Genomic DNA, 288,358 nt, shown 5'->3' with positions numbered 1-288,358 from the left:
TGCCCAAAGCAATATACAGATTCGATGCAATCCCTATCAAATTACCAACAGCTTTCTTCAATGAACTGGATCAAATAGTTCAAAAATTCATATGGAAACACCAAAGACCCTGAATAGCCAAAGCAATCCTGAGAAGGAAGAATAAAGTTGGGGGGATCTCACTCCCCAACTTCAAGCTCTACTACAAAGCCATAGTAATCAAGACAACTTGGTACTGGCACAAGAACAGAGCCACAGACCAGTGGAACAGAATAGAGACTCCAGACATTAACCCAAACATATATGGTCAACTAATATTCGATAAAGGGGCCATGGACATACAATGGAGAAATGACAGTCTCTTCAACAGATTGTGCTGGCAGAACTGGACAGCTACATGTGAGAGAATGAAACTGGATCACTGTCTAACCCCATACACAAAAGTAAATTCAAAATGAATCAAAGACCTGAATGTAAGTCATGAAACCATAAAACTCTTAGAAAAAAACATAGGCAAAAATCTCTTGGATGTGAACATTAGCAACTTCTTCATGAATATATCTCCCCGGGTAGGGAAAACAAAAGCAAAAATGAGCAAGTGGGACTATATCAAGCTGAAAAGCTTTTGTACAGCAAAGGACACCATCATTAGAACAAAAAGGTACCCTACAGTATGGGAGAATATTTTCATAAATGACAGATCCGATAAAGGCTTGACATCCAAAATACATAAAGAGCTCACGCTCCTGAGCAAACAAAAAGCAAATAATCCTTTTAAAAAATGGGCAGAGGAGCTGAACAGACAGTTCTCCAAAGAAGAAATTCAGATGGCCAACAGACACATGAAAAAATGCTCCACATCGCTAGTTATCAGAGAAATGCAAATTAAAACCACAATGAGATATCACCTCACACCAGTAAGGATGGCCACCATCCAAAAGACAAACAAAAACAAATGTTGGCGAGGTTGCGGAGAAAGGGGAACCCTCCTACACTGTGGGTGGGAATGTAAATTAGTTGAACCATTGTGGAAAGCAGTATGGAGATTCATCAAAATGCTCAAAATAACTTACCATTTGACCCAGGAATTCCACTTCTAGGAATTTACCCTAAGGATGCAGCACTCCAGTTTGAAAAAGACAGATGCACCCCTATGTTTATCGCAGCACTATTTACAATAGCCAAGAAATGGAAGCAACCTAAGTGCCCATCAATAGATGAATGGATAAAGAAGATGTGGTACATATGCACAATGGAATATTCAGTCATAAGAAGAAAACAAATCCTACCATTTGCAACAACATGGATGGAACTAGAGGGTATTATGCTAAGTGAAATAATCCAAGTGGAGAAAGACAAATACCAAATGATTTCACTTATCTGTGGAGTATAAGAACAAAAGAAAAACTGAAGGAACAAAACAGCAGCAGAATCACAGAACCCAAGAATGGACTAACAGTTACCAAAGGGAAAGAGACTGGGGGGAATGGGAGGGTAGGGAGGGATAAGAATGGGAAAGAAGAAAGGAGGTATTATGATTAGCATGTATAATGTAGGGGGTGGGGGAAAGGGGAGGGCTGTGCAACACAGAGAAGACAAGTAGTGATTCTACAACATCTTACTATGCTGATGGACAGTGACTGTAATGGGGTTTGTGGGGGGGGGGACTTGGTGTAGGGAAGAGCCTAGTAAACATAATGTTCTTCAAAAAAATAAAAATAAATAAATTAATTATTTTTAAAAAAATTATAATTAGATACCATTTGTTGACTCCAGGAAAGGAAACTGGTCCAGGAAATCAGGGGCAGAGAAGAAAACTTTGACTGTATTGAATCATGGGAGTGTATTAATCTCTCTGAAATTAAGTATATTAATAAAAAATAAATTGATCATTAATTTCTAAGAAATGTGTGCAGATGGAGTACTCTACAACCATTTTTTATAAAATATTTTTCAAGGGCATAGGAGATAATCTTCACACGGGAGTTTAAAAAGCAGAGTTTAAGACTAAATACATGATATGATCCTATTTTTCTATGAAAATTTTTATTTGTATGTATTAGAAATGCTGGAAGTGAATTCACCAACATCTTAATGTATTTTATTATCAAATAGTTGAGTTTTGATTGCTTTTCTTTCTTTGTGTCTTTTAGAATCTTCCAGATTTTCTGTTATGTACATGTTTTTATTTCACATTGAAAATGTTTTTTAGAACATACACATAGACATTTCCATTCAAGATGGCAGACTGAACATGTGCATTCATATCCTGTTTTCTTCCAAAATTCAATTGAAATGAAAGAGAAGGCATAAAAATGTGAATAATAACAGTACAGTGCTAGAAAGAAAGAGATTACCAGGGAGTACTGACTAGAGATTGGTGAGCAGATGGATCCCATTTCCAGAAACCAGAGCAAAAGACACCTTAAACCACAGCACACCTGAAGAAGATGCTACAGAAATTTGTTTCCATTCTTTCCAGCTGAAACCCTGAGTACCACTGGTTCTGTAAACAAACATGAAAAGTAGAAAGAGGACAGGGGCATCTGGATGGAATAAGATTCTTGATATAAAAAATAAAACAATGAAAGAACTGAAATGAAATATAAGGAAATAAATTTGTAATTTGTGGGTAGGCAAGGAACCCCCCAAAAGCCATCAATTATTCATCTGACTGCATAACAAAAGTAATCTATACAACAAAAATACATATAAGCAAAGTAAAATGGCAAGCAACAGATTAGGAGTATAATTCTCATCTAAAGAATTCACTGCTAATAATGAGCCATAATTTATAGCGTTTCTACAAACCGATTTGAAGTAGGTAGTAGGAAAATGGGTAAAAAATGCAATAGGCAATTCATAGGCAAATATATACAAATGGCTGAAGAATCTGAAATGATGCTCAATTTCACTGGTATTCAGGAAAATGTAAGTTGAAAAGGAGAATCCTTTTTTAAATCCACCATATTGAGATATTGAAAAGATAAAAATTCAGGAATGGTGAAGGTGTGGGAACACAGGCATTCTCATGCATTGTGTGTGTAAGTTGGAGTTGTGTGTGTGTTGTGTGTACATTGGAACTACAAATTGGTGTGTCCTTCATAGAAGGCAATTGGACAGTAGCCACCATGCCTTCTGACTTTGCTCTTTCACATCTAGGAATCAATCACAGCAATATTGACCCTTCTGCAGGAAGAATTCTCAATCAAGTCTGTTCACAACAGCAAAAAATTACAAATTCCTTAAATGCACATCTATTCCATTAATCATGGTGTAGCTGTAATAGAATTCTCTGAAACTGACAAAAAAAATGAATAGAACTATATTTACTGTCAGAGAATCATCTCCAAGGTATGTTAAGTAGAAAAAAAAGGTCCTGAATTGCTTCTTTGAAGTTAAATTGATGATTACATTACCTGTGAGTGTTTGTATGGTGTGTGTTGAGGGGGAGAGGTTGGGTATAATGCAGATGGAAATGCAGAGAAATGGACCTGACAGACACACATATTTCTGTTCACGGGGGTTCACAGTGGTTACCACTAGAGGGGAACAGAATTGAGTGAGGGGCATGAAGGAAGTTTCCCATGTTTTGAGATATGTTTCTGTATTAAACATTTTATAAATGCCGTGCATTACTTTGTAATATTAAAAACCAAAATGGTGATTAAAATGTACATTCTGTTTAAAAATGTCTCATTTTAAGAACAATATTGGGGATCACTTTGTGAAATGGAAGGAATCTAATCATCAGATGACACATTCAAAATACATTAATTTTATCACAGTGTATTATTTTTGTACTGTCTTGGTTTTGGTAGATTATAAAATCCTCAGAGAAGAACACAATTAACTTATAGGTAAATTTGCTTGTTCCATGAGAAAAGGCACACAGTGTAAGTTGGAAGAAAAGTAAAAAACAATACATTTAACTTATATGAAAGAGTAAGAAGAATACATATGAATAAATAACCCAAGAGTTGAAGGAGGCAGGGGACATTTGTGCTGTAACCCTCTTGGGAAAGTAAATATACAGTAAAGAAACTAAAATGTTTCAAAGCCTAAGCTTCAGGGAAGACAGCAAGAGTACTAGGCCCAAGACTGGGATTCTCTGTGCACAGCATTTCTCACGAGGGCTGGCCACACATTCCTCATTCCGCCTGTCATAGAAAAAGACAAAAGGAGGTGCTGTTATAAGTTTGTTTTTCTTCTCTATTTATTCCAAGATCATTATCACCTCTAACAAACTTAATTTTTTTTCAGAGCCATCACAGTGAGTTGCATGGTAATGAATTTATGTAGACTGACCTGGTTTGTTTTGCCAAGCTTGCTTAAATCATGTCGGAAGACACTTCAAACACAGCTGGTGTCTCATGGCACAGAGCAGGTTTCTCTTCATTTTGTCTTTCTCTTCTTGGATTTCCTTCCTCTTTTGAGTCTATCTTTGATCAGTGGAAACACCACTAATGAAGGGCATTAACTGCCTGTATTAGCTATAGAAAAAGTTGTTGGCAGGTATGTGATCAGAATGAGGAGCAAGCTAGTCAATCTGCACCTCCACTCCCAAAGCTTTACTAGGTGTAATTTACATCCTATAAAAAATATCCACCCATTTTAAGTGTAAAGTTTGGTTTAAATTTAATAATTGACTAAATGTATATAGTTTTGCAGTTGGGCATTTCATCACCTCAATAGGTCCTATTGGGAGCATTTAAAAGAACTATTTGGCTTAGATTTATCGGGAGTAGAGATAACATAGATGGTATAAATTCTGGCCCCAAACACGCTGTCCCTCTCCAGGGCACCCTCCCTCCTCACCAGTTGAACTGTCTGCAGTGTGACCTTTCTGGGATTCTGGGATCATGTGGCTATGTCCCAGTCCATCCTGCTGGCTCTTACAGACCTCATGTTTTTGTCTATATTCCCCAGCATATGAGCACTTAGGAAAGCCAGATACACTCTCACCTCCTGACAAATCCCTGCACAAGACAGGCTTAACTCTGAGCATTTTTATTTTCTTATTATTTAACTCCTTTTCCAAACAGTTCTTTTAATTACTTGAAAAGATTAAAAAAATTTTATTTAGGATTTTTAGCTCCACACTGGAAGACTTTCTCTGGACATCTAGCTACCATATAATCAGATACGGAAGTCATTATATTCATCCTTAAAAACTTTTCTTTTTTTGTTTCAAGGTAATATTTAGAATATTCCAAGAGTGTTCAAGCTGGATGTACATGAAGATTTTGAAGGAGGTACGCCCAGTGGGATAACTTTAAGGGAATTAATTCTAGGTCTTCAAATCCCATATGTACTCTTTCCAAAACCATCATCATCAACCTTGTTCTATTGTACAAAAAGTTAAAGTACTTCTCATCCTTTCTGAATTTTACTCATGTTTTGCTCTGAAATGCAAATACCTTCAGGTAACAACTGGATAGTTAAAAAATGCCTGGTTTCTAAGGAAGAGATCCGTGAGGGCAAAGGAGGCTGGCCATGGCACTCAATGCCAAAGGCGGCAGTGCGTTTCCCATCCAGGTGGTGGATGCACAGCAATGCTTCCTGCCTTCTCTACCTATCTTACAGCTAGAGTTGAGAAGTGAGATTTTGCACAGGAATGTGTATCAACACTCATCTTCAAGTCAAAGTCAGATTTTTTCTAATAGTAGGGAAACGTAATTTTGCTTTGGCTCATTAGTTTGACATTGAGGATGCGCTCTATCCTTTACATGGTAGATATAAGTATATAGCTTCAAGGTTATTATGAAAAATATATTTAAAGTCCATGAAATATACCTCCATGTACATGAAATTGCATCTTATCAGTTATTTACATTGTATCTTAAATTTTTTACATTTATGATTTTTTAAATGTAGAAGAAAATTATAGATGCCAGATTAAAAACATCTAAGGAGATAATGTAATTATAAAAGTTGTTTTAGGGGTTATTCAAACAAGGTAGAAGAACATTGACATATACCAATTTTTCTTCCTTTAATGTTTCTGTATTGCCCTATTTATTGCTTTTATAATTACCATTTTAGTATTTTTATCATTTTGGTGATGTTAGTAGTAGATTTTGCAACTAATTTGTAAAAATTTAAAAACCTGTTTCACTTAGCTAGAAAGTGAAAAAAATAACCAGAAGGATGAAATAATATTTAGAATATTCTAAGAGTGTTCAAATCATCAAATATAGTAGAGTTACGGTTGGAAATTGGTTTTGAGTTGAAAGAGCCCTTAGTATTTAGGTTGACCTCATTTAATGACACATAAAGTACTCATTTAACATTATCTGTAATGGCCCCAAACTGGGCCAGGTATCTAGATACCTGTTGCATTTTCACATAACAGAATATTATATAGTACTGAAAAGGAGTGAAATACTGCTACACGCAATTTGTGATGAACCTCACAAACATAATGTCAAGCCAAAAGAATGATACACACAATTAGGTTGATACCACTTCTATGAAGTTCAAAAACTGCAATACTTATCTCTGTTAAAAGTCAGAGCAGTGATTACCTAGGCAAGGTAATGACAGAGAGAGGATCAAAGGAGGCTTCTGAGGTGCCCCCATCTTCTTCATGTGATCTGCACAGAGGTTACCCAGGTGTGTTACCTATGAAAAATCTGTCAAGCTGTACACACTTGGTGTTCTTCCTTCCATGTGGGTTCTATTTCAATAGAAAGTTTACTTTAAAAGAAGACACTGTGTTTCTTTCACTAAATTAAAACTATGGCAGCTATTTTGTGTTAAATATTATTTTTTTACCTGTCTTTTATTGTTGCTGATAATGGTAATGACATTCAGGTGAACATTTTGTAACTTAGAGTATCTTTTGGTCTTAGCTTGCAGAATATGCAACTTCATTAGTCTGAGTATTTTTTGCCAGGCTCCACCTGTAAAGGATTGTGAAGGATTCTTTCTGCAGCCCTTTTGGTGGACACAGTCCCTGCCAAGAAGATGTATGTGCAAAACCCATAATTATGCATCTGATAATTTGTAAACTCCCTGTGAATGACTGTCAAAAAGAACATAAGCGTCTACTGCTAAACTTTTGAGGAATCAGTTAAGTTCAAAAGCAAGAGGTTGCCTGCCTTGGTATAGGAGGCTCCCACTGCACATGGGGGCCTGGTTTGGGAGCTGGGAGGGGTGGTGTGGTGGGTGGAAGACTCCGGGTGTGGTGGGCAGATACAAACCAGGGTGTGTGCCCTGGGTGTGGGTGCTGGGAAAGGCACCTTGTGCTGGGGCCAGGAGCCCCCTGCACCTCCACCTGAACGTGCTGTTCTCTTCAACTCACTGGTGCCTCTGGAAGCCAGCAACTTGTCCCACAGGGAAAGTTCACAGGGTCCCCTCCAATTATAGGCCTTTGCAGTTTGATAAGAAAATCCTTCTGGGGACCTGGCATTTCAAATCCCACCTGGGTCCTGCCAGAATGAGAGATGCTGAAAGAAATCCAGCTCAAGCAAAAGCTTGTTATGGATGATCTGACTCACAGTGCCACAATCTTGTCTTTACAGTTTGGAAAATGACAGCAGTACAACCTTCTGGAGAAGCACCTCTTTAGATCTGCCACTTCTTAGGATTGCCTCTTAAGGGGAGCATTGTCTTTCCCCCAGTGGGACCAACACCCATCCCACTTTCTTATCTGTAAGGTGAGGACCAGCAGCCTGGGTACCTGACTTCTCTTCCACCCTCCTGGTGCCTTCCTGTATCGTTGCTCCACTCCCAGCCACAGGCCACTCCTGGGTGAGCTTGGAGCCCAGCCCAGCCTCTGCTGAAATGGAGCTGTTCCCGAGGAGAGGATTTCCAGGGATGAATGCAGAAGAAGAGGAAGCAAGAACAGTGTGGTCAGAATCACATAAGACCTTGGCTCAGCAGAAACCGAGTGGGAAGGGCTGACAGGCAATACCATTACCTGCTAACAGCACTTGTCTGTCATCACTTGTCTGTTGCTCCGCTGGATCTGTCAAGGGTGGTTTGGGTATGTCAGCAGATACTGTGGCTAGTGCCTGTGAGTAAAATTCAAATGTAGAGAAGTCAAAAGGTGATTAATTACAATTTTGACTTGGGTTTATAGGATGTTAGAGCCAGGAAGGACTTTGAAAATAAGTTAAATCCAGAAGTTTTCTAACTGTGGTTCTGCAAAAGTAACGTAGGCACCGTGGGACCCTCACCACCCATCAACTAGGTCGGTTCTGCTTTGAATGTCTTCCATGCTGGGGATAGCCGGTGGTTATGAGTTTGGGCTCAGGAATCAGCTGGGGCTGGACAGAGGTGGAGTAGCCTGACTCTGAGATCTAGTTCTGTCCCTTACTGTCTGAGCCTGAGCATGCTGCTGCTGGACCCCTTCAAGGTTTAGTTTTCTTATCTGTCACATGAGCTCACATAACATACCTATTCTGGTTGTGGGGGAATGAAATGAAAAATATTAATAATTAACACTTGCCAAGTATTTGCAATGTACCAGGTACTTTTCTAAGTTCTTTACCTGTATAAATCAATGAATTGTATTACAGATGAGAAGCCTGAAGCACAGACAGGCTGACTTGCCCAGGGTTATAGTGAGCAATTGGTGGCACCAGGACTGGATTCCAAACAAGGCCACCATCTTGACCAGTGTTCTCCTGCCTCTCATCATAGGTAATAAAATATCCAGGCTTACAATGTATTGAGCATTCACTATGGGCTAGGCACTGTGATAAGAGCTGTCCTTGGATTATTGTGACACAATTCCACCCCTGAACCATGTCCTTCCATATCTTCAGTTTCAGTTGTGGCATGTTATTACGTGTTTTACAGATAAGAAAACAGGGAGTTGGCGACATTGGGTGTTAAATATGAACCTGTCATTACATGGCCTCTCTTGCAGGGGATCCAGCAGAGCATACGACACCTAGTAGCAGGGCCACAGGTACTGTGGGGCTGCACAGACAGGGGCCTGTACTCAGGAGGGCCTTGTAATGCTCTGCTTTTGTTGTCTTAAAATTTGTCATCATTTACCTTTGAACACTTGTGTTTTGTGGTTCAGCTCCATAGGACTGTCAAATCAGAAATTGTAGAGATTGAGAGACCTCTGAAAAACAAGGGTCTACTGAGCCTTTACAGATGCCAGACAGAGGACTGAGTTCTGGGACAGGAAGTTTCTGCTTCATGAGCAGCAAGGTCAGTTAACAGAAACAACTTATCTGCCAGACTCAAGAAACAGGGCACATTTATGAGGGGCCTTAAGGAAAGGAAATTCTTTAAACTCACACTGGTTAAAGGTAAGGAAGGTGGGAAAGGAACATGAAGTAGGACAGGTACTTAGTCGATAGAGGAGGCTCATGGATTGGTTTTGGTGGTAGTCGGACGCTGGTCATGTGCAAGGGGGGACCTTCTAGGTGATTGTTGAAATGACTTCATCTGGGAACATGGAGTTCCAGTTAGCTATGGCCTATAGCTATTGACTGATTATCTTCTCTTGTCTCTTTCTCTATCTCTCTTTCTCATTCTCCAGCCCTTATGTCACTTAATTTAGGACATTTTAGCACTTTTGCCTTGTCAGGACACTAGAGCATGTGCGTGAGCATATGTTAAGTTGGGTGGCAGTGTGCACATGGGGTTGTGGCCTAACTGCCACCCACCTACACAGCAGGCAATGCACACATAGCAGTTGGATGTGCTTGTGCATGTGCATGCCTTGGGGTGTCTCAGGACCCCCAAGGAGGTGGCTTGGGCCTGCACTCATGCCCAGATTGGTGGTAGCATTAGCAGAACAGAGTTGGCAGTGGTGTGGCCACAGGAGATGGAGGAGTTCCTTAGGGGTACCCAGGGTGGAAGGCTGCTTGCCCTTTATTCCCATGGTCTGTCCCTGTGGCATCTGCACAAATATTCCTTCTCCTATCTGGACACAACAATAGGAATTACCAGTGTGCAGGCAGTAAGCTTTGTCAGTAAACCCTCACAAAATAGAAGTGTTCATGGATATTGTAATAAAACTTATTGAAGACTAATTAGAATTTTTCAAAGATTAAAAATATCTGGCTAGGAAAACTGCTACTTATATTTCAAAGCAAATATTTACAGGTTTAGAAGAAATTAAATTTAAGGATCATCGCATTGGATGTAAAATTTTCATTTTAAACTTCATTTTAAGTGTCACATGAACCAATTACTAGAGAGGAAGATAATTTTAAAATTAATTTTTCCCTTGTAATTGAAGATCAGGCATTTTGAGTTATGCACAGATCATGAAGTGTATTTTGGTTCCTTGTACAACATTCTCAGGTTATAGGAGATGTCAGAGGAAATATTAAAATGCCATTGTACACATTTGCACTGATATGAAATATAGACTTACATGCATCTGATTTGTATGAGGAGTTACATATGTTTAGAAAAATTGTTCCATGAGATTCATCAGCTCTAGATACACTAAAACTTATGTTTCAGAATAATTTATCAGAAATTTGTCCTATGTTGTTACAGTCTATAACATACTCTTAATAGCTCCAGTAACAATTACATCAGCAGAAATTTCCTCCTCAAAGTTAAAAAAATTATTAAAACTATTGGCAATCATTATTTGCCAAGAGTGGCAGATGTCATCTTCAATTATATTGATTGAAAATGAAATTGCTAAAAGTATAGATTTTTTATGTTTTAATAAATGAGTTTGCAAGAATGTCAGAAAAATACTATGACTACTCAGGTTATCATGTTAATCAAGTATTATTTATTGTGTTACATAAATTGTGAAACCAAAAATTTTATTTTTTCTGTAATTTGTAAGTTTGGTGTTATCCATGTGTCAGAATTATCACAGTAGTTGACCCTTGAACAACACAGGGATTAGGGGCGCCAACCCCTATGCAGATGAAAATCTGCTTATACTTTTGACTCACCAAACACTTAATTACTAATAGCTTGCACTGTATTCTTACGATAGGATAAGCTAGAGAAAAGACCATGCTTTTCAAATTGTTGCAAATCTTCTAAATATTTTCTGATATGTTTATTTTTCAAAACTGCATATAAATGGATCCACATGGTTCAAACCGTGTTGTTCAAGGGCAACTGAATTATGTTTCATAAGCAATAAAATATTTTTAGAAGAAGACTTTATATTTTAGTGCCTTTTATGGCACTTTTCCCCTGCTTGTTAAACAGAGGCCCTGCATCTTTATTTTGCACTGGGTCCAGCACCTTCTGACCTAGCCCAGCACATATATTTTTCCCAACACTTGGGGCTCTTTCTCCAGAGTATCCTGAAGCGCTGGGACTATGGCATCCTGGGAACCTATCTCCCGCTCTTGAATCTGGGTGCTTGCTGGAGACATCTTTTCTTCATTTTAAGATGGAATTGTGTATTTTCCTTACCATTTTCTTTGATGGTACTGTTTATTTCTTTACCATTTCTTTTTATTTCCTCTTATCTGTGTGACCCAGGTAGGGGGTGCTTACCTGGACTGTTTCTATCCTGAATGTGCTTGAAGGCCAAACTTAGCACTGTATATTAACAGCATTACCCAAGACAGATCCATCTCCATGGGGGACTAAGGGAAACATGCTGAGAGTAGATGAAAAAGATTGTCCTTATCCCATAACACACAGGAGAACCACAATAAAATCCCCCATTTCAGTGGCTTTTCCTCACCTTGTAATTCCCTCTTCTCTGTAGCTACTTACTTCAAATTTTCTTTCTCCACACAGACTTTAAAGAACCTTCTAATGTCCTAAACAATTCAGGTCTGGCCCCAAGCTTGTATACCCCCAAAAAAACTAAAGCCAGTAGTCAGCGTAGCTGTGAGAACCTGCTGTTCTCAGTCTTGCCTCTTGGTTCCAGGAGGGCTCATTCCTCATTCCAAGACGTTTCTAAAATTCCTTCCAGCAGAAGCATGTTTCATCCTAACATATACGTCTAAGAAAACATATTCTCCATTTTCTTTTTGGTTTCTCCACTTACCTTTCATTGTTCTTCCAAATTCAACAAAGTTACCCTCATAGTCTCCTATTTTCCTTTTTTCATACTGAGTTCTACTTATGAGTCAGAGTACATTCAATAATTTCACGAATATTTATGCTTTGCACTTAGATCCTCAATACAGATTTATAGTACAAATGAGCCCCAAATAGAGATTTTTCAGGATTGGAAGGGATCCAGATAATTTCATCATTAACCTTTGATTTTCAGAAATGGAAAACTCCATTTCTCAAGAGTCAAACTCAAGAGTCATTTTTATCTCAGGTGGCAGTTATTATTAGAAAGGTCTTTCTTCTGGCGACCAAAATCCTTTCCAATATCAAGGCAAAGAAAAGGCTTACTTTAAAAAAATGAACTTATGCAAAAGAAAGTGCTCTCATTTTCCACAGGCCTTAGAGATTCCTTCTTTCTCTTTCAGAGTCTTCATGAACTTCGCCTGTCTTGTCAGCCTTTAAAATTTTTTCCAAGCATTTGATTTAGATGCCTAATTCATTATTAAATACTGTTTTCATATATTTTAATTTTAACGTTTTTGACTATCTTCTATTGCATGAGTTGAAAAAACTTTGGTAGGATGAGGGTAACCACTAATTACAATATTATTGTGTTGTGAAAATGAATCTTTACTTCCAAGCACTGACATGCCCAAATGAATCTTTACTTCTCCAAAACAACATGCCATGATGTGTTTCAAGTGCCTGAGTGGGTAAGGTGAGACTTATATGTAATGTGCTGTGGTGACTGGGATGCTTTTAGAAATTAATAGATGTGACCAAGTTCCAGACATAATCAATGCATTTCATTGCTCACTGCTTTTATTGGACAGATTTCATGGCTGTATGTGAAGATTTGGAGGAGTGTTCCCTGGACAGCTATTAGATATCTAGAAGTTCAAAGATACTGAAATAGGAAGAAAAAGTACAGTGCCCACTAGAGAGGCCTCTTAGGTTTAACTCAACATTCAGACTGAGAAGATGGCTGTGGGCAGGAGTACACTCAGGGTGTGAGGAGCTCTGGAGCCACTGGGCAGTGTCAGGCATACCTGTAGCCTGCACAGGAGTAGGCTGTGCAACTCTTCCCACAGCACTCAGGTTAGACATCTAGAAAACTCCTACTCTACTCAGCTGCTAGTTCCAGGGCAAGGAGACTCACACAGGGCCTGTGTGCTATCTGCCTTGGCTTAAAAGCCTCCTGCGCCACAGAGCCCACAACTTTGTGGGCAGAGACACCGAGAACTCAGTTACCAGAGTCCCCTCACTCAGGGAAGCCTGCCGTATGGTGTCCCTTTCCATCATGTATTGATAATTCACCTATAACTCCTCTCAGTCAGATGTAAGTTATCAATCAGTAATCTTTTTTATCATAAGCAATATAGTTTAGAAACACACTTGACATTTGACTCAAACCGGGTTACCAGGGATAGACAACTAGGAAGTTAACCTAAGAGAAAATTCTTCAGAAAAGCAGAAGGTTCTGTTGACTCTACCCAATATTTGTCAACGCAAACACAAGATAACAGAGGAGCAAACTATGCAGTATCTAAATATTGTAAACCTAATAGATAAGATGCCAGACTTCCAACAATATTAACCAGGAAATAGGCAAAATCAAACCAAATGAGAGCCCCTGTGTGGCTAATAGCTGTCATGAAGATCTTATTTAGTGACTGTCTTATCCATCATAGCATTTCTAGTGCTATCCATGGTAGATATTCAGGAAATGTGGGTTGAACGATTGAATAAATGCATGAATTAAAGACTCTCCTTAGGTGAGATGATTGAAAATAAGACAAGTCCTACTTAGAAGCTTAGAAGTAGCAGGATACATTCTTGACTGAGTGAAGCAAGAACAGGTGTGATACCACGTAAGAGGGTGGGGACTAGTTTACTTAGAGACAAATGGCCCCTCAAAAGTCACTGCTGGGTGTCAACCCAGTTACGTAGAACTATGTTCAAGTGTCTGAGGCACTAAGGAAAATTTAAATAGTTTTTTGAATACTTGATTTAAGAAGGGTCAGAGATGGGTCATAGGTTTACAAAGTTTTTACTAATAAAACTGTTAAGAGGTAACTTAAAAATACTGTATTTTGGAATGTTTTATTCCTTTATTTGTTCAACAATTTTTCTCTAGTTCATCTTATTAAACTATGCTTGTTTTATATTTTAAAATATTTATTACTTAAATTTTTTAATTTTTAAAAATTTACTTTTTCAGTTTTAGATTTTAAATTACTTCTTTATTTTTATTTTTAAAAATCCCTTGACTAATTTATTTATAAATGTTATTTATACCTTTTTATCCTGTTCTCCTATTTTGCCAATCCCCCTACCTTCCTTCCCTATGATAACCACCAGTCTATTCTCGGTGTTTATAAGTTTGTTTCTGTTTTGTTTGTTCTTTTGTTTTGTTTTTAGATTCCACATATAAGTGAAATTACATGGTACCTGTCTTTCTCTGCATAAATGTAGAAGTATGTCTCAATAATGGAATAGGTCTTAATGTATTGAGTGCTTTTTCATTAACACATACACACTTCAGTTTACTTGAAATAGTGTTTTTTGGTTTTACCATTACTTACTTGCTCTTGAACCTGATCGAGACAAAGCTAGATTGATGTTTAGTAAATACAGCTCAAGAACCACTTCAAACCAGAAGGTGACGTTGTTAAGAATGTGGGCCAAATGGCTGGCATGTGTGGTGCGCATTCAAATTTGTATGTACTTTTTTAAAAGGTGGAGTTTATATAGTATATTTGAATACATCAATGTGAAGGACATTTTATTGACTTAATTATGAAAATAAGTTTCCTTCTCAAACCAGGTGATATGCAGAACTCTAAAGTATACTTTTTTCTCTTATGGAGTGAAGAAGTTAGGAACAGCACATTCAGATGTGAACAAATGTGATTAGTTTTGAGTTAATTGTATCAAATATACAGATTCAGTTCCACTAAGGACCTTGATATGATCATTCAACTCCAGTAGGAATTAACAGGCAACATAAATAGCCTTCAGTTTGTAAGGTAAATGTTTTTCTTAATTACAAAACTCATATGCCTCTTTAAATTTGATGTTGAAAAATCACAGTCATTATTTATAATTACTCCTTTCTACAAGTATCATATATAATCTATTTAAAAATTAAATTAGGGTCAATTTGCATTATTATGTTTTTATAAATACATTATATTCACTGAGTACATTGGAATGGCTGTGATATCCTCCTTTACCAAACTAAATGATAGAAGGGGAAAAAGGTTGGTGAAGTAGGAAAGTAAGGCAGAAACCTCCCTGCCCCTCCCCTCACACCAAAAAAAAGCAACTACAGCAAATACAACTAAACTTCAAAACAACCTGAATACTGCAGGACAGACCATCTACACCTGGTGAAGAGAAGACCACATTAGAAGGGAAAAGTGGCAGGGCTGTGATCAGTTGAGACTTGAGCCCTTTCCTCATTGTAGCTCACAGGTGGGAGGAAAAGGAACAGAGCAGGGAGGGTATAGGTGCTCAGGAACTCTGCACACCTGCCCCTGGAGATCTGCTCTGGGAACAAAAGTCCCCATTGCACTGGGTTTTGGTGATTAACTGGACTGGACACTAGGGAGAGTTGGAGCACTCTGGGAGGCTGAGACTTCAGCTGCATGTGGAAGGATAGGCATGCTCTGCTGGTCTCACTGAGACCCAAAACCGAGGCAATTGTTTGAAAGATTTACCAGCAGCAGGAGGAGTGTTAGAGGGGTGGGGGTTGGACAGAGCTTTCTCTTTAGGAGAATGGGCAGGTGGATGACACTTCCTCAGCCCTCTCTTGGCCCAACAGGTTGGGCACTCATGAGAGCCCCAAATGCTCCATCCCCATCATTGGTGGCTCAGCCCTGAGGAGCTTCCCTGTGTGCCCAACCCCTTGGCCCAGCAGTGTCATACTTTGGTGCCTGTGAGGCAGAGGGAGGTTTTCCAAGCTTGCTTGGCCCTGTATCAGCCCAATTAGAGAGTCACCTGCAGGTGCTTATCTCAACCCAATTAGAGAGTGCTCCTTCTTGTTTGTGGGAGGCCCAGCCCAGTGTCATGCACCCTGCAGCCACTGTGGGTCCATTAGATCAAATGGACTTAACAGATGTCTACAGAACACTTCACCCAAAAACAGCAGGACACACATCTTTCCAAAGTGTACATGGAATGTTCTCCATAATATATCACATACTAGGCCATGAAAAGGGTCTCAATAAACTCAAAAAGATTGAAATTGTATCAAGCACCTTCTCAGATTACAATAGTATGAAATTAGGAATAGATTACACAAAGAAAACAAGAAGACCTACAAACACGTGGAGGATAAACAACATGCTTCTAAATAATCAGTGGATTAATGAACAAATTAAAACAGAAATTAAGCAATACATGGAAACAAATGAAAACAAAAACACAACAGCCCAAAATCTGTGGGAGGCAGCAAAGGTAGTCTTAAGAGAAAGTACATAGCAATATAGGCCTTCCTAAAGAAACAAGAACAATCCCAAATAAACACAATTAAAGAAATCCTAAAATCACAATTAAAGAAACTAGAAAATGAAGAACAAATGAAGCCCAAAGTCAGTGGAAGGAAGGGCATAATACAGATCAGAGCAGAAATAAATAAAATTGAGAAGAATAAAACAATAGAAAGAATCAATGAAACCAAGAGCTTATTCTTCCAGAAAATAAACAAAATAGATAAACCCCTAGCCAGACTTATCAAGAAAAAAAGAGAGAGTGTGCACATAAACAAAATCAGAAACAAAGAAGGAATAATCACAACGGATACTACAGAAATACAAAGAATTTTTAGGGAATACTATGAAAAATTATATGTCAATGAATTGGAAAACCTGGAAGAAATGGACAACTTCCTAGAAAAATACAACCTTCCAAGACTGACCCAGGACGAAACAAAAAATCTAAACAGACCAATTACCAATTAGCAATGAAATTGAATTGGTAATCAAAAAACTCCCAATAAACAAAACCTATGTCCAGATGGCTTCACTTCTGAATTTTACCAAACATTTAAAGAAGAGCTAATACCCACCCTTCTTAAAATATTCCAAAAAGTAGAAGAGGAGGGAGTACTTCCAAACTCATTCTATGAGGCCAGCATCACTCTAACACCAAAAGCAGGCAAAGACACCACAAAAAAAGAAAATTACAGACCAATATCCCTGATGAACAAAGATGCAAAATTCATCAAAAAATATTAGCAAAGCAAATCCAAAAATGTATAAAAAAGATCATCAATCATGACCAAGTAGGATTTATTCCAGGGATGCAACAATAACAATGGTACAATATTCATAGATCAATCACTATCATACACCACATTAACAAAAAGAAGGATAAAAACCTCATGATCATCTAATAGACGCTGAAAAAGCATTTGACAAAATTCAACACCCATTCATGATTAAAACTCTCAACACAATGGTATAGTGGGTATGTACCTCAACAGAATAAAGGCCATGTATGACAAACCAATAGCCAACATCATACTTAATAGTAAAAAGCCAAAAGCTTTTCCTCTAAGATTGGGAACAAGACAAGGATGTCCACTCTCCCCACTTTTATTCAGCAGAGTATACTGGAGATCCTAGCCATGGCAATCAGACAACACAAATAGATAAAAGGCATCCAAATTGGTAAGGAAGAAGTTAAACTCTCACTACTTGCAGATGAACATGGTATTGTACATAGAAAACCCTAAAGAACCCACCAAAAAACTATGAGAACTAATAATTAAGTTCAGCAAAGTGGCAGGATACAAAATTAATGCATGGAAATCTGTTGCTTTCCTATAGATACTAACAACAAATTAGCAGAAAGAGAAGTCAGGAAAACAACTCCATTTACAATCACATCAAAAATAATAAAATACCTAGGAATAAACCTAACCAAGGAGGTGAAAGGCCTGTTCTCTGAAAACTACAAGACACTCATGAGATAAATTGAAGAAGACACTAACAAATGTAATGGTTTCATGCTCCTGGATAGGCAGAATTAATATTGTGAATATGGCCATCTTGCCCAAAGCAGTTTACAGATTCAGTGCAATCCCTACCAAAATACCAACAGCATTTTTCAATAGTTCTAAAATTCTTATGAAACCATGAAAGACTCTGAATAGCCAAAGCAATCCGGAGAAAGAAGCACAAAGCTGGGGGGATTATACTTGCCAATTTCTAGCTTTACTACAAAGTCATGGTTTATGAAAACAATTTGATACTGGCACAAGAACTGATGCATAGATCAATGGAACAGAATAGAGAGCCCAGATATAAACCCAAGCATATATGATCAATTAATATATGATAAGGGAGCCATGAATATACAATGGAGAAATGACAGCCTCTTCAACAACTGGTGTTGGGAAAACTGGACAACTACATGTAAAAGAATTAAACTGGATTATTGTTAACTCCATACACAAAAGTAAACTTGAAATGGATCAAAAGCTTGAATGTAAGTCATGAAACCATAAAACTCTTAAAAGAAAATATAGGCAAAAACCTCTTGCATATAAGCATGAGCAATTTGTTCCTGGACACACCTCCTTGGGCAAGGGAAACCAAATAAAAAATAAACAAGTGGGACCACATCAAACTAAAAACTTCTGTACAGCAAAGAACATCATCAGCAGAACAAAAAGGTACCCCACAGTATGGGAGAATATATTTGTAAATGACTTATCTGATAAGGGGTTAACATCCAAAATATATGAAGAACCCACACTCCTTAACACCCAAAAATCAAATAACGTGATAAAAAAAATGGGTGGAGGACATGAACAGACACTTCTCCAAAGAAGAAATGCAAATGGCCAACAAGCACATGAAAAGATGCTCCATATCAGTAATCATCAGAGAAATGCAAATTAAGACCACAGTGAGATATCACTTAACACCACTTAGAATGGCCATAATCCAAACAAGAAAAAGCAAATGCTGGTGAGGATGTGGAGGAATAGGAACATTCCTACACTATTAGTTGGACTGCAAATTGGTGCATCTGCTGTGGAAAGCCATATGGAGGTTCTTCACAGAACTAGAACTAGAAATACCATTTGACCCAGTAATTCCACTCCTGAGATTTACCTGAAGAAAACAAAATCCCTGTTTTGAAAGATACATGCACCCTTATGTTTATATCCACACTGTTTGCAATAGCCAAGATATAGAAGCAACCTAAGCATCCATCAATAGATGAATGGATAAAGAAGATGTTGTACATATACACAATGGAATATTATTCAGCCATAAAAAAAGAAAATTTGCCATTTGCAACATGGATGGATCTAGAGGGTATTATGCTCAGTGAAATAAACCAGGCAGAGATAGACAAATACCATGATTTCATTTATTTGTGGAATCTAAAAACAAAGCAAAACAGAAGGAACAAATGAGCAGTAGACTCATAGACAATAAGAAGTGGCTAGTGGTTACCAAGAGGGAGGGGTTGGGGTGGGTGTGGGTGAGGATGGGGAGGGGGATGAAAGGGCACAATAATTCACAATCGCAGTATAAATTGATCACAGGGACTGTTGAACCACTGTGATATACATTTTCAACTAACATAAGATTGTATATTAATGATAATTCAGTAAAAATTAAAAAAGGATAAGATACATATATATACAATGGAATATTACTCAGTCATTAAAAACAATGCAATCTTGCCATTTATAATAACATAGATGAACCTAGAGGGTATTATGCTAAGTGAATTAAGTCAGTCAGAGAAAGATGGATACAATATGATTTCACTTATATGTGGAATCTGAAAAATAAAACAAGTAAATAAAACTGAAAGAGATTAATAAACAGAGAAAAGAAAGTGGTGGTTGCCATAGGGGAGGAGGTGGAGGGATGGATGAAATAGGTGAAGGGGAAAAATATTAGTGAGAATGTTTGATATCTTGATCAGGACAATGGTTGCATGAGTGTATATACATCATGCTATCCTCTAAGATTTGTGCATTTTATTGTATGTACCTTAAAAAAGAAAAAAAAGAAAAAAAAAGATATGGCCATTAAGACCCACTTCTAGGATACAGATACTTCTTCAATGATGATTGAACAAAATGAATAGAAGATGTAACGAGAACAGTGTTCAAAACGTATATGTGTCGATTGACTGTGTAAGTAAGGCTTATGTAAGTAAGGCTTCAAGTCAATGGAAGGTTATTAGTAATTAAGTTTTAGGGGAGTCAAAAGTGGATATTTGACTATGTGGGGGTCAGCACCCCTAAGCCTATGTTTGTTCAAGGGTCAACTGTATTTACTTTTGAGCTGGGGCCAAAGTTGCTACCAGTTTTTCATATTTCCAGTTGAGAAGAGTTTTCCTTCTCAGCGGAAAATAACTAGATATTTCAAGGATCTGTTTGTGTTTGCAGCCCTATGTATCAGTGGAGGGACTTTTTTAGGACATTCTAGAAGATGACTTCATTGTAGAAACCAACATTTACTTTTCCTTTATAGATACTTAGCATTAAAGGGAAGAAAAAGAATACAAATATGTGTTGAGTGAGCGATTAGTCATCATATATTTATTAATGGAACTTTTGCAAAGAACTTTTTAACTAGGGAACTCTGTGGATTATATATGGATCCAGATTTATGTATTACTCATAACAAGGTAAATCTGTGAACTAATGAGGTTTGTTTGATAAATAGTTGTATCTATTTCCCATGATTTTATGATATGTGGGATGTAATGCAAACAAACATCAGATTTGCTTGTTTTATTTTGTTGCATTTGATATAAAACTTGGCTTTTCTCATGTAAAGCCTAATTAGTGAACTTCCTAAATTTTTTCACACTGGTATGGATCAGATAAGTTATCATTTTCACAAAATATTGCAGGTTAGGAAAAATGCAAAAAAGTGTTCAATTAAATTGAATTACAACAAATGATGAGTTTATTGTAAAAAAAAGGATTGGTGTTTTTGAACTTCAGACAGTTTTGCTAATTATTTGTACTTGGTTACTTGCACTCTTTTTAAATTTTTTTATTATCATCTTTTTTGTTGACAACCTTTTAATATCACCAGTGTTACTCTGTAGTGTCAACTTAAATGTCTGGAAGACTTTAGAGTAATATAATCTAATAATATAAATAGAATAATAATGTTATTCTAAGTGCACTTGGAATCTTCTGAACATTTTTGAGCAAGGGAGTGCGGCAATTTGGTCAAAGTGTTTAAAAGGTCATTTTGTTCCCATATGAAGACAGGTTCGAAGTCACTTCTATTGAGGATGGAAAACTGCTGGCAAGAAGTAAGGATGGCTTGGATCAGGGATTGGCAGCAGAGAAGGAGATGAAAGAGTGCACTTGAGCCTATTTTGTAGGGAGAACCAATGGTATTGGCATTAAGGGGCAGGGAAGAAGTCAGGAATGGCTTCTAGATTTGTGGCGTGATTAGAAATGGACTTCATTATAAATGAACAATGGAGCACCATTGCTCCATTTGGCAATGTTGTACTTTTTCTCCAAAGAAGTTGGGAAGTTGGGGTTGGTGAGAGAAGGAAATAAATTAGTGATTTTCACAGATGTTTATGGAATACTTGTTTTATGTCAAGTACTGTGCTGGCTGTTCAATGACTATGGGCTCCAGTGGGGGTTCCCATGGTGTCTTGCCAATGGGTTTCAGGCCCGGACAAGTTCACTATGGATTCAATGAGACCAAAAATGACAATGGAATGTTCTTGGAGTGAAAGCGTTTATACCCAACTTTATTCCCATGGTGCCAAGTCAATCACTAGAATCCCATCCACTCAGAGTGAGGTCTGCATACAGCAAGCCAGTCTCTGCCTCTGGGCCTCTTTACCCCTGCAGCCATCTCAGTCTCTGTCCTTGGCGCTGCCACCACTCCAGCCTCTGCTCTTCTGCAGCCATGGCACTGTGTGTCACCCAGAGCACTGGGCGGAGTTCTTTATATAGAGTCAATGGCACTGTATTGCTCATACGTGTGTAGTGACCTAGCCCACCAGGGCCAGTTGAGAATCCTGGCTATAGGAATCTTCACTTTCTCCACACATGGGCTTTCCAGTGACCAGGAAAGAAGGTCCAAGAAATAGTTTTGAGGATCTCAGAGAATGCATGTAAAAGCATTGAGTGGAGAAAAGGAGGAGCCTGGGATACCCAAAGCACACCCATTCCAAGGCCTGAACCTCAGAGCCTCAGGGGACTAAGGCCCTGCCTCTCCAGCTCTTCTCCGTGGCTCCTGAGGCCCTGGTTCCAGCCACCTGTGCCTCCTGCATGCCCATTACTGACTGCACCTGTTCATTCCATTATAGTTTCTAGTATAAGCCCTCCAGGTAGAAACTCCCCTGGTAACTAAATCTCCTTTGGCCTCCTATCTGTTTTCTAGAGTTGTGATGTCCAAGATAGTAGCCACTAGGCTATTTAAACAAACACTTAAGTGAATTAAATCAGGTAAAATGAAGAGTTTAGTTCCTCAGTCCCACCAACTACATTTGAATTGCTCAGAAGCCATGGCTGACTACTGGCTACCATACTGGTAAGCACAGAAAAAGAATGCTTTCATCACCAGGGAGAGTTCTACTGGGCAGTGCCAGTCTCTTAACTCCAAGGGGATACCCCTGAGTTACAAATTTACTAATTTTCCTTCTGTAAAGAATCTTTCATTTCTCTCTCACCTCTTTCTTCTGTAAGCCTGGGCCATCACTTAATAGTTGTAGCACCTTGGGTAAGTCACTAAAGACCTTTGAGCCTCAGTTTCCTTATTTGCAAAATAAGGAAAATGGCTACCATGTATAGGGAAAGTATTTAGAGCAGTGTCTCAGAGTGGTATACAGTGAGGCCTGTCAGTTCCCCTACTTGGGCAACTGATCAAGGAGGTCCACATCTCCACCGTTCCCCTCATGCATTCTCACTCACACTTAGGCTGATAAACATCTGCCTTAATCACTCCAGCAGGTACCAGCCAACTAGGAAGAGCCCCTGTGCCCCAGAGCCCCCTGTCTCCTCTGGCCAGTCTTTCCATCTTGCTTTCTTAACATCCCACTGTTGGTTCAGCCTCCTCGGGAGCTTCCTGGGTGTAATCTGAAACTGGCCCATGTCCATGAAGGATGAGGAGAGACGGAAGATAGAGGCAGAGCACTCCAGATTGGTCCTGGCAGTTCTAATACACAAGGAAACTTGGGTAGGAGGCTCGCCTTGGGCAGCTGCAAGATGAAAAGGTCTCTCCGCATCTGCCTGCCAGAATCTTAGAGACCTTAGCTGGGTTCAGTCACATATCCAGTACAGATGCCTCAACACATTTCTTTCTCAAGGCTGTATTCTTGGAGCAGCTTCTGGGAGTGGGAAGTCCCACTTCCCTAGTGGGACACACATTCCAAGGACGGAGGGGGCCGTGCCTCCAATTGTCTGGTCTGGCTCACAGGGCAATTGATAGTCACCTCTTCCTGATGACCTCCTCCAATGCCCGTAGGACTAAAATGGTTCCACACCTGGCAGATTTCGTGATTGTCAGCCTCCCAAGTTCACTTCCAGCTTCTGTTATAAGTACAGTTTCTTCAGCAAAATCCTTTTTTCTCTTGGGAATTTCTTGTAAACTAAAGATCCTAAAGGTGATATAGAAATTTTTCCAAGAATGTGGAGGTGTCCAAAATTGTTTCCATGTTGTTTCTCTGAAGAAAGGTATGTCCTATTAAGGAAGAAGGTAACTGCTAAATTCATTACTTTATCGCAACAATGGCATGACACATAAAGCATTTTAGTAGAAGGGAATTTACCTTTGAAACGCTAATTCACCAAAATATTTATTTTGGCAACAACTGCTAAAATAATTGAATTCTTAAATTCTTAAATAAATAATGAGTATGAAAATATTTTATATTAACTAGAAACTTTCTGATTTACAGGATATTTTCTTATGCATAATTTGACCTACAAGTAGGTCATAGATTACTAGGACAACTTTACAGTTCAAGAAAAGTTCTTTGCATCTTGACTTGCCCAACATTATGGGACTAGTAAACCAAGAGTTTAGATTTTCAGTCGTCATCTTTATATGAACTCACCTGGTGGTCTCTTATCTAATAGAAATTTTCTTTTCATTAGGCAGTTGTTCAATAATGTAGAAATAATATTGTAATACAAATATAGCCTTTATATGTTTCATCCGATCCTTAAAATAGCCTCTAAGGGAGTCAAGTCAGGTGCAGTCATTACTGTTTAATAGTGAGGACCTAAGACAAAAAAGATTGAGTAACTTTATCCAAGCACATACAGCTAGCTAATCAAACAGCTAGCTAATCAAATAGGTGATACCAGGATCAAGGACAGAGTTCTCCTGAATGTAGCCCATGACTTTACCATTAAAAGAGGCTTTTTTGTGAAGCCTACTGTGTTCTTCTGCCAGACCCATCTTTTAAAATAAATAATAGCGCATCTTTTGTTTTTGGTGATATTTTCTTGATTTTTGATAATCATATCCTTGTTACAGCTGAACATTCTTACACACAATCATTTCATGTAAAAATCAGATGGGGGCATCTACTAAAAATATTAAAGAAGACCACAGCTGCTTAAGGCAATAGCAACCACTACCATCGCCATAATAATAACAATAGCAACACATTTGGCATCTTCCTACATAGCAGACAAGTTCCACATGCTCTGCATGCATCAATTCATTTAAGTCTTGCAGGTGGTGTCCTGTTTACAGTTGAGAAAACAGCATTACTAAGAGGCTAAGCAAATGAGCCCATGGTCATACAGTTAATAATAATAGTGAGCATGAAATTAAACCTACACAGTGACTTCACAGTTTAACTCTCAGATGCTAAAAGATAAAGGTCCCCTCCACCATCCAGCAAAAAAAAAAAAAAATGAAAAGTTGAGCTGGTAAAAAGTACTGTCTTTGCATTACATCTACTTCATTTTAAGTGAGTCAACAGTTAATTCTGAGATGTACATAGGACTCAAATGAGGACACCATAGGACCCAGGCTATCCTCTAGCTGTCAGTTCTGACCTGCCAGAAATTCCCTCTGAGACAGATAGAAAAAGAGCATTATTGCCAGAAGAGTACCATTATATACATTTAGGTGAATTTTGAAAGGGAAGAAAAATATCCCTAGGAAAAAAGCATTTGAGCCTTTGTTGTGTTCAATGAGTATTTATCAAGCATGAGTTAAAATATTAAGTTTTGAGCTTTAAAGATGCTAAGTTACAATGTGTGGCCTTGAGGAGCTTGGAGTCTGGTTCTGTAGCCTGACAAGTAAACACAGAGAAGCAGAGAGAAAAGTGCTGATGATAAAATCTGGACAAGTGGCTTGGTCCTGAGGTTGGGGGACAGAGAATGTTCTCAGTGGGGGGGGGGGAGTAAAGAAAATGGGCAGAGAGGATTGCATTTAAGTTTTATCTAGAAGGCTGCCTTTGAGACAGAGCAAGGAGAAAGGGCATTACAGGTCTTTCCCACTAGATTATTTGAATTTATTAAGAATGTTAACTATCTCTCTAAAGTTGTTATCCTTGGAAAATTTTAGGGACTTCTACTTACTTTATTGTTCCCTAAGAGTTAATGCAGATTTTAAGTTTACAGTTAGAGAAGAATCAAGTTACAGAAAATTTGCTCTCTTCTCCAAGCTTATGTAGGCTTTTCTAGCTCAAGCACATCTGGTGTATGTATTGTGAATATACATGAAAACCAGTTTTATCATCTATTAAAAACAAATGCACATCCACACCAACATTTGTTATTTCTTTTTTTTCTTTTTTGATGATGACCATTCTAACAAGTGGGAGATGATATCTCATTGTGGTTTTGATTTGCATTTCTCTAATGACTAGTGATGCTGAGCATCTTTGCATGTGCATGGTAGCCTTTTGTATATATTCTTTGGAGAAATGTCTATTCAAGTCCTTTGCCCATTTTGAATGGATTATTACATTTTTTGCTTTGAGTCATATGACATTTTATATGTTTTGGATATTAACCACTAATTAGATATATGGCTTGCAAATTGTTTCCTGTTCTTTAGGTTGTCTTTTCACTTTGTTGGTGGTTTCTGTTGCTGTGTAGAAGCTTTTCAATTTGATGTAGTCCCTCTTATTTATTTTTGATTTTGTTGCTTGTGCTTTAAATGTCATATTCAAAAAATCCTTACCAAGACCCATGCCAAGGAGCTTTCTTTCCTACATTTTCTTCTAGAAATTTCATGGTTTCAGGATTTACATTTAAGTCTTTAATCCATTTCGAATTAATTTTTTTGAGCTGTATAGGGTATAGGTCCAGTTTCATTCTTTTGCATAGCATGGATGTGGAGAAAAGAGAACCCTTGTGAACTATGGATGAGATGTATATTATAGATTGACACAAACACTATGGAAAACAGTATGGAGGATGGATAAAATAATTAAAAATATAAACTATCATATGATCCAGCAATTCCACTTTTGGGAATGTTCCAAAGGAAATAAAAACACTAACTTGAAAAGCTATCTGTACCCTCATGTTCATAGAAAAATTATTTACAGTAGCCAAGACATGAAAATAACCTAAGTGTCCATCAATAGATGAATGGATAAGGAAGTGGTACATATATACAATGGAATATTATTCAGCCATAGAAAGAATGAAATCTTGCCATTTACATCAACATGGATGGATGTTGAGGAGATTAGGCTTAGTGAAATAAGTCAGACAGAGAAAGACAAATTCTGTATGATCTCACTTACATGGGGAATTTTTTAAAAAAGAAAACAACCAAAAAAAGCAACTCAAGGAAAAAGAACTCAGACTTGTGGAGGGTGGGGGAAGGGAGAATTGGAAGAGAGAATTAGAGAGGGGTGGTCAAAAGGTACAAATTTCCAGTTACAAGATAAATAAGCACTAGGGATGTGATGTACAACATGATGAGGATAGCTGACACTAGAAAGCTGCTAAGAGAGTGAATCCTGCGAGTTCACGTCACAAAGAGAAACATTTTTTTTCTTTCTTTTCTTTTTATTGTGTCTATGAGAAGATGGATGTTAGCTGAATCTACTGTGTTGATCATTTCACAATATAAGCAAATCAAACCATCCTGCTGTATGCCTTAAACTTACAGGGGGATGTGTGTCCACTATTTCTCAAGAAAACTGGAAACCCTCAAAAAAAAAAGTCAGGCATGATGGAGAAGGCATTCTGGGTCACAGGGTTTTTACTGTGGAGAACAAGGGAAAGCTGCAGCTTTCCTCACACCTTTTCTGTAGGAGAAAGTTTATTTTCAAAGTTGATGATTTATCTTGAAAGAAACTCAAGTAGCTTTCTATAAAACATATTATAGCAACATATTGTTAAGCTTTGGAACCTTTCTGAGGACAAGAGTTTCGACATTTCTTCACTCATTCACAGTTTAAGTGCTCCCTGATCTAAAAGACTGCACTCTCAGGCCACTAAAAGCATTCCATTTTGGAACAAAGGATAAAAGTATTTGTAAACTCTGGATGTAGGAAGTGCTGGCTAGAAGAGATGATTAACCAGGCAGTTAAGCACTGAAGCTAAAAATCATTGACCATTATGATGACCAAACATTTCTCAAGTACTAAACTGCATTATTTGCTGTCCATGTCTTGCTTTATTTGATTCTCAAAATAGTCCTGTGAAGGTGTGAGCCTCAGGCAGGTATAGAACTTGCCAAGGGGTGCAAGGTTGGTAAGCAGGAGTGGGATTTGAGCCCAGACTGTGAATTCATAGCTCTTGCTCATTTGACCACTACATATGTAACTTCCCTAAATAACTTCTTGTAAACTGGGCTTTAAATCAAAGGACCTTCCGTTGTTTCCAGGCATCTACCGAGTGCTCCAGGTTAAAGGATTGGTTGTGAGAATGGGATAAGTATTCATACCACTCTCTGACTCTTAGGGATGTTAAAAATATGGAAATAACAAATATAACAAAGCATTTTGCAAATTGTAAAATGCTGTACAATAATGATTTTTGTCGTTTGCTCAAGAGACTCTTTGATAATGACACTGAGTCTGCAGCCAGTCATAAAGATACCCATTACAGAGGCATAGAAAGCTTGTCTCTACCTTTTAGTGTGCCATGGAGCATTTGGGGGAGGAGTTCTCACAGGAATTCACTCTTCACATTAGCTGTTGGCAAATGTGGGAACCTGTTGCAAGGCCAAGTACTCCCATGTGCTCACGTCAGCACCACGACCGCCTTCTGTTCAGCTTCTTCCCCACTTTCTCCCTGGTCCTTTCACCACCTCTTTCCCAAGCCGTATCAAAAGTCAGCAAAAAGAACAAGGCAGAAAAGAGGAATAAAGAGACATTGGGGATGATGAATTACCTCATGCCCCTATCTGAGAATAGCACTACTAAATTGTGCCCAGAGAAAATGGCTCTCAGCAGGCATCTAATATTCCCTCCTGAGTGGCCAGAAGACTTACATCTTACCTACAGAGATGTTGCACTCTGGTGCCACAGAGTCCTGATAAGAAATGAAGCAAACAGATCCTTTGTCAGCAGCAAGAAGCTATGTCTTGAATGATTTTGGTTTTATGTCTTCTCCCACACCTTTTGCTGTCAGATAAAGGGTGCCAGATAAAGGAGTGTCAACCAGGGGAATTGACCTCTGTTCTGCTCACGTTTTCAGCACTGCAATGTGTGACCTACATCTTATACTTTCCATCCCCACAGTGGTCTGGAGTAAAGGTGTGTTGGTATGGTGATCATACCTAAATAAAATTAACACGCACTCTGTGATACCATCTAACATTAGTATATATCCAATTTCTCCACCTGTCTCCAAAATCCGATTATATTGTCTGGCACAATCAATGTGGAGCAATTTCCTAATTTTCTGTCTTGTAATCCTTAGTAGAGTTGTCTTGACTTCAGTTGAATTAGTCTATTTTCCCTTCTGATATGATTTTGTGAAGGTAGTTCTTTGCTTTCCACATATACATATACACATATATGTATATGTATGTATGTAAATATATATATTTACACACACAGATTTTACATATACATGTACACAGATGCATATATGTGTGCACCTATATTCACTATATATGCACATAGATATACACACACTTATACATGTGCACGTAAGACATATATGAATGTATTTATATCCGTTATATATGTACACACACATATATTTATATATTTTTGTCAGGCTTTCTGGGAGTTCTTTGTGATTGTCTGGGATTGAAGAGATGTGAAGGATCAGAACCAAGTAATGTAAAGCTATTGATTAGTCAGTGCTGCTCTGCAGTGTCCAGGAGTGGTTCTGATCAGCGAGGTACTAGGCATCCTTACTCAGTTGTTTGCCTGTTTATTCAGTATTGACTGAGTTCATGCTATGAGCAGGAATTTCAAACCATCGTTTTGCTTTCTGTTGTAACTGGTGTCATCAAAGCGACGTACGTCCACCCCTCAGGTTCAGGTTTGTGTGAGGTGAGGCAGCACCTCTGCTCTGGCCATGGAAAGAGCAGCCTTTGGGGACACTGCTGCCCAGCTCCAGAAGAGACCTGAGTAAAGGGGGTCTCCTTTGTGCCTTTGGGTGCTGCTGATCAGAAGAGGGAGAGCACAGACGAGTGGGTTGCCTGCTCCCTTCCTTCTGCTTTTCAGACCTTTGTCCATGGTCCATGGCAGCCTGTTCTCAAAACCCCATTCCCTGAAAGAAACTTCTCTTTTGACACTGACATCTTAGCCATCTACTAACCACAGCACACCTACATTCCCTGCAGTCTCAATGAGCCATAAGACCCAGATGCAGAACTAGCACTTAATATCCCTCCCTAGAATTGAATTATCTTAGTTCTCAAACCTCCATTTTTATTGATGGCAGATAATCTTGCCAATATAAAGTGACTCCCTGCTTCTTTTAGGTGAAAACCTAGTCTGTTTTGGATATAGTCATTCAAAATACTGTACCCTGCCCCACACCAAAATGTGGGCAGCATTGGGGCACTGCCAGGAGCCATGGGACCCCACCATAGCTGAATATCTCCATGGCTTTTGCCATCAATGTAACTTCCCTTACTCTTGTGAGCTTCTGTCCTCTGGTGTGTCTTGCTACACTCTACCTAGCTCTGCTCCCCAGGGGCCATATCACACTTGTCAATCTGCCTCCTGTTGTCCAATATCCTGCTGAGCACATAATTGAATTTCTCCCATTGACTCCCAAATATCTTTTTCAGCCGTTTATCCAAATTGAGATCCAATCCAGAATGCATGCAGTGTATCAGTTACTTTCTGCTTGAGTCCTTTTTAATTTAGCACAGTATCTGTATTGGTGAAGAATAACTAATGCTAGATATTATATTTGACAAAGCCTGACATTTCAATTGCTTAATTTCAACAAAGTTTGGGTAGGCCTCTTCCACCTTGCATTTGGCTATCTGGATACAGATGGTGGCTTCTAAGAGAGGAATGGATGAGGATCACTGGCTCTTAACTGCCTTGGTCCAGAACTGACACACATTCACAGTCCTTTGGCCAGAACTGGCTGGGTCCCACACTAAGGGCAAGGAAATTTTAAGGTGGGGAGCATCTGGAATTGTAGTGACACATTCTTACCATAAGCTCATCCCTTTTTAAGCCTCTGACACTAGTGTGTTGAAGAGGCTCACATGCTACCCTGTGGGTTATCATTTCTGAATTTTTTTGGTTGTTTTGTGAATGGCACAAATTAGGTTGTTTTTCTAACTCATGTATTTCCTATAAACTATAAGTTATATATGAAAGCTTAAGGATACATGTTCAACATAAGTAAGCCATGACTTACTTATTTTGTAACTGGAAGCTTGTACCTCTTAATCTTCTTAACCTATTCCACCCACCCCTCACCCCTTCATACCTCTGGCAACCACCAGTTTATTCCCTGTATTTATGAGTCTGTTTGTGTCTTGTTCATTGGTTTCATTTTTTAGCTTCTACATATAAGTGACATCAGAAGGTATTTGTCTCTTTCTGCTGACTTATTTCGCTTAGCAAAATACCCTGTAGGTCCATCCACATTGCTGCAAATGTCAATCATTTTTATTCATTGGTTTATCCTTGGATACCTAGGTTGCTTCCATATCTTGGCTATTTTAAATAATGCTTCAATGAACATGGGTGATATATCTTCTTGAATTAGTGTTTTCATTTTTTTCCACTAAATATCCAGAATAAATTTCTAAATATCCAGAAGTAGAATTCTTGGATCATATGGTCTTTCCATTTTTAATATTTTGAGGAAAATCCACACTGATTTCCATAGTGGCTGCACCAATTTATATTCCCATCATCAGTGCCCAAGCATTCCCTTTTTTTGTATCCTTGCCAACATTTGTTATTTCTTGTCTTTTTGATACTAGCCATTCTAACAGGTGTGAAGTGATATCTCACCATGGTTTTGATTTGCATTTGTCTGATGATTAGTGATGTTGAGAATTTTTTCATGTGTCTGGTGACCATCTGTACGTCTTCTATGGAAACATGTCTATTTAGGTCCTTTGCCCATTTTTTAATGAGATTTGTTTTTTTTTGTGTGTTGAGTTATATGATTTCCTTAGATATTTTGGATAATAGCCCTTTATCAAATGGATATATCATTTGCAAATATATTCTCCCATAGGGTAGGTTGCCTTTTTACTTTGCTGATGGTTTCCTTTGCTGTGCAGAACTTTTTCTTTTGATTAAGCCCCACTTGTTTATTTTTGCATTTGTTGCTCTTGTCTGATGAGATAGATCCAAAAAATATATATTGGTAAGTCTAATGTCCAAGAGTTTTTACCTATGTTTTCTTTTAGGAGTTTTATGATTTCAGATCTTTCATTTAGGTATTTTATCTATTTTGAGTTTGCTTTTGTATATGGTGTAAGTAAATGGTCCAGTTTCATTCTTTTGCATGGAGTTGTCCAGTTTTCCAAAACTATTATTGAGGAGATTTTCTTTTCCACATTGTATATTGTTGCCTCGTTTGTCATGTATTAATTGACCATATACATATGGGTTTACTTCTGGGCTCTCTATTCTGTTCCATTGATCTATGTGTCTATTTTTGTTCCAATACCATACTGTTTTGATTACTACAGCTTTGTAGTATAATTTGAAATCTGGGAACATGATGTCTTCACCTTTGTTCTTCTTTCTCAAGATTGCTTGGGCTATTTAGGTCTTTGTGATTCCATACAAATTTTAAGATCATTTGTTCTACTTCTTTGAAAAATGTCAATGGTATTTTGATAGGGATTGCATTGACTTTGTAGCTTGCTTTGGGTATCATGGACATTTTAATAATATTAATCCTTCCAATCTCAGAGTGTGGTATATCTTTCCATTTATTTGTGTCTTCTCCCATTTCTTTCATCAATGTCTTACAGTTTTCAGGGTAAAAGTCTTTCACTTATTTGGTTAAATTTATTCCTGGGTACTTTATTCTTTCTGATGTATTTGTAAAAACTATAGTTCTTTAATTTCTCTTTCTGCTAGAAATGCAACAGTTTCTGTATATTAATTTTGTATCCTGCATCTTTATTGAATTCACTATTTGTTATAATTTTTTGGTTGAAATCTTTATGGTTTTCTTTATATAGGATCATATCACCTGCAAATAGTGCTGATTTTACTTTTTCCTTACCAATTTGGGTGCCTTTTATTTCTTTTTCTTGTCTGATTCCTCTGGTTAGGACTTCTAGTACTATGTTAAATAGAAGTGGTGAGAGTGGGAATCTTTGTCTTGTTCCTTATTTTAGAGGAAAAGCATTCAGCTTTTCACCATTGAATATGATGTTATCTGTCATATATGACCGTTATTATGTTGAGGTATATTCCCTCTGTATCCACTTTGTTGAGACATTTTTTATCACAAGTGAATGTTGAATTTTGTCAAATAGTTCTCTTACATCTATTGAGATGATCTTATGATCTTTATCCTTCATTTTGTTAATGTTGTTTATCACATTGATTGATTTGTGGATTTTGCACCATCTGTCCATCCTTGAAATAAATACCCCCTGGTCACAGTGAATGATCTTTTTAATGTATTGTTGAATTCAGTTTGCTAATATTTTGTTGAGGATTTTTGCACTTATGTCCATTAGAGATATTGGTCTGTAATTTTCTTCTTTTATAGTGTCTTTGTCTGGTTTTGGTATCAGGGTAATACTGGCCTCACAGATTAATATGGAAGCATTCCTTCTTCAATTTTTTGGAATAGTTTGCAAAAGATTAACCCTTCTTTAGATTTCACCTGTGAAACTATCTGATCCTAGACCTTTGTTTGTTGCGAGTGTTTTTATTACTGATTCAATTTCATTACTAGCAATTGGTCTGTTCAGATTTTTTATTTCTTCCTGATTCAGTCTTGGATGGTTGTATTTTTATAGAAATTTATCCATTTCTTTGATGTCCAATTTGTTGGCATACAATTTTTTGTAGGAGTCTCTTATAATCCTTTGTGTTTCTGTGGTGTTGATTGTAACTTCCTTTATTTCTGATTTTACTTATGTGAGTCCTCTTTATTTTTCTTGATAAGTCTGGCTAAAATATTATTAATTTTGCTTATCTTTTCAAAGAAAAGATCACTTCATTGTTTTTTTTCTATTTTTTCTCTTCATTCCGTTTACTTCTGCTCTACTCTTTGTTATTTCCTTCCTTCTAACTTTGATGTTTGTTTGTTCTTCTCTTTCTAGCTCCTTTAGGTGAAAGATTAGGTTGTTTATTTGAGATTTTTCTTGTTTCTTGAGATTAGTCTGTTATCATTATTAACATCTCTCTTAGAACTATTTTTGTTATATCCCAAAGTTTTTAGAACATTGTGGTACCATTTTTATTTGTCTCAAGGTATTTTCTTATTTCTTCTTTGATTTCTTCATTGGCCCATTTGTTGTTTAGTAGCATGTTGGTCAGCCTCCACATGAATGTGTTTTTTCTACTTTTTTCTTGTCATTGGTTTGTAATTTCATACCATTATGATAGGAAAAGATGCTTGGTATAACTTCAGTCTTTTTAAATTTATTGAGACTTCTTTTGTTGCCTAACATGTGATCTATCCTGGAATGTGCTGTTGTGTGCTCTTGAAAAGAATATGTATTCTGCTTGGTTTAGATGGAAAGTTCTGTATTATTAAGTTATATATATATACGTATGTATGTTAAGTCCATTTGGTCTAATGTATTATTTAAGGTCATTTTTCCCTTATTGACTGACTTTCTGTCCAATCTATCTATTGATGTAAGTGAAGTGTGAAAGTCCCCTACTATTATTGTATTACTGTCAATTTCTCCTTTTATGTCTGTTAATATTTTGTTGATTCAACCATTTACTCATGGGCCATACTGTTTTGAATATTGAGAGTTTTAATTTTGTTTTACTATCTGATAGGGCCAGTCCTCAATATTTTCTCCTTTTTCCCATGTTTTCCTATTCAGAAATCATATTTCTTTTTTGATGTTCAGTTCTAATTTTATGCCTTTCAGCAATATTTGTAAGGTTTCTGGCACAGAAACATCAAATTCCAGCCTTTTTTAAACCACTAATATAAAAAAATTACGCCATGCGATGGTAAAGTCAAACTCTACAGCTTAAGTCACAAAAGACAGCTAAGGCTTATTGTCTTTCACTCATGCAAAGACCAGTGCAGGCCAGGAGACTTTCTGAGGGAGACTCGGCAGTCCAGGCTATTTCCATGCTGTGGCACCATCACCAGTAAGGTGACCTCAGAGTTGACCTTGCATTATAAATAGTCGTATGGCTTTGCCTGTCTGTGGGAGGGCCAAGATGCCAAATTTTCCTGTGTGTCATGGAAAGTGGGAAACAATAGATAGAGGGGAGCACTGTATTCTCTTAGTTATATCTTCTAACTTAGTTGTTTGTATGTATGTTATGGTATTAATTCCTCTAGATTAGTTTTATACCCTATTATCTTAGTGAATTTTCTGACTGTAGCTCTCCAGTTGATATTCTTGCATTTATATCATCTGTAAATAGGCAGAGTTTTATCATTTCCTCTTTAATCCTTTTACTTGTGATTTCTCTTGTCCAATGCATTGGTGGATACCCCATAAGTGTTAAATAGTACTGGCAATAGTGGGCATTCCTTCCTTGTTCATGCCATCTGTAATTTCCCACTAGACTGATGATTTACCAATAGTTCTTACCTGTTAGTGCATGACTCTGAACTAAGTCAAGATTATTAAGGCCATTCTCCATCCCACACCTATGACAGATATTGCTATCCAGTATTTACTGAATTGTGACATGGCCTAGATCCTTGTCAACCCTTCCAAGCTTTTAATCACACTTGATCACTGGGGTGAAGTCTATATGACATCCCATATGTGAACCAAAAGTGTGCTTTAAAAATGAACTTACTGAGTCATATTTTTAACCCAGAGGACACACTGAAGTGTAATTTTGACAATAATACACCTATTAGATTCATTTAAAAATATTAATTAATAATATTGGTCAGGTAACATATCCTTTTAATGAACATAATCTTCCAGAACTTTGGGTATACTTGTATGACTGAATATATGTAAGACTGTTATAAGAGGCTCAAGCCAGATTCCCTCCCTCGCACCCCCTTCTGCCTTTACCCCACACCACATTCTAGGATGGGTGGATCCTCTGTCTAATCACAGCTCAGTTTCCATCTCCTCCATACAGCACACAGGACACCTCTTTTCTGAATTATTGTCTGACCTCACGATATTTCCCTTGTATTGATAATTAACCCTAAATAAAAAAAAATTCATTGTCCTCCCAACTAATTTGTAAACTACTCATTTAACAAATATTTTTCAAATACCTGTTCTGTTGAGACTTATATGCTAGGCTTCTGGGATACAGCTATGACAAAGCACAAAAGATTATTTTTTCTTAGAAGTTTAGTGGAAGACAAATAAAAAAACAACTAACTGAGCAGAACTATTCAATTTAGATTATATGTGATGGAGGAAAAAATGCAGTGTGAACAGAGAATCCAATAGATCTTACCTAGTAAGATTTATGTATTTTGTTACACCATTGCATTTTTCACATGATAGGTATACAATGTATTTGGTTAATGAGCCAACAGTTTTAATATCATCTCTAAAATACATAAAACAGAGTAGTTCTTATTGTCAAATGGAGGAAACATGACAATGGATTTAGAGATAAACCCTCTGAGAGTTTCTTACTATATATAAAAGTTTAGTATATATAAACATGTGGTTTCCTTTTACCTTCTGGAATTAACTGAAATATATTCCATGATTCTGAAATGATCTTGGATATGATGGGACAATGGCAGATATTGTTTTTTTTCACTTTTTCAGGAGGTGCCTTCTTTTTTTTTTGAGAGGGCATCTCTCATATTTATTGATCAAATGGTTGTTAACAACAATAAAATTCTGTATAGGGGACTCAATGCACAATCATTAATCAATCCCAAGCCTAACTCTCAGCAGTCTCCAATCTTCTGAAGCATAACGAATAAGTTCTTACATGGTGAACAAGTTCTTACATAGTGAATAAGTTCTTACATGGTGAACAGTGCAAGGGCAGTCATATCACAGAAACTTTCGGTTTTGATCATGCATCATGAACTGTAAACAATCAAGTCAGATATGATTATTCATTTGATTTTTATACTTGATTTATATGTGAATTCCACATTTTTCCCTTTTTTTTTTTAAAGAAAATGCTGAAGTGGTAGGTAGATGCAAGATAAAGATAGAAAGCATAATTTTGTGCTGTAAGAGGGCAAGTGTACATGATCATGTCTGTGCCTATAGACTAAGTACTGATTTCTCTCAAAATGAGGGGTGGTGAGGTTCTAAGCCTCACCTCTGTTGATCCCCAATTTCTCACCTGATGGCCCCCCTGCGACTGTGCCTGTCTTAGGTTGTTCCTCCCTTGAGGAATCTTACCCGTCTCTGGCTAACCAGCCATCTTCTGGGGCCAATGGCAGATATTTTGAAGTTATTTGGCAACATCTTTTGCCACAAGTTTGATAAATCAGATGAAAGTTCAATAGTCAGATATAGGCAAACACAGAGAAACAGTGTTTGCTAATAGTGGCATAGAGAACTTGCTAGAACAAGAGTATTTTGGGCCACTGTAAAATTTTTGTAATTGCACAAGTTGTTTTTTAAATTCTTACAACATAATAGGTACAAGGTCAATTGTAACAAATGCATTTTCCTAAACTAATTTGACTAAATTAACAGCGGTAGCAGAGAATTAAATAAAACTCATTTTCAAGAAGTATTTTTACTTGACCATAGAAATGTACCCACTTTAATAAATTTACCAAGGAGTTTCTCCCTGGTCAGAATACTAGGCTTTATATTTACATAGGTCCTATTTTATGCAGAGTACAAAGTGTTTGTGAAAATAAAATAAAGACATTGATTGTAAGAAGTGAACGTTGATTACTACCACCTTCCCTAATTGATCAGTAAGGTATTTGGAGCTTTGGAAAGTCATGCATGTATTTCACAGGTGACCCAAAGTGGACTCCATTCTCCCACTCACGGCCTAGTTACTTTTTGTACCACAACACATCTGAAAAGTACACAATTAAATATATATAAAATTCAAAAATACATACAGGTAAAAATAACTCTAATAGAACAAAATCCATGTAAGAGAAACAGAGGTTCCAGAATGTAACATTCTACAGAAATACAGATCTGCCAAATTCCAACAGCTTAGGGGCATGGGAGAGTTATCGATCACTACAATTAACCACTAAAATTACTGCATGTGTATTTTTTTTCTTTTGGTATCATTAATCTACAATTACATGAAGGACATTATGTTTACTAGGCTCCCCCCTTCACCAAGTCCCCCCCAGATCCCCGTTCACAGTCACTGTCCATCAACATAGTAAGATGCTGTAAAATCACTACTTGTCACCAAGTTCACAGTCACTGTCCTTCAACATAGTGAGATGCTGTAGAATCACTACTTGTCTTCTCTGTGTTGCACAGCCCTTCCCATGCCCCCCAACACTATACATGCTAATTGTAATGCCCTCTTTCTTTTCTTCCCGCCCTTATCCCTCCATTCCCACCCGTCCTCCCCAGTCCCTTTCCCTTTGGTAACTATTAGTCCATTCTTGGGTTCTGTGCTTCTGCTGCTGCTTTGTTCCTTCAGTTTTCTTTTGTTCTTATACTCCACATATGAGTGAGATCATTTGGTACTTGTCTTTCTCCTCCTAGCTTATTTCACTGAGCATAATACCCTCTAGCTCCATCCATGTTGTTGCGAATGGTAGGATTTGTTTTTTTCTTAGGGCTGTGTAATATTCCACTGTGTATATGTACCACATCTTTTTTATCCAATCATCTACTGATGGACATTTAGGTTGCTTCCATATCTTGGCTATTGTAAATAGTGCAGTGATAAACATAGGGGTGCACCTGTCTTTTTCAAACTGGAGTGCTGCATTCTTAGGGTAAATTCCTAGAAGTGGAATTCCTGGGTCAAATAGTATTTCTATTTTGAGCATTTTGAGGAACCTCCATACTGCTTTCCATAATGGTTGAACTAATTTACATTCCCCCCAGAAGTGTAGGAGGGTTCCCCTTTCTCCACAACCTTGCCAACATTTGTTGTTGTTTGTCTTTTGGATGTTAGCCATCCTTAGTGGTGTGACATGTTATCTCCTTGTGGTTTTAATTTGCATTTCTCTGATGAGAAGCGATGTGGAGCATCTTTTCATGTGTCTGTTGGTCATCTGAATTTCTTCTTTAGAGAACTGTCTTTTCAGCTCCTTTGCCCATTTTTTAATTGGATTATTTGCTTTTTGTTTGTTGAGGTGTGTGAGCTCTTTATATATTTTGGATGTCAACCCTTTATCGAATCTGTCATTTATGAATATATTCTCCCATATTGTAGGATACCTTTTTGTTCTATTGATGGTGTCCTTTGCTGTACAGAAGCTTTTCAGCTTGATATAGTCCCACTTGTTCATTTTTGCTTTTGTTTTCCTTGCCCTGGGAGATATATTCAGGAAGAAGTCACTAATGTTTATGACCAAGAGATTTATGCCTATGTTATTTCTGGAGTTTTATGGTTTCATGACTTACATTCAGGTCTTTGATCCATTTACTTTTGTGTATGGGGTTAGACAGTAATCCAGTTTCATTCTCTTACATGTAGCTGTCCAGTTTTGCCAGCACCATCTGTTGAAGAGACTGTCATTTGCCCATTGTATGTCCATGGCCCCTTTATCGAATATTAGTTGACCATATATGTTTGGGTTAATGTTTGTAGTCTCTATTCTGTTCCATTGGTCTGTGGCTCTGTTCTTGTGCCAGTACCAAATCGTCTTGATTACTGTGACTTTGTAGTAGAGCTTGAAGTTGGGGAGTGAGATCCCCCCAACTTTATTCTTCCTTCTCAGGATTGCTTTAGCTATTCGGGGTCTTTGGTGTTTCCATATGAATTTTTGAACTATTTGTTCCAGTTCATTGAAGAAAGCTGTTGGTAATTTGATAGGGATTGCATCGAATCTGTATATTGCTTTGGGCAGGATGGCCATTTTGACGATATTAATTCTTCCTAGCCAAGAGCATGGGATGAGTTTCCATTTGTTAGTGACTTCTTTAATTTCTCTTAAGAGTGTCTTATAGTTTTCAGGATATAGGTCTTTCACTTCTTTGGTTAGGTTTATTCCTAGGTATTTTATTCTTTTTGAAGCTATTGTGAATGGAATTGTCTTCCTGACTTCTCTTTCTGTTAGTTTATTGTTAGTGTATATGAAAATCACAGATTTCTGTGTGTTAATTTTGTATCCTGCAACTTTGCTGAATTCCAATATTAGCTCTAGTAGTTTCCGAGTGGAGTCTTTAGGGTTTTTTATGTACAATATCATGTCATCTGCAAATAGTGACAGTTTAACTTCTTCTTTACCAATCTGGATTCCTTGTATTTCTTTGTTTTGTCTAATTGCTGTGGCTTGGACCTCCAGTACTATGTTGTATAACAGTGGGGAGAGTGGGCATCCCTGTCTTGTTCCCGATCACAGAGGAAAAGCTTTCAGCTTTTCACTGTTCAGTATGATGTTGGCTGTGGGTTTATCATATATGGCCTTTATTATGTTGAGGTACTTGCCCTCTATACCCATTTTGCTGAGAGTTTTTATCATAAATGGATGTTGAATTTTATTGTATGCTTTTTCAGCATCTATGGAGATGATCATGTGGTTTTTGTCTTTCTTTTTGTTGTTGTGGTGGATGATGTTGATGGATTTTCGAATGTTGTACCATCCTTGCATCCCTTGGATGAATCTCACTTGGTCATGGTGTATGATCCTTTTGATGTATTTTTGAATTCGGTTTGCTAATATTTTGTTGAGTATTTTTGCATCTACATTCATCAGGGATATTGGTCTGTAATTTTCTTTTTTGGTGTGGTCTTTGCCTGGTTTTGGTATTAGGGTGATGTTGGCTTCATAGAATGAGTTTGGGAGTATTCCCTTCTCTTCTATTTTTTGGAAAACTTTAAGGAGAATGGGTATTATGTCTTCTCTGTATGTCTGATAAGATTACGAGGTAAATCCATCTGGCCCAGGGGTTTTGTTCTTTGGTAGTTTTTTGATTACCGCTTCAATTTCATTGCTGGTAATTGGTCTGTTTAGATTTTCTGTTTCTTTCTGCGTCAGTCTTGGAAGGTTGTATTTTTCTAGGAAGTTGTCCATTTCTCCTAGGTTTCCCAGCTTGTTAGCATATAGGTTTTCATAGTACTCTCTAATAATTCTTTGTATTTCTGTTGGGTCCATTGTGATTTTTCCTTTCTCGTTTCTGATTCTGTTGATGTGTGTTGACTCTCTATTCCTCATAATAAGTCTGGCTAGAGGCTTATCTATTTTGTTTATTTTCACGAAGAACCAGCTCTTGGTTTCATTGATTTTTGCTATTGTTTTATTCTTCTCAATTTTATTTATTTCTTCTCTGATCTTTATTATGTCCCTCCTTCTGCTGACCCTAGGCCTCATTTGTTCTTCTTTTTCCAATTTTGATAATTGTGACATTAGACCATTCATTTGGGATTGTTCTTCCTTCTTTAAATATGCCTGGATTGCTATATACTTTCCTCTTAAGACTGCTTTTGCTGTATCCCACAGTAGTTGGGGCTTTGTGTTGTTGTTGTCATTTGTTTCCATATATTGCTGGATCTCCATTTTGATTTGGTCATTAATCCATTGATTATTTAGGAGCGTGTTGTTAAGCCTCCATGTGTTTGGAGCCTTTTTGCTTTCTTTGTACAGTTTATTTCTAGTTTTATGCCTTTGTGGTCTGAAAAGTTGGTTGGTAGGATTTCAATCTTTTTGAATTTACTGAGGCTCTTTTTGTGGCCTAGTGTGTGGTCTATTCTAGGAATGCTCCATGTGCACTTGAGAAGAATGTGTATTGTTGGATTCCCCTGAGGAAGGCGCCACCCCAAATCACTCACCAAAGACGTTTCTTGATGCAACAAGCAAGAGGAATTTATTCAGAAGCCAACTAGCTGGGGTCCAAGTCAGCCCGATGCAGCGGGTCTCAACGAGGACCCAGAGCACACAAAGCCAGAAGGTTTTATAGCATTTTCAAAAGGGGTAAAATTTTCCATAATCACAATACAGGGTTTTTTTCTATAGGCTCATAAATCTTTTGCTGGCGCCACATCCTGGGGTCTGGTTAGATGAGATCACCTTCGGAATGTCTAGGGTGGTTCTAGCAAGATAAGCTAGGCATGTATGATTAACTGATTTACGGTTGGCTAACTAAAGGTCACTACAATTGACACAGGCTGACTAACTTGTTTTTCAAGATTCTAATGATTTTCCTTCTTCTAGGTTAGGGGGTGGTATTTAAGCCTTAAAATGGCTGTACTTATGCTAACTTTTGATTTTTCAGATCCTACAGTATCCTGTTGCTTTTGGGTGTAGAGTTCTATAGATGTCTATTAGGTCCATCTGTTCTAGTGTGTTGTTCAGTGCCTCTGTGTCCTTACTTGTTTTCTGTCTGGTGGATCTGTCCTTTGGAGTGAGTGGTGTGTTGAAGTCTCCTAAAATGAATGCATTGCAGTCTATTTCCTCCTTTAGTTCTGTTAGTATTTGTTTCACATATGTTGGTGTTCCTGTATTGGGTCCATATATATTTATAATGGTTATATCCTCTTGTTGGACTGAGCCGTTTATCATTATGTAATGTCCTTCTTTATCTTTTGTTACTTTCTTTTTTTTGACGTCTATTTTGTCTGATACTAGTATTGTAACACCTGCTTTTTTCTCTCTGTTGCTTGCATGAAATATGTTTTTTCATCCCTTGACTTTAAGTCTGTGCATGTCTTTGGGTTTGAGGTGAGTCTCTTGTAAGCAGCATATGGATGGATCTTGCTTTTTTATCCATTCTATTACTCTGTGTCTTTTGATTGGTGCATTCAGTCCATTTACATTTAGGGTGATTATTGAAAGGTATGTATTTATTGCCATTGCAGGCTTTAAGTTTGTGGTTACCAAAGGTTCGGGGTTAGCTTCTTTACTATCTTACTGTCTAACTTAACTCGCTTATTGAGCTATTATAAACACAGTCTGATGGTTTTTTATTTCTCTCCCTTCTTTTTCCTCCTCCTTCCTTCTTCATATGTTGGGTGTTTTGTTCTGTGCTCTTTTTAGGAGTGCTCCCATCTAGAGCAGTCCGTGTAAGATGTCCTGTAGAGGTGGTTTGTGGGAGGCAAATTCCCTCAACTTTTGCTTGTCTGGGAATTGTTTAATCCCTCTTTCATATTTAAATGATAATCATGCTGGATACAATAGTCTTGGTTCTAGGCCCTTCTGTTTCATTGCATTAAGTATATCATGCCATTCTCTTCTGGCCTGTAGGATTTCTGTTGAGAAGTCTGATGAGAGCCTGATGGGTTTTCCTTTGTAGGCAACCTTTTTTTTCTCTCTGGCTGCCTTTAATACTTTGTCCTTGTCTTTGATCTTGCCATTTTAATTATTATGTGTCTTGGTGTTGCCCTCCTTGGATCCCTTGTCATGGGAGTTCTGTGTACCTCTGTGGTCTGAGAGGCCATTTCCTCCCTTAGTTTGGGGGAAGTTTTCAGCAATTATTTCTTTAAAGAGACTTTCTATCCCTTTTTCTCTCTTCTTCTTCTGGTACCCCTATAATGCAGATATTGTTCCATTTCGATTGGTCACTCAGCTCTCTTAGAATTCTTTCATTCCTGGAGATCCTTTTATCTCTCTCTGCATCAGCTTCTCTGCATTCCTGTTCTCTGTTTTCTAGTCCAGTAATGGTCTCTTGCATCTCGTCCATTCTGTTTTGAAGTCCTTCCAGAGCTTGTTTAATTTCTGTATTCTCCTTCTTTAGTTCTTGCATATTTCTCTGCAAGTCCACCAGTATGGTTATGACTTTTGTTTTAAATTCTTTTTCAGGAAGACTGGTTAAATCTATCTCCCCAAGTTCCTTCTCAGGGGAAGATGTAGCAGATGCCAAAGCTGTCTGGGTTAGTCTTCTCTGGATCAAATTTTTTTGCCTTTTCTTGTTGATATGTGCAGTGGAGTGCTATTGACGCATCTATCAGCTTTCCACTTGGCTCCTGGCCTTTCTTTACTGGGACCACTGCGACCCCTAGTGGCTTGTGTTGGGCAATTGCGTGTAGTCTGGGTCTCTGTATCTTGCCTGGCTGGTATGGAGGAAGCTCCCTTGCTGAGGGTGTGGCCAGTCTCAGGCTGCTAATCTGCTATGGCAGGGCCCTGGAGGGGTAATGGACGGGGGGCTGTTTGGCTCTTTACCTCCATGAGGGGTGTCAGAGCTGTTGCCCAGGGGGTTAGTGCGCCCGGAGTGCCCTGGAATTTCCAGCTGTTGGACTGTGACCTGGGATGTTTCCGTCCAGCTGTGGCATCCCTGTCCCTTTAAGACTTTCAAAAAGCATTCGCTTTTCTTTGTCACAGGGGCATCAGCTTCAGGACCCGCTCAGGGGTCTTGCTGCCCTGTTTCACTAGTTTCCAGCACCCCATGCATGCACTCTGTCTGTGCTTTGGTGCAGATGGCTAGGGCTGGGTGTTTAGCAGTCCTGGGCTCTCTCTCCCTCTCCACTCTGACTCCTCTCCTCCCGCCGGGAGCTGGGGTGATGGGCACTTGGGTCCTGCCAGGCTGGGGCTTGTATCTTATCCCTTTCACCAGGTGCTGGGCTCTCGCAGGTGTGGATGTGGTCTGGCTGTTGTCCTGTGTCTTCTTGTCTCTCTTTTAGGATTAGTTGTATTTGTTGTATTTTCAAAAATATGTATGTTTTTGGGAGGAGATTCCCACTGTCCTACTCACGCCACAATCTTGGCTCTGCCTCCTGTGTGTGTATTTTTATTCAGAAAATATGATTGCTTTCCTGGAGTGGGATATTCTTCTCTGTGAGCAGGGTAGAATGTTGTTATAATATATTTTGATACACTCCAAAACTGAAGGATAGACCAAGATTGGGTTTTTTTTTTTTTTTGAGAGGGCATCTCTCATATTTATTGATCAAATGGTTGTTAACAACAATAAAATTCAGTATAGGGGGGTCAATGCTCAATGTACAATCATTAATCCATCTCAAGTCTAATTCTCATCAGTCTCCAATCTTCTGAAGCATAACGAACAAGTTCTTACATGGTGAACGAATTCTTACATAGTGAATAAATTCTTACATGGTGAACAGTACAAGGGCATTCATCACAGAAACTTTCGGTTTTGATCACGCATTATGACCTATAAACAATCAGGTCAAATATGAATATTCGTTTGATTTTTGTACTTGATTTAAATCTTGATCCTACATTTCTCTCTTTATTATTATTATTATTTTTATTTTTAATAAAATGCTGAAGTGGTAGGTAGATGCAAGATAAAGGTAGAAAACATAGTTTCGTGCTGTAAGAGGGCAAATGAAGATGATCAGATGATCAGGTGTGTGCCTATGGACTAAGTATTAATCCAGGCTAGACAAGGACAGCAAAACATCCATGGATGCAGAAGATTTCTCTCAAAGCAGGGGGGGTGAGGTTCTGAGCCTCACCTCTGTTGATCCCCAAATTCTCACCTGATGGCCCCCCTGTGACTGTGCCTGTCTTAGGTTGTTCCTCCCTTGAGGAATCTTACCCGTCTCTGGCTAACCAATCATCTTCTGGGGCCATACAGGGAAATGTAAAATTGGTAAGTGAGAGAGAAGCCATATTGTTTGAAAAGGTTAGCTTTTTACTTCTTTGAAGATTTATGCCCTGTGGCTTCTATGCCCAGCACTTGTCTCAAGGTATCTTTACCACCTGGAGGAATTATGATACTCAGTGAATTTGATATGAGGCATGAATTCTATTTAAGGGTTGTAATTAGGAAGGAAGAAGAAAAGCTATAGATGTAGCATATGGAAGGAAACATGGGAGGATTGATTATTTCTTTGACATATCTTCTTGTAGAGTACCTTAAGTATGTATAGGTTTTAAACTACTAACTAATTTGCACACACATATTAACATAATAGGAATACGGTGACATAAACAAAGCAAATCTATAATTACCATCCATCTCCAGTGAAGCCAAGAAAACCATTTAGGCACCCTAGGTATTCGTGAAAATTTGTCTATGATATGATGGATATTGTCCAACTGTACTTGAACAGTCTGAGAGAAATCAAACAAATTAAAGCAGCCCATTTCTGGGATCTGTTCACATCCCATATGTTCTTTTAACCGTAGATAGTCTATAGTCATAAGATTTTGGAGTGCTACAACTTGCACCCCTCCCAACTCCTGGTTGAGTTCCAACAGTACAGATCCGGTCAAATTCGTTGTCTCACTGTATGCACATGCCAGCCTAGACATCTCCCTCCTCATTCCTATGGCAAGTCCAGGAGACGGTGGGCTGGATGCAGCCACACCCGCAGCATCGTCCGGATCCCTGTGGAGGCTTTTTGATGATCATCCCCCAGCACAAGTCCTCCAGAGAGGGCTGATGCCGGAAGCTCCTCCTCATATCGTATCTTAGTTCATTTGCTGGGTATCCAAGCTAGGCCTTGATCTTCTGCATAGAAACATAGACCCTTTGCCCACACTTTGACATGCCCTCTATACCACTGTGCAGAACTCATTGGAGGTCAGCACACAGTAACTGCTTTTTTTTTTTTATTAAGAGAAAGGAATATGATCAGAAAAGAGTACCTCCATAGCTGATCATCTGACACCCTTTAAGTGATCAACATTAAGGATATTTAAAGCATGCGTTGATCTTTGATTTACCAATAGTTTTATCCTATCAAGGAGCAATCCCCCTTTTCTTTCTTTCTTTCTTTTTTTTTTTTTAATTTTTAATCTACACTTACATGAAGAATACTATGTTTACTATGCTCTCCCCTATATCAGGTCCCCCCTAACAACCACATTACAGTTACTGTCCATCAGCTTAGCAAAATGTAGAGTCACTACTTGTCCTCTCTGTGTTGTGCAGCCCACCCTCCCCTTTCTCCCTCCCCCCCATGCATGCTAATCTTAATACCCCCCTTCATCTTCCCCCCCATACCTCCCTGCCCACCCATCCTCCCCAGTTCCTTTCCCTTTGGTACCTGTTAGTCCATTTTTGGGTTCTGTAATTCAGCTGCTGTTTTGTTCCTTCAGTTTTTCCTTTGTTCCTATACTCCTCAGATGAGTGAAATCATTTGCTTTTTCTCTTTCTCCGCTTGGCTTATTTCACTGAGCATAATACTCTCCAGCTCCATCCATGTTGCTGCAAATGGTTGGATTTTTCCACTTCTTATGGCTGAGTAGTATTCCATTGTGTATATGTACCACATGTTCTTTATCCATTCATCTACCGATAGACATTTAGGTTGCTTCCAATTCTTGGCTATTGTAAATAGTGCTGCGATAAACATAGGGGTGCATCTGTCTTTCTCAAACTTGATTGCTGCGTTCTTAGGGTAAATTCCTAGGAGTGGAATTCCTGGGTCAAATGGTAGGTCTGTTTTGAGCATTTTGATGAACCTCCATACTGCTTTCCACAATGGTTGAACTAATTTACATTCCCACCAGCAGTGTAGGAGGGTTCCCCTTTCTCCACAGCCTCGCCAACATTTGTTGTTGTTTATCTTTTGGATGGCAGCTATCCTTACTGGTGTGAGGTGATACCTCATTGTAGTTTTAATTTGCATTTCTCTGATAATTAGCGATGTGGAGCATCTTTTCATGTGTCTGTTGGCCATCTGTATTTCTTTTTTAGATAACTGTCTGTTCAGTTCCTCTGCCCATTTTTTAATTGGGTTGTTTGTTTTTTGTTTGTTGAGGCGTGTGAGCTCTTTATATATTCTGGACATCAAGCCTTTATCGGATCTGTCATTTTCAAATATATTCTCCCATACTGTAGGGTTCCTTTTTGTTCTATTGATGGTGTCTTTCGCTGTACAGAAGCTTTTCAGCTTAATGTAGTCCCACTTGCTCATTTTTGCTGTTGTTTTCCTTGCCCGGGGAGATATGTTCAAGAAGAGGTCACTCATGTTTATGTCTAAGAGGTTTTTGCCTATGTTTTTTTCCCAAGAGTTTAATGGCTTCATGACTTACATTCAGGTCTTTGATCCATTTTGAGTTTACCTTTGTATATGGGGTTAGACAATGGTCCAGTTTCATTCTCCTACATGTAGCTGTCCAGTTTTGCCAGCACCATCTGTTGAAGAGACTGTCATTTTGCCATTGTATGTCCATGGCTCCTTTATCAAATATTAATTGACCATATATGTTTGGGTTAATTTCTGTAGTCTCTAATCTGTTCCACTGGTCTCTGGCTCTGTTCTTGTGCCAGTACCAAATTGTCTTGATTACTATGGCTTTGTAGTAGAGCTTGAAGTTGGGGAGTAAGATCCCCCCTACTTTATTCTTCTTTTTCAGGATTGCTTTGGCTATTCGGGGTCTTTGGTGTTTCCATATGAATTTTTGAATTATTTGTTCCAATTCATTGAAGAATGTTGCTGGTAATTTGAGAGGGATTGTATCAAATCTATATATTGCTTTGGGCAGGATGGCCATTTTGACTATATTAATTCTTCCTAGCGATGAGCATGGGATGAGTTTCCATTTATTAGTGTCCCCTTTAATTTCTCTTAAGAGTGACTTGTAGTTTTAAGAGTGTAAGTCTTTCACTTCTTTGGTTAGATTTATTCCTAGCTTTTTTATTCTTTTTGATGCAATGGTGAATGGAATTGTTTTCCTGATTTCTCTTTCTATTGATTCATTGTTAGTGTATAGGAAAGCTACAGATTTCTGTTTGTTAATTTTGTATCCTGCAACTTTGCTGTATTTCGATATCAGTTCTAGTAGTTTTGGAGTGGAGTCTTTAGGGTTTTTTATGTACAGTATCATATCATCTGCAAATAGTGACAGTTTAACTTCTTCTTTACCAATCTGGATCCCTTGTATTTCTTTGTTTTGTCTGATTGCTGTGGCTAGGACCTCCAGTACTATGTTAAATAACAGTGGGGAGAGTGGACATCCCTGTCTTGTTCCCGATCTCAGAGGAAATGCTTTCAGCTTCTTGCTGTTCAGTATAATGCTGGCTGTGGGTTTATGATATATGGCCTTTATTATGTTGAGGTATTTGCCCTCTATTCCCATTTTGCTGAGAGTTTTTATCATGAATGGATGTTGAATTTTGTCAAATGCTTTTTCAGCATCTATGGAGATGATCATGTGGTTTTTGTCTTTCTTTTTGTTGATGTGGTGGATGATGTTGATGGATTTTCGAATGTTGTACCATCCTTGCATCCCTGGGATGAACCCAACTTGGTCATGGTGTATAATCCTTTTGATATACTTTTGAATTCTGTTTGCTAATATTTTATTGAGTATTTTTGCATCTACATTCATCAGGGATATTGGTCTGTAATTTTCTTTTTTGGGGGTGTCTTTGCCTGGTTTTGGTATTATGGTGATGTTGGCTTCATAGAATGAGTTTGGGAGTATTCCCTCTTCTTCTATTTTTTGGAACACTTTAAGGAGAATGGGTATTATGTGTTCTCTGTGTGTCTAATAAAATTCCGAGGTAAATCCGCCTGGCCCCGGGGTTTTGTTTTTGGGTAATTTTTTGATTACTGTTTCAATTTCTTTGCTCGTAATTGGTTTGTTTAACTTTTGTGTTCCTTCCTTGGTCAGTCTTGGGAGGTTGTATTTTTCTAGGAAGTTGTCCATTTCTTCTAGGTTTTCCATCTTGTTGGCATATAGGTTTTCATAGTAGTCTTTAATAATTCTTTGTATTTCTGTGGAGTCTGTCGTGATTTTTCCATTCTCATTTCTGATTATGTTGATTCGTGTTGATTTTCTTTTTCTCTTAATAAGTTGGGCTAGAGACTTATCTATTTTGTTTATTTTCTCGAAGAACCAGCTCTTGGCTTCATTGATTTCTGCTATTGTTTTATTCTTCTCAATTTTGTTTATTTCTTCTCTGATCTTTATTATGTCCCTCCTTCTGCTGACTTTAGGCCTCATTTGTTCTTCATTTTCCAGTTTTGATAATTGTGATATTAGACTATTCATTTGGGATTGTTCTTCCTTCTTCAAGTGTGCCTGGATTGCTATATACTTTCCTCTTAAGACTGCTTTTGGTGCGTCCCACAGAAGTTGGGGCTTAATGTTGTAGTTGTCATTTGTTTCTATATATTCCTTGATCTCCATTTTGATTTGTTCATTGACCCATTGATTATTTAGAAGCATGTTGTTAAGCCTCCATGTGTTCGTGAGCATTTTTGTTTTCTTTGTAGAATTTATTTCTACTTTTATACCTTTGTGGTCTGAGAAATTGGTTGGTAGAATTTCAATATTTTGGAGTTTACTGAGGCTCTTTTTGTGAGCTAGTATGTGGTCTATTCTGGAGAATGTTCCATGTGCACTTGAGAAGAATGTATATCCTGTTGCTTTTGGATGTAGAGTTCTATAGATGTCTATTAGGCCCATCTGTTCTAGTGTGTTGTTCAGTGCCTGTGTGTCCTTACTTATTTTCTGCCCAGTGGATCTATCCTTCGGGGTGAGTGGTGTGTTGAAGTCTCCTAAAATGAATGCATTGCAGTCTATTTCCCTCTTTAGTTCTGTTAGTATTTGCTTCACATATGCTGGTGCTCCTGTATTGGGTGCATATATATTTAGAATGGTTATATCCTCTTGTTGGACTGAGCCCTTTATCATTATGTAGTATCCTTCTTTATCTCTTGTTACTTTCTTTGTTTTGAAGTCTATTTTGTCTGATATTAGTACTGCAACCCCTGCTTTCTTCTCGCTGTTGTTTGCCTGAAATATGTTTTTCCATCCCTTGACTTTTAGTCTATGCTTATCTGTGGGTTTAAGGTGAGTTTCTTGTAACCAGCATATAGATGGGTCTTGCTTTTTTATCCATTCTATTGCTCTGTGTCTTTTGATTGGTGCATTGTCTATTTACATTTAGGGTGACTATTGAGAGATATGTACTTATTGCCATTGCAGGCTTTAGATTCGTGGTCACCAAAGGTTCAAGGTTAGCTTCTTTAGTATCTTACTGCCTAACTTAGCTCGCTTATTGAGCTGTTATATACACTGTCTGGAGATTCTTTTCTTCTCTCCCTTCTTATTCCTCCTCCTCCATTCTTCATATGTTGTGTGTTTTGTTCTGTGCTCTTTTTAGGGGTGTTCCCATCTAGAGCACTCCCTGTAGGATGCCCTGTAGAGGTGGTTTGTGGGTAGCAAATTCCCTCAGTTTTTGCTTGTCTGGGAATTGTTTAATCCCACCATCATATTTAAATGATAGTCATGCTGGATACAGTATCCTTGGTTCAAGGCCCTTCTGTTTCATTGCATTAAGTATGTCATTCCATTCTCTTCTGGCCTGTAGGGTTTCTGTCGAGAAGTCTGATGTTATCCTGATGGGTTTTCCTTTATAGGTGACCTTTTTCTCTCTAGCTGCCTTTAAGACTCTTTCCTTGTCCTTGATCCTTGCCATTTTAATTACTATGTGTCTTGGTGTTGTCCTCCTTGGATCCTTTCTGTTGGGGGTTCTGTGTAATCCCATGGTCTGTTTGATTATTTCCTCCCCCAGTTTGGGGAAGTTTTCAGCAATTATTTCTTCAAAGAGACTTTCTATCCCTTTTCCTCTTTCTTCTTCTTCTGGTATCCCTATAATATGAATATTATTCCTTTTGGCTTGTACATAGTTCTCTTAGTGCTGTTTCATTCCTGGAGATCCTTTTATCTCTCTCTATGTCAGCTTCTATACGTTCCTGTTCTCTGGCTTCTATTCCTTCAATGGCTTCTTGCATCTTATCCATTCTGCTTATAAATCCTTCCAGGGATTGTTTCACTTCTGTGATCTCCTTCCTGACATCTGTGATCTCCCTCTGGACTTCATCCCACTGCTCTTGCATTTTTCTCTGCATCTCATCCCATTGCTCTTGCATTTTTCTCTGCATCTCTGTCAGCATGTTCATCATTTTTATTTTGAATTCTTTTTCAGGAGGACTGGTTAGGTCTGTCTCCTTCTCAGGTGTTGTCTCTGTGATCTTTGTCTGCCTGTAGTTTTGTCTTTTCATGGTGATAGAGATAGTTTGCGGATCTGGTACAAGTGACCGCTGGAAGAGTTTCCCTTCTTGTTGGTTTGTGGCCTTCCTCTCCTGGGAGAATAGCGACCTCTAGTGGCTTGTGCTGGGCAGCTGTGTGCAGACAGGGCTTCTGCTTCCTGCCCAGTTGCTATGGGGTTTATCTCCGCTGTTGCTGTGGGCATGGCCTGGCTGGGGCTGCTCCTCCAAAATGGTGGAGCCCCGTTGGAGGGGGAGTGGCTGGGAGGCTATCTCCGTAAGGGGCCTCTGTGCTCCCTGCTGCCCAGGGGGTTAGTGTGCCCAGAGATCCCCAGATTCCCTGCCTCTGGTCTAAGTGACCTGTCCTGCCCCTTTAAGACTTCCAAAAAGCACTCTCCAAACCAAAACAACAACAGCAACAATGAGAGAGGGAACAGAAGAAAAAAAAAAAAAAGGAAAAAACACGCGATTTTTTTTTGTCCTCAGGCGCTGGTCCCAGGCACCTGCTCACTGGTCCTGCTGCCCTGCCTCCCTAGCACCAGGGTCCCTGTCCCTTCAAGGCTTCCAAATAGCACTTGCCCACTGGTCCTGCAGGGAAAAACGCATGATATTCTTTGTCCTCAGGCGCCCGTCCCAGGCACCCACTCACCAGTCTCACCGCCCTGCCTCCCTAACACCGGGGTTCCTGTCCCTTTAAGGCTTCCAAAAAGCACTCGCCAAAAAGAGAAAAAAAAAAAGGGGGAAAAACACGCGATTTCCTCCGTCCTCAGGCGCCGTTCTCAGGCACCCGCCCACCGGTCCCGCAGGGAAAAACGCAGGATATTCTTTGTCCTCAGGCGCCGGTCCCAGCCACCCGCTCACCAGTCCCGCCACCCTGCCTCCCTAGCAACGGGGTCCCTGTCCCTTTAAGGCTTCCAAAAAGCACTCACCAAAAAAAAAAACCGCTCTGGTTTCTTTCCACCCGCCAGGAGCCAGGGGGAGGGGCGCTCGGGTCCCACTGGGCTGGGGCTTGTATCTTACCCCCTTCGCAAGGCGCTGGGTTCTTGCAGGTGTGGATGTGGTCTGGATGTTGTCCTGTGTCCTGTGGTCTCTATTTTAGGAAGATTTTTCTTTGTTATATTTTCATAGCTCTATGTGTTTTTGGGAGGTGATTTCCACTGCTCTACTCTTTCTAATCACATGTATTTTGAAGTGGTCATCATTCTGGTGACTGAGGAATTTCTGACTCCCTTTGACAACACAAGGTTCTCAGTAGTTACGTTTTTATTTATTCCTAAATAGTGTGGCTACTGCAAATGGCAAACCTTACAGAATAATCTGTCCTGACTGCAGTTGCCAGACCTATCATGGCTTCTACTTACCTGTGGCCTTTTCTTCTCTTCTGATCAAAGGGATTTCCTTTTTTGTCAATTTATAACCTCATACTTAATTTTTAAATCATGTTTTGTATCATTGCATGCTGTATGGTTAGGGCCCTGGCCAGAAACACTCAAATTAGGATAATTCAAGTGGAATGAAATTAAAAGACTGTTTGCAGAGGCACGAGTGGGTCTTGGGAAAACCTCACAAGGGAGTTAGGTATCCAGTGGCTGGAAACAGCAGGTGCCTTTGCTACCCTGGATCTAAAGAAACAAAACATAACTGAGGTCAGAAAGGCAGGATTCAGGGCCTAGTTAGCCTGGGGCAACACTGAAGGGAGGAATCTGGAGGCATAAATAATCTGCCACTTACTCTCTGGTCCCCTGGTTCTCCTGCTCAGTGAAATCCTACAGGAAGCCAGAGCAATGCATTCCATTGATATAATCCATTTGGATATCTCCTGGGGGCACAAAGTGAAGACTGACCATGAGGTGGGGGGGAAAATAGAAAATCTCTGGCACAGAGGCTATTTATCAAGCAGTCACTCACAAGCCTGTCCCCAAATGTGGCCACTTTATGAGAGGCAAGCTGTGGCCGTCAGTTCAGGCAAAAATTGACGGTTTCAACCATGACATCTGAGCTCCAGCATGCTTTGCTTTGCCTCAATTCCCAACTTCCGGCCCTCCCTCAAGACCCTTCCCCCAATATCTGCTGAGCAAACTTTATTTGTGACCTAGTAATGCCACTTTCAAGTAGGCACAACCCAGAGAATGCCTAATAAGTATTTGTTAAAGAAGTGAACAGGCATAACTGCCTTGGTCCTGTCTTGACTGATCCTCTGCCAGACCTGTCACTCTAGTTTGGTCAGCACTCCTGGTTCCCATAACCCAGGTTCTTCCTTTGTTGGGGTTGCTGCCTTCCCTGGGTTATATGTGTTCATTCTGTTCCTATCTTGGCTGGTTGGCAAGAAGAGATAACTTTCGGGCAAGATGCACCTGAGAAGACAAAAGTCCTAGAAACATTGACTTTTCTACTTTTTTCCCATTCTTTTAAGAATTTTAACCTCCTCCCCCAGATTCCCACTTTTAGAAACATATTTTTAGTGTAGCTGTTATGTTAATGAGTCTTTATGTGGCATGTACTCTGGCTCATATTTAACTCTTCACTATACATTTTGAGAACATCTTAATACTTATTACTTCCTTGTTCTGGACAGGAACTCCTTTCTGATCTTTTAAAGTGAGACACATATCTCATTACTTCTTATGAAATGAGAGGATGGGATAGGGTTGTGATGTATAAGCCTAACATCTTTTAATACTGAGTTTCCAGTTTTAATGAACTAGATGAAAGGGCTGGTGTTGACTTAGCAGATTGGTTCATGGACTGAGCAATTCCTGGGACCTGAGATGACACCTGAAGATGAGTACCAGGGAAGGCTTGCAGCTACACAGGTCTTGGAGAGTATGCTTGAGAACTGTGGCTGGATTTCACTTCTGAGATGTGTTGTGTGACATGTCCCTGAGGCATACAAGAGAAGGAGAGGTGTAGTTGGTTTCCACAGCTCTCCCTACGTGTTATCTGTGTTGTCTTTTGCTAGAGTAATCACATGCCCTAGAGGTGGATTGCTTATGTTAAAATGCTGGTATTTCAATATCTAGCTATGTAATCATAGGCAAGTTCTTTTAGTGCTCTAAATGGGGTAATAATATTGCCTAACATATGTTTGCTGTGAGAGAAAATGAAGTAATATAGGTAAAGTGCTTAACAGTATTCGGTAACGTTCTAAAAAGAAAATGAACAGAGCATCAGTAAACTGTGGGGCAACTTCAAGGAGACAAATAGCTTAATTTGCAATTGCCCTAAACTGGAAACAATACAAGATTCAATAGGTGAATGGAGAGGCAAATTGTGGTCTAAACATAAAAAGGAATAAAAAGGAATGAATTATTGACACATGTGACACCATAGATGAATCTCAAAACAATTATGCTGAGTTGAAGGAGGTAGACAGAAATACAGTACATTAAGTATATTCTATATTATTCCAATTACATAAAATTCTAGAAAAAAGAAACATGTCTACTGACAGAAACAGATAATGGATGGGGATAGGCAGGGTTGAAAAGGAAAGGATGGATTACAAAGTGGCACTGGATAAGGACATGATTAAGTTTATTATTTTGATTGTAATGATAATTTCACAGTTGTATGCATATGTCAAAATTCATCAAAATATCTACTTAAATATCTACAGTTTTTCTGTATGTCAACCATACACCAATTAAAATTTTTTGTTAGCCCTATAAAAAGAATTGACTAGTTTGTTTTCATCTCTTGATACTTTTGGAAAAAGTTTTTTTTTAACAGTTTAAAAAAAATTTCTGAAAACAGACTTTAGCACTGTTTACCCACCGAATTTCTTACCACTTTTCTTGTTATTTTTATCTGGAATTTTTATTTCACTTAAAAATTATAAAATTTACTTTTGAAATAGTCAATGCTGATTTCTAGTAACATTTTAGGAGTAAGAAAGAGGTAAATTCTAGAAGAGTCTCAATGTTAATTAGCCTTAAGTTTTTTGTTCATCTGTTTTTGGACTTATTTGTTTCCTTTTACCTTTTCTTCTCCATTCGCTTTTCTTTTTGCTGAAGTACATCCTTTAATATATCTTCCAGAAAGAGCTATGAATATTCTTAATATTTACTATTCAAAAATGTCTCAATTTTAACTATTAAATACTCGTTTAACTAAATACAGGGTTTTGGCTTGAATCTCTCCACCCCTCTCCTGTCTACCCTTTAGTTTTTAAAAGATATTTTCAATGTCTTCTAGCATATATTTTGCCTGATATAATATATCTGGTATAATTAAACAAACCTACAGTCTGTCTAATTGCTATTCCTTTGCAGGTAATTTGTCTCTCATCTCAGATAGTTCTTAAAGGTTTCTCTCTACTGATTTTGTTTTAAGTGTCACTGTGTTGTAGATAGGTATGGATTTACCTTTCTGTAACCTCTTCATATTTTATATGTTTAAAATATTTCTTCAATCCCATAACATTTTTAGTCATTGTGTTTTTAAATAACAGCTTTATTGAAATATGATTGATAGACCATAAAATATATTTTTTTATTCAGTTGTCTTAAGTATATTGCCAATTTGTGCAACTATCACTGCTATCTATTTCCAGAACACTTTTTTTTTTTTTTTTTTTGAGAGGGCATCTCTCATATTTATTGATCAAATGGTTGTTAACAACAATAAAATTCAGTATAGGGGGGTCAATGCTCAATGTACAATCATTAATCCATCTCAAGCCTAATTCTCGTCAGTCTCCAATCTTCTGAAGCATAACGAACAAGTTCTTACATGGTGAACGAATTCTTACAGAGTGAATAAATTCTTACATGGTGAACAGTACAAGGGCATTCATCACAGAAACTTTCGGTTTTGATCATGCAATATGACCTATAAACCATCAGGTCAAATATGAATATTCATTTGATTTTTGTACTTGATTTATATGTTGATCCCACATTTCTCCTATTATTATTATTATTTTTATTTTTAATAAAATGCTGAAGTGGTAGGTAGATGCAAGATAAAGGTAGAAAACATAGTTTAGTGCTGTAAGAAGGCAAATGTAGATGATCAGATGATCAGGTGTGTGCCTATGGACTAAGTATTAATCCAGGCTAGACAAGGGCAGCAAGACATCCACGGATGCAGAAGATTTCTCTCAAAGCAGGGGGGGTGAGGTTCTGAGCCTCACCTCTGTTGATCCCCAAATTCTCACCTGATGGCCCCCCTGCGACTGTGCCTGTCTTAGGTTGTTCCATTCCAGAACACTTTTTATCACTCCAAAAAGAAATCTCAGAACCATTAGTCATCACACCTCAGTTACTCTTTCCCCCAGCCACTGACAAACACTAATTTGCTTTTTGTTTCTATAGATTATATCTATTCTGGATATTTAATACAAATGGAATCATACAATATGTAACCTTTTATGCCTTGCTCCTTTTACATGGCCTAAGGCTTGCAAGGTTTATCCATGTTGCAACATGTATTTGTCCTTCATTACTTTTTATGGTTGAATAATACTGTGTTGTATGGCTATACCATATTTTATTTGTCCATTCATCAGCTGATAGGATATTTGGATTGTTTCCACTTTTTGGCTACTATGAATAACGGTGCTATGGATACTTGTGTACAAGTTTTTTTTGCAGACACATTTTCAACTTTCTTGTACATATACCTAGAAGTGGAATCGCTGGGTCATATGGTCATTACACGTTTAAATTTTTGAGGAATTACTGAACTGTTTCCAGCAATGTACAAGGGTTCCAACTTTTGCACACACTAGAGAACACTTGTTATTGGCAATCTTTTTTTAAAAAAACAAAAAGATGGTGATATATTTATTAGGTGTAAAGAAATAAAAAGTAAACCAGGGACACATACCAATTACAGACAAAGACTTAAGTAACAGAAAGAGAGGAATTTATGTTGACAAAAGGGATAAGCCAGCATAAATTTTTATAAGTCAACACTAAAAAGCAAAAACTTACAAATAAAAAGGAAAACAGATCAAAAATACTTTTTCAGATCAATAATAACAAAAATAAAATCACTACATATAAAAACTTATCAGTGATGTAGTGTTAATGCAGTAGAGGATTGTTTCAGTCATTTACTCAGTGGAACCACAAACTACCCCAAGAAAAGGATTTAAAATCAGTTATCTCTCTTCCTCTTTTTTAAAATTATTTTTTATTTTTTAACTTTTTATTTTTATTTTGGTATCATTGATCTACAATTACATAAGGAACATTATGTTTACTAGAATCCCCCCATTACCAAGTGCCCCCCACAAACCCCATTACAGTCATTGTCCTTCAGCATATTAAGATGCTGTAGAATCACACTAGTCTTCTCTGTGTTGCACAGCCCTCCCTGTGCCCCCCACATTATACATGCTAATCATAATGCCCCCTTTCTCTTCCCCCCCCCTTATCCCTCCCTTCCCACCCCTCCTCCCCAGTCCCTTTCCCTTTGGCAACTGTTAGTCCATTCTTGGGTTCTGTGAGTTTGCTGCTGTTTTGTTCCTTCAGTTTTTTCTTTGTTCTTATACTGCACATATGAGTGAAATCATTTGGTACTTGTCTTGCTCCATCTGACTTATTTCACTGAGCATAATACCCTCTATCTCCATCCATGTTGTGGCAAGTGGTAGGATTTGTTTTCTTCTAATGTCTGAATAATATCCCATTGTGTATATGTACCACATCTTCTTTATCCATTCATCTACTGATGGACACTCAGGTTACTTCCATTTTTTGGCTATTGTAAATAGTGCTGTGATAAACATAGGGGTGCATCTGTCTTTTTCAAACTGGAGTGCTGCATTCTTAGGGTAGATTCCTAGAAGTGGAATTCCTGGGTCAAATGGTAAGTCTATTTTGAGCATTTTGAGGAACCTCCATACTGCTTTCCACAACGGTTGAACTAATTTACATTCCCACCCACAGTGTAGGAGGGTTCCCCTTTCTCCACAACCTCACCAACGTTTGTTGTTGTTTGTCTTTTGGATGGTGGCAATCCTTACTGGTGTGGGGTGATATCTCATTGTGGTTTTAATTTGCATTTCTCTGATGACTAGTGATGTGGAGCATCTTTTCATGTGTCTGCTGGCCATCTGAATTTCTACTTTGGAGAACTGTCTGTTCAGCTCCTCTGCCCATTTTTTAAATGGATTATTTGCTTTTTGTTTGTTGAGGTGCATGAGCTCTTTATGTATTTTGGATATCAATCTTTTCTCGGATCTGTCATTTAAAAATATATTCTCCCATACTGTAGGATAACTTTTTGTTCTATTGATGGTGTCCTTTGCTGTACAGAAGTTTTTCAGCTTGACAGAATCCCATTTGTTCATTTTTGCTTTTGTTTCCCTTGCCCGGGGAGATATGTTCATGAAGAGGTAACTCATGTTTATGTCCAAGAGATTTTTTCCTAAGTGTTTTTCTAAGAGTTTTATGGTTTCATGACTTACATTCAGGTCTTTGATCCATTTCGAATTTACTTTTGTGTATGGGGTTAGACAGTGATCCAGTTTCATTCTCTTACATGTAGCTGTCCAGTTTTGCCAGCACCATCTGTTGAAGAGACTGTCATTTCCCCATTGTATGTCCATGACTCCTTTATCATATGTTAATTGACCATATATGTTTGGGTTAATGTTTGGAGTCTCTATTCTGTTCCACTGGGCTGTGGCTCTGTTCTTGTGCCAGTACCAAATTGGTACTGGCACAAGTCTTGATTACTGTGGCTTTATAGTAGAGCTTGAAGTTGGGGTGCGAGATTGCCTCCCAACTTTATTCTTCCTTCTCAGAACTGCTTTGGCTATTCGGTGTATTTAGTGTTTCCATATGAATTTTTGAACTATTTGTTCCAGTTCATTGAAGAATGCTGATGGTATTTTGACAGGCATTGCACTGAATCTGTAGATTTCTTTAGGCAGGATAGCCATTTTGACAATATTAATTCTTCCTAGCCAAGAACATGAGATGAGTTTCCAGTTGTTAGTGTCCTCCTGAATTTCTCTTAAGAGTGTCTTGTAGTTTTCAGGGTATAGGTCTTTCACTTCCTTGGCTAGGTTTATTCCTAGCTTTTTCATTCTTTTTGATGCAATTGTGAATGGAATTGTTTTCCTGATTTCTCTTTCTGCTAGTTCATCATTAGTGTAGAGGAAAGCAACAGATTTCTGTGTATTAATTCTGTATCCTGCAACTTTACTGAATTCAGATATTAGTTCTAGTAGTTTTGGGGTGGAGTCTTTAGGGTTTTTTATGTACAATATCATGTCATCTGCAAAAAGTGACAGTTTGGCTTCTTCTTTACCAGTTTGGATGCCTCTTATTTCTTTGTTTTGTCTGAGTGACATGGCTAGGGCCTCCAGTACTATGTTGAATAACAGTGGGGAGAGTGGGCATCCCTGTCTTGTTCTCAATCTTAGAGGAAAAGCTTTCAGCTTCTTGCTGTTCAGTATGATGTTGGCTGTAGGTTTGTCAAATATGGCCTTTATTATTTTAAGGTACTTGCCCTCTATACCCATTTTGTTGAGAGTTTTTATCATGAATGGATGTTGAATTTTGTCGAATGCTTTTTCAGCGTTTATGGAGATGATCATGTGGTTTTTGTCCTTCTTTTTGTTGATGTGGTGGATGATGTTGATGGATTTTCGAATGTTGTACCATCCTTGCATCCCTGAGATGAATCCCACTTGGTCATGGTGTACGATCCTTTTGATGTATTTTTGAATTCAGTTTGCTAATATTTTGTTGAGTATTTTTGCATCTATGCTCATCAGGGATATTGGTCTGTAGTTTTCTTTTTTGGTGGGGTCTTTGCCTGGTTTTGGTATTAGAGTGATGCTGGCTTCATAGAATGAGGTTGGAAGTATTCCCTCCTCTTCTATTTTTTGGAAAACTTTAAGGAGAATGGGAATTATGTCTCTTCTGCATGTCTGTTAAAGTTCCGAGGTAAATCCATCTGGCCTGGGGGTTTTGCTCTTGGGTAGTTTTATGATTATTGATTCAATTTCATTGCTGGTATTTGGTCTGTTTAGATTTTCTGTTTCTTTGTTGGCCAGTCTTGGAAGGTAGTATTTTCCTAGGATGTTGTCCATTTCTTCTAGTTTTTTCAGCTTGTTAGCATATAATTTTTCATAGTATTCTCTAATAATTCTTTGTGTTTCTTTGAGGTCCATCATGATTTTTCCTTTCTCACTTCTGATTCTGTTGATGTGCGTAGATTTTCTTTTTCTCTTGGTAAGTCTTGATAGTAGTTTATCTTTCTGTTTATTTTCTCAAAGAACCAACTTTTGATTTCATTGATTTTTTCTATTGTTTTATGCTTCTCAGTTGTATTTATTTCTTCTCTGATCTTTATTATGTCCCTCTTTCTGCTAATATTTATACCTCACTTGTTCTTCTTTTTCCAATTTTGATAATTGTGTCTTTAGACTATTCATTTAGGATTGTTCTTCCTTCTTTAAATATGCCTGGATTGCTATATACTTTCCTCTTAAGACTGTTTTCTCTGCGTCCCACAGAAGTTGGGGCTTTGTGCTGTTGTTGTCATTTGTCTCCATATATTGCTTGATCTCTATTTTAATTTGATCAATAATCCACTGATTATTTAGGAGCCTGTTGTTAAGTCTCCATGTGTTTGTGAGCCTTTTTGTTTTCTTTGTACAATTTATTTCTAGTTTTATACCTTTGTGGTCTGAGAAGTTGGTTGGTAAAATTTCAATCTTTTTGAATTTACTGAGGCTTTTTTTGTGGCCTAGTATGTGGTCTATTCTGGAGAATGTACCATATACACTTGAAAAGAATGTGTATCCTGCTGCTTTTGGATGTAGAGTTCTACAGATCTCTATTAGGTCCATCTGTTCTCATGTGTTGTTCAGTGCCTCTGTGTCCTTACTTATTTTCTGTCTGGTGGATCTGTCCTTTGGAGTGAGTGGTGTGTTGAAGTCTCCTAAAATGAATGCATTGCATTCTATTTCCTCCTTTAATTCTGTTAATATTTGTTTCACATATGTTGATGCTCCTTTATAGGGTGCATATATATTTATAATGGATGTATCCTCTTGTTGGACTGAGCCCTTTACCATTATGTAATGTCCTTCTTTATCTCTTGCTACTTTCTTTTTTTTGACGTCTATTTTGTCTGATACTAGTACTGCAACACCTGCTTTTTTCTCCCTATTGTTTCCATGAAATATCTTTTTCCATCCCTTGACTTTAAGTCTGTATATATCTTTCAGTTTGAGGTGAGTCTCTTGTAAGCAGCATATAGATAGGTCTTGCTTTTGTTATCCATTCTATTACTCTGTGTCTTTTGATTGGTGCATTCAGTCCATTTACATTTAGGGTGATAATTGAAAGATATTTACTTATTTCCATCTCAGGCTTTAGATTTGTGGCTACCAAAGGTTCAAGGGTAGCTTCTTTACTATCTAACTGTCTTACTTAACTCACTTATCAAGTTATTATAAACACAATCTGATGATTCTTTATTTCTCTCCCTTCTTATTCCTACTCCTCCTTTCTTTATATGTTAGGTGTTTCATTCTGTACTCTTTTGTGTTTCCTTTGACTGCTTTTGTGAGTAGTTGATTTTATTTTTTGCCTTTAGTTAGTATTTGGTTGGTCTGTTTTCTTTGCTGTGATTTTATTTTCTCTGTTGACTTCTATTTAGCCTTAGGAGTGCTTCCATCTAGAGCAGTCCCTTTAAAATATCCTGTAGAGGTGGTTTGTGGGATGCAAATTCCCTCAACTTTTGCTTGTCTTGGAATTGTTTAATCCCTCCTTCAAATTTAAATGACAATCGTGCTGGATACGGTATTCTTGGTTCAAGGCCCTTCCATTTCACTGCATTAAATATATCATGCCATTCTCTTCTGGCCTGTAGGGTTTCTGTTGAGAAGTCTGATGATAGCCCGATGGGTTTTCCTTTGTAGGCGACCTTTTTTCTCTCTCTGGCTGCCTTTAATACTCTGTCCTTGTCCGTGATCTTTGCCATTTTAATTATTATATGTCTTGGTGTTGTCCTCCTTGGGTCCCTTGTGTTGGGCGATCTGTGGGCTTCACTGATCTGTGAGACTATTTCCTCCCCTAGTTTGTGGAAGTTTTCAGCAATTATTTCTTCGAAGGCACTTTCTATCCCTTTTTCTCTCTCTTCTTCCTCTGGTACCCCTATAATGTGAATATTGTTCTGTTTGGCTTGGTCACACAGTACTCTTAATATTCTTTCATTCCTGGAGATCCTTTTATCTCTCTCTGCCTCAGATTGTCTGTGTTCCTGTTCTCTGATTTATATTCCATTAGTGGCCTCTTGCACCTCATCCAGTCTGCTCTAAGTCCTTCCAGAGATTGTTTTATTTCTGTATTCTCCCTCCTAACTTGATCCTTTAGCTCTTGCATATTTCTCTGCAGGTCTATCAGTATGGTTATGACCTTTATTTTGAATTCTTTTTCAGGAAGATTGGTTAAATCTATCTCCCCAGGCTCCCTCTTGGGGGTTGTCTGGGTAATTCTGTACTGAATCAAATTCTTCTGCCTTTTCATGGAGATAGAGGTAGTCATAGGCAGTCGGCGCCTGTGTCAGGTGGGAGAACAGCACCCCTTCCTGCACCTTACCCTTCTCCACTGCCTGTGCTGGTTACCTGCACATGGAGAGCAGCTTCCAGTTTTATTTCCTGAGCCACTGCAGGCGAGGCAACTGTCACAGGGCAGCCCAGAGCCCTGCAGGGAGTGGCAGGTGTGCCGGATATTCTCTCCTGTGAGAACAATGATCCTTTGCACCCTGTTCCAGCTTCCTCTGTCTGTGCTGGTCTGCTGTGTGCCAGTGGGGCCTCTGAGTCTGGCCTGGGTGGCTGCGGAGGAGGCTCTGGGTGGCCTTTGTGGGTGCAGTCTACTGCTCTGTTGTGGCAGGGTCATGTGGGAGGGAGAATGGATGGGAGGCTGTTTATTGCCATGAAGGACTTCAGAGCTGTGCTGCCGCCCAGGGGGTTAGGTCATCTGAAAGTCCCCGGGATTCCCATCCTGCTGGGCTGAGTGTGCCTGGATGGTTCTGTCCAGCGGTGAAGCCCCCATCCCTTTAAGACTTTCAAAAAGCACTCGCTTTTCTTTTGTCCTGGGGGAGCCTGCTGCGGGGACCCGCTCACAGGTTTTACTGTTCCATTTCCCTAATATCCAGCAGACCATGCACTGTGCTTCTGTGTTCCCAGTGCAGATGACTAGGGCTGGGTATTTAGCAGTCCTGGGCTCCCTCTCCCTCCCCGCTCTGACTCCTCTCCTCCTGCCAGGGAGCTGAGGTGGGGGGAGTTCTTGGGTCCTGCCGGGCCATGGCTTGTATCTTACCCCCTTCATGAGGTGCTGAGTTCTCACATATGTAGATGTAGCCTGACTGTTGTATTGTATCTTCTGTCCTCTCTTTTAGGAATAGTTGTATTTGTTGTATTTTCAAAAATATATATGGTTTTGGGAGGAGATTTCTGCTGCCCTACTCACACTGCCATCTTGGCTTCTCAGCCTCTCCCTCTTTTTATTATCCCAACCAGCAACCTCCCATAACTGCCCCCTACCGCATTTCCCATCCCTGACTTCTAGTTCCAAAGGCATGGATCCCTCTCTTATCTCTGTTTATATTTTCCATTTCCAGCACCTTATGGCTAGATTCTTGTTTTTCCCTTTAAAAGTAGGATTTGCAATTTCTGAATTCTCCACCTGTTAGCTAAATATAACTAAGAAATTATATTCTTGTCCCTGTACTTCACTCTCCTTAGAACTAGGTCACTGATATAGTTGCCAAAGTTTTATAGTGTTGAACACCTGCCCCCTTAAAACTCCACCAATTGTTGATACTGTCCCCACTCAGATATGATAGTACCTGCTTATATTAAGTATACTGTAAATATTTTTGTCTTTGAATAGATATTAATCCGTGTTGGACATTTGTCAATGTCACTTCCTCCCCACCAGACCAAGGACCAATACTTCACGAGTATATCTTCTTTCAAACTCACATCACTACCTTTCCATCTGTGAGAAGTCTTACTTTGCCCCTATGTACAAATGCCTGATTTTTATTGGAATGGTGAATCTCTCCTGACTCAAACCCGGGACTTGCTTAGACTAGGACTCAAATCAATTCACGACATCCCTGATCAGGCAATGGTCCCACTGCATGCTCCATTTTATGAAGCAGTCCTAAAATAAAGTTTGCTCAGTCCTAAAAAAAAGAAATGATCAAACATCTGCCAAGAAGCCCGTGCAGTAAAGTGTTACCTCAGGCCTGGTTACTCAAGCCTTGCACATTCCAAAGAAAGGCCTACCTCAGGAGAACTCATCCTTGGTCAGCTTCTAGGAGATCTTAGAATATCCTGCCTGGTAGGAGTGTTTTCTATTCCTGAGGCCTTGGTCCAGGCTGTACTAATTTGACCTCTCGGGGGTTGGTAACTGGGTAGCTAAGGTTAATCATATGAGTGTTGCACTGCCTACAAGGCTGACTTGTATTATCGTGAAGCTAAAACCTGGACACAAAGACTCATTAAGCTCCCCTGGTTGGGAACACTTCGTACATGTTGTCACCCATCTTTGCAAGGAAAATTCAGTGTGTTGATGTGATTGTACTGATAGGGACACCTCCAAGCTTACAATTGATTTCTTCTGGACTTCATCTATTCTCCTTTTTTTACCTTTGCTGATTTTAATATATATCCTGTCTCTGTAATAAATGATAACTGTGGGTATAACAGCTTTTCTGAGTCCTGTAAGTCCTTCTAACAAATCATCAAGTCTGAGAATGGTCTTGAGGAGTCCTGGTTTAGAGCCACTTTGAATGAATACCAAAATAAGTAAGAGAAGTCAATTATTTTAGTTTCTTTATGCCTGAAGATTTTTCGTTCTTCTACATGGATCTATCCCTTTACCTTGATTTTCACTTCTACATCAAATCTTGAGGATGAAATGACAATACTGAACTCGGGATCTTGGACAAGTCCATTAACCTCACAAAGCTTCAGTTTCTTTATCCAAGATTCAGGAATGGATAGAATCAGCTGCAGAGATGATAAAAGCAATCTGCAGGTCTGTAATCCACCTCTGTCTCTGCCTCCACCTGGCAATCTTTTTTTTATTTATAGCCATTCTAGTGTATGTGAAGGGCTATTATTGTTTTCTCTGTCATTCTTTATATGTCATCTTTTGGAACTTATAATAGATATTTATTGAAGCCATTTAGTCTATTCTTGTCAATTAACTTCTTTTTCAATGAAAAAAATTTTGTTTTGTTGTGGGTAAATTCCTCATTATTAATGTTCTGTTAGCTAAAAATTAATGCAATTTTGAACTGTGTTTAGTTTAGAATTTATCCTGTTTAATTTGTTCTTTATTGCTGATACAGTGAACAAAACATTTATTTTTAGGACATTTTAATTTCATAGTTTCTTGCTCTCATTTTATAGATGACCTTCCTGCCTTTATCTCTTTGAAAATATTGACATACTTGTTTTAAATTTTCTTTTCAGAGGGCCTTAATGTTTGGCATTTCATCATGAGTGAAGTCATTGCTGCATTTGTTGGCTTTTAAAAGTTTTTTACTTATATATTTAAAAACTTTATAGTACTACTCATTTCAAATGGAAGACTTTGCTTTTATTTATTTCTTTCCTCATTCTCGCTTGTTTATCAGTTTCGGTTCAGCTGCAGACTTACATTGGGGATTTGGGGCCACTTCCCCATAACGAAGTCAATCACATTGCAAATCTAGTGGCTAAGCTGGTAGGTGGCTTTGCTCAGATCCTGGTTCTTCAACTGCATCTACTTCTATTACCCCAAGAAATGGGAGTGCTGGTCAGCATTCTTGACTCTTTTTCAAAATTTGTCAATAAATGGGCAAGATCTGGCCCTATCTGAGGTCCTTGGCAATGGATCTGGCTCTCATACCTTGGTACGTTGTACCATTTATCATGAAGAAGTAAAATAGGGGGCTGCTTCCACCATTAAGAATCTAGACAGAGAGTAGTGTGGTTGTGGACACTTGGAAGTCGTCAATAATAGCATAAAGCAGCAACTAGCTTTTTAGTGCAATTGATTTATAATGCTTGCTTGATCTGAAGTGAAATGCTTTGTTTTAGTGGCTTTTAAATTCTGATAAAATTATATAAGGTATTTTTTCTTTGCTAGAATATCTCCAGGAGCCCACCATTTCAGCTCCTGCTTAGTGTGGTGTGTTTCTATTTTGATTCTAGGCTGCATATAAGTTCATATTTTTCTGAGCATAGTTATGTCTTTTAAATTAAAAAATTATATGTCTTTGCTATGAGTTAAGATAGGTGCATGGACTCATAATGATATTTTTTGGAATGCCTGTGGCAAGCAAAACAGTTTCTGCTTTCCTACTTGATACAGCAATCAGCCACATAAATTCACAAATGTTTATAAAATGAAACAAGTGCTATGAAGGGGAAAAAAACAAATAATTTAACAAAACAAAGAGTGCTCTAGAGGAGCTATAATGAAAGAACCCAGTTAGCCTGGGGAATCTAGATAGAGAGGAGTATGGAATGTGGACACTTGGAAGTCATCAATAACAGCATAAATCAGCAACTAGCTTTTTAGTGCAATTGATTTATAATGCTTGCTTGATCTGCAGTGAAATGTTTTGTTTTAGTGGCTTTTAAATTCTGATAAAGTTATATAAAGTTTTTTTTCTTTGCTAGAATATCTCCTAAGACCCTGTGTATCAGGGAGTCAGTCACATAAAATTTGTTTTGTTTTTCTTTTTCACTTGAAGACTTTTAGGTATAGAAGACGATCAATTAGACAAATCTTAGAGTGTGGCAAGGAGGATTATAGGCTTCAATTTAGAGATCCTTAATCATATCCAAACATTTGTGCCTGGCGTTCTTTTTATGGCTCAGCATTCTTCTGTTCAAAGGCTGTGTGCATTCTGTTTGCCACAGCAGACATCACTAGACTAGGCTACAGTTTTGGAAAGCAGGTTGGGTCAGCAATCAGATGCATGGATAGGGGTTGACAGTTTGTTTTGTGCGATTATTTGTGCAAAGAGGAATTCCCATGTGATCTAACTCAAATGCTTCCACATTTTTTAATGCTTTATAGTACAAAGGGTTACTTAACATTAAAGCTATCATCAAGAGACATTTAAACTTGTTTCCTACTTGGAGTAAGTTCCCATGTAGAACACAATTAAGTGAGTGGGTTCCTTCTACTGCCACATGAGAGGGTGCAAGTAGGCAAATTGCTCTGTGTTAGCCTCGGGAGACCGATGTGCATTACTAAAGATGATCTTGTCCTTTCTCTTCTCTTCAAGCAAAACATTGTTCCGTCCAGTGTTTGACTGCTGTGTTTTTCCCTTGGTGACTCTGATACCAAGATGCAATGTGCAAGAAGTGTTTAGGGTCTTCCCCTGAGATTGCATGATACTCTGCTGGATAAATGCTACTACTATTACACATGTACACACACATGCATGCATGCTTCTTTTTTTTTAAATTTTTTTATTAAGTATGATTGATAGACACTCTTATGAAGATTTCACATGAAAAAATAATGTGGTTACTACATTCACCCATATTATCAAGTCCCCACCCATACCCCAATGCAGTCACTGTCCATCAGTGCAGCAAGTTGCCAGAGATCCATTATGTCCCTTCTCTGTGATACACTGTTCTCCCCGTGATCCCCCGCATCATGTGTACTAAACATAAAACCCCTCAGTCCCCTTCGTCCTCCCTCCCCACCCGCCCTTCCACATCCCTCCCCTTTGGTAACCACTAGTTCATTCGTGGAGTCTCTGAGTCTGCTGCCATTTTGTTCCTTCAGTTTTGCTTCATTGCTTTACTCCACAAATGAGGGAAATCATTTGACATTTGTCTTTCTCTGCCTGGCTTATTTCATGGAGCATAATGTCCTCCAGCTCCATCCATGTTGTTGCAAATGGTAAGATTTGTTTCTTTCTTATGGCTGAATAGTATTCCATTGTATATATGTACCACATTTTCTTTATCCATTCATCTACTGATGGACACTTAGGTTGCTTCCATATCTTGGCTATTGTAAAAAGTGCTGCAATAAACATAGGGATGCATCTGTCTTTTTGAATCTGAGAAGTTGTATTCTTTGGGTATATTCCAAGGAGTGGGATTCCAGGGTCAAATGGTATTTCTATTTTTAGTTTTTTGAGGAACCTCCATATTGCTTTCCGCAATGGTTGAACTAGCTTACATTCCCACCAGCAGTGTAGGAGGGTTCTCCTTTCTCTGCATCCTTGCCAGCATTTGTTGTTCTTAGTCTTTTGGATGCTGGCCATCCTTACTGGTGTGAGGTGATATCTCATTGTGGTTTTAATTTCCATTTCCCTGATGATTAGTGATGTGGAGCATCTTCTCATGTGCCTGTTGGCCATCTGAATTTCTTCTTTGGAGAACTGTCTCTTCATATCCTCTGTCCATTTGTTAATCAGGTTATTTGCTTTTTGGATGTTGAGGCATGTAAGTTCCTTATATATTTTGGATGTTAACCACTTGTCAGATATGTCATTTATTTATTCTCCCATATTGTAAGATGCCTTTTTGTTTTGTTAATGATGTCCTTTGCCGAACAAAAACTTTTTAGTTTGATGTAGTCCCATGAGTTCATTTTTGCTTTTGTTTCCCTTGCTCGAGGAGATGCATTCAGGAAGAAGTTGCTCATGCTTATATTCAGAAGATGTTTGCCTATGTTGTCTTCTAAGAGTTTTATGGTTTCATGACTTACATTCAAGTCTTTAATCCATTTTGAGTTTACTTTTGTGCATGGGGTTAAACAGTAATCCAGTTTCATTCTCTTGCATGTAGCTGTCCAGTTTTGCCAACACCAGCTTCTTCTAGAGTATAGAATATACAGTACAAATATATTTCTAAAGATGTTTACAGCAGCATTGTTTGTAATGTGAAAAATGTAATTGCTAGTGGAGTTGTTAAAAAAAAGGCAATGCAGATATGTTACAGTCCCATGCAGTAGTTAAAGAGCATCAGGCAGATTTACAAGTGGATGTAGAAATACTGCCAAGATATATTAAGTGGGAATAAGATGGTGGCAGAATAATACATACAAAATTATTTGATTCATGTTAACAATACAAATAAAACTGTGTGTATGTCCATGCATGCATGTGCTACCCATTAGTGAAAAAAAAAATACATTAAGGGCAAACACCAAACTTTTAGTTGTGGTTATTACTTCTGTGGAAGATATGGGAGGTGAAAGAGTAATTCACTTTTAACACTGTAGAGTTCAACATTTGCTTGAGATTTCTTAATGAAGAACAAATATAGCACTTAGAACTACCTGAAATTCTTTCTTTCCTTGTTGTTTATTTGCCTCACTTTACACATTAAAATATAAGTTTTGAGAAAGCCGAGAACTAGGTGGCCTTTCCCCTCCTGTACTAATAGGCCTAGAATAGTGCTGTGGATTATAGTATTTGCTCTGTCAAAATTGAGTCAATGAGTGACTTGAGCAACAAAAAGGAAAAATATGACTTGCTGGGTTCATTCTCTGCTGCCAACTCTAAGTTCACCTAAGCTCCTGCCCTACCAGCCGCTTGTTACCAGGAGCTTAGTATCCTCTCACTGCAGTGCTGAGCTCAAATGGCATGACTTCCTCATGTCCTTCCCTCTTTTCTGAACCTTTTTTCTATCTGTAGCAGATGGAACCTTCTCCTGGACTGGTAAATGGAAGGAGGAATTATGAAAGTTTGACTCTTTCAGTTGAACTGGCAACTCCCTCTCCCTTCCTGTTTATTTTCAAGATCAATACCAAAATGAAAGCAGGCCAGCTTGCAGCAGGCAGTAGGCATGCCAGAGGCTGTCAGGTTCTCTAGGGTTCTCCAGGGGAGAGAGCAAAGAGGGCTCATTCTGCACAGGGTGAGATGAGAGGGGAGGGCCAAGGGGACAAGGGAAGATGGTCTTTCTCTGCAGTTCCTTGGAACAGCTCAACCATCAAAACTTATGAATCCCTTTAGAACTGGTCTGTCCTCCTCACTTTGCTGAGGATGGTCCTAGCTCCTGCCATTACACTGATTCTAGGGATCCTGCAGGATTGCCACCAGGCTGAGAGGCTCCCTGACGGCATAGGACTGCTCTGCCAGTCACTCCACCTGAATGTTCTGCACATAAAAACAATGTGGCAGCAACGACAAAAAGCATATACTGTATTTTGCTAGCAATGTCATGGAGGCAGTCTATGGGCAGAGTTATAGACAGGTTTATGCAGATGATAACAAGAAGATAAAAAAATGACCCCTGAGGGTATTTTATAATGTTTTTTATGAGTTTAAAAAACTCGTGCATTTATTTCAAGACCATTTACCACAGAGCAGAAAAAATTTCAGATGTGTAACTTAAAAGATACACTTGAAAAGCAAAAGAGTAAGTAAGTGTGGATAAAATGAGAGTTCCTGTGGCCAGGATTCTCACCTGGCCCTGGTTTACTAGCTCACTGTACACCTGTGGGCAATACATGGCTGTTGACCCTATATAAAGAGCTCTGCCCAGTGCTCTGGACACGACACGGTGGCAGGGCTGCAAGGCTGCAGGAGAGCAGAGGCTGCAGTGGTGGCAGCGCTGAGGACAGAGGCCCAGAGGACAGCTGTGCGGGATGACTGTGCAGGCAGAGAGGCCCAAGGTGGCTGTGTGGACAGAGTGGCCCAGAGGCAAAGACCAGCTTGCTACATGCAGACTTGCTCTGAGTCGACGTGGATTTTAGTGACTGACCTGCTACCTGGAAATAAAGTTGGGTATAACCCTTTCACTCCAAGAATGTTTTGCTGTCAATTTCTTTGGTCACACTGAATCCATAGCGAACTTGCCCGGGGCTGAAACCCATTGGCAAGACAGTAAGGATACCCAAATGGTCCATAAACATACAAAATGATGCTTGATCTCATTAGTAATTAGGGAAATGGAAATGAAAGCAGAATGGTTAATTAAAACAGACTGACAATATGGTCTATTGATGGGGCATCACTGTGGTTAGGAGCCCAAATTAGTACGAACTCCTTAAAGGCTGTTTGGCATTGTAAACTACAGTACAACATATGCACAGCCTATGATCTGGCAAATCTACTCCTAGTTATATACCCAAGAGAAATGTGTCACAAGTGATAAGAGACATGGTCAAGAATGCTTATAGCAGCAGAATTTGCAATAGCCCCAGACTGGAAACAACCTGAACTTCTATCAGTAATAGAATGGAACTTGTAGTACTTACATACAGTGGGATACCATATGGGAATAAGAATAATAAACTGCAGATATATGCAATAGCATGGATGGATCTCATAAATATAATGGTGAACCAGATAGAAAAAAATGTATGGTTTCTTTTTACAGAAAATTTAATAGGCAGATTAATCTGTGGTTATAGAAGTCAGAAGAATAGTTCTTTGGGGAGAATGGGAGAGCATGTGATTGGGTACAGGTGAGGTTCTATTACTTGACCTGCATGATGGTTCATTAGTATGTTTGCTTTGTAGCAATGCAGTGAGATGTATATGTGCAATTCTGTGTAGATATGTTATGCTTGTTTAAAAAAAAAAGCTAAGAAAAAAAGTATAAGCACAGGACCTGGATGAGCATGGGTAAGCTGGCTAGGTCAAACTCCCTCTGCCAATGAGAGTTTTGCACTTCCTATCCTGTGGAGTCACACATTCCCAGTCTGTAATGTAATTGTGTGTTTTGTTTTATTGTTTTTCATTGCCTAAGCAATGAGTGAGCATTGTAAGTTCTAATTTTGAGAGTAGGAATTGATAAAGGATATTTATTCACTGCATTTTTATTATGAAACATAGGAGTTTTATGTAACTTCTTTTTTCACATCTAGACTAAAACCCAAAGTCCTTTCCACAGCTGACATAAGGCCTCATAGTCCGGTTATTCCTCCAGTTATCCACTTATTCCCATTTGGGGCACTGCTCCCAGTTTCCTCAGTCTGCAGTGCTTTTCCACCAGGTACTCATAAAGCTGGCTCTATTATTTGTTGAATGAATGAATTGATTCATGTGGGTGCTGTGGATAAAATGAAGGTTCCTGTGGCCAGGATTCTCACCTGGCCCTAGTTGGTTAGCTCACTACACATGTGTGGGCAGTAAGTTGCTATTGACTCTATATAAAGAGCTCCACCCAGTGCTCTGGGTGACATGGTGGCATGGCTACAAGGCTGCAGAGCAGAGGCTGGAGGGGTGGCAGAGCTGAGGACAGAGGTCCAGAGGACGACTGTGCAGATGGCTGTGTGGGCAGAGAGGCCCAGAGGCAGAGACTGGCTTGCTGCATGTAGACTCGCTCTGAGTGAACAGGATTTTAGTGATTGACATGCCACTATGGAAATAAAGTTGGGTATAACCCTTTTACCCCAAGAACGTTCTATTGTCGTTTCTTTGGTCACACTGAATCCATAGTGAATTTGCCTGGGGCTGAAACCCATTGATAAGACAGGTGCTTATGTACATTTCATGAAAAGCCCATTAATATCCAAAGTAGTTGAAATTCCACAGCACGCAAAGCTGTATACCCTACCTTTATAGGCTCCTGAGAAGAAATATTAGTAGCTTAAAGCTCACATTCTTTATGCCTTTCATGTTTGGATAGCTTTTTCATTTCATAAGTGTCATATGATTGTACTAGAAAATTAAGAAAGAGAAGACAAATATTATGGGGATTTGCAAAGTTTCTGGCTTGTGAGACTCAGTCGTCAGAAAAGGAAGCCCCTCTTTGGGTCTGCTCAGGCTCTGAGCAGGACTGAAGCTCACAGAAATGGTATCCCATACCTGTGGGGCCCTGGGTGAGATAGTAATTGGTCCCTGAAAGGCCAGTGTTGATATAGTACTTAGTTCCTGAGAGGCATGGGTGAGTTAGTAGTTGGTCCCTGAGAGGTTCATGGTGATATAGTACTTAGTCGCTGTCTTGCCAATGGGTTTCAGCCCCGGGCAAGTTTGCTATGGATTCAATGTGACCAAAGAAATTGACAGCAAAACGTTCTTGGGGTGAAAGGGTTATACCCAACTTTATTTCCAGGTGGCAGCTCAGTCACTAAAATCCCGTTCACTCAGAGCGAGTCTGCATGCAGCAAGACAGTCTCTGCCTCTGGGCCCCTCTGTCTGCACAGCCATCCCACACAGCTGTCCTCCAGGCCTCTGTCCTTGGCACTGCCACCACTCCAGCCTCTGCTCTGCTCTCCTGCAGCTTTGCAGCCCTGCCACCGTGTCGTGCCCAGAGCACTGGGCGGAGCTCTTTTTATAGAGTCAACAGCCATGTATTGCCTCCAGGTGTGTAGTGAGCCAGTCAACCAGGGCCAGGTGAGAATCCTGGCCACAGGAACTCTCATTTTATTCACAGTCGCTGAAAGTCCCTGAGTAAGATAGTACTTTGATGAGTTAATACCTGGTCCCTGGGAAACCGGGGGTGAGAAAGCAGTTGTTCCCTTAGAGGCCCAGGGTGAGAATGTAACCTTGTCCCTTAGGGGCCCTGAGTTAGATGGTACCTGGCCCCTTAGGGACTCTGTGTAAGATGGTACCTGGTCCCTTAGGGGCCCCGGGTGAGTTGGTACCTGGTCCATGAGAGGTCCTGGGTGAGATGGGAGCTTGTCTCTGAGAGGAGTTCCCCTGGGTCAGCTATCTGCTAGTCCAATAGAGGCCCATGGTGGGATAGTACCTAGTTTCTGATAGGCAAGGTAGGGTGGGTAAAATCCTAACATCCGCTTGTAAGAACTGGGATCTTTAGCAATAGGTGTAGCTAACCTTGTGAGTGTTGTGTGCTCTCCCAGGGTCAGTCACCCAGGTGTGCTTACTACAACCAGCTAATGAGGCACAGGTGAGGAAAGTGTGATAACAGCAGCTTCAGATTACACAGCTAGCTAGGATCCACCCAGGCGGCCTGGCTGGAGTTCACACAGTGTTCATAGAGTTACTAACTCCCAGAAGGAACCCAGACCAGGACTCAGGCTTGGAGATGGAGCTGGAAAGGCCCCAGGGAGAGAATTGAGGCAAAGAAGTACAAGTGCCAGGACATGGTTTGGAATGGAGCAGTTGCGCCCTCTGCAGGTGGTGTGGGTAATGGGCACACAGCAGTGCGTTTGTTCTCAGAGACCCTCTCCAAGGGAGCAGCAGGTTTGAATTCATCTTACTGTCTTGCCAATGGGTTTCAGCCCCAGGCAAGTTCACTATGGATCCAGTGTGACCAAAGAAATAACAGTAGAACGTTCTAGGGGTGAAAGGGTTATACCCAACTTTATTCCCACGGTGGCAGGTTAATCACTAGAATCTCGTCCACTCAGAGCGAGTCTACATGCAGCAAGCTGGTTTCTGCCTTTGGGCGTCTCTGCCCACACAGCCATCCTCTGGGCACAGCCGTCCCAGTCTCAGTCCTTGGTGCCGCCACCACTCCAGCCTCTCTGCTCTGCTCTCCTGCAACCTTGCAGCTGTGCCACTGCGTCACCCAGAGTACTGGGCAGAGCTCTTTATATAGAGTCAATAGCAACATATTGACCACACATGTGTAGTGAGCTAGCCAACCAGGGCCAGGTGAGAATCCTAGCCACAGGAACTTCCATTTTATCCATATTACCCTAGACTCTAGTCCATCTAACTTTAAGTCCTGGTCCTAGGCTAGTTCTAACCCTAGTCTGTGCCATGTTTACAGAATCCAGAACACCTGTGCTGAGCAGGCACCAAGTACCACAGTCAGAGCTCAGTTGTCTGTGTTTAAAATAACATCCCAGGTGACTCTTAGGCAAATAAATGCCCCACAGCATTTAAATAGGAGATTCTTGACAATCAACACCTTTGAGAGTTAAAGGTGCAAAATTCTAAGATGGGATTTCAGACTGAAGCTGGACAACGGGAAATATTTGAGGACACAGGACGAACTATAGAGCTTCCCTTCAGTCACAATCTGTGGATAACTGCAGGTACTTACTGTTAAGCTCTGCAGGGTTGGGATCCCACTTCATTTGATGTTCTGAGAGGGGGTAGGCAGCGGGTAGAGGCACCTAAATTGGAGCGTCCTGTTATCTGGCTCCCTCTTTTCCCCCTTTCCTTTTCCCTGTCCCTCTCATCTGTTCCTCCCCTCCCTACACATTTGTGGTGCAGCCTTTAGGTCTTGATTCCCCACAAGAGTGACACTGTCCCACCCTGGGCATTGCTGAATCCTTAACAGAGGTGACAGGTGGTGAAATAGAGAGACCATTGTCTGTTAACCAGTCTGAGTGTGTTAGCAGGATCCACACAATTACCCTACCATAGAAAAGAATGGGTTCCTACATAAAGGGCTGTGCTTGAATTAATTTACTCATTTGATTGTTATTTTCTCAAACATTGTATGAGATATGTATGTACATATATTGTATTAAGATGATAATTACATTATTATCTTATCAGGGAGGGACAAGGGCATTTTACTCTCACCATCTCTAGGGTGTAGTCTGGATTCCTGTCCCCAGGGGTTGGGAATCCTGTGCTCTAGGGTAGAGAATTAAATGGTTTTTACTCTCAAAAGATTAGGCCCATGTCTCTCAAATCTGACCTCTGCATGGGTTTTCTTTGGTCCACACTGTTTTAAATGGAATCAATGGCCATATTTAAATGCATGGGTTATCATGAGAATCTAGGTTTCAGGTTTCTTTGGAAAAGTCTGGCAATATGGGGCTGGCATCTTTCAAGAAAATAATTGGCTAAGGTTGAACAGAGACCTAATATCTCTGATGTGTTACAGCCCCATCACTCCTTATTGGTCCTGGCTACTGTTTATCACCTTCTTCCTGATCTGCTTTAAACTTATATTGCTTGCATCTCCAATATGCTTTCTTCCATCTTCTCACCTGGAAGAAAAAGTTTGCCAAGGATCAGGACGATAGGTGGTGGTGTGGCTCTGTGAGTCTTGGGGACCTCTGACCCTCTGCACTGATCAAGAGGGGACAGGTCTTCTGAAAGTGCATGGGCGTGTGCACATCCCGGAAACCCTGGCAGGGCTGGGCTCAGAGGGACAGACTGCTCAAGTCTGTGGAGCTGCCCCATCTGAATGGGGCACATGGGCTTGCACAGGATGGATGGCAGAGACGCTTCCTCTGTTTTCCTGAGTTGCTAAACTCTTGATTATTTTAGGGAAGACCACAAAGGAGAGGATAGGTGAAGGTCCTGGAAAATGACACAGGGGATTGGAGTTTAGCTGCAGGTAGCTTCAATTAGAAAAAGGAAGAGATGCTATGTTGTACATGAGTGTTGTCCCATACGGTTAGGTAATACAAAGTAGTCAGTTGCTCCTTGTGTGATGGATAGGAATTTGCCTTATAAAACACTCATAATACTTTTCCCAATGATCTGGTCACCAAATTCCTTCCTTCATTCCTTTATCTATTCATGTATCTGTTCATCAGATACTGGAGAACCCACTCTGGTCACGGTGTGGAGGTGTATGAGAGTGAACAAGGGAGCAGTCCCAAGCTCTTCTAATTCTCAGTGGTGATGTAGGTGAGGGATAGGGAACTGGAGAGGGAAGGACATTACTTTGGAGCAAGTAGTTTGGGGCCTTAGTTCTATTACTATCCTTCAGATGCTGGGCACCTTTGGGCCAGCTGCTTAACCTTTCTGGGCTTCACTGCCATTTCTAAAAGAAGGCTAATCTTTAATTTCTTATTAACTTCCAAAAACTTCACTGAAGAAGAGACGTACACATCTGTACAGAAATGCAGATTTCCTTGTTGTGAAGCTATAGCTAGTTTCTTTATTAGGCTTTGACTTTTCTTCATGTATTTGATTTCCAGAAATGAAAGTAGAAATACATTTCATTTTGCTCCGATGTATTTACTCACTACAATTTCATAGATAAGGAATACATGAAAACGTTTTTGCAGCTTCAGCTGTTGGAAGAGGAGGCCAGTGCCATTCTGTTAAAAGCAGTTTCCTGTTTCTGAGTTTTTGATTTACTGTGGAAACCCAAAGGCGATGAAAGCCTCAAAGAAGACGAGACTTGCAAGAATGCTCTGCAGTTGGGGTAATGGGTTTATTATATCTATATATAAGTAAGCATTTATTGGTAGTTTGTCAAAAATAAAGGACAAGGTAACAAAAACGACTTTAGCGTGAAAACAAGATAGCTGCAATAGACCAACACAGGGCTTAAAAGATTCTCAAAAGAACACAGCACCTGAAAGGACAGTTTTCAGGTTGTATAGTTAGTTATCCAGACAATAAAGTCAACTATCCAATGCAGGCAGCACGCATGATGAATGGAGCAGCAGCCACGAGGCAGTCTGTCACCGGGGTGCAGAGGGGGGCTTGCCGGGGCCGGGGGTCACTGAAGGGAGAGGGCATTAAAATCGCATAAATCCCCCATATCTTTTCTCCATTTCGGGAACTTCTTTGGAGTAACTTTCACCTTCCTCGTCGGAGGGCAGGGAATCAGCAAAGCGCTTCAGGAAGCCGCCGTACCGTTTCTGGTAGTCCATCCACCACTCTGGGCGGCCCACCCTTCTCATGAAGCCCCCGTAGCGCTTCTGCAGCTCTTTGGCTTCATCCTCCAGTTGGGGGCTTCTCTTGAAGCCTCTCATGAAACCCCCATACCTCTTGCTCACCTCTAGGTCGTCGCCGCCCTCTGGGTGGTGGCCGCTCTCGCGGTGCTCCCCTGCCCCCAGCAGCTCCTTCAGCAGGTCTGAGGAATTGGCCATGCTGTCGTCTTCCTCTGCGTCCTTCTTCATAAATCCCCCGTATCTCTTGGCGAGGATCTCCCCTCCATTTGCCTCTTCTGGCTCTAGAGGGTAAAGCTCATCCATTTTCTTCATGAAGCCTCCATACCTTTTCATGAAGCCCCCATACTTCTTGGCTAGCAAATGGCCCTCCTCCTGCTTGCTGCCTTCTCGGAGGGCGTTGGTGCCCTCTTGAGGAAGCCCTACTTTGGACAGCTGCAGGAGCTCCTTGCAGGCTTCCCAGGTCTTGAGAGAGGGGAATTTTCCTTCACATTCCAGTGTGCAAGCCTGGGAAAAGAATTCCATTTAATGATAAGAATAATAAAAAAAGGCTTTTCTGATTTCACTAAGTAAACACATTTTTGTGGACCACAACATGCTAGCTTTGGTGAGGACACTCCCATTTAATAAAGTAATCTCCACTTTCGTATTACAAGTTTTTTGTCATTCAGAACAGGCAAACCAGAGGAAAACTGAAAGGGGCAATTGTGGAGAATTAATTGAATCAAATTAGAATTTTTCTCTGAATTTTCACAGTCTGTGTATATATACACTCTACCATTTCAATACAGTGGAAGGTTTTTTTCCACCTGATTTTAACCTAGATTGGCTGCCTGCATGATCTAATTTCACTGGATAATTTTCCCCTGTTGATTTAATTTTGTTTGAACTTTTTCTAACCAAAAGGGAGAAATTCTTTACTGAATCAGAGACATTTCTCCAAATTCCTTTTATTTTCTTGTCTTAGAGATAATATCAATATTAATAATATAAGATTTGTTTACTTTCTTGTGTTAATATTTTACCTGGAATGATATTCAAAATTCTTGCAAACATTTTCAGTCTTTAAAGAAAAACAACAATTTCAAAATAAGTTTGAAAAGAAACACATTATAAAAACCCAATTTAAATCCTTTGAGTTATTTGAATTATGACATATTGATTTACTGAAAGTGGAGAGATTTTTCTGTTTTCACCCTTTTGATTGATTAAACAGATTTAATAATTTTGAACCAAATGTTTATAATGATGAGGTCTGATATGAAATTATACATGTTTGAATGTTCAAATTATTAATGTTTCTTTTCTTAAAATTTAGTAGTGTACAGAAAGTATTTTCCAATGGCAATCACATAGAAATTTTCCATATACAATTCCTACCTTTTTATTATACAATAATTCTAATCATTGTAAGATTTAAGCTATATGTTCTAAAAATCTTGTTAAGTTTCTCTTCTATTCAATGGATCACTTGAGTATGAAAAAAAGATGACTAATATTACCTGTGTTTAGAAAATCCCTATGACATTTCTAAGCATTTCAGCATTTTTTCTAGTCCTCTGAGGTCTACTTACTTAACCCAGGTTACTGACCCTTGATTTAGAAAAACCCCCCCTTGAAATTAAAAAATATATTGGTATATTCATTGGTATAAAATACACACAAATTATTTTCACAATGGAATGAAGTATCTTATTAGTGCAACAAAATTCTCTAGGGGTACATATTTAAGTAGCTCCTAATGATTATTTGAGCTTTGTGTCTAAGAAAATTAAATATATGTATACATAAAAATCTAAAATGATCTAATTAAAGTGATCCTGTTTTATTCCTGATATCTAGTCAAGAAATCAAAATATCATTAAAAACTTAAGATGTTCAGGTGTCAATAACATTCCCATTATAATATGAAATTTGAATGATCTTTTTGTCAAAAATTAAAGTTGCATTTTTTGTATACTATTATCAAAAGGCTTTTTAATGTTGGGATTCCTTAAAAGAAAAAAGACAAATAATCAGAATAATACATTCACACAAAAGAAATTATGCTAATTTATATGCTCCTTCATATATCTATGCATTTTTTTAGTATTTATCACACTCTTTCCTATGGTCAAGATCATATTAGATGATAATTCAATTTGGACATTAGTTATGGTATACCTGCTTATCTTTGTATCTGCCAGAGAACCAAGCACAAATGTCTTTCACAGGATAGACCCTCAATAAATACATGTTAATGTTGATTTTACCACCTAGTTTTGGTAGGCAACCTCATTTTTCATGTCTTTTCCCTCTTAGCTTAAATTCCAGAACTGTTGTATTCTAACAACATAGTAATTAACAAGGCCTTTGCTACAGAAAAAATAGCAACCCTGAATGTAATCCCCAATACAAAATAAATCAGTTAAACCAAAAGCAAGTCCAAAAAAAATTGTTAACCCCTAATTAAGATGCAACATTTTTCTCATTTTAATTTATATTTTAATATAAAGCTCTAATATGTGTCTTCCCTTTAAGACAATGTTAGCACATGCACATATGAAATGAACTGGATCAGGTAATTCAAATGAAACAAACCAATATTTAACCTGAAATATATGCCTTGGATTTTGTGGAATCCTTTCCTTAATTTTCACTTCTATTTCATGCATCTAACTAACAAAAATTCTTCAAAGGTTCAAGTGAGGATTAACTCCTTGCATTAACACATTATTCTCTACTGAGCTTTTAAAATTATCACCAAATTTCAACACATTGAGAAGACAGGGTCAAAGAATCACTTGGGGAACTAGTTGAAATGAAGCTTCCTGGGTCCAAACTCAGAGATTGATTCAGTAGAGCACTGGGGGTGATTCAGAAGCACATGGACTATGATTAGAACGAGAGTTCTTTTGTCCTCATCATTTTTTCCGCTAAGCCCCTGGCGTGTAGGTTATCTTTGCATTGTTGCCACCTCTTTGGACCCCGGTCACCTCTCCTGTGCCTTTTCCTTAGCTAGATTAAACTGATGGCTTAGTAGGTATCATAAAAGTACATTCAAGACAAGATAGAACTTGAATGCCAGCATCCCTTGCCTGTGATACAGTTGCTCACCTCTGTCTCCTGTCCACCACTGTGTGTCCCCTTGGCTTCTCTTGGCCCTTCCCCATCCCTTTGCTCTTTTCTATGGACAGGTGAGGGGAAGGGTCTGAGGGACCTGAGGTTAAAAGGGCTAGAGAAATGACATCTGAAGAATGGTGATGAAATATCACTAGTACAAAATAACAGCATTATTTGCGGGAAGATGGGAGGAGGGTTGTGTGTGGAAGGAGCCTTGTTGGTGTATATTAGGAGCTGGGTGACAGCACCTTTCTTAGGACAGCTGAGGCGACAACCCAGTGCTCCCCAGGATGCTAAAGAGCACATCTCGGGGCTCTCTCATCCTCAGGGTTAAAACAAACTTGATTTGTGTGGAGACATCGCCGCCCTTACCAGTGTCTGGATAGTCGGAGGTCCCTGAGGCTGAGAGCTAGGGCGGGACCTTGTCAGCGTTCGGGGGAACAATCAGGACACCTGCGTCACCAGGGGCGCGTGCCGCGGCGGCGCGGCCCGAATGTGACCAGGGCACGCGGGGTGCGGCGGTGGGCCCTGTCTGCGGGCGGTGGCCGCCACCAGCTCTCCTGCCGCGCGTCACACTCACCAGGGGGTTGATGTCGGTTGGGCGCGCCAGGCGGTAGCTGCACGTCGCGCAGTCCTGGCTGCATTCCGCCTGCACGGTCGCCAGGAGCCCGGGGACGAGCGCCAGCACCCAAGTGCAGAGTCTCAGCAACCGCGCCATGGGCTGCGGGGAGAGAGGGGCTCAAACTCCTAGCCCGTCCCGGGGGAAAGCGGGTCCGTCGGAGGGACCCCTGGCTAGGACAAGCCCCGCTGGGGGGTTGCCGACCAAGAGCCCTTCCTGGGCTCCCGGCCAGCGGCCGACGCTGTTCCCAGAGGCCCAGGGGAAAACTCAGATCGCCTCGCGCTTCCCAGGTTGGCACTGTCGCCTCGAGCCCGGAGCTGCACGGGGTCCTGGCTCCCTTTCTGGATGGCTGCTCCCAGGGCAGGATTCTGGAGGGACCACCCAATAACGCATGAGAGAGAGCGGGAGTCTGGGGAGCTGCAACATTGTCCTGGCTCCCAAACGGGGACAGGAAGAAAGTTGGGGAACCCCATGCAATGAAACGCAGAATAAAGTAGAGCAGTCAGACGGCCCCAAACGCACGCAGCAAAGACGAGCTTTGGGTAATTTCACTCACGCTGACGCTGTTCGGCTGGCGCGGACTGGTGTGAGAAAGCGGGTCTCAGGAGCGACACTAGAAGGAAGAGGAGGAGAAGGCAGGTGTGAGCAGGACGGGCGTCGGGGAGAAGCGGCCGCGGGCCGCGGGCGGGTGCCGGCCTCACCGTCGCGGTTCTCAGCGTCGCCGGGGGGCCGGGGACTGGACCGCAGGGCTACGAGCGCCTGCCTGGCCTTGCCTCGCTGTACCGGGGCTGGCAGCTACTGGAGCCACTTTATAATTAGCCCCAAACCCAAGGAGGCGAGTGCGCCCCAATCGCCGGCGGGCTGCAGCTGACGCAGGCCCTACGCCAGCCCCGCGCCGCCGCCTCCGCGGGAGGGTCGGTCCCGGCCGCCGCCCGCGCGGCTCCTCGTCCCCTGGGGGGCGGTGGGGGGGACGCTTGGTGGCTCACTGCACGGCCGGGTGACAAACCAAGGCACTTGGGATATTTGGGGAGAGTGGGATGAGATCAAGTTCCCCTGCGCAAGGTCGCGGAAATCGCACTCCCTGGGGTGCGGGCTCCAGGGAGGAGCCAAGGTGGAGGCGCTAGGAGGGGCAGGTGGATGTTCTTAGACCTCCGGAATGCGGGGGAGACCCTGCTCCTTCTTTGCCTCCTCGCGGGTGCCCCGCGGTCGCGGTGGGCACCAAGCGCAGCTGTCCCGAATGTCATTTACCCACTCGTTTGCCCCGGCACGGGACTCCGGTTTCTTTGCCTCTTCGCCATTAGGCTCACAGTAGGCACTTAATTAATGGTTAAAGGAACGAATATTTGAAACTTTCCGGGAATCTTAACATCTCTGGACTGAGTTTTCCCCTTTCGCGTTAGGGAGACCCTTTGCCAGGCGTGGAAGCAGGTAAAACCGAAGCTTCTGGAACGACGTTTCCCTGGGGACCGCACACCGTTCAGCCGCCATGGGAGGGGACTTTTCTTCAGCCAGCAACCAGGCAGGCTTTCAAGTCGGGGACCCACGGCCTCAGGCGCTCTGCCCAGGGTGTCCTGAGGGTGTTTGACAGCACCTGTCAGCGCACCAGGACTGTAGAGGGAAGGAGCCATAAGGGACTCGGGACCTAGAAAGTCTGAAACTTGGGGCGCGCGCGGCCTCTTGGCAGGGAAGGGGCCGGGAGCCAACGGAAGAGGCTAGGATTGAGATCCAGTTCTACGGAAAGATTGCCAAGAGGAAGTTATTTACTTTGTCTATGGCCTTAGTTTTCCCATTTGGAAAATAACGGACAGAGGTAATTCATAGGGCTCCCGAGAAACGAAAATGAAATAATGGTCGAAAGATTTAGCTTTATACCTGGCACAGATAAAGCCCTAAAAAACCTGTTTCTAATCATTTGTCATCCATCTTCTACCTCTGGTTTGTCTAGCACTATCATACATCTACTATTTATTGATACATCCATCTATGTCTGTCCTCTCTCTTCTGGCCCTAGAGGGAAAGCACAAACAGTCTCAGAACCCATAAATAGAGAAAGCATCTCTGGGTTTCCTGACCATAGGCCCCATCCGCAGAGGACAGGCCATCACTTCAACCTTCGCGGGGACCCAACAGCCGCAGGGCTCCCGCAAGCTCGGGCCCCGCTGCATCTTGCATTTGGTCGCTAGAGGGCAGCGCTCTCCTGCGTAGGTTTGGCGGGTGCAGGACTGGTCTCCCTCCATCGGTTCCCTCCGCCCGCCCGCCCGCGTGGCCGCGTAGCTGCACTGGCGCACGCCTGCCTTCCCGGGGCCGCGGAAGCGGAGCGCTGGGGTGCGGCGGCAGGACGCCCGGCAGAGCCCTAAGAAACCAGCATCGACGCCTTGCCACAAAAACTCAACGTCTCTCCCTTTTGACAATTTAGGCTCTTAACTTGGGGGCTGCTTACCCTCTTCCCAGCGGAAAGGAAAGGTGAGCTTACATGTGTAAATGCGATTTCCCCTTGTGGCCCGGGCTTTGTTGAAAGGCAGCCAGCTGCACTGCAGCCCTCTGCAAAGAAATGCATGAACAAATCCTGCCCGCAACGAAGAAAATTTGCTGTTTCTGAGCACTGGCATAACCGGGATCACTGGAGAACTTTAAACACGTCATCAGAGGCAAAAGCCTGGGCCGTGTGTGTGTGTGTGTGTAGTGACTGCTAGACATAGTCCTCCCTTAGGGTACACAGTGGTGGACACAGAAAGTCTCCTTTAATTGTTGGTCAGGTAGAAGCTTAAGGCGGAAATGGGCCTTGGGGATAATTTATTCCAACTTTCACTCGATGATGGGAAAAAACAAGGCTCAAAGCATCCAAGTGACATCTAGATGACTGGCCCAGACAGTGGCAGAACCAGGTTTCCCCACACTCTCTAGAGACGCCTCCTCTCGCACCTACCTCAGGCCTGGTTTGTTTCTGTTGGAACAATTAATGTCTGCTCTGAGTTTCTCGGTGAATCTGCATCTTTCTATGGCTTTTGAAATGTCAGGGGAGAGAGAAGGGAAAGAGCAGGTTGTCCCCTAGGGGTAGTGCACAGGTAGTGGGTGCTCCAGGGCCCACCTGGATACTCCCACATAGTAGGTGCTGACTAGATATGTGTTGATTGACAGCGGGAAGGAATGAAGGGGCAGGGGGTTGGTCTTGTTTACATACCCTAGTGTCCACCTCTTCCCATCACCCTGCCCTGTCTGCCCTGGAGGCTGAAGGACACACCTTTTTAAATTCATTTCTTTCTATTTGAAAGGTGGCAGTAGTTTGCAAGGAATTGATCTTTTCATGATCCTGTAAATATTTATCAAGAACAAATAGGTTTTGCTATTACCTTCTGGAAAAAAGCTGCTCTAGAAACCAGACTCATAAAAGGGAGGTGAATCTTTCCTAATAACATTTTGTCCAGAAAATTCTGATTCCAATCTTGGGATGAAGACCTCGTTGCCTTCTCATCAGAGAATCCCAAACACTAGAAAGAAGGGATTAATTCTGAGACAAAGAAATGTGACTTTTAAAGTCCTGATGATAAATGACACTTTATTCAGTTCTTAGGTGTTCTGGAAGCCTGTAGGAGGGATTTTAAAAGTCCTTTCAGTTTCCCCTTCCATAGTTTCCAAGATGCCTGTGTTGAATGATGTCTTTCAGGTGCCGATTCCTCTCCTCCCCTATCTTTCCTTCCACCCAAATATACACGCTTTACTATGGAACCTGTTTTCTCTCTGTCCCTCTCTCCCTAAAATAGCAGTAGTGGGAACACAGCAGTTCAGCACTCTGGGGACTGTGTAGTGTTTCAGCATAAAAGCACCATGTTCTAACATTTCAGGTGTTTGGAGTTATGCCAGAAGCAGGGCAAAATTGCCTGTTTTCAGCTGTAAGCAAAAAGATACTATTGCAAGATAGAATTCTGTGAGCTGGGCTGGTTAGTGTGAAATATCACTGTTCAGGGACTCTTCCCCCTGGCTCACAACACTAGCGCTGAGAGACTGTAAGTGGAATTGGTCGAAAGAGATGTTTTTATGATGTGATAAATCCCCTTTTCAAGGAGCAAAAGTGCTAGTGCATTCCCACTCTCAAAAATCCAGGAAACAAAATAAACCCCTTACAAGAAAAAAATAGCATGGTACAAAGTTGCCAAAAAGTGACTTTAAATGATAGAAAATGTGTCAGAGGAAGACAGACTGGGAGGGCACAACAACACAAACAACACTAAACATATCAAACATAGTGTTTCTATACTGACAACTTGGAATTGAAATCAGGTTCTTAAATTTGACCTTCCACTCTCAGACAGGAAAAAACAAATTTTAGTATTACGTATAGATAATTAAACCATGAACAAAAAAAGTTTATGACTCATTAGATTAAAAGAAGATGTAGCTGTGGATCCAACCAATATATGGATTCTGGAGCAGCTTGACTTTTAAAAATGACTTTTGGAGTTGCCTTAAAGAAATTGAATAGCCACACCAGAGAACCAGTTATGTTAAAAACTTTGTTGCCTCTTTAGACCTCAACCTTATTTAATAACTTGAATTTGATTGTTTTTTATTGTTTCCAAAAATCAAATTCTAGATCCCACCTGCAGGACCTGCAGACAAGGTGAATATAGTAATTGAGAGACCAAATGAAAACATCCACCAAGAAACTCTTTCCACAATTGAGGAAATGCTAGCAGAGAAGTTCTAAACAGGTTTTGAGCAACAGTAAATCACTGAAATTAATGCAAGGGTTCCAGTATACCAGCTGCTTGAGGGAAGTCCTCTGCATTAGATCCACAGCGCAGAGCTGTACACATAATGGATACTAAGTAGTTTTTAAAAAGACTTCAGGATGACACAATAATTAATTAATTAATGGACATTCACTGGGGCAAATTCTCCTGGCTTCTTGCTGTAGGACCTCCAAAAGTGTGGGCATCTTCCCCTTCTGCTGTCTGGGATTTCGCCTGTGACATCCTCCTATGCACCTAGGAAGCCTGCCTCATTGGCTGTTCCTTTCTCTCTTGTATTGTTAGTCTTGGCTTCTCTGTTGTTCTTAGTCCTCACGTACCCATATAAGCATTGAAACTTGTGTGGTTTTCTCTTATGTTTAGAAAGAGCACTTTCTTAAATCTGTACCAGTTCTTCTCCCTGACCAACTCCTATCCTAACTTAACCTTCACCACTGAGATTGTTGAGGAACAGTCCAACTTCTTTGTTGGTCCTTTTTCATCTCCTACGAAATCTTTATTCCACTGCCATCTTGCTTTTGTTTTTACAGCTCCAGTGAAACCCTACTTGTTAAAGTCAGCAATGACCTTTTAGATGAAAATCCAAGAAACTGTTTTTAGTTAATATTATTTGTTATACCTGCAGTTTGGGACATCGTCATCCATGCCTCTTTCTAGGAATTCTCCCTGCTAACTTTTCCTCTGACCTTTTTGGTTGTTCCTTCTTACTCTATCTCCTGGGCTTTTCTTTCTCCCTCTGACCCTTAAATGGTGTGATGTTCCCTATGCTTTCTTCCTGTGCCACATCTCATCTCAAGTTACACGTTCTGGCTGGGAGGATGTCTCCCCTCCAGGACTTGACTTCTCATGTATTCCCCAGTCTCTAGATTCAGTTCAGGCTCCTCCTCTGTTTACATGGGCATATCTCCATGTGCATGTGCTGCAAGCACTCCAAACTTATCATCTGTTCAACTATTTAATCATCTCTTCTTCAGATCTGCCCTTGCTCCTGTATTCATTCTCAGTGAATGGCAGACATCTGGAAATAATTCATTTTTAATTTTAAATTTAGTCATTCTAATGGGTGTGTAATGACATCTTGTAATTTTAATTTGTATTTCACTGATGACTGATGATGTTGAGGTTCTTTTCATGTGTTTTTTGTCATTCATATCTTTTGTGATGTGTCAATTCAAATTATTTTGCTTGCTTTTTTTGGGTGGTTTATTTTTTTTATGACTGAGTTGTCAGAGCTCTTTATATATTCTGGCTACAAGTCCTTTATTATAAATATGTATTGTGAATATTTTCTTACAGTGTCTGGCTAGCCTTTTGATTTTCTTAGCCATGTCTTTTGAAGAGCCAAATACTTGTGTCTTCTCTAAGAAATCTTTTCTTACCCCAAGGTTATGAGGACATGCTCCTATTTTCTTCTAGAATCTTATAGTTTGGGTTATTATATTTAGGTCTTGATAAATATCAAGTTAACATTTGTGTCTGTGATAAGGGTCAAAGTTGTTTTATTTTTTTCCAAAGTGAATATCCAGTGTATCAGCACTATTTATGGAAAAGACTATTATTTTTCCCATTGAATTATCTTGGCAACTTGGTCAAAAATCAAGTGACCATATATATGTGGATCTATCTCTAAATTCTCTGTTCTATTTTTGTTCCCATGATCTATGTCTATATGCTAACCTTCCACACACTATCTTGATTACCTTAGCTTTATGTTAAATCTGTAAATCCTCCAAGTTTGTTATTCTTTTTGTAATTGTTTTAGCCATTATAGGTTGCCTACATTTCCATATACATTTTAGAATTGGTTCATCATTTCTACAAAAAGTCCTGCTGGGATTTTTATTGGACTGAATTAAATGTGTAGATCAGTTTTGGGAGAATTGACATCTTAACAACTGTGTCTCCCAATCCATGAGGCACATATCTCCGTTTATTCAGGTCTTTTTCTTTTCTCAGCAATATTTTGTAATTTTCTCAGCAATGTGTGTATACATATTGCACACATTTTGTAAAATTTATTCCTAAGCATTTCATACATTTTGATCTTTCAAATGGTATTATTGTAAAGTTTATTTTTCAACTGTTTGTTACTAAATCCATTGTGTTTTTAATAAAGAGAAGCAAACTCTTAGAGGTACTAATGTTATTATACCTTAGATTATAATCAGTATTTCTTCTCACCTAGATTGTAGGTGACTTCCTAAAGTCTTCTTTTCATTCTCCATGTGTAGGCACAGCTACGTGGATACAATTGGGACTTGTAAGTGTTTTGAATGAAAGTGTCACTTTCAAGATCAAGTTCATTTTGGTTTACATTTCAAAAGACCATTAAATAACACTCAGAATTTAAACCTCTGGAGATTCTTATAGCTGAGCTATATTTGAAAAGCAAGAGTCAGATGATTTGGCAATTACTTGACTGACTTGAAAAACGTGGACATGTTTCTATACTTGATTGGCGTCCAAATTATCCATTATTCATCTTAATAAGCTAAGTGTCAAATCACATCCTCATTTGTGTTACCTCAGGAGAGAAGCCTAAAAAAGGAGAATAAGGAGAGGTAATGACTGATTCTAAAGCAACAGTACTGCACGCAGATGTAGAGTGTAGGGAGCAGATGCAACTCAGAACCATTATAGCAATCATAGAGTAATGGAATCTCAGGGTTGCAAGAAGTGTTAGAGGCAGAGAATTGGAGAATTAGAGATATAGCTGCATTAGATAAAAGAGGTTCCTTTCCAATACCAAGTTCCCATGGTTGTTGAACTAGATTATAGATTTATCTTAACTTAAAACATCCACCATCTAGAGAGAGAAAGAATTTCTTACCTTGCTGAGTAGCATTACCGTCTATTTTGGAGAACTGAAACTGACAGCTCCAGGCTACATCCATGTGCCTCCCACCAATGTTCTATTTGGTCAGTACAGTTTTTATTTTTCTTAAGTTTGAAAAAAATTCACATCTTAAAAATTGACTAGCCAAAATTTAATTATTTCGATTTTAAATGCAGACTCTTTTGTAGGGAAATCAAGATTTCTGAGTTATTTTGGAAATGGGAAGATACAGAAAGTCTTGGCCTTGGTTCTGCAATGGTAGCAACTGGCTGGAATGAGGAGTGGCTGCCCTCTTTACATGCCGTCTCTGGTGACTGATGCTTTCCTCTGTCCTGACCCCCACCCTCTTTGCAAATACATTGTACCTGCTTGACCCCTAGTGGTATATGACATTGCAAACTCTGCTGTTTGGGAATTCAGAGCAGAAATTTCTTGTTATCTGTGATGCCTCCATCTTCCTGAGCTTCTCTCTCTCATCCATCACCATGCTCTAGTGAATCTGTCACCTCTCTTTCTCCATCTTCACTGCCTTTATTCAGGCCTTCACTGCTTCTTGGTTGGACTGCTGCCACCCACTCACTATGTTCCATATTCGGGAGTAGAGAGAAGCAAATGGAAGGTAAAAGAGGTAGGGAGGAAATAACAATATTTCTGGAGCACTAGGGGGCAGGGGTACATTTTCCTGAAGACCATTCTTCTATCCCTGGGACTTGGACCTAGTCCTGGGAAGTGGTTCATTAATGGAAGGAAAAGATAATGAAGGTTCTAAGTGAGGCTTGTATTTTTATCTTCTTTCTGTATTTTATTTTCTTTGATTCTCTTTTACTAGTTTGTTCCTATCAGTCTGCATGCTGGTTACCTTAGGAAAGTTATACTTTAGATAGGTTAATGTTTCAAATCTTTTAAATACATGTATTTGAGAGATGGGGGGTCAGAACTTTCAGTCTGAGACCTCTACCACCTGTTTGAGGGACTGCCTGGTGAAAAACATCAACATTCAGAAAGTCTTCATTTGCAACACTGGTGAAAATTATCTGTAGAATTTCTGAGCTAACATGGTCTACGAATGAAGCAAAGAGACCTTAAATGTGTTTACTGTTTCAAATATTTTAAAAGGGAGGCAGTGTGTCTGATTTTGGAGAAGAGAAACCTTGGCTATTAGCAGCACACAGTGATGCTACATGATTGTAAATCTCACCTAGAGAATCAAGGCCTCCATCAGGTAAGCTTCATGTGTTTCCCAAATCAAACACAAATTTAGAAACCAAGAACATAAAGGAGCCTTGCCTGTGTGTGTGTATGTGTGTGAGTGTGTGTGTGTGGTGGGAGTGTAGGGTAGGACTATTTTTTCACATGTATTGAGTGAATATAGGAAAAGTAATAAATAATTCAGCTATGCCCAATCTTCTTCCCCTTTTCCTGTGAGTATATATAGCTGACATACCTGAACTAGATATTCTCATGCATGCTGTAGTTTATAGCACCGGCTCTTGGACAGAGGTATAGTGACCTCAGCTGGGACACCTGTTAAATAAATGTTAAATAAATGTGCAGATTCCATAGCCCATCCAGACTCTGATGCTAGAGATCTGGGAGCGAGCAAAGTAACACGGTCTCTGTTAATTCTTCTACACTTTGGCCTTCAGACCATACTTAGAGAAATGGTGTCTACAAGAAAAAAAACATACCAATGTGTGTGTACTGCACTAATTGTCTAACCTCCAGACCTTAGAGCATGTGGCTGCAAAGATTTCCTTGAAAGTCACACACATACACCCTACACACCAAACATACACCACACATACATGTACATACACACATCAAAACACATCACCCGCACGTGTACACACACTCCACACATATACACATAGTCACTGCATACACAAACCATATTCACACCACACACACCTTAAACACAAATATGCACACACACACGCACTACCTACCACACACATCACACACACATATGCAAACATACACATATGTGCATTTTACTTCTTCATTTAAAATACAAAGAAAAATCCTACTTATTATCAAGCAGCAGTAGGTTAGAGAACAAAGGTCTTTTTCCAAGCCTCTTGACAAGAAAGTGCAAATCACAGAAATGAGCTCATCTCTGTATCCTGCGCAGAATCTACTCATTGTTCCAGGACAGACTCTATTGCTATAATGAAAAGAGAAGGCAAATTCCAAATCTCCCTTTAAAATGTTAATGTATGTCACTTAGATGCACAATTACTGTTTTGGATTGGGGAAATTAAAGATACTAAGTAGTGGAGTAAAAGAAAACAGGATCAAATCACCTGACCAGGAGATAGGAGTATTGGTGGTTAAGAATGTGGCTTGAGGGATGTGGTTTGGAATCACATGGATTCTAGCCTTGGCTTTGCTATTTGTTGCCTGGACTGAGTTCACTCTCCAAGTGCCATCTGTGAAGGCACATAATTGTAGTACCTCATTCCTAGGATTGCTGTAAGGATTAAGATGGAAAATGCTGGTGGGAGGAGGGGAGACAAAGTTGAGTGTAGACAAACGTTAGTTTTTACTAATAAGTATTCTGACACCAGGACTGGCTGAAGCTTCCCTGACTTTCTCAGCACTCCCTGCACCTGTCACTTTTCCTTTCTAACTACTTCTCAGTGACAGAAGGAGAGAGGAAAGAGCTGAGAGAACAAGGTACAGTGAGAATATGGCAGAGAGAAGAGGTGAGGAAGGACAACTGTCATGTGTGGGGCATCAGGGTCATTTGGTGTTACCACATCCTTCCCCTGCTTCCTGCCATAGCACCTGCTAAGAGATCCTGGCAATCATGCTTTTACTGGGGGCCAGGCAGCCAATTTTATTCTTTATAATCTTCAAAAGTACAAACTGATCAGTTTTACAACTTCTGCTTTTCATCAAAATAGATCTCAATAGTGAACATTTAATTTTCAGATGGCTCAGATATTAGCAGCAGCTTTGAATGAAAGTTGTTTTCTTTCCCAGAACTCAGGAACCATAAAAACTAGCCAGGAGAAGGACTCAGACCCAGTTCTTTATAGTTGATGTTGCAAAATCATGATCAACATTTGGACCTCAGTCCAGAGATGTGTTTTGTTTGGCTCATATGGTATGTTTTAAAATTTTGAAATGGTGTCCAGCTCTTAAGAAGAAGAAATCTTACATAAAAACATGAATTTCTGGTTTATTTTGGAAAACAGATCTGGCTTTTGTCCTGGCTCCCATTCATGTTTGACCTGCAGGTAGGGGCTGATCTGCAGCTGTCCTGGGAGAGATGTGGATACTGCAGGTTGCCAGGCCTTACAAGGCCTGATGAACACTAATCTTCCTGTAATTTGAAGTCCATTTCTGGCAATACAATCTTTTTATTTTAATTGAGGTATAACTGACATATAACAGGTGTTCTGAGGTGTACAACATAATGGTTCAATATTTGTATACACTAAGAAGTGATCATCTCAATAAGTTGTCTAGTTAACAACCTTTCATAGTTTGTAACTGTCCTTTCCCAATTCATGTCTTATACATCCATGTGTCTATTGTCATTAATTAGTTGACCATATAAGTAAGGGTTTATTTATGGAATCTCTATTCTGTTCCAATAACATATGTGTCTGTTTTTATGCCAATACCCTACTGTTTTGATTACTATAGTTTGAAACCAGGGTGCATGATGCCTCCAACTTTGTTGTTCTTTCTCTATTTTGGGTCCTTGTGGTCCCACACAGATTTTAGGATTTCTTGTTCTATTTCTGTGAAAAATGCCATAGAATTTTGATAGGGATGGCATTGAATCTGTATATTGCTTTGGGTAATATGGACATTTCAACAACTTTATTTATTCTAATCCATGAGCATAGAATAGCTTTCCATTTAATGATTCTTCCATTTCTTTCATTAATGTCTTATAATTTCAGGGCACAGGTCTTTTACCTCTTTGGTTAGATTTACTCCTAGGTATTTTATTTTTTAAGATGCATTTGTAAATGGGATTACTTTCTTAATTTCTCTTTCTGATAGTTTGTTATTAGTGTGTAAAAATGCAACAGATTTTTGTATTCTATAAGCTATACTAAATGCCTGATCTCAGAGTCTAGAAAGAATCTAATTTCCTTGGCCTCAGTTTACTCATTTATAAAGTGAGCTAGGATGGTTCCAGTTCTAGAAATCATCTACCTACCCATAAATACTGCATTTGACACAGGCATAGATGTCAATGTCATGCTTTATTTTTAAGTCATCTTATCTTTCTTCCTCCCTGCCCACAACTGCAGGAGCAGGGCCACTGACAGACATTCTCCTCTTGACCAAACCCTAGCTAGGCTCCTCTGAGAACTCTTCTCTAGAAGTCCTCAACCTTCATTGAACACAAACTAACATCATTTCTAACAGCTCAAAGCCTCATTCCAAGGATGACTCTTAGACCCCCGTAAAGTGCCTGTCAGAAAAGTCAGTGCAGCTCAAACCATCTACTGTTTGTTTCAGCCAACACCTGCAGATATGGCCCCTGTCTCTGGTCTCTGTGCAAGGCAGAGGCCAAACTTTGTTAAGTGCCAATTGGCAAACCCCGATGGGTTTCACATGAACCAATCTCTTCTCCCCTTTTTGCTTTTTGTGATTTTCCTCTCCTGACTGTACCTTCCAACTTCCTTATTCTTCTTTCAAGACCCAGGCACCTCTGTATAAGTAGAAGTTGAGGTTAGTTCATGCTAAATCTCTTTCCCTATTGTAATAGACTATTACTGACTAAAATCTGTCCTTACTACTTTAACTAGTATCTGGCTTTGTTTATCTTTGATGCTATTTACTCCCTGCAGGGATTCAGAGTCAGTGAGTATATGAGGAGCCCCTAACTGAACACCAACTGAACCTCCATTTCAAGTTTACTTCATAATAATTTGGTTGTAGTATTTGGTATTAAATTCTACTTTTGCACCTGGGAGAGAGTGGGCTCTCAGTAAGCATTTGTTGAATTAATAGATGAATTTGTAGCAAAGCTTGGCATTGCTGTAATACATCAGGTCATGAGAGACTGCTCTCCCAAAGATTAGATTTTCTTCCATACACCAAAAGTAGCAATTACCTTATGCCGCATCCTTAAGCATGTATAATGAGCAAACACAGATAAGATCGCTCCCACTAAAATGAACTGCCAAAATGAGTGAGAAAATGTAGTTTATGATTGGGGTCTCTCTCTTAAGTGATGCTTAGAGTAAACTCTATTTTAATAGTTTGTATTTGGTGCAAATCCATAATTCAAAATATGTAAGCAGGAATGGAAAGACAGCTATGGTAGGAAAGTGATTTGAACTTTAAAGTATTGTAGCTTGTTTCCCTATGAAATGATTGGTGATTCAGAAGGTATGAAAATCAGATAGAGAACAAAAACCCCAGGCCAGATGGATTTACCTCGGAATTTTATCAGACATACAGAGAAGACATAATACCCATTCTCTTTAAAGTTTTCCAAAAAAAATAGAAGAGGAGGAAATACTCCCAAACTCATTCTATGAAGACAACATCATCCTAATACCAAAACCAGGCAAAGACCCCACCAAAAAAAGAAAATTACAGACCAATATCCCTGATGAACGTAGATGCAAAAATACTCAACAAAATATTAGCAAACAGAATTCAAAAATATATTAAAAGGATCATACACCATGACCAAGTGGGATTCATTCCAGGGATGCAAGGATGGTACAACATAAGAAAATCCATCAACATCATCCACCACATCAACAAAAAGAAAGACAAAAACCACATGATCATCTCCATAGATGCTGAAAAAGCATTTGACAAAATTCAACATCCATTCATGATAAAAACTCTCAGCAAAATGGGTATAGAGGGCAAGTACCTCAACATAATAAAGGCCATATATGATAAATCCACAGCCAACATCATACTGAACAGCGAGAAGCTGAAAGCTTTTCCTCTGAGATCGGGAACCAGACAGGGATGCCCACTCTCCCCACTGTTATTTAACATAGTACTGGAGGTCCTAGCCACGGCAATTAGACAAAACAAAGAAATACAAGGAATCGAGATTGGTAAAGAAGAAGTCAAACTGTCACTGTTTGCAGATGACATGATATTGTACATAAAAAACCCTAAAGGCTCCACTTCAAAACTACTAGAACTGATGTCGGAATACAGCAAAGTTGCAGGATACAAAATTAACACACATAAATCTGTGGCTTTCCTATACACTAACAATGAACCAATAGAAAGAGAAATCAGGAAAACAACTCCATTCACAATTGAATCAAAAAGAATAAAAAAGCTAGGAATAAATCTAACCAAAGAAGTGAAAGACCTATACCCTGAAAACTATAAGACACTCTTAAGAGAAATTAAAGAGGACACTAATAAATGGAAACTCATCCCATGCTCTTGGCTAGGAAGAATTAATATCATCAAAATGGCCATCTTGCCCAAAGCAATATACAGATTTGAAGCAATCCCTATAAAATTACCAACAACATTCTTCAACAAACTGGAATAAATAGTTCAAAAATTCATATGGAAACACCAAAGACCCCGAACAGCCAAAGCAATCCTGAGAAAGAAGAATAAAGTGTGTGGGGGGGTTCTCACTCCCCAACTACAAGCTCTATTACAAAGCCATAGTAATCAAGACAATTTGGTACTGGTACACGAACAGAGCCACAGACCAGTGGAACAGATTAGAGACTCCAGACATTAACCCAAACATATATTGTCAATTAATATATGATAAAGGAGCCATGGACATACAATGGGGAAATGACAGTCTCTTCAACAGATGGTGCTGGCAAAACTGGACAGCTACATGTAAGAGAATGAAACTGGATCACTGTCTAATCCCATACACAAAAGTAAATTTGAAATGGATCAAATGTAAGTCATGAAACCATAAAACTCCTAGAAATAACATAGGCATAAATCTCTTGGTCATAAACATTAGTGACTTCTTCATGAATATATCTCTCAGGGTAAGGAAAACAAAAGCAAAAATGAACAAGTGGGACTATATCAAGCTGAAAAGCTTCTGTACAGCAAAGGACAACGTCAATAGAACAAAAAGGTATCCTACAGTATGGGAGAATATATTCGTTAATGACAGATCTGATAAAGGGTTGACATCCAAAATATATAAAGAGCTCACACACTTCAACAAACAAAAAGCAAATAATCCAATTAAAAAATGGGCAGAGGAGCTGAACAGACACTTCTCTAAAAAAGAAATTCAGATGGCCAACAGATACATGAAAAGATGCTCCACATCGCTTGTCATCAGAGAAATGCAAATTAAAACCACAATGAGTTATCACCTCACACCAGTAAGGATCACCACCATGCAAAAGACAAACAACAACACATGTTGGTGAGGTTGTGGAGAAAGGGGAACCCTCCTACACTGCTGGTGGGAATGTAAATTAGTTCAACCATTATGGAAAGCAGTATGGAGGTTCCTCAAAAAGCTCAAAATAGACATACCATTTGACCCAGGAATTCCACTTCTAGGAATTTACCCTAAGAATGAAGCAGCCCAGTTTGAAAAAGACAGATGCACCCCTATGTTTATTGCAGCACTATTTACAATAGCCAAGAAATGGAAGCAGTCTAAGTGTCCATCAGTAGATGAATGGTTAAAGAAGATGTGATACATATACACAATGGAATATTATTCAGCCATAAGAAGAAAATAAATCCTACAATTTGCAACAACATGGATAGAGCTAGAGGGTATTATGCTCAGTGAAATAAGCCAAGCGGAGAAAGACAAATACCAAATGTTTTCACTCATATGTGGAGTATAAGAACAAAGAAAAACTGAAGGAACAAAACAGCAGCAGAATCACAGGACCCAAGAATGGGCTAACAGTTACCAAAGGGAAAGGGACTGGGGAGGATGGGTGGGAAGGGAGGGATAAGGCCGGTAAGAAGAAAGGGGGTATTATGGGGAGGGCTGTGCAACACAGAGAAGACAAGTAGTGATTCTACAGCTTCTTACTGCGCTGATAGACAGTGACTGTAATGGGGTTTGTGGGGGAACTTGGTGAATAGTGGTGGATTTGAATGTCTCTTTCATTCACTCCTGTCCAGTGTCTCATGTAAGCAATACCTATAGAAAAACACAGAGAATAAAAGGTAAACACATATATATACCTACTCCCTAGATGCAATGTCTATAACAAACCCTGCCATGTTTTCTATTTTTAAGGTAATGAATTGTTAAGAAGTAAGCCATTCTTTTTTACTCCGCTTCCATATTATTGCACTCTCCCTGACTTCAGAATGAGCCACTTTTGAAGTGTGTTGGTCTTCTCATCCATTTTTGTAGTTTTATTTCATCTTTTTGGGTTCATCAAATATAAAGGGTTAGACATTTCTAAAATCATATTTAAGGGTATCATACTTCATGTATACATCTGACCTTAATCATTGTCTTTTTAAAATTTATCCATGTTAAGACATGTATTTCTAGCTTAATTTCTCCTTTTATTTTAAGATTTCTTTAATGATTTTCCATAAAGTTCTACAAATTTCTTTATTTGGATCTTGGACTTCTTTTCTTATATTTATTTCTATCATTAACTGTTTTTGCTCTTGTGAATAAAACCCTTCCTAAATAATAGTATTTTTAGTTAGTTGATTTAAGCTTATAGGAAAGCTATTGGTTTTTATATATTAATTTTTAGTTGGAGTCAGTAGTCATATTTTGTATGTAAATCCTATTATAATTTCCATATATTGTATGAAACAAAGAAAATCTATTTTTTCTTTCCACTACTTAAAGTTTATTTTCCTATCTTACGCCCTTCACACTGCCAGGTCATCTAGGACAATGTTACATAGAAGTCATGATAGTGATCTTCCTAGTCAGTCTGATTTCTAAGGAGAGTGTTTGACCTCTATAGTTTAATATTCTATTTGTTATATGTTTTGATAGATACTCTTTTTGAGCTTAAAGAAGTTCCCTTCTATTTCCTCATTATTTTTCTTGTTATTAATAGGGGTTAAATATGTCCAAATGCTTTTTGGAATTTCTAGTTTGATCATATTATTTTTATTCTGTAATATATTAAAGTGGTAAATTATACTTTTAGATTATTCTAATGCAAAAGAGATTTTTTTATTTCATAAACATACACACATGTACACACTGCTTAGATTCAGTTTAATATTTTTCATGATTTGCATATCTACATTCATAAATAACATTGGTCCACATTTCTTTCCCATTTTTAATAAAATAAATTGATAGATTTCTTTGAAGCAATTTTCATGAGGTAGTGGCTATTTCTTCTTTTGTAGATTTGGTAAAATTTACATGTAAAACCTGCTGGGCTTGGAATTTGGGGTAGTAAACCTGGCTACAATGTTATTTTCTGTAATTATTTTCAAGAATAACATGGAGATAGTATCTGAAAGAAATTTATTTTCATATATCAAGGGGACAGCCATTAGTCTATTATCAATGGCAAAGAAAAAAAAACAGGGTTTGTAAGAGAAAGTGGAGAAGAGGAGAGAAAAGACTTTAGATAGTCTGGGAACAGTGAGTATTATTTTTACATAAAAATGTAACTACCTTGAATAACTGGCAGCTAATAAAACAAAACATGACCAGCACCTTGAGAGTTAAGTTGCTGAATCTGCTTGACAGGTTATCTCCGAGCAATGTTTGCACAGTATTCTCTTGGCACTTCTTAGTTAAGCAAGGTCTGGACCATTTTAATCATCATAATTTTCTCAACTTCTTTCTTTTTAGTGAAAATAACCTGCCAAAGGAGCAAATTTGACTTTAAGAGTTTTTAGTTTCTCTGATGCAGAATCATCGGTTAGAAATTGACTCCATATTAGACATTAGGAGAGGGCAAAAGTATATGAAAAATCACAGATACTATGAAAAATATTTCAGAGGTACTTTGTATTCATTTTAAAGTCAGTTTAGGCCTAACCAAGAGGAAATTGTATACTTGAAACCAATATAATATTATATATCAAGTATACTTCAATCAAAATAAAAGACTCATGAATTGGTCTGAATTTCAGTTAACAAAGTGGCCTTTTTTTCTTCTGATTGATTGTTTTACTCTCTTGAAGTGTTTACCTATTTACAACAATACTTAATTATTACACAGCCTCTATAATGACTGGCCAATAGTTAAGGAAAACTTTATTATTTTGGGCTCTTTAGCCAAGAATTTTATGATAGTCTCTTTGGCTTTTAAAATTTCAGTCATTTCATTTACTGTTTAAGTCACAATCAAATTACAAATCACACACTCTACTTCAGTAGTTCAACTACAGTAGAAATCTTTTTACAAGCCAGTGAAATCCAGTGTATGGATCCCTCCCTATAAGTTATCATGTCTAATTCTTAATAAAATGTTATTAACCAAGGGGTTTCTTTGGAATATTTGGAAATGCCAGATAAATATGTCCAAAATATATTTCTAAATTTTGTTAGTCTGATTTTGGAGGAAAAAACCGTAACTGGAATTAAAACATTATTAGTGATTTCTGCTAGCTTTATGAGAAAATAATTATACTGTAGTTTGCATCAGTTTTCCCATACTCCTTTCTTTTTTGGTGTCCCTTGCGTTCCTGTAAAGCTCTGGAAATATTAATGACAACAGCTAATTGTTAGGGGGCCTGGAATATAGTTAATGTATATAGATGTAAGAGAGTTAATAACAGTGAAGATGATTTTGAGGCCAAGAACACAATGAAAAAGAGTCAACCCACTAAGCAGACATAGTGCTTCTAGTTGTATATGCACCCAACAACTGAGTTGTAAAATGTAAAGTAAAACTGAAGGATTTGAAAGGAGAATTAAGACAAATCCATAGTAAGAGTCGGAAACTTCACCCCCCAATCTGTCAATAACTGATAGAACAACAAGGTACAAAATCATCAAGGACATGAAGAATGCAACAATACCGTCAGCCAACTGGATCTAAAGACACTTACGGAGCACATCATCTAACATCTGTAGAATATCCATTTTTTTCAAGTTGCCATAGAACATATACCAATGTAGACCAAATCCAAAGTCATAAAACAAACACCAGTTCATTTAAAATAATATAAATCATTCTGAGTATGTTCACTGATTATAATAAGGTCAAAATAGAAATCAGTAGCAAGATAACAGGACAATCTCCAAACACTTGAATACTAAACGATATACTTTTGAATTATCCATGGGTCAAAATGGAAGTTTTAATGGAAACATTTTTGAAGTACACTTAACTGCATGAAAACAAAAATACATGTATCAAAATTTGTGGGACACAATTAAAGCAATGTTGAAAATAAACCTTACAGCGTTAAACACATACAGTAGAATAGAGAAAAGTCTCAAATCAATGATGTCAGCTCTCACATCATGAACCTAGGGGAAAAAAAGAGCAAAATAAACTAAAAGCAAGTGGAGGGAAGGTATTAATTAAGAGTAGAAACCAATGAAATTTAAAACAGAAAAACAATAGAGAGATCAATGAGACAAAGACTTGGTTATATAAAAAGTTCAGTTAAAGAATCAAATCTTTAATAAGACTGACAAAGAAAAAATAGAGAAGACACTGATTATCAATATCAGGAATGAACAGGAAATATCACTACTGATGCTGAAATAGTAAAAGGAAAATAAGGGAATATTATGAAAATTTCTACCCACATAAATTAAACAACATTGATGAAATGGACAAATTCCTTGAAAAGTACAGTTTACTATAACTCATTTGATGTGAAATAAATAATTTGAATAAACCTGTAACTATTAAGGAAACTGCATTAACAATTTTAAAACTCCCAACAAAAAAATTCCTGTTAAAATCTACAGAAATAATCTTGTAGATATAGATAGGTTATTTCAAAATTTATATGGAAAGACAAGAGTTAGAATAGCTGAAACAATTTTGAAAAAGAAGAATAAAGTGGGATGAATCAGTCTTAATGCAAGTCTTATTCCATAGCTACAGTAATCAAGACTGTAGTATTGACAGAGGGATAATACGAAGTTAGAAAATAATATACACTCATCATAAAATGTGAAGTTCATGTAAGAATACTTTATATGTAGGTATTCTCTTTGATGAATTTTTACAAATATGTACACTTACGTAATTGTTACAACAGTAAAAATGTAGGAAATTCTTATCACTCTGGTGAATTTTGTCATGTCCTTTGGCATTCAATCCTCTTCCACAACTCCCTCCCCTGGAAATCACTAATCTGATTTCTGTCCCTACAGTTTAACCTTTTTAAGAATGTCTATATAATTGAATCAACCTACCTTTTATATTTGGTTTCTTTCACATGCTTTTGAGAGTCATCCATGTTGTGGCATATGTCTGTAGCTAATTTCTTTTGATTGTTGAATGTATTCCATAGTATGTTGAATGTTTCCATAGTATGTCATCAGTGATGGATATTTCAGTTATTTCTGTTTCTTGGCAAATATAAATAAAGCTGTCACAGACATTTACATACAGATGCTTTTACTTCTCAGGTAAAAACCTGGGAGGAGGGTTTCTGGGATGTTATGGTAAGACCTCAGATGTGAAATTGCTTATGGATTTGTAAGAAACTGCTAACCTACTTTCCAAAGTAGTTACACCATTTTGTCTTCCTATCAGCAATGTATGATAGTTCTTAGGTGCGCTGCATCCTAGCTGGCACTGTGTATTGTTAGTTAAACAAATTAATACATTCTTTGGAAAATTGCTTGTTCAAATATTTTGCCCATGGTTTTCATTCTTATTATTGAGTTGAAAGAATTCTTTAATACCTGTATTTTTTGACTAAATATATATTTGGCAAATATTTTCAGTCTTTGATTTACCTTTTATTTTTATATAATCTTTTGAAGAGCATGACTTTTAATTGTAACAAAGTATAATTTATCATTTTTTCTTCTGTTATGCACTTTGTTTCCTAAGAAATCTTTGCCTAATCCAAACTTATTTTAAAACAGTATATTAGTTACATTAAAAAATTATGTGTTTAATGTGTTTTTTTTCAACCTCCAGATAGACACATTTTCAAGTTTAAATAAATCTCTAAATTTAAAGCAGTCTGATAAAAAAAGAGCAACATAGACACTGTTTTGTCTGTTTCCAGGTTTGGGAATATTCAATAATGTGTTTTCTTTCCAGATTAGCACTTGAAACTACTGCTTTATATTTAAAGATACTTCACATGGATACGTATTAGCCAAGTCTCATCATTACTCTTTTGTATTTCTTCTCATTGTACCTCTGTGCCAGATCTTGGATCAGGGTCATCTTCCAATTTGCCAGTTCTCTCTTTATCTGTTTATGATCTGTTTTATTCCACTCATTCGATTTTTTTGTTAGTGGTTATGCATATTTTTTTTATTTGGAAAACTTTTTTCAAGTTCCCTATTCATTTTTCAAACTGTCCCCCTTGTTCTTTTTAAAGATTGTGGTCATTTAATTTTACCTTTAACCGCTTGACACATTATTGCTTGGGGATGTCTTAGGTTTTTCAGTGAATTTTCTGTCCATTGAGGGTCCATTGTGAAATGACCCTCTTTGTTGCGATCTGTTTCCTCATGTGTCTGTAGCTTTTTATTGTGAGTTGACCTTTTACAGAGGTGTTTATTTATTTATTTGTTCATTCATTCATGTTTGTTCTAAGGGAGTACTCTAGGCTGGGAAAATGACATTACACAGCATTTTTGTGCTAGCTTGCTGATGGGTCCTGGTGGTATCAGTAGTCCTGGAAAAGAGTTGATATTAATTTACTGGCTTTTTTTTTTATGTCTGTGAATGAAAGGAACTCATTGAGGGCTTCTTCTTTCACCTAGTATAGGCTTGAGACAATATTTCTTTTCCCTCTGCGGGTGTCAGATTTCCCATACCTGACCTTAAACTACTCCCCCACCCCCCACCCAGCAAACCCTTGCCAGAAGCATCAGGATCCCCTTATTGTTCAGACTGATTTCATTCTTAATATCTGACAAGTGGAGAGTTCCCTGTATTTTAAACTTGATTATATGTTTGAGAATAATTTTTAAATACTTATTTTATCTGGTATTTATGTGTTTTTTATTAAGAATAAGGTCTCTTTAAGAGTGGTCCACCGCACTGCTAGAAACCCAGTCTTCTTAAAGATGCTGTTTTTGATTAAAAGGACCCTTAGAGTTTGGTCTCTGTATTTGTTTGTTTGCTTATTTATTGCCTCAAATGTTTTAAATCAAGTGCTGAATTGTTTTCCAGAAGAGTGAAAGATGAGTCCTCCTATTTGAAGCTTGCAATTTTCATGAAATCCAAAGAAAGTCATTAAAAAATTTCCCTTCTAGCCACTTGCATCCCCTACCACCTTAATCTCTGCACTTCACATTAAAATTATTTTCCCAGTTAAACAGCTTAGGCACTTTAGGTTTACTCATTACCACTTTTTTCTTGTAGAAGCATTCACCTGAAATATCACAATCTCTAAATTAGTACAAACCTTTCCCTTATTGTTGCATTTTTTTCTTCTTTCCTCTTCAAATAATTAGTGTGAAAACACCATAATAATCTGTGTGTGTGTGTGTGTGTTCAAGTGTGCATTTGGAGATTTGTGGAGAACAGAACATTTTTATTTGAGTTCTTCTTGTATACCTGGTTCCATTTCAGGTCTGGAAGTATGTTACATGTTTTGACCCATAAGGATCTTACTACCTGGTTGAAGAGGATGGACTTTTCAGAGAAAGAATTTTATTCTAACGTGAGACAACATGTAATCAAGCACTAACACAGTGAATAGCAAGTACACAGATAGGGGACTAATGTTGCAGGGGGTAAGCACTTGAGGAAAGCTTTCCAGAAGCCTTAGTTAGGCCCTGAAGACACTGAAGGATTTGGGATGACCAAGAAAGGGAGCAGCTGTTTTAACAGGGAAAGAGACTCCGCAAAATACAACGTGTGGACAGGATATGGAGGCTCAGGAAAGGGGCTGAAAACAGTCCTTACTTCAGCCACAGAAAGTAAACAGTACCCAACGAAACCACTTTTTAAAACAAAATAACTCAGTAATTCCCTTGAGAAGTACATAAGGAGTACTTTTACAGATGGATGAATTGGCAGCTGTATTTTGTTTGGTAGAACGGAAGCCAAAGGGCAAACATTCTATTTGCTGATATTAACTCAGAAACATCTCTAATCACAACATTTTCATTTTTTCTTGCCCATTCTGACATGTTGAAGTGGATTTTTCCCTTACAAAGGACTTTAGAATGTACACTTATAAATCCTTTCCCTTCTGGTGTAAAATCCAGTACTTGTTTGGGAAACAAAATGTGAGACCCCTTCAGGTTGCTGAGGGGAAGAAGGGACAGCATGACAGTCCTTAGGAGACACTCTGGCTTCCTAGCACCTCCCCTCCTCGGAGCTTCTCTCCTAAGAGTGATTACTCTTTTACCTGTCCTTAGAAATTAATTTTCTCTCAAATAAACTCAGTTATATTTGCATTTCTTAAGCAGTTTTAATCTTGATGGGAGAAGGTATGCATGTATTATTTTCAGGCATATTGATCAAGAGACCAATGTGGTTCCCCACAAAGGGTTATTCTCAGGATTTTCATGACTCTTCCTGTTAACACCATTCATTTCTCTGTATTTCATGCCAAAGCCAATGGGAGTCCCACTTTCTGCCCTAGATTCTGTATGGGTCTCATCATTCAAGGCCAAGAACAAATTGCTGGCAAGCTTCTATACACATGTTTATAATCACTGACATTTGCATTGCTACAACTAAAAAACGCTTTCTTCCTATACATGTACATTGAGGATGGTTAGAAAAATCTGTTTCAAGTTAAGCTTCCTCCCTTTGATATGTGTTTCCAATTGCTTAACAAATGCTGCTTTAATTTTGTTTGTAGGAAGCTGAACTGACACCAAGCAAAAGCAGCCCATTGTTTGGACTGTGTTCTCCCCTTGGCTATCCTAGAGGTTGGTATCACCAGCACTCAGACACACAGAAGGAAGCCACCTGTTGGATGCTGTGACTGTTTTTTTCTGTGTGCTTGCAAGTAGACTTAATTAGCAGATAGAATGCACTTTTGCATGGGAATTGAAGAAATCTTTATCATTAATACAAAGAACCAGCAGGACCCATAGCAGCTGCATAGCAATTGTATGGCAAGCTGAATGGCTTTTCCTGCTTAGGGATGGTCAGCTTTACGCAAATCCTCACAGGTAGGCTGAGCTTTCCTGTCTCTCTTATAGTGTGTCCTACCTGCTCACTCTTTTATTAACTTTCCCACTCATGTCTCTGGGCTCTTATCCTGCTTCGTCCTTGCGTGCTCCTCCCTCTGGTTTTCCTGTCAGCACAGCACACTGCCACTGCCTTTCAGATACTGCCCCCCCGCCTCCTCACTGCGCATCTCACCAGCTGCGGTGACTTGGTTCTGTGCACAAGAAACCTCTTGCAAACCCCTTTCTTATCAGGCTGAGACACCAACCCACCAGAATATTATGGGTTGGTTTTCTAGTGGGTTTTTTTCTGCTTTCTTTCATTCTCCTTTGAATTCTACTCCTATGGTTTCTCTGGTGGGACATTCTTTACTGCCCTCTATAAAGAGTGGAGAGATTAGCACAGAAATTATTTTATTTGGCCTTCTATGTTTTTATATTTTACTTTAAAGGCCTCCCTGCCTTTCTTCAGTGAATTCTCTAGCATGGAGACATCTTAGCTCTTCCAGCATTGCCATCTAGGCCTCCTTGCCATCAAATTCAAAAGGGATAGAAAGTAAAGAAAAGTGACCAAGTTAATTCCTGTGAGTTGTAGAGACTGAGAAAATTGAGACCTCACATGAAACAGTTGGCTTTGCTCCTTCGTTGGGAAAATAAGTTTTCAGGAGAGTTTCTCTGAAGTCATTTGGGTTTTAATGAGGTCAAGAATAATCAGGACATGGAAACTGATATCATTGTCCTGAATAAAGAGTAGAAAGCATTTTTTGCTCTTATCATTAGCAAGTGTACATATTGGTTGTTCTTTGTCATAATGCTAAGAACCTACCTACTTTGTACTCAAAATCCTTTCCTTAATTACATTTCGCCTGAAATGCTTTGTAGCCATTTTTCTCTATACTCTTTATTAGAAACTAAATAAATCTGTTTCAATCTCTTAACATAATTTATAGTAAAACACATTTATTTCCTATTAGTCTGTTCTTTGACTCATACATAGTATGGGAAAGATGACCTACATGGTGGTCATAATTTCCATGCTCATGTGGAAAGCAGTGTGGAAGAACACTGAACCTTTATTGGAAAGGAATCACAATTTTTCTTTCTCCAATTTGAGAACCCAACTCTCAACTCTAAGGTAAGACAGAAATGGTAAGGGATCTCTTCCTACCCTAGGCATCCCAGCCATCTCTCTGTCATCCTTTTAGTCCACAGGATGAGATAGGATAGAAATAAGATGTTGATTCCCAGTTTTATTCATTCACTCATCTGACTGAATGAATGCAGGGTCCTGTGCTAAAGCCAAATTCAGACTCAAGCATTCAGTCACCAGCATGTCTGGATGGCATGTTCACTGGAAGGATGGTTTGGTGTGTTCCATATGCTTCATAGACTAATAAATTGATATTCACTAAATATTTTGTATCATTGAGGCCACAAGGAGATTCCTTTCATGTTAGTTACTATAGCCCTCCTGCTGCTTACAGCACCTCTGTCACTGTATCAACAAAGCCCAAGGCTCAGACCTACAGGTTAGACTATAATCAGCCTGTTGGGCCTGGAGCTACCATATCTTTCCAGTGGCCTGAAGCAGGAGGACAGGCAGGAAGTGGAGGTCAGAGAGTCAGCATTAACAGCTCAGAAGAGTGAGTGACAGTTGTAGTGAGCTCAGATCCTGGCTAGCACAGGCTGCTCAAGCCAACCCTAAGGTCTCCCTCCTGCCTGCTCTTCTTTATCTTGACTGAATTTCTTGGGCAGGACTCCTTTGTTCCTGTCTTAGGTGTCCTGTTTAGGATCCTTTTGGTCCTCTGACTCAGGCCCTGGAACTTATTCATTAGTCCTCTCTAGTTTCTGCATGAGTTCAGAAATTACATGTCTTGGTACCCTTTTTAAAATGAATTTTGTTCATTTGGAATAAAAAGCTAAGAAATCTAACTCATAAATGTGATTCTGGTATTATCTGGGTAATGTGAGGAAATCATGTTACCATGGACCTTTCTATTATTAGAATTAATATTTAAAAAATACTTTTCTGTTGTTAAATGGTTAATGAATGTGCCAGATGGGGCATCTTCTCTCCTGAACAGTGAGGACATATGCAACAGCATGAGAACTTGCATTCAGGGCAGGCTGACCCCTGAGAACCATGCCATATACCATCTACTATAATCTTAGGACACTCTGAAGCCAGTATTCCTATAAGTCAGTTTTTAATTAAATCTTTATTGTATGGATGAGAATACTGAGATGCAGAGAAGGAAAATGACTTGCTCCAGGTCATACAAATGTTTAGTGGGATATCAGGGACAGCAATCCAGCATCCAGGCTACCAGCTCAATATTCTTTCCACTGTGCATCTTGCCTGTGATTCTGAATCATTTTGGAGTAGTACAGCCTACTCAATGGGAATGATTGTATAATATATCCCATTACTCAGGTGCATGATCTATGTTTATTATATTATTTTTTAAATTAAAGTATCATTGATATACAAACTTATTTGGTTTCATATATAGCACAGTAGTTCAATAGTTACCCATATTATTAAATCCTCAGGAGCCCTCTAGTATGGTCACTAACTATCAATGTAGTAAGACGTTACAGAATCATTAACTGTATTCTTTGTGCTGTACTACCATCCCCATGACCAACTTATATTGTGACTGTGAATTATTGTACCCCTTTATCCCCTTCACCCTCCCCTCCCACCTATCCCAACCTCTCCTTCTTGATAGCCATTAGTCCCTCCTCGGTGTCTATGAGTCTACTGCTATTTTGTTTCTTCTGTTTTGCTTTGTTTTATACTCCACAATAAGTGAAATCATTTGGTATTTGTCTTTCTCTGGTTTATTTCACTGAGCATAATACCCTCTAGGTCCATCCATGTTGTAGCAAATGGGAAGATTTCCTTTCTTTTTATGGCTGAATAATATTCCATTGTGTATATGTACCACATCTTCTTTATCCATTCATCTAGTGATGAACACTTAGGTTGCTTCCATATCTTGGCTATTGCAAATGATAAACATAGGGGTACATATGTTTTTTTGAATTAGAGATCTTGTTTTCTTCAGATAAATTCCTAGGAGTGGAATTACTGGGTCAAATGGTATTTCTATTTTTAGTTTTTTGAGGAAGTTCCATATTGCTTTCCGCAATGGTTGCACCAATTTACATTCCCACCAACAGTGTAGGAGAGTTCCCATTTCTCCACATTCTTGCCAGCATTTATTATTCCTTGTCTTGTGGACAGTGTGTGTCCTAACTGGTGCTAGGTGATATCTCATTGGGGTTTCAATTTACATTTCCCTGATGATTAGTGATGTGAAGCATTTTTTTCATGTGCCTGTTGGCCATCTGTATTTCTTCTTTGGACAAGTGTCTGTTCAGGTCCTCTACCCATTTTTTAATTGGATTATTTGTTTTTTCAGTGTTGAGGCATATGAGTTCTTTATATATTTTGGATGTTAACCCCTTATCAGATGAGTTGTTTATGCATATATTCTCCCATAGTGCAGGTTGATTTTTTTGTTCTGCTGATGGTGTCTTTTGCTGTACAGAAGTTTTTTAGTTTGATGTGGTCCCACTTACCCATTTTTATTTTGTTTCCATTGCCTGAGGAGATGTTTCCAGGAAAAAGTTGCTCATGTTTATATTCAAAAGGTTTTTGCCTATGTTTTCTTCTAAGAGTTTTATGGTTTCATGACTTACATTCAGGCTTTTGATCCATTTCAAGTTTACTTTTGTTAATGGAGTTATCCTACTTCTAGTGATGTTAAAACTGACTGGTGAGCTAAGGGATTATAAATCTGACCCATCAGATTTGGAATTTAGAATTCTCTATCAGTTTCTCATCTAAGGATTTTAACTAGCATAGCCCAATTTAGTTATTTCATTAAGGATTATAAAGTTGTGATTTTTTATTGTATTTTTTTTTGCACTTCTTAACTGGAACTCTTAAGTAAAGGACTTATCCTCATCAACACTTTGTCTACTCTAAAATACAGTGCACACAAGAAAGGCAAGATACATGCCTTTATTGTCAATTTTCATAATAACATAATGTTTTTGGTGTTCAAATTGTCAAGAAATAGCAGAAGCTCTTTCAAGGTAGTGTTATGTTTGACACAATCACCTTAGCTTCTTTGCTTCTTGTCGTAAGATGTCTCAGACTTGTGTTGTACATATCCTGCCCTAAACCAGAAATTGGCCATTTCTCCAAGGAATTCTGATTCATTTCAGTGATAAATATTACCCAGAAAGCATTATTTGGTTACTGGAGTCATTATTGCCTCTAGACTTTTCAACAGACATGAATGATGATGATATTAGTAATTTATATTATAGATTATATGGTTTTTGACTTTTGTATTTGTATCTCTCTTTTTTTATACATGAGATTCTTGGTATCTGTTGCTTGCATAGCTCATTCATTATCCCATAAGGCACTTAACACGGTGGAGACTGGGAAACTGGGAACTCCTGGGGACTCCTTGGGAACTGTGACTCATGCATCTCCAATTCTGTTGTTTAGTACTGCACTGCACACACAATAGGCACTCAATTCTTTGTTGAACTGAACTGAAGCCCAAGTAATTTTTGAAAGCCATTGTTTGCTGAGGCCAAGGGAAATCAAGGGCATGGGGTTCAGGAATCCCAGCTAGTTTTTCATCTGGCCTCCTCATTCACTACTGAAAAGGCTGAAGCCACCTCACTGAAGCAATGCAAGGAGGACTAATGGAAAGGAAAAAATAATCCAAACATCAACCACATCCACATAGTAAATGATTATTTAGAGCTACTTAAATATGAATGGTTAGAGAGAGTGGAATTCAAAAATCCTATCAATTCTCTTAAGAGCTGCCTCTTCTAATGGGGAAGAGGAAAGAGGGAAGAGGAGGAGAGGCAAGCTGCTCGTCTAGGAGCAGGGAGGCATCCTTGCTGTCCCTGAGGGGAAGGTGGGGGGTTGGTAGAGGGAGAGAAGTAGGTGCTCAGCTTTTGACAGGTGAATTACCTGCAGGCTGTTTTTGCCTTGAGACAGCCTTGTTCTTCACTTCTCTTAGCACAGACAGACTGCTGAGTTTGAATGAGAGCAGGGTGGGAGAAGTGTTTGTTCTCTACCTACCAGGGGCAGGCAAGCTGCCAGGCAGGTACACATTTGAATGATACATGTTCCTCATATCCTAGCAGTTCCAAGAGTCCAAGTCTATTTATTTCTAGTAATTGCTCCTCTGTTGTTGACTGAAAAATGTAACATTTAAGGAAAAACTCTGTAGACTAGCCACATATTTCTTGGCTTCTGTTCTTTAGAAAGCAAAATTGTATTTTGTGAAACATTATGGGTTGTGTCCACCTTTCCTTGGAGTTACAATTAATTCAGCTTAATATAGCTCAACAAGTATTTTTTTAATTTTTATCTGTAAGATGTTTATAGTGGAGTAAGTATTGCAACAAGCAGCAGTAGGAATTTTAACCTGCAAATAAACAAGTATATTTAGGAATATATTTTATGTGCCCCTAGAATCATTTTACTACCTGTTTCTTAGAAATAACCCAATAAAATGTACCTTGATATACCTTCTAGCTTGTGGACAAGTATAGGTGTTGCTGTTTCAGTCTTGAATAATTTTCTGAGGAGGTGCAACGTGTCCTGGCAAGCGGTAGTCTGTGAAACATGTATTTGGATTTTAGCTTTCTCTTTGAAATAATAGCCTGACCATGTTCCCAGTGAACATGTCTTCAGTTGAGGCCAGTTTTCTTTTGTACACTCTATCTTTCGAAAACAAGGTAAAGCACTAACTCTTATTTTTTAAAATAAGAAACCACCTCTACAGAGACAGTCTGCAAAACATCTACACAGAGGTATAGGTGGGGCATCTTGCAGGCTGCAAGTAGACTTATTGTGGCGACTGTTTCAAAACATATACAAATATCGAATCATTATGTTGTACACTGGCAACTAACACAATGTTATAGGACAATCATTTCTCAATGCAAAAAAAATCAAACTGGAGATAAAGCTAGAAATATGTCCTAAATCAGTTGGAATTTTCTGTCTTCTAAAGCTATTTCTCACATTCCTGAATGTGATGGATTTTCCATACAGTTGGTGCCTTCTTCATCTTTGTATGAGTAACCAAGCCCAAATCCAGGCACATCTTCATAGAACTGTTAAATTGCATACTTTGCGCTCTATTCAGACCCAAATAGTGTCAACTTTTGTATAGTAACACACTAAAACACACTCCGGTTAAGCCTAAAATAAGTAGATAAGAACAGGGAATAAAAATTATAGATACTGCTGAAGAATTGTTGTATGAACTGAAAGAAAAGGTCCATTTCACTTTTGTGAAAACTCTTCACCCCTCAGAGGCAAGGCGATTCCTAAACCGGGTCTGATTGTTGCTAATGAGGGCAGTGTGCTTCCCAGCATGCTGTTCTAGGCGGTGGAGGCTGAAGGAAGTTTAAATTTACCTTCCATCAGTGGAAGTAATAAGGAATTGAGGAATTATATGGAGGATGGTGCCATGTAGCTTTGTGAACTATTTTGCTGCATTTTCCCCTGAGTGTGACAACATTTTTAATGTCATCGTGTTTTGCTTCTTGCTGCACAAAAGCCCTGGAAATGAATTTTTGATGGTTCAGATGAGCCCTATGAGGAAATGAGGAGAAGTTGTCAAAGTGTGATATGAATAGTTCTTACAATACATCTTTAAAAAAATAAGATGTGTTTTGGAAGAAAGGTTAACCGGGCCTTTCTCGCCGTAGGGCTGTGTCTGGGTTTTTACTCCCCAGTGGGAAAGTGGCACTGCTTTCTTTCCTCTCTCCTGCAGCTCTGTGGCAACCATCCAGCCATGACTGCAACACGCCCCTGATTTCCAATCACAGATTTCTCTGTTCCTTGCCCCTGTGGGGTTAAGGCATATGATGATATTTGGAAGAAAATAAACATCCCCTGCAATAGGCCGAGATGGCAAACTCTGGAGAGTGGGTTCCATCAAAAGCAAACTTGGGTTATGATCAGTGGAGAAAATGAAGCCTTTATTCTTGGCTGCTGAGAGCAAAGCTATCCAGCAAAGCTGTCCTTTCACAAATTGTCTGGGTGAGTCTAAGTACACCGCACACCCTGAGGGGATAACACAGTTAGACTCCATGCTTGAAAACAGAAGAAATTCTAAAGTTACAAACATACATCTATCTGGGAACCATCAGAGTATTTTATATTTTAGGGATTTTATTTCCAAGTTCTTTTTTTGCTTCACATAAGAGCTCTGCCTCTCTTTCCTTGTTCTTGGCCAAAGGACTGGGCCCCGGACAGGAGTTCTGGAAAAGCCTGTGAGACCCTGGGAGCCTCCTGTTGTGGTGGCGGCAGCTGGCAGGCGCCGGCTATGCTATGCCTGTCGGTTTGATCTCCCAGCTCTGGCTAATGGGCACCATGTTGCCTGGTAGTGCCTTTCCTGGAACTCTTAATGACTGTGAATATTTTGAAAGGTCCCACACCTGATCTTCCATTACCAGACCTGGCTATTTTGCCTTTAAATGTCCAGAAGAGCCAATTATCCTGAAAATCTCCAATTAGGTGTGCCAGATGAAATCAAAGAAGTGCACATCTCAGGACCTTCTCTTGCTTTCCCAGAGTGTCCAGTTGAGGTAAGGTGCTTATGGTGAGATTTCCTGTTGCCTTTTTGTACTTTGTCCCACTTCAGATTACTTTACACTATCTCTCGCCCTTGGCAACAGAGGGGAGCAGTGCCATGTTGCATTCAGCCTTCTGAGAGGTGGTGAGCAACATTCCCCAGTGTCCTGACCTGACCTGTATGATGAAATACCCACAGCGCAATGACACCTTGCTGTGGGATTCTCTAGTGCTACTCAAATGTAGATGAGATCCTAATGTCAAAGTGATTTCTGCTCCAAACGGAGAGATGTTTTGTCCTTGGTAGAGACCTCAGGCCCGAGGTGGACTGCGCAGTTGGGTGCCCTCCTAAACAGCCTGGAAACCTTGGGTTTAGGGACAGAATAAACAAGAAATGCACAGTAATAATCACAGTTGTGAAGGGGTGGAGGGAAAAAAACAACCACTGAAGAATTTTAATAAGAGATTTTTCTAGTTTTCAAGCCATGTAAAGCAGCCCCTGAGTAGGACTTGAAACCATTTCAGCCCCCTGAACGGCCAGTTTCTGAATTCATCTGCATTAGGAATTCATCTGGGATGTAAATTATTTTAAAACATTTTTATACCTGTTTTTGATCTTTGTACCTATCTATTTCTCCTTGTAGCTATTGTCTCTATGGATAGAATACTGAAGGAGCAAGGGGGTAGGGACATATTGTCAAATATTGGTATTTTTCTCATATCTGCCAGGATAGTGATATTTTAATTAACATTTATCTTCTATGATCAAGGTTGAGTATCTTCTATGCTTAAGGATTATTCTCATTTTTTTTCTAAGAATTTTTTACTATTATCTCTTGCCCATTTTTCTATCAGGTTGTTGACCTTTTCCTTCTCTACCTTAAAGAAGCTCTTTATATATTAGGGTTATTAGTTCTCTGTGTGACATATGTTGCAAATCTGTCTCCCTAGTTTGTCATTTGTCCGGTACTTTGCTACTGCAAATGTGTTTTTAATTTTATGTAGCTAAATTCACCAGCATTTCCCCTAGTTGCTCCTGTATTTTGAATCACAATTGGGAAACCTTTATTTTCAGATAATGAAGAAATCCACTTCTTTTCTTCTCGTGTGGTTTCATTTCCTACATTTAAACCTCTAACTTATCTGGAATTTCCCTGGTGTCTAAGGTAACGAATAGATCCTAGTTTATCAGTTTCCATACTGCGATTCAGTTACCCTGATGCCAGTTTATTAAGAAATTCATCACTTTCCTACTTTGAAATTCTGCTGTACCCATATATTAAATTTCCACATGCAGCTGTGTCTTTTTCTGGACTTCCTATTTTGTTCCGTTAGTTTGTCCATGTGTTCATGAACTGATATCATGCCACTTTTAATTATATAGACTTTGTCATTGATACAGTAATTTGTCATGACACTTCATATGGGGTAGGAATGGTTTTCTCCACCCACTGCACCCACTGTGCTCCTTTTCCTGTGTTTTTGCAGTTATTCTTGCTTGATTTTTTTTCAAATGAACTTTATATCCATCTTGTCTAGCTCCAGGAAAAATATGTCTCTTGATATTTTACTGAGATGGCATTAAGTTTATAAATCAGTCCAGGGAGGACTGACATCTTTGTAGCACTGAGCTTTCCTACCAAGGCGTACTATCTGCCTTTCCATTTTTCAGTAAAATTTGTAGTTTTTAGGAGTGTTTCATGATTTTTCTCACATAGGTTTTATATTTTTCTAAACTTGTTTTTGTGCCTTTTTTTCTAAATGTAAATAGTCTTTTCCATGATATAATTTAATTATTTTTTTAATATGTGAGATCTATTTTTAAAAATATCAAGTTAAAACCATTGTGGCTAAATTATCTTCTTATTAGTAGTGGTTTTGCACTGATTTATTTTTGGAGAGATGTTACAGATGTAAAATTCTATCACATGCATATATTTTTTACTTTTTAATTCTTATGCCACAATTTGCTTTCTCCTGTTTTATTACTTTGGCCCAAATCACCAACACAGTGCTCAACAGTGGCTCCATTGCTGTTTAGAAAGCTATTCACACAGAATAAAGTTGATTGTTTGGAGGACCTTTCCTCTCTGTCTCATTTTATCCTCCTTCAGTAGAGATGCTGGTGACTAGTGGAGTGTCCAATGTTGAGCTGGAGGGAGACAGAGGGATGCTAGGAAGCTGGTTAATTTACAATTAGGAGTTCAGACCTTGGACTCTCTATGGTTCACATGAAATGTATCATTTAATTACCAACATTTAAATGCTTCATTTATTTGGGAGCTATGGAGATAATGCTTATATAGACATAAAACCTGAGAATTTTCTTTTTTTGTCAGCATAAGAAAAAGGATGAGTAAAGTACTTAAAATGGATAAGAAGGCCTTATTCTCATACCTTCTTCCTGAGCTATAAAGCCATTTCCCTAAAGTTTTCCAAACATTTATTTAGGGCTTATAAGGTGCCAGGTCGTAATACAAAGTGTTTTATTTTTTTGGACCCACATAACACACCAAAATGAGGTCTGGAGATGTTATGTACCTTGCCCAAAGTTATCTAACTCTTAAGAGGTAGAGGTGGGATTGAAACTGAGGATTTTTGGACTCTACTGCCTCTTGGGGGTGCCCAAGGACCCCAAACCATGGCCCTAAGTTTAGAAACAAACATTCAGTCACAATGAGTTATCTTTGAGCAAGACTTCTAGGGTGTGTAGGTTTTATGTCTGCTTCTAAAATAATTACCGATTATCTCCATGTTGATCATTGGCCTTCATATTATTAAATATTCAATCAAGTTTAAGAAGCCATTTATTTGGCCATGTGGTTTTGTCACACCTGCTGACCACAGAAAAATGACTCAGTCTATTACCCTGACAAATAGCGTTTCAGTCCTTGGGGAAGATATTCAAATCAGAATATCATCCTCATTTCGCTCCCATGCTACATCCCTGGCTTCACTGCAATCCATTTCTTAAAACTTCTGACAGAACAGCAACAACGGGCATGTCTTAAGGCTTCTCTCTCAGCTTCCACCTGAATTATTTAGAGTAAATCTTAGGAAATTAAAAAAAAAAGTCTGAAGAATGAGCTGTTGCCTTTTTTAGAGAATGAACTTCACATGCTTGTCATACCTTCTTCCATGTTAAAAGCAAAGTTATTTTTTAATACTCTTTATGCTTTTATGAAAATGTTATGTGATTTAAAAAGTATTATGCATAAAGACAATAAGAAAGTTCGAATGAAATCTTTTTTTTTCATTAGCAGGTATTCAATGATGTGTCAAATCTTGATATAATCTAATTTGTCTTCTTTCAACTTTCCTTTAGGGTTTCCTGATTCTAATTTTTCAAAAGTTGACAGATGTCATGTTATTGTCACTAATTTCTCCCACTCAGCTCTCAAAGGTTCATCGTTCTGAAGAAATTATCATCTACTACCTCCCCCATCCAACCCCAACTCGTTCAGTTAAAGAAAGGAGCAGATTATGGATCTTTTATCTGTGCCTCCGTACATGCTGGCATTTGATTCTGGAGTATCCTTAGTTGTGTTTTAGAAGGCTCCAACTCGCTCTCTCTGCAGTCTGTAGCCTCTTTGTGGTTAAGCAGAAGGGGGTAAAAGGGTGATACTGCTGTTCGCCAACAGAAGGAAGGCTTTGAACTGACACATAGCTGCTGAGAGACACCTGTTCTAATGCATGTAGTTAAGCAACAGCTTCAAACTAGCAGAGCCAACCAGCACCTCAGTTCAGTGTTAGGCCATCACACATACTTATCTAAAGCTCCTGCAACCTCTGCTTTGAAGCTCAGGAAATAACTTTCTCCGTGGACTACTCAGTCAATGATGTTTGAATGGTTAGTTTAATGCAACCAGTTGGTGGACTCTCTCATTTACTGTCTGATTTGGGTCCCACCGTTGTGGTTGACAGCTGCTGATAGCTCCGACCACTTCTGATAATTGTGGCCTGAGAACATGAGGAACTAGGAGGAGTAATGTTGGCATTTTGGAAAAGCATTTGTTTCCCCATGGTCTAAGCCTGGTGTAATGGCTTGGGTGCTTGTGGCTGCCAGGTAGAAGGCTCAGCTTTATCGGTAGCAATGCAGTGAGGTATTCTGGGCATAATGTTCATACAGTTAGATAGAGCTTTAAGTTAAAGAATGCAAACATTTCTCACTTTTTCTTTAGAAAATACAGAGTCATTGTCATATGAACACATTGCTAGGATCTTGGAATCGGTGCAACAAATGTGGATTTTTGCAGCAACTCACCCCATGCTCTGCTCTCACCTTTGCCCTCATATGATCTCTTTCCTTTTCCATAACTTCTTCTCAGTTACACACACTTACTTTGGTGTGGCTTTCTCTACATTCCACCCTTTTTATTGTTGGTAATCAGATGAATGATCTGTTAGGACAGGCTCAGTTTAGGATGTCTGACACAGTCATTAATATTTCCACTTGCTGTGGCAGAATCTGTGGTGTGGAAAGAACAATCTTAATGGTTTGTTTCTTTTGGAGATGACTGTTTAGGGTCTATTTATATGACATATACCTTGACCAAATGGTATATATAAATATGGTCTCAGTCTAAACTTCTAGTGTGTGATAAGGTCATCAGTAAAGTTTGTTTCCTATTAGACATAGTACAGGCTAGGTAAGAGGTGGCTGAGGGCCTCCAGCCCCCAAGACGTGGGGAAATACGGGGATGCTTTGAGTCAGGCTTTGGTGTCAGACCTGGGTTTGTATTTGTTCTCTGCCTCATAAATTTATTAACTGGGTGGTCTTGAGTTAGTTAGCTAATGACTCTGAGCCTTGGTGTCTTCATCCATAATGCTGGTGTAATGATACCACCTACCACATAGCCAGGGGTGCTACAGAGACAGATGAGATACCAGGCCCAATACACTAAGCATGCTATTGAGCTGCAGCCGGTACTGTGCTTGTCAGTATTTGTTTGCCTCTCTGGTATCCTGCTGGCATTTTGGCATCATTTCTGAAGAGTAAAATTGTGGTTATGGGAAAGCACTGAGGCTTTTGTAGGAAAATGTTCTACAGAGATTCCTCACTGGTTGGTTCTGTGACCATGGATGGGTCACTTCTCTGTGTCTTACTCTTTTCAGTTACCAGTGGGTGGGGACACCTGGCTCAAAGCCCTTACAGGTGAGGGTGTCTGGCTAGCGGGACTCCATCAGCAGAGGCCCCTTGAACACCATTGCTCACAGTTTTCTGTTTTTCACTGTGTCTATACTAGTGGTTATTAACTTGACATCACCACAAGTAGGAGATTTATTTTAAATGCACTGTGCACATGGTGCTCTCCCTTCCCCGCCCTCCCCACCATACCTCCAGTGCTGGGTCAGGGGGCACAGCTGCAGCTCCAGCACCACCCCATCTAGATGCAGGGCTTGGGGGAGCTCAGGTCACCTCTCTAGACAACTGTCCTCATTTCCACAGGTGAGGAGTTGAGAGTAGGTCTTGTGGAGCAGTCCACTGACTGCTCTGCCACTCATGCCCACCCTGGTCTGAGCGATCTCTCGCTACCTGCCGTGCTGCAAGTCCTCACTGATTTGTCCAGTTTTACTGCCTCACTGACCCCTTCCTCCACATCTATCCTCACGACACAGGACAGTCTTTCCAAGGGGCCCTTCAGTGTCTTCTTGCTGTCCTTGGGATAAAGACGAGCCCCATCCTTATGAGTCCAAGCCTGTCCTGGGCTGATGTACCTGGCTTGGCACCTCACCTTGCTTTCTCACACCCCTCTAGCTACACTAGCTTCTTTCAGTCACACTCCTGTCACTGCCTCTTTCCCTGGTCAACTCCTATTCACACTCTGCCTCCAGCTCAAATGCTACCTCCTCAAGAAAGCTTTCCCCTGACCTTTGCAGATCCCTTCATAGATCATATCAGCTTAGCAATTTTACATAAGCTCATTGGTCATTGGATTCCTCCCTGTCTCCTCCTTGAATATAGCTCCTTAAGGGCAGAAACCATGTTTATTGTGTTCACTGCACATTCTTATGTATCTGGCGCATGGAGGTGCCAAATAAATGCTTTTTGAATGAATACAAAGTGACTAAAATATACATGAACTATAAGATAATTTAAAAAACTCCTCATATTGTGATTCTATACTTTTTTATTCATCAGTTCAGGACTTTCCAGGATGATTCTTACATGGGATGTCCCAATGAGGTCTCATTATTTCTAGACATCTGATTTCTAAGAATCTAATTCTAGAAATTTAGTAAATTAAGTGGACACAGGAATTATGGAATTCTTCCAAGAGTTTGAAATATAAGCCATTTAAGTAAGAGGATCCGAATTCCAGAAGAGCCCATGAGACAGAGTGAACCAGGCTTCTTCATGGACCTTCCTCTGTTCAAACCTGCCCAGGTTCCTTGCTGGGATGAAGCTGACATGGTAGATGCCCAGAGAGTGTGGCTGTTGGTGAGCCTGTGGCTGCATATGTCTGTGACCTCCAGGCGTCACTGTCCACCTGGCCCTGCTGGTCTTCTCTCAGTCCTTCTACTCTTCTAGGCTCTGATTCATCTCTGAAAAGTCACCCAGGTCCCATTGTGCTTATTAAGTCTGTAAATCCCGGGGGGAGGGAGGGCAGCCCCTCTCCTGGTCTCCTGTGGCCTTTGGTTTTCAGCCCTCTCCCTCCTCAAGTCCTTGGCTCCCAGGACCCCTGCTTTTCAGTTCTCCAGTGACTCAGGGCGACCTCAGGATGGGCTTCATTTTGATGTTTTCAGTTTAAGCAGATCATTGTAAGGCTCCACTTTCATTGACAGTGAGAGAAAACTACTCTGGCCCAGTGATATACATCATCTGAGGGGTAACTGCTTTAAAAAACAAAGATTCTTAGTGAAAAACCCTGTTTTCTGTAAGAGAACAAATTAAAGAAAAGGAGAGTCACAACTTGAGGAAGAATTCCTCTTGAGGCAAAATCTGACAAACTTAAGGCAGTAAGGCAGTTTCTCAACCTTCAGTGTGGTGGTGGATCACCCAGGAAGCAGGTGCAAGGTAGACTTCCGGATTAAGACCCAGGGCTGCTGATTCAGTAGGCCTGGGGTGGGGCCCAGAAACTTACCTTTTAAAGGCCCTCTAATGATTCAGATACAGACACACATGGACAGAGCTTTAAACTCTTCTGGAAGCAGCAGTATGCACAGCTGAGGCACTCTACTAGTGAGTCGTCCTCAGGGCTGAGCAGCCATGCTGGAGGGAGCTGATGGGTGAAGTCTGGCAAAATTGGTCTTGATTAGACAAGGCTGCACACGTCTGCTGGATGAAATGTCCATGCAACAAAAATTTCATATGGCAGGTTTGGTTATTATTTAAAGACTATTTTGACTATAGACATGGCTTATTACTCAGAAACTTCTGATGACATTATTAGGAACCTAATTTTCCTTTTTCTGAAAGAAGAATGATATAGAAGAATCCAATGTTGTACCTATTTTAATTTTTTAGAGGGAACTCCAGACAGTTTTGCTGGTATTTCTCTGTAAGCATTTTCCATCTTTGCTTTGTGTTTTGGAGGTGAAAGCAGTTCCTGCTCCTTACCCAAGAGCAAATGTATTTTTGTCCTAATATCCAGAGACATTTCAGCCTCACCTCTGCTTGTCACATAAGTCTGCCTCTATCACACTCCTGGTAGGAGCAGCACCTGATTGACACTTATCAGCACAGGACTGACACATATCAGTCTGCACTTGTCACCAGCTGGCTTCCGTGGTCATTAAGGTGTGGCACGTGGGACAGTAAGCTCGTTAGAGAAGCAATGAGTGATGAGTTATGAGATACTTAAGCCTAGGTAGACTGTGATTTTGATTATTGGCTTAACTGGAGGCTTTTCAGCTGTTTTTCTATCTATAAAATTATACATGCCTATTGTAGATTATTAGAAAATATTAAAAACATGAAATAAGAATTACTTGGAAATCAACCACTCAGAAATAACTTTAGCAACATTTTGCATTTTGTGTATATTCTTCCAATATAAAATGTATATATAGATATAAAAGATATGTAATTATAAAATATCTACTGGACTATTTATACAGAATATTATGTATCATACACACTTGTATTATATGTAATAATTTATATGTATAAATATGTATTTATATATCATATATTTAATATTGGTAAGAATATACACAAAACATTGCTAAAGTTATTATATGTAATGTATATGTTCACATACACAGAAACAGATCCATAAATAATTTTTCAAATTTGGAATAATAAAATTTGTATTTCCCTTTTTTCATCTAACATTATGTTGTGATATTTCCCAGGACATTCTTCAAATACATGATTTTTAACAGCTGTATGATCTATAATGCAATGACCAAAATGAATTTTATGACTATTGATAGTTTCTAAATATTCATTTAAAAAATGTTTCAATGAACAATCTTGAACTTCCATTTTTGCCTACATTTTGCATCATATTAACTTGTGGCTCCTTTAATAAGTCAGAATCAGGGAAGACTGTGTTCTAAGTTAGCTTCTCACTGAAACTGACTCAAGAAACATTTCCAAAATGAACTCATTGAATTACTTTCCAAATCCTTTGCTCTGAGGACAGAACCTGAGAAAGCCCCTTCCTACTCTGTATGCCCCCACCGCACACACCCTGTAAGGCTGTCTTCTCTCTCCACTTAATGCTTACAGATTTGTGAAAGCCCTTCTTAACTCTGACATTCGGGGCATGGACAGCACCATAGAGACTACCTTTGAGGCTCTTTCAATAAGATATTCTGTGTGGCATTCATGTATCTCAGAGAATGTAACTTGTTTTAAAGAGTATTTGATTCTATATGCAAAGTTGCTATGCTAGGGCTCAGGCAGAGAAACATACCACACTGTTAAGAAAACAATTCATAGAACCTCAACAGGGAGGACATCATGTTTTGGAAGAGTTAAAGATTGCTAAAATTAATTAGTGAGATATCAGTGTCCCTGAAGAGATGAAATAATTAACTAAAATTTAATCTGTTTTTAGATATAGTAGTCTAGAGTTTTACAATTTCCAGCATCATCAGCCTTAGTTAAACCATGGCATGAATGCATAGTGTAATTTACACACCAGAGTTTCAGTAATTAGCCCAATAAAATATACTTTGAAACACTGAGAAAACATAAATATAGTTTAATTTTAATGTGGGGAATGAAAATTTGGAGTAACATCTTTGAAGAAATAGAAGATGCAATACTGATATGATTCAATGCACACGCCTTTCTCCATCCAACGCAGATGGGCCAGTTGTTCAAGCGTCTCCTGGCAGCTTAGCTTGGGTAGATTTGTGGATGTGTAGCCTAAAGCCCTGACAGTTGTTTTTCTCTTTTTTGTAATGCAAGGGCCTAAGCTTTGATTGTCAAGGCATACATTTCAAAGATGATGGAGTAAACACATTGCCAGGTAAGGAGCTGGATAAAGAGAGAGCCCACCTCCCGCTACTGAGGCCTCTTTGTTTTAGAGACCATGGTTGATTTTAATAACTGACCATTTGGGACAATCATCTTTACTCTTATTTTGCTTTAAATTCCTGCTTATGTTTTAAATTCACCAATAAAGAGTGAGCCTGTGACAAAAACCTCTTAGAAATAAACATGAGTGACCTCTTCTTGAACATATCTCCCGGGCAAGGAAAATAACAGCAAAAATGAACAAATGGGACTATATTAAGCTGAAAAGCTTCTGTACAGCAAAAGACACCATCAATAAAACAAAAAGGTACCCTACAGTATGGGAGAATATATTTGTAAATGACAGATCTGATAAAGGCTTGACATCCAAAATATATAAAGAGCTCACACACCTCAACAAACAAAAAACAAATAATCCAATTAAAAAATGGGCAGAGTTGCTGAACAGACAGTTCTCCAAAAAAGAAATACAGATGGCCAACAGACACATGAGAAGATGCTCCATATCGCTAATTATCAGAGAAATGCAAATTAAAACCACAATGAGGTATCACCTCACACCAGTAAGGATGGCTGCCATCCAAAAGACAGACAGCAACAAATGTTGGCGAGGTTGTGGAGAAAGGGGAACCCTCCTACACTGCGGTTGGGAATGTAAATTAATTCAACCATTGTGGAAAGTAGTATGGAGGTTCCTCAAAAAACTCAAAATAGAAATACCATTTGACCCAGGAATTCCACTCCTAGGAATTTACCCTAAGAATGCAGTAGCCCAATTTGAAAAAGACTTATGCGCCCGTATGTTTATCACAGCACTATTTACAATAGCCAAGAAATGGAAGCAACCTAAGTGTCCATCAGTAGATGAATGGATAAAGAAGACATGGCACATATACACAATGGAATATTATTCAGCCATAAGAAGAAAACAAATCCTACCATTTGAAACAACATGGATGGACTAGAGGATATTATGCTCAGTAAAATAAGCCAGGTGGAAAAAGACAAGTATCAAATGATTTCACTCATCTGTGGAGTATAAGAACAAAGAAAAAAACTGAAGGAACAAAACAGCAGCAGACTCACAGAACCCAAGAATGGACTAACAGGTACCAAAGGGAAAGGGACTGGGGAGGATGGGTGGGTAGGGAGGGATAATGGGAGGACAAAGAAGGGGGGTATTAAGATTAGCATGCATGGGGGGGTGGGAGAAAGGGGAGGGCTGTACAACACAGAGAAGACAAGTAGTGTTTCTACAACATTTTGCTATGCTGATGGACAGTGACTGTAAAGTGGTTTATAGGGGGGACCTGGTATAGGGGAGAGCCTAGTAAACATAATGTTCTTCATGTAATTGGAGATTAATGATAAAAAAAAGAAAGAAAAGGGGGATTACTCCCTAATAGGATAAAACTAACTGCAAATCACAGATTAATGCATGCTTTAAATATCCCTAATTTTGATCATTTAAAGGGTGTCAGATGATCAGCTATGGAAGGACATTTTTCTGATAATATTCCTTTCTCTTAAAAAAAAAAGAAAAAAAGGCAGTTCCTGTGTGGTGATCTCCAATAGGTTCTTCACAATGGTATAAATGGCATATCAAAGTGTGTGCAGGGGGTTTGTTTGTGTTTATACAGAGGATCGAAGCCTAATCTGACTACCCAGAAAAAGAATTAAGATAAGATATGAAGAAGAACTTCTAACATCAACATTCTCTGGAAGAGTCATTCCAGAAGATGATCATCAAAAAACTTCAACAAAGATCCTAGTGCTGTTGCAGTTGTAGCTGCATTCATTCCACCAGTTCCTGGACTTACCACTGGAATGAAGAAGGAGATATCTAAGATGGCCTGTGCATACAGTAAAACAACAAATTTGACTGGATCTATACTGTCAGAACTCAACCAAGAATCAGGAGAAGTGCAAGTTGCAGCGCTCCAAAATCTTGTGACTATAGACTATCTACTGTTAAAAGAACATATGGAATGTGAACAGTTCCCAGGAATGTGTTGTTTTAATTTGTCTGATTTTTCTCAAAATATTCAAATTCAGTTAGATAATATCCATCATATCATTGATAAGTTTTCACAAATGCCTAGGGTGCCTAACTGGTTTTCTTGGTTTCACTGGAGATGGCTGGTAATTGTAGGTCTGCTTTGGTTATGTAGCTGTATTCCTATTATGTTAATGTGTGTGTGCAATTTAATTAGTAATTTAAAACCTATACATGCTTATGTTACACTACAAGAAGATATGTCAAAGAAAATAATCAATCTTCGCATGTTTTCTTCTGTCTGCTACTTCTATAGCTTCTCTTCTTCCTTCATAATTACAACTCCTAAGTAGAATTCGTGCCTCATATTGAAATTACCGAGTATCATAATTCTTCCAAGTGGTAAAGATACCTCAAGACAAATGCTGGGCATAGAAGCCACAGGGCATAAATCTGCAAAAAAGTAAAAAGCTAACCTTTTCAAACAACATTGCTTCTCTCTCACTTGCCAACTTTACATTTCCCTGTATGGCCCCGGAAGATGACTGGTTAGCCAGAGATGGGTAAGATTCCTCAAGGGAGGAACAACCCAAGACAGGCACAGTCGCAGGGGGGCCATCAGGTGAGAAATTGGGGCTCAACAGAGGTGAGGCTTAGAACCTCACTCCCCCTGTTTTGAGAGAAATCTTCTGCATCCATGGATGTTTTGTTGCCCTTGTCTAGCTTGGATTAATACTTAGTCTATAGGCACACACCTGATCATCTACATTTGCCCTCTTACAGCACTAAATTATGTTTTCTACCTTTATCTTGCATCTACCTACCACTTCAGCATTTTATTAAAAATAATAATAATAATAATAATAATGGAGAAATGTGGGATTCACATATAAATCAAGTATAAAAATCAAATGAATAATCATAATTGACCTGATTGTTTATAGTTCATGATGCTTGATCAAAACCGAAAGTTTCTGTGATGACTGCCCTTGCACTGTTCACCATGTAAGAATTTATTCACTATGTAAGAACTTGTTCATCATGTAAAAACTTGTTCATTATGCTTCAGAAGATTGGAGACTGTTGAGAATTAGGCATGGGGTTAATTAATGATTGTGCATTGAGTTCCCTATACAGAATTTTATTGTTGTTAACAACCATATGATCAATAAATATGGGAGATGCCCTCTCAAAAAAAAAATTTCCAAGGATCAAAACGTAGTGTGTACTTAAATGTACACATTATATATGTTATCCAAAGACAGTCATCAAAATTACTGGACAATCATTTAATTTGAATTTTTTTAGCTTTTCTTCTCTATCAGCAAAGAGTTGAGAGTTATCTAGATTATTATTATTTTTTTTTTGTAAACCTATTTCCAACTCATCTGCCATCAATCCTTTTTTTTTCCTTTGGAATTTTTGTGCCCCTTTATCTCCCCCACCCTCCCCAACCACTCACCCCAACCCCTCCTCCATGTCAACCACCAGTCACTTCTCAGTATCTTTAAGTCTACTGCTGTTTTGTTCATTCTGTTTTGCTTTGTTTTTATATTCCAAAGAAAATGAAATCATTTGGAAAAAAAAAAAAGAGTGAGCCTGTGAACCCCTAATGAGATAGAGCAGGGAGATGGGACACGGGACATGGATCATGCCATTATAAAATTTACTTAGCCTGCAAACAAAGACCTAGCTTATTCTTTAAGTTAACCTTCATGCCATTCTCCCTTCTCCCAATCACCTTAATCAGTTAAATAACATCATAAGTAGTATGGGAGATAGACCTCTGGAATGTAAATGAACCTATGAACCTACATGGATAAGGAATGCCAAGATATGCATCAGCATAGCCACCTGAATAACCCTATTCCTTTCTTCTTCTTTTTTTACTGAAGTATTGTTGATATACAATCTTATGTTGGTTTCATATACAGCACAGTGGTTCAACAGTTACTCATATTACTAAATCCTCTCCTCCTCTAGTGTGTCTACTATCAATGTATAAAGATGTTAGAGAATCATTGACTGTATTCTCCACGCTGTACTACCATCCCCATGTCCAACTATATTGTAATCGTGAATTATTGTGCCCTTTTATCCCTGTCACCCTCCCCTCCCACCCACCCCAACCCGTCCCCCATGGTAACCACTAGTCCCTTCTCGGTATCCATGAGTCTACTGCTCTTTTGTTCCTTCTGTTTTGCTATGTTTTTATATTCCACAAATAAGTGAAGTCATATGGTTTTTGTCTTTCTCTGCCTGGCTTATTTCACTGAGCATAGTACCCTCTAGATCCATCCATGTTGTTGTAAATGGGAGGATTTCTTTTTATGGTTGAATAATATTCCATTATATATATGTACCACATCTTCTTTATCCATTCATTTATTTACTGATGGACACTTGGTGAATAACCCTATTCTTAATACAAAACTTCAAAGGAAATATTAACCACCTGTATACATCATGCCTCATACTGAACTCTACCCAAAGGCCCTATGAAACCCCAAACCCTAGCCCATTAATGCATGCCCCCTTCTCTCAGACTTCCCACACTCCTGTCTGTGTGTGTACTGTCCCTTTGCATAAAACTTGCCTGGTGCCTCTTCTCTGAGGTTGCCTGCACAATCCCCCTGTCCCCCCTCCCCGCCGGATGCCAACTTTGAGTACATACTTTGCTTTAAATAAAACTTTCTTGCTGCTTAAGCCTATTGTGCTTTGTTTTTTAATTCTTTCTTGTGACAAAGAACCTACTGACATCCGCCACTGGTGGAGTCTTTGTCACTTCACTATTTCATTCTGCTTTCTAGTATTAAACTCAAGCCTTTTGTCTCTCCCTGTTTTATTTCAGACAAGTAGGGAAGTGGCTGTGATAATGTCTGAGTCAGGAGAGCTGCACTTTCCCATGCCCTGGGTGATCCAGATGGGACTGTGGTCAAACAATCATGTTCTTTAGCAGCCTGCCTAAACATCTCCTTTCCTTTGCTTGGGGAGGTCCCCACAACATTAAACTCATTTCATCCAGTGCTCCAGTGCTTTCTGCATCCTGGGGTAGTAGGGAAATAGTTCCCACACTGTGCAGATCCAGGCAGACATTGGATACCAGGTGACCCTGGCTTTAGGAGTTGGCAGGGGATTTGCCCTATACTGAGCGGGAGTTGAATGAACTTCCCCTTTCTCCCTCTGTTCTTCCTTGCTCTCCACCACCTGCATGGCTGCATACATACAGAGCCATTCTTCCTGGCACTATGCAACTCTGACACTTGCTACTACTTTCATCTTAACAAATTCCTATCTTGCCTGCACTCATTCAACCTATTCTCTAATTCTTTGCTGATCAAAGTCAAGGGCCCTTCCTCCCCCATCAAGTTGAGGTTCTGCCTAGTGCACAGGGAGGGACCTTCTCAGACTAGACTGGACTGCCCCCCAACACTAGGACCCCACCCTTGACTCAATAAAAGCAGGACACCTTCTCCCACTGCCCCCCACTGAGCATATACTCTCTCTCTCCATAGCCACCTTGAAGTGGGCGCCCAGTGTGTGTAATATTTCCAGGTCTTGTAAGTAATAAACCTTTACTTTTTTAAGGTTTCCTGATGGTTGTTGCTGAAGGGCATTTCACAATCATAATAAGAACCACAAGGGCCAGTCCAACCACAATATTGGATATTGATAGGCTGAGACTGGCACAAAACAATGGCAAAGTCAGTAGGATTGCATGATTGCCTTAGCAGTTAACCAAGGGGAATGCTTTTTACCTGCCACTTTCTTACTAACCACCTAACCTAGGTGGGTGACACCACCTGGGAAAGGAGCAGCCTTGCTTGGGGGCTGACTTGCTGCTGTGTGCTTTTCCAGATTGCCTCTGTTTGTGTTGCCTATGGTATCCAACCCGAAGTGTCACAGCTTCTGTGATCAGCCAAGGATCTCCCTAAGCAGTGTGATCAAGGCCATCTGGTCTAACAAGATGATTAGACTACTAACTATATGGGTCTTAACTGACCATCAGTGTGGTACGCAAGGGTCCTCCACATCTCAAGGCCATGGAGAGCAAGAACTAAGGAGGGTGGAGTGGGTAACAAGGCTTTTGTCCCTGCCCAAGGAGAGGCTCTGCTCCAAATGCACAAGGGAAATAGTTCCATAGATGAGGAAGGTGGGGACCTCTGCCCACAGTCACTGAGTTGGTGGGTTATGCCCAGACTGTATGACAACCCGTAAGAGTGAATTCTCCTTGCAACTGGGAACCAATGGCACTACCAGAGGGAAAATACAGCAGAGGCCTATGGAGTCTGTGCCACCACTTCACTCACTACTATCTTTCTTCATCTCCTGACATGATGGAATATTGTGGGTATGATCCCTAGTGTGATGTTACTAAAAGAAATTAAAAGGCAAATATAAATGTCCTGAACATCTTGTATCAATGCATCCAAAGAACCCTGGGGAGATACACCAGCTCCTTGGTAAAGACAAAACCACATAAACACTTCCTGGCTATTTTTCAATGCCATTCGTAGTAACACGACTCCATTTCCAAGGACCTCAGGGCTTTCCCAAAGGCCCTGTGCATATCACGCTAGTGGAGGTAGACTACTACCCTGGACAGGTCTCTTAGGATACCCTGGAAAAGAAAGCAGTCACCAACAAAGAGGGCCTGCAGTGATGTCATCCAGAATTGTAACACATAAAATTAAGTAACAGGAGAAAATCCAGAAATAGAAATGAGATTTTAAAAATTACCTTAACTGAAATTCAGACTTTTTCTAAATCTCTTATGCAACAGGAAAGAAAGAGGGAATTAACTATCTATCGTGGGAGTTTGTTTATTTGTTTGGAATAGACTGAATGGCTGCCAGAAGGTGTCAACTGGTCGGTATCTTTCAAGACCCTAAAATCCTTAACCTTTCTTAAATGTCCACCCATGCTATATGTTTGCTTTCTCTGAGGTACCACAGACCCTGAGCTTGGCTTTCCCCTGAACAGGGCAGAACCCAGAAACACACCTCATGAGGCACTTCTGCCACTGTGGGAAAAGCTGACAGGACTGTTCAGGCCCCTCGTGAAGAGGAAGAGGAAAGGAGCAAAGTAAAGACGTGGAGGCCCACAGACATTTGTACCAGGTGTTGGGGAGAAAACATTTTCCTCTACCCTTAGCTGGTCTAAATATTAAGTTGACAGGAGTCAGAGTAATAGGAGGAAAAAAAATTAAGTTTGATCATGTGTATGGAGGCCCAATAATGAAATTGAGACCAAAAGAAAATAACCAAGGCAGGCTGTTTTTACACTTTTTAGGCAAAGAGACAATAAATCTGTGGGGAATTGACAAGACAGAGAAAACTTATGTTCACAAGCTTTTGTTGGTAAGGAATTGTAAACAGCATTTGGGCTAGGGTAATAAATTAGTGAAAGTAATGAGGTTTATTTATGCAGCCTCCTTGGTTCCAAATTTTCTTTCTGTTGATAAGGATGTCTCTTAGATGCTAGTACAGGAAGGGCACCTTTCACATGGAAGATTTCTTTCCTGCTTTCTGGAGACAAAGTTGGTCAGAGTGTTCTTTTTGTATTGGTAATTTCTAAAGTAACTTTTAATATAGAGTAATGAATGTGCCAACGTGGCATATTTTGGGGTGGTGGCCTGCCCTTGGCCTCTATGTGGGGCCCTGCCTCTCCTCACTTGGATATTTATTGCCTCGCTCTGTGCCCAATCTTTCATAACAGTGACCACTGCTAAGGCTCACAGGGAATGGAAAACATTAAGATGAAAATCCATCTCTTGCTACACAAAATCGGCATTGTCCAATATGTTTATCATTTCCATGGCCATAGTGACCCAGATGGACCCCCTTCATTTCCAGCCAGGAGGCCCCATTTGACCCTGAACCCAAAGAATTATTCTTTACAGGATGCTCCTCCTAATTACAGGATGATACTATAGCATTTTAGTTTTCCAAAACCATCTAACAAACCTTAAAACCTAGGAGAAAACTTACATTTTCATACCCTGTCCCTTGGAGATGTAAATCTTACCCTATCTTTGAAATGTAAACAACCCAGGGGTAGGAGCAAGTAAATTTAACTTGTTCCTCTGCCACAGGCAACTTGGATACAACTGTTATTTGTACACTAGTGAGTTTTGATTATTATATCCATCTCATGGCTAAAACTTTTTAAAATGGAAGCTATAAGGCTTCTGTTTGCATCTGTCTGTATGTTTATGTGTATCTCTATTTATGTGTTACTTTCTACCTCTGGGAGGTATCAATAAAATTAATTTGTAAAAAAGCTTATTAAAAATAATAGAAACTAGCCCAAATACTTTTCAGGTTCCCATGACATGGGAGATATTTGCTATTAAAGCTAGTTTAATTTTGTTGGTTTAATTGAAACAGGCATGTCTTTAGGGTTATCAGCATTAAATGTAAAACTTTTATTCCACCCAGGTTTACTAAGAAAATAGGTTCATGGTATCTGTTACAAAATTTGCCAGCCAGAGAAATAATTTAGGATGATGATTGATGTTGTCTTATATCTAATGAAGTGTTTATAGGTAATTAACCATAATTGTTAAGAACAAGTAAATTCAATAAATGTAAGTAGGGTAAAAGTTTTTAGGTGAATTTTTAAAATAGTTCCTCCAAATATTTTTGGTAATTTGAAACTTTATAAAGTTTTGCTGTATTAAAATGATGGAAGTTTATTGAATATCTAAATAATTTCCAGATAAGATGAAACAGTGAAACACCGATTGCTAATAAATTCTAAGTTTACCTACTTTCAACATCTTACAGAGAAACTAAAGATATTTGGGTCTGTTAGTAGACATGTCTTGTACCACATAAAAAGAAATTGTACTATGAGAAAGCATATGCTTCTGTGGTATGAAATACATTATGAAATGTGCTCATAGGTTTGCCCATCTAAAGAATGCTAGTGTCACAGACAGTTCACAATTGCTTACTTCTTAGTTTTCATTAGAAATTAAGGTTTCTATGGGTTTAAAGTTCTAATATATGTAATTATAACCACTAAGAATAATAAGGGAAACAAAGACATTTCCTTTCTTTATATAAGGAAATAAAGATACATGTTTTTGGGAAGCAAAGGCATGAATAATAGAGATGTATTTTTGTTGAGGAAAATGGAAATGATTTTGCCCTAAAGTAAAGCCGGTTATTTCAGAAAGAAAAATAAAACAAGGGGCAAACTAAAATGGACATAGGAAGTTGTATATTTGTGAAAAGGAATTTTATCAAGCTGGATGAGATTGAGTGAATTTGTTATAAGGGTTTTAAAAATAAGCTTTAATATCAGTAGTGTCTTTATGTAAAACTGGAATTTAATTTTCTTTCAAGTGCTAAAAGGACTTTTGACAAATACAGATTTCTGATAACTTAAGATCATAAAACTGAACTGGGTAAGAATTTCCAGAACTAATAAAAACAGAAAACTAGAGTCAAACAAAACAAGTATTAATTATACAGCACTGTATGAATTAAGGATTAGAATTCTTTATGATTTTTTTGTTTAAAACATTGCTGTTTCTTTAATCTGTTTCCAAATATAAGGAAATCTTTCCTCGTAAGCTGATTATGACTTATAGCACTTTGGTAAATCACCCCTTTGTAAGCATAATTGAAACATTTATCTTTTACCTGATCCTTCCAGAATTCAGAAACACTTAGTGAGTATTCTTATTTTCATGGTAATACAGTTATTTGTATAAGTTCTATAGGAATATGTTCTTCTTGTAACAGGACACAGTTGGAAATATTTGTTATATTATTAGTAAGGCTTTGGCTGGGATGTCATATTTGAGAAAGACATGCATAGACTCAGATACGACAGAGTTGTAAATAACCGAGGTTGATTTTATGAGCCAGTAGTGCTCCTTGGAAAAACTGGCCTGGCACCTTGCTTACAGGGTTCTTTGCAGCCTTACTAGGGGAGAGTAAGGAAGGTAAGGTCACTTTTTGGCTCAGGAACCTCAGGGTATTTTTGGGACTTCCAAAGAGAAGAATTTACCCAAATATATAGATATTGCAAGGAAGTCTGATGATAAGCCCTTTCTTTGGCCTTCTAGCCTTGAGCGGCATTTTAAAGTCCAAATGGAGGTCCCTTATGAAAAGGTCTAGCAAAGCAGATCAAAAGATTCTACATGGTCAGTTGCTATTCTTGCTGCACTTGTGTAAATAATCAAGCCAAGTTTATTGAAGCTAGACTTAATTTGCAAACAAATTAGTCTTCATATGGTTATCTTCAATAGAAATGGGGGTGATTGTAGAAAGAAAAATTACATTTCAGTAGAAACTATAATACATACTTGTGTAAATTAGATTCTGGTGTTGTTAATTGAGGTACTGTTTTCTACCTGTATCCTGGACTGAATGCTGAATTCTTCTAGGTTCCTTCAATAATTATAGGCCTCTAAACTAACATGTCCAATTTTCTTCCACTTCTGACTTGGAATTGTAGAGAACTAAAACTGTCCTTTTCCCAAATCCATGCAAGTTAAAAAGGGAAAATCTGATATAAACTGTAGAGAAATCACCACCACAACTCATGTGTAGAACACCTTCATGCCTGTTGCTGTGTGCGCCACTCAGAAAGATCACTAGAGACATGCCCGCTGCACACTGGGGTGCTCTGTCACAGTCCCACTGCCTGTCCTCACTCTGTCTGAAGTGCTTCAAGACTAACTTCCAGAAATCTCAACTAGCTGCTTTCAGAACTCAGAAACTGGGATTACAGTGTGCTCCAGTCATTAACCACTACTTTTCTTTTGTTTCAATAGAAATGCCCCTTATGACTTGCTGCAAATTACCTGCACCATATAGGCCTAACTTTGGGAGCATCACTGCCTCCTGAAATGAGACACTCCTTGAACTGTTCTGACCTGCTCCCTGGAGTAAGACTGGTTTGTTGAGGTAAACAATCTATCAATTCAGCACAGGTTCACCAGATGGCCCAAGGTATTAAAATATTTCACAGCAATACCCAAATCATTGAACAGATTCCTAGGGGACCCCTAGATTACTGACCTAGTTTCACTGTGGGACCCTTCAAGTGTGGGACACTGGCTCTGACTAGATGTGAGATGATTGCCTCTATGAGTATTATAGGGTTTGCTACTGTAATCCTATTTAGATGTGTACTTCTGGGTCACACCGCACCCTAGCCCTGACTTTTAGCATCTCAGCTCTCCAGCAGTTAATGTCTCCACCATTGGCTTTGATGCCTTGGCTTCACAAGGTGGACAGCAGTGTGAGCCCTTTGAGTCACAAAGCAGATGCCTCAGACTTGTTTGGGGATCTTTGTCACTGGGTTGCGGTCAGCTTTTGCTCCAGTCTGGCCAAATCACACACTCATGGCACCCCTTCCCCCAAGCTCACACCAGCTCTGGGCTCTCTTCTGCTCACTTCTCCTGCTGTTGTCTCTGCCTCCTCCACAACCCACAGCTTCTGTCCCTCTGCTGTGTCCCTGGCATGCACCCCCCTTGGTGGTTTTCTGACTGCCCTGGTGTGGAAGCCTCTACCCACTGCTGGGCTACATCACGGTCGTGTTTTGTGAGGGTTATTACCAGGTGTTCTGCCTGCGTGGGGCTGATCCCCGGCTTGCGCCACTTTCTGTGTCAGTTTGAGCAATGTGCTCTTTAAGCCTCTGTTTTTTCAGCTACAAAATGGGGCTACTAAAGCCAACATCATAAGGTTTGAGGAATAAGTGAGGTAGCATATCTGGCACACAGTGGGGCTGGGTGTTCATTATGTTGCTATATAGATATCACTATAATTTGGAAGTCAGCTGAAAACTCTTTGAAAATCAGAGAATTGGCTTTAAGCCTCCTATTTTATGTCCCTAGGACTTAGCACAGGGCAGAACATCCATCCATCTCAATCCTTACCTGTTATTTGACCCTTTTCCCTTGAGTTGGTTGGTTTGCCATGAGCCTTCTGGGAGATGTCTAGCTTTCCTGATGGTGTCCTGTGTGGTGTCTGGCCATGTAACTTGAAGGCTGCAGCCTGTTTCCCATTTTATACATGACCAGTGGTGTGTTCATATATGTTTATCAATCAGCTCTTTAAAAAAGGCTCTAATTTGAAGCATTTGTGGATTTCTGTCTCTGAATAATTTCACCAGGGCCAGTTACAAGCTACCATCATGACACAAACTTGGTGGCAAAAGCCCTGGAAGTTGTGTCATTGATTCTGCAGAGCTGCTTGACACACTGCCATTTGACCTGTCCAAATCCAGGAACTAGAGGTCTTAGGTGGTGCATAACTCAGATATCAGAATTCATGGAGGGAGGGCTAGTGTCCTCTGTGCTATTTTCCTGAGGTCTTGAGTGAAATCCAAATTCACACTCAAAATCCACCCTGCAAATTCCATGGCAGCACTTTGAGCCATGTTGTTGGGTCTCCCCCAGATCCTGGCTTTCACAAGGAGAAATGTCAAAATTCACCTGCTCTACAGGTTATCCAGTTGTTGTATGGAATATACAATGGGTCTAAGTAGTGACTGTAAAGGATTCGTTGGAATTATGGTCTATTCCTGCAGAAGAATTTTCTTTTTAAGCCTTCATTCAGCTGTTAAGTGAGCGAGGACAGAGCCAGGAGTGGCTGTGTCCCTTGCAGTATCCCTAAAGGGCTGTCAGGAGGGGCTGCATAGGTTGTGCACAGCTACACTGTGAATGATGTTGCCTGAAGTTGTGAGAAGCTGCTGCCCTTTCTATTTTTACTTACACAGATTCCCTATTCAGGGGAGAAGATGACAACGAAACAGCTAGAAAATGAGAAATGCCAGAACTGTCTGACAGAGGGGTTCCCCCCACTTAGGTCTGTAGAAGAGGGATCAGCCCCTGTTCAACCCTATGGCAGATAAATGACCTGTATCCAATCTAGCAAAGATTTATGGAGTGGTTACCGCACAGAAAGACCCTACTAAGTGCAGTTATCGGATGATGATGCCCCAGTTTGCCCATCACAAATCCGAGGCAGCCAGTCCCCTATAGAGTAACATTCTGCTCACCTTCTGTTGGCTAAGTCATATGCCTCGGTTCACTCTGCTGGGTGCAATAGGGGTAAAGAAAAGACACAGACACAGGCTACTTTCTAAGAGCTTCTATTATGTTGGGAGACCACGTGGGCACATGTGACCTTCTGGGAATAAAGGAGTAAACACAATACTTGCCAGTGACATACTGACTGTTTAAAGCCCACATGTAGAAGTCATCTATCTCAATGAATGCTGTCTACTTTCAACTAATTACTTTTAGAAACAGTAATTATTCCAGTGCTGCTGGTATTGTCTTAACTGTGTTTGCATTTCCTCTTTAGGAATTGCCTGCAGAATCCATGAATGTGTTTTTGAATACAGTTAGCACAATTTTTTTGAGGGTGGGCTTATGGCTAATTCCTGTTCTTACCCATCCAGCCCCCTGTCCCCTTGCCTTTCTTTATTATAGAGGCTGGGAAACTGAACTGTTCAATCTTCTGGCTTTGTGTGCAGCTCGTGTGGCCAGGCAATACCATCCTTGCTAATAATATGTAGGTGGGAGGGACATCTTTTGGGAAGGGTGCTGTTCTCTATGGAGTCCAAAGCCTTGGGTGGAGAAAGTTTTTGGCTTTTATTTTCTCCCATGCCTGTGTGTGGGATACAGGGAGGAGTGTCACCCAGTTCACAAACAGGAGGACACCCCGAGGACAGAAGCCATGGCCTTAGGATGTCCGGGCAGGATAGCTAGAGGAGGTGGGATCCTGACATCACGGAATGGCCATCCCAACCCTGAACTTTGCACCTCTGGACATCCTGTTACATGAGCAAAATATGTCTTTGACTTACTGAGCTTCTGTTCTGGTTATCAGTGACTTATAGAGGAATGGATTCATAACAGAGTACTGATGGCAGTTCCTTAAGAGGAGTTGTAACTGTGTCTTGAACTATAGCAGAGTTACTGAAGATGTATTGCTTTTCATCTGTACAAGGTTAGGATGGTTAGGGCTTTGATAAATGAAGGCAAGGGAGAGAGCTGACATTTACTGAGGGTCTCCTCTATGCCAGACCCACTTCAAATGTTATTTCCTTTAATAAGGTCAATGAAATGAGAGTTGTATCATTCCCACAGCCACTAAATGGGAGGGCTGGAGTTCAAACCAAGGTCTCAGTGACTCCCACGCCTGGGCTGGGTGTGCTTTGGGGGACCAAGGGGTATTTCAGGTGGGGACAATACTGACAAGAACAAATGTAAGTAGAGGAAAGAATGAGATGCTGGGCCTGGCTGAAGTTTAGAATTCATTTTGAGAAGTACAGGAAGATAAATGTGGGAAGAAAAAAAACAGAGGCAGGTTATGGAGGGCTATGAATCTTAATCTAGGGACTGGAGCCACTGATTAGTAGGAAGCAATTGTACTTTGAAGGGAAATAATTTGGTATGCTCTTGGAAGATTTATCTAGCACCAGGTTTCACTATAAATAAAAAAGGAAATAGATTTAATCAAGACCAAATTAGATCATGTTTTAGGAAATACTTTTGCCAACATTCTATTTCTTAGATTATAACCTTCGAATACTAGGGACAATACTGTGCCTGCTTGATATTTGATTTCCCTGCTAGGAATTGGAAGCAGGTAGGAGCACCAGGGCAAGTGTTCACGGAATAAATGGAAGAGGAGTTTGCATGGTGCCTTGATGCACTTTTAGCAACTTTGTATTCTCAGTACTGCTATTTTGCAAGATGTAGAAACAGAAAAGCATATTATACCATAGGATAGGAGTAGAGAATTAGAAAAATGTTTGATAACTTGAAATTACATGTGACATGAAATAGCAGAAAATTTAGTTCAATTGTGTTGGAGGCTAGTTTGGAAATGCTAAGCCAACTACATTATACCTAGTATTTAGACACACAGCCTCTTTCTGTCATAGTGATAACCTCTTAATAAAGCATCAAAAGTTAGCTGCTCGATATGGCTTTGATGAAATAGATAGTCTTGATCCAAACTTTTTAAAACAGAGACATTTCTTTTAGGAATACACCAGAGTGCCTTTCTGAGGTTTTTGTCAGCAGCACAGCATTTATAATGATTTAACTACTGAAGGAGGCTTACTGAGACCAGTCACCAAACTTGGAGTTAAAATCGATGACGTGTGAATATAATAACATTTTTAAACCCAGAGACCAATGTCTATGACTATGTGTCCAATCATTTTACCTTTCCTGACTATAATAACTGGTATCCATTTTTTTTCTGCAAATATGTTGTCTCTTAAGTCTAGACTGTGGCCCCTGGGAATGTATATAAGATGTCATATAACATATGATATATATTATATTTAACACATTATTATATGTAATACTATTAATAATACATGTAGTATCAATAGATATGTTACCTATAATAGTATATAAGTACAGTGTTATTAGTGACTGAGACATAACCTAGATAGATTTATATTAGTTTATTTGCTTTTAAGCTAAATTAATAAAATTTTTTACTTAAATTTTTAATACTTTATTTAAAACCTAGAGCTATCAGAGCTATCTATAGATTGCTGGAATCTAAGCTACATTAGAGCTCTGTTCAGTTCTAGAAGAAGTTTTGACTTTTTATTGTCTAGAACAAACCGATCTGCTTTGTTCATTGCTTTCCAGGGGATGTTTTAAATTTCCTTCAGATGCCATATTGCTCCCCCAGCAGGCACCTGTCTTAGCTCTGGCTGCCGTAACAAACACCATAGACTGGGTGGCTTATGCAGTAGTCATTTATTTCTCAGAGTTCCGGAAGTTGGGAAGTCCAAGGTCCAGGGGGCCCCAGGTTGGGCTCTTGGTGAGGTCTCGCAGATGGCTGTCATCTGGCTGTGTGCTCAAATGACCTCTTTTCTGTGCGCAAGTGGATATAGAGCCTGCTCTGGTCTCCTTCTCTTCTTAAAAGGATGCTAATCCCATTATTACTGAAACCCTCATGACCTCATCTTAACCTGATTACCTCCCAAAGGTCCCTGATGTTGGAGGTGAGGGCTTCTGCACATGAATTTGGGGAGACACATTCAGTTCACAGCAGGCCCTATTACCATTCATTCAGCTTAAAACCCTCCCCCCTTTTTACTTTCTCTGCTGATGTAATAAAGCAATGGGAAATTTCCTGAAATGGCTTGTATTTTCACAATCTTACTATTTTGTTTATTGATCTATGGAAAGACTTCTTTCAAGCAGTTGTAGCACAAAGCCAGCAAACATGTCAGAGGATTTTAAAGACAATTTTTCTGAGCTGTGATTTATGGAGATTCCTCATAATACAGGGACCCACATTTTGCTTATATTATTTTTTACTAAAGTATTTTGAAATCTTGCCCACACAAATGGATCAGTAGGTAGATAATGGGCACTATTACCAACAAATAATCCAATTGTTTAGAATATAAAATGGGGAATTTGAACCAGGTTTTGGCAGTAGCTGGTAACACACCTGGCAACATGAAAAGATGCCTGGCAGTTAAAAAACAAGAAAACAACGAGAATTCCTGAAATAGTAAATTCATGGTGGAAATCTCAAGTTACTTAAAAATATTTCCAAAGGACATAGTCATCCTTAGAGTAATAGAATTGAAATGAGTACATTGTTAATTTATGTGGGGTTAAAAATACTTGGTATTTTTAATGACAATTTTAGCTTTTAACTTGAGCTCAGAAGTTCTGCAAATACCTGAAGGAACTTCAGTGTGGCTCACCTCTCCTACACACCTTGTCAAACTGCAGGGACTGCTATTGTTACCAGGTTTAACATTCATGTTTTTTTCCATGTGGAGACAGAGTTTTGAAGTGCTGTTTTTTCTTTACTCCCTTGTTTGGATAATTCTTCCTCTTTCTGGAAGGGGAAGGAAGGCAATTTTCATATTCAATTTGTGGTCCAATTTTGTCTCCTTTCTTTCAGAAATTTTTCACCCTAAGTGCAGAACACCTAAAATAGAATGAAAAGAAATGGTCTGCTAGTGGGTACTAGTGTTAGGACCAGTCCTGAAGGAACAAGTTCCAAGTCCAAAGGTCTGACCTCTAGGAGGCTTTGATGGGTGCCTTGTTTATCATGCATTGATGTCTAAACGTGCCTCAGGAGCGAATGGTAACCCACTTGCCAAGAGCTGGAAGTAGTATTTACTCCATAGAAAACCTGGTGTTGGTTGTGAAGTTCATGAGACTTTGGAATGTGAAAGGCTAGGAATGTCACTGTCCAGGAGGAATTCATGCAGCTGCTACTGGATCGGATAAACCGAGGGCTCCAGGTGGAAGAGGATTCTTCGAGAACTCTTCAGTTTCTAATGGAATGGTGAGAATATGCTACAGATGTGGCCTTACAGTTGCACTTCTCTTCTGGAGGACATGTGCTGCTTTTCTCCATCCTGGACACTGACCGCTTTCTGTGAGGCCTTTGCTGGGTGGATTTTTGGCTCCTGAAGAAACTTTTCTGCTGAGTGGGTTCCATCTCCAGAGAGGGGACATGGTCTGGGCAGGAATATGGACATGCAGGATCTGAAACTAAGCACAGAGCATATACCTCCTAGAAAAAAGGCATGAAGACTTTCTTTTTTGGGGGGTGACTACAACCTTTAGTTGAGTCCAGACATCTATTGAGAGCTTGCTCACTATGTACCATGCCTTGCTCCAGGTCTTGATCATACTCCTGTCCAGGACTATTTCATAATTTATTGAAGGAGCTGACAATATACAAGGGAACTGTGGCATGACAAAATACTTACAGATGGTGATTAGAGCAATAGAGATTTGGGGAGAGAGAAGAGTCTTGTTTGAGACTCATTTTAGGTAAATGGCACAGGAGTCAGGAAGGCCTCTCTGAGGAGGTCAATTCCTTTGCAGCACATGAGAAGGACCCGGCCATGGACAGAACCACAGAACAAGCATTGGAGACAGAGGGAACAGCAGCTACAAAGATGTTGAGGTCTTTTTCACTCTGGACATGAACTGATTTGATTCATTATTGGGGATGACATATCTTTTAGCCACTTACCTTTCTTTCAGAGGCTTGCTCCAGTGAGAAATAACTGGTCCCATCTGCTCTTGACTTTGGCATTAGGCATGGATAAGGAGATTGTGGAGATCCTAGACTGGATAGGGAGTGCTAAGTTTTCTGTTTTGTTTTGGTGTTAATGTTTGTTGTTTTCTCTCTTGCACCTGAATCAAAATATGGTTTTATTGTTAAAATCTTGTTAATAATAAAAACACATATGTGTATGTTTTTTCTTATTTTCCCTCTGTTCTGCCCAGGACCATGAAAATAAGCTTATTTTAAAAGTACGTGTGACATACAAATACCTATGTAACTGGAAATCACACACTTTTTTAAGGGCTGTAGTTCTCCCCTCCAGAAAGCCTCTCAGCTGAATCCATTTTATAATAGAGAAGCCATTTCCCTCACTTTGTTGTTTTTTGATAAGTTCTGAATACTTTTCATAATCAGGTGACATTTCGTTCTTTAGGATAAGGTCAGCAAACACAGTGCTTTGTGTTTCAAAGTATGACAGTATTATTACTCAGACAGAGTTCATTGTTTTCTGAAATAACATAATTCTTTTTCTTTTCCCTAAACTGTTGTAATTAATTGAAATATGGAGTCACTTTGACAATAAGACAGTTAAAAATATTAAAATTATAGAAAATATTACCTAATATGTTAAAGGGAAATTCATATTTGTACTTAAATTAGAGTGATGAGTCCATGCTAAACTTATTTAGTATCTTATTATAATCTATAATAAATGGATATTTATAATTTTGGAAATATGGTGGAATCCACTTTTCAAAACACTGACATCTTTGCATGTCATACTAAATGGCAAAGAGGTAGCATGAAATATGTGTGGTGGGCCTGGTAATTCATCTTCAAAACTCTGTTAGGAGTGGCTTATCTTTCCTGGGTCCAAAGGATCTAAACTGTACTTGTAGTGCATGAACAAACTCAAATATACAGAAAGACGTGATCCTCGGAGTGAGTTTGTCAGAAGTTGTTTGAGCTCATAGTGACAGATATTGCTGCACCTGAATAAAAGCATATGGATACATGAGACAGTGGAAACAAAAAGCTGATGAATTTCCCCCTCTTTATTCTGCTTTCTGGGAGATGTGAATTTCCTTCACAATTCTGGACCAGGAATTGTAGTTCTGCTTCAGGGCCTAGGCTTGTGTAGAAGATGTGAAGCAGAAGGCAGGAAGGTTCGGGGCTGGAAGGAAGGCAGCATGGCTCCAGGTGGTGTCCTCAGAATGGTGATACATCCTGCAGGCAGACACTGGGTGACTGCAAATTTCTGTGACAGTCTCCAATTCCTCAAGTCTCATCCATTTGGTAACTCATCACAATAATCAACAATTATTCTGAAACCCCTCCTGCTGAGGTGCCAAGCCCTCAGGCCCTTTCAGAGCTCACCTTCCTGTGCATTTCTGGAAGCCATCCCCTTTGCCTGATGCTTTATGTGGCTTACTCTGGGCCACAGCCTCAGTTCTTTTCAAATTCTATTAGGACATCTACCAAATCTCTATCATTTCCATTTTCTGTCAGGTCCCAGACCCAGGTTTTCTGGTACCTCCAAATTGCTTCACCTGGGAGATGTGCCAACACCAAAGTTAACTAGCCCAAAATTTAGGGTTTTGTCCCCCCTTGAGCTTAATGCTTACCTGCCTTCTCTGTTCTCAATCATGGTGGATGCCTGCCAGCCTCCCATTTTGTGTAGTTAGCTTTGATTACAACTTCTGAGTAATCACTGGGCCACCAGACCCTACTGATGCCATGGCATAAATATCCTATACCTGTGAAACCATCAGCTGCCACGTTGTACCTGCTGCCCTCAGTCCCTCTTCACTGTGGCTGTTCTCTGCTACTCTCCACACACAGAGCTACAATGTTCTCCATCCTAAAAGATAGATGGTTCCTTTACCTGCTGTTTAAAGCCTTTGACAGAGCCCCAGTCCCATCCTAGGTGTGTATAGGTTAAGTCCAAACCCAGCATGCCATAGAGTCCTTTACATTTGACCCACTTACCTTTCTTCTGAATTTGATTCAACAGATATTTATTGTGCATCAAGTGAGTGCCAGGCACAGGGAAGATAAAGATGGATGAGACCCTTGCAGTCTGGAAGGGTTAACAGACAGATAAGCCGGTGATTCATAAATAATGAGGGAAGTCTTGTACTGAGGGTAGGCACCCACCCACCAGCAACTTATGCTCCAGGGACATTGTACTTTTCACTGTTCCCAAAGCAGGCTGAACCCTTCTGTTTATGTTCATTTTTCCCTCTTGGAATTTCTTGTCACCCTTTTCTGTGTGGCAAATTCCTGTTCAGCCTTTAGGACCCCAGTATACTACAGCCACCTCTGTGAAGCTTCTCCTTCTTTTTCCAGAGAGTCATTTGCCTCCTTGTTGCAAGCTCCTGGTGCAGGGAGACGATGGCACCTGTATTTTGCTCACCTGGAAGGTTGGGTCATCTCTCTCTTTCTCTTTGTTCTGTGCCTTCCTTGTGTGCCTGGTACTCTGTAGATGCCCACTTTCTGTTCAGGGAATACATGAGTACTTTATTTGATACCATGCCTCCCTTAGAACAGGGCATCCTGCCTGGCAGGGTGAACATACGGACTCCCTAGAGCATCTTGGCCATCAGTGCACTGAGGGATTGGGTTGACTGGGTGAGCCCTTAGCAAGCCAGACTTAAGGACACCATTTTCTCCCTCCTCCCCTTCCTTCCCTGATTCCTTATGTCATTCTAGGAGAGAAAAGGGGAGCTAAAGACTAGCACTTGAGGGCCTAGGGAGGTGGCTGAGGGCTGCCCAATGGAAGGTGTTGAAAGGAGGGAAGCATGAAATCAGGGACTGAGTGGGGGCAGCCCCTCCTCCAGGCGCAACAGGCTCAACCATGGGCAGTCACTCGTGTTCTACACTTCCCTGGTAATGAGTAGCTTTCCTCATGATTGCACCTTTAAAACATGACCTGCAATGGCTATATAGGCTTCTGTGCATGGATGTCTTATAATTTACTTACCTGAGCCCCTGTTATTTGGGATTCAGATTGTTGTTTATTTTGTACTTTTATAAAAGTACTTCCAAGAGTTGTGAAGGCTGGGGTAGGTGGGGACCTGTGAGTGACTCTCACTACCTCCCATAAGGCTGGCTCCCCCTTACAATAAAGACCTGCAACTGTGCCCTTTGTCTTTTGCAAGAAAGGCGGCACCTTCTCGACCTTTCTGTGCCAGTCAGTCTGTTCTCTGTTGTCCTGCACACTGGTCTGGACATTCTATATCCTAACGGTAGTTTTTGGCTCTGTAGCACAGGTCAGTATTCCAAAAGTCACTTGTGGGGCTTTCTATTGCAGTGTGAAGTATTCAGGATGCACGTCTGGTTGAATGTGGACCCTCGTGGCACTGTTTGGATTGCCTTTCTCACTGATCTTTAGTCTGTATCCCTCATTGACACCCTGGCCTAGAATCTGAATCCAAGCAGGGATTTGTAGAGTCAGGTCACTGCAGCTTTTTTTCCACTCCAGCCAGGTGTGCTGTAATCCCGCCCTGATCCTATACCCAGAATTAGCCTGGTCCTGCCCATCCTCCGCAGACAGATGCTGGGGAGAAGAAATCTTCCTCTACCCATCAGGTCTCTAGCTAGTCTAAGCATTAAATTAGGGAAAGTGATATGAGACAATCAAATTTAATTATATACATATGGAGGCATCCAAGCAATTGAGGCTTAAATGCTGTCAGGAGCTAAGGAGAAGGGGGCAGAGGTCTGGAACTTCGAAGGGAAGGGAGACAGTTCACAACAGGAAGATGAATGAGTAAACATTTGGTAAACAAACCTTTGCTGAACCCCAGAGAATCAATGGGACATGGAAGGAATCTTAACAAAAAGACTTTGCTAAATTCCTCCCTGCCTCCCACTTGTAGTTAATATGATACTGGAGCTATTGATGGAGACAGCTTGCTTCCTAGAACAGGTCCTCTATCTAAATTCTTTTAGGCAATTAGTGGGGAGGCAAAAAGAAAATATTTTGAATGTTCTGTTTCTTAAAAAAAAAATCAGCCTAAACGAATCCACATGCTAAAGAGATGCATTTTGGGGTGGCCAACATTGCTCTCCTTCACAGCCCTCATGTCACATGCCAGCCACAAGATCTAACATTTGCAGGGCCACCAGAACTTCTGACTGATGACCTCCACAGCTTTGAAAATTCACTAGAATATCTCAGAGAACTCAGCAAAGCACAGGTTTATTATAAAGACAGGGTGAAGGAGGGAAGGCAGAGCTTCCATGCCCTCTCCTCGCAGAATCAGGCTATCTCCATGTGGTCACCAGCCAGGAAGCTCCCCTGAGCCTAGGTGTTCAGAATTTTATTGGAGTTTGATTACACAGGCAAGATTGATTAAATCATTAGGCACTGAACTCAGTGTCCAGCTCCCCTTCCTGAAGGTCAGGGGGCTCCAACTCTCTACCATGTGCATGGTCTTTTGGAGACCAGCCCCCAACCTGAAGCTATCTTGGGCTACCAGGACGCCCCTCATTACCACAACAAAGACACTTGCATCACTCAGGAGATTCCAAGTTGCTTTGAAGCTATGGGTCAGGATCCAGGGGAAAAAGGCCAGGTATCTTCCCTATTACACCACAGTCCTGAATTAAGTTACATAGTGTTTCTCCTGGATAGACAGACATAAGCTGGGGATGCAGATAAACAGCCTCCAGTTCACAGTAGCCCCATATGGTTATTAGTGTCAATATTGTTATAGAGGAAGTAAGAGGAAATTGTTTTTAGCTATCAGTACTTTGCTCCTGTTTGGAAATGACACAGGGCAATCATTTTAGAATGATTTAGGTAGACTGTCTCAGGGTTCAATAATGTCTGGGTTGTGCAGGTTTCCATTATCTGGCAGAGGATGGAATTCTAAAATGTTACAAGAGGGTTAGTGTTGCTGAGGTCCACACAGACAGGTGGTGATAGGTATTCAGCTCATTAGGAAAGGAGCTGGGTAAAGTTTACAGGTCCTTGGCTCTCAGTCTGTGGTTCTGTCAGCCAAAAATACTGCCTGGACCACAAATGGCAGGTCAAAGCTCATGCTCTTTGGAGGGGAGTCGGGGGCTCTGGGTGTGCAAGGTGGTAGCTGCTGGCATGGGCAGTGTGGGGTCAGGCTGGGCAGGGCAGGTCACCACCGAGTCAGACTCCCAGGCTTCAGTCCAGGCTTCATTGCTCCAGGGCCACAAGGCCTTGGGTAATTTTTCTATTTAAAAGCTGTGTGGAATTCCTATGGAACCACAAAAGACCCCAGATAGCCAAAGCAATCCTGAGAAGGAAGAATAAAGGTGAGGGGATATGCTCCCCAACTTTAAGCTCTACTACAAGGCCATAGTAATCAAGACAATTTGGTACTGGCACAAGAACAGACCCACAGACCAAGGAAACAGACTAGGGAGCCCTGATATAAACTCAGACATATATGGTCAATTAATATATGATAAAGGAGCCATGGGCATGCAATGGGGAAATGACAGCCTCTTCAACAGCTGGTGTTGGCAAAACAGGACAGCTACATGCAAGAGAATGAAACTGGATTATTGTTTAACCCCATAAACAAAAGTAAATTTGAAATGGATCAAAGACCTGAATGTAAGTCATGAAACCATAAAACTCTTAGAAGAAAACATAGGTAAAAATCTCCTGAATATAAGCATGAGCAACTTCTTCCTGAACGCATCTCCTTGAGCAAGGGAAACAAAAGCAAAAATGAACTCATGGGACTACATCAAACTAAAAAGTTTCTGTAAGGCAAAGAACACCATCAACAGAACAAAAAGGCATCCTACCGTTTGGGAGAATATATTTGTAAATGACATATCTGACAAGGAGTTAACATCCAAAATATATAAAGAACTTACATGCCTCAACACCCAAAAAGAGAATAACCTGATTAACAAATGGGCAGAGGATATGAAGAGACAGTTGTCCAAAGAAGAAATTCAGATGGCCAGCAGGCACATGAAAAGATGCTCCACATCACTTATCATCAGGGAAATGCAAATTAAAACCACAAGGAGATATCACCTCACACCAGTAAGGGTGGCCAGCATCGAAAAGACTAAGAACAACAAATGCTGGCAAGGATGTGGAGAAAGGAGAACCCTCCTACACTGCTGGTGGGAATGTAAGCTAGTTCAACATTGTGGAAAGCAATGTTGAAGTTCCTCAAAAAACTAAAAATAGAAATACCATTTGACCTGGGAATCCCACATCTTAGAATTTACCCAAAGAATGCAACTTCTCGGATTCAAAAAGACATATTCACCCCTATGTTTATTGCAGCACTTTGTACAATAGCCAAGATATAGAAGCAACCTAAGTGTCCGTCAGTAGATGAATGGATAAATAAGATGTGGTACATATACCAATGGAACAGACTAGAGAGCCCTGATATAAACCCAGGCATATATGGTCAATTAATATATGATAAAGGAGCCATGGACATACAATGGGGAAATGACAGCCTCTTCAACAGCTGATGTTGGCAAAACTGGACAGCTACATGTTCAACTGAATACTATTCAGCCATAATAAAGAAACAAATCCTACCATTTACAACAACATGGATGGAGCAGGAGAACATTATGCCCGGTGGAATAAGCCAGGTGGAGAAAGACAAATGCCAAATGATTTCCCTCATTTGTGGAGTATATCAATGAAGCAAAGCTGAAGGAACAAAATAGCACAGACTCTGAGACTCCAAGAATGAACTAGTGGTTACCAAAGGGGAGGGGTGTGGGAGGGCAGGTGGGGAGGGAGAAGGGGATTGAGGGGTATTATGTTGAGTACACAGGGTGTAGGGGATCATGGGGAAAACAGAGTAGCACAGAGAAGGCAAATAGTGAATCTGTGGCATCTTACTACACTGATGGACAATGACGGCATTGCGGTATGGGTGGGGACTTGAGAATATGTGTGAATGTAGTAACCACATTGTTTTTTCATGTGAAACCTTCATAAGAGTGTATATCAAAAATAGCTTTATAAAAAAATTTTTAAAAGCTGTGCAGGTCTTCTTAACCGTTCTGTGTTTCAATTGTCTTATCTGAGGAGAATGATAATTTTTCTAAAAGGAGAATAATAATATTTCTGTTGGGAAGGAAAATTTTTCTTCTGCCCTTCAAGGTTTTTCTGGCTAGTCTAAGAATTAAATTGACATGAGTCAATTTACAGGAGATTTGCAGGAGAAAAATCAAATGTAGTTCATACATATGGAGAGGTCTTATTAATGTAGGACCTAAGATGTGACCAAGGCAGGCAGCTTTTATACTTTTTAGACCAACACCCCCAGCCAAAAAAAACAAACAAACCAAAAAACCTAGTCTGTGAGGAATGGAGAGGACAAAGAAAACTTATTCTCTGGAACTTCATTTATAAGGAATTCTGAACAGAATTTGGGTTGGGGTAGCAAGTTAATAAAAATGATAAGGTTACTTTATACAGGTTTCTTTGACCCTGAATTTCATGTCTCTGATGATAAGGATGTCTGTCCACCTCCTGCTGCAGGGAGGGTATCTTTCTCATGGAAATGTATTTCCTGCTTTCAGAGTGTTCTCTCCTGGCTCTTTCTTAGGTGACTTTCATTTGAAATAATCAATATGTCACTGTGGCATGTCTTGGAGAGGCCTGCTCTGGGTCCCTATACTTCATAATATCATTATAAGGATTCAAATAGGTGTTGCCGGGAAGCTGCGTCCAGGGAGGTCTCTCCCTGTGCACTAGGTGAAGCACTAGGAGAAGCCTCAGTCTGGACAGGGGAGGGTTCTTGACTCTGGATGAGAAAGAATTATTAAACAGGTTGGATGAGTGTAAGTAAGGAAGGAATTCATTAAAGCGAGAGTAGCAGGGAATAGCAGCTGCTTTGTAGGCAGCAGAAAGCAAGGAAGAGCAGAGGAAAGAAAAGGAAATTCATTGAACTCATGCATGGCATAGGGCAAAGCCCTTGCCAACTCCTAAAGTCAGGGTTACCTGGTGTCCAGTGTCTGCTTGAAGCTGCATGGCATGAGAATTAAGTCCCTAACATCCCAGGATTTGAGGGAGCTGCAGAGCACTGGATAGAGTGAGATTATGTTCTGAGAACTTTCTAAAGGCAAAGAAAAGGAGATTTATAAGCAGGCTACCAAAGAGCATGATTGTATAGCTACAGTCCTGTCCAGGTCACCCAGACAATGGGAACTCACAAGCCCAAATCAGGGCTCTCAGTAGCTCCTCCCTACTTTTCTGGAGTAGAACAGAGACAAAGTGAAGACTTGTGCTTAAGTCTGGAAAATAGAATGAAAGAGCAAAGTGAAAAAGACACCCCTGGAAGAGCACAGTGACAAAATGCAATAAGTTGAGCAGTGAGAAGGCTTTATTTAAAAAGTACACACTTGAAGGAAAGGGAGTCTGGGCAACCTCAGAGAGGAGGCACACCTAAGGGCTTAGGATTCTGTCTTTTAAGGCTCTCAGGAATGGGGCAAAGAGTGGCGGGGTGGTGGGGGTGGGGTGGGTGTAGGCTTGACATGTGGTCTCATGATGTCTCTCTCCAGTGAGAGACATTATGTCACCATCTACAATCAGTCTTCTAGATGATTCTGTAAGATAATTCTGTAACTTAAGGAATTTATTGATCCTGTTCTTCTCCAAGATAGTGATTTCCCTCAAGCACCGGAAATATATCAGTTAGGACTTCTTGCCCTGCTTTAAGACAGAGTGAATTATTGTCTGATTGCCATAAAATATGTTAGGAATCTTACTCCTAACTCCTTGGTTTTTAAAATGGAATCTTAGCCTTAAGATGGAGTCCCTCTTGTTCTTTCTGTACTTTTTACATCTGGCATTTTTCATCATAGGCAGGAAAAATTAACCATGATGCTTGTCCGAATTCCCTGCCCTACATCAAAAGTAATCCATGGAAAGTGCTTAGAAAAGTGGCTGGCTCCTTTAAGAGCAGTCAGTGAATGTGAGCTTTTATGACGCTGATAGTGAGGAGCCTTTTAAAATCCCATATGACTAAGTTTTCTCCTGTTAGAAAATATATATCCATAATCAACATAGAAAAGCTGACATTTCAAAAACCTATGACTAGGAAAAGAGACGTTACTTAAATCCCACCTTCCAAAATAAGCAAATTTAATGACTGGGCATAATTTTCTGATCTTGGTTCTATGCATTATTTTACTTTACGTGGCTGACAATTTAATTTTATGATTTTTCATCCATCAATGTAACTTTACATTTTCCATCTTATTATAACTTTGATGAGCCTTATTGTCATGGCCACATGATGTTCTACTGGGTAGATTAAAGTGTATTTTATCTGAAATCTTGTAAATAATAACTATCATTACTTGAGCACCATTCAAGTATTAGGTTCTAAGTATTTTATATAGCTTTTTTCAAAAATCGTTCAACATTCTTGAATATTTTTGCTACGATCCCCACTTTAGAGGAGAGCCTAACATTTCATGCCTGCCAAGGTTGAGTCAGAGTGGGGCTGTGATTCTGAGCAGGGGATCTGATTCTATCATTTTTCCACTAAAACTTGTTCTAGTTTTCACTAATTTGAATAAAAGTGAAGTATATTTTTATATTAAGAATTTTATAAATTATGTATTTTTTCTTTTCTAAGGGCAGTTTTGGCTGGTCTTCTTGAAACAACATAATTATTATAATCAGAAGAATGGGGGAGGCAACTCAAGGTCTGAAAAGGGGAGATGTGGACAAAACTGGGGTTCAATGCCTTCTTAGGTTCACTGTGAGAATAGGGCCCCAGACTACTGGGTGTGTCCAAAAATGTTATTTTCTTTCCCTTCTGTTAGCTATTAGCTCTTGTTGCTGCTGTTATTATTGTTATTGTTATTTTTAGCCCTTTTCCTTAAGATATTTTCAGATCTTAACATTGATATTCCAGCAAAATTTCTACTAGAAAGTATTATTTCCCATTGTGAATTGGTTTGTCACCCAAACTGGGATGCTGTTGGGCTCTGTAAACAAGCTATTTTTTTAGGACCTGACACATTTCCAGACAAATCAAGCTAGGAAACCAAACACTGGGGTCCAGAGAGATGATGGTTGCCAAGTCAGCTACCCACAGCATGGCCAAAGGCTTCCTACTCTAGTAAAGTCCAGGAGGCAATGAAGTGTGGATTTCCCTTATGGGAACGTACAAAGTTGGTGACTATCACATATGCACAGATAATTCTGCCTAGGGGCTAAGGTCAGGCCACCCAAATGTGCCACTTTGGCATGTTGATTATTTGGAATTAAAAGATACAGCCAGCGCAAAAGGAACACTCTAATCCCTACTCTGCTCCTGAAAGTGGAAAATAAATCTCCCATGTGAAAGGTGCCCTCCCTGTACCATCAGGTAAAGAGACATCCTTATCATCAGAAAGAATTCAGAGCCAAGGAGGCTGTATAAAAAACCTTGTTGCTTTTGCTAATTTGCTACCCCAGCCCAAATGCTGTTTATTATCCCTTACTAACTGGAGTTTTCTTTACTCTGTCAATTCCCCACAAATTTAGTCTCTTTGTCTAAAAAGTGTAAAAACTGCCCGCCTTGGTCATTTTCTTTTGCCCTCAATTTCATTATTGAGCCTCTGTGTGCACACAATTAAACTTTCATTTTTTTCCTCCTGATAACCTGACTCATGTCAACTTAATTCTAGACCAGCTGGAAGACCCTTGAAATGCAGAGGAAAATGTTCCCTCTCCAATGGCTGGCATAATCTGCAGGATAAGCTTTTGCTGGATATTTGCTCTGAAAATTCTGTGTCTTTGCAATGCTGGGACATCTGACATACTGCCAGCAGAAGGTAAGATTTCTTATCGTATCAGCCTCCTGGAATCTCTATCTGAGCAACCCAGTGTAGTGAGGGAGGTGAGTTATTTTTCTCTGTCTGTTAATCTAGACATGCAGGGAAAAGTACCTGTGGACTAGTCCTCTGGGTTTTGAGATTCTTGGTAAGCTTGGTAGTGGACTCTTGGTTTTACCCGTCCATTTCCTCCCACATATTGTCCTTGTTTTCACTTTGTCTTTGCCTTTTGTGTTATTTGTCATAAAAAGTAATCACCATGGGACAAAACACCCCCATGGGCCCTGTAAGCCTGCCGTTTGGGCTTGCCACACGGAATGAAGAGGTAGCAGTTCTCCTCAGACTGGTGTCTCTTCAGACACTTTTCTTGGGTTAACGTGTGTATGAGGTAAAGGCTGTTGTTAAGGGATGTCTTGAAAGACAAAGACACAAAATTGGTGGGCAGTGATTGACTACTTACAAGCATTACAGTGCTTGCCACTTAACCCAGAGACTCCTGAGGTGGGGTAAGTCAGTCACTGAGCAGCTTATATTGACACTAGGTCAACCATCAATCTTAAGAAGGTTTCTATGCCAGGAGGTGCACTGTCAGATACCGCACAATTCCCAGCCCCATGGCACGTCTCTCCTAGAGACTGGTTTGGCTCCAAGAGACCTAAGGCTTAGCTAAAGCTGTTAATGTGCCTGAGAATAAAAGGTGAGGTTTTTTCTTCCATATTGTTGAGTGTCTTGAGAGCTTGGCTTTACAACCAGTGAAAGTATTCTCTGCTGTCCACCAACTAGAGGATGCATGTGCCTGTGTGTGTCTGGCAGACAGCCAAATAGGCTGAGGATCTGAACTTAGGGCATCTAAGAAAAAAATTGGGTGAACTTGTGGCTTGCTAAGTCACCCTATTCTGTTCAAAACAGGGTGAGGTGATCTGATTCCTGTGTTTTTGAGCAGTTGTTTAAAAAACAGGTCCCTCATAGTTTTTGTCCAACTGTGCCAGCTTTCAGGGGAGTTTGTCATAAGAGGTCCCAGCCCATAAAAGCCTCAACCTTCATTGCTGTTCTTGCTGAAAAGTCCCATTCCAGTAGCATCTGCCTGGTGTCACCAATTAATGCATCTATGGCTAGAGTTGTCCCACATTTTCGTGAGATATTGGAAACTTTTCAGCACACCATCCTTACTGCCTGTGCAGCAAAGGCCTTTACATTCTCAGACTAGTTTTGGGAGTAAACTTATGCATCATGGAGTCTGCATGATCTATATCCTCTCCAGTGGTGCCTCTGTGTTCATGGTCTAAGCCCGGAAAGTTGCCTCTGGGTATTTCCATAAGAAGGCTTATTGGTTTGCGTCACTATTGAGATTAAGATCCTACTCATCAATAGTCAAATGATGGACCCTTCAAATTGGCTATATTTGAAAGAAAAAAATTCTTTATAGAGAGCTCTCAATTGTTTTATTAGTGTAATGGCTAGCCTTAGGGATTCCCCTGACAAGATGAAAGAAAATAAATTAAAGACATATGTTAATGTCCACATCCAACATAAATTCCCTTTCTCAGAATCTGGGTCCATCTGACTATTTTAACTTCCCTTTCCCTAGAAGATATTGAGAGAGCACTTTAGCCTGATGATCTCCAGGCCCAGGGAATATAGGTTATTTTTACAAATATTGACTGTCAGGAAGAAAATTTAGCAGAAGCACCCAAGACTGGTAGTAAAGCTCCCTTTCCTTACAAGTCCTCCTGTTTTCCAGGGCCTTCTAATTAAGCTCTGACAGTTTCAGGCATTCCTAATTCCTATGCAATGTCCTTTGCAGATGTTATCTTAGACTTTCTGCTGCAAAGAATTAATGACCCCTGGACAGAAGCAGATCTTTTAAATTATAAAGCCCTTTTACTTGCACTTTCAGAAGACCCTACTAAACTTAGAGAGTAATTAAAAAGAGTAGTGGCCATTTACAAACCCCTTCCCTTCCTTCATCAAGAAAAAGATAACCAAAATATCTCCTACACTGTCCTACAAATGATCAGTGGAAGGCTGATACTCAGGAGCTAGTAGGAGCCAAGGTCGATTTGTGTACTTGGGAAAAAGGTTTTTATTAGAATGCTTTATACACACTTTAAAAAGGCATAAATCTTTGATTCCCATTTTAGTTAAAAATCTTCCTGATATAAAAAAGCAAGTTTAGTAAAAAAAGCTGAACAGTCTCTTGATATTCTTGCTGTACTTCAGTTCTATGGGGACATAAAAACAACTGTCTTTGTCTTGAAAATCTCTACAAAACCAGAAATGCAATGCTAGGAACAAGTCAAAACCACCACCTACCTTTACCAGTCCCCAAACCTCACCCTTTCCTCTCAGCATGTTTGTATATATTATACAACGATTAGGATATTGGAGTGAAATTGTCCTGTACACAAGAAAAAATGATTTTTAAATAGGAATTACCCTGAAACTCTTAAATCTTATTATGTCTGAAATGTAACCATGGCCCACCATCACCTGACACTGAAGAATTAAAAAGCGGGAAGAGATTAAAAAAAAATAAACTACTGAAAGGGCTTTCATGCCCAGATGCTGATGCCGCCTCCTTAAGATTAATTCCACAGATAAAGACAAATCCTAAATATCTTCTTCACAGATACTAATAACTATAAGGTCTCTGTGTCTGTTTGTAAGTGTATATATGTCTATTGTGAATATATGGCATTTTCTACATCTGGATGGTAGTACTGAAATTAATTTGTATTACTAAGATTAATTTGTTAAGAACAAGTAAATTGGATAGATGTAAATAAGGAAGAGCCTTATAGCTAAATTTTTGGAATGGCTTCTTCAAAAAGGGAGGAATTCACCCAAATCCATAGGTGTTGTAGGCAATCTAATGGCAAGTATTTGGCTTGGCTTCTGGCCTTGAGAGGTTTTTAAAAGTCCAGTATGAAATTCATTATGAAAAGTTCCAACACAACAGATTTAAAAGAGCCTACCTGATCAATCCCAATTCTTGTTGCTCTTAGGTAAATAATCAGGCCAAATTTTACAAACAAATTAGTCTTAATTGGCTATCTTTGCTAAAAATGAAGGTGATTTTACAGGAAAAAAATTATGATTTAGTTACACACCTTTGTGGTTATTTGATTTTAGTTCTGTTAATTGTTCTTGAGGTTTTGTTTCCTACCTGCGCACTAGGCTAGATGCTGAATTCTTCTACTTTCCTCCAGTGTCTGGCTACAGCTCTCCAAACTAACATTTCCAATTTCTTCCTATCCTTTGGACTTAGAGTCATTGAGAACTAAAACTGCCCTTTTTCCTGATGCCCTGTAAACTGAATATTAATGACGATGTCAACTTCACAATAGCTCACATATAGACAATCTTTGTATCTGTTGCTGTGTGGGCCTCTCAGAGAGATCACCAAAGACACTTGGACTTCAAACCAGGAGTATCTGTCAGGTTGCCACTGCCTGCTCTCACTCTGTCTAGGATGCTTTGAACCAAACATCCAGAAATCTCCCTGACTGGTTACTGTCGGAACTCAGAAATTGGTTTATAATTTGTGTCAATCATTAACTATTGCTTTTCTTTTATTTCCATAGTAATAGCTCTTATTTAATATCTGATTACTTAACCATAGGCCTAACTTTGGGAACATAACTACATCACCACCTCTTGAAGTGAGTTTAATTGAACTGACGTGTTGCCAGGGCTAAGAGCCTGATTCAGTGAGATGGAAAAACCTACCCCAGCTCAGCTTTTAATGTGTGAAACTTCCAGGAAAGTTTCAGAGGAGGGAACTATAGGAACCAAGAACAGCATGCCACTTTGGCATATTGATTATTCTGATTTAAAAGTTATTTAAGAAACAATCAGTGCAAGAAGGACACCATAACCAGCAAGCCCCCCTGCCCTGCCCCCATCCCCTGAAGCAGGAAATAAAATCTCCCATGTGAAAGGTCCCCTCCCTGATTCAACAGGTAGACTTCCTTATTGCCAGAGAGGGAATTTAGACCCCAGAGGCTATGCAAACAACCTTTTTCTTTTTACTAATTTGCTACCCCAGTCCAAATGCTGTTTAGATTTTCTTACTAACTGAAGTTTCAGAATGTAAATTTTCTTTGTCCTGTCAATTCCACACAGATTTGCTGTTTCTTTGTCTTAAAATTATAAAAACTGCCTGACTTGGTCATTTTCTTTCAATCTCAATTTCATTATTGGGTTTCTGTGAGCTTGTAATTCAACTTTGTTTTTGCTTCCTGTTAATCTGACTCATGTCAATTTGATTCTTGACCAGATAGAAGACCCCAGAAGGGTAGAGGAAACTTTTCCTCCCCAACAGTGTCAAGTACCAGAGGCCGCTGTTCCTTGCCTGAGGAATAAGAGAAAGGCAGTCATAGACCATTTTCAAGACCTTCTCATCAGAGAAAACTATTGTTACTTTTATGTCAATGTTTTGCTGTATTTTCTGAGACATATACTTTTGGCTGTCCATCTATCATTGGACAAGGAAAAGTAAGTGAACTACGAATTTACTGTTAAGTTACGAATTCAAACAATCCCTGTCACAGGAGAGGTTGATCTGAATAAAGGAGTTGCAGGTAGAAAAGAAAAATTGCAGCTTAAAAATTCAACATTGAACTCTCTGTGCATAATTAAAAATTATACCACCTAGAACTCAATCACAAAAACAAATTGTACCTGAATCTTTTGTGTCCAATTATGTGACTTAATATAACAGATTAAAAAAAATCACTGCTCACTTTAATTCATGTGTCAAGTGTCAAGCATTAACCCCCAACTGGTATTTTTTAAGGGTCCGTCTTTATTGTTGTAGGGAAATAATTAAGACTATTTTAATTAGCTTCCCCATGACTGACAGACTGAGTAATGTTAGCACCTGCTAATGTATGAGGTACAGAATAGTATATGGTCTTTTAAAAGGCTGCCAATTTAAAATAATTTGATAATTAGTGGTAAATGTTAAGTACCTAGGAAGAAAATTTCTGGAACCATTTTGGGCAAAACTAAGTACAACTCAGAACTAAAACTCAGAAATTGTTAAACTTTTGTTCATAGCTGTATTTGAAGGCTGTTCAAGGCTCAAAGAGGCTAATTCATAATGATGCTGGTGGACATATAAATACCTATGTAATGTTTAAAGCAATAGTACCTAGTTCCATAAACTGGAATCTTGGAGGACTAAGCACAGCCTATATCTTCATGGTAGCCACTCAGATAAAAACATACTAATGGAACCAGAAACTCTAAGAATTGGCAAGACCTTGGAGAACCTCTTTCCTGACTTCCTTCCAAAGCAGGTATCATTTGTGTGGCATTACTGTTATTTTCTTTGGTGGTAACATACTAAATTTTGAACTAAGCTGAGTATATTGCCATTTTGTATTACAATAATTGTTACATTTTTTAATTTAATTTTTCTCAGAGATGATATGCTGAAGTCTAGACTTGGTTTATAGTCAAAATTTCCAGTCAAATCAATTGGGGGATGAATACACTGGTTGTACCAAGTGTCATCATTTGATGTGTATATTGTCTGAGGAAAGAGTTGTTTGCTTATTGGTTGATAATGAGATATTACTGAATAGAGTTACTTGGAAATAAGAGATTTGAATTCTGGTTGTAGCTCTGTTACTCATCTGTTGAAGGATTTTGTGTATCAGCTAGCATTGCTTAAGCCTCAGTTTTTCATCCTTAAGAACGATGCTTGCTTCAGTGAATGAGCTTAGATTTGGATTGCATTTTATTGTTTTTAAAAAAACTGTGTAGGTTCAGAACAAATTTATGTGTTTATTATACAAATTGGTAATATCAGTCTTATAATTCTTCCAGGTATAACTCTTGAAGTTTTTAGTGCTTTGTTGCAGGGTAAAATATTTACAAGAGTTCTGCCAGGCACAAAGCCATAAATGTGGACTGGGCTGCCTTAGAAGGAAACAAACGCCCCATTGTGGGAGGCTGAGGGACTGAGCATCCAGATGCCGCAGAGGACGGGCAAAGGTCAGGCTGGTGGGTGTGAAGGTAGTGACGTGTAAGACCGTGAGCAGTCTTGGGATTCTATGGTAGTATCTTTGTGCATTGCAAAATGTACAAACTAGAATGTAATTGTTACAAGAAATGAAAATTAAAAATAAATCTTCTGTTAAAAGAGTTTACCCACAGAACTTCTAAGAAAATAATTTACCCTTATGTAATCCTTGAGAAAAACATTTTAACTGTTGAGTTCAGGAAATGTAACTGCATCTTTTGCCATGTATTACTAATTAGAGATCATTTAACAATAAATACAATCATTTCAATGCTTCCTTTTATGCACTTCATATCCTGTCTCACATGCTCTTCATTCTTATTTGTTCGGCAACTTTTAAACACTTGGGTCATTTAGACAAAACTTGGTGATTATATCAGTTTTCTAAAAGCCCAAGTCAGAACTCCATATGATAATCTTTGAAGATATGACTTTAGTCAAGCCATTCTCACTGGACTATTTCACAAGGGGTAAATCACAAAAACATTTGCTCACTACTATAATTTAAATAAAGACATTGCTTCCTGAAAATCTAGGAAATCAAATGAAAATTTTGGAAGAGATTATCTTTTTTCCAAAAAGTGATATGACAAAGGCTATGCATTTTACAGGTCACAAATGGGCTCAGTCCCTATACAGAGACACTTTATAGAAAGTTATGCCCGAAGAGGTGGATGATAGTCTATGGTGGAATATGTGGAACAATTAGTCACGGCCTTGTCATAGGGGAACCACTTATTTGGCTTGGATAACAGTTAGAGGTGAAGAAAAAAATCAAAGGCAGATACTCTACCTCTTTTGAAATATTTGGTGCAAAGTCAGCATGTATCAAATGCCCACTCTGTGGCAGGCACTTTACATGTGTTATCTTATTTGGTTCTTACCATAACAGTTATTATTCTCACACTGGAAGGACATTTTGTGAAAGAAAAAATTGACATTTTGTACTATTTCAGGAAGAGACTGTTGGGTGAAAATTACTGGGGGCTCTGCCCCCACGGCTCCCAAGGGCTAGCCTGGGGGAGTGGCTGGCCAAATCACTGCTCTCTCCCTGTGATCGCCCACGCACAGCTCCGTACCTCAGCAGTGACAGTGACCCTGGGACAGAGGGAGACTGGTCAGTTAAGAACATCCAGTGGCATCTGTCCTTTGCTCAATGCTCCAGTTTAACCCACCATCAGTAAAAAGTTGGAAAAGTAGACTTTTCCCAACAAGAAACTTCCTTGTGACATAAATCATTTCAGTCACTACAGGCTGAATTCTGACATTGGGTAGAAAGTGGGACTAGACAGCTTTCTCTTCCCTACCTATATCTCAATATCTCTTGCCTATATTAGCTGAAAAGAGATTAGCTTTAATTACTTTAGAAGTACCCCACTGGCCTCTGGGAAAAAGCGCAGCTACCTTCTAAGATGGCACTAGCTTGTTTCAAGCCTAGTCATTTGCTAAGCCAAAGTGGCTCAGGTATAGATGAAAATCACAACCAGGAAATGTTTTTATGCAGCCTCACTGAAACAAAATAGAAAGGAAAGATCTTGTGTTATACAAGTCACACTTGAAAAAGTGCATTAAGTAGATTATATATTTGCTTTTAGGACTTTTTGAAAAAGTTTTAGTTTTCAGTAAAAGTCATACTTAATATTTTATTTTTTATAGTGATTTAGATGAAATAATCAACTATTTATCCAGCATATTCACTTTTGTGAGCCTGACCATCTAAATTATCTAAACATGGATCCAGAAGTGAATTTTGTGCGTAAGGGCAGGAATAGAGGGACAGTGGGCTGCTGGCCTGTTTGGAGACCATCCAGGTGTTGTCTCAGGAATTGTCTCAGGAGAGTTTTCATGAGAAACAGGAAAGAACAGTGGAATTTAACTCTGCAGTGGCAAGATGATGAGTCAAATCCACAGGGCCTGAGGTGCAGGGCTGTAAATTTGGATTCAAGAAGAGGAGATCAAGCAGAAAGCTGATCGAAAGGGAAGGTATTCCTGAGTCTGCCCCAATGTAATTAATTGCTTACAGGTATTTGGTACCCAGATGGCCTGATAGATTTGCCTTTTGAGGTCTATGGGATGTGATAATAGGGTGCCTTGGCCAGAATTTAAAGGTGAGAGATAGCAGGGTAGGCAGCAAAGTGATGGGTTTGACTCCTGTATGTAGATGCGTAAATAAGGCACCCACACAGCTACAGGAGAGGACTGTTGGAAATTGAATACCAGGAAAGTGCTTTTGGAGAGGGGTGGAGGATGAGAGAGAGTTCATGGTTTAGGGAAGAACATCCCAAGGTGCAGAGAAAGTAAGGAGTAAGTATAAGGCATGAGCATAATGTAGCCAGAGCATGCAGTGTATGTGGGGGGAGGCGAGAAAAACAGTCAGAGACCAGAATGGCAAGGGCTTGAATTCTAAGGACTTTGAACAGTGTATGTACCAATCACTCTATCCTCTTATCAGAACTGATGTGAAACCTGAGAAAAATATACTAGTCAGTTCTGTCAAGTTTTGGGCATGTGAAGGAAATAGCAAAGCATTATCCGGTGAATTAAAGAGCAAAAGTGGGGAACAGATTAAATTATTACATAAAATTCTATAAGGTATGTCAATTTTCTTCCTTAAGGATTATAAAATATAAAACAGGACAGCATTGCAAATAAATGCAAAGCAAACCAGAGACCCGGCGCTATGCTAAACTCTTGAGGGACACTTGGGAAGCATGGAATTAAAGCAGAATGGCCACATACAAATGGTAACGGCATTTTTTTCCATCTTACATCTTTTTTGGAACAAGGCCAATGTAGATTTTAACAATGCAGAGCTTAAAAATCCTCCAGGTGTAGCATTTATAATGGGATGCATTGTTATAAAATACCTACTGAATAACAATTAGGTATCTTACCCTCTTACCAACAGAAATACTTTGCAGATGGTTTATGTAACACATTTTCTCCCCCCATTCTATAAAGCAAGATCTTGTTTGGTGAAGGCTGTTGCATCACCATTTGGAGGCTTTCCTGCAATTAGAAAGCTCTTTTTGCTGGAATCATTCTAGTTGAGAATTGTTCTTATTTTCCCAGTTTCTTTTGCATGGATAAGGAAGCACACACAAAAAAAGGGAAAATAAAGATGAGAATTTTGTCCAAATAATGATAATGAAAAGGTGAACATTTAGCAAGCCAGATGCTTTTGCCTCACTGAGTACATGTGATCATTTTGAGGGGAAAGAGCAGCAAAGTTGCAAATGGGTGTTGTAGCAGACTGGGAGGTGAAGTGCATGAAGAGGCCTGGATGAATCCAGCTGCACATTCCTGCACATGCCTTCTTGGGAAAGCTTCCTGCCCTCACGCAAAATGTGTCGGAAGCTTCTTGCCTAGGGCAGATGGTTGGTTCAGCATGTAGGCTTCTAAATGTTCTGGGGTTTGCCTAGACATCTGTCTTGGAATCCAGGTTCTCTCATCCATTTCTGTGTCTTTTATCTAACTTCTTGCTCACTTTGTGACCGCCTCTTCCATTTTGTTCTTGGAATTTGTACTTTCTAGTCCCCAGATTGCTATTTCCTCTTCCCTCCTACTCTGCACTGACCTACCATAGTGCCTGGTAATAATGCAGATTTATTAAGGCCCCGTTGGATGAGTGCAGCAACATGGCATTGATGTTTTCTTTGATGTGCTGAATTGTCTGGAAAGCCCAGGACTCTCCACATCTCCCCAGTTTGCATCTGTTCTTCTGCAGTGGGATATGCCTAGTATGTACCTTGCCTTGACCTGATACCCTTTCTATTTGTTTTGTTTTCCTCTTATATATAGTTTACCCCCTGGAGAGAGTGGGGCTGATTACATTTGTTTTTCTTCATGCCCAAGAACTGTGATTTCTGGTCTGAACTCCCTCACTGGACCTAGGAGCAAGGATAAGTCATTTAACCTTGTGGAATTTCAACTTTTTCATCTACAGAATAGAAATATCCCAAATGTTCCCTAGGGTGCTGGAACTTCTAGTTCTCACATCTTGTTACTATAGGAATTTCCCTCAAATCATTCCTGTCCCCTCAGAATGTTTATTGCTTACATTCAATGATATTGAGATGTATAGTTATGTTTCCTTTTTGTTTTAATAATGACCAATGACTTACGGCATTTTTGGGGGGGCGGGGTAAGAATCATGAAGGAATTATCATGGGGATGATATTTTGGGTTCTCTCTTATCTGCAAGCTACTTTTCTTCACTCTACTTTATCAGTCACTATGGTTCCAGGATAGACTGTAGGATGGAGGGCAAATGACACAGGCAGGTGAGGAGCCTTCATGACAGGCTCCTTCTGGCCTATGGATTGTGGGAAGGGGCAGGAAGGTGGTCACCAAGCCCTTGTGTGCTGTATGAATCTCACGCTGAGCCCACACTTGAGAGTCAGGGGGCAGTGTTAGATGGATAAGGACGAAGCCAGAAGGGAGCAGGTTTCTGCCCCATTCACCCACTGGAGTCACCGGAAGCATCCTGCAGCTACACCACCGCAGCTGAAACAGCAGTTTGGGTGTATGTAGGCAGAGGGGGTCTGCTTTTAGTGATCGTGGGCTAGTTTTGACCTTGGTGGCCTGGAAGGGTCTCAATGTTCTCATATGCCCACAGGAGAGACAGGGTAGCTGACAACATCCCTGTCACATGTCCAGTTAAGCCCACCCCACCCCTACCCCACCCCACATCTGCAGAAGCTTTTTTCTGTTAAACAGTTACCCACAAAAGGAGAGAAAGAGAACGCTGGGATGCACGCCATTCTCTGATCGAGACATACAGATGGTCACTGAAATCCACACTCACGTCTTTCTGGGTGGAAATTATTGATCGACTAATGAACTGGTCTGGTAATGGTAGGATTCTCGTATGATGAATTTGGTTCTAAAATCTCTAAGAACTGAGTTGAATTTGTTTAAAAAAATCCAAAGACATAATTAATAAAACAGAAAGTGTCTCTTCAGCGACGAGGGAGAGAAATGCCGCTTTAAGCGCACCCCCCACCCCCACTCCCTGGAGTGAAGGGCTTGGCACGGCCTAGTGTGCTCATGCTCAAGAGAACAATCGCCATCGTTCTCCTTTCCCTGTGAGGCAAAACAGGTGCTGTTTCTATGGTGAGACATGTACTCTTCAGCCGAGCAGCCACTTCTCCAGCCAGACACTCTGCAGCAAACTGTTCTCAGCACAGATTTCCTGCGTGGATGGGGACATGGCACCCTGAGGCAGGTGGTGGTGCTTGCCTCAGAACGCAGCTGGGATGTGTGTGTGCTTGGGGGGTGAACAGGAAGAAGTGGCTAGAGAGGGAGGGTGAGTCATTCATTCTTTCCTGTGCTCAGACCCCACCTGTGCCATATCCTGGAGATAGGGGAATGGGGACACTGGAGTTTATCGTGGAGAATCCTCCTAGTGTTCCCTATTGAGCACAGAACAGAGGACCTGGCCTTCAAGTGTAAAAGAAAAGCTTGGATGAGAGGAAGGATGTGTGTTCCTGTCAGCTGCCCCCTCACAGGGACTGGAGGCCGCATGTGACCTGGGCATAGATGCGTGCACCAGTCCTGCCCTACCTAGAACGTACAAAGCAAAAGGAAAGGTGTTTCGACCTCAGGAACTTATGTGCTGGTAGGTAAGAGAATGACATCACTGGAATTGTGGTTTGAGCTCACAAAGCTCTTGGGTTCAATCACATTTGTTTCTCTCACTCACCCTGTGATGTTGCCCAGACAGGTATTATTATTATTATCCTCTTAATGTTGATGAGAGGATGCAGGGTGTCCAAGTCCACTAACTTGCACACTCATTCAGCCTTAAGTGACAGAGATGGATTAACTCAAGCTGCTTAATGCCCTTAGACTCTTTCTACTACCCTATGCTGCCTCTTATGGGTTAAAGCCAGGGTATACAACTCACTAGGACCTGGTAGAGTGTATAAACCTGGGTTCCCATGAAGACGTAGGAGTTGTGATGTAGATGGGACCGACTGGGGTGAGATGAGTATATGTTTCCATCCCTCCAGACAGCAGTCACTGCTTGGACACCCCAAACACTTCCCTTCCAAGCATGAGACTGATTACAGCATATGACTTCTGGAGAAAGGGGCAAAATATGGTCTACTTTCTTACAAAGTTCAACAGAATGTTCGACCCGTTCACTGTGTTCTCCAAAGCTGTCTTGCAGTGTGCCTTTTCTGTGGTAGGAAGAGCACATTGGCTCTTCTCCTTGCAACTGTTTTCTTAAGTCCAGTTGTGTTTCCCTTATGAAGAAAATAGATTTAAAGCACTCAGATGTAAGTAAGGGAAAAAGCAAGTTGCCAAGAGGGCTGACATCTTCTTTATAATGAACTGCTCTCCACTGATTCTATGTGTCATTCTGCGTTATGAGCATCTTGATCTTAATGATTTCCATCTGTCTTTCCAGACTGATTCCTTCTTCCATGGAGAACAAGTATCAGAAAAAGAAGGGAAAGTCAAAAAGGCATTAGTATTCATCAGATACTCGAGTACTCTTTCCTTCTCTGAAAGGATGGAGTTGGGCAGGGTTGGTCCCAGACCCGGAGTAGGTGAAGGTGTTCCGACTGCTATCACCTCTCCTTTGTGCAGTCACTCCTGCACTTCCACCTTCTATTTGTAGCATCCTGATATCAAAGACTTCTCTTCTGACTGGGGATTAGGAATTCATAGTAAGAGGTTGAAGATCTGATTGGACAGACCTCTCAAGGATATTTTAGTTAAATAAGAGGACCCCAGTGAGAGCAGTACATAGCCCCAGTGAGTGGATCTTGGACATACATCCATGGGGAGCAGGTCTATACAATTCCTTCCTGTTTGGAGTCAAGAATAGGCTAGACTGTCAGGAACCCCATCTCTGGGGACCTGTTCTTATTACAGCCATTGAGGATGCTCAAGGAGTATCAGGTCATCCAAATGCTTCCAGGAAGATCCCACATGGATCTGGACCAAATTATAAAAAAGGAAAAGTATGTTCCTCCTTTCCTTTTCCATGCAAACCAGAATCATGGTAAGAGACCTTGTCCAGAAAACATCATTGCTGTCTTCCTGTATGGAGGTCAACTGCATAACTGCTGGTAAAAGATTTCTCAACTTCAACACTATTGACATTTAGGGTTGGTTACTTCTTTGTTGTGGGGTCTGTCCTGTCTAAGGTAAGATGTTTAGAAGAATCCCAGACCTGCACCCACTAGATGCCAGTAACACCCTCCCCCCGCTACTTCCACCCGATGTCGTTTACAGACATTGCCGCATGTCTGCGAAGGGGGCAAAAATCCCCCCGACTGGTACCACTGCTAAAGTCACAGACTGGCTCAGCCACCTTAGATAAGTTACTGAGTTTCCCCAGTTGTGCAATGTGGATAAAGAGGATTGTAGCAAGGATGAGACACACAATGCACGTCATGGGCTTGGCATGGGACCAGGCACACCAAGTGCACTCAGGAGACCTTGCCTGGGCCCACAGCAGCACCCTGGGTCTTTCAGACCCCTGTTGATATCTGTCTGCTAGGATCAGTTGGTTTGTGCCACAGGAGAAGGGAAACATGAGAGCCGTGAGCTCGAGGATCATGAGCTTCACAAAGTTCAGAATCTTTTTTGAGGACAGAGGAGCTGAATCTGCTGGGGGACATGCCTCACATCTCTTCACAGGCCAACAGTCATGCATGCTTTGATACATCACCTGCCAGGATGTATTCAGTGTGTAGATTGTCAGGTAAAACCTCAGTTAAAAAGAGACACAGAAAAGAAAACCCCTTGAAAGTTAGAGATCATACCACATGGCAAAGAATGTGTTAATTCTGGTGGAAACTTATTTATCAGAAGGTGAAATATTCATGCACTCCACACACAGAGCCCATATTTCCCATGTGGCAGTGACTTACCTCTAAGTTTCTTTTGTTTCCTAAGAAAGGCCGTCACACTTCAATACTTCAAGAACATGCAGAATGGAGGAACCAAGCCTTTTATACCCTGTGCATGGCAGCCTCCACCTGCAAGGAGATTAAACCTTACGAGTGTTCCAAACATGGACTTGCCATCCAGAGTCTTCTTGGGGAAGTTTATTACAGACCATATTAACTTCACGCTATTCAGCCTTCAACACAAAATTTCAGCTGAGCAGTAAGAATGCACAGTGAGAATGTACCCAAGATAGAGGAATATCTGCTAAGATATAGCCTGTTACCACTGAGGCCTGGTTTGGGTGACTAGGTTCCGATGAAGAGCAGAGGAAAGTGACCCCCCAAGTCCCCATCTCCCGGGAAAGATGGCAATGTGTTTAAAGATGAGAGGTCATCAGGCCATCAGCTGGCCTTGGAAGTCACTTCATACTTTGCCCAGCAAGTGAGCTGCTGTCCACCAAGTGAGAACTAGGCATGTTCCAGCATTCCCTATGCTTTAGTGAAATATCTAACCAAATCTATGGCCTGCCCCAATGTGCCTCATACCCTCCTCCATCGGAGACTTCCAAGGAGCTATTTCTCTCATCTGGGAATTTTCCTCCCCTTCTGTCTAGACACGTTGAGACCCAGCTTCCCCAAGAAGCCCTTGTGATAATGCCAGTCCCTGATAATTTTTCTTCCTTTTGATTGCCTCTATGCTCTGTATGGTTCCTACAGGCCTGCTTTTATCATGTGTACCTTAGAAATCATGTTTATCTTGTTTAACATTTTCCTCTCTTAAAGATTGTGTCTTATACTTTCTTGGATGCCCCTAGACCAGCATATAGAAGAGGCTCAATATTGGTTGCTGTGTAAATGGCCTTTCTGAGATGCTGGGAGAACCTGGCTTACAGCACAGTATGTATATATGCATGTGTGCATATGTGTTTCTGTGCTGTATGTATGTCCCTAAGGGAGGAGAAGCAATCGTCTGATTATAGACTGGCAGGAGGATCTGGACCTGGGTGGCTCCTGTCTTTGGGTGATCTCCTTTCCAGAACCACTCGCCCTTGGGTCACACACTCCTTTTCCCCATGGAGAGACCTGCCATGGCTCAGCTCTGTCTGCAGGTGATTCCAGGAGAGGATGGAGATGCTCTATTATGTCCTTAGGAGCAAACTGCATTTTTCCAGTTCAGCTTCAACAAACTTGACATTTTAATCTCCATCTGTGGCCTCTGGGTCTTTCCCAGTCAGTTCTGGACTGGGAGCAGGAGAAGGAGCCATTATGGTCTAAAACCCTCAGAGTTAGCAGGTGTAGAAAGATCACCTTGAAGAGTGAATCAGTGGCTGGACCTTCCTTTTTCCTGCTTCCTGTATGTGTCCCTGGCCCAGGTCTGTCTGATATTTACACATCACCTTGAAGAGACTCAGTGGCTGGGCTGAGCCATCACAGGGCTGGTGCCTCTGGCCTTCAGAAAGAAGAAGAAGGTGAGAAGACATCCCTTTTTGCCTGGTTTGGCCTCCAGTTTCTTAGAGTCTGTGTATTTGCAAGGGGCCCTGTGTAATTACTTTGAGAATTTGGGTAAATGAAGGTAGGTTAGGAAGAGCATTGTGTGAGCTTAAATATAACAGGTGTCCAGAGTTTGGGTACTAACCATGTCTTTGATTTTCTATACTCACATGCTTTGACATCTTGGGGCCCTGCTGACTAGAAAGCCTGCCCCTCCCGTAGTTAGCTAATTGGTAAACATATCAAACAACCTCTGTGAGTTTTTTTTCATATGCAAACCACCAATCCAGAGCCCACAGCCCACCATTTCCTCTACTGGCCTTTCACCCCGGGACCATTAGTCCCCACACCGATCACCCAGAGCCAGGTACCAGATGACTAGAGACAGCCCCTGTGCCCAGAGCCCCTGAAATGATTTACAACAGCCAACCTTAAGCCTGCTTACCCTGCCTCACCTGTTTCTTTCTGTAGGCATCACAATAAAGGCTCCTGGGCATGTTTTCCCCTTATTCCCTCTGCCTCCTGCAGGTCTTGGTGTTTCCCCTAGTGGCCCTCCAGGGTAGGGCATGCCTCCTCCCCTGGGGGGGATCTGTGAGTAGTGAACTACCTTTTCAATGGCAGTCATATTCTGATCTGTTGGCCTTGCTATACTTAAATAATAAACCCTATATTTTAAAACAGTTTAGAATTATTGAACCAGGAAGAAAACTGAGACTAGAAAAGTAATAACAGAGCCACCTCTCTAGGAACTAATCTTCATGCTAAGCATTGCTGTAAGCCCTTCACCTGCATGAACTCATTCAGTTTTCATACAAATCCAGCTGTTAATAGGTGCATTTTTCAAATGAGGAAAATGACTGGGATCAAAAAGGTTATATGACCTTGGCAAGGTGACACACCCAAGGAGTAGAAGAGAAAGGAGAGAAGGTGATACACATTTTCTGAAAGAAAAGAGCAATGGCTGTGGGCTGACGTCAGGGAGAAGATTTTTCTATTTATGAGAAGAACTGGAAATCACTGTAGCGTCTTTAAGCAGTGGCTGCAGATAAGCCCCCTGACTCTTGCACATTAAAAAATCTCTGCTCGTGGTTTTTAAATAAATGGTAATGAAAACCAATGGATTGGCTGGACTCCCATCAAAAGTATTCTGCTTATCAACCAAAGACAGGGCCACACTTTCACAAACCCCTGCCGATTTCAGACACTTGTTCTCACACCTCAGACATCTCAGGAGATAACTGTGGGTATTGAATCACATCAGGTCTTTTCCTGAGCAACAGTTTCTCATTGTCTCATTGTGATTTTCTTGCTTAACAGCTCCAGGGAGTAAGTTGTGAAAACACCAAATCCGTTTTACAGTTCAAAGTCAACTCTAATGCCTTCCTGTTCTAAGAAAGCCAAAAACTAAATTTTACGAAAAGTGAATTCTACAAGCTCCAGCTGTGCTTAAATCATGTCAAAACAAGAAGCTGAGAATTCATGTTCAGTCGCTGCCCCAACCTCCCCACCTTTCCCATTTTGCTGGAAGAGTTGCCATAGGAGATGCCTTCACTTTTCTGCCAGGTACCTTGTGACTTAAAACCAACTGACTTCAGACTGATTAATATGTGTGGTGTAGACAGCCAAGGGTTTCTGAATCCATTTGAGCAAATCACCGTACCTCAAAAGATACCCCAGAACAGGAATTGTAGTGTCTCCAAACCCAGCGTGAGCTGACTGGTAAAATCATACAGCAGGCTCTACGAAAGTGACCTTGGTGAACAGGCACTCAGCCCAACCTGCTGGAATCGGCTGGGTGTGGCCGTCTCACTGATGAAACACTTCCTCCTTCAGGAAGTCCTACTTCAGCTTCCTTTACCTGGGAAGTTCAGAGACATCTTTTCTTCCAAAAGAAACATTTGAGGCCTGCAGAGTCTGGAGAAGAGGATGCTTTGCAATAATTCTTATGATTTTTCTTTGCCATGGACCACCCAGCCCAGAAAGTATATTCTCAGGATATTCCAGAGAATTCTGATGATGGCACCTGAAGTGCACAAGGAACTGATGGTTGCCAAGGGTGTCCCTGAGGACAAGGAGCCAGACCCTGGACCAGCCGTTCCTGTAGTTGGCAAGCTGACTAGGTGGAGCTAAGCAAATTTACCACTTTGACAATTTAAATGTCGAATATCAGCAGTTTTGTATGGTTGGAGCATTTCCTCCCTGTTACCTAGATGAGAGGGTGACCAACCACCCTGGTGCCTGGGACTGTCTCAGTTTCAGCACTGAAAGCCCACATCCAGGGGGAACTCCTCTGTCTGGGGCAAACAAGGGCGGCTGGTCATCTTGCCAGGAGGCCAGGGTCTGGCTCCTCAACTTGGTGTCCTGTCTACATCCCCTGCTCCATTCTGGTTTCATTGATAAGGTTAAGTGTTATTATGGTCACTACATGTTAAACATTGTACATAATCTTCTCTGGGCCTCAGAATGCCCTGTAGGATTCAGGGAAGCTAGGTGGCTTCCCCAAGCTCTCCACTGGTGGAGGAGGGGCTTTCCTTGACTCCTGAACCTCAGCACCTGGTTGCTGACAGCCACTCCACCAGGCCCTGGAACTAGAGCTGTGTCAGGACAGACCGGGCTCTTGCCACCAGACACAGAAGAAAATCAGGTGATTCCTGATTAGTGGTCGCATAGAATTTCTTTGGCTATTCAGGAGCACAGAGCCTCGAACTTCGGTCTCCTGCATTTGCAGACAAAGAAGCAGCTGGCGGGTGGGACTTCTGTGCGTGGCTCCCTGTGAGGTTCAGTGTGGAGAGGGCCGGCTGAGTTGAAGCCTGCTTTATGATGAAACCCTCAGGGCTTGTCTGACCCCCACTTGCTGGGGGAATGTGGTAAGATTGGTTCCACTCACTGTCTGGACTGCCTGCCAACAGGCACTGGCTAGGCCTGTTGGTCACAGCCAGGTAAAATCTCTCAAAGTGACACCTGGCAGGGCAGTCAGGCACTGCTGAACCCCACAGCCGAATTTTCTGGATGAATACATGCAAAAAGCTTTCCATAGGCTTCTCTCCCTGTGGGTTGCTGCTCTTATAAACAGCTTTTCGTGTGGGTTACTGGTACTTAGCATTTTACTGAAAAAGAAAACTAGTCAGAGCAATAAAACAATTCTTATAAAGACAGCCAGAGACTTCCTGATATGATCAGCTCTGCTCCTCCAGAGGGGAAGTGCTGAGGTTCCCCAGCGCATCGGAGAACCCAGAGCACCAGCAAGGAGCATCCTTGTGCAGTCAATTTTACCTGAAGATTTGGGGACTTTTTTCTGTATTACAAAAGCAGCTGTACAAAGGGGCAGAGTGGAAAGCTCTTATGTTTAACATAAAACATGTAGAATTAACAATTTTGAAGTTATTTCAGTCTCTACCCCCTAGGCTTCTGGAATAGAGTTTGAGGAGCACAGAGCCAGACCCAAGTACAAGTTACAGGAACCTGCCTTTAGGTGCCGTTCAATTCGCCTCTGAACTTGGTTTCATCTTCATACACCCTATAAACATATATGTTCTTCTGTACTGGTCACCAAGAGCATGGAGCCCACTTTGTGGAGACAAACTACTTTTAATAAAAACTGTAAGGCACTGTGAGTGATCAAATGTGATTACAAGTCTCTGAATAGATTTTGGATACCTGGCTTTGGAAGCATTTTTTAATGTCTCCATTCATAGTACAGGCTTGAATTCAACTGTTTTCTACTTCACAGTCATTGTAGTTTGGGCTCTAACATTATGTAAATAGCCACCTAGTAAAATTCTCCTTAAACAGTGAGAATACTTGTTTGATTTTTAATGACTAGCTATTGTGATTATTACACAAGAGCATAAAATATATTCTGCCTTAAAAGTAAAGCATGGTGAAGTTTCCTGTGGTTTGCAATTTGAATTAAATGGCTCAGAGTTACTAGAAAGCACGTGAGCAGAAGATACAAACCACTTTTTAAAAAGGGGCTGTTTCTGCTCCGATCTTGGTGTCACTTGACAGGAAGAATTATTTAGGGCTGAGTGTTAACAGAAAGTATAAAGTAGGAGCTGGCCTCAATTTCAGTCACCAAGTCAGTTGTCCAAGCTGTAAGCCTGGCATTTTGAAGCTTGAGTGTCAGCAACTACAGCCATTCCCCTTGAGGACAATCTGATGGCCAAGTTCAAAATACTGAAGAAGTTTCTGTGATGCCCAAGCTCTACGGAGGGTGTCAGATTAAATTGGCAGGTTCCTGCCTCCTCATAACTGACTAAGTCTTTGGGAGGATGTTGTTCAAACGGATTTATGCTTTTAAAGTTCTTACACTGTTTTGATGAAATGGCCTTGGCAAATAGTTTTTGTTTGTTTCTTTTCTCCCCTCCATGTAAAGATTTCTATATTCTTTGAACCATCCATGTTTTGTGATTGTTGTTTTTGTTAAGAGAGAGGAAGTTCATAGATAATATTTATCTTTAACATTTTCTCCTTCTAAACTGGCATTTTGTCATAATTTTGTATTTCGTATTGAGTTTTAAGTGACAGTGCTATTATGCAAGTTACTGAGCAGCTAACAATTATCAAGAGCTAAGTTAGATTCACATTCACCAAGACAGAGTTTTTATTTGAAATTCATGTTATGGATATCTTTCCTTTATTTTTATGGATTTTGCAATTTTTAAACAAGCACCATTTCAATACTCATCTTCTCAGTAAGAGATGGCAAAGACTATGAAATGTTTCAGCAACCCAGGAGACTATCTATATTCCTCATTTTTTTCTAATGGGGGTGTGTTATTTATAGGTAATCAAAGATGTCTGTCTCCACAGAGAGGTATGGATAATATGTAAGATCTTTTGAGTGCCAACTAGGAAGGAATCACGAGGCAGTGCATGGACATAGAGAGGTGTATCTGGAAAGGAAAAACGTGAATCTAGGAACTACCATTTACAGATCATATACTGAAGAAGAAGTATTTCTGATTATAAATGTTACCACTTGCTCAACAAGAAAGAGATGAGAGTCTTCCAAGATAGCTGTGCACTTGAGTTTCTATTATTTTACACAGATATCTGGGAATTAGACTAGATTTACAAATGAGGAAAACAAACAGTGACTGCAGGACTGGAACTGTGGGCAGTGCAGTTGTGCTTGTGTGGCAAACGGCTATGCACTCCAGCTCTACACGCACTGCTGTGATTCTCTGAACCACATTAAGAGAAGAGAAAACTGCTCTGCAGCCTGCAGCTAGGAGCTACCATTTACGGATCATACCTTGTCTATAGAACGGGCATGCATACCTTTAAGATTTTTTAGAAAGAATCAAATAAGGTAATATTGGTAACACAGTACAGAGTGGGCTCACAACGGCAGGGATTTTGCTGTATGATCATGCCAAATCTGAGGCGGCAAACCCTGACACTGAGCCACATTGCCCCATAGAGAAAAAATGAGTCCCCTCCCTTCCCCAAACATAAATTCTTTTTAAACTGATACTTGACATATGTAATTAAAATATTCAATAATCTTAAATTTATCTTGGTGTTAAGATAAAAATAACAACAGTGACGAATACAAACACAACAGGTAAGCATTGTCCTTTGGTTAACTTGGATTAACTTTAAAGGGTTTTAGTGTGATATGACTTTAGTATTAATCACTTGTTAATTGCTCTGTGTATCAGTCTGTTCCAGTCAGGAGAGAGAAAGAAACCATACAGAAATTTGATCATGGAAACTTTAAGGTAAAGGATATTAACTGTAGCAGGGGACTGGAGTAATGAGATGGGCTAGTAGAGAGCTCTAAAGAATAAGAAATAGCAGCTGCAAGGAGCAGCCACTCCTCGGTGGGACAAACCCCCAGTGAAGGACTGAGATCTTGTGGGGAGGGAGTCAACAACTCTGTCTCACTGGATGGCAGACAGTCATTGTGGTGCCACACTGGTGGGACTTGCTGGAAATCCATCTTCTGGAACATGCTGGAAATCATTTCTTTAGGGTTCTATAGAAAGCTTTCTGTGGTACATCTCACTGGAGGCATGGAGCCTCTGCCACAAAGCTGCCTTCTGGGGAGGCTGCTGGGCACTGCTGGCCACCACATCTGCAGGATCTGGGTGCATCAGAGCATGCCAGAGGTAGGAAACAAAAAGACTCCTGCGGTTTCTTTCACTGCCTTTGCCCTTTACTCCCATCATACCAGCTGGCAAGGCAACAATATTTAAGTGGTCCAGAACCATTTCCACAGCGCAGTCCAAAAGGATGACTTAGGAGCAGAAGGCCAGTAAGGGGTAAATCCCACTATCAGAGAAACACCTTTCCAGAAATACAGGTCAAACACATACAGTAGGATGCATGAAGTGAGAGAATATAATGATACAAATTATGTATCACAAATTGTGAGGGCTTCTTCCTCTCTTGTTGCACATAGCCTGCACTATTTTGTTTTTACCTTTTTGTGTGTTTGTTTTCCTTATAATGGCCTTTAGCTTGAACTAAAGGCCATTATAAGAAATAATTTATGAAATTTGTTATTTTTCATATAGGGTTATGGCTATAAAAATGTCAATTTTTATAAAAATAAAACACAAAAATATTATTGTATGTCATGTTGCATAGAACCTTCAAATGAGATGCCTGTGGAGGATTTCCTCTCTGGCTGCCCTGGACCTCCTGATCAGTGGGTCACACTTACCTTAAGAGGAGAACCTGTAGGTGGAACCTACCTGCCAGAGGGCTCAGCACATAGGCAGCATCAGCTATTGACTTGTGCAAATGACCATATTCTGAGGAGGTTTAAAAAAAGAAATTAATCAGGGGTGGAGATTTAAAAAGGAAACATAAAAGACTAATGCAAACACTGATATAAATATACTTACCTTGGTAGCACATAAATAGGTATATCAAATTGAAATTTTTTCTGGGTATTTATATTTACAACTCTTCTCTCCCCATCTACTTTCTCATGGGCAGAAACTATGTATTCTTTGCTTAAAACATAAATGAATACAACACCTTGCAAAACTGGCTTGAGTAGGCTAATATTTATTGTATAGATAGCAGGGAGTGCTAACAAGAAAGTTTAACATGGCAGAACTGTATTCATACAGAGGAATTTCTTAGAGTAACTAACACAATGTATGTTTTTGTAGCTACTTAATATCTTTACTATCATAAGTAGTTCAGGTTTGTAGGGCTTGTGAAATTTTCCAGTAACACGGATCTTTGATCATTTTGGTGATTTTTGTCAGTTATTAAACAAAGTGATTTCTTAAAAAAAAAAAGAACATAACCCAAAAAATCTTTTTCTAGATGCTTCTCCATAGCTCAGTCCCATTTCCCTTTACTCATGGATCTCAGTAAAGTTTCCCCGTTCAATAAATTTTTGCTTAGTAGGAAGGGTGTTTGAAGGCAGTTGGAAGTAGTGTCTGTCAAGTAAATGTGAATCCCCAGGTAGGCACAATAGTTCATCATCATCACCATTCCTAAGGTGGTGTTGAGGTTATATAGGGAGATCTTAGCTGGCATTTATGATCAACCTTAGCAGGCACACAGGCCCTCGGGGTTTGGGAGGATGGCTTCTGAATGTATATTCAAATACTTGTACTTAAGAGACTAATAAAGAAATGTCGATTAATTTTAAAAGAGATTATCATATAGTCTGTTAGAAAAACCGAAAGCAGCATTGTTCTCAAAGAAGTCTGAAAAGATAATTAGGCATCCATTGAATACCAACTGGGGAAAAGAAAGGACACAGTGACTTCTAAAGTTCATAGGAATAACAATCGGCACAGGGACCCAGACCCTCAGTACTGAGTGGCAAGATGACTATTAATGTTGATGAACAGCGGTTTAAGCTTTGTATCTTTCCCGAACCTTCCTTGGGATTACTCAAGGAATCAGGAAGCGCCGCATTTCATATTGCCTTTTGTATTTAAAATGACATCATTTTGCTAACAATCATTTTGCTAACATACGCCTCAATCAATATGCATGCTTCCATAAACCAGATTCAAGAGCACAATCTAGCATAAATTACGCGTTAGTCACTGCTACTGTTAACAGCAGCTTTCTTTTCCAGGGGTCAGGCCCAATTAAGAGACATATAGGAGCTAAAGAGGCAGAGATTTTTAGTATTTATCAAAGCCTGGTGAAAGAAGGGAGTTTATATGTGTGGGCCAAAGTGGATACTCATCGTACCCTGCGATCAGATCAGTCACTTCCGTTGCATGCCTTCTCCATCCAGGGACAGGGGCTGTTCGTCCCCTTGAGTCCGGGGCCTCGGGGGCTCCGAGAGAGGGATGCAAGGGCGCGCTCCCTGCAGCCTCCTCAGGCAGCCCGGAGGGGGGCAGAGTGCTGCCCCCTAGCGGACGGCTCTTGTGGACGCAGGCGGCAACAGCAACACATCCTTGGTGATGGAGGAGACTTGTTTTCTACGGATACTGATACTTAATTTTCATTCTGATCGACTCCAAAAATTTGTTTCCTATGTAGTCATGAGGAAACGAAAATTTGTTTCTTATAGATCTCCACTAAGCTACTTTCTCACTTCTGGTTGAAGGAATTCCTTTTTCCCTTGTAACTAAGGCTAACTGGTCTCTAGGGAAAACTCATTCATAAACAAGGTAAATCTCACCGGCTGAAATAAGATAAAACAAGATATTGAATAAAAGATGATAAAAATAAGTTACAAAATTTGCTCATCTATGCCAGAGTTTCAAGATATTTATCTTGAATGTGACAGACCTGGCCTCATTGTTTTCTTGCTCTGACTGAAATACAAATTAAGCAGCTAGTTTATGGCAAAGCAAGAACCAGAAGCAAGTCTCATCTCTAAAATTTTTCCCTCTTGAAAGCAATCGCCCCCTTAGGAAAGGGAATTCAGTAGCAAGTCAAGCTGAGCGGTTGGGAGCAGAGTAGGGAGGCGGGTGCTGTTGAGTGGGACTTCCACCTCTGCTCTTACTAGCTCGATGACTTTTAGAGAAATCGCTGACCTTTTGCAGTCCCCTGTACTTCCTGTGCAAAATGTGGGCCATAACGCATCACTTGCAGTATTGGTGTGCTTGAATGAGATAATGTGTTTAAGATGCACAGTGATATGCTAACATTATACATTACTAAGAGGCCCTTGTACACAGAATGAATAAAAAAGTTTGATTTTACATGACTTGTAACTGGAGAAAGAATGATTATGTAAAGCATTTGGAAGGACACATTAGTTGCAAGGCTGTTCTGGAATGGAGTACCATTCTCTCAAGTGATGCATCTATAGCTTCTTTCCTTTCTTATATTCTTGGTTTGATTTTTGGCTGCTCTGGATCAGTATTTCCTTATGTGGTGGCCTTGAGTGCATGTGAAACCTCTGAGGTTTTGTTCCCCAAGTCTTGCCTTTGTGATTATTTTCATAACTATCTGCCCAACCATGACCATCTTTGCTTTTCCTCAGGACCTGGCATTATTTAGGGGATCAAGTTTTCTCTTCAACACATAACAGAAAGCAGTATTTTAGCTACCTGCAAATCTCGCACTCCTAATTCAGATTCTTTCGGTTTTGTAATGATGTAGAACTGTCTTTTTTTTTTTCTTTTAGAAATGTATTTGACAAACACTAAGTAGTACTTCCTATATGCCAGGCACTTTTCTAAGTACTTTATAAGTCCCAATTCATTTTTATAATATCTCTATAGGAAATTCTATATTAATTTTGTATAAAGTGGAAACCAAGGTGGAGAGGGGCTAAATGACTTTCCCAAAATTACACAGGAATTGTTAGAGAGGATTCCAAGCCAAGGATTCTGGCCTGTAACTTCTATGCTTTGAACAACTCAGCTTCTAACATTTGGCTACCCACATTAAATCATCTTCAAGTCTGATATTGCCAAGGAAGGGAACTGAAGAATTTAAGAATGATATTAGACAAGGATTGAAGAATTTTAGAATGGTAAGTTCTACAAAGTTCAGCAAACAGTTGTGATCTGGTTGCTCTCAGCACTAACAGAAAAGGTGAGCCAGGAGGATGACACATTTTGGAGCATGGTTTCTGTTTTGTTTTGTTTGTAGCACAGAGAAAATGAGAATGTTCTGAGAACAGAAAATGAAGGGCAGCCAGGAGGTGGGGCAAGGAACAGGAGAGTTGGAAAATGTCAGAGCTGTCCCAGAGCAAAGGAGGGGAGTTGTTGGTCCTAAGGGATGATGGTGTCATTTCCCATCATTTCCCAGAGCAGAGCACAGGGAAAATCATTTGAGATGAGAACAAGGAGGGAGATGGAGGGATGAGCATCAAATAAGGAGGTCCTGGGGACAGAGGGAATCTGATGCCATCTCCTCTTGTCTAGGGTCCACCACCTAGACAAGGTTTCTCCAGGGCTCTCTGCCTTTCTAAATTTGGTGGTGCTTGTGCCTGAGAGTTTTACTCTGGAGGTAGTCGAAACACACTAAAAATGAAATTGTCACCATCAGAGTTATGAATGATTCCAAAGAAGATAGTAGCTGGGAATGAGTAAAGCCCGTACAGTTATTCTATAACACAGAGTGTACTATTGTGCCCAGGAATAAGGACATGTGCTGACTGTAGCAGAGAGCCACTAAGCATGGCGCAGTATTGCAAAGTGGTGCAATGCTTATTCCCAGTGCTAGCAATGCAACACCCAAACACACCGGGAGGGAACATGGGTTTCTGACATTTCCACTTAATATCTGTGGGACTTTGAGCAAGTTGGTTAAGCTGTCTATGCATCCATTCCCTGTCCAAAAATGCAGAAATGCCCAAATGGTGCTGGTTAGGGATGGCACTTGTTCAGTGTCTAATCCAACACTTGCCATATAATAGGTGCTTAAATATTTGTTGAATGCCTAATAGGAATTAAGCAATATTAGTTCTCCACTGGAAAAAACGTAATGACCCAAAAGGCCCTTTTTATCTTGAGAATTTAGAAAAGCACAGGAGAACAGACAATGGTGTATCAAGCTCTATATCCCCACTACCCAGAATTGATGATCATTACAAATTTGTCAGAGATGCTTAATTTTCTAAATAAAAGAAAATACATTATTTTGATTTCAGCATTATGTTTGGATCAAGGAAAAATACATGGAGTGTGGAGTCTCAGTCTCTGGGCTGGTAGCATAGACTGAGATCAGAGGGGAAAACTTAGCTGCTCATCCCTCACTTGGCTTCCATGGCTTTGTGACAAGTAGAAAGATTGTACCACTGGCAAAAGGATCTGAAGTCCTTGCCCAGAAGCAATTTGTCTAGGGGCAGAAACAGACAGGGTGTTCTTGGGGTAGCACTGTGCATGTAATGTCTGAGGGGCTATGGAGGAAATGACTACTCCAGAGAAGTGAAGGGGGAGAGATGTGCTGCTTCTCCAAAGGGAAGCCATCTGTGAAACAACAGCTGGAGAGCTTAACCAGGCAACATGATGGGCCAATACCTGAATGACTGGGGAAGGAGGACCTGGAAGAGGAAGAGCTCATTCCCAGGACTCAGCACAAGTTTATTCAGGAAAAGCTCTTTTCAAGAGGAACTCTTTGGGTATAACTGCACACGGGTACTCTGAGGAAATGGTGTAGTATGTTTAAGTGAGAACTTAGAAAGTCCCCTTTGATATCTTTGTGGAAAAAATAATAAATGTATCTAAGGTGATGATACTATTAGGTAGACTGATAAATAGGTGGTTGAAAATGCTTGTGTGAAATGCTGAATAATGGTTGATGACAGCATAGCCAGCAAATGCTCCAGCTCTGTCTTCCCTCAGTGGCAGGGAACTGGTCATATTTAATAATGACATATAAAATCAGACAACACAAAGAAATAAAAGGCATCCAGATTGGCAAGGAAGAAGTTAAACTGTCCCTGTTCACAGATGACATGATATTGTACATAAAAAACCCTAAAGAATCCACTCCAAAATTAGTAGATCTAATATCTGAATTCAGCAAAGTTGCAGGATACAAAATTAATACACAGAAATCTATGGCATTCCTATGCACTAACAATGAACTAGCAGAAAGAGGTATCAGGAAAACAATTCCATTCACAATTGCATCAAAAAGAATAAAATACCTAGGAATAAATCTAACCAAGGAAGTGAAAGACCTATACTCTGAAAACTACAAGACACTCATGAGAGAAATTAAAGAAGATACCAATAAATGGAGACACATCCTGTGCTCATGGATAGGAAGAATTAATATTGTCAAAATGGCCATCCTGCCTAAAGCAATCTACAGATTCAATGCAATCCCTATCAAAATACCAACAGCATTCTTCAACAAACTAGAGCAAATAGTTCTAAAACTCATATGGAACAACAAAAGACCCCAAATAGCCTGAGAAGGAAGAATATTGTGGGGGGTATTGTGCTCCCCGACTTCAAACTCTACAACAAAGCCATGATAATCAAGACAATTTGGTATTGGCACAAGAGCTGACCCATAGAGCAATGTAACAGACTAGAGAGCCCAGATATAGACCCAAGCATGTATGGTCAATTAATATACAATAAAGGAGCCATGGACATACAATGGAGAAATGACAGCCTCTTCAACAACTGGTGTTGGCAAAACTGGACAGCTACATGCAAGAGAATGAAACTGGATTATTGTCTAACCCCATACACAAAAGTAGGCTCAAAATGGATCAAAGACCTGAATGTAAGTATGAAACCATAAAACTCTTAGAAGAAAACATAGGCAAAAATCTCTTGAATATAAACATGAGCAACTTTTTCCTGAATGCATCTCCTCGGGCAAGGGAAACAAAATAAAAAATGAGCAAATGGGACTACATCATGATAAAAAACTTCTGAACAGCAAAGGACACCATCAGCAGAACAAAAAGGCATCCTACAGTATGGGAGAATATATTTGTAAATGACATATCCAACGAGGGGTTAACATCCAAAATATATAAAGAACTCACACACCTCAACACCCAAAAAGCAAATAACTCTATTAAAAAATGGGCAGAGGATATGAACAAACACTTCTCCAAAGAAGAAATTCAGATGGCCAACAGGTACATGAAAAGATGCTCCACATCGCTAATTATCAAGGAAATGCAAATGAAAACCACAATGAGATATCACCTCACACCAGTTAGGATGGCCAACAAAGAAAAGACTAGGCACAAAAAATGCTGGCAAGGATGCAGAGAAAGGGGAACCTCCCAACACTGCTGGTGGGAATGTAAATTAGTTTAACCATTGTGGAAAGCAGTATGGAGGTTCCTCAAAATGCTCAAAATAAACTTACCATTTGACCCTGGAATTCTACTCCTAGGAATTTACCCTAAGAATGCAGCACTCAAGTTTGAAAAAGACAGATGCACCCCTATGTTTATTGCAGCACTATTTACAATAGCCAAGAATTGGAAGCAACCTAAATGTCCATCAGTAGATGATTGGATAAAGATGATGTGGTACATATACACAATGGAATATTATTCAGCCATAAGAAGAAAACAAATCCTACCATTTGCAACAACATGGATGGAGCTAAAGGGTCTTATGCTCAGTGAAATAAACCAAGCGGAGAAAGAGAAATACCAAGTGATTTCACTCATCTGTGGAGCATAAGAACAAAGCAAAAACTGAAGGAACAAAACAGCAGCGGAATCACAGAACCCAAGAATGGACTAACAGTTGCCAAAGGGAAACGGACTGGGGATGGTGGGAAGGGAGGAAGGGAGAAGGGGAATAAGGGGCATTATGATTAGCATGTATAATGTGGGGGGGGCGCGCACAGGGAGGGCTGTACAACACAGAGAAGTAGTGATTCTACAACCTCTTACTAAGCAGATGGACAGTGACTATAATAGGGTATGTGGTGGGGACTTGATAATGTGGGAAATCTAATAACCACAATGTTGCTCATGTGTATATTAATGATACTAAAAAAAAAACTCAAAAAAAAGAAAAGAAATAAATGAGCTTTAGTTTTTTTGAGTACCAAATTTAATTAGTGAAGAAAGGTGTATATAAATAAAAAAATGATGACATATAATAATGGCATAAAGATTATTTGTGGGCTTTCAACAATGATATTTAGACACTTCTTTACAATTCTATAATTATTTTTGGAAAACTTGTTGATTTAACCTAATAAATGCCATTTAGTAAATGTTGAAGTTCATTATATGAAAGGAAAATGGTAAGTCTCTAATATCCTTTAATGAAGCCTTTGTATAAGTAACTATAACACACTTAGAATTATCTGAAAATTAGGAACAAAATCCTTTCAGCCTTTTATTAAAGCTTCAATTATTCTGGGCTAATATTTTATCAGTCTTTTATACTTTGGTCTCATCCTCCCTCACTGGATATCTCTGTTCAATGAATTAAATTGCTATAAATGGAATTATGGTGTCTTTGAGGGATAAATTCATCCTATTTGGTTGGTTGTGGTCCTTCATTTGGTGAACAGTAAAGTTTCCTTTGTTTGGGTGTGTGTGTGTGTGTGAGGCCCTAGGGAATGAATCCTAACTGATCCAGGCTCATCAGAATAACACCACTTCTTTCACCAATGACTGGTCCAGGGGTGTATGAGACTGGTATGGGGCCAATTCTCTCGCCAGTGAGTGGAAATGGGAATCCTGGAAAGGTTGCTCTCCCTGAGAGAAGGGTAAGAGAGAGTGGAGCAAGGAGATCCCCTTTGGTTTCTTCTCTTCCTCCCTTTGGCCATTACTTTATGAGCTCAGGATGTCTATGAGGTAATATGCCCAAGGCCTAAAGTCCACATGCTGAGGATCATAAAGTGAGAGGGTGCTTGGTGATATTGCTGGTATGCTGGATCAACTCTGGGACTGTCTGCCTGTCTTCAAATTGGTATTAAATAAATGATGCTATAAACCATTGCTGCTTGCTCTTGCCATTTCTTGTTGCTAAACAGGTCCTAACCAACGCAGAGGCATCTCTGATTTTTGGTAAGCCCTGGAATGATTTTTTCCAGCTACTCTGATGCAAGTCAAAAAATCTCTGAGTTCTGAGACAATGTATCAGCAACTCCTGCACATGTTTCCTTGAGAAAGAAAAACGTGGTTTGGCCATTGAGATTGTTTTCTTTGTTTATTGTGTTTGCTCGCACATGATGTGGAAATTAAATTAATTTGAAAGCCCCTTTTGAATGAATGATTTGGAGATAATATTTAAACATAAAAAAGATATATGTGTACTGGAAGACTAAAATTAAAAATAAATGAGATTTGACATTCTCTTTTTGAGCATTTTTCACTTTTTATTCTCTATGCTTGTTGATTTATTACGGCTTTTCAGCTATGAACTTATCATATTGCAATCTTCCCTAGGGAAAATCAATTTGAAGGTTGAAGGCACATTATGATGGCAGGAAATCAAATAGAACACTGACTTTCATTTACGATTGTCAACTTGATAAATAGAATGCAGTTGACTTAAAACAGACAGGAACAGATAAAAATGATCTATTTCTAACAGGTGGAAGGCATGTGCAATAATGGTTAGATACAGCATATTTGGACACTATGTTCCAGAAATTATACATTTAGCTACTTTTGAACATGCAGAATTAAAACAAGATAAGATTTACAATCTTCCAAACCAAATTATCTTTAAATAATTTACAGTTTGATAAATTTTGGAATCATACACATAATTCTTCCTTTTTTTGGTAGGAATTTTAATTGAAAAGTATTTTTACTTTGTTATTCAAAAAGAATATGCCTTTTTGTCTGTTAATATGTTTGATTTGTAATTTGTCATAAAATCCCAACCTTGTATAATTCACCTTGTACTTTATGATTTCTCTTTAATATAGTGCTTATGCAGGCTTTGAGAATCATTTACTTGATATTCTTTATTGATCACATATTTTGGACTGCCTGCTCTATGCTCCATAGTAGGGGAGAAAAAAGGCAACAAATAATGACATAAATAGATATACTATGGGAGTGACAAAATTCTATTATAAGTGCTTTGAAGGAACAGTCTGTGGATCCTAATCTAGTTTGAGGATCAGTGAAATTTGAACTGAAATCTTGAACACAAACAAAATACATTATAGTCCTAATATCATTTTTATCCAATGGTTTTTCCTTTTGGTAATTCAATCTTGAGTGTATGGGTCATGTTCAGGTGACTTTCCTCTCCTGGAGAGCTGATCTGAGTTCCAAAGAGTGAAGGGAGACTGACCAAAATCACAGGGAGGCTTGAAGATAGTCACCTAAAATGCTCCAGGAAGAGAGCATCTCTGAGGATGGTCCAGAAGAATCCAAGAAGAAAAAGAAAAGCTCAAATGGCAGGTTCTGGGGAGAAACATAAATAGTGCATTTCTTTATCTTTTGTATCCAAGCAAAAATCAAGTTACTAATCTTACATAGGAGTCATTTAATTTCATTTCCATTTTATGTCATTCCATCATTTAGAAACTTGAGAGTTGCTCCATGTAATGGAGTCTCCAAGTGTAGCCCCAGGAGTAAGGAGGCTCCCCTCCTGTAACAAATTCCACTTTGAATCCTGTGAAACCGAAGTAAGGCAAGGAAAAGGGCAGGTTGGGAGAAACCATTTTTACTGCTCATAGCTTGTTTGAATTTGACAGCCAGGCCCAGATCCATCCCTCCGCTCTGGCCACAGCGAGCACTCCTCCCACTGCCCACTCCTTCTGGCAGAGACTTAATGGGCAGGACTGTGGTGACTGACGGGCACCAGACCAGTTAGGCACCAGGAATGGAGGGGAGGAGATAATGGCTGTTTTCTCTCCACCCCTTGCCCTGATTGACCCTGAGGCTCTGCAGTGGTAAATACCCACTGATATGTAAATGAACTAAGGCTAGGTGGGAGCGTCTGGAAATTCTGCCAGTTACCTTACACCAAGTAACAAGAGCTTGGTCACATTAACTTGAGGAGGCACAGCACAGCACTGTACCTGGATAGGGTTGGTGTTAAGCCCTGGAAGATATGCTTCCTGAGGACTAGGACTATTGTCTCTTTCATCTCCTGTGCCTGGAACAGAGCCAGGAACATAGTAAATGTGCAATAAACACCTGCTGAATGTGTGAATAAATTAATGAATCACTGTCGGCCAAAAAAAGGAAGTGCACACTTAGACTGTACAAGCATTAGGAAGGATATTTTTAATCCTCAAGTTTCCATTCTCTTTCCCACTTACAGTCCCAACTTCTCTAGAAAAGAACAGAGATTTCTGTCATATGTGAGATTTTGCAAGATAAGGCTAGCTAAGTTCTATTCTTGTTTTTAACCTCAGAGCCTCAGAGCACAAGGCCAGGGCAATAGTGGTTGCTTAATACGTCTGTGTAGAAAGACTGAGTTTGAATACTGCTTTGGGATCAATACTGCTCCTTTCAATTGCTCTAGGATTGGGTCTGGGCTGTGGGGCCATGCATGCTTCTGCATAAATTAAATGCTCTTGTATTTGCATTTAAAACTGACATTGCCCAATATAAAGATGAAGGGTAGGATTTGTGCTGGTAATTAAAAATTTAAATTTATACAACAACACTAAATAGCAAGTAAACAACACTATGACACGTCAAGACAGAGACTATGAAAGAAAGGAAAAAGCTTTATATTTCAGTACATTTTAATAGTATTTTTTGATGCTTTTTGAACAAGGGACTGGACATTTTCATTTAGCACTAGAACCCACAGGTTACATAGCTAGTCTTGTCTGTAAGACATGACCAATTTTGTCACTCCCCCCCGCCCCAATGTCATACTTGACTATTATTTTTCTCTTTTCTCCTGACCATTTTGACATTTTGTATAGTCCTACAAAGGCTGGCTCCATGAATAACTTCTCTCATTTAATCATAAAAAGTTGCTTTACAAATCTAAAATCTGAGGTGTTCAAGATCGCTGCTCATTTGTAGACACACAAGGGGCTATGTTGAATTAGGCGAGGCAGTCTCATAAATTAATTACCCTCTTGTCTGGATTGATGTTCAAAAGATTATATTCAAACAAGAAGATAAGATCCAGGTTTCTATTTACAGGGAAAGACAAAAGTAGAAGCAATTTCTTTGGTTTGTTCATATCAAACCAAACCAGACCAAAACAATAAATATTTCTCGAAATTCCAAGTATCAGCTCTCAAAATGCTCTATTCTGGTAGTAGAATCTGTGTTAAAATCAGACTTCCCATTGGTCAAATTATGCTTCAACTTTCCTTGGAGGGCAGAAAAGCAAAATAGATGTCCCTGAGTTGGGCTTTAAACAAAAAAAATTGCAATTTACTAAGTTTCTCTATGTGTTTTATGGAAGGTTATTTTCTTAATTTGAATTTTTGCTCATTCTTATGAGTTGTCATTTACCTCTGTAGCTTTTCTTTTTTTCCTACAGTTGTCTTAGTTTTATTGAATAAAAGATTTCTAATCACTGCTGAAATGCTTTAAAATTAACTACTGATTTTGCTGCAAAAATATGAATTGGTTAGTCAAAGAAAAATCACCCCCTGGCCATCCCATTCCATCCCTACCACAGAACACTAACCATTCTAAGAGATAAAGAGATGTATTTATACCCAGAGAATTAATCACTCATAATCTTTCCTGTATCTGAAATTATGTCAAATATTACTCACTTCACTTCCATTCCATTCTTTTGCTTCCTTTTCAGGTAATAGTATTAGTTACTAATTACTGCTATTCATCCAACTCTGATCACTTGCAAGTTTATTTCTCTCTCATTTACATATACACATTATAAGGCTACTTCTCTGTTATTAGTTTTAAATTTTCCCTCGTTTCTTCTTTTCATTTTTGTGGTTCCTGTTCCATCTGTCAACATATCGTTCAGGTTAGTAGATAACAGGTAGCCTCATATATTTATTCATTAAATATGCACAGACAGAAGAAAGCAGGGCAACCTGGACCAGAAATCTAAAGAAAACCTCTCTGAGCCAACTGAAACAGTGACTAATAGTTTTTTCTCAGAACAGCTTCCCTGTGGGGAATGGTCAGGCTCAAGATGTCTGTATCACACTCTTCAGAACAAGCTATCCTCTTCTCTTCTCTTCTCATTTAATAAGCTCTTCCTGATAAGCTTATTTAGTCTATGAGCTCAACTATCTCCTAGACTTCGTGGCTCCCAAGTGAACCCTCCAGTGAGCCCTCTCTTCTGAGCTCCAGCTGCTCTTTAGATAACTCCACTTGGCTTTCCCGCACTGATCTCACCACCTGCCCTCTTATGTTCCATTTCAAAGAATGGCTCCATGATGCATCTGGTGATCCTAGCCAGAAACTGTGGAGACCTCCAGGACTCCCTTCCTTCCAGTCCTGAGCCACCTGATGGTCTACTGATCCTGGATCCTGAGTATCTGCTGGGCCTGTCCCTCGTATTCTGCCTCCAACGCCCCCTTACATAACTGCGCTGAATGATCATGTTACTTCATTTCTGTTGGCTGCCTTACTTTCCTCAACTTCTCCACATTGCCATCAGGCTGATCTTTATAATATCCAAATCTTCTGACTATGGTCATGGGACTCCCATCCTCAAAACTCTCCAGTTCATTTATTGGTTTATCTGTTAACTCATTAATTTATTTTTAATTTCTTTTACAAGTTGTAATCTATTACATTTATGACATTGCACATTTAGCATTTCATCATCCAGCTTCTCAGGAGCTGTCAAGCTTTATTGTGGCTAGCACAGTCTTTCTCTGTCTGCCTGTCTGTCTGTCTCTTTTGATGGTGCAGTTCTCTCTGCAGGCAGGCACCTTGCCCTCACCTGGCCTCTGGAAAACTCCTACACATTATTCAAGTTGCAGCTCCAATACCACCTTTTTGCAATGTTTTCCTTTAATCTCAGGCTGGCCTGAGTGCTCCTGTTGCCTCTCTTCTAGCTGCACTTAGTATATGCATCCATTAAAACTACGGTCTACTAGGTTTGAAATGGTTTTTATTTTGTTAGGCTTTCCACTGACTGTAAGCACTCTGAGAGTGTGACTTCTCGCCTTTGTGTCCCAGCGTTTAGCACAATACTTGGCAGAAGAGAGACCTTTAATAAATTATCTGTTGAATGAGTGAGACTAGTCTGGGACTGCTTTTCTATTACTCATATTTCCACCACCCATTTTCATTTACTGAGTCTTATGTTTCTTTTCCTTGATATCTTTGGTCTTGTCTTTGGCCTTTTTCTTTCTGAGACACAGAAACAGCCAACTCTCCTCTTTATGTTGTCACGTTGTGCACAAAGCATCAGCGTGGCCAACCGTGCATGATCTTTCCGATGTTGATGAGCAGAAGACACCCCAAGATTATAAATTACTGAAAGAAACCCCTATTTTGTTGTTAAATAATAGCAGCACATGGGACATTTCCCTTGATCTGTGGTGTCCATAAAAAACTACGGGTGTCTTAAGGGCTCTTACTATGTTTGCATTCCCAATGCCTAGATCAGTGACTAGAAAAATAACTGTTCTCACCACTGTTAATGTGGATTACTTTCTCTCTGTTGGGAGAACCAATTGTAGATACTAGTCATGATTCCTTTAGTCTGGATTTAAATGTACCAAGGCAGAGGCAGTTCTCAGGCCAGTAAATTTTGTTCAGTAACAAACTACTCTAGTACTTATTTATTGAGTTCCAGGCACTTGTGGGGTCCTTGGATAAAATGAACAGAAGAAACAAATATAAAACCAGACACAGGCTTGCTTCATGGAGCTTCCAGACTAGCAAGGAAGGCAGACTTCTATCAGCTACCACTTAAGGGCATGTAGTAAACTGAAGCAGGTACCTGAAGGAAGAAGGGTTATTTCTGGGATGGAATAACTAAGGAACATGGTCTAGACCATGGGTGAGGCTGGAATTAATTTTTTGTGGTCCAACTACTTCACTCGAACTCAGGCATGACCTAGGACAATTTGGTGGTTGCAGTGCAATTCTGAGATTCTTCACAGGTCAACGGCATGGTTCCCCATAGGACCACCCCCACTTCAGACACCAGCCACAGGTCTGGGGGTTCCTGAACCACTTCCACATATGACCAACTGGCTACAAATCAGGCATTCCCACTACCCCCTCATGTTCGGTAATCCCCAAACCTTAACCAGATGACATTTATCTAGTGCCTGAGACCATAATCTGCAAGTATTGATGTAATTTGATGATTTTTAATTAATTCACTAATTTTCAAAACAAATGTTTATTAAGCATTATATATTTATTAAGACTTGATCACTCTTTTATGGGCATTTAAGTGGTCTTGTTGGGGAGAGAAAAAATTTACCAACTGCAAGTTTATTAACAATACAGTCATTAAACAATTGCAAAGGCAATGATGCATGAAATGATTCTGGGTTATATGTGGTTTGGGTATGAGGGTCTGGACTGAGGGCTGGAACTATTCAGGAAGGCTCATGGAGGAAATGCACTGTGAGCAGAGCCTGGAGGAGCAGAGAAAACATGAATGTGTGAGGAAAGAAGGAAGGACATTTTTAGTCTACGTGTGTGTGGTGCCAGGAGAGATGGGGGCAGGGATTTAACTCATATGTACTCCCTGCATCTAGCAAGTCCTACTCGCCCAATCCCTAAAATCTTGCTGATCTCTGTTTTCCACTTCCTCTGTCCATTAAAGACCACCTTCAGCTCCAACACGGACTTGGAGCTGCGGCAGTTTGACCTCCCTTCTTCCCACTCCTTCAACCCATCCTCCACCCAGCAGCAAAATCCACCTCCCTAAAATGTAGATCAGGTCATGTCAGCCCCCTGCGCAGAAACTTTGAGTAGTTTTTAGAGCCTTCTGGAGAGTGTACCAACATTCAGAAAGGTGCAAGTTAAAAACCTCGTAAAGAGAAGAGCAAGAGTAGACAGAAGTACACCTGGGGTGGAGGGGGTGGGCAGGAAGACACCAAGCCACACACCCCCAGGGAGATTATTTCAAGAAGGAAGCTAAATACCCACCAACAGGGCATTGGCTAATAAACTATACTTCATGCTGCATGACCATTAAGAATACACCTATAATTAAGTGGTACTTAATTTTGAAGGACATTCTCATTCCATGGCATAAAGTCCCCAGTCTGCAGAGACTTTATCAATGTGTGGATGAAGGTGTGGGAAGCAGACCGGTCAGATTTTCAGGTAACACAATAATTTGAGGAAATAAAAAACTGTAACTCAAAACCTGGTTTTCAAAAATTTTTATTATGGATTGAGCTTGGCCAAAAATTAGTAAATAAAAACAAATGTAAAATAATATAAAGTTCTGTAGTTAGTCTAAGAGAGAAAGCTGTATCTTGAAAGAATCATGTTCAAAGCATTTAGCTGATTTTCAAAAAAATTGTGTGCAGGAAGTTCAAAAGCCCAGCAGCTTCCACTGCCCTGACAAGGGCAGAGCCACCAGAACTCCTCGCTGCACCCCTTGGCTGCAGCCTTGTTCTCCCACTGCATTTGCCAACCTTGGTGTCCCTTTGGGGCTCCATGGCTGCTGTTTCTCTGCCTGGGGTGTTCTCCCCCCAGGTTCACATGGTTCACTCTCTTACTTATTCTAGTCTCTGCTCAGAGGCATCTGCTTGGGCCACCTACTTCACAAGACCTCCTGGCACCCTGTCACTCTCCATCCCTTGACCTGCTCAGGTTTCCTTCACGGCCATACCCCTGCCTGGCATCATGTTGCATGTTCACTTGCTTATTTTGTTGTCCACCTCTGCTGCTAGAAGTTATGCTTCATGAGGGGCTGTGTGGTCTGTCTTTATTCACTGCCCTGTCCCTGCCCTGCAGAGGCTTCATTGTAGACCTTTAATTGGGATCATGTGGTAGTGATTAAATATCAAATAATGGGTTGCATTAGACTTTGACATGTGCTTGCATCCTAAGAATTTGTCTGCCCTATATGACCACGCTTCTTTTATCACACATCATTATCAAATTGCAATGAGATAGAACAAATGTTAATAACCCACTGGCACCAGAATTTCCTTGATATGCCACTTGTGGCAAAGGGTGAGACTTCAAAGAGCAGACTCAGGACCAGAAGGAGGATTTGTTATATTTTGAGGCAGAGATGGTGGCTGATCGGGGAAGAAAGGGTAAAGAGTAGAAAAAGGAGGCAGGAGAAAATGGAGAGGCTGAGGGTAGCACAAGTCAGATAAGTGCCAGTGTGTTTGTGCGTGTGTGTATGTGTGTGCGCATGTGTGCACGTACTCTTGTGTCTGTGTGGCAGTAGGTGGGGGACCAAAAGGCATTTCAGGAGTAGTTTCTTTTTCATTATAGCTCTATTTGCCTACAAATATACTTTGAGCAAAGATTCAATTTTGTGCCATCACAGAAACAAGAAAACCAAAAGACAAAATACCCTATGATGTTATCAGCACCTAGAAATTCACAGACGTCCTGGCTTGTACTTCAAATACCACACGTGGAAGAATTTGAGGTTCCAAGGATCTTAGGATTCTGGGCAGGCAGAGAGGATGAACTGACACCTGTGTTACAAAATCCAGCTTAGTGATGGATTTCGAGGGCAGAACAGAGTCACCTGTTTCTCTTGGCCTAATTTTTACCATTTTCTTTCCCATCTCCCAGCAAGTCCTTATACCTTTAAGTTTGGAAAATGTAGCACTCAGGTCTCAGTAGAGCTTCATGGTGTGACTAAGATCCTAGATTCCTATGCTGGACACTGAGTTAGAATCCCAGCTCACCACTTCTTAGCTGTGAGGGAGAACTGGCCTTGCACAGTGGTCAACTGGAAAGTTGTAGTCTCTTGGATATGTCATATCTCAGATAAGTTACTTAATGTCTCTGTGCCTCACTTACCCATCTGTAAAATGGGGGCAATATTTCCTAGGGTTGCAATGAGGATTCAAGCTTAGACATAATTAGTGCTTCCTAAGTGTTTGGTTTTATTACTATTGTTGTTGTTGTTGTTATATGAAAAGATCAGAGAGAGGTCAAGACTTGGAAACCAAGTGACTAGCCCATGACAATGGAGGGCAGTGCCCCAACTGGAAGTAGGACTCTGGTCCATTTGAGTTTCATTCTCTTTCTCTGAGTGGTACAGTGTTATTTGGAGAGAGAGGAAAGAAATATTTATAAGCTCAGTTTTTTCCTCTCATTTCAGTCAGATGTTAATTATCTCAAATTTTCCTGACATTTCAAAAGGTACTTTTGAAAAAAGTATGTGGGGGGTCTTTTCTTTCCTCAGATTCTCACATTCTTCTAGGAGAAGCTCTGTGGCTGACCTTCAATTCCCCCAAACCCCAGGCACCGTGGGGTGGAAGGTTCGTGCAAGCCGACACTGAGTGAGCCCTGGGAAACAGAGGCCGGGTTTGGTCACCATGATCTCAGAGGACAGCACTGGACGAGATGTTCCCTTTTGTGCTTGCAGTCTTGGAAAGAGCAGGACACCATGCAGGCTTTGTGAACTCTGAAACTGTGCTTATGAGTTGCAAAAAGCATATGAGTTTTCCAAAGGTTATTTGGCTAGAAGAGGATGTCAGCACACTAGGGAAGAGACCACCACTGCTAGGCTTGGCAGCAGAGAGCTGTGCAGGGCCAATTCTCCACCACAGAGAGAGGGAATGGGTGTGCCACAGACCCTGGGCCCCCAGAAGGTTCTGAGCAGGCAGAGGGAGGGACTGTCCTTGTGAGGCACCAGCTGGGGAAGAGAAAAATTTATGATGAGGGCTGCGTGCCCTAAGGAGGAGGCTCACGTCCTGACCTACAAAAGCAGAAGGAAGTTGGCAGGGCATACAGGCTGTGTGGCCAGCTTGGGGTGGATGAGACACAGCAAAGTGAAGACTCATCTAACACTGGGAGGGGAGCAGACTCTCCCAGGACCCTTCCAGTTTCTACCAGATAAAAGAGGAGGTGCCCCTCTGCTGCCAGGGCTGGCGTGTGGTGGATCCCATCAGGGATAGGCAATGGATGGAAAGGCAGAGAGTGTGTGTTCGTTGGAGAATGAAAACTAAAACAGCTGAGGGTAATAGGAGGTGACTTTCCTGTGCTGCCTGGGGCTTTGTAGTTGTGCTGTTGACAAGTGTGTGTGTGTGTGTGTGTGTGTGTGTGTTTCCTATATACCTAATCAAAAGAGGACTCAATAAAAAACACCTTTTGGGGATGGGTTACATGAAGGCACACGGTGCTCTGAGGTTCTGATTACCTGTAGGTCCCCTTTCAGGCTTAACCCTTGTGTTCAAGTTGAGGGTCATTTCTTCCTGGTGACATTTTTTCTCCCTGTACTTTACATCCTCATGACGTATCCTCTCTGGTAAGTCTAAGAACAATCTGTTCTGGGTGAAAGAGTGCCTGGAAATTACAGTGCTCCCTGGAGCCTTCCTCTCCCTCTGCCTGGCCCAGGAAGACCCAAGGGAGCTGGGAGAAAGCCCTTCCACAGAGTTCTCCATGTAGGCCATCCAGGGGATTTTCCTTTTTCCTGCCTTTCAAGTTCCCAAAGAAGACTTGAATCTTCTTATGATTGTCCATGAGACCTTGGAAAACAGGGGCAACTTCTTGACACAAGTATGCCTTAAGCTTTGCGCTTGATCACCTGTGTTTAACCTCACAGGAGCGCCTGTGGACCTGCAGCTGTCGTGCAAGGTCATCACCCTGTGGCTCGTAACTGTCCGTGGGGAACCTCTGCCTCTGCTGTCATGGAGGGATGCATATGAAATGGAAGTCACAGTCCCTGTCCCCAAGAAACTCAAAATGAAAGTAGGATAAATACAAACAATATGAGACATATGAGTCCACCAAGAAGTAAACAAACATTTCCTTGGCGATTCAATGTTCATTGTTTCTTGCAACTATTGGATTGTGGTTGAGTATCTGTTGTTTTCAATGATGAGACTATATCCAATTCCAAAGGAGTGAGTCAATCTACAGTTGTGGACAGATTTAGTTACTTTGTAGAATGTGTAAAGTGAGTTGAGTGACAATGTCCTTTCTGCTTCCCAAAATGCCAACAAACATTGGCATTAGAAACCATATTTTGTTGTTGCAGACATAGTGTTTAAAAGTTTTACCGCTGAAACTTCCCAAGATACTAGAAGTGCTCTGGAGAATTCTGAAATATATTAGCTTCCTAACTGGATAATTTTTCTGTTTTAAAATAATGTAATGTTGAATCTTGACAAACTTCCAGGATAAAGTGATACCTATTCACCCCTACTAGGTTGTCACGGGGCCCAAAGATTTTTACAACTTTTTAAACTATCATCAAAAAAAAGGATATATATATAGTCAGTCATCATTTAAAAAAAGAAATTTTGTAATAATCAGTGCAGAGGCTCCATACACTTACTTTTGCTTATACAGAAGGATACTTCATGCTTAGGAGTACAGGGTTAGGGAGAGGTATGGTTTGTGGGGCACTTGAGGCCCTTCTTTATATTCTTTCACATTTTTAGGGATAAGATTTATTATTTTGGGAAAAGATACCAAAGCATAGAGCTCTCCTTAAATAAAAACTTCCCAGAGTTGAGAGAGTAGGGGACACTTATCAGCCTTTACTACATTAGTATGAATTAAGACCATATTTGAGCTGAAAGCAACATGGAGACATTACTACATATTCACTTACTAGATGTGGAACCCAAAACCCACAAGGTGTCACTGATGTGACCACGCTGGAGAAAGCATCTAAAACCAGTCTTCTGTTTAGGACTCCCCATATGCATATGTATTCATCAGGTGAATTATGGAAGCCTGCTTCTTTCACAGTTATGAAAGCAAGTTGTTATTTATCCCTGACTTTCTAGGGATCTTTGGAGGAAGTGAGCTGGCTTCTCTCTGTTCCTAATTTCAGCAGCGAATAGAGGGCAAATGCTTCATTGTGAAGAAATTAATATCCCCTACAGATGATCAATTTACCCTTTCTCCCTGGTGAAAGCAGCCCCTTAGAGAAAGCCCTTGAAGCTCCTGTGGCATCCCGGGCCCCAGGGAGCCGGTTTGTTTATTTCCTTTATTGATCGTATTTGCTGAACTCCTGTCCCTAATGAGCTAATAGACCTTGGATGCACATAAAGTTCATTTATTTCCTTTGATAGGTTTACATACTTACGGAAAAACAAAGCCCTAGAGCAGTGAAAGAACAAAATCATGCAGCTGCTTAAAATCTTAATTATGGCAGAAACAATTCTTTTAGTTTTAAATTAGTAAAACAAAGTTAAATGGAAAACTGAAGTCTCAAGGCTGACAAACATATTTTCCCAAACAGATGGAGTACTTTTGGCTCTCAGACACTATTTTACTGGTGTTTTTAATTCATAGACTTTGAAAAAATTCTGACCCAAATAATTTTTTTGTCAGGAGCAGCAGATTTATACCATTTCAAAAATGAGAGACTTTTAAAGTCCAAAATTATTACTTAGGGATTACAAGCAAAAGCTTGAGTTCTTTACTGGAGGACACAAAGAAGTATCTTTAATCAGATAAGCAAATTTATTTCAACAATATAATTTAGAGTTTTGTTCCCAAGTTAGCTCACATAAACAGTCTTTGATAGAGCATACCAAAATTTGGTGAAGTGAAACTGATATGAAGTCTATAGCACTCAAACTTTGGTTATTAATAGATTTGAAATTAGGCAAAAAAAAAAATCAAAAGTTAATTTTCTTATGACTCTAAAATTATTTGTTTGAAGTTTCATACAGGTCTTATTAGGTGCGCTTAATTATTTTAAGTTCCCAATTCTATACTTAAAAATATGTTAGTTATATTTCCCCAAAGTTGTTCCATGTTAACTTGGAGAGAAAATCATAAAGCCCTGTGTTTCTCAGATTTCAAGGCAGCTATTATCGTAAAAGAAACCCTTCCTCAAATATGTTTCCAGGTCACAGCGCTTGGAGTGTGATAGCTAGACACTGAGATTCTTTGATCTTTGCTGTTCCCGTTATTCTCCAGGGCTCATTTATACTGTGGGAGTTAAAGCAAGTACTTTAGCAGAAAGAAATCAGCCCGTCCTCTACAAACTACTTGAAAAAAAATTTTTCAAACAAAAAAGATAGACATGTTCTTTTTTCAGCTTATGAAATACTGAAAAAAATTGAAGAAAATATTTGATCTCAATTTTCCCTATTTCTATATTTTAATGTTTTCTGCTTAAAGAGTGTATTGTCATCCCAAATTATTTTATTCTTCACTTAGTGAGACTTTTGATTATTCCTGAAAGCAGCCAACTTTTAAGTTGTTTTTTTCTTCCTAATTTTGCAAGACTCAAAGCTGATGGGCAATTACAAGATTACAAAAAAATTTTTTTCATTTACATTCATGAAATCTTGATATGTACCATGAAGCATATTTGATGCTAGTTAACATGACATATTGTGCAATGTATTCAAATTTACTTCTTCCTCCAAATGACCCCAGTGAAATAGTGCACGCCTGTAAGCCCAGGTGCTAGGGTGATCACACAAGGAGTATTTGTTCCTATCCAGACTTTGTACCTACAGGAAGGGCAAGTTGTAAAGTGAGCTCACTGCCATTTTACTGAGCTCACAGATTTATTACTCATTTGTTCAAAACATTCCACAAGGATTTTGTGACACCTTTTAAGTGTTTCTGCACTGAGAGCACCTTGATGGATGAATACAAACACATGACAGGGACAGCTTGGGGGCTGGAGGGGCTTTAGTGGGAAATTCAGGGTCCTCACCTGACCTGGAGGGAGAGCAGTATGTTACTTGTTTTAGGGATGAGGTGTGGCACTCTTGAATACTGCACACGTTACTTATTCTACAGTTTTAGAACCACAGAAAAAATCTAGAGTTTAGTTTTACTTTTGTAAGGGCCACAGCTTCTGATAGCTATTGTATCAGAGGTCCTGACATGGGAAAGGACATTCCTTCTGAGAAAAGGGACAGATTCTCACACGAGGTACAAAGGAAGGGGAAGATACTGGACATTGGCTGTCCCTGGAGTCATTTTAGAAGGTCCCCAAGCATGACAACAGAGCAAAGTCCTGGCCCTGTGGATCCCTGTTGAAAGGAAATCTCCACCATCTGCCTCAGAGGAGCAGGATGGGAACATACAGCTAAGAATACGATTGTAGAATGCCTGTGCTCTGAGCCCTGTGTGCCTCCTGGCCACTCATAACTGGAAACTCCTGGGCATTTGGAGAGATGGGTCTACACAGAACTGGGTGTTATTTCCATTCAGCAAATGTTTCCCATTCCTAGGACAGGTTCTAGTGTACAGTAAGTCATTAATAAATATTGGCTGAATGAGCAAGTAACAAGTTTTTCTATTACCAGACACTTCACTAAGTTATATGGAACAAGGAAAAGGTAAACTCCTTTATTAATTCATTAAGTAATTAATGGGATCAAGATTATGACCTTGTAAAACTTGAGATACAACATTTGCTTTTTTAAAAAGCTGATAATTTCCTCCGTGGCGTGGCCCTTTTCCTTTAGACTAGCTGATTACACAGAAGTCTTGTGAGTTGGTCAGTGAGCATGAAACAAGTTCACTTTGATCTAACAATATCAGTTTCTCCTCCTTGACACTCTCCCTCCTACTACCTCAGTGCCCCCAAGTCAAATAATCGTGGGGGAAAGAACTTAAATTGGGGTTGTAGGAGTCCTATGGTCTCTAGCAATAAAGGAGAATGAAACCCTGGCTTGCTTTTATTGTGTACCGCACATCCTACAGAATACAGTTTTCATTACTTCTTTCCCCAGCTAGAGAGTTGACTCTCATGTTCTTTTCCATTGGTAATATTCTGAAATATACCCATGCCTAATTGTAATTAAAATTGTAAAAAAAAAAATCCCTATGCTTCTATGTGATGTAGATGAAAAGAAAAAATAGCTTTTTGTTTTGAACATTTCCCATTATAGACAAAAATAAAGACACTGATATAATGAATCTGATGTGCCAGCTTTGTTTCCACAACTGTCAATATCATTTTTTTTCATGTAGACCTCTACTCATTACCTCTTGACTAGGATTATTTTGAAGTAAAATACACATATCATAATATGTTATCTCTACATACTGTAGTATGCATCCCTAAAAGATGAGCCCTCTTTAAAAAAACTGTGATACCATTATTACATCTAAAAGTTAATAATAATTCATTATTATTATTAAATATCTATTTAATATTCATATTTTCCCAATAGACTTCAGTTTTCATAGATATGTTAAACAGAATTGAAATAAGACCCACACATTGATAATGGTGATATATTTCTTGATTTCTTTCAACTTCTTTCAATCTGTAGGTTCCCTCTTCATCTCTGTTGGCTTGCAATTCTTTTGAATTGAGTTAGCAACTAGGTCACTTGTCCTGTAGAGTTTCTCCAAAGTCTATTTGCTTGTGGATACATACCCATGGTGGTATTCAACACATTCCTTGGCCCCTTGCATTTTCTGTAAACTGATAGTTATATCTGAAAACTTGATCAGACGCAGATTTGATTTATTTAGAACAGAACTTCTTTCTAGGTGGTTGTGTTTGCTCTCATCAAAGGATATGTAACATCTGGGCTGTTTCTTTTCTTGTAAGGCTAACAGCCATTGGTTAGTACTGCCTAGATCTATTTCTTTCACAGAAATTGCAAAGTGCTAATATTATAGTTTTCATTTAGCTTTTATTTATTAGCTAGAAATACTCTCATAAAGAAAAACCTCCCTTTGTTGATTCTTCAGTTACCCTGAAGTTGGATTTTACAGAAAAGGTGGGATGAATATTGTTTTCCTTGGATTACCATTTCAGAATAATGAATGGTTCCTTCTGGTCCTCAAAAGATAACCAGTGCATTTTGCAAGTATAATTATGAACTTATGGGTTTAGTTAATTGTATTAAATGCATTTTAATATGCTGCAGTCATTATCTTCACTGATTCTTGTCAACATATTTATATCTGGTGGGTGCTTTTGATAAAAATCTTAGCGTCTAAGACAGCTTCCTAGTTTTCTCTTTTAAACAGATGTAAATATCTGAGGCTTAGCAGGCTGTAAGATCTCTGCTGCAATGATCATGAACAGTCGGTGAGTGGATTTGTGTGGCTGTGTTCTCCATTTACAAAAATCAGGCCCACAAGCCATAGTTAGAGTCTCCTGTCCCAAAATATAAAAACCTGTGTTCTAAGAGAAAAAGATACACCAAATGCACATCATTAAGTGCATTTAATCCTTGTTCTATCTCTTCACCTTACCAAAATGTACTTTCGTTCAATAGTCTGAAAAAGAAAAGGCAAGTGTGGCAAAGCAGAGGAGGAGTGGATGGTAGGGCCAATGGCATTGATTTTATGCAGTAATACTGCTAATTTCTTATTGCAGTTAAAAACATTTATGTGTTTTCATACACTATATATTTATCTATGTAGACATACATACATGTGTATACAGAGATATTCTATATATTTATATTCAGATGTACACATATAGAAATATATATATATATATAGAAATATATATATGCATGCACATGTAGATATTATGTAAATGTTCTGGGTTGCTTGGCAGAATGCCAGCTAGTTTTATAACTACCCGGCATTATTCAATCTGGTCATGTTTGACTATGAGCCCACAGCGACACCTCCTTGAGGAGTACCTGGCATCACTGTTGGTAGACTCCAGGGATCTCATGGTTGGATGAGTTCTCAGTTTCTCTAGTATAGCCTTTCCCAATTTATGACTTCTTTCATAAATCAACCAGTAACCAGCCATACAGACCCTGTTTGATACATCTATCCATCTAGTGATGGAGAGGCTCACTTCTTCCTGAGGCAGCCCATTCCTTGAATGATTCTTAAAAGTATTTCCTTTGTGTTAAGCCCACAACTGTATTATCTCCTCCCATTACTTCTCTAAGGTAGTCATGCCCAACTGCTAGCTTGGTCAAATTCCTCTATTACTTTCTTTCCCAGGACCTGTGCCTCTGTTGTGGAGAAATCATCACCTCCACTTGTGAGGGCATTTGGTTAGTTACTATTACTGTATTAGACTCTAAGCTTTAAAAGGACAGGATGGCACATGTTTTTATGCTTTCTGTATACCCCAAATCTAGTACATATTAGAGTTTAAAGAAATAGTAGACTGTCAGTATGAATGTCATTTTTTTGGTCAAATGAATGAATCAGCTCTTTTCCCTTCTATAACTATCTAGAAAGAATGTGACCTTTTAAAATACTGTACTCCTCTAAAATCTCATTTTTCCTAAGATAAACATCTAAGCCTCCTCAAAAATCCCTCCCATTGCATAGCTTTTGATTCATTTGTTATTGTGGTTGTTTTCCTTTGAACAGATTTCAGTGGGGCACTCCACATGACCAATGGTCTAGATGTTCCCTGCCCAGGTTAGGAATGCAATGGGACAATTGTGTCCTTGGTGTAGAGACTGAACTAGCCACTAATATTGCATGATGTTGATTTATATGATGCATAAAAAATATTTTCACCTTCTATTTCTAAGTGTTTACTGAATCCATTGGCAGTAAGACTATCAGAATGTTTGATTTATTCAAATTCATCATATTCCCAGTTTTCCCCTGCATAATACTGGTTTAAAATTAAATGTCCTACTTACACATATTTTTCTTACACATATTGAAAGCCCATGTATGTAATCCCTGAGTACCACACCTGAACATAAATGCACTACCAGTCTTCAACAAACAATATTAAAACTAGGAGGGTTCCTCTTTATGTATTGCCAGCCAAGCTTCTTCCCTAGTAATTTAAGTCTGCGCCACCTCACCCGAACAACAACACAGCATGTCAGCTGGTTAGGAGTTCATCTTTGCAGATTATATTCTTTTAGGAGCCCATTTTCAGTATGTTTTGGTTTCTAACTGCCTATCAGCCTGCCATTTCTGCCCTCTTCTTGTTTTGGACAGTGTTCCACAGGACAGCAGAGGTTCCCATGCCTTGATAAATGCCACTCTCCACTCCAGCAAAGCTACCCTTTCGGTGGGACTTGCAGTGGTAATTGAATGTCGCGAGTAAGCATCTGCTGTCATGAATTCCTTCCTTGGAATACATTCAGCAACTGTCTAACCTCATCTCTCACAAACAACACAGGTCTGGAACATTGTGATCTCTCTTATTAATTAAAGGCACAAGGAGCTTGGGACCTGCTGCTCTGAGAGATTCCAGACCAGCAAGGGCTCTGGCAAACAGCTGACCCAAGCATGAATGCTAGCTAACAGCTTCCCTTCTAGGGTGTTTGGATCTGTCTGATTTGCATTCAGGTAAGGAGGGCAGAATGCACTGAATTACATATTTCCTCTCTGCTCTTATCCTAATATTTTATGGGCACCACATGGGTGGTGTAAACACCACGTGATAGAAAATGCTAAGTGATGCAGGATAGTTACTTTAGAATACAGAGACAAGGTTAGTGCCCATAGCCTCTTTGTCCTACCTTCTTTCCAGTCATTTCAGATGCTTCACAATATGCACTGCATCTTTATTCAGTGGATCGTTAAAAGGTTTTTTTCCAAACTTTAGGTCCAGGAGTTTCACTGCTGGACATCTCCAACTGGATTTTTAAATGTTTCCTCAAAATGAATGTATAGGAAGTCAAAGTCATCAACTTTCTCTCCAAATTCTTTCAAAAACCCATTTGTTTCCTGTTAATATTAATACCTAGTTCTTCAGACTTGATACCCCAGTCATACCTGCCACTTCTTTGTCTTCCTTTGTCCATATAGCCTGCAGCCTGCACCGTGTAAATGCCTCTTGCTTGCTTCCCCACCTCAAACCTCTCTGACATCCAGTCCATTCCATACTCCTACATCTGTCAAAGGCATGACCACCAGGCCAGAAGACCCAACAAGGCAGGCGCTGTTATTTTTTGGCTCATGGCTGTATTCGTGACACAGAAATATCTGAAGCACTCAAATATCTTTCTTAAGTGATTTCCAAACTCCACAAACTTCCATATCACATTATTGCAGCTGAAGAACATTCTAGCTTCGTATTCGAGGTATTCCAGGCTTCAGCCCTATTCTGTTATTCAAGTGAAAAAGTTTCCCCCAAATGCCAAGGCTAAGGATGAATAAAGTTACTAAACAATTTGCTCCACTTTTAAAGTAACTAGGATTTTTAAATCTGTCAACAGAGGGCATGAAAGACAGTCATTTTAGTAGTCCATTACCTGGAAATAGTGATGAGCATAAAAGAGGAAAGGAAAAAAGTATGTTATGATATCATTTAGACCATTCCTAGACTACAGTTTTAATTTTGAACTAATCCAGGTTGTGGTGAAGTTGCCAAATTCTCTGCATGGTTTTGAAATAATGGAAATCCTATAATTTTGAACAATTTAATGGATCAAACTTACTTAGCATTCGATAAGAAGAAGTGATGGCCAATTCTGAGGTTTGCTCACTTACACACAATTTAACTGCACAAGTGCTCATTTATTAAGCGATTCCTTGGGGTTCTTTTCCATGGAAGAGATGATTTCCATAAAACTGCTTTTTGGGGCTATGATGTAGAATGATGGGAACAGAGAACAAAATGAAAAAGGGTAAATTGAAGGAGGTGTAAAAGAGGGTATCTGCCTTAGGCACAGCCATTAACTAATTAGTTGAGCTTTTGAATAGCAGGAAATAGCCGCCAATGAGGCAATTTAGCACGGAGAGCTGGTTTCACAAATGGGCAGGGAAAGTGGTTGCCCATTTGCTGGGTCGGTGGAAAGATCAAGGACTCTATTCCATAAGCTGTCGGTGAGCGAATGCCTGCCTGGCATTCAGATTTACAAGGCAATCATCTGGCTTAAAGTTTATGTCGGATTTCTGTGTAGTTACTCCTGGGTTAGGGACCCTCCATCACACCTCTGCAGGCATTCACCCCCAAGGGGGCTTACCTTACCTCCAGAGATGAGCAAGTTAAGGAGCACAGGGGTCTGTAGGAGCACACACACGGAGGGGTGGGGGGGCACTCAGGTCGGGGGGCGGGGATGGTGAAAAGCGAAGTGACACTCAGACTGCACAATTCTGACAAGGGCCACTGACCATCCATTCAGTCATCCATAATAATTACTGAACACCATTGACAGGGTTTTTGGGCAATGTTTTTGCATAGGCAGGTGTAAACTCCCATGGTTGATATCAATGTTGTCCAGGCCAAGGACACCTAGGGTGTGTGGGCGGAGGCGCACAATGACAAGCTACCATGGTTCAGGGCTCTGAAAACAGGGTCCCAGGGACAAGTGTTTCAGCCAGCTCACTGCTTGCTGCAGCCTCCCCGACTGTCTTAGTCCAGATCACAGCTGTGTATCTGTGGGTGTGTGTCTGTGTAAAAGACTGATAGTCATAGGCAATTTGTTCATTCATTCATTCATTGAACAAATCTTTCTAGAGCAGCTGCTGTGTGCTGGCTCTGTGTCAGGGCATGGGATCCAATGGCTCCAAGCAGGTGACCACGAGATGGCTGCTGTAAAGGGAACACACGGTGGGACACCAGTGAGGAAAAACCAGTTGGGGTATGGGAGTGGCAGGACAAAACATGTCATCACTGAAGAGGTAACCAAATTATTTAGGAATTTTTAGGCCATTTATTGCTTTGGGGCTTTTTTCCCCTAGGGGTAAAGAGAATTAGTGAAAAGATTTTTAAGCCAGTGCATAACATTGTCACACTTGGTTTTGAAAAAGAATATTTTGGGTTCAGAGCAGAACGTGGGATGGTGGAGGTGGGAGGGGCTCCAGGTGGCCATTACAGGATGCTAGCAGTGACGATGTTGGCACGGCCTAGCGTCCTGGCCTGAGCTGGAGAGAAGTGGGTTGATGAGAGAGACAGTTAGGAGAGTGGAGGTTCAAGACACGTTTGCCTGGAGGTGGTGTCATGAGAAAGAGGGAGAAGAAGGGCTTCCCGGTTTCCGCAGTGAGCACCCGAGGGGATGGAGACAGTACTGTTACCACCACAGCGAACAGTGAGGAAGCCACAGCTTCAGGGGGGTTCCCGAGTGCATTTTTCCTATGTGGATTCGAGGTAACCGTGCATCTCACCATAGAAACATATCATTCCATTGGTTTCATAATGCCACATTTTTGAAAAGTCTCCCATCTCCTACTACATGAAGTATAGTCTTTTAAGATAACCATTATCTGCCTCTGACTTCTTTGAACATGCTCCTTTGATTTGCTAAGGCATTTTTAACCTTTTATTGGGGGAAGAGGGACACAAATCTCTTTAATAATCTCATGAAAATTGTGGAACATCTACCTAGAAAAACACACATACAAAGAAACATAGAAAATTTTGCTTACAATAACAGTGGGCTCAGAGGGACTTTGTTCCATCTTCATTCACTGGACTTGCATTGTATGGCACAAGTTTATACTGGGCAATACTGTCCTGCACTTGAAACCACAGTGTTATGTCCAGTCAGTGTTCCATTTCATTCTAAAATCATATCCCATTTGGATGATAAGCTATGTGGCAACCTTAATCAGGGGCTCACATGACCTGTAACCCTGCACAACCTTCTGGGGATGCAGGGACCCACCTGAGGACCTCTGTCTCTTCACCATGCTAGCCACTGCCACAGTGCCTTTGCTTGGGATGGCCCTCTTACTAGCGATGCCCCTCTCATTCATTAAACCTTAGGGGCAGAAAAGAGAAATAAATTGCTTTTATTCTAGTTCTGTTTAAAATCAAACCATATATTAGAAAAATTACTTTCCCATGTTCATTTGACCCAAGTGAACTGTGCTCTGGCAAAATGTATGTGTTCATTCAATGTCACCATGGTCTGCCAGGAACCGCAAACATTGCCAACCAGGAAGTGCATGCACCTAGCATCCTCTGTGCTCACTGGTCACACACAGGGGCGTGTGTGCATCCTCTGACCTCTTGAAGTTTCCTTTGACCCCTAGGAGAGGGGAAGCTTTGAATATTTATCATGTCCACTTAAGAATATTCAGAAACAACTGGACTCCAGCTTTAGGCCAGTTATTTTAATCATTTTGGTAGCAGCTTGTCTTACCAATGACATTCTCATGAGCAGGCTTTCCTTTTATGTGGAAAAATCTCTAAATATTATTAGAAATACAATAATAAGTGGTCACGAATGTGTGATCGGGGGAAAAAAAAGCCAAACAAAATCACACAAGCAGAGAGCAAAGACCAACATTTCTACAGCTCATATTGAAAGATACAAACTAACAAACAAATGTGCAGGGTTCTCCACGCTCTGGGGTGCTGGAGGGGCCACATGCCAAGCAGTGCCTCCGGTGCCATGCCAGCCCCCCTGAGCAGCAGGACATCACAGTGCCCTCTGCCAGGTCCTGGGAGACAGATGCCCTGACCTGCCGCCGTGATGGGCCTTGGCTTTTGGTGGTGATCTCAGCTCTCTTTTATTCAGTTCTTTTCAGTTTGTGTGGATGCTTGCATTGAAGAAACAAACCTGAGCCATGTTCACTGCTCCAAAATCTTTGCAGAGATTTTTTATTTGAAGGGGGTGTGGGGTGGTCGATGGCAGAGGACAGGGAGAGAGAGGGAGAGAGAAAGAGATATGAGTTGATTTGTTCAGGCCATTTATCTCATGAGGGTTTAAAGTTTTGTGCTTTGATTCTCTGCCATTCCCAGACCTCTTCACATGAGGACCCTGGGCTCAGAGAAGCTTTGTGGGCTCGATCTTGGACTCAGGGCCAATAAACAGAGAAGCTACGACTGGTACCAGGTCTGCCTAACTCCAGATCTCTTTGCCTACACCATCTATACTACCAAGTGCAAGTTTTATTTGACACCCTCGACTGAATCTTAACAAAAATGAGCTCCTAGAAATATATAGACAATCTATGTTGAGCTCATCTTCCCCTGTCACCTCCATACCCTTGAGATACTAGGTTTTTTTTCTTCCAGTTTAATTTAAAAGTAATTGACAAACATCACTGTGTAAGTTTAAGGTGCAGCGCAGGATGGTTTGATTTACATATATTGTGAAATGATTACCACAATAGATTTAGCTAACATCCATCTTTCATATATATATATATATATATATCCGTACCAAAAAAAAAAAAAAGAAAAAAGGAGAAAAATAATTTTCTCCTTGTGATGGGAACTCTTAGGATTTGCTTTCTTAATAAGTTTCCTATATCTCATACAGCAGTGTTACCTATAGTCATCATGTTGTACATCACATCCCTAGTACTTATTTATCCTATAACTGGAAATTTGTATCTTTTGACCACTTGCCACTATTTTCCCCTCTCCCCACCCACTACTTCTCGCACCACAAATCTCATCTCTTCTTCTATTTTTTTTCAGTTGTTTTGTTTTTTAGATTCCACATAAGTGAAATCATTCATTATTTGCCTTTCTCTTTCTGACTTGTTTGATTTAGGATTTTGTTTTCTATGGCCGAATGACATTCTTTTGGGTATATATACTACAGCTTCTTTATCCATCCATTAATGGACACTTAGGTTGTTTCCATGTTTTGGTTAATGTAAGTAATGTTGCTATGAACATGGAAATCAGATATCTTTTCAAGATAGTGTTTTCATTTCCTTTGGATATATACCTAGAAGTGGAATAGCTGGATCATATAGTAGTCGTAGTTTTCATTTTTTGAAGACCCTCCATGCTGTCTTCCACAGTGGCTGCACCAGTTTACAATTCCATCAACATGGCACAGGATTCCCTTGTATCCATAACCATGCCAACATTTGTTAGCTCTTGTCTTTTCAGTGATGGACATTCTAACAGGTATGAGGTCATATCTCATTGTGGCTTTGATTTGCATTGCCCTAATGACTAGTGATGAACATCTTTTCATGAACCTACTTGTTGTACTTTTGTATATCTTTCTTGGAGAAATGTGTACTCAGGTCCTTTGCCCAGTTTTAAGTTGGGTTATTTATTTATTTTGCTATTGAATTGTATGAGTTCTTCATATATTTTGATTATTAACTTCTTATCAGATACATGGTTTGCAAACATTTTTTCCCACTCCATTTGTCTTTCATTCTGTTCATTGTTTCTTTTGCCATACAAAAGGTTTTCAGCTTGATGTAACTCCACTTATTTACTTTTGACTTTGTTGCTTGTGCTTAGGGATCATACACAAAAAGTCATTACCAAGACCCCTGTCAAGAAGCTTTCTTTCTATGTTTTCTCTAGGAGTGTCATTGTTTCAGGCTTTATACTTAAGTCTCTAATCTATACAAAGTCTTTTAATTAATTTTTATGAGCAGTATAATATATGGATCTGGTTTCATTCTTTTACATGTGAATATACAATTATCCAGTATCATTTATTGAACAGACTGTCTTTTCTCCATTGTGTATTCTTGGCTCCTTGTCAAATATTAGTTGGCTGTATATTCTTGAGTTTATTTCTGGGCTCTTATTCCTGTTCCATTGGTCTATTTCTCTCTTTTTTATGTCAGTACCATGCTCTTTTGATGACTATAGCTTTATAGTATAGCTTGAAATCAGAAAGTGTGATACCTCTGACTTTGTTCTTTTTTTTCAGGATTTCTTTGGCTCTTTGGGGTCTCTTGTGGTTCCTACATGTTAGGAATTTTTTCTATTTCTGTTAAAAAATGACTTTTAAATCTTAGTAGAGATTGCACTGAATCTATAGGTGACTTTTGATAGTATTAACATTTTAACAATATTAGTTGTTATCCATGAATGGTATACCTTTCTATTTATATATGTCTTCTCCAATTTCTTTCACAAATGTCTTATAATTTTCAGTGCACCAGTCTTTCACCTCTGTAGTTAGATTTACTCCTAAATATTTTATTATTTTTGATGGTATTGTAAATGGGATCAGTTTTATTTCTTTTTCAGAAGCTTCATTGTTAGTATATAGAAATGCCACTGATTTTGTATGTTGATTTTGGTTTTTAAGATTTTTGTTCTATAAAATTATGTCATCTACAGATAAAGATGATTTTACTTCTTCCTTTGCAATTACAATAACTTTATTTCATTTTCTTTCCTGATTGCTCTAGCTAGGACTTCCAGTACTATGTTGAGTGGAAGTGGTGAGAGTGGGCACCCTTAACTTGTTTCTGATCTTAGAGAAAAAGCTTTGAACCTTTCACCATTGAGCATGTTAGCTGTGGACTTGTATATGGCCTTTATTCGGTTGAGCTATGTTCCTTTTATACTTAATTTGTTAAGAACTTTTATTATGAATGAATGTTGCATTTTGTCAAATGATTTTTCTGCATCAATTGAGATGATCATGATTCTTCTTTTTTTCCATTCCATTCATGTGATGTATCACATTGATTTATTTGCATGTGATGAGCCATCCTTGCATCCCAGGGATAAACCCCACTTGATCGTGTGAATGATCCTTTTAATGTACTGCTGAATTTGGATTGGTAGTATTTTGTTGAGAACTTTGCATCTATATTCATCAGGGATATTGGCCTATCATTCTCTTTTCTAGTGCTGTGCTTTTGTTTTTTAAGATGTCAGGATAATGGTGGCCTTGTAAAAATGAACTTGGAAGTGTTCCCTCTTCTTTGTTTTGTTTCGTTTGTTTTGAAGAACTTGAGAAGCAGTGGTGATAGTTCTTAAAATTTGCTACTGAAGCAATCTGGGACTGGATTTTTCTTTTTTGGGAGATTTTTGATGACTGATTCAATCTCTTTACGGGTAATTGGTCTATTCAGATTTCTATTTCTTTCTGATTCAGTCTTTGTAAGTTGCATGTTTCTAAGATATTTTCCACTTCTAGTTGGCCAGTTTGTTGGTGTATCATTTTTCATTGTAGCTGCTTACAATCCTTTGAATTTCTGTGTTATCAGTTGTAATGTGTCCTTTTCATTAATAATTTTGTTGACTTGGGTCCTTCTGTTTTTCTTGGTTAAACTAGTTAGAAATTTGTCAATTTTGTTTATCTTTTCAAAGAACCAACTCAGTTTGGTTAATCTTTTCTATTGTTTTTCTGTTTCCTTTTTCATTTATTTTGCCCTAGTCTTTATTATTTCCATTCTTGTGCTAACTTTGGGTTTAGTTCTTCTTTTTCTAGCTCTTTAATGTGTAGAGGTAGGTTGTTTATTTGTGGTCTCTCTTGCTTTTTCATATAGGCATTACTTTCCATGAACATCCCTGTCAGAACTGCTTTTGCTGCATCCCATTAGTTCTGTTGTGTTTCCATTTTCATTTGTCTCAATAAATAATTTGATTTACCCTTTAATTTTTTCTTTGATGCATTAGTTGTTCAGAAGAGTGTTGTTTAATTTCCATATGTTAACAAATTTTCCAGTTTTCCTATATTATTTCTAGTTTCATGCTATTGTGGTCATAGATGATACTTGGTTGATTTAAAATCTTCTTGGGTTTACCAAGGCTTGTTTGTGACCTAACACATAGTCGATCTTAGAAAATGTTTCATATCCACTTGAAAGAATGTGTGCATTGCTGTTGTTAGAATGTTCTGTTTTTGTTATATCCATATGGTCTTAATGTGGTTCAGAGCTGCTTTTTCCTTATTTATTCTTTATCTGGATGACCTATGCACTGTTGAGAGTGGGGTATTAAAGTCCCCAACTACTGTTGTATTATTGTTTGTTTCTCCTTTTAGCTCTGTTAGTTTTTGCTTTATATAAGTGTTTCATGCTGGGTGCATGAGTGTTCACAATTGTTATATTTTCTTAATTGATTGACCACTTATCATTATATAAAGAGAACTTCTGTGTCTCTTTTTACCATGTTTAAAGTTTATTTTTTCCAGTAGAGGTATTACCCCTGTTTTTCCAGGGTTACAATTTTCTTGAAATTTCTTTTTCCATCTCTTCAATCTCAGTAGGTAGGTGTCTTTAAGTCTAAAATGAGAGTCTTAGAGGGAGTGTTGGATCTTGTTTTTTTTTTAATCCATTTATCAATTCTATGTCTTTGGTTAAAGATTTTAGATACTAGCTTCTCTTCTCTAATAATACCAGGGACATTTATGAGTGCCTAACATTTTCAGAAATACTGTCTAAGTTACTTGTATTAAGTTACCTGTATTAATTCTTTTAATCCTTACAGCAACTCTGGGAGGGAGGTGCTATCTTGTCTCTATTCTATACCCATGGAAATGAAATCACAGGGAAGTAAACAACTTCCCCAAATGAGTGGCAAGGATGGGATTGAAATCCAGGTAGTGTGGCTTCAGAATCTGTTCTTAACCACCCCACAACATCTCCTCCCATCCCATCCCCTCACTTACTCTCTTCCATCACCTACTAATACTCCTTTTTGTGACCATCCAAACTGCACCTTGCCTTCATCCTGTCCTCTCCAGCAGTATTCTACATCCAGTGGAATGAGTCTGCTCAGTTCCTTCAGGCCCTAAGGCTTGGAACTGATCTGATATGTGATTCCGTGATAATGGAGCTAAAGATACACAGGGGAAATTAGAGGTGAGATACTTAAGGGAAGGAATTTGGAAGGGAAGGCACTGATATATCCATTTATTTGTCACTCACAACTTCATTGAGTTTTCACTGAGAACAAAACTGTTCTAGGTAGGGTTGGAGGGGCATTCAAAATGATTCACAAGGTGACAACTCTAAGGGACATAGGGCTCCATAGAACAATAAAGCATAGAGTTATTTCTTGTAATGGTTGAAGTTGGAGATATTCAGGGAAGACAGATCATGTGTAACTAGCAGAAGACATTAAGAAATGTTTGGATGAATTAGAATAGAACCATGTTACCGTGCATCCACAGCCACCCGCACCTCAGTAATGGCTAGGCAAGGCAGCAGGGAGACCAGGTGTCAGTTCTTTTGCTCATTGTCCCCAGAACACTCCCAAGCTGCTGTGGACTGTCCACTCCTACACAGAGTACCTTTTTCCTGAATTGGTCAATGATACCTCAAATTGAGAAGACATCCAAAGGGATTGGGAACATAAGCTTCTAAATTGAGATGTTTAGAAAATGGGATCACATTAAAAGTGCTGTTTGAATCAGACTGAAACTTTGGAAAAGTTAAGGAAAAATTCCACATAAAATTTTTTCACATTTCCTGAAAATTAGCAAGAACATGATACTTGTCATTATGATCTAAAGGATTATAACCATGATTACTATGGTTAGTCACAATTTTGAGGGCACTTAAAAAGTAATAATTTACACTGGGAAGCAAAAGAGGTCACTGAAAAAAATAAAATTTAAGCTAAAGAGGGAACTTATCTGGCTTGATTTTCAAGAGCACTATTGAGAACTTTGAATTTCTTAACTTTTTTTTCCTCACGAACTTTGCCTCTTTTCATTCTCCTCCTTCACTTAAACAAAGCATATTTTTGTTCCTCTGAGTAACAGTTATTTTAGGAGATTTAAAAATGCCTTTTCAAATCAACTGTTCAAGTTTGTGAGGGTCTTTAAGATTAATCAGAGGTTGTGCTGCTGGTTGTGATTAACTGAATTGTCCCTTTTTTATATTTATGTGTGACTCCATTGCATTAAGATGTTATTTTAACCTGGTCCCAAAGTCATGCATGGAAGGAGAAGCCCTTCCTGAGCTTTATTTTTAATAGGAAGATATGATCTAAATGTGCATCTTCTTTATTGTGCCTCCATTTCTATCTCATTATGTAATTTTTGGTTTGTGATTTAACATTTTGGTGACTCTGCCTTATGTTCAAATCTTTAGGAAGTGGGGCAAATGCCTTATCCCTTCTCAGTCCTTGTCCCAGCTCCCAAACTTTGTTTAGAGAAAGGGGATATTCAAATTGGGTTGTTAATTTGGTTCCTTCTGCTCAGCACAGTGGCGCAGTACCTAAGGGTTTTCGAGTGTGTTGGTATCAGGGACATGGAAATGGAATTGTCTTCATTAGAGAGCAAGCTGCTACACCATGGACAGAGCTCACAATATTTTATTAAAATATTAGAAAAATGTTCTCATCTGGAGCAAACAGTTACTGTATAGGAAACTAAAGACAGTACTAAATGATCAAAAGCTCTCCATTTCAATGTGCTTAGTGATATATATTGACATGTCAACAATGGGAAGGACCCTTCATACATGGCCACTATGATTCAGGTGTCTGGTTATTCACAGTAGTAAGAAACACCCTTTCTTGATTTTTTAAATATAGTGTTTATTAAATTCTACTGTATTTCTTCTATTCTCTCTCTTTTCTTTCCTTCCTTCTCCTCCTTCCTTTTGTTCCTTCCTTTCTTCATCCCTTCTTTCCTTCCTTATGTGGTGAAATGATTATAAAAATAAGAAACAAATCTATAAAACAGGTTGGGCCTTCTGACCTTTTGTCTCATGGCAAAAAGTAACAGTATTGAGTAGTTTATTAATAGAAATAAGCTGAATAGATGGTAATAAAAAATGGTTTATCTTAGCAAGATATTTAACAGGAAATAAACTGGAGGTAGGGAGATTTTTGTATTAGGAATATCTGAAAACTCTTTGAGTAGGAAGCAACCTCAGCCTATTATTATTAATGTGGTTTGTTTTTCTGATTAACTGTCATTGATTACTATTCCTATTTTACTAAATATTAATGAGAAAGACAGGAACTTATTTAGAAAGATATTTGTGCATTTTATGTCAAAGAATGAAGAAATAATAAAAGGAAAATATTATTTGCTTTCAGCACTATCTGAGCTTTGGGAAGAAAAACCAGTAAAGCAGAGTATGCTACAGAACCCATTCCTTTGACTATATGGTATCCTGAGAAAAAGGATTTATTTTCCACAAGGGGGAAAATGGCCATACCAAAGAAAGAGAATAATGGATTTTTGCTTGTTCATTTTGTTTTGTTTTGTGTTTAAGTCTCTGAATTCAAAAGCAGAGGTCTATCTGGAAGGAAACTTTCCAATGTTTTTGCCACTGGCTATTGTGAAGAGAGACCTTGAGAAAGTGATTTTTCACTTTTCTCTAAATCTGTCCCATACAGATGACTACAGTTACCATAAGTGTACTCAGTGTGCTCTCCCATCATGACACAAAGATGTCCATTTTCCAGCACATTCCTTTCTGTTGGCTTGCAAGGTGAGCAAGCATTTGGTTGGTGCTGCAATTCCTCCGGAGCAGCCCTGTGGCCTGGGGCCTGAATGCTCAGGTTCTCCTCCTCTTCCTCTTTTCTCCATTCTTTTTCTTTCAACAAATATTTATGGGCATCTTGTAACTGCTGCACTTTTAAATGTTAGGTAAACAAGTTATAGCTGATGGCCTCCAAAAGCTTCTCGTCTGGAAGGAATTGAGACAGAAAAGTAAAGAAGCGATTATAGTGCAGCATGATCAGGGCAAGAATAGGCAAGACTGGGATGGAAGAGCACAGAGCACTATGGGAACCAACTGAAGAGGAGCCTACAGGGTGGGATTGGGGGAGGTGGAGGTCAAGCAGAGCCTCCCAGAAGGAGTGCTGTCTTAAGCTCTCCAGGCTGGCTCATCTTAAGAGGTACAGGATGCTTCAAAGTCTGAGCAAGAAATGATAAAGTAGTGAATTCATTGTGTGTGTGGTGAGAAAACTATGACCATAGAGGAATCTACAGTTTAGAGGAGAGGAAAGATAGAACATTTACGTGGCTAAACCAGAAAGAGTTCATTTGACACACTTAGCAGAAACTACATGCAGGTTGGTCAGCCTTTAGGATGGGAGAGAGACAAACAAGAAGAAAGACAAGCAGACATGTGGATGATTTGCATTATTTTAGCCATAAGAACAAGGATAGCCAAGGATGTGGTAGGAATACCACCAGGTTGAGTAAAAGAAGCTGTCAGTACTTCATAGTTTCCTGTAATATGATTTTTTTTTAAAGCACATATATAACACATACATTTGAATAGTAAATAGGGCAATGTCATTCTGATCCAGGTAGTTTTACCAAACCAGAGCGGTTTGAATAAATATCCACTGCAGAACAACATGAAGTCATGAAAGCTTAAAATACGACTTTTGTGAAAAAAGATTAATTTGAGTCTATATGCTTGAGACAGTCTCTGGGGATGGCTGGCCTGGAGCTTCTTTGTTGACTTGAATGATAAATCATGTATTTGTATACCCACATTATTTTTTCAAGTCTACTCCAGCTTAGCTGCTTGCAAGGAAACCCTTTTCCAGGTACCAGAACTTGGCAAAGGCAGGCACTCAGCCTTTAGTGCTCAGAGCACTTCAGGCAGCCGGATCTTTGGCTTGTTCTCCCTGCTTTTACCTTCACTGTATGCTGGACTGACAGATTTTCACTTGCAAAACAGCCAGAAAACTGATGAGCATCACTGGGCAGTTTCCTGGTGAGCTCCCCAGGCAGATAGTGGTTCCCTGTGAGTACAAAATGGCTCTTGTTAGTGGCAGGGATTTGTGGGAGGTGTCAAGTGGAGAGAGTAATCTGGAAATAATATCCCAAGATCTCATAGAGAAATGTTTCCACATAGAGAAGACTCTAGACTAGTAAAGATGCCCGCTGTAGTCATGGATCTCTCTCCATGGGTCCAAGAATGGTCTTGGGGAAATCACCTGGGCATGGTATGTTCCAAACTGTATGCTTCCATGTTGTTACCCAAGGGGTGCTACTTTACTTTTCAAGAAAATACAAGGCTCCTTTTTGTGCAGAAAGTAGACACAGGCTTTGGATCATCTCTTGAGGAGGTGAGAGATGATAATAACACTTAAGCTTCTCATGAGTTAAATACTTATTATGGGTTAAGTACATTTACTGCATTATTTTGCCTTCTTCTCACAACAGATCTTTGGAATAGGAGGTATTGTTATTCCCAGTTGACAGGTGTGGAAACTGAAGCATAAAAACTTTAAGTTTTTCAACTTAAAGGTAAAGCCAGTGTCAGAAGTTGGACAACTTACTGCAAACCCCATACTGAAAAAAAATTACATTCCAGAGTCTTAACAGAGCCTTTGAACACAGAAGATAAAAAAGAGGAAAATAAATGACATGTGTTCCAGTGCTCAACTAAAGGATCAGTTAGAGGAGGTAATGGAGAGGATGCAACTGTTGGCTGACACACAAGCTGGACTCAGACCCCACGTTTGCACCCTGTCCTTAGAGTGTGTGCTCTGCCCCCTGTTCCCACAGTGGGAGCTCTTTCAAGGACACAGCCTTAAGAAAGTAAGGTGGTGTTGAGACCATCTGGATGGTATGTGTGATTGAACCCAGGTCAGGCCAGGTAAGATCTGGTAGCCTCCCAAGACAAGCCTTGTAAGTTAAGTTCCTTTGCTTATTAAACCTGCCTCCTACTGATCTGGAGCAGTCTGCCTCTTGCTTCAGTCTTTCCTTGCCCCGCATGTACAGGGCTCAGTTTGTGAACTAACAGGATGATAATTTCAGGGGGCAAGTCTCCAGGTACTACAGCTTTCAATTCCCAGGCAAATGTCAGTTATCACTAGAATTCTCCTCCTAAAAATGATGGGAGTCACATAGGTGAACTGCCTTCTTCCAACTAAAATAATAATACCCTGCTTTTCTGAGTTTGGGCAAGGCATTTTGCATGTCAACACATTTTTTGATTCTCTGAATCTAATAATTAAAGAGGAGAAAATTCATAAGAACTTCCTTGAAACGAGGTGCAGATGAAGGATGTGGATGATCCGCTTACCCTTGGTGACCTGGTTACAAGAGGCGCTGTGCATGGCATGGACAGAGACCCTTTAGCAACAGCGTTGGTTGAGACCAGGAAACTTAGGAACCTGGGGGAACCCAGGGTTCACTAACCAGGAAGAATTACTGTAATGAGTAGGCAGTTTGCTTGCTGGTTGATCTATTTCCTGGGCAGGTCTATTGAGAAGAGGCCCGGATGGGAAGGGCTTCTCAATTATGAGCTGACAGATGATCCTCTGGCAGGGTGGCAGTAACAGATGTGCTATGTGTGTGAGTGTTTCAAATGTGTTTGCCTCCTGAATTTCTGTCATGATTCTTGTTTCTTAATTCTGTTCTTATTGAAGATGATTAAATGAATAATAAACACTATTTGGACACTTTTTCACACATGGAAAAAAACATCCATTATAGACCCTGTGTCCTAATGTTTGGTGCATAAAATAAGGTGACTTTAGTATTATTACCCTCTCCCTGGGGAGCAGAGTGGCCGTGAACCTTTCTTGAGTGTCTCCTGTGTGAGTGCCCTGGGACTCTGGCTAAGATGGGAAGGGATGGATGGGATCTAACATACTCACACCATGTGCATTTCCAGTGTTGGCCTTCCTTCTGAACAGGTTATGTTTCCTGTGTCCTTTCTGAAAAGCTCCCTGGACTGTTGGCAAAGCAAAAGTTAAAAGTGGCTCTGGCAGCCTCAGGCCCAACAGCTGCCAGCAATTAGTCTCCCAAGCCCTTCTCTCTGGAACTGCCTGCTGATTTAATAAGCCAAACACAGAGTGGTTGTCTCTCTGAAAAGTGGGATGCTACCCGGGAGGGGCAGGCAGATGCTCTGGAAGGAAGATGTGTGAGTCCCAATGACTCCTACATCTGTCAGAGCTGTGGACCCTCAGCCCATGGACATACGCTTTGCTCTAGAACAGAGAAGATATTCTGTATTTCCAGTCAGTCCCTAGCTAAAGGGAGCAATGGGGACAACTGAAAATAAGCCTTCTGTTAACAGAAGAAAGCTGCCTTGATGGTCATTTTTCTCATCTGAAACAAAAAATCAGTATTATGGCCCTTCTGCTGTACTAGAGACAGAACTGCATGCAGATACCACACTTTCTAAAACTTCCAGAATGCATCTCCTTACCAGATACATTCCTGGAATACTTACAATCCTCCCCCCAAAAAATGTTCCAGTCTCTAATCGGATATAAATGTATGGGATGAAGTTCTGGAAGTTCATCCAGGTTATGTGGTTTCCTACTCACTGCCCTTCTGTTCCATGAAGGCTGGGCCTTCGGGCTGAGGTTTATTATGCCTGAAGGGAGGGCTGGTGATGTTTTGCATTTCAATGTCATCTCTTGAATTTCAAATTAGACTTTAAAAATTCCATCATAAGATAATAGTATTCATTTAAATAAACCAAATAGTTTTTTTTTCACAACTCACAAAGCTGGCTTTACAATGAAGAACCATGGAACTATTCCAGCTGAGAAATTAAGAAGAAATAATGGGATTAGAATAACACAATTCTGCAGTGCCAAATGAATTAATAAATCTACATAATGGTCATCAGTGGCTGCCAAGTTCACAAAAAGAGGCAATCAGACATTATGTTCCCCCTGATGGAAGAAAGCTCTATTACTTAAGATATGTTTTTGGGAAAATAACAACTGAATTTGATAAACTCTGCAGGTCCAATTTATAATTTATAGTAAATAGGAGAGATGAGCATGTTAAACTGTACATTGAGGACACAATCAATGAAATCCAGACTATGGGACAATCTCCAAGACCCACAGTTTTATTTTACCAACAATCAAATAGCAAGGAAAAAAGATGGAGAGAGAAATTTTAGATAAAAGAGACTTAACAGGCATTACTAATCACAATGTGTAGATATTAGATTCAGATTCTAAATAAACTACAAAAATATATTTATGAGATAACTAGAATGGTTATTTGATGCTTCTAAGGAGGAATAATCACTTTTGTGTTTTATTGTGTTAGTGATATTGTGGTTATATTAAAAATGAGTTATCTTTGGTAAAAATACAACTGAAAATTTAATAGATAAAATGCATTTTGAAAAATTACAGAAGAAAGTATAGTATGTATGCAATTTGCATCAAAATAAAATGGGAGGGGGAAGGGGATGGGGTGTGTAAGGCAGAAAGACAGATATGAGTTGGATTAAAAGAGGGTGGGACCCACCAAGAACTCAGGGAGTTATCAGATAAAGCTAGAGAGCCAGAAAAGACAGAGTTAATGTGAGTTCATTCCACATGCTCTGAATCTGGGCTGACCTTGAGACTTGCTCCAGCTAATGCAAGTGAGATAGAGCTGAGACATGGGACAAGCATCATGATTACCTTTTCCTGCCTATGATGAAAAATGCTGAGATATAAACAGTATAGTAAGAACAGGAGGAACTCCATCTTATGCCTAAGATTCCATTTTAAAAACCAGGGAGTTACCAACTTAAATTCCTAATATATTCTTTCATAACCAGCCAACAACCTATCTTAAGGTAAGGCAAGCAGTCTTAACTGATGTGTTCCCAGTGCTTGGGAGTGGCCACTACCTTGGAGAGGGACAGGAAGTTTGTCCTACAGAATTACCTAGAGGACTAGCTATAGACAATAACATATTGTCTCTCACTGGAAATAGACATCATGAGACTGCCTGATAAGCCTATGTCCCCTGGCCTTTTACCTTTATCCCATTCTTTAAACTCCTTAAAACACAGAATCCAAGCTTTTGGGTGCACCTCCTCTCCTCTCGGAGGTAGCCCACACTCACCTTTCTTTGAGTGTGTCACTCTCTCTGTCTTACTGCAGATAAGTAAGGAGGGGCTACTGAGAGCTCTGATTTGGGCTTGTGAATTCCTGTTGTCCGGGTGACCTGGACAAGACCGTGGCTGTACAGTCATGCCATTTAGTAACCTGCATGAAAATCCCCTTTCTTTGCCTTTAGGAAGTTCTCAGAACATAATCTCACTCCATCCAGGGCTCTGCAAATCCTGAGGTGGTAAGGACTTAGTTCTCACGCCATGTGGATTCAAGCAGATGCAGGACTCCAGGTGACAATAGTTTTAGGAGTTGACAGGGGATTATGCCCTATGCACAGCAGCAGTTCAATGAGCTTCCCTTTCCTCCTGCTGTTTTTCCTTCCTCTCTGCTTTACTCAAGTAAATCTGCCTTTATCTACCTTGACTCTAGCCCGTTCCTCCTTTAGAGTGTCTTTAAATAAGACTTTGATTGTGCTTCATTACTGTGTATCTGTCCTTCAATTCTTTGTTGTGGTGGGGACAAGAACCAAGGAGAACAAACTCAACCCCCAACAGGTGTAGTTAAACCAAGGCCGACTATGAGTTGATAGTAATTTCAGGTGAATGATTAAGTATATAGCAGGGGTGGAAGGAAGGGGGTCTATCTACTAATCTGTTTACTTTTATATCTTTGAGATTATCCATAATAAAAAATACTGTTAAAAATGAAGTCAAAGATAAAATAAAATTATACGGTATTACAATTATAAAGTTGTTTTCTATACTAATGAAGCAGAAAGCCTACTTCACACTCCTTTGGGGGCTGTTGATGTAGATACTTGATGTCCCTTTTCTTGGAAGAATATTACTCATTCCAAAATGTTAGAAGTCTTTGTTCATCTAACTGATACATTAGGGTCATCCCCAGAACATTAGGGTCATCCCCAGACTGATAGTTAGTACCTTCCCACAGTACAAGGGTGTTTTTATGGCTCTGTGGTAGAAATCAGTAAACTAGACTGCCTTTCTTGTAGAGAACATGAGAGTTACAAAATGTGATGCTGTTACTTTACATGGGTCCTTGGTCTGGTTAGGAAAAAGAATTCAAGAATGGATACAAAAGCAGTTGAGCTTTAGAAGTTTATTTGGAAAACAAGACTATAGAAAAAGGCAAGAGTATAAGCCTTCAAGTTGGAGTAAGGGCAGACCCAGAGGGAGTTGCCCTGAAAGAACAATAGGGAGCCTTCGGTATATGAAGGGAGATGAATATTTATTTACTAAATGGAATTAGCTTTCAAAGGTGGAGTTTTTTTGGAGTTCGGGCTTGCTCCTCCCTCACCTCTGGCACAGGGATTTTTTATTATATTTGGCCCCCATTGAAACTGTCATGGCTTATGGCTTGGGGAGGTATGATTTTTACAATGCTAATGATGGAGGGGCATGATTTTTACATTGTGAATGGATTTTGGGGTGAGTTTGAACTAGCTGGTTTTGGCTAGTCTGTTACCTATATTCTCACTCCACAGCCCACCAGAACAGCTTACACAGAATGTGTAGAATGAAAGCAAGCATCTAGCTGAGTGTAAATGCCAGCCCAACTCATTCCTCCCCATTCCCTGCTTATGTCTGGCTATCTACCTAATATAACAATACAAGTACCAACAGCCCCAGCCCACAGTATGTACAAAACTCTAGGGTGAGTCACAGTATCCCTGATTTGGCTTGAATTGCTTGTTCCTATATCAACCCCTAGATTTAAAATGACTTTCTCAAATGACACAAAGAGAAATTTGTGACCTTGGAAGCAAGGGACAGAATTAAGTTGTCTGTGATGACTACTAGACAGTATATTCAACTATTAATGTAAATTATTGTTAATGTTCACTGAATTATTCTAAGATATACTACCTATAGGTTTCTATATGTAGCACAATCCTATGTTTCCTGGCCTTTTACCTTTATTCCATTCTTTAAACTCCTTAAAAGACAGAATCCAAGCTTTTGGGTGCACCTCCTCTCTGAATTAGCCCTCACTCACCTTTCTTTGAGTGTGTCACTCTCTCTGTCCTACTCCAGATAAGTAGGGAGGGGTATGTCCCTGGAGTCCTGTGTCTGCTTGAATCCGCATGGCATGAAAACTAAGTCCCTACCATGTCAGGATTTGCAGAGCCCTGGATGGAGTGAGATTATGTTCTGAGAACTTCCTAAAGGCAGAAAAAGGGGATTTTCATGCAGCTACTAAATAGCATGACTGTACAGCCACGGTCTTGTCCAGGTCACCCAGGCAACAGGAACTCACAAGCCTAAGAATGTGTGCTGATGTTGATTAAAGGACTTGCTATTTGGTTTATTTAACGTTTAGTTATTAGAAATTATTAAAACGTTGCCCCTAATTTGTTCACACAATGCCCACAGAATTTTTAAGTAATTGAATTTAAAGTAATTTCCTTTGAGTAAATTCTAGGCACAACAGAATAAGTTTAAAAAGAAATTCTCATTAATGATACCAAAAATAAAAAAAAGAAATTCTCCATAGAGTTCTTTCCACTATATAGACCTTCTAAAGGTTTTTGAATCATATGAAAGATGTTTTATAGCTATTTATGTGCTCATTATTTGTAATAAATTGGTCATTTACCTTTGTTGTTCTCTTTTAGCAAGAAACTGAATATTCTGCAGGTAGCTTTCCTGATAGTATTCGATAGTTATTCTTTCAGAGAATAAGTACAGCTTTGGGTCTATAACAATACTGCCATTTGTTGGAGATGAAGAAATTTTCTCTACCCTTCAACATTCTTCCAGCTGGTCTAAGAATCAAATTGGTAGGAGACAGATTAACAGGAGAAAAAACCAAAGTTTAATTATGTATGTACAGAGAACCTACAGACATTCAGGGAGAATGATGTATATATATATATCATCCAAGGAGAGGGGTTAGGAGTCTGAGACTTCAAAGGAAATGGGAAGCAGTTTACAGGAATATGAAAGAGTAAATGTTTGGTAAACATAATACTTGATCAGTGCAGAGAAAAAATAAGGCAGAGTGAGAATTTAAGGCCAAGGCTTTGTCACATTCCTTCTCGTCTGTGACCCCATGTGTGCATGATAACATAGCTCTCTACGGTTACAGCCCTCCTCCTGGAACAGTTCCTCCATCTAATTCTTTTCACGCAGTTATGTGTGTGTGCACCACAGTATTTTCCTCAGGCCTTGATGGTTTTCAGCTTAAAATAATCTGAATGCCAAAGTGGCACATCTTGGAGTGCCCTGCCATTGGTCCCATTTTTTTCAGGACAACTATGACATTGTCACTTTGAAGCTATTATATTTAAATCCAAATTGGATAGCATTTTTTAAGTACTTTCCCTGTCCTCAGTCTTAGGTGGACCAACAAAGGAAAGCTTATGCATGGTCCTTGTCCTCTCTCTGCTCATGAGAGACTACACATAGGAGAATGTGCAACAGCTTAGTATAGAATCAAGTGCTCACGTGCCCCTGACCAGAGAATAATTGCTACAGAAGGTCTGGAATAGGAGACATCTAAGCTATGTCAGTCATGAGGGAAGACTTCATGAGGGAGGTGGGATTCAGGCTGGGTCTGAGGGGATGTGCAATGTTTATATGGGATGAGGACTGGGAGGATGTTTCTAGCACTGAGGGGAACGAGCAGGATAAGTGCTTTTTGACAGCTCATGTATGCATCAGCGTTTCCCCAGGCACACCAGCCTGTACGTACCAATGTGGCCACAATAGTATTAATAATCTAAATGTTGCTAGTTTTATTACCGGTTGAGTTCTTTCTTCTCTGTCCTTGTCCCTGCTGCAACAAAGAATCTGAAGGCAGAGACACAACAGCGAAGCAGAATGAAAACTTTATTTGAATACATTCCCAGGGAGAAGCAGACCAGAGTTAAGGTAGACAAAGGGCTGGATCTCTTAGGCTAGAGGCCTTTATACTGCATTCTGGCTAGGAACGCCTATTTGATTGACAAGGTGAGGTTATTTGATTGACTGGTCCACTTGTATAGCCATCCCTCTCAGCACGCATGTCCTTTCCCATGATGAGGTGTGTTTTGGGCAGTTCTTAGTTTTGTTCAGTTGTGCCTGTGTTGGGATCAGGTTGGGACCAGTCTGGCCTGATCCTGATAGGTAAGAAGTTACCTCCCAGGGAAGCCATTTTTGTCCTCATGTGGGACCCCTACCTGGGCAGTTTGGGCAGTTTTTCCTTAAGTTTTATCTTTCACTTTCCCCAGCTGCTCATGTCTAGCTTTCTACTTAACAGTTTGTCCTCTTCACAGGTCCTCAGCTCGCCCCATTTCCAGGGACTCCTCAGCTGTCCGCACACACACAGGAATGCATCCCTTTAAAAGCTCCCCTGCAGTGCCCAGTGCTGATGTGGGCTGCACATAAGCCATCACTGAGGGGCTGCCCTGTGTGGCCCCCTCTGTGCAATCACACTCCCCAAGGTGTCAGATGACCGAGGGACGACATCAGCTTCAAAGAAGGTGACAGTATCCATTTTGGGTGACTCATGGCCCTACAACATCTACTGCAAAGAATCTTTAAATACATCCCCTTGAGCTTAAATACAGAACTGAGAAACTGTTGATATAGAGCTCTGGCTAATTTTCTAGGCCTAATAAAATGATAGAACAATCTACCTTAGTAGGAAAACAAGCTAATCCACGGGGTGCTGGGAAAATACCTAGTTGAATTCTGTGGTTTAACCCATTAGCAAATATTAAATTCGATTCATTTAAGACTGTTTTTGTAGTTAATATCTCTTTTTCAAGCATAGTAACATCAATGAGCACATTGGTGCTAATATTCAGCCAGTATGGGCATACGGGCAAAATGTCCACAGACCGTTCTCTCTGTTGGGAACTGACCTCTGTCTTGATCTGCCAGACCTCTCACTGTCTGTCCTCCACTCCCTTGCATGGGACCCACCCCCAGCTCCAGTGAGGGTTGTGGCTGGCATGGGGGCATCCAGGACCTCGTGGCGAAGGCTGGCATTGGGTCTCTGTGTTAGTCCATGCCAGACTAGTGCTACATTTTTTTTTCAATGTTCCTAATTCGACATTTAAAAAATTTATGGCAAAATATACAAACATAAATTTACAATTTTAACCATTTTTTAGTTCAAGTACACTTCAGTGGCATTGAGTATGTTCACACTGTCATGCCAAAGTGTTCTCAACACACAATCTTATTTAATTCTCACAATTTTTAAAATCCTTGTTAGAAACCACATAAAGAGAAATACATGTTTAAGGAATTTATCAATTACCTCATATGAACATAAAGCTTCCTAGTGGGTTTTTCTTTTTCTTTTTTGGTTTGTTTATATCTCATATTTTTATTTAAAAAAATGCCCAAGTAATGAATTGTGTTAACTAAGTACTAAGTTGGTATTTTATAGAGAGAAAAATTATTTTGTTAGACTTTCTTCTCAACTTCAAGATTTTCAAAGTCAGTGAATTTGGTGTATTTAGGATTAACAAAAAAGTTTCCATTTTACCCCCGATGACAAATCATTTAGCTGGTCATGAGCAGGGAATCTCTCTCTGGCAGCAGGAGGTTAAGAAAAGACAGGTTATCAGCAGCAGTTGTGAAATTGCTTTCCCGGAAGACCTTTGTGAGCAAGAGGAGATAACATATGTCTAGCATGATGGATTCAGTCTTTCAGCACTGAGTTTTTTCAACAAAAGAGCCATCTAGTTTCTTACCTCAGGGAGGTCCTGACTGATGGGGGCCCCTTGTGTGATCAGCTGCCCCGGGGAAGTGCTATAGAGGCTTAATACCGGGTGTACACGCTAAAAGGAAGGCAGAGCACAAACAGAAGCAATCATACTGATCCAGAAGGTCACCATCTCCTGCATACTTAGGAGATGAGCAACTTCCAAAATTACAAATACTGTTTTATAGGCAATTTTGATGCTGGCAATTTTTGTTGCAAATTAGAAATACTTAATGTTATTGGTTTCCCAGGTTTTTTCATGTGTGTTATTGAGTGATTTGATACAGAACATTTTCTCTTTGAGGGAAAGCCATTTTATTTTGAATGGCCTTGATCCTTGTTTGACTAAAGGATTTCCTGGATTGGTTGTTTCAGCTGAGTAGCTTTCTGTAAGCCCCTCATTGGTGTCCCACTTACAGGAACAATTTACATGGCCCCCGGTCCAAGTTCTGTGCTCCAGGTAGGCAAACAAACCAAGCTGTCACTCTGAAGAGAGGACACTAAGACAGACTGCAGTGTCTGGGTTGACAGGAGATGCTGTCTTAGTCTCTAAAATCGACAGAGCAAGAGCTTTGTCACATGACATGTAGATTTAATTCTTGTGTTTCTATTGGCAAAGAGGTATATACTTTCAAGTGCACAGTTAAAAATAAAATAATGAAATTTGTATCCGAACAAAGAGGCTAATATACACCATAAATATCTCCTTAAAGGTCCTGTGTGCTCTGTGAGGAGAGTTAAGGAAGTCAGCGATGTTCTCAGGTGAGTGACTTCATGAGGGCATAGATTCCAGGAGAGAGGTGACCCAGGGAAAAAGGAACAAAGGATCATAGTTTTGCTGTATCAGAAAAAAAATCTCTTTAAAAGTCAACTTCTAAATTCAAGTCATAATCAAAACTAGATTGCCCTAGTTTTGCCCTTGTCTTATGCTTTTTTCTCTGGGATCTAGGCTTGAGGAAAAAGAGGATGAAACTTCTTTGCAGGATGAAGAAATTGCTTCAGTGTTAACCAGGGTCTTTTCCTCCCTAATTGCTCTAGACTCTAGCTATCACATGTTTATGAATGCTTGTTTCTGTGCTTGCCATTGTGATAACAGCATTACAAGTACTGTCTTTTTTTTAAAGGTATTATTGATATACACTCTTACGAAGATTTCACATGAAAAACACTGTGGTTACTACATTAACCCATATTATCAAGTCTCCCCCAACCCCATTGCAGTCACTGTCCATCAGCATATAAGATGACAAGCACTTTCTTATTTAATCTCTCCAAACTCTTTGAGATAGCTGCTGTTATGATTGACATGCTACAGATGAAAGACCAAGACTGTCAGTTTAATTCACTTGCTCAAGGTCATTCAGCAAGTACATGGCAGATGGGATATTAAAACCAAAGTCTGTAATTCCAACATCCGAGCTATCAACCACTGCAGGAGACTTCTCAGCCTTGATGTCCTGCTCAGTGCAGTTGTGCTTCTCATCAGGAGAATCAAAATATCAAATTCAGTGTCAGAGCCTTAACATCACCATGTCCAGATAGACATTTAAGCATAGTCCAAAGAGGGGTGACACCCCTTCCTGTAGGGATACCTTTGACTTGTGCTAAGAATGAATCCTATGGGCTGGAAAGACCACATGGGCTTCCAGCCTAGAATGCTTTGGGGTGTTACATGAGGACATGAATCCGCAGCATCATTTTTGTGGGGGGAACCTCCTGCCAAAATGATCAACATCATACTGTACACCAGTCCTCACTTACTCAGCCACTACAGTTCTATCAGAGATATGTCCTTTCATACCTTTCCTAGTCATCCAACTTTTGACTAGAGTCTGTTTTGTATTCTGGGTCTAGAAAGAACTTCACAACTCTCTGTATTCATATCCTCTTGTCTAATATTTCCAGTGAGGTTGATCACATATCGATTTTAGGGAAGTTTCTACAACTTTCGCCCATCCACATTTGATACTTTAACCTGTGCCTTGGCTACTGAAGCTCTGCTCTCCACATCTACACATTCCTTGGTACAGGCACATAAAATGAGACCTGGGAAAGAATAAGAAATGCTGAAATAATTTCATCATCTAGATCAATTATAGTATGGGGTTCCCTTGAAAGGTTAGAGGATAGAAAAGAAGGACTAGAGCCCACCTCTCAAATAAAAGGACCCAATATCCATAACGGTTCCTACTAGATAAGCTCAGAATCTTTCAGGTCTGCAGCACCCAGAATATGAGGCATCTGAATCCTTGCCCTTGACACTTAGGTAGTCCTTCATAGCCATTCAGCTTCAGCCATCCCCATCTATACTTAAGCCACTAATTTTGCTCCAACCACTTGGACACCACACATTAGCATTTAATACCTCGTGTATGCTTTCAGGAATCTTCTTCAATATATTAGGCATCATCTTCTCTCTGAGCCCATTTCAACATCCCCATTTTGGCAGTGTCAGTGCCTGTCTCTGTCATATCCAGTGAGGGACTCATTTATCTAACCTTGACGCCATGGAACTTCACTGTATTATTTTGCTAGAGCTGCCATAGCAAAATACAGAAGACTGAGTGGCTTAAACAGCAGACATTTATTTCTCACAGTTCTGGGGGCTGGAAAGTCCAAGATCAAGGTGCCGACAAGGTAGATTCTCTTTTCTTGGCCAGTAGGCGGCCACCTTCTTGCTATGTGATCACATGACCTCTGCTTTGTGCGTGCCTGCAGAGAGATCTCTCTTTTCCTCTTCTTATAAAGACACTGACCCTGTAGGACTAAGGTCCCACTCTATGACCTTATTTAGTTAATTAACTCCTAAAAGTCTTGTTTCCAAATACAGTTACTTTGGGGGTTAGAGTTTTAACATACCAGTTCGGGTGGGGGCACAATTCAGCCCGTGGCATTCACTGACTGGGATAGCCCCCTATTGTATTTTTTCCTACAGTCAAAGGAAAATGTTTGATATTTAGACAGTATTTCCTCCAATCCTAGATTTGGTGAAAATTGGAACTTTAATGGAGGTAAATTAAGGAAGTCAAAAGGCCTCCTACTTGGTTAAAACAGAAGAGTGGGTGATTTCTATTTTACTGGGGCACATGAGTTAGAGAGGTCACCTATATGTCACAGACCCCCTCCTGCCCTTAGGAGGGGAGACTCTCACAGCCATCCCTATACTCCTGGTAGGAAACTCCCCTTTGTTGTCCTTTGGTGAGACATTGCTGGCTGGAAGGCTGTGAGGTGGTTGAGCCCAGATCGCATTGGCCCTTGTAATGGGATCAAAGGGGCAGCTGTGGAGTTACTTATCTGCCCAAAAGATCTCAGGTTCAACTCTTGTTCTTCAGAGGAATTGTTGAAAGAAGTGATATGATCAAATAGAGGATAATATTTAATGTGCAGTTGGTGGCCAAATACGTGGAGGAATTCTAGGACACTGCACTTTCTCAATGACCAGGACTAGGCGGTTGGTTGTGTTCTTCACCATCCATCAGTATGTTTTGATTTACCTGCAGGACAAACCCTGTCTTCTGTGCACAGGGGCCATTTGCACCTATATAGTTAAAGTAAACAGGTAGAAATATTTTTAAAAAGGAATACTTTTTTACCGTGGGGGCAGAGACTGTATTTTATTCATCTTTGAACTCCTGTTTCCAAGTTCTTTGCTTAATAAGCATTTATTGATGAATAAATTCTGAATCCTCAAAGATGTGGCTCTTCTCTTTACTCATTTATTTAGCATTTACTGTGGAAAAAAGATGTTACTACTTCTCATTTCCTTAAAGCACAAGATATTGCTTTGTTCCAAAAAAAATCTCTACTGAAAATTTTATGATTAATATTCCCAGAGGTGCAATGTCAAAATATCTTCTGGAAATGAAGCCATGTAAGAACAATAGGGAAAGAAAATTATTTCACAGTAGATAACTAAAATGACTCTTTGTCCACTCAGATGTGCAGCTCAAATGTGTAATAATAGCTTGGTCGTTGTGTGCAATCATTCGGCATTCAATAATTACAGGTTCGAAAGACAAAAAAGTGGCTCATCTTTTTGGAACAATAGCTAATATTTGCAGTTTCTTTAAGTGTTAGGCTCTGCAGAACAATATTAATTGTATAACATCTGGTAATTAGCATCTTTTCCCTAATTGTTAGGTGTATTCTCTTTATTTTAAATTTAAAGCCCTTTTCACTCCCTTTGCCAAAGCTTTAAATTAAAAAAAAAATGTATTTCCCTTTTATTCCAATTCTTTCATCATGTAATAATGCTAAAGAAAACTTGGTTTCAGCTGCATATTCAGAATTTAAGCATATAAAAATCAGTGTGCCAGCTCTCACATGCTGTTGAGACCTGCAGCTTCACTTAAAAATTAAAGATTCATAAGGAGATACAAAGAAAGAGAAGGTCCTATGCTCCCTTTACCCAGGTAGCGTCTTGCATAGCTCTAGTAAACTAGCAAAACAAGGAAGTGACAATCCATAAATTTTTTTCAGATCTCACTAGTTACACACACACACTCATATGTGTGTGCACATGTGTGTGTCTATGCAATTTTATAACATATGTAGCTTCAGGTAGCCACCACCACAAACAAGATGCATAGCTGTAACATTACCACAAAACCCCATCATTCCACCCCTTTTAGGCATACGTGGTCCTTTCACTCCCATTCCCAACCTCTTGCAACAAATATTGAGTTTTCTATCTTTATAATTATATAATTTTTTTAAATAAATGGAATCATGATGTATGTATCCATTTGAGACTGTCTTTTTTCATTCAGTATGACTTCTAGGAGGTTCATCCAAGGTGTCCATCAACAGTTCATCCCTTTTTATGACTGAGTAGTATTCCATAGTATGACTGTACCATAGTCTGTTTAACCACTCATTCACAGAAGGTCATCTGCCATGGGTATTCCTTTATAAATTTTCAGATGAAATTAACTTTTCATTTATTTGAGATATACCCAAGAGTGTAATTATTAGGTTATTAAAGTCCATTTTTAGTTTTAAAGAAGCTGTTGAACTTTTCCAGAGTGGCTGCATTCCTGAGTGATCCAGTTTCTCCACATCCTTGCCAGCATTTGGTGTTAACACCATTTTTTTAATTTAGTGGTTTTGATAGGTATTAATGATAACTCAGTGTAGTTTGATCTGTGTTTTACTAATACCAGTGGAGCTGAACATCTTTTCATGTATTTATTTGCCATCTTTATATTCTCTTCAGTGAAATGTCTTTTCATGTCTTTTGCCCATTTTCTTATTGGACTGTTTGTCAAATTTTGAGCTTTGAGAGTTCTTTGCATCTGCTAGATACTAGTCTTTTGTTGGAAATGTGATTTGCAGATATTTTCTCCTAGTCTGTAATTTGCCATTTCAGTCTCCTAACTTTTTATAGAAGTTTTTTTATTTTGGTAAGAACCAGTTTACCAAAATTTCCCTTCATGGATTGTGCATTTAGCATCAAGTTGAAGAATTCTTTCTCTACTTGTAGGTCCTGAAGATGTTCTATGTTCTTTTTTAAGAAGTTTTCTAGTTTTATATTTTGCATTCGAATCTAGAATTCATTTAGAGTTATTTTCTATAGAAGATGTGAGATAAAAAGTACATTTTTTTTTTTTTTTGCCTATGACTATCCTATTACTTAGCACTAGTTATGGTAAAGGCTATACTTCTTCCAACAAATTGTTTTTGCTCCATTGTCAAATATTAATTGGGCTTATTTGTGTGGATCCATTTCTGAATTCTCTATTCTATTCCACTGCCCTATGTGTTATGATTACCACACTATCCTAATTACTATAGCTATATAAGTGAGCTTTAACACCAGGAAGGGTGATTCCTTCCACTTTATTATTCTTTCAAAAATTGTTTTGGCCATTCTAAGGCCTTTTCCTTTCCATATAAATTTTGGACTACATGTCTACAAAATACCTTGCTATGTTTTCATAGAAATTGTTCTAAACTTATAGATCAGTTTGGGAAGACTTGACATCTTTATAATGTTGAGCCTTTCAGTTCAAGAACATGGCATTACTTTCTAAATGTTTAGGGCTTTTTTCATTTTTTTCAACAACATTTTATAACTTTCAGCATATAGATTCTGTACCTGTTTTGTTAGACTTATGCCTAAATATTTCATTTACTTTGAAGCAATTATAAATGGTATTGTGTTTTTGATTTCTGTCTCCACTTGTTCACTTTCATTACATAGAAATGGAATTGATTTTTGTATGTTCATCTTGTATCCCATAATATAACTGAATTTATTTATTAATTGTATTTTGATTGCTTGGGATCTTCTGTGTAGCTAATCATGCCATATACAAAAAGATAATTTTATTTCTTCTTTTCCAATCTGTATACCTTTTATTTCTTTTCCTTGCCTTAATGCGGTGGCTAGAACTTCCAGTACTAGGTCGGGTAAGAGTGGTAAGGTCAGACCTCCTTGCCTTGTTGCAGATCTTGGGGAAAAGCATTCAAACTTTCCTATTAACAATGATGTGATCTTTAAGTTTTTGTAGATGTTCTTTATGAAACCAAGGAATTTCCCCTCTGTTTCTGTTTGTGTTATGAGCATGTGATGTGAGTTACAAAAAATACATATTTGGTCATTCAGATGACCAAATATATTTTTCCCAGGTATATTTAGTCTTCATCCACAATTCCTGAAAACACTTGGAGCCTTAAAGGTGAAATGGGTGTCTTTTCATGTTAATGAGAGACTTTTGGACCCCCATTCAAGGGCCAGGGCTGGAGGTTGAATCAGCCAATAGCCAATGATTTAGTCAATCATGACTATGCAATGAAGCTCTCACAAAAACCCAGGAGAAGAGCATATCTTTCCTTTTGTGTTCTGTCTTTCTGTTGGAGAGAGCTTCCATACTTGGGGAACCAGAACATTTCCATGTGCCAACGAGCCAGGCCCCAAGCTCCACAAAGATAGAAGCTCCTTTATTTGAGACCTTGCCCTATGTATTTCTTCATCTGGCTATTAACCTGTATCTTTTATTAAACTGGTAAATGCATTTTTCTGAGCTCTGTGATCCACTCTAGCAAATTAATTGAACCTAAGGGGGAGGTCATTGGGACATCCAGTCTGTAGCTGGTTGGTCAGAAGCATAGCTAGCAGCCTGGGGTTTGCGACTGACATCTAGTGTGGGGGTGGAGTGTTGTCTGGTAGCATGGATCCCTTAACCTGGGAAATCTGGTGCTGTCTCTCAGCAGATGGCATGAGAATTGAGTTCTCAGATCCCCTGCTGGTGTTTGAGAATTGCATGGTGATGTGCGTGGTAAGACCCCCTCCCACACACATGCATTGGAATCAGGTCCCAGAAGCCAACAGGAGCTCCTGAGGGAACCCAGAGTTTTCATCATGAATGGATATTTCATTTCGTTCAGTGTTTTTTTGTGTGTCAGTTGAAATAATGATACAATTTTTCTTCCTTAGCATGTTGATATGGTGAATTACACTGATTGATTTTTCGAATCCTGAACCCGCCTTTCATACCTGGAATAAAACCTTCTTTGATCATGGTGTTTTTTTTTTAAGCATTGTCAGATTCAACTTGCTAACTCTCTCTCTTTCTCTTTCCCTCTTTATTCTATTACTGTTGGTGGTTCTGGGCTATAGGACTGTCTGACATCAAGTCCAGAGGACATTTGGGAGAACAAAAGGAACCTTAGGAAACTCCAGTTGTTGATGTCCCCAGCCAGGTGGCCTTCTTCTTCCCAGCATCCTGAGTCCTCTTGTCATTGTCTGTTGAGTGATTTCCAGGGTGTTCAGATATACTTACAGGAGACAAGTTGTGCAGAGAGAGTGGCACTAGAGGACAAGGCACTGAATCAATCAGTGGGGAGGTATTGGTTATGCCTGGTGTGGGAGGCATTGGGTTGGTCAGAATACAGACTCAAAGGTGACATGTTAGCATTGGGGCCTTGGTTAACGCAGAGAGGAGCTAGGGAGGAACCGATTATTTAAAATACGAATGATATTAACAACAGATAAAATCTACTGAATGCTTTCTCTGTGCTAAGCACTGCACTAAATGCATGTGTGGGATCCTCGTATTTAACCTGTTAAAATAGATACAAATTTAGTTACTACGTCCATTTCACATCTAGAGGAACTGTTGTTTGAGGAGATTAATAACTTGCCTAAAGGCATGCCCTGTAAACCCCAGATCCAGAATTCAAACCCAGATCTGAGACTAATACTCAATTGTGACCACTTCCACTGCATCAGGCCCCAGTGGGGAGTCTTTGCATCCCATCAGGCAGGGTGAGGAAAAGCTGCTTGTACTTGAGCAATTTTTAACCTTTCTGAACCTCAGTTTCCTCAGCAGTAAAATGGGATTAACATCAACTTTGCAGTATTGTTGTGAGGCTTAAAATACCACAAAAAATAATGTACTTTGTAAGCAGTAAGGAGGGACAAGAACGACCGTAGGTCCACAGGGACAGCTGGCTAGGGAGTGGGCGCTGCTGGCCCAGCTGCTATAGGGAGGTTTGGAGGTGAGGTCTCTGAGTGTGGCCACAAGATAGGTGTTTCTCCAGCTGCATTTAGGGAGCTTCAGTGGTGTGAGCTCAGGGACATCCGACAGACAGGAGGCATGAGGCCACAAGGGGGCGGGTGGTACATCAGGCAGCAAGTGTAAATCCAACTTAATTTATGCAATGGGAACCTAACCAAGAGCACTACTTTGACAGGGCCCCACTGTAACCCTCTGGGGGCCTGGCACAGTGCATCCTGGTGGGGCTGAGCCTGTGAGCTGAGTCAGGGGCGCAGGTATGCGGTGGAGGCTGCTGTGGGGGCTGAGGGCACGATAGGGCTGGATGCTGGGGAAAAATAAGGAAGCATCACAGCTGGGAAGAAGAGCAGGAAGAAGCTAAGATTAAAAGTAATTACGGGGCGTTGTGGTGAGAGCTTTGTTTCACTTTTCTTTTCCCTGCTCCTGGCTCGCCTCCTGAGTCAGTCTGTTTTTTACGTATTGATTATAGGATTTTTCTGATTCTGTTGTTTTCATGAGGTATTTTTGGTTCCTGTTGAGAAAAAAATAATAGCTTAAGTTGGATTTCTGTCGGCTCCATGCTGGTCTGAATGCTTCTTCGAGGCCCAGGGATTCTTCTCCTGTCTTCCCATCAACTGTGTCCCACGGCAAGAGCTCCCACACCTTTGTCTTGTCAGGACCCCGGAGCTCTAGAAGGCTCCTTTTGTTTTGTGCAAACAGAGCAACTGTTTTTTTCCTGACTTGCTCTTTATCAACTGATTCATGCGGGCAACTTGGCTTTCCTCTAACTTGCCCCACCAAATGCTGCCGGCCTGCCGGGCCAGGTCAGGTGGTGACCCTGCTCTGACTCAGTCTGTGCCTAGTCCTGTGGCTGCACATCCGCCTTGTTGGGGTCTTGCACTCTCTCCTCTATATCTCACCAACTTTCAATGTGCTCTACACAAGGTCAGGGTTTTATATCCACATAATGTAATGTATTTATCTATGTAATATTTATTTATTCATATGATGTTATGATAGATTAATATATTTTTTTAGATAGTAAGGTCATTTTGTCCTTGGAGCTCAAAGGTCCAGATATTTCCTATAGAGGTACCACATCTCCCCCTGAAGGTAGAAATCAATGGCATTATGATTAATTTCCAATCTAGCACATGGGACACACTGGCACGAATTCCTTACTTCAGCCTATGTGTATGGAGCACCTCTGCGTGTCAGGCAGGCACAGCTGTGGGTCCTGGGGAGGCAGCAGTGAACACAACAGAAGTTGTAAACATTTGAGTAGAGAAAATGCACAAGCCAACCAAAGCATATAATGTCATTTCAGGGAGTTGTGTGTAGGAAGATTGTAGCAGGGTGAGGACTGGTCCAGAGGAGACAGTGAAGCCTTTTCTGAGCAGGCACAGGGCTGTGGGCATCTGAATCGAGCGAGGGATCTGCTGAAGCAGATGCCGTGGCCACAGGCTCGACCCACCACGTCGCTCTGACTTCAGCTGCGGTTGTGAGCACAAGCCGCTGGAGCCTGACGGAGTTTTACCTTAAGGGCTGGGCTGGAAGCATCTCTTGACTTGTCTGCCTCGGCTTGCCCCCCAACACTGTGGGAATTCAGCCCCTGTATCGTGCTATGGGCTTGTTTACAGCCTGGAACCCGGGTGGGTGTAAGGTGGTAGATGAATGCCCGGCCTCCGTTCTTTGGAAAAGACAGTGGGGAGGTGCATCTCTGAGGCTCCTGTTAGACCGAGCCCGCGTTGCCCACGGCACCTGCTCCCACCCTCCCGTGGCTTTCCCTCCTTGCTTCCCTCCCTCTGCTTCCGGTTCCCCACTCACCTTATCAATACATCCCTTGCACCCACCCACCCAGTTTCTGCACCCAGAGGAAGTCAAACTGAGCTACATTCCAACTCTAGGGTTGCTGCTGTTCTTTTTCTCTTAATTTTAAAAGAAGTTCACATTTAACATGTATGCCTCTAAATTATTCTTACTCTATTAGACAGTGCTCTTCAGACGTATTTCCTAATTATCCCCGTTTCATCTCCATTACCTAATCACACTCTCTCCCCAGTCCTTGCTGCTGCTGCTTCTTGTTCTTTTTTTTTTAAATTAAACATTAAAAGATAAGGATTCTTATTACTGGAACCTGAAAAACTCCCCTCAGACTAAAAAAATAGGTAATGTTTTATTTAAATATGCAATAACATTATTCATGCCCTTCTGTAATGTCTAAATATGATAAACATTGTCCTTTATAGAAAAAAAACACAGAAAAAAGCTTGCCCGACACTAGTACTACTAATTAATATTTGCTGAATACTAAGTGTGCAACGTAGCCACGGATTTATCAGCCTACAAAGAGCAAATGCTGGTTTCATGGAAAGAAAGGCAGAATCAGAGAGCCAAGTGGCAGCCCACATCACCAGGGGCTAGGCAAGCCTCCACTGGCAACTTCTTGTGGTGCAGGATGAGGCTCAGTAGGCCAGGAAAAAGGGCGGGTCTTCCCAAATATCAAATATTTCACAGCATGCCAAGGAGGGCCTCGCTTCACCAGAAGTGGAAGTCCTCCATGATCCTGAGAGTGCCAAAATCTATATAAATAAGAGCATAGGTGAGAATTTTACAGCAACAGCATGACCCTCTGGTTAAAGAATAGCTTCTGGAATATGAAAATATAACCTGGAATATTTTATGACAGAGCACTTTTCTTACATTGAAATTTCAGCCAGGAGAAATGTGTATCATAACAATACAGCCTTCTTCCACATGGATCTGCTAAATGTTCAGAGAACTCTGAAGAAATAATTTAATGTTTTTATTATGCATTAAAAAAATGTCTGCTTGTTTTTGCAGCTTCATGAAGGACACCATGTGTTACAGTGGAAATTAGAATTAGAATTCGCGGAAAGGAGGAGAGGGCCTTGCAGCATCGGTGTGCACCACAACCAAGCCCAGGGCTCAGCGCTGCAGGGGGGCCCAGTGTGTCCAAGCAGAGGTGAGCCCTTACTTCTTTTAATGAACAAAAATGAAGACTTCTACACTGTGGAGTGGATGATACTGTGAGGAAAACTGTGGTGACTGAGGGCTGTTCCTGCCCTGGACAGGCAGCCAGTTGGAAGCAGATATGAGGAGTGGCTGACCAGAGGGACCTCATGGAAATGTCAGGGGAGGAAGCATGGAGAAGAGGAACAGATGATAAATTACTTTCTGGTCATGGCAGGTGCTGGGGGCTGCACTGAGGACCACCCAGGGCCAAGGCTGAGATGGGACATCACGGTCTGGGCTAGGCTCACCCTTGAGTCTGTCCCTTGGTATCGTTAGGGCATCCGCTTTCAGCGGCCTTGCAATGTGGAGATCCTCAGGCAGTAGACAATGAATGCCCACTGGCTCGCAGAAGCTTGTGAGATTTTATCATTGTCATGAATCTCTTAGCACTTTGGTAGTTTAGAGGGAACGTCCCCTACTTAGGCCCAAAATGAAAGATGTGAGCAGAGGTAAAAAAAATGAGAAATGCTTTCCCTTCTTACCCCCACCACCTTCACTTCTCACTTGGAGATACTTGTCCTGGGAGATGTCCTCTTCCTTTTCCTTGCTGAGCTCCTGGCTTCTAAGAACATTCAGTTTGACATCTTGACATTAGATCATTTCCTGTGTTTAGTACTAAGATATCAGATGGTACAAATTGATGAAATATGCATAGTCCAGTTTCTTCTATCAATAATATCCCTCATTAGGGACTATAATGGACCCCCAGTGCATGTGCTGCATGGAAATCTCTTGTGTGAATGGTGCATTTAGCACCAGGAAGAAGATGTCAGTCTTGAATCAAACATTGAGAAAAGGCAGGAGTGAACCACACTTTTCAAGTTGCATATCTGGACTATCACTGAGCCCCTCCGTGGAGGGGTGTCTGCTGAAGAGCAGGGTGGAGGGAATTGGGGTTGAGGCTGATGGAGAGGTGAGAGAGCCTGAGGTGGCTCTGTCCTCCTCAACACCCCACACAGCTGGGAAGGGTGAGAATGTGTAAGGTGGGGCAGAGAGAGAGGGGCTGGCAATGGCCACCTGCCTGGGATTCATGCTCCTGGCAATGGCCACCTGCCTGGGATTCATGCTCCCGGATGTCAGGTGTGGGAGCTCTCTGGAGAGATGGTTTATCTTATCTTGCACCTTGGCTGTTCCTTTGTTAGACTGGTGTACAGGAGACACCATGCAATTTAGCTTGATCAGGGAGAGCATGCTTTTTTATTAATTTGTGCTTTTCTTTTTCTTTTCCCTTTCTGGGGGAATTACATATTTTTTAAAAAGTCTAGTAACTTTACATAAATATAGGGTTGGAATGAAAATCAGAACAATTAAGTATTAGTAAAAGGGTACCAGATTATAACTAGGTATTATCTTTTCAAAATCATGCTCAATAACATGGTTTATGTATATCACACTAACCTATTTTAATGAATGCAAAGCTAATATGAGTCTCAGATAACTCTTCCACAGAAAACCTAACCAAAACACTGATCTCCCTCTGCTAGCAGGATACCGGAAACTTTGGTGAAGTGTTTCAAGAGGTAATAACCCCATGAGTGCTGTGAAGTGTGGAGCTAATCCCATAAAATGAGAGTAAAACCACAGGAGGAAAATAGTGTGTGAATGGAAGAGTCTCACTTAAAAGATACAATCAAAGCAAGTAAAACCTCCTTGTTTTTGTGTTGAAGTTCCCAGAAGCTGCATGGAGCTGAGAGAAAGCCTGTCACACACATTTAGATTTGAAATTTTAGTGGAAGTTGAGCTTCCTTGGGTGACTTTCTCTTACTAAACTTTTAATGTAACCTTTGAGCTTTATTTTTATGAAAGATACTTTTTACCAGCCACATGGCTAGGGTCAGGGTTTGGTTCCTTGGGACTGTAGCAAAGATTACTTAACAAACAAACAAGAACAAACAAACCCTGGTGACCTAAGATTCATTGGGAAAAAACTCAGTTTTAAGCACAGAAGAAAATTATATTTAATCAAAGGTCATTCAAGAAAGTCAAGTTTTAAATCCAGGAGAGATTATATCCAAAGAAACAAATCCTGGAGCTAGTGATAAATAATTAAGGTGGGAATTGGAGTCAGAAGGTAGAAAGCACATTCTGTGATACCAGCTTCTATATATTGGGTTTCACACTAGGTTCTTTCAGACATGAAGTAATATGGTCCTAGACTATGCAGTGTTACAGATGAGGAAAATGGAGCTCTGAGGGTGACTTATCTTGAACTGCATACTAATAAGTACTGTAGCTGGGATTTAAACCAAGATCCATTCGGTACCAAAGTCCATGTTATTTTTAGGACACTAGGTGAAAATGAAGGGAGATCAGGGGCCCAAAAAGGTAGAGAAATGGCCATAAAAGCCACTGCGCCTGTGTGTGTGTGTGTGTGTGTGTGTGTGTGTGTGTGTGTGTGTGTGTGTGGTTTGCTTTTTAACTGTTTAAATCAAACCTGTATTCCCTGGAGATTTGTTTGATCTTTTCCTACATGATGAAGTGTCTCATGGGAAGATGCCCTACTTCTCCAGACACAGATAAAGCTGCAATAGTCCAAGAGATACAGTGGCTTCCATCCATTCTCTCAGTGATGTTTGTGTTCAGACGCATCCAGGTAGTACCTGTGCTCCACAGTGGGTCACCTGTTTTCAGAACAGGTAGGTGATATTCCTTCTCATCACTAATGACCATAGGGACTAAATGCTACTGGTGATTAGGAACCATCCTTTTTGATCCTGAGTAAAATTTGAAAACTAAATACAATCCTCTCTTCTGTGGTATTTGATCAGACTGCTGATGTTTCCTTAGTGCTTGGTGAGTTTCTTGGGCATTAGTTTTGTTTGACTGCTGTACTTCTGTCTTGCTTCCATAGTATATGCATTTCTGTGTGCTCCACCTCACAGTCACACAGCCTAACCAACAACCCATCCTGTCCTTTCACACTGTCTTCATTCTTCCACAAAGGGTCTGGGCTTAGCGATCCAGAACTGACTATACTGAACTTTTAAAACTTTCAGAAAAAGAGAACATTAAAAACTGCAAGTTAGTGTATAGCATTGTGAATCTGGTTACTTTAATATGCAGAAAATCTTTACAGGCTTTAGATATTTTTTCATTGTAAATCATATTCAGATTTTAAATGATTATGAGCTAAAATTGAAAGTGCTGGCAACTTTCCGGCATCCCCACCCTGCCATGTAGAGCATGTCTTGTCTTCTTTGTTCTATGAATTTATAAGTGAATTGAAAAAGAAGGTCATTCTTCATTTTCCTTATCTGAAACCAGACCCTTGGAAAAATTATCTTACATAGCATCATCAAAAGAACACTAACTAGTTTTATAGAGGGAAAAATCAAAACCATTATTTCTGAGAATAAGGTCTCCATGCCAGTTATTAGGGGCTAGTTGTATTCCTCCTGCACTGCCTGGCCTCCCCTTGCAGGTATTAAATTTTTACTGTTGGTTATTTGTCTCAAGATAGAGACACGCTTAACTAGTGCTTTACTTAGTGTCATTACAAGGTGATGGCACTCTCATGGCTCTTAAAGGGAAGAATAACTTGGCATTTTCTAATTAAAACACTTTAAAATAATTAGTGGTAATTTTACACCTGTGTTAAATGGGAATATTCATGTGTTATACAGTTGCACTCAAAAGTTACAAATCAACAGATTCTATATTTAGAAATTCCCCACCTGTGTTTATTTGCTGTTCCTATTTAAAGAAAATTTTTAGATTGTTAAACCACATGACACAGAGATAATACTATACAGAGAACAGCTGAGTAATTTTCAAAGAACAATAGCTCCTTTCACAAAAACTGTCTTTCTGTATTGGAGAAGAGAATGGGACTTCAATGAAAGGCCAATCCAAAAAGTGCCATAAATAACAAACACTATGCACATATCCTTAATCATTTGCATAGGTTATAACCAAAATTAAAGGAAATTTCATGAATAAAATTGCCTCTTCTCATTAAGCTTCAAATTAGGTTGGAAAATTACCTCTGATTCATTGAAAATATAAGGGAAATTTTGCATAAACTCTATGTGCAGCACTGCTACTTATTTTATAGCCCTTGTTATGAGCAAGGTCACAAGGATATTTGAAAATTGTAATTGAATACTCACAAAAAGACAATTTTTCCTCTAATGTGAATTAAGGTTAATTCTCTAGTTCTTTAAAACTTTTATATGAGACAGTGTATTCTTAATTAAGATAAATTCACAGACTTACAGTCTTTAGAGCTAATGGGGAAATTAGAGTTTAATCCCATCCTCTCACTGTGAGGAATACAAATCTGACATTAGGGGTTCACCCAGGATATTCCAGGTAGACCAATAGACTCAAATCCCAACAAGCAGGAGCCAATTCCAAAGTTTTTCTACCATATGTGTTCTTCATGAATGCAGAAGAGAGTATCTTATGCACATTTCCCTTCTTAATTTCATTGCCCATGTCCTCATATAAGCCCTCATCATCTATTCTTGGATATAGTTTATATTTAGTCCTTTATATTATGTAGAATATTGCAAGTAGCACAATAAAAACCATTGATTTGTTAGCAACAATAGCAAGTTTATCTTTATTTCTAAAAACACTGCTGAACTATTATTAAGTAAAACCATTTTGTGAGGTATTTGAAGAGGCCACCAGCAAATGTTTGTTAAATCTGTCAGTCTTTTCAAAGTTTTTTTAAAATTAACAAATGACTTGCCTCTGTTTTTCTTTTTCTTTTTTATTGAAGTATCATTAAAAAATATACAATCTTATATAGGTTTCAAGTATATAACACAGTGGTTCAACAGTTACCCATATTATTAAGACCTTACCCCCACTAGTGCAGTTACTATATGTTGACACAGGAAGATGTTACAGAATCATGGACTATATTCTCCATGCAGTACTACCATCTCTGTGACCAACTTATATTATGATTGAGAATTCTTGTGCCGTCTTATCCCCCTCACCCTTCCAACCCCCCACTCTAGTCCCTCCCCCATGGTAACCACCAGTCACTTCTCAGTGTCTGTGAACCTACCGCTCTTTTATTCATTTTTTGGTTTTGCTTTTATATTCCATAAATAAGTGAAATCATATGGTATTTTTCTTTCTCTGCCTGGCTTGTTTAACTTAACATAATACCCTCTAGGTCCACCCATATTTTTGCAAATGGTAGGGTTAGTTTCTTTTTAATGGCTGAATAATATTCCATTGTGTATGAAATGGGTTGCCTGTGTTTTTCTACTTAAACTAATTTTCCATAGTATTTCCAGCTGTCTTTTCAAAATATGTATCTGGTTAAAATTGCCCTCTGTAAAGCCTCCCACTGTTTCAGTGGGTAGAGTCTGAACACCTCAGGATGGCATAAGCAAAGACTGATATAATCAGGTTCCAAAATCCTATATAACAGCATAAAAGTGGTAAGAGCACAGACTTTCGATAAATATTTAGGAAATTAAGAACAGATCAATGTAAAGTTGGGGCAGGTATTGAAGCATAGTTATATTTCACTTATTCCTTTTGTAACTTTTAATAAAAGGCTATTAGTAGTGATTCTAGTAGTCTTTTGTGCATTCACCATGTGCTCTCAATCTGAAGTCCAACTTGTAGTGAAATTTGTGTTGAAAGATAGAATATATGTCATTTGCAAACTTTTGTAGACTATCATTTTATTCCTTAGAGTGTCTGAATCTTTAGGTGAATGAACATCAAAATCTGTCAATTCCCTCTAAAGTTAATGTGGAAAAATAAAACAAAGCAAACAAAAACAATATAACAGCAACAATAGTTAAAAAAGTTTAAGAAGAGGCATGAACTTGAAGGTACATCCAAATCTGGGAGAGGGTTTGTATGTATTAAAAATATCACAAAGAGATATTTAAAAAATTCAAAAATCTGGTCATATTTGTATCTCTTCCACTGATAATTAGTTTTCTTGACAGTATAAAGTCTGACTGGTTTTTTTATTAGATTTCTTACATGATTCTATGTAGCTGAGATATATACTGTTTGACTCTTATTCACTATTTCTTTTGATTTAAAAGTTGGGTGCCATCATATTAGTACCCATTTTCTTCTGTTGACTCTGTGGGTAGACTCAGATTTCTCTAAATATAATAACGGAAGATGAAAGACATTATTTCCTCTCCTTTCATGAAGCTGCCTGGTTTCAGCTCCATTCTTCCATAGATCAGGAGATTGGGCTCAGTGAATTCCATCTCTAGGGTTTTCATAGCGGAAACTGCTAAAAAACAAAAAACAAAAAACCCCACACAGACATACAGATAATACCCCTGACCGGAGTTATGAACAAATAACTTTCCTCAGATCTGTCGTTTGAAATCCCAGTGAGCATTTCCATTGCATCCTATGACCTGTGCTGAAGAGGTCCATTAAAACAATACTTCTAGCATTATATCCATATTTCCATTATCATCAAATTATACATGTATTATGGGAAATGTTCTCTTTCTTACCTAGAGACATACATTACACCAAATGCAGAGGAAATATACAGTAGAAAGCCCGAGTTTCTCTACTTTCTAGAAAAACAGAAATTCAGCCTGCTTCTATGAAATCAAAGGAGACACTCTGTTACTCTATTACACCTTATTCTGTGAAACAAGATAATTTAAATCAGACTATAGAAAACTAAACTACTCAGGTGGATCGCCTGAAAATCATTCTGATCTCACTCTTTGTATCCTTTTCTCCTTCCAACTTTGCTATCCTTGTTTCTGGAGCAAACCCAATTATTTATGGATCCAAATATTGATAGTGCCTGGGAGGTATGGGAGTAGCTGGCCCCAGTCGGTATGTTTTAAGTTGCAGTTGATCTCAGTTTGGGCGTAGTTAACTTTTCATGTACCATCTCCCACATCCCATATCTTCACCAGAGTTCACCACAGAAGAGTCTTTTGGAATTATTTTTCCAAGGTCCTACAATCCAAACTTCATTTTTGATTGGATGTGTGAATTTGACACCTGCAGCCTTAGGAATCTTGGCTAGTGTTCTTGAAATGACCATGAGCCCAGGCTACAGATCCTTCAATCTTCCTAAATCTCTGACTTTAACTTGGCTGTAGTAACATTTATGTATGTAATTCAGACACTCTGCACCCTGAGCTGATCTCCTGACAGAATTATTTTTTGGCTGTATATGGCATATGTGCATTGGAATTATCATTCAATATTGGCTAAATGGAACCAGAAATAATACCACTATAGATTAAATAATTTTGCAGGATGGAAGAGAGTAGAAAGACTATCAATTTTAATAAAATGCATTATCTCAGCTCCATCGGCTGCTTTCATTCTTAGGGTAATTCCTGTATATTTCTAACCCACCATTAATTAGAGGATTAGAGGATCGTAAAGAATTCAAATAATTTCAGAAGTTTATTTCAAGTTTTCTCTATTAAGAAGCAATGTGCTGAGAAAACACAATGAGAAAACATGTGTTGCTTTGTTTGTAAAACAAGTAGAAATTCATTTTCATCCATTCTTCAAAGACATTTGAATTCTCAGCACAAATGATCAGATTTTCTATCCACTAGAAAAACAAGTATAGCTTCTCTACTGATTAAAATTATAATTTGGACTTTAGTAAGAGACTTAATATATATTTACTAATACAGGTAGTCAGAAAATATGGCATATACCCATTATTCACTTTCAAAATTCATTCTAGACCAAGTAATTATCAGTAATGATGATTATGTAAATGGCATTCAAGTAATACAATTTTATGAGATATATCTTCCCAAGAAACTAATAAAGTTTGAATAGCAAAAATAAGTGAATGAAAAGTCTATTTTTAAAAGTACTATAATAATTAGATGTAATCAACTGACTGAAATTCCATGTTTTCTCAAGCTGGAAGTTACTGTAGTACAGATAAGTGACTTCATAGCTGAATTACATCTGAACAAATTATAAATGACAGGCTTTTAATCTGTATGATTTAATCCATAGCTGGAGATTCAGGTAAGAGTTAATTTTGCAGCTTTGAGTCAGAAGGCTGGAAACTGGGCAAGGTTTCTATGGTGTGGTTTTGAAAAGAATTCCTTCTTTCTTAGAGGACCTCCATCTTTGCTTTTAAGGCTGTCAGCTGAATGGATGAGGCCCATGACATTATGTAAGATAATCTTCTTTATTCAAGTCTACAGATTAAAATGTGAGCCACATCTAAAAATACCTGTATAGCAACATTTAGATTAGTATTTGACCAAACAGCTGGGCACCATATTTCTTGGCAAGTTGACAAACAAAATTAGCCATCATAGCTATAAAAAGAGGGGGTATACATTATGTTTTAGTTTTTATTCCATTTTGCTCTCAAAATACTACCCCTGCCTATCAAATATGACCTTTCAGTGTGACAAGCATGATGGAAGGAGCTTGACATTGAAAAGCTTTGTTTATGTTGATTTGAGTATATAGGACAATTTGTGAAACAGTCCCCAGTTAGAACCAAAAATGAATGGTATTTAGAACATAATACTAATTATAAATTTCTAATTGAATACTCTAATAGTTTTTCAGGAAGAAATATCAATAAATTAATCTCAGTGTTTATCATACAATAGTTAGACATGCCAAATGCTAATTGCCACTTTAAGAAATAACATGATAAATATTATTTTCAAGTTAAGTGACATTAAATATTAATTGATATTAGTATAAAGCCTTCTTCAGAGAAACCTGATTTTCATTCCAGTTTGTTTTCTTGTACACATCACATTAGGATGTTTCCTTACTTTTATGTTATTAATATGCAGCTATCCAAGAGCAAAGGAAAATCCATTCTACCAATGATGATCCTTAGTTGCAACTTAGCTTCACATTTTACAATAATGATAAAAAATTATATTTAATGCTATTTCAACAATTGCACACCTTGAGGAATCTTAAATGCATATTACTAAGTGAAAGCAGCCAATCTGAAAAGGCTACACACTGTATGATCTCATTGTCTGATATCTTGGGAAAGGCAAAACTATGAAGATAGTAAAAAGATCAGGAGTTGAGGGGAGGGAAGAATGAGTAGGTGGAGCACAGGATTTTTGGGGCAGTGAACTACTCTGTAGGATTCTATAATGGTGGATACATGTCACTGACCATCTGACAAAACTCAAGAATAGAATGAACAACACAAAGAGTGAACTCTAGTATAAACTATATAGGATAACAAAGCACCTAAAGCTCAGAAAACTGCTAAGTTTCCCGGATGAAAATATGAATTTCAAGTAGCTTCTAATCCATTCGGGGAAATGCCATCTACCTATGAGGACCCATAAAGCACAAGTAAGTGACCAGTGTAGATAAAATGTAACTTAAGAGCTATGGGAGTTTAGTGCGAGGTGACACATTACATGCAATTGAAGACCACACTGCAGACCTGGATGTTTTCTGGTGGAGGCAACCTGAAGATTTTTGAGGAGGAGGATGGGACAAGGACTATTCTTTAGAAAGATAAGTCTGGAAGTAGATTGTGTAGGACTGGAGCAGGGGGAGAGAAGAAAGCTAGTGGCATTTAGGAAGGAAATAAAGAGGGTGTGGCTCCACCAGGGTGGTCATCTAGGAAGGAAGAGGAGGAGGATGTGGAACCCCACTGTGAGAGAGAAAATTTCCATTATTTTAAGCTACCCAGTTTGTGACACTTTGTTAAAGCAGCCTAGGAAATGAATTTCCTAGGCATTTTAAGTCCATTCCAATTACATGGGTGAGATAAATTAGGGGGACTGGCTGGTCTTCCCCTGTAAAGGGCCCCAGATCTGCTCAGCAACTATGTCAACCCCATGAACAGAGTAATTAGTGGACTTGGGCAAAGGGGTCACATCAGGAAAATGGCCTCTAAATCCCCAATTACAGAATCAGAAAGAAAATACTTCAACATATTTTTCACTGTATTCTAGTTCTTCCCATAGAATGGTAATAGAATTCAGGATTGGATTGTTAATTTTCAAATCAGGCTGTTTTTCTTTTCCTCTTAAATCTGTGATCATATAATTCCTTTTTTACTTTACACAGTCTATGACTAATTTACTAATTACCATAAAGTTGCTGACCTCCAAACCTAACAGATTACAATAATACCTAAGAGGCTGTAAATACAGGGAGGGGAAAATCCCGGGGCAAAATGCTTTTGAAACCGAAATCAGTCAATGGGAGAAAAAAAGTTTAAAACCCATTTATTGTTTACAAAGAGTCGTCCTGTGCCGCATCTCTCTAGCTGCAGCAGAAGCTAGCGAATACTCCCCCCAACCTCTTTGGTCCAGATAAGCCCTTGCTCACCCATGTAATTACCCATTGATATGGAGATAGCTTCTTCTCTCCACCCATTGGAAACACCTGTTGATATGGGGATGCACTAAAACCGGGCAAGAGATTATGGAAATGCTGCAATTCTACGCACAGAGGCACATGCTTCCTCACATGTATTTAAAAAGACCTTTCATCAAATGAACTGGGATATGCATCTCCTCATTTTTCTGTAATTAATTCTTATACTTTTCCAATCATTCTCATATACATCATCCCACTTGTCAAGAAAACAACCAAACAACAGTTTTGTGAGAGGTGTGAAGTAAGGACACAGGGTCAGTTTTTGCTTTTTTGTGGGGGCTGGGAAGAGGGGATCTCAGTGACTACACTGAAATTGAACGTAACAAATCATGCAAAGTGAGAGGTTTCACTTAGCATGAGAGGTTTCCTTAGGCCCATCAAACATCTGTCCTCCGTCTGTTCTCAGGGAGAATCCATACTGTTATACTAATTGCCCCTTTTAAGATATCTGAAATGTAATTTTGTTATGTATTTATTAATATTTGTTTAATATTTTATTTAATAATCAAATTTATATACATTTATTTATTAATAATAAAATTTGTTAAATATTTGTCAATGCATATTTATCAATAGATGTAGTTGGAAGTAGGAGCTGGATCCCTGAAAGATAATTTCTACAAATGCTACTGGGAATGAAGAATAATAACTAACAATATTAATAAGAAGACCATCTAAGACATATGAAACAACTACTATATTAATAAGTGCTTTCTCTACCTCAATTTTTTAAATATTCACAAAAGAAACTAGTATTACTTTTATCATCAGGCAAAGAAGTTGACGTTTACAAAAAGGTTAAATAAGTTGTTCTGAACTCCTTGCAGGCAGGAGTTCCAGGCTCTAAACCATTTCCCTAGGAGGCCACTAGGTGTCCATGGGAGTCACTCGGTTCCCTGGGTTTGGAGTTCGGATTCTATTGTGTGACTAATACTTGGAACTTTACATTAACAGTTTCCCTGTTTTTGGAGTCAGTAAATTTCAACAAAGTAGCCAGACATTTACTTTTCAAGGTGTAACTTAACCCTCTGTACTAGTTCCTTGTCATTCCTTTAACAAATTAGCAGGGCTTGGTGGCTTAAAAAACTGAAATTTATTCTCTGACAGTTCGCAGCCTGAATCTGAAGTTGGTTCACTGACCGGAAATGTAGGTGCCAGCAGGACCATACTTCCTCTCGCGCCCTGGGGAGAATTCTTCTAGCCTTTTCCAGCTTCTGGTGCTTGTCAGGAGTCCCGTCTTCATGTTGCCATTTCTGTCTTCTCCATGTGCCTATATCTTCTCAAGATATCTGTGGTGGCATGTAGGGCCCAGCAGGAAATCCTGGATCCTCTCCTCTGATATCCTTAACTTCATCAAATCTTTGCCATGTCCTTAAGGGGTTGAACTAAGTCTTGTTTCTGTTTTCTCTTAGGTGGGCCCAGCACAGGGCCTGGCCCACAGTAAGCACTCAATAAACATAAATCTTTGTCAAACTGAGTCCATTGGTACTGTGTGGAGAAATATATGATGGGATCCTCTTCTATTACTCATTTCTTCTATTCTAACTGATTCTGTGGGAAATGCTAGTCTTAGCCTGAATATTTCCTCAGAATCTGAGGACTGTTTAAGTCAGAGGAGAATATGCCAGACAAAAAGTAATTTAGGACAGTTTACTCATGTTAGTTCTTTATCCATTGTTCTCTCTTTTTCACATGGATTGCCCCAGCTACTTGCAATATTGTGGCTCTTTCCAAAGAAGACACAGTGTGTGCATGTGTGTGTGTGTGCCCGTGAGATATGTGTGTGTGTAAGACATACAGCAAATACATTTGGGTTTGTAAAAGGCTTCAAAACAGGATCTCATCTGTAATTACCTTTCCATTTCTTTCTGATGTGAGGAAGCATCAGCATGAATAGGCTCCAGTGGCTGAAGCCTATTAATCACATTTGATAGGAAGGGCATGATACTACTCGTGTGAGTTCTTTGAATTGTATTAATTACAGAGTCATTACTATGCTCCAGTACAGTGCTTGAGAGCTCTGCTCTCTGTCATCCACAACACAACTTCAAGTGCAGCCTCTCAGATACTTTCTTAGAGCCATGAAATGAGACCATGTGACATGGTTGCAGGCAGGGAAATTGATCAATGGGAAGAGCTCTAAGACAGATTACTTTTGCTCAGAGTATTAAAATATCTTCTTGGCTAGAACATAATTGTGATGGCAGAGATAGAATAAATCAACGATAAAAGTAATCATTGCTTTAGATCTTTTATAATGGACTCGGTATGCTTTTCATTTGTTAAATTTATGAGTAGAATGGAAAGAGGCTGGGAAGAGACATGGTCAATGCATCTTTCAGGGTAATTTAAGTAGACATACTCATTTTAAACACTTTTAAATGTTTTAAATGTAAAGAGAAGTTATAAATTATGGTCAAACATCATGAAAAATTTTCACAAACAGAAAATACTCATATAATTAGCACCAATAACCAGCCTCCCAGGACCCACCCTAGAGCCCTTACTAGGGACCCCACCCCCAGCCCCAAAAGCACTGTCTTGACTTCTAACTTCATAAATTTATTTGAGGATGGCATTATTTTTGGGGTGGATTGATTTAGGCAAAGTAAAAACATGAATTAAGTATTGAGAGAGCTTAGGACCTAAAATCTCCTAAAGAGAAAAAAAATGTTTTTGAATTTTGAGTCAGTTTTGGGTTTGACTAAGTTGGAGGAATGAAAGGAGTTGGCAAAGAAGAAAAGAGATTAGTATAATGGCAATATAAAAATTATTTCTATATGGGTGGGAAGGGAGGGATAAGGGGAATAAGGGGCATTACGATTAGCACACATAATTTAGAGGGGGGCACGGGGAAGGCAGTATAACACAGAGAAGACAAGTAGTGACTCTATAGCATCTTACTACGCTGATGGACAGTGACTGTAATGGGGTATTTGGAGGGACTTTGTGATGGGGGGAATGTAGTGACCGTAATGTTGCTTATGTAATTGTATATTAATGATACCAAAAAAAATTATTTCTTTAGAGAACATATTTGAAAATACTTTTTTGTTGTTGTTAGTTTGGAAGTCATTTTATAAGTCCATATGTAGCCCTCTTTATAAAGGATTAGCATTTCAAATATAAACACTGCTAGAACCTTTTCATGGTAGGTCTTCCCAAAAGTATTTTGATAGTGCTAATATTTTATTTGAAATAACAGAAAAGTGTATGTTAAGTCAGACCAGGGAGAAGCATTTAGGGGTAGAGAGACACAGTGTGTTATTCCAATGGAGACAAATAACATCTATTCTCAAAGAAAGCACCTGAACCGAGGGAGCCCTGGGCCCTAGGTGGTGGGCAGGAGACAGGCTGATGGTGACTTTCCACAGGAGAGAAGAAAGAAGTTTTAGGGAGAGGACAATGAATTATCCAGGAGGCAACTTGGCCTTCTGGAATCTGAGGTGTAACTGTTTTGAGAAGCAATGATAAATGGTAAGAAGTTCAGAGAGAGATCCACAAAAGCCTTGAAAATCAGCATCTTTGCCACTTGGAGTTTCTGTGAACTCAGGATGGAGGAGTGAGGAGAGGGCTGGCCAAGGAGACACACCCATACCAGGTGTGTGGGGGCCACATGAGCTCGTCTGGTAAGCATACAGGTACATAAGATGACTTCTGTAGGTGAAATATTACATATGTTTATATCCTTTTCTTGTTTACATAATGATATGTCTCATTGTTCCTTTTTTTTACGAGAATATACTCAGTCAAGACTTTTAATGTTTTTCTTTTATTTTTTTTTGAGGAATAATTGGGAATAACTGGCAAATATAATTGGATATATTTAAAGTGTAAAATGTGATGATTTGACAAACATACACACTGTGGGTAATTACCAAGATCCAGATAATTAACACATCCACCACCTCATATTGTCAGTTCTTCTGTGTGTGGTGAAAATGCTTAAGGTCTGCTCTCAGCAACTTTCAGGTACGCAGTGCTGTGTTATTAACCTGAGTCACCTGCTGTACATTTGATCTTCAGAACTTAGTCCTACAACCTAAAATTTGTGCCCTTTGATTTACATCACCTCATTCTCAAGACTTTTAAAGATCTAACCAGCAGCGATATAATAGTATGATTAAATAGCAATACCTAAGTTCATTTTTGGTAATTAAATGTTCATTTAAAGCATTCTTAGCATTTATTTTAATATAGTTCATTCATTTAAGCCTTCTGTAAAAGCAGTGTCAGTCCATATAGTTCTTAAAAGTACAACACACTGAAACCACCCTCGTGGCACATAAGAAACCTCTATATATGGTTTGGCAAATGCCCAGTGTTGGCTGATGACTCTCTGCATTCTTGGTCTCAGCATCTGGGTAATAAACTTGTCAGACATGTTCTCTCTTTAACTCCAGCTGGTGTTTTATTCCCATCAGCAGGGAAGAAAATTAATGGGGAGAAATACAAACAGCATGATGCATGCTGCCCACCACCAAAGACCCTGCCAAGGCCACACTCAATAAGATGCCAATTTGTTTTTAAATGTTTTTTTATATTGGTTGTGTTAAAGGCTCTGTAAGTGGCATTTCTACACTGTGATCTGAGTTATATGGACTGGCTGCAGCCTTTTAGCAGTGGAGTATCAATGTGTCTAAGTCTCAAAGACAAGGTTCTGAGGCCAGACACATTCCCCTATTCAGATTTACATCGGCATATGATGTCCTTAGATCAGAGAGTTTGTTTAGGACAAGAGGGCTCGTTCAGGCACAACGAAAAAAAATGTGGCATAACCAAGGCCCATGTCTACTCAGGATCTGCGATTCTACATCTGAAAATATTACCTCACCTGTTAAAATTTATCAACAAAAGACAAGTTCAAACAATCCAACATCAAAGTCAATTGACTGGGTTAATGGTAATGTGAGATGGCATCTCTCTATACAGAAAATGCTGAAAGATCAGGTTCACATGTAGAAATATAAACTATGCAGATCAAAATTTGAAATGGAAATTATGTCTTAAAGCCAAGTCTGACTATAACAAATGGAAGGTCGTTATTCTATCTTGTTTGGTATGCAGATATTAGCCAAAACACGTCTGAGCCCAGAGATTCACAAACTCTTACCTGAAAATGTATTTTAAAGAAACATAGTTTCTTTTTTTACATTAAGTAGTATATCAGTTAAAGTGTGATCAGAGAAGCTGAACCACTAAGATATATATGACATATATGTATATAATGCATTAATATATGCATATTTATATAATAATATATGATATATAATATATACTATACAGCATGTGTAATATATATATTTTTTCATGGAAATATACATATATTCATATATATGAAGGCATTTATTATGGGGATTTGACTTTATATGCAATTGTGAGAGCAGGCTAAGCAGTCTCTATAAAACTACTATCTTCATGCCTGATCTGATGCTGGAGCTTGACTTTTGCAAGGCAGGCAATTGGGAAGGAAAGATTAGTATAAAGTGGAGGAGAGAGGGGACAAACTGGAACCCACGTGAATAAATTGGAACCCATGAGAATAGAGTGGAGCCTGGGCTGGTGTCTCAATACCTCTAACTTCAGTGTTGTAGATTTCTGGGAGAAAATGGTACTGTTTCTTACAAAACTAAAATGTGCAGTTGGACCAGGACTTGGAGAAGTTAAGGAAGGACCTGGGGCACAGTAGAGCACCTTCAGGTCTCCTGCTGCCCCATTCCGGTGAGATGACCAGCGGAAGTGAAAGCATGTGTGAACCACAAAATCACCTGGTACACATGAGGCTGCTGTTCACTCCCACCTTCCAAATCTTGCACAAAATGTCTCACTTATTCCACCCTAATGGGAAAGATACTGGGAAGGGAATTCTGGAAAACATATATTAGTCTAGTCAAGTTGACATATTACAAAGCCACCACTGTCTACCCTTTGTCAGCTTGGAGCCTATCTACACTCTTTAACCGCACTTAGTATCGAAATAGTAAAGTCATATCTCCACCTTACAGACCACAACTATCTCATGTACAACAGAACAGGTACTGACCTTTAGCCCCCCAAAAGTGTATGAAGCCTTTCTGTTATTTTTGGGTAATGCTGGTTCTTCTAAATAAGTCACAGTTTTGATATCCAGTAACACTGAGATATAAAGTCTAATATCCTTAACACGTTTGATGATAGATGGTAGGGGAACTGGAGAGGAGATGGAAAAGGTTTATTAATATCTATAAACATTATTAATATTAAGATAAGAAAATGTTTATAACTATTAAAGTTCTCATTTCTGCACCTGGACGTGTGGTCATAGCTGGTACTTAAAAATTGCCTCCCTCTGCCCTGTAATTCATATGTCCTTTGCTTTCAGTTGCCTGTGGGGTAACTTTGAACTGCTTCCTGGAGAGTCTGGACCATTACCAGTCCTTCCTGTATTGGACTGGACTTAAATTGTAGGGTATGGGAGATTAAAGAGCACCCTAGGAGATGTCCTGTGTTTGTCAGAGCAATAAATGCAGACCAAGTGCCAGAGGTTGTGTTGATTGGTGTCAGCAATGAAACCACAGTTGGAAAAGAAGCTGAAATTGGAGTCATTAACTGATTAAGTTTATGGTAATTAACAGCATTCGCTGAGTCTCATCTGTCTTCTGCCCAGGCCCCAGAAGGTGAGTTGAATGGGTCTGGTGGGAATCAGCACTCCTGCATCTTTGAAGTCTGTGATGGTGACACTAATCTCTGCAATCCCTTTTGGAATGTGGTATCCCTTTTGGTTTATTTAGGTAGGTTGAGGCAGTTGCAGTGACTTCTAAGTAGTCTTTTCTACCCTAATCACCCTAATCACACCATAATCTACCATAATCACAGGCAATAAATTTGGGAGTGGCTTATCTAGGCACTTTATGGTTTTGGATCTCTCATAAGATAACAGGCAAGATGTTGCCCAGGGCTTCAGTCATGTGAAGGCTTGACTGGGTTTGGGGAGCTACTGAAATTTAGATTGTGTGGTAATGCTGAAAGGATCAACATACATCAGTCGAATGAATGGAGCCCAGAAATAGACCTACATATATATGGTCAAATAATTTTTGAAAAATTTGCCAACTCAACTGAGTGGGAAAAAAAAATAGCACCTAAACAACTGGATATCTATGTGAAAAAAAATGAATATCAACTTTTCCCTAACACTATTTCCTAAAATTAACTCAAAGTGTTTTGTAGACCTACATGTAAAAGCTAAAACTATGAAAATTTTAGAAGAAATAATATTTGTAACTTCCTGATAGACAAATATTTCTTAGGATAGAAAAAGCAAGAGCCATTAAAGAAAAATTGATAAATTAGATACAGTGATAAGTAATATTTTTAAGGAAAGGATAAAGGAATCCACAGTATGGAAGAAAATACTCACAATACATGCATCTAAGAAAGGACTTGCATTTTGAATATATGAAGAACTGGTTAAACAAGTCCAACAACCCTCAAGTAAGTGTAAAGTATTTGAACAGAAGTTTTACAAAAGAAGATGAATGGCAAATAAGCTCATGAAAAAATATTGAACATCTTTACTTATCAGGGAAATCTGAATGAGATACCACTACACACCCATTAAAATGGATAAAAATAGAAAGACTGACAATACCAAATGCTAGTGATGCTGTTGTTTAACAGGAACTCTTAGACACTGGCAGGAATGAAAAATGCTACAATCACTTTGAAAATAATTTGGCAGTTTCATAAGTTTAACATACACCTATGCTATGACCCAATCTTTTCCTGTATTACTATGTATTTACTTAACAGAAATAAAAATGTAGGTCCACACAAAAACCTGCATATGAATGCTTATAACAGCTTTATTTGTAATAGCCAAGAACTGGAAACAACCTAAATACCCATTAATAGGTAAATGGATAAACAAAATTGACATATGCGCATCCATAAAGTGGAATATGACTCAGCAATAAAAAGGAATAAGTTACTGATACAGCAAACAACATGGAGAAATCTCAGAATTATTTTGCTGAGTGAAAGAAGCAGATGCAAATAGTATGTACTATCTGATGCCATTTACATAAAATTGTAGAAAATGCAAACCAATTTATGGTGACTAAAGCAGATTAAGTCATTGCCTAGTGCCAGGGAATAAGGGAGGGATAGACTCAAGGGGGCACAATGGGTGATGCTAATGTTCTGTGTCTCAGTTTGGGCAGTTACTTCCCGATGTGTATACTTCTCAAAACTCATGCAGCTTATTGTAAGTAAATTTTATCTCATAAATTTGATTTCTAAAAAGGAACCAATAAAAGGAATTCACTCTCACATGTTTACAAATTCCTATGAGTTCCTGAAGTAGTCCTGCTTATGTCATACCTTATAAGTCACTTTGTACCTGAACTTTGGTGGCCTTGAAGGCAGCCTTATGGACCCCAACTCTCCTGTGCGCCAGAGGGATAATATCAAGGTAACTAGTATGCTGTACTGTCCCTCTGTTCACACCGCTCTGAAGTGAGCCCTACAATTTTACATTCAGTTGAAGCTTTTTATCATATGGAACATGTTTTTCTTCCATATTTCTTGTGTATATGCTTGCTGAGCTAAGATCAGAATGTGGGAGGGTGTGTGTGTGGCATTTTGTGTAAAGTTTCTTTCAGTGAGCATGTGGGAGGATGTTTCTTTTTTTTATCGCAATATTCAATTTATTGCCATGGTCTGGAACTTTCACAGGTAATTTTTAAACTGAAACAAGCTGCCTCCCCCATTCTCTGGTCCCCTCTTCTTTATTTTTCACTCCCTCATATCGAATGATGATTCTTTGTTCTGTGTCTGCTTATACCCACTGGAGTTTAACTTTCTTGAGGGCAGAAATAGAGCCTTTCTTTCTTTCTGTTTTGAAACAACTGTACACATTTTCTACCTGTGTCCCTGGCACATAGAAAACTCTCAGCCTTCCTGAGGAAATAATTGATAAGTATGATGTATATGTGTGTGTATACATACACATGTGTATATATGTGTATACACATATATAATGTATAGCTGATTTATATATTAACAACTGTTTTATTATTATAGCAATGCAATACATTTTTACTAAAGAATTTTACTACTTATTAATAAGGCTAATCACTCTGATAACATTATTTTTCAAAAAAAGTTGACATCCCCTTTTCTGTAGTGTTTACCTCTATGCTTATTTGAATGAGCTTGATACTTTTTATGGATTGTCCCTACCTCTTCCAAGTATGACAGAATATTTTTTCATCATTGTATTTTCTGATAATTTGAAGCTAGCACAAAATTAAACTGCCAAACAAATCAAAGGACACTGACAATCTTAAAGTTATCATTGAGCAGAAATGATTGTATCTTATTCATCTGTCTTTGGTTCCTGACTTGCCAATTGATAATTCAGAATGAGCTGTTCACTTAATTATTCAAATTTAAAGTCCAGTCATGAGAAAAATTTAATGTCACTTGTCATATTTAAAGACAAAAGTGAATACTAAAACAAAAGTAAATACTCTGCAGCTCTTTTGAAGTTAAAGGATCTTCCAGAAAAATTAATAGCTGTCAGAAAAGGAATGTTTCTTGCGAAATAGTGATTATTTTAACAGTGCCAAAAAGAGTTGTCTCAGTTCTTCCCTGAGTTACTTCAAGATACCAGGAATGATAAATAACAGAAGAAATGACAAAGAATACAATTAAAATCCTAATTCATTGCAGCTAGTTAATTCCAACAAAAAGCAGTATTTTCTTTTTTATCTGCATCTGAATAGCTCTTATGACCTCCAATTATTTTAGTGATTCCTTCACTTAAGATTAAATGAAGAATATTTCTTCACAGATGTATTCTGAATCTTAGATTAGACTTTGTGACATTTTGTTCTTTGCATAAAATACATGTGACAGTTTATCAGGGGACTCAAATCTCTAAAAGAATGCTAAACTATCACTTAAGCAGAATATAAGTAATTAAAGCAACATAAGTATTAAATGTAAGTAATCAATGTGGACTAAAGTGGGTTTTCTACATTGCATTAATACCTTTTCCCAACACACCTGTATTAGACACTCATAGCCAACTGACCACCTGACATTTAGACTTTAATGCCTTACAACATATTAGACTAAATGCGTATTTTAAGTTCTCCGTCACCCTATCTGTCCCTCCCTTGTCAGCTGTTTTCCTGTCAGCAAATGGCAGCACCATCTCTCAAGTTTTTCCAGACAGAGATCTTGGAGTTTCTTTGATTTCTCCTCCTTGCGACACAACAACCACAACCCACAAGTGACAGATCCCTCACGCTCCCACTTCTCTTGGCTGGAGGGCCACCTCCTGATCCAGGCCTTCATGGCAGTTCACCTGCATGCTAACTCCTGCCTCTTGCTGCTCCCCTTTTTGCTTCCCCAGGGCCATCTTTACACAGCAACCATATTTAAAAACAGTAAATCAGGTCACATTTCTCCATTTAAACCTCTTAGTGGATTTCCATTGCTCTTGGGGAAAAAAATCTAAGCATTTTACCCATCGATAATGCCTTGCACCATTTGGCCCTTACTTACCTGTCCATTTTCTCTCATACCCCTTCAGTCTTGCTCACACTGTCCTCCAATCAGTTTCTCAAGCAAAAAGCCTTTTCTCCTGTGAGGGCTTTGCCTAGAATCTCCTTCCTAGACTCTTTGTACAGCAGGGTCCTCTTCTTACTTGTTTGTCAGATTTAACAGGAGACAAAGATGTACAGTGGCAGGGGTGGGGCAAAGACTATGTGCCAGTGACTATGCTAAGTACTCAGGACATTTTGATGTCTATAATTGTATCTACATCTATCTATACCTCCATCTATTTATCTGTATATCTACATCTATCATCATACTCTTTTACTCCATATTCAGTAAATAATGCAGGAATGAAGATCCATATACCCATTGCCAAAAGATTTTTAGACCATATTTGGAATATATATATTTTCTTGAGTTTGATTAGAACAAAATAATCACTTAACTAGGAAAATGGGAACCTACTAGCTACTTGAAATTTTGTTGCACAAAGTAGAGGACATTACCTTTTGGTAATTTGAAAGTCCAATGTAGACTAAGGATCATAGACGGATATTTTGTTCACTCATTCTTTCAACAGATATAGCTTACACATCAATTTATTACACTTCTCTCTATATAGAATACTCTATATCTATTTGGTATGTCTCTTTATTTATGAAAAATTCTCATTAACCTAGGCATGCTATATTAATTTTCATAGTTTTTTGGGGGATTTTAAATAAAAATATCTGTGCATAAATACTGAATCTTATTTAATGCACAATAAAATGTAGGCATTTAAAAATAAATCACTGGATATTATACAATTATTAAATGGAGTGAAAGTAGTAGTTTTAAAGTGAAGTTTATGTTTTAAGCCAATCTATATCAAGTGTATATCTGTATGTAGTGAATTTTAAACATTTAATCATCATTCTTAGATAAATTTTGTATAAATTGCTCTAGCATATTATTAAATTAGCTGAATAAACATTGGTCAGGTGTGTATAAATTGCTTCAGGAAACCTTAATTTGCTATTACTGTAAATGATTTCTAAAGATTGTGGAACACTGTTTATTCAAATTATGTTCATTAATCTTAGAGGACAAAGATTATTTTCCTGATTTGAATTTCCAAATAATAATTAGGAGATGCTTTATTATGAATTTAATAAATGTTAAGTTATGCATCATTATAGAGCCAAATTTAAGGACAACTTCAGACATCCTTTCACCCAAAGAACACAGACAGCAATGTTCTGTTGGAGATGGTGGAATAAAGATATCTCTTTATCTCTTATCCATGAGAGCAAACCCAGGATATGGAGAATCACTGCCACATGCAGAAGTTAAAGCTGGAAGAAGTGGCTGAGAGGCAGAGCTGGTAGAAACCAGAGCCCTCTCGGGTCAGTAGCTACACTGTGCGAAGAAACAAATCACACCTTGTTTGTAATAGGAGGATCAGAGAGTATTGTACAGTGTTGGAGCATTCCTAATCTGGCAAAGAGGTCTACAAAGGGAAATGGATGGGAGTACATCTTTTTCAAAAAAGTACTTTCTATGTAAGAGTGGAATGCAAAAGAAGTTAATGGTAAATAATCTAGTAGCTTCAGATCTTGTCAACTAACAAAAGGCTGTTTCCATTTATTGACACACAGGTGTGCATGTTGGCTCATTCTAAAAGTTCAGGAAAACTAATTTCACATAAAAATGGTCAACAGATAAGTTCTAAGGTCACATCCTATACAAACTTACCAAAAGCAGAGAATAAGGAGCAGAATAACCCCTTATAGTCAAAAACATGCCAGAAAGTTGTGCCTACAAAGCTGTTCAAAACTATTTGAAACCTTCTGTTTCAAAATGAGCTAAAAGATGTTAAGAAATGCTACAGGGTAGTGTCCTCTTCTCGTTGGAGGATAAGGAGATCATTGCTAACCCCCATCCTGCTATGACTCAGCCAATTCCATGTATCCAGGTCTGTCTCTTGAAATACCCTAGCCGGAGGACCTAGAACTTAAGGAACAGAAATATCATTCAGATGAAATTTTCACAAGAAGGTACTTTCTTCACTCAGATAATTGAAAAGAAAGGGGTGGATTTGATGGCTTCAAGTAAGGATTGAATTGACAGTTCAAATGATGTTTTGTCAAGGCAATAGATTTTCTCTATTTTGTTCCTACATCCACCATGTTAGGTGCTGTATGAGGCCATCTTTTTCTATGTAGTGGTAGAGAGGGCAACCATAGCTACAGTATTAGTATTTGCTACCTGCTAAACCGCAGATAAACACATGCATCTCTTTTTTTATGGCTTTAGTCAAGATTTGGTGACTGGTAAGCCTAGCTTAGGTCACATAACTACCTCTGACTTAATTACTACAGATCAAACACTATGTATTATCTGACTAAATTATCATTGGCCAAGCCTAGATCCTCCAGCACATGTGGGCTTGGGGTGTAGTGCTCTGGGTTTCAGTAAGATTACATGGACCAAGAGTGGAGATGGGTTGGTTTATTAAAAGAGAATGAGACATTTTATTCCAGAAAAAGGAAGTAAGGATGCTGGAGAAAGAGGCAAATATAACATTTCCTCTCTATCTAAAGAACATAAGCATTTTTTCGCAAATTTTTTACAATTTAAAAATTTTTACACACATTTTTTTGTGGTTTGGAGAACCCAAATGTGATTTTTGCCTCTATTCAGGTAGCCAACAGAAAAACTGTTATGAAAAGAAATGTATGACTAGGTGTCAGTCACCATACCAATTAGTCCTGTTCTATCATCACTTTTCTTTTAAATTTAGAGCTTCTAACTTCACAGTTAATATATTCACTTACATGCTTCCAATAACATGAAATGTAATCAGGTAGTCAGTCATGGGGCAAATTTGATCAGTGTAGACACATGCTTTGGTTTACCATATTAAAAACATTGCTTTTAAAGCTGAAATTCACTTTTGAGTATTTGTTAACTAATACAAATTTCCAACCAATTGCTACATTCCCACTTACCTTCTTGCTCTATGCACATCATTCCATACCATCATTAAAGATGACTCCTAGGCATTTCAGGAAACTTGTGACTGAGTAGAAAGGACAAAAACAGCAGCTAATCCTAAAAGCTCCCATTACTCTTCTGTGGTCTTTGAGGAATATGCAGTTTATCTTTTATTCATTTTAATTACAATGACTACATTTCTCAGTCAAATAATTTAATTCCCAGGTACCTTTCTCCTGCAATAGATCTATTTAAAAACAAACAATAAATAAAAAGAATGTTTTAAGTGTTTGAAGACAGTTATGGTAGTAATTCGTCTTTCTTGAAATGTATAATTTGACATTTAATCCATGTCTGTGTTATGGTTAGATCCTAATACTCCAGGTAATATTTTGGGTTTGGTAAACTACAATCATTTACAAACATTTCTCAAATAGCTCACTTCTGTTGGCAGTTCGAGATAAAAATTAGAGATATTCTGGGATGAAACCACTGGACATCCTCCGGACATCTAGTGAGAACCAGACAGTTATTCAAAGATAGTCTTTGGAGTCACTGAAGCCTAAATGGATTGTTAAAATATACTTGCTGTGTTAATAGAAGGGATCATGGGTCAGAGTTAGGAAGCCAGGGTTTCTAGACCCAGATTTAACATTTTACTTTCAATAAGTGTTTGCTATGCAGTTTAATGTTCCTGTTCTCCAACTTGCACATCTAATACACAGGGTTAATATACACTAACTGTATCTAACTGCCTCCCAGTGAGGATAGAAGAGATGCCGTCTGCAGTACGGCATTACATACTATATACAAAAGCTTCAAAGGTTAGAAATCATGTAATCCAAAGTTAACCAAGTGGCCTATGAGTTCTGAGATTTACTTTTATTCACATTTTTGCTTAATGGCAGACAAAGATTCTAGGACAATTTTTTTTTTTTTTTTACAAAATGCCTATAAAATTTATCTCATTCAAAAGAGCATAATATCCCTTTGAAATCTGCCAAAGACAGTTACATGGCTATATAAGTCACCATTCACCCATTAATGAAAAGGAAAAAGTGAATTTTCTTCATTAAAGGAGGGGTTGATGTACACCTCGAGTTAAGAGCTTCATATCCATACTTGAGGCTACTGCCACATGTCAGTATTTGTCTGCCCCAGAGGAGCCGAGAACTTTCTTCCCAATCTTCTATCACTTTGTAATACAGTGAGAAGAAAGGCAGCCCGGACTGAAGAGCCCAGCTCTTTGCCCCTGTATTCTTCTACTCCAACTCCATTCCACCCCCACCTTACGCTTGGGCTTTTGGTTAGCATACTTGATGACAATGATGAGGATCATGATCATTTCTCCCAGATTTTGTGTCTTTAATGCTCTGGAAATATTGACTAAATTGAAGTTAGGGGATTCTGAGTGTCCTACCCACCTCCTTGCATTTTTTGCTATGAAGGTGAATGAATCGGTTCTGAAACAGCTACTCCAGGACCTTTAACAGGTTAGAATGCTCAGTCATTGCTATTGATATGTCAGAAACTCAAAAACTGCTAAAGGTATGGTCTTTGAACAATACAACACACAAACCGAGTTTGTGGCACATATCCAGGGCCATGCCCTTAACAATACGAGAATGAATACACACTCTTAACAACACATGAACATTTAACAAAAATGACAACATAATAAGTCTATGAACATCACAAGAGATTTTTAAAAAAATCAGTGCCAGACACTATGCTCTTTAACTACAAATCTAAATTATTAATCAAGAACCAAAAGGTAAGTAGAAAACTTTGTTTTGAAATTAAAAATTGTACCTCTATATAATTGTGACTGAAAGAAGAAATTGTAATTGAATTTAAAAATACCTAAGATTGAACCAGAAAGGCAATACTTCATAAAATGTAAGATGCAGCAAATACATACTTAAAGGGAAATTTATAGGCTTGAATTTTATATTAGAATAAAAGAAAGGGAAAAAAAAGGAAGAAAAATGAGAGAACCTATTAGATACAGAGAAAGTGGGAGAAGAAAGTCAACATTTAACAGTGAGAAACAACAAGGCCTTACTCAAGTTGGTCCTTTGAAAACGTAAATCAAGCTGATAAGCACTGATGATGTTAATCAGGAAAATGAGAAGAAAGAAGGTATAAATTAACATTAGGAGTGAAGAAGGGGACATAGAAATATTTAGCCAGAATTAAAAAGAATGCTAATACTATAATGCTACCAATAAATTTGAAAACATACCAGTGTTGTTCAACCTCACACCTGCTGATGTTTGGGTTGAGTAATTCCTTGGTGTGTGTGTATGCGTCAGAGAAGGGGAAGCTGCTGTGTGTATTATAGGGTGTTTAGTAGCACCCTTAGCCTGTAGCCACTAGTATAGCATCCCCTCTTCACCCACACTTGTGACAGCCAAAATGTCCACAAATATTATTAAATATCCCCTGGGGGCAAAGTCATCTCTGGTTAAGAAACACTGACTTAGACAGAATGGGCAAATTCTCAGGAAAATATAAATACTAAGCTCTATCATGAAGAAGGAGAAAATCTGAACACCACACTCCCATAACCACTGAATAATTTGATTCAGTAGTTAGAAATCTTTCAGGAAGAAACTATTAGACTTGGGGTTTTACCTTCAAGGAATATACAAATTTTTCTCTATGACAGATAAAGGAAGAAAATATCCCTAGTCTTTCTATGAAACTAGTATAACCTCAAGAAGAATAGTATGAGAAAGAAAAGTTAGAGGTGAATCTCTCTCATGAATAACAATTTTAAAATCTTCAAGTATTAGCAAACTGAATCTAGTTTGCTGGTATAATGTATTGTGACCAAGTTCATTTTTTTCTAGTATTTCAAAGGCTATGTAGCTTATCTAAACTATGTATCATTCCTTCCACGAACAGATTGAAGGAAATATGCCACATAATCATCTCAATAGTTGCTTAAAAAATATTTGATAAAATTCATGAGCCATAAATAAAAGATGAATAGAAGAGATATTTTTCTTAACCAATAAAGGGCAGCTACGAAAGATGTAAGAAAAACTTAAGAGTAAACATCATTCCTGATAGTGAAATGCTAAAATTATTCTTTTTGAGAATGGGAACCAGAAAATCATTCTCATTGCTTTCACTCCTATTTAACAATATACTGGAGACTTTAGCACAATAAGGCAAGAAAAATAGAGAAGAATGAATAAATGTCATTATTTTCGGTCATCTAACTATCTACCTAGAACACACAATAATCTGTAAATATGCTATTAGAAATGAAAAGTTAACTGTCTGGTTATGAAAAGAAATTATGCAAATTAACTGCATTTGTATACATCAGTAAACACTAATTACAAATGTGAGACTATAAAAGGCAACAGAGAATATAAAGCACTAAGTAAAAACATTTAGCTAAATCTGCATAAGACCTGTGTGGAGAAAATTATAAACTTCATTAGAAGATGTTAACAATGACATAATTAGAGACACATACTATGTTGCCTCTATGAAGATCCAGTATCATTGGGTCATTATCAAATATCCCCACATTCTTCTACATATTCAAGGCAATTACTGTCACAATCTCATAAGAACTGATTCTAAACTTTGGAAGGAATAGCAATTGCCCAAAAGTCAAGATTCATTTGCTGCAGAAGGTGGGAGAATTTCCCTCAGTTATCAGGTACTGTTATTAAGTTACCACAATAAGACAACCTCTGTTGGCACCAGAGTCAGCAGATTAAACATACTAGAACAGAAGGTCTAGTAACACCCACTATAAGTAACACCACTTGCATAAGGCGACTTGATCTGTGTCTAAGGTAGGTGTCATTTCTCACTGATCTGAAAAAATGAAATTGGCTTGATGCCTCACACCATACACAGAAATAAATTTTTGTTGTTTTGGTGATGTAAATGTACTGAGCAAAACTTCAAAATTTTCAGAAATTAAAGAGAAGCTCTTTATGACATCAAGATAGGACTGATTTTTAAAATAAGATAAAAATTCGCTAAGCATAAAAGAAAAAATGGACATATCTAATTACATTAAAATTAAGGACTTTTGTCCATCAAAAAACTGTAAAAAGGGTGAAAAATAAGCTACATCCATTGGTATACATTTTCAAAATACAACCAGTAAAGAATAGCTATTCAGAATATAAAGAACATATACAAATCAATAATTTAAAAAGACCAATAATTCTATAGAAAAAAAGGGCCAAAAACATGAGCATTTCATAGAAAAGGAAATATGAGTGGTCAAAAATAGATGAAAATGCACCTAGCCTTATTAGTATTTTAGAAAATAAAAATTAAAACCATAATGAGATTCTTTTTGAGATACACACTAAAGATATACACAACTCGATTGCTTAAAATGAAGATTTCTGGTTAATCATGAGTTGTTGGTGTGTATTGACAGGAAATCTCATGAACTATTAGTGGGAGTATGAATTGGTACATAACTTTGGAAAACAATTTGACCCTCTTTCGTAAAGATGGACATTTATGCTCCACACAATCCAGCTACTCCATAAGTTTCTACCATAGAGAAAGTCTTGTACTTCTGTGCAAGAAAGAAAAAAGAAAAAAAATACAAAAACATTGTGCATATTAGCAAAATTCTGGAAACAACCCAAAGGACCATAGCCTTGAAAAAGGACAAATTGTTACATGTTTACAAAATGGAGTAATCTATAGAAATTAAAATAAATGGCCTCTAATTTCACACAAACACTTAGATGATTATTAGAAACATAATGAGAAGAAAAAATGTGTTACAGAAGTCCATGTACAGCGCGACATCTTTTTAATGAAGCTAAAAATCAAACAGCTCTAAGTTATATTTTTTTAGGGATGCTAAGGTGCCTAATAAAGCTATATTAGAAAAAACAAGGGCATGATCAACACTGAAATCAAGATGATGAACATCTTTGTTAGGGACAAGCAAAGGGATGAGAAAGGAAAAGAATATGAATAGACGTAAAGTTTCCAAAATTTTCCAGTTTATAAACTGAGGGTGGGTTCATGGTGTTTAGAGTATTATTATGTTGCATAGCTTATGACTATGTTAGAGCTAATTTTCTGTATATCATGAATTACTTAATAATTCTTAAAACAAATTATGAGCGGGCAGAGCCAGGATGGTGGCGTGAGTAGAGCAGAGGAAATCTCCTCCCAAAACCACATATATCTATGAAAACATAACAAAGACAACTCTTCCTAAAATAGAGACCAGAGGACACAGGACAACATCCAGACCATATCCACACCTGCCAGAACCCAGCGCCTCACAAAGGGGGTAAGATACAAGCCCCAGTCTGGCGGGTCCTGAGCGCCCCTCCCCCCAGCTCCTGGGGGTAGGAGAGAGGTCTGAGCAGGAGGGAGAAGGAGCCCAGCACTGCTGAACACCCATCCCCAGCTATCCGGATGAGAGTGCAGACACAGTGAATGCACGGGGCCCTGGGTACTAGGGAAACAGGGCAGCAAGAACGGTGAGCGGGTACGAGAGGCTGGCATCAGAGGACAAAAGAAAAGCGAGTGGCCATCTTTTTTTTCGTTGTTGTTGTTGTTGTTGTTTTGTTGCGGTGAGTGCTTTTTGGAAGTCTTAAAGGGACAGGGACCCCACTACTAGGGAAACAGGGGGGCAGCAAGACCGGCAAGTGGGTATTTTAGACTGGTGCCAGAGAACAAAAGAAATGCGAGCGGCCACCTTTTTTTCTTTTTTACTTTTTTTCTTTTTTGTTGTTGTTCTTTTGTTTTGGCGAGTGCTTTTTGGAAGTCTTAAAGGGATAGGGACCCCAATACTAGGAAAACAGGGCAGCAAGTCCGGTGAGCGGGTGCCCGAGGCTGGTGCCAGAGAATAAAGAAAAACAAGTGGCCATTTTTTTTTTTTGTGGTCATTGTTTTGTTTTGGTGGGTGCTTTTTGGAAGTTTTAAAGGGGCAGGGTGGGACACTTAGTTCAGAGGTAGGGAATCCTGGGATCTCTGGGCACTCTAATCCCCTGGGCTGCAGGGAGCACGGAGGCCCCTTACGGAGATAAATAGCCTCCTGGCCGCTCCCCCTCCAATGCAACGCCACCACTTTGGAGCAGCAGCCTGAGCCAGGCCACGCTCACAGCAACAGCAGAGATAAACTGCATAGCAGCCGGGCAGGAAGCAGAAGCCCTGTCTGTGTGCAGCTACTCAGCACAAGCCACTAGAGGTCGAGGTCGCTATTCTCCCAGGAGAGGAATGCCACAATCCAACAAGAAGGGAAGTTCTTCCAGCCGTCACTAGTCCCAGCTATGCAAACTATTTCTATCACCATGAAAAGACAAAATTACAGGCAAACCAAGATCACAGAGACAACAGAGAAGGAGACAGACCTAACCAGTCTTCCTGAAAAAGAATTCAAAATAAAAATCATAAACATGCTGACAGAGATGCAGAGAAATGGGATGAAGTCCGGAGGGAGATCGCAGATGCCAGAAAGGAGATCACAGAAATGAAACAAACTCTGGAAGGATTTATAAGCAGAATGGATAAGATGCAAGAGGCCATTGATGGAATTGAAACCAGAGAACAGGAACGCGTAGAAGCTGACATAGAGAGAGATAAAAAGATCTCCAGGAATGAAGCAATATTAAGAGAACTGTGTGACCAATCCAAAAGGAACAATATCCATATTATAGGGGTACCAGAAGAAGAAGAGAGAGGAAAAGGGATGGAAAGTATCTTGGAAGAAATAATTGCTGAAAACTTCCCCAAACTGGGGGAGGAAATAATTGAACAGACCACAGAAATACACAGAGCCCCCAACAGAAAGGATCCAAGGAGGACCACACCAAGACACATAATAATTAAATTGGCAAAGATCAAGGACAAGGAAAGAGTTTTAAAGGCAACTAGAGAGAAAAAGGTCACCTATAAAGGAAAACCCATCAGGCTAACATCAGACTTCTCGACAGAAACCCTACAGGCCAGAAGAGAATAGCATGATATATTTAATGCAATGAAACAGAAGGGCCTTGAACCAAGGATACTGTATCCAGCACGACTATCATTTAAATATGATGGCAGGATTAAACAATTCCCAGACAAGCAAAAGCTGAGGGAATTTGCTTCCCACAAACCACCTCTACAGGGCATCTCACAGGGACTGCTCTAGATGGGAGCACACCTAGAAAGAGCACAGAACAAAACACCCAACATATGAAGAATGGAGCAGGAGGAATAAGAAGGGAGAGAAGAAAAGAATCTCCAGACAGTGTATATAACAGCTCAATAAACGAGCTAAGTTAGACAGTAAGATACTAAAGAGGCTAACCGGGAACATTTGGTAACCACGAATTTAAAGCCTGCAATGGCAATAAGTACATACCTTTCAATAGTCACCCTAAATGTAAATGGACTGAATGCACCAATCAAAAGACACAGAGTAACGAATGGATAAAAAAGCAAGACCCATCTATATGCTGCTTACAAGAAACTCACCTCAAACCCAAAGACATGCACAGACTAAAATTCAAGGGATGGAAAAACATATTTGAGGCAAACAATAGAGAGAAGAAAGCAGGGGTTGCAGTACTAATATCAGACAAAATAGACTTCAAAACAAAGAAAGTAACAAGAGATAAAGAAGGACACTACATAATGATAAAGGGCTCAGTCCAACAAGAGGATATAACCATTCTAAATATATATGCACCCAACATAGGAGCACCAGCATATGTGAAACAAATACTAACAGAACTAAAGGGGGAAATACTGCAATGCATTCATTTTAGGAGACTTCAACACACCACTCACCCCAAAGGATAGATCCACCGGGCAGAAAATAAGTAAGGACACGGAGGCACTGAACAACACAGTAGAACAGATGGACCTAATAGACATCTATAGAACTCTACATCCAAAAGCAACAGGATATACATTCTTCTCAAGTGCACATGGAACATTCTTCAGAATAGACCACATACTAGCTCACAAAAAGAGCCTCAGTAAATTCCAAAATATTGAAATTCTACCAACCAATTTTTCAGACCACAAAGGTATAAAACTAGAAATAAATTCTACAAAGAAAACAAAAAGGCTCACAAACACATGGAGGCTTAACAACATGCTCCTAAATAATCAATGGATCAAAAAACAAATTAAAATGGAGATCAAGGAATATATAGAAACAAATAACAACAACACAAAGCCCCAACTTCTGTGGGACGCAGCAAAAGCAGTCTTAAGAGGAAAGTATATAGCGATCCAGGCACACTTGAAGAAGGAAGAAATGAATAGTCTAACATCACAATTATCAAAACTGGAAAAAGAAGAACAAATGAGGCCTAAAGTCAGCAGAAGGAGGGACATAATAAAGATCAGAGGAGAAATAAACAAAATTGAGAAGAATAAAACAATAGCAAAAATCAATGAAACCAAGAGCTGGTTCTTTGAGAAAATAAACAAAATAGATAAGCCTCTAGCCAAACTTATTAAGAGAAAAAGAGAATCAACACAAATCAGCAGAATCAGAAATAAGAATGGAAAAATCACGACAGACTCCACAGAAATACAAAGAATTATTAAAGACTACTATGAAAACCTATATGCCAACAAGCTGGAAAACATAGAAGAAATGGACGACCTCCTAGAAAAATACAACCTTCCAAGACTGACCAAGGAAGAAACACAAAAGTTAAACAAACCAATTACGAGCAAAGAAATTGAAATGGTAATCAAAAAACTACCCAAGAACAAAGCACCTGGGCCGGACAGATTTACCTCAGAATTTTATCAGACATGCAGAGAAGACATAATACCCATTCTCCTTAAAGGTTTCCAAAAAATAGAAGAGGAGGGAATACTCCCAAACTCATTCTATGAAGCCAACATCACCCTAATACCAAAACCAGGCAAAGACCCCACCAAGAAAGAAAATACAGACCAATATCCCTGATGAATGTAGATGCAAAAATACTCAATAAAATATTAGGAAACAGAATTCAACAGTATATCAAAAGGATCATACACCATGACCAAGTGGGATTCATCCCAGGGATGCAAGGATGGTACAACATTCGAAAATTCATCAACATCATCCACCACATCAACAAGAAGAAAAGACAAAAACCACACGATCATCTCCATAGATGCTGAAAAAGCATTTGACAAAATTCAACATCCATTCATGATAAAAACTCTCAGCAAAATGTGAATAGAGGCCAAGTACCTCAACATAATAAAGGCCATATATCATAAACCCACAGCCAACATTATATTGAACAGCGAGAAGCTGAAAGCTTTTCCTCTGAGATCGGGAACTAGACAGGGATGCCCACTCTCCCCACTGCTATTTAACATAGTACTGGAGGTCCTAGCCACAGCAATCAGACAAAACAAAGAAATACAAGGAATCCAGATTGGTAAAGAAGAAGTTAAACTGTCACTATTTGAAGATGACATGATATTGTACATAAAAAACCCTAAAGACTCCACCCTAAAACTACTAGGACTGATATCAGAATACAGCAAAGTGGCAGGATACAAAATTAACCCACAGAAATCTGTAGCTTTCCTATACACTAACAATGAGCCAATAGAAAGAGAAATCAGGAAAACAATTCCATTCACCATTGCATCAAAAAGAATAAAATACCTAGGAATAAATCTAACCAAAGAAGTAAATGACCTATACTCTGAAAACTACAAGTCACTCTTAAGAGAAATTAAAGGGGACACTAACAAATGGAAACTCATCCCATGCTCATGGCTAGGAAGAATCAATATTGTCAAAATGGCCATCCTGCCCAAAGCAATATACAGATTTGATGCAATCCCTCTCAAATTACCAGCAACATTCTTCAATGAACTGGAACAAATAATTCAAAAATTCATATGGAAACACCAAAGACCCTGAATAGCCAAAGCAATACTGAGAAAGAAGAATAAAGTAGGGGGGATCTCACTCCCCAACTTCAAGCTCTACTGTAAAGCAATAGTAATCAAGACAATTTGGTAATGGCACAAGAACAGAGCCACAGACCAGTGGAACAGACTAGAGACTCCAGCATTAACCCAAACATATATGGTCAATTAATATTTGATAAAGGAGCCATGGACATACAATGGTGAAATGACAGTCTCTTCAACAGATGGTGCTGGCAAAACTGGACAGCTACATGTAGGAGAATGAAACTGGACCATTGTCTAACCCCATATACAAAAGTAAATTCAAAATGGATCAAAGACCTGAATGTAAGTCATGAAACCATTAAACTTGTGGAAAAAACATAGGAAAAAACCTCAACATAAACATCAGTGACCTCTTCTTGAACATATCTCCCTGGGCAAGGAAAACAACAGCAAAAATGAACAAGTGGGACTATATTAAGCTGAAAAGCTTCTGTACAGCAAAAGACATCATCAATAGATCAAAAAGGAACCCTACAGTATGGGAGAATATATTTTTAAATGACAGATCCGATAAAGGCTTGACATCCAAAATATATAAAGAGCTCACATGGCTCAACAAACAAAAATCAAATAACCCAATTAAAAAATGGGCAGAGGAACTGAACAGACAGTTCTCCAAAAAAGAAATACAGATGGCCAACAGACACATGAAAAGATGCTCCACATCACTAATTATCAGAGAAATGCAAATTAAAACTGCAATGAGGTATCACCTCACACCAGTGAGGATGGCTGCCATCCAAAAGACAAACAACAACAAATGTTGGCGAGGCTGTGGAGAGAGGGGAACCCTCCTACACTGCTGGTGGGAATGTAAATTAGCTCAACCACTGTGGAAAGCAGTATGGAGGTTCATCAAAATGCTCAAAACAGAACTACCATTTGACCCAGGAATTCCACTGCTAGGAATTTACCCTAAGAATGCAGCAATCAAGTTTGAGAAAGACAGATGCACCCCTATGTTTATTGCAGCACTATTTACAATAGCCAAGAATTGGAAGCAACCTAAATGTCCATTGGTAGATGAATGGATAAAGAAGATGTTGTACATATACACAATGGAACACTACTCAGCCATAAGAAGAGGGCAAATCCTACCATTTGCAGCAACATGGATGGAGCTGGAGGGTATTATGCTCAGTGAAATAAGCCAAGTGGAAAAAGAGAAATACCAAATGATTTCACTCATCTGTAGAGTATAAGAACAAAGGAAAAACTGAAGGAACAAAACAGCAGTGGAATCACAGAACCCAAGAATGGACTAACCAAAGGGAAAGGGCCTGGGGAGGTTGGGTGGGTAGGGAGGGGTAAGGGTGGGGAGAAGAAGAGGGGTATTAAGATTAGCATGCATGGGGGGGTTGGAGAAAGGGGAGGGCTGTACAAGACAGAGAAGACAAGTAGTGATTCTACAACATTTTGCTATACTGATGGACAGTGACTATAAAGGGGTTTATAGGGGGGACCTGGTATAGGGGAGAGCCTAGTAAACGTAATATTCTTCATGTAAGTGTAGATTAAAGATAACAAAAAAAAAAGAAAGAGAAGGGCTATTACTCCCTGATAGGATAAAACTAACTGTAAATCAACAATTAATGCATGCTTTAAATATCCTTAATTTTGATCACTTAAAGGGTGTCAGATGATCAGCTATGGATGTACACTTTTCTGATAATATTCCTTTCTCTACACAATGGTATAAAGGGCATATCAAAGTGTGGGCAAAGGGTCTGTTTGTGTTCATACAGAGGATCAAAGCCTAATTTGGCTACCCAGAAAATGAACTAAGACACGAGATGAAGAAGAACTTTCAACTTCAGCACTCTCTGGAAGAGACATACCAAAAGACGATCATCAAAAAACCTCAACAAAGATCCAGTCGATGCTGCAGTTGTAGCTGCATTCATCCCACCAGTTCCTGGACTTGCCATTGGAATGAAGAAGGAGATATCTAAGCTGGCCTGTGCATACAGTAAAACAACAAATTTGACTGGATCTATACTGTTGGAAGTCAACCAAGAATTAGGAGAAGTACAAGTTGTAGCACTCCAAAATCTTACAACTACAGACTACTACTGTTAAAAGAACATATGGGATGTGAACAGTCCCCAAGAATGGGTTGTTTTAATTTGTCTGATTTCTCTCAGACTGTTCAAGTACAGTTGGACAATATCCATTATATCATAGACAAATTTTCACAAATGCCTAGGGTGCCTAACTGGTTTTCTTGGCTTCACTGTAGATGGCTGGTAATTATAGATCTGCTTTGGTTATGTAACTGTATTCCTATTATGTTAATGTGTGTGTGCAATTTAATTAGGAGTTTAAAACCTATACATGCTTAAGTTACTCTACAAGAAGATATGTCAAAGAAATAATCAATCTTCCCATGTTTTCTTCCATCTGCTACCTCTATAGCTTTTCTTCTTCCTTCCTAGTTACAACCCTTAAATAGAATTCGTGCCTCATATCGAATTCACCGAGTATCACAACTCCTCCAAGTGGTAGAGATACCTTAAAAAAAATGCTGGGCATAGAAGCCACAGGGCATAAATCTCAAAGATGTAAAATGCTAAGCTTTTCAAACAATATGGCTTCTCTCTCACTTACCAACTTTGCATTTCCCTGTATGGCCCCAGAAGATGACTGGTTAGCCAGAGACGGGTAAGATTCCTCAAGGGAGGAACAACCTAAGACAGGCACAGTCGCAGAGGGGCCATCAGGTGAGAAATTGGGTATCAACATAGGTGAGGCTTAGAACCTCACCCCCCTGTTTTGAGAAAAATCTTCTGCATCCGTGGATGTATTATTGTCCTTGTCTAGCTTGGATTAACACATAGTCTACAGGCACACACCTGATCATCTACATTTGCTCTCTTACAACACTAAACTGTGTTTTCTACCTTTATCTTACATCTACCTACCACTTCAGCATTTTATTAAAAAAATAATAATAATAATAAAGGGAGAAATGTGGGATTCACATATAAATCAAGTATAAAAATCAAACAAATATTCATATTTGACCTGATTGTTTATAGTTCATAATGAGTGATCAAAACCGAAAGTTTTTGTGATGAATGCCCTTGTACTGTTCACCATGTAAGAACTTATTCACTATGTAAGAATTTGTTCACCATTTAAGAACTTGTTTTGTTATGCTTCAGAAGACTGATAGAAGCCACTTGGAGACTGATGAGAATTAGGCTGGGGGTGGATTAATGATTGTGCATTGAGCATTGTCTCCCCTGTACAGAATTTTATTGTTGTTAACAACCATTTGATGAATAAATATGAGAGATGCCCTCTCAAAAAAGAAAAATATTATGAGCTTGCAAGGCCAGTACAGCTCTCTTTCTTCACAGCAAATGCACAGAGACTGTGACTGAATACTGCTTAAGTCATGACAATCCCAGCTTGAAACTATCTGGAAAGAAGGTGAAAGGAAGAAATGAACAATTTCCAAAGAAAGGTTGGGGACCTGATTCTGCTTTTTTAATCAGAAAGCCAATCCCGATAGTTTGGTTAGCAGTCTAAGTGTGTCACACAAACAGGAGCTTGATCTGTTGGGTGATTTTTATATTACCCAGAGCCAACTCTCTCAGTAGGTCTTAGGCACATAAATGAGATCTTAGCCAAAGATTAAGCAAATTCTGCTTCTATAACAAACACACTAACTGAAAAGAAAATGAAGTTGGCAGGGGTGCATGACTGAGCAAGCTTCTCAGCCTTTTTTTGTGAAAATGGTATCTGGGACATTTCATTACACCACCGCTGAAACTGAAAAATGCCTCCAGCCCCACTGAGATCAAATGGAGAATGGTCACAGTACACAGGTGTGAGATTAGAGAAGTGTGTGTGTGTGTGTGTGTGTGTGTGTGTGTGTGCACATGTGTGTGTGTGTGTGTGAGAGAGAGAGAGAGAGAGAGAGAGACTCTCTGGGCTTGAAAATGTGTGATCAGGTGACCAATACATAATGGAATATTGGTCCCTTGTTCTAAGAGTTCCCATTTGTAGAAATATTTGCTATTTGTTATTTGATATTGGGACATATAAACTTCATTCCACATGCCTGTTTACCATTTCCTCTGCCTTCAGTCTCTGGATAAAAAGAACAGGCCTTTGGATTTTGATTTTCTTACTTTTCATTTGTGTGATCTTTGGGAAATGTTTGTGCCTCAGAAGAAGAGTGAGAACAATACCAGAGTCACTGGATTTTTGTAAGGATTTAAGTGAATTACCGTGAGTGGAGTCCTTGACTCAGTGCTGGGCACACAGTAGGTATTATTCAATAAATGCATGCTCTGCTCCTTTTCTGGCCTTATTTTATTTTTTGTTTCAAGTCCAACCAAGAGAGTTGACTATAGGCTGGGAGTTATGCAAGGCATATCTGTGATTACGTGTAACCTAAGTTAAGCCCTCATTTTGCAGGATGAGCTAAAGATACCAGGGCATCAGTGCTTTGCTGCAAAAAACAGGAGGGGAGGCAGACAGAACTAGAACCCAGTGTACCTCCTTCTTCTATATGAAAAAACACTTCGTGTGTCTTCGGGAAGGTAACAAAGTACTTGTATCTACCTGCCTCATGTCCATGTGATCTGAGGTTTCAGCTTGAGCAGAAGGTCATTAAAGCATCTCTTAAAGAAACCCTTCTGCAATCTTCCCATTTTACTGTACATTTCAGTTCATTTTTCGGGGAGTCATTAGCAGCTGACTGATAGCTTTACTCTGATTGAGAGCTAAAGTCAATTTTTTTTTCCTTTAAGAAATACTCCCACTTTATCATTTGTCACATATATAATTAATTTCAACCATCTTTTAAAATTTGACAATGGCTGTATTTCTCCCGACTTGTTTATTCTGTGTAATTCAGGTTGAATGTCTTTAAAATCAGATGAGGAAGGTTTTTTTCCTTTAAGAATTTCCACAAAGTTGAGGTGTATTTATTCACCTGTGGCTTTTGAGTGAAAGGAGTCCTGGAAAAAAATTAAAGAAGATGATTGTCTTTACTGTCTTAGTTTTTTGAAGCATTTTGGAAGCAGACATATGTCAGTGTTCTAGGATTCTTGAGTTTATACATGGAGATATATTTTCAAAGTAAGTTAAGTATTTCTCTTAGGGTGAGGAGAGGAAATTAGAAGCAATGATTTCCTAAATAAGTCTACTTTCCTCCAATGTGCCCCAAATGAAGAAAACAGCTTAGAATAAGAGAAATAGAACATTTGATTGCATTGACCCCAAGAAGAGAATACGAGAATACGTTATCCAAGCTTTCACATGCAGAGCGTGTTAATTTTAATTGGCAGTGGAGAGCTAAGAGTGTGGAATAATCATGCAGATATCCCATGCCCAAGCAATCAAATAACCAGCATTTTCTCAAAACTGATAAAAACACACCACTTGTGGATATATTTTTCATGCCTGTAATTTGGTCCCCCTGTATGAGACTCAGTTTTAGCCTGAAGATAACACAGATCATTGTTTCCGATGTTTCCTAGAGAAACCTCACAGAATTGTAGCCTCGAATAAAATGTGATTTGAAAATAATTTTTTCCAAAGGGATGCTCCAAAGGGTTTTCTACAGAATTTAAAGCATGGTGGTGACCTGAGACAATAGAGGTGCAATTCTACTGTATAATGTGGGGAGCTGTGTTTGATAGTATTATTATTGTCACTTTCTGCTTCTGTTGATCAGGACATTAGGTTTTAGATGACATCTCTATTTGAGTACAGCTTCAAAGCCATCTACTCTTGCAGATGGCAAAGTCCATTACTTTCATTTCCATTAAGCACGGAAGATGTGTTAGGATTATATTTTGGCAGAGCAAAAATTACATGTGAGTCTCTTTCAGTGTTGGTGGGACCTGACTGTGATTGCTGAAGCAGTAGTTGGAGGATGCAGTCCGGCCTGTGCTGGTTCTCAGTGCCTGTGGCTGCATCTCCATAGGTGATGACAGTGTTACATGCACCAGGGCATTGTTATGAACCGTTCTCTTTTCCACCTAACTATTCTCCATATAGCATTCTTTTTTATTTAAAAGCCAGGCAAACATTCAGTCTTCTTGCAAATATCAATAATCTTTTTTTACAAAAAGTAAAACAGAGTTTCAGGAAATTAAAGTATATGAAACAGAGGGGTGTGGTAAGTCTGGTGACTGGTAGATGGGACTGGTAGACAATCACTAAAATAAATGTAATTTAGTTGGGCATGAAAGCTTAATAGAATGGGCAGGAGCTCTGTCTTTAGCTTAGCCTTATCACTGAAGAGTATTTTGTAGTCTTAAAAGTGTTAAAAATGTCCATACAATTTAACAAAAACTTAGTTAAAACTTGACCTATTTGCCAGATGTTGATGATTTAACCAGTAATTCATACTTAATGAATCATCAGGATTATTGCCATTTAGAAAATTACTAATATTAAAACTCTATGCATAGAAAGTAGTTTTAATATAATTGTATTAAAAATATTCTTATTTGTCTATTTTTAGTAAATATTTCCACTTAAATATTAGTATTTTTTAATATTTTGTTACTTTCCATATATATTATTGGTTGGGTTTTGTTTTATAGTTGTATGTCACAAAAATATTTGACTAACTGGGAAAAAAAAAATGACATCTCCTAACCTTGGCATAGTCCATGTAGAAATCATCTAATGCTTGAGAATCAAGCAATTGGTTTAATAAAATGTTATTTATTATATTCAATAAAATACAAAAATCATTTTACATTTTTGAATGTAGTTTTCTCATCCGAGTGCAATAGTTTTATCCTAGCCACTTGGGGGGTGTAAACATTTCTGGTGACTTCCTGTTATACCCTGTCCCTATGAAGTAGGGAGGTATATTCAAAAAGACACTGAAAACAGCTTGTACCCCACGTTGCCATCACTGCTCTGACCTGAGGCAATCTGTACACCTCCATGTCTCAGAAGCCCCTGTGTGCATGGACTCAACTTGATCCATTTCACGTGAGTCAGATTTTCACCTTGTGGTATCATTTTTGGGGCACATATGGTCTCCAGGCCTCCCTTCAAAAGGCCTTGGCTAGGCTGTTCATGTCCCTCCTCCAAATTACCGTTTACCTGATCTGCATGTAATTTTTCTCTTTTTAGTATTTTTATCACATGAAAACTGTTCATAAGGCCACCAGGAATGTCTGGGCATGTGTTGCTTACTCTTCCCTGGACCCTCTAATAAATGTGGTGAAACTCCAAATGTATACTTGGATCACCTCACTTTGTGACAGAAAAAATACAAATATCCTTTTATTTCCATCTTTTAATTTTCCTTTTCTCTCAAGATCTTGATGACCTATATACATTTCTTTAATTTGTTAACAACCCATTTTTTTCCTACTTCCGTATTCATATCTTTCTGTCCTCCTATTCAGTAGGTACACCCTCTGATTCCCTCTTGATCAGCACTGCCCTCTGGAAGCCACGGGTGTTTCTCTGCAGTCAGAGAACCATTTACAAGTGACTCATGGTACCACATGCTCTATTTTGAGGCAGAGTGGGCCCGGCCATGTAGAGGTAGGGAAGGGGAAGGCTGTTGGAAGGCAGGAAAGAGCTCTGGTTGCTAGGTAACCACGAGCACGCTCAGAGTTCTCAGATGCTAGCCCACGTGACACGTGACCAGAGACCAGGAGCATAGTCAAGCATAGTGACAATGATTTATTAGCTCGAAAACAAAACAAAACTGTAATGCTTCTGGTAGGAAATAGCATGTTCTCTCCTCTATTCCCTTCTCTGGAACCACAGTGATCAATAAAAAAAGCAAGAGCTACAAAACTTACATCTTCAATGAAATCAAGAATTGGCTAAAACTTTGAAGTACAGCTTTTGAACAATATAGCCAAATGTTGGGAACACTGGGCCAAATGGAGACAAAGCCCCAGGCCAGTGCCTGCAGTTCCAAATTTCAACTAGATCCCAGCAACTATCATGTGAATAAGGCAGACAAGGCCAAAAAAAAGTCTTTTTGTGGGAAGCCAGGAAGATCCTTAGGGTGGGGGATTCAAGTTCCCCACTGGAGAAAGGCAGTAAGGGCTGAAGGAAGCTCTGAAGGAAGAAGGCGTATTTTTGTAACTTTCTGCAAACTAGCTTCCTTATAATGTGAAGCAGTTTGGAGAGAAGGTAGGAAGGAGGAAGGAGAAAAAAAATGTTAAATAGTTTGCTTCATACATATACTACAGATCTACACACACACACACAAACACACACAGCATCACCGGGAGCCCCAGGGACTTCTTTGAGTCATATGCTCATCAAAAAATGGACCACAGTTTTGAAGAGAGACATACCCAGTCAGAGAGTATAGCAGATATGGCGCATTTAGGTACAAAAAATATTGAAAAACTTCAGGTCCTCTGCTCACCCACATTTCCCCTCCATTAAATCCTCCACCCCAGGTTTGAGTGAAAGAAGGCCTGGATGCAATGGTCTTAGTTTAAAAATGAGAAGTAAGTACAAAATATCCACATGGAAACTCTGCATGGATATTATCTGGAAAATGAATTAGGAAGGAGAGTGATAAGTGAAAAGTAGATAACTAATGCACCTTAGAAGAATTACTCCAGAAAGCATAAAAATACAAATACAGAAAAAGACTGTCTCTCTACGCTAGGAAAAAATTTTAAAGAAACAACTGTAAAAACAATCTGTTAAAGTTGAGATATGAGATAAAATAAATAAGAAAAGCCAACATGAAGAATTGAGAAGAAAGCTGGCAGATCTTAAGGAACTGATATTTAGCCATAAAACTATCACAGAAATAAAAGCTACAACCAAAGATGGAAGGAGACGAATGGGTCATGGCTGAGTCAGACACCCGGAGGACAGACCAGGAAATACTAGTTTAGGAGTAAAGAAACAAGTCAAGAAATGCTTTCTGAAGTTAACAGATCAGCCTGGAGAGATTTAGATAAGCTATCTAAAGTTATTTTTTAATTACTTTAAAGGGAAATAATTCATATAGTGCTATTATTAAAAAAACAATAAATCATATAAATAGACCCCAAAATAATTATAAGCCCTTCAAATTGTCATAATGAAAGCTCCACACAGAAAAACACAAAATAACACGCTGAAGATATTGCAAATATAAGTGGGGAAAAAGAAGTAATAAAGTCAAGAATTTATATCATGAAACGAATTTACAGAGTAAAGGCTAAATTATTATACTATAAGTGTAAGTAAAACACCTATAAAAATAGATTCTCAGGATGGCTTTAAAAGATATGAACTGTAGGCTATCTGTAAGATATATACTTGGAACAAGATGGCGTGGAAAGGTTAGAATGATGAAAATATGTCAGATAAAGGCAAACAAAATAAAATCATGGTCATGATGGTTCAATAAGATGAGGTTGGAATAAAAAATAATTCCAAACAAGTATGCTTAAAATAACATATGCAAAGCCAAATGAAGAGCTGATGTTTATCTACCTTCTTTCTACTAGATAGCAAAACATTTGAAAGTACAAAACTGCAGAAAATATACAAAGGATCTACATAAAAATATTGTAGTTCAAATATTCATTTACTTCTTTTATCCCATAAAGAGCAAATAGTTAAAAAATAAATAAGGCTATGAATCCGAATGGTGTAACTATTAAGGTTGACCGCATACATCTTTATACACAGAAATTAAAGAATTAACTTCCTTTTTAAATGCCATTTAATTTTAACAAAACAAACACATGAAGGCCCCAATGGAATCTAAGCAAATTACAGAAAGAGGACACAAAACAGGCAAGAAATTTCCATCACTAATATTGAATTAAAAATTAAGATGCAATGCTTAACTTGTCCAAGGCTGATTGCCTCTGATCTAACATTCCAGAAAAGGAGTTGGTCTTCTGCAGAGATCACAGAATTTGGCTTTAGCCCAATGTCTAGGCACTCATTCCCAGACAGTCACAAGTTTGGTCTCTTGTCCTCAATCACAGCAGGAAAGAGAGTGGTGTTCCCCTAAGTGTAAAAGCTGATGTACTGATTCTTGCATGTACAGCTGCAAACCAAAGACTTGGGCCCCAGCCCCTAATCATGCCAAGAATGAGGCTGGTGATTTTCTCAGACATCAATGCTGAGCTGGCAGGACAGGGCTGGAGTCAAGGTGCTGCCTCCTTGTCTTCCTGGTCACAAGAGGAAGGCAGCCAGTGCTTCCTTAACCATGAAGCCTAAAGCTCAGTCCAATAAGTTAATTCTTAATATCAAAAATTAGGAAACATAGATCAAGAAAGAAACAGTAATAAAAACATAAAATAATAAAACACAAACAAAAATAATTAATGAATAAACCAAGAACCGGTTTTCTAAGGAAATAAATAATAACATGAGACAACTAGCTAGTTTTACTAGGTATTAAATACACATTTTAAAGAAATGAAAGATGAGAATGGGAAAATGTATTCATTTATTCAACAACTATTTATTGAATTCTTATAGGTCAAGCGCTTTCTAGGCAGGTTCTGAGTTTATAACACTGGGTAAGACAGATACAAAAAATACTGACCTCAGGGAGCTTGCATTTGCATGACAGAAAATAAATATGACAAGTAAAATGTATAGCATGTTAGACAGTAATGTTCTAATCTAAAAATTAGGGAGGAAAGTGAGATGTGCATTGTGGTTATGTGTGGGAGAATTGCAGGTTTTACTAGGGCAGCTAGGGAAGTGATGTTTGAGGAGCTACCTGAGGTAGGTGGGGAAGCAAGCTCAGCATATGTGGAAGAAGCAATACAGTCCAGGAGGAAAGCAGGTACCAAAGCCTGAGGCAGGAGCAGGTCTGGTCATGGGGAGGCTTTATGCAGAGATGTGGTATGAACAGGCTTGACTTCTTAAAAGATCCATTTGGTTGCTGGTTCTGAGTAGACTGAGGAGGGGGCGAAAATCAGAACAGGAAAATCAGTTTATTGGAAAAATCTTAATGCTGTAGGCAGTAAATAGCTCTTATTTAAACAAAACAAAAAGCCTGCAATTCATTCCCTCCCTTTACATGAAGTAGGGATCAGAGCGGCCACATGCCAGGGAAAGAAAGCAGGCCATGACCCAGTCTATTCTCCTCATACACATGGCACAATATACCTCCTGGTGAAAAAGCTCAGTAGTTTGTGCTCACGGGACTGGCTTTATCTTTGGACTATGTTAACCAGGATGTATCCTGTTTCTAGCATGGCTTGTGGTAAACAAACCTGGAATTCATGGATTTACACAGCATGACCCTCTCTGGAATATAACATGTATGCTATCTTTTTATAATCAAAATTATTCCAACCTTGCAAATCAGGTGACTGCAGTCCTCACTTAAACCTTCATCAGCACCGTGGCGTACAGAGCCACTGAGGTAACAAGGAAAGGCCAGAGGAGTCACACTAGTGTTCTGGGTCTCTCCATTTCCCCTCATGATTAACTGTACCTTTAAATTATTATTAGCACAGTTTGGTACTGAATGACACTTTTGAATTGGAAGCCTTAGTTGGTAATCGATCTTTGGTGTTATCTAAGCAATAATCCAGGAGAGAGAGAGGATGGTGGCTTGATTCAGTGGCAGAAAAGGAGGTGAAGAATGAGATTTTGGTTATATGCAAAGGTAAAGCCAATAGAATTTCAGGGGAAATTGAATGAAGAGTATGAGAGAAAGCAAAGAAAAATGATTCAAAAGTGTTTGGCCCGGGAAATAGAAATAATGCACTTGCCATTATCCCAGTCGGGGGAACCATAGGAGAGCAGATTTGATTAAGATTTTAATATTGAGCATATTAAATCTGAGATACTCAAAAAGTACCCAAGTAGAGTTGTGCAAACAGTTGGCTATAGGGGTCTGGAGGCCTAGGAAGAGCTTTAGGACAACCACAGGAATTAGGGAGCCTCGGCATGTTGTGGTACTTCAAATCACAGGGCTAGAATGAGGCCTCATGTGTGTGGACACAAAACAGGGGTGGTACCGGGAGTGAGCCCCAGGACCCTCTGTGCACAGAGAGACAGTGAGAGGCCAGCAGAACACTCCAAAACGGTTGTGCTGTGGAAGAATGCCCAAGAGAGTGAAGAAGGTTTCAGAGAGGAAGTCATCAACTGTATCAAATGTTCTTAGGTCAAAGAAGATGAGGGCTGAGAATTAACCATTAGTTTTACTGACTTGTCTAGCTAAGGTGGTGGGCATGAAAACCTGGTCAGAGCAGGTTCAAAAGAATATGAGAGAAATAAGTGAAGGGGATAAAGAAGTACAAAATTCCCACTGTAAAATAAACTAGTCATGGGAATGAAAGCATAGAACAGGAAATATAGTTAGTATTATCTATTATAAAGTAATATCTTTGTATGCTGACAGACAGTGACTATACTTTCCATGGTGAGCATTTAGTTGTGTATGTAATTGTTGAGTCACAATGTTGTACACCTGAAACCAATATACTATTGTAGATCAACTATGCTTCAGGAAAAACAGAACATGACAGGATATAAATCAGAGATAGCAGGTACGGCTAACTCTTTTGTGGAGTTTGCTGTATGAGGAAGAAAAACCTGGAGAATCACCAGGAGTGTGAATTAGGATTAAGAGGAATCATTGTTGAAGTTGGGAGAAATAATAGCATATTTGTAGAGTCATGGGAAAAGCAGATTAGAGCAGGGGAGAAGCCAGAACCATGTGAGCTTGCGGGTGGCAGGGATGGAGTCTGACCTTGGAGGGCAGGGGGAGGCACGCTGTGCAGGGATGGGGCAGGGATGTGAGCACTGAGTGGGGACAGTGGGCCATGAGTCAGAACCTGTCTCCATGAGGTGGGAAGCAGAAGTCATTAGATGAGAGAGAGACTCCTCTTGCAAAGAGAAAAGTTTATGAAATAAAAGAGGAAAAAGTGGGCTACAGTGGGTTTACATACTTGCCAGGCAGCCTTAAGGGCTGGGTGTAGTGGTCCTGCATTGAAAGTGGACTCACAGGCTCTGTTTCTCTCTGGTACATCAGCGGCAGGGCAGATGCACGAAGAGGAAAACTGGCTTAGCTCAGAGAAGACCACAAAGTAGGAGGGGGTGGGAATGATGGGTATGCCTGTGGAGGATTCTATTATTTGACCATGGATGGAACTTAAGTGGGGAAGGAGAGACTTAAGAACAGGGGGAAGATCTTATACTTTCTGGTATTGGAATCCTGTGTCTTCAGAAACTTCTAGTATCTTATCAGTCCTGACACACCTAGAGCCCTTGTCCTTAGAATGTATTTTATATAATCACTAGTTGGCAGGTTCTCCAGATTCCCTTATGCCTTCCTGGTAAGGCTAGACATAATTGCTGCCAAGACAGAGAAATAGAGGAATATAAGGATCAATCCTCTCTGAGGATATTTCAAGGAAAAGACCTCATGGCTCCTTAATATAGGGGGTAAGTTCTATGTGAGGGAAACAGAAGTCTTGTTCTAGCCCCACAGCCCCTGCTGTCTCTTGCATAAGTGACAAACAGTGCCTTTAATTTTTCTGTACCTTTTAGTTTTTCCATGCCTTTAAAATTTTTGCATTAGCTCTTAATTTTTATTCACACCTTGTGAGGGTGTGGACTACAGAACTACACACTACACACTTAACTTCTCCTTAAAAATGAATTGCCATTTCATTTTTAATAATTGTGCTTTAAAAAAACCAGACGCCTCAGAATTGTCTTTGGAATTAACATTTGTTAGAACCAAACTATGTAGACTCTATCACCTAGTATTTAAATATTAAATGATGAAATTATGGGATAAAGTTTTCAAGTTGGAAAAAGCTAGTATGTCTGCATTACTAGGTATCTTTAAATGTGTCTTATTTTGCCAATAAAGCATATATCAAGTGATAGTTGGCATATCTATTTGTAAAAGTAAAACAATAGGCTATTCAAGGAGGTTCTAAAACACAATTAAAAGTAAAAACCTAATCTTAGAATATTTATATGAATGCTAGTTTGAGTTGGATAATGTTTGTTTTATTAAAGGAAGGGTTTGGTGCTAAAGTTGAACAATGTTCTTGATGAATCTTAAATGCAGGAGTCATATCAGTAGCTGAGTCATAATTTCAAGTAAATGATTTCCATTGTACTCAAGCACACTGGCTCTTTTCAATTTATTAAGGAATGTTGATGTGAAAGTAAGTTACAGTGGTTCCTAGACAGTTTATTAATCCACATAACTATCATTTATTATACACCCACTGCCTCTCAGGTGCCACAAAGTGTATGGAGGATACAAAGATAAGCAAACTTTGGGCTTCACCCTTGAATTTGGATGACTGACCCACACCTTTTGTTACAAAACAATGTAGTAAGTGCCACCAGATACATTTGAAAAATTATATTGGAAGAACTAAGATGCAAATGAAATAATGCTTGGGAAGGTGGTCTAATATTAACAGGATATCAAACATGGAATTTTTAAAATATAATAACACCTGTTTTTAATTTGGCAAAGCATTTAGAGAACATATGGTGAGAACATTTTGGAAGCAATTGTGCCTTGAAAATACAATTATAGTGACAGCAATCTCTTTTGGGAGATGATACAGATATGTGAAAAACAATGTAGTGCAAACTAGTAACATAATACTGAAGAACAGTTGAAGTAGAAGCAGAATAAGTGTGGGTAGTTTAGTCAAGAATTCATTTGAAAAGCAGGCCCTGTTATTAGAATGATACTATTTAAAGATGAAGAACATAGATTCTTAGGATCTAATCCCTTTCCTGACACTAGACCTTAAACAATTTAAACACTGCTGTCATGGTCTCTTAAGTTCTTCTTGGAGCAGACCAATCAATAAAGAAGGATTTGAAAATATTCCAAAATGTGGTTTAACAGGAGGTTTTATCTTCTTCTCAAGGTACAGGTTTTCCCTATACCGAAATCCAAAACAGAATATTCAAAAATGAAAATTATAGACCAATTTTGTTAATAATTGTGGGAAATTTTTAAAAACTAATATTTGTAAACAAAATCCAGCAGTGTATTAAATACACACCATAGAGTTTATTTCAGATAGTCAAGGAAGTTTTACCATTATAATTCTATCACTAGAATCTTTATATTAACAAATGATTGGAAAATATGAAATTATTAAAATATTTCATCAAAACAGCCTCTGGCAAAATTTCAGAATCATTTCAGATTAAGATGAAAAATCTCTGAGGGTGTGGAGAAAGGGGAACCCTCCTACACTTCTGGTGGGAATGTAAATTAGTTCAACCATTGTGGAAAGCAGTATGGAGGTTCCTGAAAATGCTCAAAATAGAAATGCCATTTGACCCAGGAATTCCACTTCTAGGAATTTACCCTAAGAATGCAGCACTCCAGTTTGAAAAAGACAGATGCACCCGTATGTTTATCACTGCACTGTTTACAATAGCCAAGATATGGAAGCAACCTAAATGTCCATCAGTAGATGAATGAATAAAGATGTGGTACATATACACAATGGAATATTACTCAACCATAAGAAAAAAACAGATCCTACCATTTACAACAACATGAGTGGAGCTAGAGGGTATTATGCTCAGTGAAATAAGCCAGGCAGAGAAAGACAAATATCAAATGATTTCACTCATATGTGGAGTATAAGAACAAAAGAAAACTGAAGGAACAAAACAGCAGCAGAATCACAGAACCCAAGAATGGACTAACAGTTACTAAAGGGAAAGGGACTGGGGAGGATGGGTGGTAAGGGAGGGATAAGGGCGGGGAAAAAGAAAGGGGGGCATTACGATTAGCATGTATATGTGGGGGGTGCACAGGGAGGGCTGTGCAACACAGAGAAGACAAGTAGTGATTTCATAGCATCTTACTATGCTGATGGACAGTGACTGTGAAGGGGTATGTGGGGGGGACTTGGTGAAGAGGGGTGCCTAGTAAGCATAATGTTCTTCATGTAATTGTAGATTAATGATACCAAAATAAAAAAAAAGAAAAGAAAAGTCTCTGAAGTAATATAGAAAGGAAAAAATTCTCTTAAACACAACTAAACCCAATACAACTTAAATCCAACCTCAACTAATATATAAAGTTGAATAATATATTAGACTTTTCCATCATACTGAGAAACAGAGGGGAGGCCTGTTAATAATAGCGCAATTGTTCAATAATGTTTTGGTAGTTCTCACTAGCATACCAAGGCAAGAAAGAAAAGTAATGGTCTAAGTATTGGAGAGACAAGTTCTAATTATTTGCAGATACTTTCATTGATACTGAGAAAAAGAAATCTCGGTTTAAGAAATGTATTAACCCTAATGAGAGTTTCAGTTTGGTAAATGGATACAAGATTTTATAATACATACATATATATATATACACACACAAACACACATATATATTTATATGTAAATATGTAAATACATATGCATACATACATATTTATTCTATATAGTGTTATACAAATGTCAAATGAAAAGAATTTCTGACTTAGATGGAAAGACTTTAATTAGAAAGAAAGACTGTTGTTATAGGAAGAATCCTCCAATCTCAGAAATCTGTGAGCATCTCAAAATCAAACAGAAAAATGTTTTTCTTTTAAAGGGTAAAAGGGGAGTAAGCAGAGAAAAGCAGAATCTTTGGAGGGCAAGCTGGACAAGCTAGAAAAATGGCCAGTGGGGTCAGAAAAAGGGTTTTTCTGTGGTTGTTGATTCTCAGACAAAGCTGACAAATGGGCATGTTAACAAATTTTGTGCTTGCTCAGGCTTAGGGTTCAGGGTCAAAGCAGAGAAGCCTGACTATAGTATGGTAAAGACAGAGCAGCAGGGAAGAAATAGGCCATTGTGAACACTTGGTCATATGTTGGATATAAACTGAAAATATCTTATATTCTCAATATGAAAAATATTAATTAATATATGATTAATTTTAATAAAGATACAGGACCTATACAATGAGAAGTATAGAATTGGTAACTAAAGACATAAAAGAAAGCCAGAATATTTATTGTGTTCCTACATGCCTAGCCCTAATGTCCTAAAAATGTATATTCTTATCACATTCACATATGTAATGAACATAATCAGAATCACCCAGATTTTTGTAGATGATAACCTGATTTCAAACTTTATATGGAAAAATAAATGTGGGAATATATCTTAAACATCTGAAAAACAATAGCTGGTGAGGATTTGCCTTACAAAACATGAAAATATTTTAACAAATTTAAGAAGATTGAAATCATACCAAATATATTATCAGCTTATCAATAGCCAAAATTGTGACTGGACTGGCTTTTGTGGTTCTTATTATGACTGTGCATTACCCTTCAGCAATAACTATCAGGAAACTTTGAGAAAAATCATAAAGGTTTATTATTTAAAGGGCCTGAGGATTACACAGGACACATGAGGCCACATAGCAAGGTCACAAGTAGAGAGAGAGAAATAGTGTGCAGGCCTGGGGTTCTATTTTTATTTGGGTTGAAGGTGGGGAGCCTACAGATGTGCAGGGTCACTCTTTATTGATGAATTTAAAACATAAGAGCAACAATTTAAAGCATGAGAGGAGGAAAAGGCAAATGTCCCAAATGGCAGAATGGTTATTGAAACCAACCAATATCTCTAAAACAAAGGAGATTCAGGTGGAGGAAAGTGGTATGCCTCTTTATCTAGTCATGTGGCTGGCAATGTGTTTATTCAGGATGGCCATCTTTGAAATGGGTGTCTTGGCAATCAAGTTTTAGGTCAGGAACTTGTGTGACAAAAGGAAAAAAAGTAGCCATCAGGATTTATACTACAGAATATCTTTTCCAACTATATTGATGTGAAGCTAAAAACCAGTAAGAGGAGGGAAACTGGAAAATTCACAAATATGTAGAAACTAAAAAACACAATCTTGAACAAACAATGTGTCAAGGAAGAAAGCAAAAGGAAAATTAAAAAATATCTTGAGATAAATGAAAATGGAAATACAGTATGCCAAAGCTTAAGAGATGCAGCCTAAGCAGTTCTAAGAGGATGTTCATAGCAAAAAATAACTACATTTAAAACAATTCAAACAACCTAACTTTACAACTCAAGTAATTAAGAAGAACCCAAAATTAGTAGAAGGTAGGAAATAAGAAAGATAAGAGCAGAAATAAATGAAATAGACTAAAAGACAATAGAAAAGATCAATGAAACTAAACTTTTTTTTTAAAAGACAAATAAAATGGAAAAACTGTTAACTAGACTCACCAAGAAAAAAGAACGAGAACTCAAATAAATAAAATCAGAAATCAAAGAGGAGACATGACAACTGATGCCAGAGAAATACAAAGGATCTTAAGATATTATAAGCGTACCTTGGAAATATTGTACGTTTGGTTTTAGACCACTGCAATAAAGCAAATATCACAATAAAGAAAGTAAAATGAATGTTTCTGCTTCTCAGTGCATATAAAAGTTATATTTACACTATATTGCAGTCAATTAAGTATACAATAGCATATGTAAAAAAAACTATGTACATATCTTAATTAAGAAATATTTTTTTTGCTGAGAAATGCTAACTATCATCTGAGTTTTCAGCAAATCATTATCATTTTACTGGTGGAGGATCTTGCCTCCATGTTAATGGATGCTTACTGATCAGCGTGATGGTAGCTAAAGGTTGGGGAAATTGTCCTGGTCACCCAATAGTGGCAATTTCTTAAAATAAGACAGAAATGAAGTTAGCTGCATTGGTTGACTCTTTCTTTCATGAACAATTTCTCTGTAGCATGTAATGTTGTTTGATAACATTCCACCCAGGAAAAACTTCTTTCAAAAATTAGGATCAATCCTCTCAAACTCTGCCAGTGATTTATCAACTAAGTTTATGTAATATTCTAAATCCTTTGTTGTCATTTCAATAATCTTCACAATATCTTCATCAGGAGTAGATTCTATCTAAAGAAATCATTTGTTTTCTCATCCATAAAAAGCAACTCCTCACCTGTTCAAGTTTTATCATGAGATGCAGCAATTCAGTCACATCTTCAGACTCCACTTCTAATTCTAGTTCTTTTGCCATTTCCACCACATTTGCATTTATTTCCTCCTCTGAAGTCCTGAACCCCTCAAAATTATCCATGAGGGTTGGAATCAACCTTTTCTCCTCCTGTGAATGTTGATATTTTGACCTCTTCCCATGAAATACAAATGTTCTTAATGCCATCTGGAAAGGTGAATCCTTCCCAGAAAATTTCTAATTTACTCTGCCCAGATCCTTCAGAGGAATCACCATCTAGGGCAGCTTTAGCCTTATGAAATCTGTTTCTTAAATTATAAGTACTGAAAGTCAAAATAACTCCTTGATCCATGGGCTGCAGAATGGATGTTGTGTTAGCAGGCAGGAAACTAACATTAATGTCATTCATTGTATATCTCCATGAGAGCTACTGGATGACCAGGTACATTGTCAATGAGCTGTAATATTTTGAAAAGAATCTTTTTTTTTCTGAGAAGTAGGTCTTAGAGGTAGACATAAATTATTCAGTAAACCATGTTGTAAACATGTGTTCAGTCATCCAGGCTTTTTTTTTCCATTTTACAGAATGCAGGCTGAATAAATTTAGCATAATTCTTAAGGGACCTAGGATATTGTGAAATGGCAAATGATCATTAGTTTAAACTTAAAATCACTGGCTGAATTAGCTCCTAATAAGAGAGTCAGTCTTCACTTTGAAGTATTGACATTGGGCTTTAACTTCTTGTCTTGAGCTATGAAAGCCATAAATGGCATCTTCTTCTAATAGAAGGCTGTTTCATCTACACTGAAACCTGTTGTTTAGTGTAACCACCTCCATTAATGATCTAAACTAACTCTACTGACCAACTTGCTGCAGCTTCTACACCAGCCCTTGCTGCTTCCCCTTGCACTTTTATGTTATGGAGATGGCTTCTCCCTTTAAACCTCATGAGCCAACCCCTGGTGGCTTCCAACTCTTCTTGTGGAGCTTCTTCACCTTCCCTAATCCTTCACAGAACTGAAGAACATTAGAGCCCTGCTGAGGATGAGGCGTTGGTTTAAGGGAATGTTGTGGCTGGTTTGATATTCTATCCCAACCACTAAAATTACACTTTCTTATTATTCACGTGTTCACTGGAATACCACTTTTAATTTCCTTCAAGAAATTTTCCTTTGCATTAACAACCTGGCTAACTGGCACAAGAGGCTCAGCTTTCAGCCTGTCTCAGCTTTTGACATACCTTTCACATTAAGCTTCATCATTTCTAGCTTTTTATTTAAAGCTAGAAACATGTGACTCTTCCTTTGAACATGTGGAGGTCATTGTAGGATTATTAATTGGCTTAATTTTGATATTCTTGTGTCTCAGGGAATAGGGAGGCCCAAGAAGAGGGAGAGAGATCAGGAATTGCCAGTTGGTGTAGCAATCAGAATACACACATTTGCTGATTAAGTTCACTATC

At 39.3% G+C, this 288,358-nt stretch overlaps 1 protein-coding gene and 1 long non-coding RNA gene across 2 annotated transcripts; one reads left to right on the top strand and one right to left on the bottom strand.

The window, feature by feature from the left end:
• Positions 1 to 77,437: 77,437 nt before the first annotated feature.
• Positions 77,438 to 82,561, bottom strand: PENK (proenkephalin). The gene is made up of 4 exons (XM_017680176.3): positions 82,344 to 82,561; positions 82,199 to 82,255; positions 81,604 to 81,744; positions 77,438 to 78,428 (listed from the first exon to the last, which is right to left on the bottom strand). The coding sequence occupies exons 3-4, from the start codon at positions 81,739 to 81,741 to the stop codon at positions 77,769 to 77,771; spliced, it is 798 nt and encodes a 265-aa protein (XP_017535665.2). The 5' UTR covers positions 81,742 to 81,744; positions 82,199 to 82,255; positions 82,344 to 82,561; the 3' UTR covers positions 77,438 to 77,768.
• Positions 82,562 to 83,750: 1,189 nt separating this feature from the next.
• Positions 83,751 to 234,122, top strand: LOC118968520 (uncharacterized). Its single transcript, XR_005056252.2, has 3 exons — positions 83,751 to 84,105; positions 151,189 to 151,335; positions 233,987 to 234,122. It is a non-coding gene; the product is annotated as an uncharacterized lncRNA (long non-coding RNA).
• The last annotated feature ends 54,236 nt before the right edge of the window (positions 234,123 to 288,358 follow it).

Source organism: Manis javanica, chromosome 2 (genome assembly GCF_040802235.1).
Source record: "Manis javanica isolate MJ-LG chromosome 2, MJ_LKY, whole genome shotgun sequence".
NCBI lineage: Eukaryota > Metazoa > Chordata > Mammalia > Pholidota > Manidae > Manis > Manis javanica.
This window is presented reverse-complemented; position numbering and strand designations above follow the sequence as displayed.

Excerpts from the sequence above, each read along its gene's own strand:
- PENK (XM_017680176.3), bottom strand. The coding sequence starts at position 81,741 with ATGGCGCGGTTGCTGAGACTCTGCACTTGGGTGCTGGCGCTCGTCCCC. Across the intron at positions 78,429-81,603 it reads CAACCGACATCAACCCCCTG|GCTTGCACACTGGAATGTGA; the intron begins GTGAGTGTGACG and ends TTCTTTTCCCAG.